We start from the raw sequence: 252,689 nt of genomic DNA on the forward strand, positions 1-252,689 counted from the left end.
GTTTACATGTTCCCCAGATGTCACAAATATCATGATAGTCAAATGAAACACATACTTGGGAAATATTAATAAAACAAATTTTTATTAACTATTACTACAGAGAACTTCAGCAAGAGCAGAGATAAAGTTTAGTGATCTTTTAGTAAACATTTTTAGCATAACAGTCAGAAACACCATTGCTATGTATTTATCTGGTGCATACTAAAAACTGGATAATGGAAATACATGTTCTTAAAGCATTTCCACAGGAAATGTTTATATTTTTCATGACATTCTAAATCATTTAGCAATTACATACATATGCTACATTAACTAAAACACAGGTATTCTTTATTATACTTTTGAAAATTGTAAGGATGCTCTAGCTTAAGAGGCGATTTTTATCTAGGGAGGAAAACCATATTTTTGAATTGTTTGGCTCAAAAAAGCACACTGCCAAGGCAGCTTAGTTCTAAAACAAACATGTTAAAGTGAACTTCTGGATTTTGAAGCCAATGAAGTCCTTTACTGTAACGAATAGTGTATAGTCCACTTTCTCCCCAACCGTCAGACCAGTTACGGGCTCTGCTTTAATGCCCGGGAACAGTCCTGGCTACTGCTCTGGGAGGCAGGTAAAGGCTCCTCTCTCAAGCCCGAAGGCAGTAAGTCTCTTGCAGCAGGTGGTGGTGAATAATCGTGGGGGCCATGGGTTGGGGGTGGTAATCGGCTACCAGAAATAAAGTACTCTCTTGGGCGAAGAGAGCCAAAAGGTCTAAATGGTGTGTGTCCTGGTACAAATCCCCGAGGGTAAAAAGGCAGGTCCTGTCTTCCAGGTGGAACACCTGGTGCATATTCTCTTAAGTCTAGTGGTGGACGCATACCAGGACCTGGAAAACAAACATTCAGTCATGTAAAAATACCTAGGAACCTATCTAAATTAAGATGATTCCAGGTACAATTAACATATTCTCTAATTTCTCACAACCCAAGAATGTCAAGTGGTGGCATCCTGGTTTTATAGATGAGGCAAACTGAGGCTCAGCATTTTTAAGTTACGTGCCTTTGGCCAGCCAGCCATGAAGGAACATAGGCAGGATTTAAACATGGCTCTACCTAGCTCCACACCTGCATTCTTTCCACTATACAGTCTTGCCATCTTTTTCTCATAAGAGCTCAATTTGTACTTGGACGTACCATAATACCAAAGTGACAGATTATGAAATAGGTCTTCCCTGCAACAAAGAAATTTTGATAAAGGAAACTCCATTGTCTACTACTGTAAAAATTCATGCAATAGCTCAGCATGGAACTAACACAGGCCATCAAATTCAAGCTGCTTGCCCTGCTGGAGAAGACCTTCTAGCTTCATCCAACTAAATTCAGCAACATTCACTGGATAGCTATTATATCCTACCTTCTCTTTAAAAACTCCTTCTCATCTATTCCCAAGTGAGGAGGGAGGCTTTAACCTTTCCTTCTTTTGTGTTCTGTGACCCATTTCTTATGCTTCTGTTATGGGTGATCACAAGCTTTATGTTGTAGAATCTATGTGTCTGTGACCTACAGGACATCTTGAGTAAAGGGATGTGTCTTAACCACCTTTCTATCCATTGCACAGCCTGGTACATAGCCATGGGTGTTTAATAAACACCTGCAGAAGTAATATTTCTGTCTATCACTAGCTCCTTTCCTTGTCTAGACGAGATATTTACTGCCATCTCAGTACAGGGAGACTGTGTAGCACTCCATGTGTCCTAAGAACTTGAGCCAAAATTGAAATGTACTCAGTCAGCTTTATCCTTGTATTGCAAAGCCCTGCAATAGCAACTGTTTTAGCGAGGAACAGAGAGAAAAGGTGAATATGCTCTACAAGTCAGTTACTACTATTCAAATCATCATACCGAATGGTGGAGGAAATGGCCGAGGCCAGAAAGACCCGTAGAGCTGAGGAGGTGGTCCATATCGAATGGGTGGTGGGATGGGGCCTCCAACCAGGGAGCTCATGGCGGGCACCCCGGAAAAGGAGGCAGGCGGGGGGCCTTTAGGAGCCATGTTAACCTGCAGAATAGAAGCAATTCAAGTTTTGAAAATACTTCGGTATGACGGACAAAAGGACTAACACCAGTAAAAGGTAAAACCCAAAGAAGCAGATGTCAGACACCTCTCCAAAGAACGGGATCAGTGCAACAATCTCCTACCCTCCCCCGTTTGTTCTCATTGACAGCTTAGAGAGGTTTTAGGGATGCCACAGGAGTGCATGGTCTCACTGTAAGCATATGACTGTTTGTGTCTGCGAACGGAAGGGAAAAGCAAGAGGACTGTCAAAGGCTATCAATGGAGATGCCTCCTGATTAATGAAGACGCCACACCACACACACTGTGATGTCCCTCTAAGGCACCGCTCCCTCCGTTCACCACAATAGCTCTTTATTTCCACGTTAAGAATGCAGAGGATAAAAAGGAATGAAAAATCCATTCTCTACACACGTCCCAGTAGCTACTAGTCAGAGTACCTCCAAAAGGGCTTTCGTATATCTTGAATTCTCAGATCTCTAAGTACTTAAGTACAACCATCTTATTTTCATTATGAGAGAACAGAGTTTTAGATAATGTGCTGAAGGTCCCCCAGCATGGAAGAGGCCAAGCTGGAATTCAATACCAGGTTTGCCTCCAAGCCCTTGCTCTTTCCACCTGTGCTTCGCCTCTAACAAAGGGGTCTCTACTCTCTAAAGTCTTCCGCCTCAAAGGGCTTTTGGGTCTTACCCAAACTTCCCTTGAATAAAGAGATCTCTCAAGAGATATGTGTTCCTGGCGTCCTGCCCTGGGACTCGGAAGTATCTTGCAACAGAAACAATGTCATATATACAATTAGGCAGGCGCAGCTCTAATACTTACCTTCATTCATTAGAAATACTATATATTATAAGATTCTGACTAATCATTTCCTATGGTAAACTGGGTTGGAAACTCTAAATATTTTAACTTACTTTGATTTCAACAGAGAAGCTCTATGAGGTATGATCAGAAGACTTACCAGCTATAACAGCAACAGAAGTAACAAGAGAATACAGTTATGTGAACATAATTTAAGGCCATTGCTGGGAACAGAATCAACAGGTAATTACAGATTTTCACTACTATTTCACTTCCAGCAAACATTCTTCTGTTATCAATCTGTGATTTCAGATCATTCAAAGTAGGCTTTGTCAGGGCCGGCCCGTGGCTCACTTGGGAGAGTGTGGTGCTGATAACACCAAGGCCATGGGCTCGGATCCCTACGTAGGGATGGCCGGTTCGCTCGCTTGGAGAGCGTGGTGCTGACAACACCAAGTCAAGGGTTAGGATCCCCTTACCGGTCATCTTTAAAAAAAAAAAAAAAAAAAAACGAAAAACAAAGTAGGCTTTCTCTAGCATACAAGTGCAAAAATTCTTAAATAGCACTCTTCCAAATGAAGATATAATAATGATGGGTTTTGCAACTTAAAATGAATTTACTTTGCCTAAGAGCATTCAACACTGAATCACACAATATAGTTGAAATGATGACTTTTCATATTTTTAAAATTACAATTATAGCAGATGCTCTGAACAGGTTAATTGTCTAACCAAAACAGGCAAGAGGAGAAAAAAACAACCAACCAACTAGTCAGATTTCACAACATTCCCAAATCAAGGACAAGAGTGAGATCAGTAGTGCAGTGCAATTTAAAGCCAAGTATATTAGTACTCCTCATATCCTATCCAGAAATACACCAAGTACAAACCCAGTCCAGTCCTCGACCTCTATGTACTTACTGCTCCTGGATGCTCAGCCAAAGAAGTAATGCTGGGAACTGAAGGGCCTTCAGGCTCTTGGGGAACAGTTTGCTTTTTAAAAAATAAACAATAGAACACACAAAGAGGAGATGAGGCAAAGAGAGAGTGCTGTAGGAAAAGCTGAATGTTCCTGAAATACCAAATTGTAATTCACAACAGCTGCAGCATTTACCTTGCCCTTGTCCATCACCTTAGAAGGGGAAGAGCTTCTTGAGTTGCTGTTCATCACGGCAGCTGCACCAAATCCTGGGTCTGTCAAAGGCCAGAGTACTCACTTAGACTTATTTTGATTGTACACTGTGAAAAAATCCTCCACTCACCTTCCACCATAACTTTAGACTCTTTGAACACACTTAGGTCCCTTACCAGAGGCAGAGGGTTTCCCAGACACCTCAGAAGACCATTGAGGACGAGACAGAGGCCTGTCTACTGACCCTTGAGAAAGAGATAACTGAGCCCTTGACTGTATTTTTTCAGAAGAAATAAACCAATTGTGGACAGACCTGGGTTCAACTCTACCTAGGAAGCGGCATTAAAAATGGGTCTCCCAATACAATTAAGGGAAATCACTTGTAATTTATGCACAGGCTTAAAGAATTAAAATAAGAACTGTTGTGGATTGAAATAACAGCAATAAACACTGCACATTAGGAGCACTGGTCCTGTACTTCATTTCAGCTTGATATAATTCTATAGGCTGATTTTTTTCACTATATAATCTGACTTCAATATCTTATCTAGCATTATAGACATATTTAGGATTTTTTTGTTTGTTTGTTTTTTTGTCTTGTACGTGACCGGTACACAGCCAGTGAGAGCACTGGCCATTCCTATATAGGATCCGAACCCGCGGCGGGAGCGTCGTGGTGCTCCCAGCGCCGCACTCTCCCGAGTGCGCCACGGGCTCAGCCCAACATAGTTAGGATTTTTAAAACAAACTTACAGTATTTCAGGTTATAGTGATGATATATAGAAGTATATATGCTGCATAAACTATAAAGTTTTAAGGCTACTTTTATAATATTCAGGAAAGGAAACTCACATTTAAAGATAAAGGGTTATACTTCTCAGTAAAAAGTTAAAAGAAACAAAAAGCAAGAAAAGGACCTCCACAGAAATAATAAGTAAATGCTTTCTGTTCTAAAGTAGATCTTGCAGTAGACTATCCACCAAGACAAATGAAGAAATTTGCTTTTGTCTACTGGAAAGACCCAAATTCTAAAACGTTATTTGCATTAGAAATCTTGAATAAGAGGGAACGAACACTCTTGAAACAGTTTATTTCAAGGTCACATGTGAATGCTCACCAAATTCTCTTCTAGGCATATCTCTTCGGTTGAGCGTAGCAGAGAGAGGCCTCCTGGGTGGCTGTGCTGCCAGTGGAGGGGAGCATTCTCCACCACTCACAGGGGATGGGCGAAACGATTCATTGTGGCTCAGAGGACCTGAAGAAGACAGCGTCTTGTTACCACTTTAAGACCTTTCTTTTCTTCGGTAAGTTCTTGAAGTTATTTATAGGGCATCATAACTACTACACACAAAATAAAAAGTAGCTTATATACGCTTTACACCAAAAAACAGATTGCGGCTTTTTATGAAATGTTTCTCACCTCTCCGTGGAGGGTTTTGTGTGTCTGGCCTTCCTGGCATTGGTTTTACAATCACAGCCTCTTCTTGCAGCAGTGCCACCTTCTGAGTTATTTCCAATAATCTTGAATATAGAGAAAGAATGGACTTAAATATGAAATACAAATCAATTCCTTATTAGACACCACGTAGTACAGCCTTTAAAAAACTAAACTGCATTGAAAATAGAGATATCAAAATCACCTACTTGTGTCTCAGGTCAGCGGCTTCCCTTTTCTCTTCAGCTATAGCCCTTTCTGCAGCATGAAATTTTACCTGTTGGAGAAAATATATTTAAATTCAGTTGTGGTAGATTACACACAAAGTAAAGGAAAGAAAGAAAATCTTACCCAGTTAGCATGCAGTTTTTTCTCCTGAGCAGCAATCTGAAAAGATACACCAAAAAATATGTTTTGGAATTCATTATAATAGCCATTATAACAGTCTGTATTTGATACCAAAGAATTCTGCAACTGTAGGACAGTATAATTATTACCTGGTTTCTAAATGAGCGCTCTGTTTTCTGCAATTCTTCCTCCATTTCTTCAATTCTCCGCCTAAGAATTACACTTGTTTTTACCACTTCAAGCACAACTGGATAAAAATTCAAACAATCTGGCCACATTCCCTATACTCTTAACAACTGTACCCTAAAAGACTTCATCCATACATATAAAAACATATTTACATGGTTATATACATAGAGTAAAACAATGATGAAAACTAATGCTACATAAATTCCTTATTATTTAATGGCTAGAAATTCTGAGTTGATGGAGATTATGAGTTGATAAATTACAGTTTCCTCATATGTTCTTCAATATGTTCCCAAATAACCCTAATATTATCCTCCTTGATAAAGCTTTTCTACCCCGTTTTATCAGAAAACTTCCAAGAGTTATGACTACTGCATCTATCAAATGGCACAGTAAATTTAATGGCTTTTGCTACATCCTATAACAAATCGGTCTCTTAAAGAATTACTGCAATATATACTCCCCTCTCCCCCAAACTGTTTGCATGAACTAAGTTCCCTTACAGTCTTGCCAGCATTCGGTATAAAATTTAGTTTCTCTCTTGTGTGAACTGAATGTATTCATGCCCTCTGACATTTATGCTTCTGTACAAGTATTTTCTTCTACACAATATGAAATTGGCTATAAAAAATAAAGCTAACACTAGTTTCATTAGCCATTGACACCACTTTTAGAAGCTGAACTCACTTGTAAGTTTTTACTTCCTCTGCAGCCAAAACCGCTTTCTCATCTGCAGTTGACAGCTGCTGCTCTCTTTCTTGCCGCTCATACTCTTCTTGACTCAATTTCCTAAGATAAAACAGGTTGTCAAGTGAAAGTGTTTCTCTTTCTTCCCAGCAGTCTAGCTGAAATCTCTATTCAAATCTCACTTCCCATCCTACTCTCAAAAATACACAGACATACAAAGTCATAGGAAGGAATTCAAACCTGCCATTTAGGGATAAAAATCAAACTATGGCCTGTTGGAGAACCACCTACATTTTCTAACTCATAATTCTCTGCTCACTAATGAACGAAACAGATGTACAAACACTGTGGGCAATCTCTAGTGCTGGAGATGAAGAAAGCTCACCTTACTTCAGTGTGGAGAGCCAGCCGAATCAACCGAGCATAGCTAAGCTTATTAGGGAAAAGGAAGGGAGAATTACTTCTCTTATTTCTACCATGGAAAGACCACTAGTTACTTTTCTTATTTTGTTATGGATGAACTATTTCTGAAACCAAGACATGAAAAAGGTAGTCAGCGAAAGAGCCTTGGGACATGCCATGTAACTATGCAATTAACAGTAGAACATTTTCACATGTCAGATGTGGAATTCCTACTACGTACTTCGATGGAATCATGATTAAGGAAAGCGACCAATCTGAGTATTGGCAATGTTTATTGAACAGAAAAAGAATCCAAACCGTCTCGTAATCAGGGTGTTATCTATTGGAAACTGGTTTTAACCTGATAACCTTCAAGTTCATGATGTCAATCTACTAAACATAGATTGTAAAGGGAGCAACTTTTAATGGCTTAGAAATGCTATTTTCTAGTATCCCTTGTACTTCTTTACCCCTAGTTCTGATTCAAGATACTTAAATTGAAACTTAACTTTCTATGAATCAGAAGCAAACTTAGAAGAGGTATAGTAAAAAAAGGTTACTAACACCAAAGAAAAAGGTTTATGTATTTTTTATAACTGCTCATTCAGTACTTCAGCAAATATTTTACATGTGGCTGTAATACAACAGTTACCTTGTAAGATGCTAAGATAAATGGATGGGTGAAGTACTATCCCTGCACTAAAAAAAAGGAGCTCACAGTTTAATGTATAAAAGATATATATAAGAACAGAGCAATTCCTCCCTAACTCTGGTTTAGTAAGAAATGTAAAAAAACTGAGACTTGAAGAAAGACCAGAGAGAATTTTGCTTCCAATAGTGGTTGAGTTAGTCTCAGAATACTGAGAACAATTAGAACATCTAGACAAAAATAGAAAGAATGTGCTTGAAGGCATCAGAGAGCTAATAAGGCAGGAAAGATACATGTGTATGGCCAAGATCCAGTAGGAAAAGGAATCTCAGAATTACAAGTAAGCCTGGCATTTTAAGCCACTTTTCCCCTAGGTTCCTCCACACATTGAAGACAGTGCAGAGAGATAAGGAGACTGAACATAGCTTCCAACATCTCTGGTTCAGATAAAAAAGAGGTGGAGTTTGGGGCTGCTGGTGATGGGGGAACTCTAGTAAAAGCCCTAGGCTTTGAGTTGAGAGACAGTGCTGGATACGTGGAATATTAAACTGTCAATACAATGTCCTTTGAAGGAACTATGACATTATTGAATGATCTTAACTGCTGACTGGATTGAGTGACAACCACTTGCTAGAAATAACCTCAAATATTTCCGGTAGGAAGATCACACCATCCTAGGCATCAATTTTCCTTTATCATTATCATATGCAATAGTTGTCACTCAATCTAAACTGACCAGGCACTCCACAAGACAAGACAATGTGATCAAAATCTAAAATACAAGAGAAATGGACTCAATGGCTTCGAATAATGGGATTATTTTTACATGGATTTTTAAATTATTGTGCCTTACATATTCAAGGAAGTGAAAGTCAAGATCAAGAATTTCAGCAGAGGATTAGAAATTATAAAATGAAAAATAGTAACTGAAATTAAGAACTCAATGAGTGACTTTAGCAGCAGATTTGATAACTGAAGTGAGATTTTAGTACATTGGAAGACAGGTCAAAAGAAAACATCCAGAATGAAGCCAATTGAGAATGCAGGAGATAGAGGAAATAATTTTTAAAAAGCCTACCATGTTTAATTGGTATCTCAGAAGACAAAATGAGGCAGAATTAATACGTTAAAAAAAAAGACCCCCAAATTCAAGAGAAGTTTATGACCCAAGCAGCATTAATGCAAAAGAGAGACAGAGAAAGGGGAAAAGGGAAAACCCCACAGTTAGGCACCTCCCCTTAAAACTGGTGAAAACCAAAAAGAAATATGACTGAAGGTGCTAGGACAGGGGTGAAACATTTGAAAGAGGGAAAATAAGAATGATAACAGATTCCTCAAGGAAACTATAAAACCAGAAAATAAGTAATTGGTTATCTTTAAAGTGCTGAAATTAAATAACTGCCAAAAATTCTACGACCAGCAGAAAGATCCTTTAAAAATGGAATCAAAATAAAGGCATGTGACCCAAGTTAAACTCATTGAATCTGTTACTAAAGGATGTTCCAGTAGAATGAAAGTGATCCCAAATGGAAGACCAAAGATGTAGGTGAATAAAGAACTACAGGGACTATAAATATGTGTGTAAATTGAATGAATATTGGCAGGACAGCACCATGAGAGACAATAAGAAGTCTTGTGGAGTTTGGGGTATACAGAACATTAAAATACATTAGCAAAAAAGCACCTAAGTCAGGAAGGAGATAAAGCACAGAAAGAGGTAAATCTATTAATTTATGTCAGACTTTTTGATAAGTCTGGGATATAACTCTGTGGTCTTTTAAGGCATGGTCACGCGTCAATTAATAGGGATACATTCTGAGAAATGCATTGCTAGGTGATTTCATCACTGTGTGAACACCAGACTGTGTACGTACACAAACTTGAATGCTATAGCCTACTACACATCTATAATCTGTGGGCCTGCCATCATACATGTGGTCCATCATTGACCGAAATGTCATTGCAAGATGAGCAAGATGACCTGTAACTAACTCCCAAGCTTAAACAAGGGAAGAGAATAATTTAAAATGTTCAAACAATTCAAAAGGAAGAAGAGAAGAAACACAGTACAAACCAACAAACAGAAAGCAAATACCAATAACTAGATTTAAACTCAAACACATTTAGCAGTTACATTATAAGAAAAAATGAGTAGTCACCCAGTGTCTATGCCTATTTATGCCACCACTCCCTCCAGAAAAGATTTTAAGGAGCAGAAACATTTGACTAAACAGGAGAATGGCAGGTGGAAATAGTGTTAGAGGACATTTTTGCTACAGAGAAAACCACACACATGACGACAAGGAGGCGTGGAGTGGTATGAAGGGACTGTACTGTGTGTGGCTGTAGGTCAGGAAGCATCCGAAGGAGCTACAGGAAATGGACCTGGAGAGGCAGCTCAGGACCATGTAAGGGGAGCAACCTCTATACCTGCTGAGGAGTCCAACATAGATACTGAAGAGAATGGGGTATCCTTGACAGAGTTTAAGCACATAATGAAATGGACAGACTTGTATTTTAGAATGTTTACTCTTGCAGCTTCAAGAAAATTAATCAGAGTGTGGAGGAAGTTCCATAAGAAAGGGAGACTGAAGACAGGTGATTAGTTAGGGGACTGGCAGAAAAGATGACATGTGCCTGAACTAACACAGTGGCTTTGGGAGAGGATAGTTGAATACAAACCAGACATGGTGACTGAAAGGAAGCTGGAGGAGCTGAATAAAATAGTGCCACAGTGCCTGAGTCTTGAAGAAAAACTGTCACTTACATGATTCACAACACTATTAGGGCAGAGACATGATTATTCTTAGAAAAGGTAATGAAAAGAGGAATGTTCCTCTCAAGTGGGCCAGGTTGTTCGAGCTGGCCTGAACAAAGTTTGGAAATCTAAACTGGCTGCTTGATGAGTGCAGAATTACAGAAAAGTTAATGGTGTGGTTTCAGTGTTTAATAGCATCAGGCCGTAGAAGCATATTTTAAGAAGTTAGCGTTATTCAGCCATACAGGCCTTCTCCCAGACTGAGTAAAGTATAAGAGTAAACACAAATAGCAATGCCACAGACAAGCTATTTTTAGGAATTCAAATATTTTTGTGGAGAAAAACCTCAAAATATATTATAAAAACACATCTTTTGAGAGATACTTAGCTCCAAATTTGAGAGGTATATTTTGAAAGATTAATACCTAAATATACACACCAAACGGATATTTCTGTATTCAAAACTCCTAACATCCTTAACATAATTACATCATGATTAGTCTGAATATTTGATTATATTAAGTCCTATACTTTCAATAACTAAATATTCCTCTTGAAGTTCTTATTCTACTAAAAAACATGTCATACAAGTCACCTGGAATTTGAAGAGACTATATCAAGAGCTAGGAAAACAAATGTAAGACTAATCAGAATTACAGAACTGACCACAAAGAAAGGCAAATGGAGTAAGTGGTGGACTAGAGACAGGGTGTGCATCTGCAGAAAAGAAGCACGTGTGCAGCAGCGACCGCTGGTATCAGTAAACCGCGCCCCTCACATGAATTACAGGCAACAATTGCTGACGACTGGTCAGAACAGAAAGAAAAATGCAAGTTATGGGAAACAAAACGGAAAGAAGGAAAGACAACACATACCAAACACAGATGGAAAAAACCGTAAATAATCTTTAAGATAAAATTATCTACATTAGTATACAGATTTAGTCATGACAATTGTGTTAACAACTAACAATGAAACTCTTACTTTTGCAGAGCCATTTCGTTCTGCTGGTATAGTTCACTCAAAATCTCCACTTTCTGCCTCAGGGTTTTACATTCATCCTCCAGTGCAGCTTTGGCAGACTGCAGTGAACTGCGGTCCTTTTCTAATTGCTTTATTTCATCTGTAAAGAATAAGACAGTTGAGCTCTATGTGTGCGCACAAGGACTTCAGAACGTGGTTGAGAAGATGGTGCCGACAGGGGTGAGAAGAACAAAGCAGAAAGCCATTCCTCATCTTCCCAATGATATTTTGTATCTTTCCAATATGTGGTGGTTTCTTTTCAAGAAGCAACCTACCTTGCAGATTACATTTTGTGGACATCCAGGCTCTTAGCTTAAATTGTAAGAGTTTTAGATCCTCTTCAACTACTGATATTATAGTTTGTGTCTAAAAAGTGCAGAAGAGAGAAGTATTCTTAAAAGTGAGGCATCGTAAGAATTCACAAGCATTTATGTGACTATTTAAAAAGGACTATACCTGAGAGACGCCCATCATCTGCTTAATTTGAGTTTTCATTTTCTCATTCCGGTTACCTGAAAAACAGAAGGCTTTAATTGCTTTTTCTTCCCTTGCTTTTTTAACTCTATATTTTCTTGACTTCCCCCAAACTAAACAATTGTGTTCAAATACTAAAAGAAAAAAACAAATTAACCAACAGAACTAACGAGACTAATTAACTTTTAAGAGAATTACAAATATAATTTAAAAAGTAAATTCCCAGTATCTACAATAAAAATGTTATCCATGCTGTTTTTGAGGAAGAAGAAATATCTGAGATGAAGCTCTGTCTTCTCTCTCAGGTCTCTGCTCGGGTAAGTGTCTTATTTTAGAAAGAGTCATTTCTCTTTTCTCCCCCAGAATCTGTTACCAGGTGTGGTTTAAAACAACCACTAATGCAAGCAATAGCCAAATTGGGAGACTGTGTTTAGAAACATTTTCCTCATCAGTAAACACTAGCTACCCTGTAGCCTCCACTCTCACAGCCTAAGTTAGTTTATAGCTCCAACCACCTCAGTACTCTTAAAACTGGTTGTAAGCCATTAAACCACACAGCTACAGAGACGAGTATTAAAATCATATGCCATCTCCATGAAGCTGAGAAACAAGTTTCTCCTATGGCATGTGTTCAATACTTAGAGGTATAAAACATGACCAGTACAGTTCCAGTGCATGTTAACTAGTTCTCAATGGGATGGGGAAAAAAAAAAAAACTTCAGTGTTCTTTGCATTCCAATTGCTATATCACACCCCAGCAAACCACCTCTGCCCAATGCAGACATATATAGAAATCTAATGCTATGTGTCTACAACTGTAAAGCTTAAAAGGAAATTCAGCCAGCTGAGAAACAGCATCAGTATACGAAATTAAAGACAGGAAGGCAACAAGGGGTCCAACCTCCTGAGACTGATCTTACCTCCCACCTCTCCATTTGCTAATTCATCTGACTCATTTCCTCCTTTATTTTGACTCTGAGATTCAGACTCATACTCTAACCGATTCAACTGTGTAATGCAATTAGTCAAAGCCTAGAAAAGAAGCAAAAGGGGATCTGTAAGAGCCTCTCAATTTTAATTCAGCAAATTTCATGAGAATTCATGAGAATTAAGCATGTATTCATGGGAACGAACTTACATTAATATTATCATCTTTGTGAGTAAGAGCTACTTCTAAATCTTTCTGAGACTTCTTAAATGATTTGATTTGCTCACTGAATTCAGCATGTGATTCACTCCGGTCTCTGATTTCCTGCTGCAACTGAAAAGTCAAAACATGTCAATTCCCACAGGTTAGGGCTTTTGCACTGAAGACATTACAACAATGTGAATGAGACTGGGAAGTAAGAAACTAAGCCCCTCCCTGACCTGTCACTATGGGTTAAGACCCTTGGTGAGGGAGAGGGGAGAGTGGTCTTAACGCTCAGAGCTATAGCGTGAACATCAGATCTGTCAAGGAAGTTGATCCAGTTCACTGCATCCTTCAGAAAATTGCAGCCAATTCAAATAACTCACTTCCAGTAGGAATGGAAGAGCATGTCCTATCGTCTCCCAAGTCCAGACTCCTGATCATGTAACCTTCCCTTGGCCAATGAATCAGTTAACTACTTGAAGAAGGGTTAAAAAAAACCTACTTCTTGGGTCTAAAAAGCCAATCTATTACACCTTTGAAGCTACTCAAGTTAGTAGTTGGTTAATGTTTGGTAAGACAAAGACTAAACACTCTGATCATAAATTGTACGGAAGAACAGGAGCTCTGGAACAGATAAGAATGTAGACATGCACTCAGTTTTGGAAGCACAGTTTAAACTTTGCATATCTAAGAACAGAATTCTGTGTGCTCATTTCATTACCTTACAAACAGATCTGAGAAAAAATATTCGTGAGGTAATGGTATTCGGTTGTCTAGTTTACATGACCTAGGACATTTTTTTTTTACCTGCTCTTTTTTCTTCTTAAGCCTAGCATTTTCTTCTTGAACCCGGTGGCATTCAGACTTCACCTTTTCTTCACTAAGCTTAGCTTCCTTAAGAGCAATTTGAACCTAATGTTAAAACATTCCTATTAGTGAATAAATTCCAAAGGACAAACACTTTACACTTTCCCAACCAGAAACAATGTAGTTTTCATTTTCTGCATATTTTAGCACACATCAAATTTTCGCTCCTCAACAAAACTAAAACATAGTATAACTATTCCGTAGGAATTGTAGTCAGCTTTACCTCTGAAAATTCTGAAGCGTTCACGGAGATAACATTGTTTAACTTCTGTATAGATTTCCTGTTTTCTAATATCTGCCATGTGGAAACAGAACACAAAACATGTATTAGGATTTTAGTAGAAACATCAGGATATATGCCAAAAAGAAGAAACAATAACAAAATATATCCCACTGTCATCCTGTATGTTTCAGGTAAAAGCATGAGAACCAGTTTTGGCATAGGGCAAAAATCAAGCACTTAAAGAGGAACCATAATTGAGTGCACAAATATTTCATGACATCCACAGCCTTCCTGGTTATGAGGTAATGTAGTAGATGACCAGACAGAAAGGCAAAAGCAAAGAAAATGAAAAAACTTTCAAGTTAACCAATTCAAATTAGTAATTTTTTTCTAGTGGTAGAGAAAAAACAAACAAACAAGCAAACCCAAAGACACTTTAAAAATTCTCTTGCCTGAATTCAAAATGGCAGGATTTGATGGAGAAAAGATAAATTCCACATACAGAAAAAATTCCAAATAATTTCTAAAGATACTGGCTCTTCAAGGAGGTGGGCCATAACTCTCCCCTCTTGGACTGTGGGCTATGCACAGTAACTTCCTTCCAAAGAGTCCAGTATATAAAAGGTGGAAAAAGAGTAATTTTGCAGTGGAAAAACCTGGCACGACTACCTTTGCTAGGTGGTCAAGCTCAACTGGGTGTATGACATACAGGAACCCTCTCTACTATCTTTGCAACTTTCACATAATTCTAAAACTAAAGTAAAAAGTTTACTCAAAAAGAACTTACAAAACAAAATATAAGGACTGTTACGGTTATCATAGTTACAGTTTCTTAGTTGCTCTACATGTTTCAGAGGACAGAACCAAGTAATATGAAAATTACCCAGAGCTGAGGACAAAAATACTTCCATAAAACCACTTTAAGTTATAATAGTACTTAAAATTCCACAAAAATGGACATAAGTAGGTTCAACTTCTCTGACTCCCACTCTTACTTTAGATAACAGCATGGAAAATATCCTGTTCAACTCATGCAGTATACAAAATATTTCAAAAGCCAAACTACAGTAACACTTAGCAGCAAAACTCTTACCAAGTCCCGATTCCTGACAGTATGTTCTCTCTCAGATTCTAACATAACACAAAGACTTTTAGCTGTGTCATCCAGAATTTCACTAGTTTTTTCAAGTGTTTTGATTTTATCCTACAAAAAGATATTAAGATTAGTAATAATTACTCATTACTTTTACTTTCATTTTCAGAATGTAATCCCAAGGGAATTTTACCTTATATTTAATTGCTTCATCACGAAGTATCATATTTTGTTTCTTGACTTCTTGAATATATTTCTTTGATTCCTTGATCTATATAAAATAAAGCATTCAGAATTCAAAACTAAATTATAGTTCTACCAAAACTTATTTCCAAATAAGCGACCCCTTACAGAAGGAAGCAGGGCTTTACACATATGATGACTGCTTAAGATCTCAATGGTTGGTAGGAAATAATAAGAAAATATGACTTAACAATACTATAATAACTAAATTTATAGTTAACTATAAGACAGTGGAAATAATTCAAGTGGGAACAATGGGGGAAAAAACTAAAAAAATCATTATACCTTCTGTTCATAATCTGACAACTTTTGTACAAGTTCTTGATTTTCTCTTGTGATGTTTTTCACCTTGTCAGAAATTTGCTGTTCAGTGACTAAAAAGGGGGCAAAAATCAATAAGTCACTAAATAAAATTGTTACCCAATGTATTAGCAGCAAAGACATGTTACTTGGCACTATGAGGAAAAAGAACTTCTTTTCAAAACTTTTATGACTTTTTAAAGAGCCATCTGTAGTTAACAGCAATAAGGATATAAAAATGTTATTAAAATTTAAGAAAAACATTCTTCTAATAGAATCCTTATTTAAATGAGATTCTAGTTGAAATTTATTTCAAAAATGGGAAATATAGTAAAACCTTATAGCTTGATGTTCCTTTCTGCATGAAGCACATTACTTCTCAGAAAATGGGATCCCTTCAAATACATGTTATTTAAAAAAAGAAACAGAATGAAAATGCAAATATACTGATTGATATTTCTATTCCTCAAATTATCTAGTTTAATAAATGTTTCATGTATTGATTAAATCATTAGCACAGGAACGTTGTTCACCTGTAATAAACCCGCATTGCATCAACATCTAAAGTCAGGCTGCCCCAAATTAAACTAATCATCTTCTCTCTACTCCCACAATTTATTCTTCCTCATCTCCTATCCGTTGGTATCATCACCATCTACTCCATCATCCAACCTAGCGACCCAGGAAAACTAAAACTTTCGGGAGCTAATAAGTCAATCAGACACAAGAAGTCATCATATCTACTTCTAGCTTATATAAAACTCATAACAAACACCAATACAGAGGAAACAGTACAAAAGACAAAATAAGTCTAAAATTTTACCTTGATAAACTCTACTCTTTACCTAGAAAAGAGAGAAATAAAATTAAATTTGATGTTAAACATTTTATTAATAAAAATATATAGTTCGTTAAATTGTGAGCACTTTCTGTGCCCCAGTGTCTTTGAAATATGTAAAGCCACCTTATATCCTATTATATGGATATACAATAATTTAACAATTCCCCGACCATAGGGATCATTAGGTTGTGACAAGTTTTCACTCTACTAAGTATTGTTCCACTGAATGCCCTTGTACATGACCTTTAATGCATGATTGGTTATTTCTTTAGGACAGATAATTAGACATGATATTATACTATATAAAAGGATATGACCACTTGTAAGACTTCTTATACATATCACTAAGCTACTTTTCAGAGTGGCTGTATGAATTACCAATTCTACTAATACTGCATACGTGCACCCTCCTCATTCTTAATCTTTAGGTTTTGATAGAAGGGATTCATAAATTGAACTTTTCCAATTGAGTTTATACATGTTATCTTGTTCACTTAAGTCTAAAACACAAAGATTACACTATTTTATAAGGTTAGCTTGAACGATAATCATTAATTTGCATTTATGTTACTGAGAAAGAAACAAATAAAAGGGCCAGTGATTATAAAACATCCCTTGCATTTATGAGTTAAAGTATAAATTAATTTACTCACAACAAGGACAGTTCTCCAGAAGAATACACCAAATGAAACAATTCCCAAGAAGGCTGTTACAAGTACAGGTTGCCATGGCAGTCCATAGAAATCTGGCCCAGGCTGAACATCATCAGGCAATGTAGCAACAAACTGAAATAGACATATTAGAAATAATGGGAAGCCTTAAAGAAATTGGCAATAATGCACTCACAAAGAGTCAGCCATAGAAATTCTATGCCAAACTCCACCAGATAAGTACACCCTCAAAAAGCTTCAATAGCTCTTACTGCTTCAAGGACAGGATGTTGGCAGTCTCATTCCTTGTTTGACTCATAGTGTTTTTAAGTATTACCAGTCTAAATGTCTTTAAGTTGAGCATATATTTCCAGTTAGCAGAGACACTGCCACATCATTTTGTCCAACACATGGCTAGAGTCCCTCCGCATCATACTTTTCTCTTGGTTAAGTGGTTTTTATTACTTAAAAACAAAAATGTCAGGCAAAAAATTTTAATATACTATGAGTAATCAACTTTCACGGCTGCAAATAAAACCAATATGATGGTAATGGATGTGTTATTCCTCTAAAATTTTAAACTTTAATTTTATTCTACTCTTATGTAAACAAGGACAAATGCTAAGTCAGATAGCTCCTGATAACTGGTCTAGATAAATCCTGAATTTAACTGTCTTCTATAAAACTCGGCGCCTTAATTTTAAATGTTTCCTGGGAGATAGTCCATTAAACGCCTGCCTGCTCCACACTGTTTTTGCTGCCTTCTACAAGTACCCGAGTTAACTACCATACTGACCCCATCCCCCAACAGTGCCAGGGGCTACTGGGAAAAGACTCACTGGCTCTCAGTGTTTGGATAGTGGCTTTAAACATAACACAGTGCCTGCCACTTCTAACTGTTCAGTAAGAAATGATCAAGTGATGAAACTTCAAATACACTCCCACTAGCCTCCCTAAACAGCACAGCAACGTCCTGCCTGCCTCGGGCCTGACACACTCCATTTCCTTGGCCAGGTCGGTCAGGGCACCCACTCCGCTCAGAACTCGTCCACCCGCCTGCCAGAACTGGGGGTCCCTCCGTGGGAACGGGGATCGTCACCTCCAGCAGCTTGGCTGTGAGGGCTGTGTACAGCACCGACAGGGGTCCCCAAAGCGCCCTGTCCAAAGAGGCGACAGGAGGCACAATGGCAGGAACTGCCTCCATCGCATATGGATAGGCGGCGGGTGAGACGCTTCGCTGCGGAACGGCACACGACTCGTCTTGTCTAATGAAGACCGGCTCACAGAGGAGACTGAACTCAGTCTGCCCCGAGGCCGGCTATTCGGCCACAGAACACTGAGAACACTGTTACCACGGTGACGATAGTGAACACTGTGAACACCGTGAGGGCGGGGCCTGCGTGGAAGGAACCAACCGCCGAGCGGCACGGGGGTGAGCGCGGCAACTGAGTGGAAGCATCCAAGCGGGGGAGGCGACGAATGGGGTCGCCCGCCGTAGGAGCTGAGAGAATGGGCGATGCAAGGGGCCAGAGTGAGGTGGCCAGTGCGCTACTGGGAGAGGACCATGGGCCGTTGCCAGGGGACAGGAGGAAGGTAGGCCTCTCCAGCTGCTCAGAGCTGGCCCCTATGTCACAAAGTGCCGAGACCCCCAGCCGACCCCGGTCCAGACAGGAAAGGAGTGGCGTGCGCCCTCCGCCCTCTGCTTACTCCACCCCGCCCAAGCTCCAGCTGTTCACAGGGCCTCCCATTCTGGTGACACCCCTTTAAAAAGCCTTATCCTGTGCAGTCATGCCATCATCACCCATATGCCAGTGGGTCCAGTTCTGGATCCCACATTTTAAGGTTACTTGACTCATGGAAAAGGAAGGGAGAATGAATGGTCTGGAAGTCACTTTCCAAAAGTTGAGGAAACTGGGGACATTTACACTGCAGAAAGAAAAAAAAGCATTTGAACATCTTTAAAGAGATGTCTTCGAGTTGAATATAAAGTTAATTCAGAAGAACAATCAAGCATGAAGCAGGAAAAGCCTAAAGAGAAGAACAATGAAGGGCGCAGTGAGAGGGCAAGGCAGGCCCTGTCATTACTCAGAAGTGTACCAGCCCAAGGACACATACTAACCACGGGATGGGACAGAAATCCAGAAACAGACCCCACTGCAGTGGACATCTGGGATACAATAAAAGTCAGCTGAAGAAAAACAGACTTTATTTTTGTGACCAGTAAGGGGATCGCTACCCTCAGCACGGTGTTGTCCACACCACGCTCAGCCAGCGAGCACACCGGCCATCCCTGTATAGGATCCAAACCCGTGGCCTCAGCGCTACCTCCAGAGTGAGCCAAGGGGCCGGCCCGAAAAACAGACTTTTTAATATGTGGCATTGGCATATCTAGATAACCATATGGAAAATGATAAAATTGATCTTTTTCTCTTGGTTCACAAGGATAAACTCCAAATGAATCAGAAACCTGAATGGAAAAAATGAAAATGAAAAAGTATTGTACTAGAAAAATATTTCTATGTCTCATGAGTGGGCAAATCCTAATTATGTCTCAAAATCTAGGAGCAACAAGGGAAGAGATTTATAAATTTGATTACTTAAATATAAAAAAGCTTGCTCAGTCCCCCACCCCACAAAAATTGCAAAATAAGCAAAATTTGACGGTGACAACCTGAGAAAATATATTTGTAACATATTAAAAGGGATTACTATTTCTAAAATATAAAAAGCTTCACAAATAGAGAAGAAAGTGGCCAGGAAACCTATGGAAAAATGGGCTGAAAGAATGAATGGATCTGGGAAAAGAAATATAAATAGCTTGTAGACATATGGAAACACACACTGCCCTGTTCATAATGAAAGAAATACAAATAAAGCCTACACTGAGTCACCATTTCTCATTTACCTTGGCAAGATCCAAATATCTGATAACATATGAGGATACTTCAAAAAGTCTGTGGAAAAACAGAATTAAAAGATAATACGAATCTTTCCATAAGCTTTTGAAGTACCCCGTACTCTGCTGGTAAGAGAATGTGGTGGAAACAGCCACTCTCATGCATTGCTGATCACTATGCAAAATGATACAACCCCTATGAATGAGAATTTTGCAACATCTCCCAAAATTACGTGTGTATTTACCCACTGACTCAACAATCCCACTTCTAAAGCTCTATCACAAAGATACTGGGGAACAACAAATGTTGAAAATATATGTGCACAAAACTATGTTACTCCAGTATTACCTATAGTAACAAGACTGGAAATAAAATGTCCATCAATAAAAGCGACATTGAATAAACCAAAGAATACTGTGCAGCTATAAAAAAGAAACAAAATAATTTTATATACTGTTATATATCAAATATAGTTTCCAGGGCCGGCCCCGTGGCGCACTCGGGAGAGTGCCGCGCTTAGGAGCACAGCAGCGCTCCCGCCGCGGGTTCGGATCCTATATAGCGCGGTGCGGGGGACACCACACCAAGGGTTGCAATCCCCTTACCGGTCACAAAAAGACAAAAAATAAATAAATAAATAAATAAAATAAAATATAGTTTCCAGAATATTAAAAAACAAAACAAACCCTGGCACTTGGTATAATCAGTCTTTCAAATTTTAGCTATTCTAATAAATGTGTAGTGGTAACTCATTGTGGTTTAAATTGGACGATTAATGATCTTGAGCATTTTAAAATGTGCTTCTTTGCTACCCACACATCTTCTTTGGTAAAGTGTTTATTTTACTGGGTTATGTTTTTCTGGGCTTTTTTCTTAAATGAGCTTTAAGAGTTCTTTATACATTTTGGATACAAGTCCTTTGTTAAACAGATGCTCTGTAGTGAATTTTTCCCAGTCTGTGGTTTGTATTTATCATTTACTTTGAAAAGTGTTTGTTTTGATAAAGTCCATATTATCAACTTTCACTTTCATGAATCATGCTTCTGATGTCAAATCTAAGAAATCTTTGCCTAACCCAAGTTCAACAAAAATTTTCTGTTTTTCCTACAAGTTTTATAGTTTTAGGTTTTACATTAAAGTCTATAACCCATTTTGAATTAGTTTATGAATATGACACGAGGTATGGGTGAATTTTGCAGATAAATAGCCAATAGTTCCATTTGTTGAACAGACATTCTTTTCTCCATTTAATTGTCTTTCCACCTTTGTCAGAAGTTCATTGCCAGATATGTGTGGATCTAGTTCTGGATTCTCCATGCTGTTTCAAAGATCTATTTGTCAGCTATACTGATTACTTATAAAGTCTTGAAATTACATAATGTTTGGGCTACTCTAGGTCCTTTCCATTTTCCACAGGAACTGTAGAATCAGCTTCGCATTTTCTATTAAAAAAAAAAAAACTCCTGATGGGATTTTGAATGGGATTATGTTGATTCTAGTGATCAAACTGCGGATAATTGAAAGCTTAGCAATATATTTAGTCTTCTGAATCATAAACAAGGTAAAACTCTCCATAAATTTAGGTCTTCCTTAGTTTCAGCAGTATTTTATAGTTTTCAATGTATATGTCTTACACATTTTTTGACGTATTTATCTGTAAGTACTGCATTCTTTTTATACTGTTGTACTTGGAAATTTCTTAAAATTTCAATTCCCAATTATTTATTGCTAGTATATAGAAATAAAATTGCTTTAGATGTAAATCTTTTTCTGGCAACTTTACTAAACTCCTTTATTAGCTCTAGCAGCTTTTTTGTAGGTCCCACCAGATTTTATGCATAGATGTTCATGTTTTCTGCAAATAAACAATTTTACTTCATCCTTCCCAATCTGGATGATTTCTTTTTCTTACCTTAGTGTACTGGCTCTTGCCTTACTGAACTTGTAGGCAGAATGCACCCGTGCTCGGCACAGGGTCTGGCACCCGGCAGGTGTGCAGTAATCGTCTTCTCAGTGAATGAACGGCAGCTGCTTAAAAGAGAAGAGGGTAAATGCCAAGAGAGACCAAAGGGAATTGCTTTCAGGGCAGAGAACTGGCTCGGGCCTCTGGGAAAGAGGTAGAATTCCTTACACCTGAAAGTATCTCCACGTGAGGAGGCGGTGGGGGGGTGGATTTCAGAATGTGTTATATTGAGCCTGGGCCATGTCTTATAAACAGCTAGGAGCCCAAAACGCTGATCAATTAGTGAGGAGTAGGACTAGATGCCTCTAAGGTCTCTCCCAACCTTAAGGTTCCACCCACTATTGATCTATGAAACCTCTGGTGAAGTTTTCCCAATCAAGTCAGCACCTCAGTGCCTGCAATGCACGAAGACACATTTAGGAAGACTTGCCTGTGAAGGTTACTGATGTTATTTTGTGGTGGGACTTAAAAGATAGGGCAAAGAATTTATTAATTCTGGAAGCAGAATTTTGCCTAATCCTAAAAGTTTCTGAGCAAGAGAGTAACAAGTCTTAATGTGCATAGCTCATCTTCAGCAGCAGAACATTTTGAGTTAAACAAGTTTAGAAGTAGAGAGTATTATATATGAATGTAATGTCCTCTGGAACATGGGGGGGCCTCTGTGTTGTCATTCCTTTGCAAATTAGCTTTATTCCTTTACCAGCTGTGACCTCCTATACTTTGTGTGTGTGCCAGGGGTGGGCAGGTGTCAGCCCAGTGCTGCCCAGCCCTGCAGTGTCACTGGGTAATGCTGCACCTGTGCTCAGAGACCAGAACCTCTAAAAACACAAAAAACAGTAACCATGTCATCATGCCACCGTACTGGACAGACAAAATAACACAATCAGCTGTTCTCTGATTCACTGGTAAAATGTGACCTATGCAAGCATTAGAAAGCTGTTGATACCATTATTGGGTGTTTAAATTTTTTTAACTTTCTCATCTCCCACTGGATGTTTACTGTGCTGCAATGACAAATGACAGCCTACAGCGGACTGTCACATGCTGCAAAGTTCTGAGTGCTTCCTATGAGCACATAGTATACAGATACCTGGACCCTTCCCTGTATTTTAAACTTTGTTTTTTTTTTAATTTTTACCATGTCTAGGTAGCAAATCAGAAAAAGAACTCTACTACATTATATCCTATTTATGGAAAAGGGGATAAAGTGGGGGAAAAAACACAGAATTCTTGAGTTTTAGAGCAGTGGTTCTCAAACCCTAACTAGCATCAGGCAAGAACTTCCTGAAGGGCTTATTAGACACAGACTGCTGGTTCCCATCCCCAGAGTTTCTGATGCTGTTGGTCTGGTTAAAAACTACTGTTTGAGAGTATAAGTCCTTTTAAGAATAAAATTTAGATTAAAATGATCTACACAGGTTAGTGATAGCCAAACATTGGTTTGTAGGTTAGTTATGGTCTCTGGCCTCTCCTATTTTTTATTTCCACCTGTTAGGCTGAGTCACAGACCCTTCAAACCCAACCTGTGCAGACTGGGTCACAGACCCCTCATATTCAGGCCGCGAGCTAGGTAACTGGAAAGATCCTGGGAGCCATTGGCAAGGATGACATGCTTTATTCAGATGCGAGCTCAGCCCCCCATGGATCAGAGCCATTGTCTTTTATACTAGAGTCAGATAGCCAAGTAACACATGGGTGCCAGTCAGATAGCCAAGGATCACTTTGGTGCACATGCTCAGTTAACGTCTTTACAACAGACATGCTGTTATGGTCAGCCAGATATGAGGTGAGGGAGCCCGACCAGTCTGTCTCCACTTTCCTTACACCACCTGTTTTAACTCCTGATTTTCTCTCAATTAGCTCTGGGATCTCTTTTTTTTAAAAAAAAACCTCATATGTATCTACATTATCTTCCCCTCTATTTCCCACCTTTGACTACAAATCTCTGAGAAGGTTTTCTCTATGATGTGCCACTACTTCATGTAGAAAAATGAGCAGACTTTACCTGGGTCTAAGTTGTTCCAGTATCTGGCTTCTGTGATACGTCTGAGGCTCCTGTGTCATCAGGTGTGTGTGGGCTGATCCAAGTGGCTGAGCGCTGCAGTTCCCTGCATACTAAGGTCTTCCGTACTCTCTTGTGGGAGATCTTCACGTGGTGGTTGCTTCGCTACAGGAAGGGAAGAGGAGAGTGCACCAGGCTAGCACAGCTTGACACCACCTGCGCAGCCAATCTGCACCTCAACCCCACCCCCATCTCAGCATACTCCCCCACACCCCCACCATGCGTGGGCATCCCATGGAGCTCAGCTGGGCAGGAAATAGGAGTTTCCATTTCTTCTACTCCACTTGAAGGATGACTAATCTACATAATACAACTTACAAAGAAGCCTGTATTCCAAAGTATTTCATAAATAAATAGATTTATAGTAGGGACTTCAATAATTTAACTCCCCTTGGAAAACCAACATATACCCACACAAATAAATGTGTAGAAGAGAACTTCCATCAAGAGCGAAAATGTGAAATGCCTCTTCTATACAGAATAACAGGAATTCTTTCATGCATAGTTGCACTTGTCTCACAGAGCTAGTACAGAGAAGGGCATTCCACATGAAGCAGGTGGCTGAAGTGTCTTTCAAATATTCTCAAAGTATCTCAAGGAGCCAAAAGAGTACACACATCCCTTTCCCTAAGACACTCAGGGCATGGTCCAATGGGATCCACGGCAAAGACAAATTTCTTTGCAGCCTCACATTTTACCCTGAAAACTCATTTGAATTTTTTATTCCCATCCAAAATATATCTGCTTTGATTAAATGCAAAAACATTTTCCTCCCCTAATTCTCAGGAATAACTGGCATCCTGGGGAGATATGTTTTCCTCCCCTGTTACTCTACCTTATATCTTCAGTTCAAATGCTTCCATTTGAAAAGCCTGGGTACAAAGAATAGTGCATGGAACCAGGAATCAAAAGTTTATATCAGGATACTGGCTTGGGATCAATTCAGCAAATATTTACTGAATGACTTCTACGTGTCAAGGGCTGTGTTAGGAGGCGCCTCATACTGGTTCCACCCTTGATTAATCTGATGCAGGAGCCCTAGTTTAAGTGGACAAAGTGACTGCTGCCAAGAGGCATGAAAGAACATGACATCCACAAAAGACGAGCTTTGGGGGGAATGCAGGAACTCAGGCAAGGCTCGGTTAGTGTGCAGGTAACTTGAATAAGAAATTGTATTCATTGAAGCCCTTTCAGAATTTTACATGATATCTGTACTTTGTTAACAAGTGCAACTTGTACATCATTTTCTTATTTATATCTTTCTCTTTAGCTTTCTATAAAGTTTCATTTTGAAATGCTAATCAGTCTCAACTGTCCAGGAAAAGTAAGAAATTCTTCTCCATACTCCAGCCTAAACAAAAGAAGGCAGGAAGAAACATGTGGTCCCTTGTGTGGTCTCTGTCCTTCACGCACCCTGGACATGTGAACAGAGCTTTATAAATAAGGTATGAGGCACTTCAGCGACCCCCTTCCCCACCTTCTTCTCCAGCCTTGCTCTACGAGGCCACAGGCAGGTACTTTACCTTCCATGGGTCTGCCCCAGCCCTCCTCTAGGGGTGGTGCCATTATCAGTGGGACAGTCTCCTCCACTGTAGAGTGCTGGTACCTGACAGAATAGATCAAGACTTGAATGTCATCTAGCACCGCAGCCTCTTCAAATATATTATCTCCCTTCATTCCCAGATCACTGTTCTTGGACACACGTGTATCGAGCATGTTCTCTGCTACATTCAAAATTTGTGACTCAGAAGCACGGAAGACTTTATCTAGGACTTTTTCCACATTGTAGGGCAGACTCTCCCGCTGTGCTGACTTCAGCTTTAATGACATTTCTTGTAGCATGGCTTCCAGCTCATGGACATCGAAGGACTTCTGGAACCGCTGCAAAGACCGCTCTTCTTTAAAGAAGCTGCTTATTATACGCAAGTCCTCCCTATGGTCACTGTGCTGATGTATGTGAACATCTGCAGGTGTATGTGGAGTCCAGTGGGACAGGTCATCTTCAAGTTCTTCAGAAACAGACCCCTGGTACTCTGTGTCCATGAATTTCTCTATATCCTCGTGGTCCTCTTGTAAGAGTTCTCCCCCAGGCTTCTGTGCAACCCCAAGGGGTTCCTCGGGTTGTCTTTCTTCAGATCATCTCTATTCTGAAATGCTTTGCCTTGCTCTGGAGTCCTAGTTTTCTCCTTGTCCGGGAAGTCACTAACATCAGACGACTTCTGCGCTTTCTTATCTACCAGAGGGCTCTCTTCTTTTTCCACCACCATACCGCCTGGGTCCCTGTCTATTGTATCTACTCCTTTGGCCCCGGGTTCACCTTTTTCTTTTAGTAACCCAAATCGTACTGGTTTCTTGTTCGTTCTCTTCAGTTTCCAGCTCAGGATTCATGGTTCCTAAAATTGTGCTTTCGGCGACTTGCACCTTTACGTCTGCTTGCCTGTCTTGAGTCCCAGGGCTCTTCTCTCTAGACTGTTTTGCAATGACAGCATTTTCATCTTCCAGTAGCTCTTCAGGGCGATAGTCATCCTCTGCTGCTTCTGGATTTTCCGCATGGAAACCTGGCCTTCATGCACTGTCAGTCTGGTCTGCCTCCCGCGTGCCGGAGGAGTCCTCGCTGTCCTCTGCCGCAGCGGCCTCGTCTTCTCACTCACACGCTCGCTGCCTGCAGTGGTCACAGCTCTTCCTCGTTGCTCGGAAAGACTTCTTCCCGGAGAGGGAGCCTCTGCTTTCTGTTCTCTCGGCAAACCAATTTTATCTGGAGAGGAGAATCTAGGCTGATTTTAAGAAATACTTCCTCTTTAAATTCCTCATGTTGATGCTCCATTGAAGGCATGTGTGGTTCTGGTTCACTTACCAAAACATTCACTTCTGCCACACTGTCTCTGGATGCATTATGTGGACTATCTCCCAAAAGTGGCACAATGTCCAAGGATTCCCATTTAATCTTTTCTTCATTCGTTTGATTCCCCGCAGCATTATGTACAGATCCACTCTCTGAGCCACCTTCCAAAATCTGCTCCCCAGGCTTTTCTCCGTGGAGTGGGCCTTCTCAGATATGAATAGCTGCTCCTTTCTGTTCATTTTCTCTGTCACCAGAAGCGGATTTTAATATGTCTTTACCCTTTTCAGCAGCTAATAAAGAGTCAAGGTTACTGTCTGGAGTAGAGCTGTGCACACCCATCTCCTCCTGCCTCTCACCGTCTAATTCACTTTCACTTTGTACCAGGCCCCTCTCAGGTTCTCGAACTTCCCTCCTTTTGCCTCTAATGTGAAGTTCAGTGTCCACTTCTGGGTCTTTCCCATTATTTCTTTCAGGGACTTCTACAATCAAAAGTCCGTCTTCTACATTTTCAGGGTCAGTATAATCTATGGCTGATCTTGGTGTCTCCTGTTTGCTATCTGGGATGAATGAATCATCATCTTCCTTTTCTTCCTCTGAAGAAGGACTCTCTAAATCCATCACACCTGTTTTCTCTTCACCTCCCGTGACAATAGAGAAGATAGTATACCCCCAAGTGGTTAGTATAGTTTTATCACCATTTTTCATGGCAGGAGGCAGAGTTATCTCAACCTTATCCTCTCCATTTGAATTCTGCTCTTTATCTGTTGAATATTTCTCAACTCCAGACTTCACTGTAAAGATTAGTAACGGTAGCTCATCAAAGTTTTCTTTATTCTCCTCTTCTGTTTCAAATGTGTAATACTCAGCATCCAATTCCTCATCAAAATTATCTTCTAAAGAAGTAACAAGTCTGCTTGTCTCATCGTCACATACAAGTGCATCAGCAGTTGAGCCAAATTTGGTTTTCAAGTCCAGAGTCATGTCCTTTTGCAAAAGTTTATAAGCATCAATCTTCTCCCGTTCACTGGAAACCTGAGAACTATTGCTGGTTTTGTTTTTTTCACTTTGTGGCACTTTTAATTGATACTGCAGCATTTCTTCAAGAGGTTCAAACAAACACTGCTCTCCCTTAGCATCACCCATTTGACTGTTTGCACGGTTCGTCTCAGCTGAGCTATAAAAGGTTTCTTGAGATCATTAGTGTTTTCTAGAAACACACTTTTCTTTTCCTCTGAGTTGGCTTCTTCTGGTTCAGGTTCAGGTTCATTTTCCTTAGATACTTCAGGAGTTTTTTCCACATGCACATGCAGAGAAGTTTTTTCTACAGCTTTCTCAGAATCTCCGGTTGCAGAATTGTATAATTCCCAAAACCCTAAAAGTTCATCTACATTATAATTATCAAAATTGTCTCTTCCGCCATCAAAACAAACAAAATCTGTCTCCTGTAAGGGAAAGAAAAACATTGATGTGTCACTAACCAAGTGGCACAAGAGCAAACTCTTACCATGCTCCTGACAGAGACAACCCCAAGTTCATTTTGGCTCTAGAGGGACTCCTGTGTCAACCTTGGGTGATGACTACTCTCAGGCAGTGGGGGGACAGGAGGCTGGAGCCCACTTTCCCACCCAAGTAGTACTCCTGGCTTCCCTTCATTCTCTCTTCCCCAGGGAAGGAATGATTCATGTGGCTGGTGAGTTTGCTCAGCCCCATCCCTGTGCTGTGTTTTGGACCTGCCAGAGGGAAAACATATGTATTCTGTTCCTCCATGCTGTCCATTTTGTAGGGACAATCCCCTTGGGGAGGTACCCCGTTGGCTAGTTTTGTATGTGGCTGGATAAGTCTGTTTTATTCTAGAATGCAATGGTAGAAAGCCCTCTATTTCTTGAGTCATTTTCTCCCAAACACTTTATCCATAAATAATGGCAGCATTTTGGTCTCCATTTGCCTGACTCCTGGTTCTGAGCACAGATGGGAAAAAGTGGGGTGTCATTTATTGGGTTCCTCAACTCCCAATATCTATGCCTGATGTTCCAGGAATTCACCTCAGAGTAATCTGTCCAGGAGAAGCCAGAAGACCACCCAGCTTCTCTACCACTGTGCCCTCTGCACTGTACCTCTCTGCTCACCCAGCTAGAAGCAGGAAGAATCACCTTGCTGTCAGGCTCTAAGTCTACATGGATTTTTGGCTTATATTTTCCTTGGATTGGGAAAGATAAATAAGTGTAAGAAATACCTCACTAAGATACAGGTGCATGGGAGGTAACAATTTAAAGGGACAAAGAATGACATCAAGGGGGCTGTCCACTTTATCACTGCCATAAAGACAGCTTGAAAACAAGATTCAGTAAAGTACATACCTTACTGGAAATCGGGGGTCCGAGGCAGTCATTAAGATCTGCTTCAGGACTATCTGTAAATCCATGTTCTTCTTTTCCTCTACTAGTAAGCAAATTGGCATAATAGGAACCATAAAGTGAGGGAAAATTTTTAAAAAGCAACATATATAATTTCCTTCTCCTAACTAAACTCTCACAATTTCCTGGGAAGACCCGTCCGGTGTAGTAGGGATGAGTGACTTCCACTTTCCATCACAGGCATTTCTGAGCCATTTTCATACTTTTAAGGAAAGCATGCCATGGGAGGTGTAGTGAAAAGCAAAAACCAGAAGAGGTGAGTTCTCTGTGCCCAGGGAGCTGCTGTCTCACACTCATATCCAGGCAGTCTCTTCATCGAGGGCAAGCCAAACAGGCAGAAAGGCTGATTTTATGGCCCCTGGGATTATCATTAAATTTTAAGAATAGCAATAGCTCTGTGACTTCATTCTGCCAATCTCATCTAAGAATTGCCGTCTCCCAGCAGTTTGCATGCTGTGCAGCAATTCCAAAGAGCCATTCAGAGATTTTTGAATGAAGGTGGGCATCAATTATTATAACTTTTAACCCTTCCAGAAAATAATCAGCTGGAATGAGGATTCCAGAACACAAAACCCTTTTAATCACAAAACGATTTTATCTCAGTGCACCACAGACGAACACTTTACAGAATGTGCAGTCAGTGCCTTCCAGATGTGAGACCAGTCATCACCTGAAACTCTCAGGTTCCTTTTCCACATCTATAACATAGCTATAATCCCTAAAATCATTAAAGACTCGATATTAAGAAAACTCTTCTAAGTTTGCATTTCTGGCCCAGTAGGTAATTTAGCGTTTGATTAATTTAACCTGATTTCTACATACTTAAAATGTCTAATAGCTGCTCAATCAGCACTTTTCAAATTGGCACACCTTCCCCTTTTGCTTGTAAAATGAAATTATTTATCTATTAAATTTAATAACTAACTACAGACATATTGAATTCTTAATTTTCACATATAAAGCTGCAAAGAAAAACCTTGTATGAGAGTACACAGCCTTGTCCAAGAACATCTGTTTGAATATATTGTATAACCATCAGATTATGATATAAGGTCTCCTTTAAATTCTTTTCAAACTTTTTTTAAAGAGGTAGTCTGATTCCAAATTAAAATCTGATACACACATGCTAGCTTGTTTTTTTCCTTGACCAAAAGACATTCAAAGACTTTCAAAAACAGTTAATTGAATGTAACTGATAAATTTATAAGCCAAATTCATAAGTGAGGACAAAAAGCAATCCACAACTTACATCTGTTGGAACTCGTAGCTCTTCTTTCGTATATTCATGGACTACTTTGATTAAATCCTTTGGAAAATATCCAAAAATACGTCCAATCTATATCAAAGAATGGCCAAAGAGGAAAAGTGTTCATCAAATTCTGTAAAAGGAAATATAAATGAGCAACTGAGAGACGTCTTAGTAATGACAGGAAATAATACAGATAGATAGGTAGGTAGATATAATCAAGAGGGATAGATAGTTAATATATTTACACTGAGATTATTATTCTAATAAAAATTATGTACAGAATACTGTTAAACCAATGTTTCTAAAACCACTGAAGTTTTCTTTTTATGTTCAGCTTGATTCTAAACATAAGGCACATATAGTTAGATTTTAGTAGATAAAAGATCTGCATATGAGAAGATTATTCTTTTTATGATTAAAACTATGCAAATCAAAGCTGGTTAGAAACGCAATTCCAAATAACCTGTAGCAAAAATGTAGCTGCACATTTCACAGCATTACTCATATACCAGTATTTAGGTCTTTATCAAAACAATAAACAACAGCCATGAAAAATTATAAGTAAAGGAATATAAAATTTCTGAAATGTATGACCATTACACAAAAGGCAAATATTTATTGATATTACACAGTATATTAGCTGTTTTCAAAAACTACATTTACAGGTATTTTAGGAGAAAATAAAATTATAATGTAATACATACAAATCTACACAACCAAGTATCAGTTTTATGCAAACTAAACCTCTACAGAAAATAACCCCATTAATTTTCAGCACTAACAGCTAAAGTATATAATGTATGACCTCTTGATAAACACGTTTTATTAGCTGATGTCTGAAAGGGAGAGGTAGATCTCTCGCCAGTCATTAAAGGAGACTGATAGGCAAATCAAATGCACAAAAAGAAAAAATGAGGTCATCTTATCACTACTTCCTAAAAGAACCCCATTCAGGTGTGCTCTTGTTATATTTGGAAACCATCTGAAAGCCAGTATTAGCAGTAAAATACTGCTGTGACTATAAGAAGGGGCAATTACAAGCTGCATTATTGGCAGATCAAGTCTAGGACTCTAAAATATCGAAAAGACTGCAGAATACAACTAAGAAACAGAAACAAGAATCATTTTGAAAGCTAAGAAGAGAAAGTTCTTAATTTCCTAAGTACAAGGATCATGAAGTGAGAGGGAAGACTGAGGGAAAATACACCTTTTCCTTTTGAGGAAAATTTTTTTAGGGGAGACTCTGGAAAAGGGAAAGGAAGAGATATATGGAGAAAGGAATTACATTGATTGATGGAGTTTGGATGTGTTGTCCCCCCCCCCAAAACTCATGTGAAAATTTGATCTCCAATGTGGCAGTGTTGGAAACTGATTGAGTCATGGGGGTGGATCCCTCATGAATCGATTAATGATCTCCCTGGGGAGGGGGGATTAATGAGTGAGTTCTCGCTCTGTTAATTCCCCCCAGAGCTTGTTGCTTAAAGACCCTGGCACCTCTCTCTCTCTTGCTTCCTCTTGCCATGTGATCTGCTTGTGCCCGCCGGCTCCCTGCCACTTTCCACCATGAGTAGAAGCAGCCTGAGGCCTGTACCAGATGCAGCTGTCCAAGAATCGTAAGCCAAATAAACATCTCTTCTTTATAAATTACCCAGTCTCAGGTAATTCTGTTATAACAACACGAACCGGATTAAAACATTGATCTCTGCCCAATCTTTATCAATTGAGACCACATGTCATGTACAACTCTATATTTCTATGTTGGGTGGTATCCTGTTTCTTAAAATCTGACAAAAAAGTTGCAGAACCATGGGCGCTTATGACTGGAAGTAATCTTATGTCTCATTTTGCTTCCATGTATCATCCCTGCCAAGGTACTGTTGATTTGAGTTGGGGGGAAAAATGGCATATTACCTCAAGAGGACAAATTCTACATAAACTACTATCAGGACGCATGAAAATAAGAGCCACTGCCCTGTGAGGAAATACTTAAAAGGAAAGTGGACAAGACACGGGCCTTCCCATTACAGTTTTTACTTTTTTTTTCTTTTCTTTTCTTTTCTTTTTGCCACTGACCAGCATGGGAATCCGAGCCCCTGACCTTGGTGTTACAAGGCTATGTGCTAACCAACTGAGCAAACCAGCCAGCCCTAGTTTTCTACTTTAAAGTGGGCTAGGACAGCACACAAAGTAACTGCGATGCAAAGCAGGAAAACGAGGGCTAAGTGAGCAGTGTGGAGCACGGCTGAACAGTTATCAGACAGCAAGACCCTCCTGGCTGGGTGCTGAAGACAGTGTTCCCTAAGGGGCAGGACGAGAGCTGGGACCAAAAGACTGGTAGGATTTCTAGAGATGAATATATTCACAAGCAAAACTGTGGCAGGAGGAAAACATAAGTCAAGTTCATTTATCGACTCATTTATGCTCAAAGACCAGGAGGGAAAGAGAACTTAACTGCTCAGGAAAAATGCACCCTAGCTACACGGAAAAACATTTCCAAGTGTGAAGATTGTCAAGAAATCTCATTTGGTAGACTTGTAAGAAACGGAATAGGTTCTTTGTTTCCACTGGGATTCTGTCTAAACATGAGGGTTGTACCTGACCAGTCAGCATTTCAAGATTCCTCCCTAGCAATCTGGAATGCCAACATAATGATTCTACTTTTCCTGTGAGGATTTCCCAAGCCTTATTCTCTGTTGTTTGTTTGTCTGGCATTTCATCGAGAGTGAAAACTTTCACATTTAGGACTAGGTATTTTTCTAAGTCTGGACAATGGACAATGCTAAGGACATAAATGATCCTTACTACGTTAAGTAAATAAACGGTCCACGCATCATACTTTTTAAAAAGGAAAGGACAACTCTTAAGCTTCTCAATCAGGTCCCTCCTCGTGAATCTCCTCATTAAAAAGATCAAAACATAATGCAGTCATTGACTGCCATGTCTGAAATGAGGGCACCCATAAAACTGGCTGGGCAAAGATCCCCTAGGGGAACCTCCAGGCACAAGTGTCTGAAAAGCCGGAAAAGGATGACCTGGGAGTTGCATTCAAAAAAACAAACAGGAAAGCACAAAGTGATACTTGTAAACACACATTTTGCTTTTTTAACAGACTAATAATAGCAGATGATTAGGTAACTGTTCCCAGGACTGCCACTTTCCCACAAATATTAATAATATGGAAAAAAGAAATACACAGAAAATCAACTTTAAACTTGCATGCCTGAAACACTATGTTGCACACAGTTTACGGGATTAAGTCTAATCAGGAGTCCTTTCTTTTTGAAGCAATGATGTTAAGAATGTTCAGATTTTCACCATTTCAACCTTTAATATGCATGGAGCATCCTAGAACCTGACGCTGAGGGGCAACAGCCAGAATCGGTTCAGTTGTTTCAGAAACCTCTGCTGAGTTCCTAACTGTGCCAGGCCTGAGGCCTGCTAGGGAAACAAGGCCATTTTGTCACAGTCTAGGGCAGGTTAACTCCATCAGAAACCCCAAGAAAACATAGTCATTTAAATCTAGAGTACTAAAAGAGCAAGTAAAAAGTAAGCAGATAATGTATGTCAATTTTTACTTACACTTCCAGCCCAAACATCACGTGGTCTCCCAGCCAGTTTATAGTAGACATATACAGGGTCACCTTTTTAAAAATTCACAAAACGACAATCTGGGCCTGTGAAATCTTCTAGAGCCTCACCCCGGTAAATTAACACTATATACAAAGAGAGAAAAAAATAACCAGATATCAGATTCAACTTTCACAGTCCATATTGATTTACCAGGAAATATAAGAATCCCACTGTAAACAAACAAGTTTTTCTAGTACTCTCTGAATCACTTTCAATTCATAAGCTCAAAGTAACTAAAATTCTTAGAACTTTATTGCTATATATCTTGACATCTCCTGCAAGCAGACAGAGGAAAAGAAAACCTTCCCTATTTTTCTCTATGGATAATGCTGAGAAACAAAAGCGACGGCGGCCACCGCCATGCATGGCTGTTCTCAAGTGAGACTCCTGCTCCCTCTCTAACTTCCTAGTCCTCAGTCTTTTTTTCTGTTTCATAATCATGAGAAGCTTACTTTTACAATTGGGTAAATTCAAGTGTGGGTGCTGGCTGGCTTAATTAAACATGGCTACATGCAGAGCTAATAGGGAACTGGGCACAGTACCCAGGAACCCCCAAGGGGTCAATTAACTTGAACTAACCACTAAAAGGAACTCTACCTTTAAGTGGCTGTAACTGCTATTATGCAGCAGCAAACACTGTCAGTTTCATCTGCAGCCAAGTTGTTCTCTCTGTACAGTATCTGGATAAATGAACGGGAAAGGGTATCACACCCTATTATGGATCACATTTCAAGGCAATACTTTCCAAAAGTAAATAAAGTTGACTGTATCCAACATTAAGAGGATTTCAAAACAAAGGGAAAATATCCTTATTTATATTTTTCTATAAACAAGTCAAAAGTGGACATCTCATTTGGCAGAGACCAAAGAAAACTATGAGAATAGATCGGTAGTTACCTTCATGCTTAAAGTGCAGGACTTAAATCACTCTCGATCTAGAAACTGGTAGAATCAGTACTTTTCTTTTTGTTGACCAAATACACAGTTTCTGATGTAAGAGGAAATGGACAATAAATGCATTTAACAGCAGAGACAAAGAAGGATGAAATGGAAATAACACTTTTTCTAAAAACTAGCAGTAAAACACATAAAAACGTATCTTTATACGTATTCGAGGGTCAAACATATAGATTTGGAGGGGGTTATTTGTTTTAGGAAGCTAAAATATGATTATTTTCAGCTTCCTAATTCAGATATAATTGGGTGAGAGGCCAGGTTGATGGTGATGAGCAATTTAATGTTGGAAATTCTTTCAGAATTGGAAATGGCAATGTTTTTCTTGCTCTAGCTTAGAATGAATCATCGAGGATTTATCATTTTTCAGATGACAACATAATGTACATGGTGGAACTGCTATTTGCAAAGCTCACAAGGACAACTTACTAAATACCTTACGCAACACAACGCAGTCCCAGGACCTTGCTCCTGATGTTGCCTATTCAATCACATCTGTTGGACAAACACCATTTCCCAAGTTATGTTACAACTGTGAGCCCTTCTACAACTGTGTCTCAGTATGGAGGAAGCACCAGTGATGTGATTCTCCGGGTAATTTGTTTTGAGGAACCCAGGTAGGGCAGTGCTTGAAAGCAAGGAATAGCAAACATTTTGCCATATCCAATGGCAAATGAATAACAGCCTGGTTTTGCTCCAAGAAAACTGGAGGGAAAAATCGTGGCAGTTGTTAGGCTTTTGCAGTGTTTACTTACATCAGCCATAGGGTTACCTCTAGGAATGACTTAATACAAATTAGAGATCATCTCCTTTTCTTAAATGGTGCTGTGTTGATACTAACACTTCGAATTACGAAATTTGTTAACACCAATTTTAATATAAATAGCTAAGCTGTAGGCTTCTTGGCCTTTGTACAAATAACATTTTCTATATGTGTTGCTTACAATTTATGAACCATCTTTGTGCAGCATTGTAAGTTTCAAGGCTATTTACATGAATGATTCTGGTCCGGCTGGCAAACACACAGGAAGAGGTTCCAACAACACAAGGGACTGCTTTGGCTTCCTAGTATTTATTATCATTGTAATAACACTCTTCATCTGAGTCTGAAGATCTGTGCCCTCCCTACCACCCACCTCCAAACAGAGACTAGGGAGCAATGCCGCTCCCTGCGCACAGAAGAGGAGGCTTCCGGTCCCAGGGGACCACCGCACCTCTCGGCCTCTTTCAAGAGCGAAAGATTTCGGCCTTCCTGCTGCCCTGCCTAGCAGTCTGCAAGGAGGCTTCCATGCACAGAAATGACAGGATTGAGGCACAGTCAGGGCGGAGACCTCGGAACACACTGCGTGCCTGGACTCCGGGCTCCTCCCCAATCTAAAATCCAATGCCTGTTCAAAGGGCGGTCCACTGAAGCAGAAGGGCGAAGGGGCAGCCCCAGTGCGCCTCTCCTGAGGAGCCCAACCATCGACCTGCCGGGCGGAGAGCGCGCCCGCCGAGCCCTCCGCGCACCCGCCTGGTACTGCACTCTGCGAGGTCCCGCGGCGGCGCTCGGCTGCGGCGTGGGGAGCCGGGGCGCGCGGCGTGCAACCCCATCCACCCTCAAAGCCCGGGAGCATCGGGGGTGGCGGGGACAGTGTCAGCTGTCCCTGGGAAAACCGGGAGCCACCCCAACCCCTCGCCTCAGTCAGCAGAGGAAAAATAAAACGCTGGCAACAAGTGGGAGGCGCAGTCCCCCAAGGTCAGGGCCGGAGGGGACAGACGCTGGCTCCCGGGACTCGCCCACCCCCGAGCCCGGCCCGCCAGGCCCGCGACCCCCCAGGCCGGCGGGGCTGCCGAGCTCTGGACCCCGCGGAGCCCGGGAGGCGCCGCGACGGGGACCCGCCATCACTCACTGCTGCACTCGTCGTCCGCGCAGTTTGTGCTCCGAGAAACGCCGGCCCGCGCTCGCGTGGGGCCGTGCCGGCACCCGCCGGGGCAGCACGAGCGCCAACAGCCAGAGAAGCAGCACAGCCGGCGCCGCAGCCATGTTGTGGTCACCGGTGACGGGAGAAGCGGCCGGGCGTGCGCCGGCGCGGGCCGTGGGCTTAGCGGCCGGGCCGACACGTCAGCCGGCGCTCTGGGGCTGCTCCTCCCTCCGGAACCCCTCCCTCGGCGCTGCCGGGAATCTGTGTTTCCTCCCGCGGCCAGCCGCCGGCCTTGGCCCCTGTCCCTGCGCAGAGCACCCTCCAAGTGGCTACAGTTGTTGCTCAGCCCCCTGCCGCCCTCGGGTCCCCATACCCAGCGCCTTCCCGGCAGGCCCTTCCTGGCGCCTTCTTGCAGCTCCTGATTTCCGGTCCATCCGAACCAGCCCACCCCCTCACACGTTCCTCCATTCTTTCTAGTTGTGTTACCTCCTTTTATGAACTACCAAATCCCACCCATAGCCTGTGTCAGTCTCCGGTTCTAGGCTCCCTCCCCTTCAGGCTCCCGGGGGTTGGTTAGGAAAGGGGAGATGAGGGGAATGGGAGGTGAGGATGTAGATGAAAGCCGGTGGCCTGCTCAGACCTTGGGAGGAGAGGGGGGACACGGGTGGGCAACGGTCCTCTGGCTGAGATCCTGAGATTCCTATGTCTTTATCCATAGGGGAAGAAGTAATTTAATTCAGCGGAAACGTGTTAAGCTTCTGCTTTATGCTACCATTCATGGCAGACACTGGACAAGTGCTAGGGTGCTGTGGGAGAGGACTGAAGTCAGAAGACAGTAGGTCGTCTGGCCCTTGTCTAAAGAAGTCCACCACTTAGTGGAAACCAACTGATGTGAAAACAAAGACTTAATGTGAGAGTAGGGAGAGCTACTAATAGCTGTCAACATTTATTGTGTGTTCTTTGTGCCCTGTTGTTATTCTAAGATCTTCATATGTATCAATTCATTTAATCTTCACAACAATAGTACTTTACAGTAGTAGGTCTGTATTAGTCTGTTTTCTGTTGCTTATAACAGAATACCTAAAACTGGGTTGTTCATAGGAAAATGAAATTTGTTTCTTAACATGTTGGGAGGCTGGGAGGTCCAAGGTCCAGGGGATGCATCTGGTGAGGGCCTTCTGCAGAATCCCACTGGAGAAGAATGGGGGAACAATCGTTGGAGGGGAAAACACTTTGTGATACCACCAGCCAGAGTGGAAAGATCTGTAATGAACAGGGCATCAGGCAGAGTATTCAGTAAAGGGAAACAATTAGTCAAAGATTACAGGCTATTCTGGTCCTGCCTAACAATGCTTAAAAGAAAGTCTTAAACAGATCAAAATGTTTCCAAGTTAATTAACTGCATTTCAGAACAAAGCTCAAGAATAGAAAATATCCAGCACAATCTTATATATAAGTGTACAAACATAAAATACTTTTCTCTTTAAAATATATAAGAATTTTTTTATTTAAAAAACCTCTTCAGGGCCGACCCCGTGGCGCACTCGGGAGAGTGCGGCGCTGGGAGCGCAGTAGCGCTCCCTCTGCTGGTTCGGATCCTATATAAGAATGGCCAGTGCGCTCACTGGCTGAGTGCGGTCCAGCCGGTCACGAAAAAGACAAAAAAAAAGAAAAAAAAAAAAAAAAAAAAAAACCTCTTCAATAGCAAATTAAATAACTTAAAGCCAAAATAATAATATATTCTGAGATTTATAAGATGTACACTAGTACACTAAAATGTATGACAACAAAAGTATAAAAGCAGGAGAGGAGAAATGAAAATATACTATCGTAAAGACAAACTGGAATTGAAGTGATAAAATATCCCTTGAAGGTATACTGTAGTAAGTTAATATGTATATTATAAACCCTAAAGCAACACAACAACACAAAACCACAAAGAGTAATAGCTAGTAGGCCAACAAAGGAGATTACAGGTACTCACTTGAAAAGAAGACAGAAAAACAGGGAAAGGGAAACAAAGAACAGATAAATAGAAAGCAAATAACAAGACCATAGATTTAAACTGAATCATATCAATAATCATATTAAGAGTAAATGGTCTAAACAGTCCTATCAAAATGCAGGATTGTCAGATTCAATAAAAAAGCAAGACCTAACTATATGCTGCCTACAAGAAAATACACTTTAAATGCAAAGATGCAGATAGGCTAAATGTAAAAAAAGATAAACCTAGCTAACACTGATCAAAAGGATAGCCATACTTGTATTAATATCACACAAAGTAGATTTCAGAGCAAAGAATATTATCAAAGTCACTTCATAATGTAAAAGACATCAACTCCTCAAGAGGATATAACAATTTTAAATGTCTGTATGCCTAATAACAGAGCTTCAAAATACATGAAGCAAAAACTGATAGAACTGAAGAAACAATCACACATATTCACAATTATTGTTGGAGATTTCAATATAAGTACACAAAAAGTCAATAAGGATTTAGAAGACTTAGACAACACCATCAATTAACGTGACCTAATTGGTATTTATAGAATACTCTACCCAACAACAGCAGGATACACATTCTTTCCAGTGTTTGTGGAATATTTATAATGATACCATGGACCACAGAACGACATGTTTTAAAAAATTCAAATCATGCAAATATGTTCCTTGACCACATGGAATTAAATTAGAAATCAATAATAAAAGTATATCTGCAATATCTCCAAGTTTTAGAAACTAAATAACAAACTTCTAAATAACCCATGAGTCCAAGAAGAAATCAAATGGGAAATAAGAAAGTATTCACAGTAATTGAAAATGGAAACAACATATACAAATCTGTGGGATGCCACTCAAATACTGCTTAGAGGGAAACTTATGCCTAACCGCCTACATTAGAAAACCAGAAAGGTCTCAAATCAATAACCTCAGCTTCCACCTTAAGTAAGTAGAAAAAGAAGAGCAAATTAAAACCCAAGTAAGGAGGAGAAAGGAAATAATAATGATAAGATTTTAAAAATTGATAAAAAAAAAAGAAAATAGAGAAAATCAATGAAACCAAGAGTCGAGTCTTTAAGACTATGAGTAAAATGTATAAACCGCTAGTCAGATTGATTGGGGAAAAAAAAGAGAGAAAATACCAAATTACCAATAGCAGAAATGAGAGACAACATCACTACAAATCCTGTAGACGTAGAGGAATATTACTGGAGGACTATGAGCAACTTTATGCCAGAAAATTAGACAACGTAAATGAAATGGAGAAAGCCTTTGAAAGACACAGACTACCAAAGCTCATTAATTAAAATAAGAAATCTGAATAGCCCTATATTTATTAGAGAAACTAATTGGTGGCTAGAAAAACAAAAAAACAAAAAAACAAAAAAAATCCACAACCTTCCAACAAAGAAAACTCCAGACCCAGACATTTCTACGAGGATTTCCACTGAACATAATAAAAGAAATAATATCAACTGTACCCAAACTCTCTCAGAAAGTTGAAGAGAATAAATATGTCTAAACGCACTACATGAGGACAGATACCCAAACTGGAAAATGACCTTGTAATAACAATGGCATTACAAAAGGCTTCATGAACACATGTGCAATAACTGTTAACAAAATTTTTGGAAACTGAACCCATCACTATATGAAGAAGATAATGCATCACCACCAAGTAAGTTTTATCACAGGAATGTAATGTTGTTTTTTTTTTAATTGAAAACAACCAATGTAACATCATATTAACAGATTAAAGAATAAAATCCATATAATCATCTCAGTAGATGCCACAAAACATTTGACAAAGTCCCATATTTATTCCTGATAAAAACTCCCAACACACTGAGAATAAAAGAAAACTTTCTCAAATCAATAAAGGGCTTTTACAAAAACAACCTACAGTTAGTGTCACTGTTATTGATAAAAGACAGAAAGCTTTCTCTTAAAGATCAGGAAAAAGTCAAGGAGGTCTGCTCTTACCATTTCTATTTAACAATGTACTGGAGATTCCAGCCAGTGAAATAAGGCAAGAAAAATACACAAATCCTAGAGATTGGAAAGGAAGACGTAAATTTTCCAGACGACATGACTAACGGTGTACAATATACTAAGGAATCAAAAAGAAAAAAAGAAAAAAAAAACCCAAAAAATAAAACACGGCCACTGGAATTAATAAGTGAGTTTAGCAAGGTTGCAGGATATAAGATTAACATTCAAAAATTAGTTGTGCTGCTATACATTAGCAATGAACAAGTAAAATTTGAAATTAAAAGGCCAATAGTGTTTATAATAGTATCATAAAATGAAATACATAGGGATAAATCTGACAAAATATGTGAAAAAAACCTGAACACTGAAGAGTAAAAATTATTGCTGCTAAAAATTAGAGTTAAATAAATGAAGACATATACCATCTTCACAGATTTGAAGACTTTAATGTGTAATGATGTCCATTTATCCTAAATTGATTGATAAGTTTAATGCAATTCCAATTAAAATACCAGCAGGCTTTTTTGTAGAAATTACAAGATAATTTTATAAGGAAACCTTATTAAAAAAAACCCACAGAATAGCCAAAACGTCTTTGAAAAAGAACAATGGTGCAATCACCATTTGAAATTATAAACTGTCTGAAAAACAGTTTGGCAATTTCTTTAAAAATTAAACTATATCTGTGATGCAAACCTGGTCTTTCCACTCATAGGTATTTACCACAGAAAAATAAAAGTGTATATGTTCACACTTGGACTTGTACACCAGTGTTCATAGTGGCTTCACTTGTAATAGTCAAAAAACTCATCAGCAGGTAAATAGATAACAAATTTTCGAAAACTACTTAGTAATTATAAGGAACTATTGGTACTAGCAACAAGAGGGAGATTCCAAGTGAATTAAACCAGACAAGAATAATACATACCGTATAATTTCTTTTATATAAAATATTGAAAAGTCAAACTAATCTGTAATGATAGAACACAGATCAGTGGTTGCCTAGTGACGGGGCAGAGGGGGCAAGGTAAGGAAAGGATGGGCACAAAGAAATTTCGGGGCAATGGGTATGTTCCTTCTTTCGATTGTGGGTGATGGTATCCGTTGTGTATGCATTTGTCAAAAGTAGTGAAAATGTACAACTTAAATACTTAAATATCATTTATACTAAATAGAATTGTCAACTTATATGAAAAAAACTAATCTGTGATAGAGAGAGACAAGGTTTGGCTATTCTTAAATATAACTGAAGAGTTATAAACCAGGTAAATCCTAGTAAAGAAAGGTCTTAGTAAAAACAAAAACACTATGATTGGATACAATGTATGAGTGAGAAAAATGACAACACACATTTTTAAAAAAAAATTGTCAGTTCAGCCTGCAAAGTATTTCCTGCTGGGTATCCTGAGGTCTCCTTCCTTTCTTCTTTCATTCTAAAGTCCTGGCTTTTTCTGTATAGAGTCATCCTTTGTGGCCAGTGTCTAGGAGACAGGTCCACCTTTTACACCTGTGTCCACGGAGCCCCAGTCTTGGCTCCACCCTTGAGGGTGGAGGATAACCCTAGATCCTCATTATATTCTGCAGAGTGGGAACTCCTAAAAGAGAGACAAACATGTCTTCCTAACTCATTACCTCTCTTAGTAAAAATGAGGGTGGGGGGTTGGGGTGGGGGACAAAGAACTCTGTCCTGCCACATTATGAGTAATAAAATGTGTTTTGGTACAAAGCCTAAGCACTGAAGACTTAAAAGCAGGTAGAAAGTAAATGATGGTGGTGGGATCTGAACTAGGCCTCGGTGAACACATAGGACTTGTGTTCTGAAAGGAGAGGAATGAGCAAGTGAAGAAAACGGCATAAGAAAAGACACAGTATAAAGTAAGGTGTTTAAAGGATAGTGAGGAGACACACTCTTACCAGAGTTAAAGGATTTTATTAGAATGGTGGGTGGCTAGGATGGGTCAGATTATAAAAGCCCTTGAAAATCAAGCACATAATTTAGACTTGATACAATAACATGTAGAAAGCTATTGAACTTTAAGTAAAGAGATCATATAAATGAAGTGGAATGCAAGCAAATATCCTGTTCTGAAAGCCAGGGAGAATCGAAATTGTGTTGGGCCTAGCCAATAGTTAAATCCTTCCCCACAATTAAAATGTCATATCAAAGGGCATGTTCTACTGGGCATGAGTCACATACAACGCAAGGTAGATCTTCCATCAGCATGTACTATTTGTCTAGCCCTGAAAAATATTATCCCACTGTCTATTGCACAAAGAAAGGAACTCAAACATTTCAAATTGCCACGAATAAATAGGCGTATATAGAAGTTCCTGTTTCTGGTTTTGCCCAATTGACCTTGGATTCTATTTTCACAAAAGTCAAATATTTGGTGCTTTTAAACAAATGAAGAACCGATTCCAGGGTATGGCCTGTACAACTCAATTTCCACAGTGTACACTGTTCGGGTTTGTCCATTTATGCTTCAGATATGAATTACTTCCTTAACAGGACAACAGTCAAGGCAGAGAATTAGTCAAAAGTATTGAAAAGTATGACTACAGGCAATCTACTAACTTTTCTTAGAGGATTAGGTGCAATCAGGGTGGTACGGCCGTAGACCCATTAACTTTTCTGAGTCTTAGATTCCTCATTTATAGAATTGGGGCTAAGGTTAAAATTTCACAGTGTTTCTCTTAAGAAGCAAATGAAATAATATATAAAAAAGACTGCCCATTTATGTTCTTTGAATAATTAAACAGCAAAATCCCAGGCTGTTACAGCCAACAGAGATGGTTGACGGTGCCAACAAGAGTCTCGGTAAATCAATGACTTATTCACGAAGGACACATTTTTAGATAGTACCTATGCTGGAAATTGGTCTCTTCTCACTGACACAGCATAGTGGGTAATAGCCTCCCAGACTGTGTTTGGGAGATCCAAAGCGCCTCCTGGAGGACACACTAAGAGTTGAGAAGGAAGAAATTTGTTCTTGAGGATAACATACAATCACAGCCTACCTGTTACAGGTCATACACCAAGACAAATCAAAACTTCTGAATCTCCAGCATTTTAATTGATATGAGCAGTATAAAATTAGAAACAGAAACATATATATCATTATTAAGACTGTACTCAAACATGGACACTGAGCAATTTCATATAGAAAAAATGAGTTCTCTGCAATTAGTATGAAAGCTCATTTCTATCTAAATCCAGTTGGGATGTAAAATAATATGAAATACATGACAGGATCAATGGGTGACATCAGAAAAGAATGATTAAACAGAGAATCTAAACATGAATTGCTACTTCCCTTATTTCTCACTGATTCCCTAGAACAATGTTGTCCGAAAGAAATATGCCAAATACCCATGTAATTTAAATTTTCTAGAAGTCAGGTTTAAAAAGGTAAAACAAAACAGGTGAACTTAATTTCAATACTGCATTTTATTTAATCTAACATATATATAAAATATTATTTCAACTTGTAATTAATATAAAATTAGTGAACTATTTTACATTCTTAATTTCATTTAAAATTTTTGAAATCTGATTTGTATTTTACACTTACAGCACATCAAGGTTCAGACTATGCCCATTTAAAAACAGCACAGCTCTACAAAGTAGGGATTGAAAATTAACACCAGATGAAACAGTACATTTGTACGTATTTGTACATTATTTTGTATATATTTACTTTAAAGCAAAACTAAAAATTGCGTTTTAGGGTTTAGAATATTTTTGGTCGGCCTCTCTTGGAACTTCTGCAGAAGAGAGAAAGAATGATGGTGGCTATCTCAAAGACTTAAATTTTTTGTTTGTTTGCAGTCAGAGGTTGACATTTTTGTTGGGATATCTGAGAATTTAATTGCCATTTCAGATGAATCTGAAGTCTTTAGAAAGTATAAACTATAAAAAAAAATGAAAGAAGTATAAGCTATAAGTCATCATTAAGCACTACACTAGTCATGCTTTTATTAATTCTTATAATTGTACTAAACACATTTGCTATTTTTGACAAAGAAATGAAGAATTACATTTAAATGGATAATAAAACAACCTGACTGCACGAAAACCTTTGTCCCTTTAGACAGAACCATAGGAAGACAAACACTGCCAGTCATGCATTTTTTATCCTGAAAAAAAAATCCTGCAAAATTGAAGGCAAAATAGACATTTTCAGATAAATGAAAACAGAGAAAATTCAACACCAACAGACCTTTACTATAAGCAAAGAAATTAATAAAGGATGAAATTAATCTTTCAGGATGAAAGACACACGAGATGGAAACTGAGATCTATTTTACTTATCTTTACTATGTAACAACTGTAGTTGTTAAAATACTTATAATTTATTATTTCTTCCTATTCTATAGGTTGACTAAACCTAACTGAGTGGTTCTTGTGCCCTGGGTATTATTGGCTGGGGCCATTCATGTGTTGCATTTAGCTGGGAGCTTGGCCAAGGCTGGAACTTTCAAAATAGCTTCATGCACATGTCAGGTGGCTCGGCTGTAGTGACTGAAATGGTTGGGATAGGCTTACCTCTCTCAAGTGTTTTTCATAATTCATTAATGTAGCCTAAACTTTAGGAATCCTCTGGATTCCTAGAGGATAAAATTGGAAAGAATAAAGCTTCTTAAGGCCCTGGCCTAAAACTGGCCTGGCGTCACTTCTGCCATATTTTGTTCATCAAAACAAGTGAAAAGACCAGCCCAAATTCAGGGTTGGAAAAATAAAACCCACTTTTTAATGAGAGGCAACATGCATGTACAGTAATAGGAAGAATTTTTGAAAAGATTTTTGAAGATAATCCACCACAAACAGGAAGAAATGAAAAGCACTGGATATAGTAAAATGTTGAAAAATCTAAAGGGCAATATATATTTTTATCTCCTAATTTCTTTGAAATGCATATGACTAAAGCAAAATAATAATGTATGTAAATGTTACATGACAACAAAGCACAAAGGACATGGAGAAGTGAAACTGTATTACTGCAGGGCTATTTTATGTGAAGAATCACAATTTTAACGCTAAGTACACTGTGATAAGTTGTGCATGTACACCATAATTCCTAGAAACACTGCTAAAACAATAGTGCAAAGAGATACAGCTAAAAACCAACAGGGGAACTGAAATACTAAAACATTAGTTATCCCCCAAAAGGGCAGGAAGTGAAGAACATAGGAACACAAAACCAATGGGACAAATTAAAAACAAATAACAAAATGATAGACCTAAATTCAACAATATCAATTGTTATAATTAATATAAATGGATTAAACATATCAATTAAACAGATCAGATTTAAAATAACAGCCCCAATTATCTGTTCTCTACAAGGCAAGCACATAAAAAATACAGGTAAGTTGGGGCGGCCCGTGGCTCACTCGGGAGAGTGAGGTGCTGATAACACCAAGGCCACGGGTTCGGATTCCATAGAGGGATGGCCGGTTAGCTCACTGGCTGAGCCTGGTACTGACAACACCAAGTCAAGGGTTAAGATCCCCTTACTGGTAATCTTTAAAAAAAAAAAAATACAGGTAAGTTCAAAGTAGGAAGATAAAGATATTATGCCATGAAAACAGTAAGTTAAGGCTCCAGTAATTATATAAATACAAGATCGATCTGACTTCATGATAAGTATTATCCAAGATAGACATTTCACAATGACAAAATGATCAATTCATCAGGAAGACATAAGAACCATAAATGTTTACATGTCCAATAACATAAATTCAAACTATGTGAAAGAAAAGCTGACAAAACTAAAAGAATCGAATCCACATACACTCCTATCTCAATAACTGATAACACTATACAGAAAATCAGAATGATACAGAATATCTGAACATAACTATCAACCACCTTAACCTCACTGACATTGATATACACAGTGTTAAAGAACTGCAAAATATATGTTTTCTAGGCTTCATGGAACATTTATCAAGATAGGCTATGTTCTGGAAAAGACAATAAATCTCAAAAAATTTTTAAATATTGAAATTTCAGAGTTACTTTTGTGACCACAGCAGAAACAAACTACTAATCTCTAACAAGACTGGTCATTCAAAAGAGTGGAAGATGCAAGTTATCAGTGTGAGTGTTTCAGTTACCGATTGCTGTGAAAGAAATCACTCTAAAACTCAGTGGCTTAAAATATCCATTTTATTGCTCACAATTTTGTGAGTCAGGAATTCATGCAGGGCTCATCAAGAACAGATCACTTCTGCTCCTTGTGTCATCCACTGGATTCACGCATGTAGCAGCATTCAGCAAGTGCCTCATTTAGGCGACAAGGTCTGAGATGGTCTTCTTCATATGTCTGGAGTGAAGTTGCTGACTGTTGGCTCCATATCTTCTCTTTCCATGTGGTTTTTCATATTCCAGGGGCTCTTTCTTTATGTGGCCTCTCTCCCGAGAAAGATAGCCTGGACTTCTTTACATAGTGGCACAAGGTACCGTGCAGGCAATAAATACATAAATAAATAAATAAAAAGAAAAGAAATGCCTGCCACCTTTGAGGATAGAGTCTTTCCTCAAGTCGGAGCCTGAGGTGGGATTCTAGTCCATGTATTTGAAAGAGTTCATAGCTGGACATTTCTCTCCACGTTATTACATAAGATGTTTTTTATTTTATGCTTTCATTTTGCCACATTCCTTGTTTATTTAAATTATTAGCAGTGATCTAATATAATCTATGATGTCTCTCAAATTGTTTGGTTGAGTGAAGCTTGTTCTTTAATAGGTTGTACAGGAAGCGTTCATGGGAATAATATTCCCTAAATGACAACTTGCAGCTTTAAAAAAAAAAAAGTAATTCGTCACCGTATTAAGCTGCTCTTTAGCACAAAGCAATTGTGAGACCATCTTTCTCTTCCTTGGGATACGTTTTGTTACAGATTGGAGTCTAGAAAGCCATTTGCATGCTTTGTTTTGTCTTCATTTTTGTCATGCCATATTTTTATCTTGATCATGCTACTGGAGATTATTAACTATAGTCGATTTTTAAACTCTCTTCTCCCCAACCCATTTTCTACCAGAATTGTACCATGGGAAAGGGAAGTGGTAGGAAGGGCACATAAAAAATTAGTTCTTAACTTTCCCTCTTTTATCTACTGCTGCCCAGAGCTGTTTGAGAACTTAAAAAGAAAATGAGATAATTCTTTCCCATTTTCATTTTAATCTCTGTTTTAGCCATATAAAACCAGTTATGGGTTAGTTTTGGTGAACTTATACCTCATGCAAGTGAAGATATGTAGCCAGACCAAGCTTCTAGACTAGAAGCTAGTAACTATCTTATTTTGTGTGTCTGTGCTCCTGGACGACATCATCACTTAGGCTAGCCTTGCCTGCAGAGTTAGAGCAAAGGCTTGAATGAGACCGAGAAATAATGACACAAAGAGCAACAGAAGATACTTTTTCTGCAAGCCCATAACTACTGCATATTGCTTATGAAGACAATGAAGAATCAAGCATTCATATCATTTTGAGGAATCTACTCTTACTAGATCTTTAATCTCGTCTGTAATACTCTGATTTTACTCAAACGGTTTAAATTCAGAAGGGAAACTCAGAGATTCCTGAGGAAACCTATACCATTATTTGTGTAGCTTTAGTTATGAACAAAATTCGTTTTTGCATTGACTTCAAAGCAGCCTCCCTTTAGCTTTCACTAAATAAAGTGAAAAGTTCTGTTCTCTGATGCTATGAAATATTGTCTGACCCTTCTTTCACAGATCAATCCTCCAAATATTGGAAAAGTATGTTGTGCTCCCATGGGTCCCTGACCCTTTTCCAGGGTCATCGTCCCTAGAACCCCTCAACTGTCCCTCGTTTCACATGGTTTAACTATCTTACTTTCCACCCCTATTTCGTATATTTTGTCAATGTCCCTCGAGAAAGTTAACCCCAGACAGGTCCAAAGAACAACCCCCGCTGAGAGGGAAAAAGAGATTCTTGCCCAAACTGTGGAGAAGACAGTCAAGTCACCTAAACCCAAAGCTAAAATTGTCATAAAAGAGAAAAGAACTTTCAAGGAAACAATGAAAGGCTATGCATCGCTCTGTCTTGTTAGAGCCACCAGCCACGCCTCCGCTCGTGCGGCGCGCCTGGAGCACGGTGACTTTCTCGGGTAAAGTGACATTCTGCTCTTTTGACGGCACCTCTTTTCCAGCCGCCGTCCTCTTGCCACAATCTCCATTTGCAATGAACGTCTCCCATTTTCCGGCTGGGACACACAAACGCGTCAGAAATGGGCCAAACCGATGGAAAGAAGACGCGCGTACCGTCAATCCCGGGTCACGGCCCCAGGCCACTTCCGGAGTCGAGGCGCCGCGTTGCGGCCGGTCGCCCACAGCGGGCGTTGCGGGTGCTCGCACGCAGCGCGCGGCTCGCTTCTGGCGGGGTCCTCGCGCGGTTCCGGGGTCGAGAGGCGGAGTCCAGTCTTACTGAGCAGCTTCGGCTGTAGGCGGGTCGGTTCGGCGTGCAGTCCGTGGTTCCTGTGGCTAGAGTGGAACGGGAAGGGCTGTGCGCTCTTCCTGTAGCTTCCTCCTGAGGTCCTGAGACCTGCAGTGCTGGGAACGAGAGAGGGCGGGCGTGGAGAGCCTCTGCGTGGAGCTGCGTAACACCGGTGAGGGGCCTTGAGGACTCGGGGAGGGAGGATTTGTGTAACGACTTTCCAACGTACCGTACGGGGTCGGTCACATTGAAACTCGGGCGTTATTTCAAACTCATGCTCCTAACTGTAGAGCTTGGTTTTAAAAGGTTTGCTCTGGCTGCAGTGTGGAGAAGCAAAATTTGAGGTCGGGTCACTAGTTAGAAAGCTAAAGCACTAATCCAGGCACAGTTTGAAGGTGTGCTGTGTTAGCGTAGAGCTGGAGGATTGCAGGGAAGAGGGAAAACGAGAGAAGTTCTCGGGGCTAGTGTCAGCAGCACTAATACTCGATGTGCTATGGGGAATGGGGGAGAGGGGACCTGAGCATCTTGAGAGTGAAGTCTGAGCTCAGCCCGGCACATGCCTTTTTTTCTAGGTGTCGTTTCCCGCCGGCACCTCTGCCTGCCTTCCGCCCCCTGCTCCACCCCCGCCCCCCAGATTCTAGTCATACCAGGTACTTTGGTGTTCTGCTTCCTACGATGTTGTCCTCACCTTTTTTGCGATATTGGGCAGGTTACATAATTTCACTAACTGTCAGTTTTTTCAACATGAACATGGAAGAAAATAATAGTACCTCCCTCAGGATTGCTGTGGGGATTAAACTAGATTATTTATACGCCTGATGTGTGGTAAGGGCTCAGTAAATATTAGCTACTATTATTATTCTTATTGTACTTATATTGTTTTCTTACTATGCATTTTGTTGTTTTTTCCTTTAGACTTGAAGTTTTGTTTTTTTTTTTTGAATTAGAGGGGCGATATCTTGTCTTTATTTTTGAATGGATCATTGATTTTGTCTGTTGCTGACATAATTAAATTTTTTAACTTTAAGAGCTACCAGGTGCAGTAAATTTTGTTGATAGAATATTTATTAGATAAAAAGATGGCTTTTTTTTTTGTACAGCTCAGAAGCCTGTGGATTAAGATGTACGGAAAGTAACTGACATTCTTAGTTTAGTAAAGATATGAGTGATCTCAGTGAAGAATTGACGAGGCCTGTGACAGAGGATGAGCAAGTGGAAACGTCTGTGCTCTCTGGTACAGGAATGCATATTCCTTGGCTTCAAAAGCGTATAGAAACTGTAGGTAAGTAAAATATCATAGAACCATTGTAACTTTAATGCAAGGAGGTGATAAGATTCAGTATGGATACAAAATGAATAACCAGGCTGGTTCAATTTTCAAGATAGGGATATGTGAATTATTTTTTTTAGGCTGTAAGCAAAAAAGAAATAAGAAATAGATTCTGTTTTCTTTTAGAATTCTTTGCTTTTGAATTAATAATAGCCTGTATTATGGAAGATAAACATTTTTTTCAGCAATACTTACTGAGTGTTTATGTCATTGGCTGAATATTGGGGGATCATAGATAAAGAAGATGCTGTCTCTGTCATTGAGGAGCTCATACCTAGGAAGTGTTCAAGAAGTTTCTGTTAAATTGCATTGAAATAATTCCTAATAGAATTGATTGTGTGATAGGTTTTATATTAGTCTGTTGGTGTTCCTATAACAGAAGTACCTGAGACTGAGTAATTTATAAAAAACAGAGGTTTATTTGGCTTACGATTCTGGGACAGCCGCATCTGGCACAGGCCTCAGGCTGCTTCTACTCATGGTGGAAAATGGCAGCAGCTGGCAGGTACAAGCAGATCACGTGGTGAGAGGAAGCAGGGGGGGGGGCGTGCCAAGGTCTTTTAAACAACCAGCTCTCACAGGAACTATCAGAGCAATGACTTAGTCACTACCCCTTCTCCCCCAGAGAGAGCATGACGGATCCACCCCCATGACTCGAACAGCTTTCAGCACTGCCCCATTGGGGATCAGATTTCCCCATGAGTTTTGGTGGGGACCACACATCCAAACTCTATCAGGTTTCAAACAGAGCATTTCCCTCCATTTTTATGTAATGTAAATACAAGCAAGTTTTCCAAGGGGTAAATTCCCTGTAAAAAAATATAAAAGAAGCAGTTATTAGTATGCTGGAATGTTGGATGGTGTGGTCTTGGGAATCCATTTGAACCAGCACTTCTCTTATTGCTCTTTCTTTAGTCCAGGCTTCTTTCCTCTTGACGGAGATTCTTTGGCTCCTAGGATTTAGCTCTTATTTTTTCCTTTTAATCTGGGTGTCATCTCATTTAGTGATCTCAGTAAATTAATCTTAGGTAGATCTATGTGCTAGGCATTGTAGATATGAGGAAACTAAATTTCAAAGAAGTTAAACTCAAGTGGTAGTGTCAGGAGTCAAACCCAGGTTTATCTGATCTTAAAGCCTACACTTTTAACCACTGAGACATATGAGGGCACTTCAGAAAGTTCGTGGAAAAATAGAATTAAAAGATAATACAAATCTTTCCACAAACTTTTTGAAGTACTTTCATATTTAAAAAAAATGAGGCAGTATATGTAAAGTGTCTGGCATAGAGCCTTATGCATAGTGAGTGTTAAAAAATAATAGTTCCTTTCTCTTCTTTTTATTTTTGCTAGATTAATGCACATGGCTTAAGCCAGGTTTGGAAGAATGGTACTTTAGAGGGAGTGCTACCTCACCCTTTGTAGGGAACTAGTAATCTAAATTTCCTGCTAGTGTAGCCATACCTACCTGGGCCTGTTTCTGTCACCAAAGTTCTATAGAGAGCTTGAGTCCATCTGCAAAGCAATTAGGTTTAAGACCATATGCCTAGAAGTGTTTCTTGTTTTGTGGATTGCCTGTTAAACCCCAAATTCTGTCTGCAATGAGGAAATACTAGCAAGTAATATTGACATTGTAGTAGTAACTAACTGTAATAGGAGAACAAAATTGCCTTAACAATTATTTTTTTATGCTGGTAGATATCTTTTGGGGTTTTGAAGGGTGTGTTCCTTAGAATAAAAACTTTGAAGACGGGGCCAGTCTGGCATGAAGCTGGATGCTGAGTACCCGTAATATGAGGGTATTTCAAAAAGATGGTGGAAAATAGAATTAAAAGATGGTACAAATCTTTCTGTGAACTTTTTGAAGACCCCTCGTAGTGCTTGGCACACAGTAGTGCCGAAGAGGTATTTATTGACAGATCAACCAAGTTGCCAGATTCTTTCAGTGGTATTATAAGTTAAGTTGATGACACCTGTTCTTTATTGTATCTCATTCTATGTAAAAATTTATTTCACTTGACAATTACTATTCTTAAAATTATTGGCAACAAGTAAGATTGTCTTTGCTCACTAAAGAATGAAATGAGAGGAGAGATTTTCCTGAGATAATTTGGCTAAGTTGGAAGACAGAAGGTGAATTTCCCAAGGAGTTAGGTATAGTTGTCTAAAGTTGATTTTTAGTCTGAGCCATGAAATTTTCAGAGGTAGATGGGGGATTGTCCTGAGAACAGTCCTCCTTTAGATAAGTAAAGGGTGTCTTAAGGAAGAGGTGTTTTGTCAGTTTCCTGGACTAGCTGCCTGATCCGAGGCAACTTGGGTATAGATCTTGTTAAAGACAGCTTCTGATTTCGAGGGCTCGCTGGGGCATGGTATTCTGCATTCAAATCAGTTCCAGATGATAATGATTCTGCTGGTTCCAGGACCATACTGAGTAGCAAGGGTCAGGATCCTCGGGTGATTTGTATGTACATTAAAAAAGTCTGAGAAGCACTCATCTGGAGTAGTGGTCTTCAACCTTTTTCACTTACATATTCCCTATTTTGTTTTTCTGAAAAATTGTGTAGTTCCTTGTACAGTTTGCTGGTGCCATCTAAAAATTTTATTGTAAGTTTAGTAGTTGCAAGAGATATAATTTCCAGCATTTTTAAGTGAAATTATATTACTTTTCTTTTGGTTTTTTTTTTTGATGACTGGCTGGTACGGGAATTGAAATCCTGGCCCTTGGTGTTATAAGCATCATAAACTAACCAACTGAGCTAAAAGGCCAGGCTTATATTACTTTTAAAAATATATCTGGTAGAATCTAAACATAGGGATGTAATACCTTGCATTATCTACGTTAAGAAATTATGAAAAAGCTTGTAATAGATGGAAATTTTATATTCCTTTTTCTATTATACTTCTTACAATAAAGTATGTGTCTACATTGGTATGTGTTTTTTTGTTATTGTTAATATTCTATAAGTTTTTAAGTGTTATTTTCTTTGGGGTTGAGTTGTACACAGGTGATCAAAATAACACGTGTTAAAAGTTTCATTAAATCTTAAGTATTAAGGCGGCTGGCTAGTTAGCTCAGTTGTTTAGAGGATGGTGTTGATAACACGAAGAGGTCAAGGGTTGTGATCCCCACACTGGCCAGCTGCCAAAAACCCAAAACAGTACATTCTTATCTGTTTCTTTATAGTAGTAAAATAATCACTTTTTCCAAATTACTTTATATACCTGTGGATGACTGTTATATACTTCCAGAATGAGAAAAGATTTAGCATCAAGTTTAGTATATTTTAGCTACAAAAAGCAGGCTGCACCTGAGGTAAACAAAGTGTGAAACTGCTGGAAGAAATGACAGATTCCTGAGAGTTTCTGCCTTCAGCTCCACCCACAATAGCATCTACAGGATCTCAAATTGATTATACTAAAAGCTACTAAAAGTTATTCTGGGTGGGGAGTTCATATTGGGTCATTTTTTGTACACTCCTCTTTACTTATCATTTTAAAGGAGATAAAAATAGTTTGAATTCTCGGATTCCCCAGTATTCATTCATTCATTCCAATAATTCTTCCTTCTTTCCCTGTGTCATTATTTCCCCTCTCTATAGGAAGTTTGCTGTCATCATACAAAGATGTTTATTCTATCTTAAAATCACCTCTTGACCCCCACTTCCTCCACAGGCTGTCTCATTTTTCCACTGTCCCTTTCAGCAAAACTCCTTGAAAAGTTATTCTCTTTCTCTAGCCACAGTGATCCTTTTTTATTTTTTTCAGTTATACCGAGACTTCTCATCTAAATTGTACAATTCAATGTTTTTAAAAAAATATCCACAATATTGTGCAACCATTACCACAGTCTAAATTGAGAACATTTTGTCCCCCACAAAAAACACATACTCTGTACCCTTTTCAGACTTTCCCTGTTCCTTCCTCCAACCGCCAGCCCCTGGCAGCCACTCATCTCCTTTGTCTTCTGGACATTTCATGTAAGTGGAATCATACATTTTGTGGCTTTTTGTGAATGGCTTCTTTAGTTTGTGTAATGTTTTCAAGGTTTATTCATGTTGTAGCATGTATTAATACTCCATTCCTTTTTATTGGCAAATGATATGTCATTATATGGATATCCCACATTGTATGGGTATACACATTCCATTCATCAGTTGTCACATTTGGGTTGTTTCCACTTTTTGGTTATTATGAGTAATGCTTCTGTGGACATTTGTGCACAAGTTTTTTATGTGGACATTTGTTCTAATTTCTCTTGGGTATATATCTAGGAGTGGAATTGCTGGGTCATGTGGTAACTCATTTTTAACATCTTGAGGAGCTGCCAGACTGTTTTCCAAAGTGACTACACCATTTTATATTCTCACCAGCAATATTTGAGGGTCCCAATTTCTCTCTATTCTTGCCAGATTTATTAATGTCTTTTTTATTATAGCTGTCCTAGTGGTTGTGAAGTGGTATCTCATCCTGGTTGTGATTTGCATTTCCCTAATGACTGATGATGCAGAGTGAACCTTTTAAAACATTAGTCAGATCATGTCACTCCTGCTGAAAACACTAATGGCTTCCCATTTCACTCAGTAAAAGCCAGAGTCCTTATCATTGCCTACAGGTTCTTACATGATGTGCTCATTCTCCCCTTCGACCTTTCTAACCTCATTTCCTGTTACTCTGCCACTTGCTTTTTCTTCTCTAGCCTTATTGGCCTTCTTGCTCTTACTTGAGCAGGCCAGGTGTATTGCTGCCTGATTGCCTTTGCCTTAGCTATTTCCTTTACTTGGAAAGATCTCCAGCTGTCACTATGGCTACCCTCTTTCAAGGACGCTCTTCAGTGAGGCCTACCTTAATTATTTAAAATTTCAACTGCACTGCTCCCCTTTCACTCATTTTCCTGCTGGCATTTCTGATCTCCTTACCCTGCTCTATTTTCCCAAAACACTTATCAATTTAATTATTATGTTTCGTGGTCTGTCTCTTCACACAGAATGTAAATTTCACAGGGCATGGATAAAACATTGTCTGGCATATAAATTAAATTTATATGTTAAATTTGCTCAATAAAAGTTTATCCACATGAATATCTCAGATAGCTTTTACTAATTAGTGCAATAACTATTGCATCAATTCATTATCTAATAGAGCCAAAAGAAAAAAAAAATCTGAAAGAAAAACTTTATGGACGAAAGTTATATACATCTATAAAACATTGGACAAGGCACAAGCTCTTTTTGTCCAGATTTTGTTCTGTAAAATTACGGAATTGGCAGTGGTTTACGGGTGCTTATTTGGCTCTAATTGAATCACGTAGGGCTTTTGTTGAGAATAGTGATTCCTGTACTCCATCCCAGTCCTACTGAATCAAAATCTGAATACTTAGAATATTTGTTTTAACAGGTGTCCCAGGTAATTCTCACATACAACCAAGCTTGAGAACAACTCTGATAGATACTCTCTAAGTTTTCTTTAAGCTCCCCAATACTACAGTTTGGCCTTCTGCAAATGAAATTTTGACCTCTTTCTGAGTTGGGAAGATGAGTGTTTTCGTTATACCAAACATCCAGTGTTTATGTTCATAGAAATAGTTGATTTAAAGTTCTCTTTAATTTAAAGTTGATATTATTAAGTTGGCATTCTAAATATAGAATAAGTACGGCCAAGAGTTGTAGAGCTTGATGGGATCTCAGGAAACATCTAGTTTGTTTCCCTCATTTTGCAGAGGATAAGATGTGACTGAGGCCAGTGAGAAGGCAGTGTTACTAGAACCCGAGTTTCCTGACTTCAATATTCTTCCTCGTATACTATTAAAAATTTCATGTTCAATATGTATCTTAACTGCCTGCCTAACTTTCTTAGGCAGAAATTGTTTTAGGCAAGGATTTTACATTTTGGTACTAATTTCTGCTTTGACAGATTATTTGGAAGCTTGGAAGTGAAATTCTATTTTATCATCCCAAGAGCAACGTGGAGACTTTCAATACCTTTGCTGACCGGATGAAAAATATTGGCGTCATGAATTACTTAAAGGTGAGAATGTAGGTTTTGTGAGTTTACATTTGCAGTATTCATTTTTTTAAAAATTGCTTGTGTCTGATGAAGTAGATAATAATGTAAAAAGCATATAAAAAGGATAAGACATCTGGATAAATAAGTTAAACTAAAAGTAGTGTTGTGAGAAACATTGTACTTGGTTTCCAGTGTGTTCTGTGACCGAAGATGCCTTCTCTTTGTTGTAGATCTCTGGCTGCCAAAACCAGTCCTTCAGCGCTTGTAGTTGTGCTTCATTATTATAATGGGCCAAATCCTAATGTGTTTGCTTAAGGTATTTGAGCTAAGGGTTGGTGTTTTGGGGAAAAGGAAGGAATTAAACGAGTTGGGAATTTGAATGTGTGAAAGTATTTTGCTCCTAACGATTAGGTGGAACCTTCTCTCCACATTCGTATATCCTGTAATAAAAGTCTTATTCAAAAGGATTTAGACATTTCCAAAATATTATAACTCCCATCTGTAGTATGTTTTTGACTAAAAGAGCACTTTTTCAATAAAGTTTTATAAATGCTTTGCCGTTTAATTTTTTTCAACGACCATAAAGTTTTATTGGAACACAAGTACACCCTTCACTTCCATATTGTCAATAGCTGTTTTGCATGACAGTGATGGATTTGAGTAATTGTGACAGAAACCATATGGTGTGCAAAGCCTAAGATATTCACTCTTTGAATGTTTTTGTTTTGTTCTTACTTTTTCTATTTTCTAAATTTCTTTTCATCGTGGTAAAATATATAAAACAATATATGCTATTTAAGCATTTTTAAGTGTACGGTTCTGTGGCATTATATTCGCTGTTGTACCACCCTCACCACTATTTCTGAAACTTTTCCATCACCCCAAACAGAAACTTTGTACTCACTAAGCAATAACTCCCCATTTTCTTGTCTTTCTGGCCCCTGGTAACCTCTAACCTATTTTCTGTCTCCACGAATTTGCCTATTCTAGATATTTCATATAAGTAGAATCAGACAGTATTTGTCATTTTGTGTCTGGATAATTTGACTGAGCATAATGTTTTCAAGATTTATCCATGTTGTGGCATGTATCAGAACTTCATTTCCTTTTTATGGCTGAATGGTATTCTTTTGTATATCACATTTTGCTTATCTATTGTTGGGTTGCTTTTACCTTTTGGCTATTGTAAATTATGCTTCAGTGAATATTGGTGTACACACACTTCTTTGTTCAATGTTTTTAGGAATCCCCAAACTGTTTTCCACAGGGGCCGCACTATTTTACATTCCCACTGCTTTGTAATTTTGAAAACGGTTTCCCCAGTTTAGGATTCTTTTTAGATCTTACTAATTAATTTAGGAAATTTTTTCTGAGTATTTGCTTATGTCCCAGGTGCTCTCTTATGATCTTGTTCTCTGGTAGACCAGATATACTGTGAGTGGAAATTAAATGGCGGCAGCTTATGGTTTTGCTTGAGGAAGAACTTTCTAACTGAGTAATTGGAAAAAGGAATGGCCTGCCTTGATGATTTTGTGTGCTTCCCATTTTTTTTTTTCAGGAAGAAACTGGACAAGCCATTTGATTGGGAAGGGAGTGTGGAGTTTTAACTAAATTTATTAAAGTCCCATTTGGCTCATAGAATCTACTCAGTTAAAGAAAACAAACTGGAAGGGAACCTCATTTCTCATTCTGGAGTCTGAAGGTGGTGATTAGGGTAGAGAATAAAATTTTTTTGTTAATAATTTTAGAAACACTGCTGTTTGGCAAGCAGTGTGCTAGACGTGGTTCTTGTGGTAGAGGGAGACAGGCATGTAAATGGAATAATGTGTTATGGGTACCATAGTAGAAATGCAATGTATGGTGAGAAGACAAAGGAGAAAATGGGCAGCTCTGTGGAATTGGAGAAGGCTGGGATTGAATGGCCAGGGGAATCAGGAAGAGAAAGGAAAGTGATGTTTGAGATGATTGTGAAAAAGCAGGAGAGTGTTCACTACGCAGCCTAGGGGAGGGGGTAATCTGACGTGGCAGGGGGTAATAAGGAGTTTGATAGCCTTCTATCCGAAGCTTTAGTTATTCTAAAAATTATTTGGGTGGAAGCCAGGGGAAGTAGGTTGGGCCCCGTGTGCTGTAGCTAAGGAGCTTGGATTTTATCCTGTTGGTAGTGGGAGCCATTGAAGGATTTTACACAGATGACTATTCCAAGTCCCTGTTGTTAGTCACAGATGACTAACAAGATGAGATTGCTTTGGTAGTCACATGGAAGGTAGATTGTTGGGGGGGGCAGAAATGGAGAGACCAGCTGAGGAATTATTGCAGTAGTTTGAGATGAGGCCTTGAATTTTCTGATCTGGCTCAACCCATATGATTAATTTTATTTCCCATTTTCCTTGATGTCCTCCTTTCTTGTAATGCTCTTTCTTTGTGTAATTGTTCTTTTTAAAATTAATTTTTTGCTGAAACATATTGATTGTACATATTTATGTGATACAGAGTTATGTTTCAATACATGCGTATGTGTGATGATCTAATCAGTTAGTTAGCATATTCATCACTGCCAAACTGAAACATTTCTTTCTGATGTGAATATTTGATCTCTCCTAGTCATTTGATAACATGCAGGAAATGATTGTTAATTATAGATTCCTGGGCTCACTGTATGCCAATACAGAACTTATTTTTCATATCTAGCTGTAATTTTGTATCCATTAACCAACCTCTCCCCTCCCCTTCCCACCTCTAGTAACCAGTTTTTCTCTCTCCTTTTAACAGTACAACTTCTGAATTTGTTTTTTGTTTTTGTTTTTGTTTTTGTTTTTGTTTTTAGCTCCTACATATGAGTGAGAACATGTGGTTTTTCTCTTGCTGTGCCTGGCTTATTTCACTTAACATAATTTTCTCCAAATTCATCCATTATGCTACAAATGGCAAAAGTTTGTTCTTTTTTATGGCTGTGTAGTATTCTATTGTGTGTATATACTACATTTTCTTTATCCAGTCATCTGTCAGTGGACATTTAGGTTGGTTCCAAATCTTGGGCATGGTGGTGCAGGCCACTGGGGGACAAAGCCGCAAAGGATTACTCAAAGCCCATCTCTTCTGAGCAGTGAGAAGCCCCGAAGTGGTGAACTTCCCCAGAACCCTCAAGCGAGAGGCATCCCTTCCTTGGGAAATGAACCCCAAATTGGCGTTCTCTTCCTGCATTTATTTTCCAGACCAGGAAGTTACAGGAAGAGAACATAAGTGGGGTTATAGTTTAACAATATAGGCTGGTAACTTTCAGTGAAACAAGTCAGATGACATTTCATTAGACAATGAAGTGATCCACCAACAAAAGCTTGATCTAGCAAACATTCCCTTCTTACAGCAATTTCTCAGTATCTTTATATAACAATCAGTAACTAGTCTGTCCTTGAGACAGCAACCTTGCTGTGCCACAAATCTTTATCTTACACCAGAGACTTTCTAGGCTGAGGAAAATTTCCTGTCCTCCGCAAGGACAATATTTGAAACTGCAAGGCTTTGGAAAACCAGACCCTGTGAAGTACATTTGCTTTAAGGAATCCTCTATACAATTCTACCAACAGTGTATTATAAGAGTTCCCCTTTCTCCACATTCTTGCCAGTATTTGTTATTTTCTGTCTTTTTGATAATAGTGAGATGATATCTCAGTGTGGTTTTGATTTGCATTTCCCTGATGATTAGTGATGTTGAGGACTTTTTCATATACCTATTGGCCATTTTTATGTCTTCTTTTGAAAAATGTTATTTGGCTTTCCTGTCCATTTTTAAATTGGGTTATTTGTCTTTTTATTATTTTTTAATTTATATTTTTGTGGGGGGTACAGTGTGTTGTTTCAATACATGCATATACTGCACAATGAGTCACTTAGGGAAGATAGCATAGTTTTGTATCCTTTAGTTCCCCTTTCTCCCCTCCACCCCCAGTTCCAGCCTCTGTTAATCTCTACTTGTATAAGAACCACTTTTTTTTTTTTTTGGATTCTGCTTATGAGTGAGACGATGCGATTTGTCTTTCTGTGCCTGACTTATTTCACTTAACATGCTGGTCTCCAGTTCCATCCATGTTGCTGCAAATGATAGGATGTTATTTCTTTTTATAGCTGAATAGTATTCCATTATGTATATATAGCATGGGTTTTTAATTCATTCATTTGTTGATGGCTATTTAGGTTGATTCCATTTCTTGGCTATTGTGAGTAATGTTGCGATGAACATGCGAACGCAGGTGCCTTTTTGGTCTATCGATTTCATTTCCTTTGGGTACATACCCAGTAGTAGGATAGCTGGGTCATAAGGTAGATCTGTTTTTAGTTCTCTGAGGAACCTCCAAACTGTCTTCTACGGTGGCTATACCAATTTTAATTCCCACCAACAATGTAGGAGGCTTCCCTTTTCTCCACATCCTTGCCAGCGTTTGTTACTTTCTGTCTGGTTGATAATGGCCGTTCTAACTGGGGTGAGATGATGTATCATTGTGGTCATAATTTGTACTTCCCTGGTGATTAGTGATTTTGAGCATTTGTGCTTGTTGGCCATTAGTATGTCATCTTTTGAGAAATGTCTATTCAGGTCCTTTGCCTATTTTTTAATTGGGTTATTTGGTTTTTTGTTGTTGAGTTGTTTGAGTTCCTTGTATATTCTGTGTAATAGCCTTTTGTCTGTTGTGAAGTTTCTGAACACTTTCTCTCATTCTGTAGGTTGTCTCACTCTGTTGGTAATGTCCCCTGCTGTGCACTAGCTTCTTAGTTTGATGTAGCGCCATTTGTCTGCTTTTGCTTTAGTTGACTGTGCCTTTCTAGTCTTGTTCAGAAAAGCACTGCCCGTTCTTGTTTCATGTAGCGTTCCTCCTGTGTTTTCTTTTAGTAGTTACATAGTTTTGGGTCTTAAGTTTAGGTCTTTAATCCATTTTGAGTCGATTTTTGTGTATGGTGAGAGACAGGGGTGTAGTTTCAATCTCCTGCATGTAGATAGCCAGTTTTCCCAGCACCATTTATTGAACAGGCTGTCCTTCTCCACTGTATATTCTTGGCACCTTTGCTGAAAATCCGTTGGATGTAAGTGCGTGGGTTTACTTCTGGGCTCTCTATTTTGTTCCGTTGGTCAGTTTGTCTGTTTTTATGCCAGTACCATGGTGTTTTGGTTCCTATTGCTTTATAGTGTATTTTGAAGTCAGGAAGTGTGATGCCTCCAACTTTGTTCTTTTTATTCAAGATTGCGTTAGCTATGTGGGCTCTTTTGTGGTTCCATACAAATTTTAAGATTGTTTTTTGCATTTCTGCAAAGAATGCCTTTGGTATTTTGATAGGGATTGTGTTGAATGTACAGATTGCTTTGGGTAATATGGACATTTTGATGATGTTAATTCTTCTGACCCATGAACATGGGGTATCTTTCCATGTATTTGTGTCCTGTTCAGTTTTTTTCACCAGTGTTTTATAGTTTTCATTGTAGAGGTCTTTGACCTCTTTGGTTAAATTTACTCCTAGGTATTTCATTTGTTTGGTAGCTGTTATGAATGGGATTACTGTTTTGGTTTCTTTTTTAGCTGTTTTGTTATTGGCGTATAGGAAGGCTATTGAGTTTTGTGTGTTGATTTTGTATCCTGCCACTTTATTGAATTTGTTTACTAGTTCTAGTAATTTTTTGGTGGAGTCTTTAAGATTTTCTGTGTGTATGATCATGTCATCTGCAAATACGTATAGTTTGACTACCTCAATGATTTGGATGCCCTTTATTACTTTCTTTTGCCTTCTTGCACTGGCTAAAACTTCCAGTACTATGTTGAATAAGAGTGGGGAAAGTGGGCATCCTTGTCTTGTTCCAGATCTTTAGGAAAAGCCTCAATTTTTGTCCATTCAGCATGGTATTAGTTATGGGTTTATCCAATGTGTTCTATATTGTATTGAGGTACATTCCTTCTATACCTAGTTTGTTGAGTGTTTTTATCATAGAGGGGTGTTGAATTTTATTAAATCCCTTTTTTGCATGTACTGAAATGATCATGTGGTTTTTGTCCTTCATTCTGTTCATGAGATGTATCATGTTTATTGATTTGCATATGTTGAACCATCCTTGCATCCTTGGGATGAACCCCACTTGATCATGGTGTGTGATCTTTTTAATGTGTTGTTGGATCCTGTTTGCTAATGTTTTTGTTGAGGGTCTTCGCATCTGTGTTCATTAGGGATATTGGTCTGTAGTTTTCTTTTTTTTGTTGTATCTTTTTCTGGTTTTGGTATAAGGTTAATAATGTTGGCCTCGTAGAATGCGTGTGGAAGTATTTCCTCCTCTTCAGTCTTTTGGAGTAGTTTGAGAAGGATTGGGATTAAATCTTCTTTAAAAGTTTAGTAGAATTCAGCAGTGAAGCTGTTTGGTCCTGGGCTTTTCTTCATTGAGAGAATTTTTATTACTGTGTCAATCTCGTTACTTGTTAGTGTTCTGTTTAGGTTTTCTAGTTCTTCATGTTTCAACCTTGGTAAGTTGTAAGTGTCCAGGAATGCAGCTGTTTCTTCTAGGTTTTCCAGTGTGCACTTATATAGTTGTTTGTAATAGTCTTTTATGATCCTTTGTATTTCTGTGGTATCAGTTGTAATGTCTTTTTCATTTCTGACTTTGAGTCTTCTTTTTTTCATCAGTCTAACTAAAGGTTTATTAATTGTTTTTATCTTTTCAAAAAACCAGCTCTTTTTCATCAATATGTTGTATTGTTTTTTAAATCTCAGATGTGGGCATTTATTGCTACAAATTTCCCTCTTAGAACTGCTTTTGCTGTATCCCATATAAACTGGCGTGTTGTGTTTTCATTTTCACTTATCCCTTGGAATGTTTTAATTTCCCTTTTGATTTCTTCTTTGACCCATTTGTAGTTTAGGAGCATGTTGTTTAATTTACATGTATTTGCATGGTTTCTAGTGTCCCTTTTGTTGTTGATTTCTAGTTTTATTCCATTGTGGTTGGACAAGGTAGTTGATACTTCAGTCTTTTAAAATTTGTTGAGGCTTATTTTTCGACCTATTCTAGAAAGTGGTCCATGTGCTGTTGAGAAGAGTGTGTATTCTGCAGCGGTTGGATGAGATGTTCTATATATGTCTGTTAGGTCCAACAGGCCTGTAGTAGAGATTACTTCTGATGTTTCCTGGTTAATTTTCTGTCTGGATGATCTGTCCTTTGGTGAAGGTGGGATCTTAAGGCCCCCAACTATTATGGTGTTGGAGTCTATTTCTCCTGATAGGTCTTGCTGTATATATAGCGTATTGTTGGGCCTTGTTTTATAATCCATTCAACCACTGTGTCTTTTAGTTGGGGTATTTAATCCATTTACATTTAAAGTTGTTAGTGATATATAGGGACTGGTTGCTGTCATTTTGTTACTTCTTTCTGGTTGTTTTGTTAATCCTTTTTATTTTTTCTGCTCTTACTGTCTTTGTGATTGAGTAGTTTGTTCTAGGAATATATGGATTTCTTGCTTTTTAAATTTTTTTAACAAGTTTTTGTGTTATGGTTACTGTGAGGCTTACAAAAACCATGTTATAGTTATAACAGTTTATTTTAGACTAATAACACCTTAACTTTGATGTATAAGAAAAAGGAAAGAACCAAAGCCAACTGTTTGCTTTGGTATCATTCCCTCCCACTTTTTGACATTTTGATGTTTCAAGTTACATCTTTTAATATTGCCTTTCTCTTATATGGCTGTTGTATATGTTAGTATCTTGTTAGGTTTGTCCTTTAGTCTTCATACTAAAGATGTAAGCAGTTTATTTATCCCCCTTAAAATACTCCAGGACATTGGAGTATTTACTCTGAGGTCGTCTGCGGGTTTACTTTACTCATGAATTATGTACCTTCAGGTGTTTTCTTGCTGCTCCTTAGCATTGTCTTCTTTCAAATTGAAGAACTCCCTTTAGCATTTCTTGTAAGGCAGGTCTAGTGTTGGTGAATTCCCTTACCTTTGTCTGGGGAAGACTTTATTTCTCTTTCATATTCAAAGGTTAGTTTTGCTGGATAGAGAGTTCTTGGCTGACAGTCTTTTTCCTTCAGTGCTGTGAATATATCATCCCATTCTCTTCTGGCCTGTAGGGTAACTACTGAGAAATCTGCTGAGAGATGTATCGGGACTCTGTTGAATGTTATGCGTGTCTTTTCTCTTGCTGCTTTCAGTATCCTTTCTTCATATTTGGTTTTTGATAATTTGATTATGTGACTCGGGGTGTTATTCCTTGCATTGAATTTCATTGGTTACCTCCAAGCTTCCTGTACCTGGATACTGTCATTTTTCTCCATACTTGGGAAATTTTCAGCCATTATTTCCTTGAATATGCTTTCTATATCTCTTCCTTTTTCTTCTCCTTCAGGTATGCCAATTATGCAGAGGTTATTTTGCTCGAGGGAGTCCCATGTTTGCTGTATTTCTGTTTCATTTTTTCTTATTCTTTTTTCTTTTTTGCTCCTCTGATTTGATAATTTCCTATGTTTTATCTTCCACCTCACTGATTCTTTCCTCTGTTTGGTCAAGTCTGCTTTTGGAGCTTTCCATTGAGTTTTTCAGTTCAGATAATGTATTCTTTGTTTCCAGAATTTCTATTTTTTTTTTTTAATTGATTTTTGTCAAGTTTCTCATTCTGCTCCTGGATTGTTTTCCAGATTATCATTTAATTTTGTATCTGTATTTTCTTGTGACTCTCTGAACATCCTCAAGAGGATTATTCTGAATTCTCTGTTAGGCATTTCATAAATCTGCTATTCCTCTGGGTCTGTTGCTGGTGTTTGGTTTGTTTCCTTTGGTGTCATATTTCTCTGTTCTTTCTCAATCTTTGTGTCTTTTCATTGATGCTGGGCATTTGAGGAGACTGCTACCTCTTCTAGATTATATAGGTGTTCTTTGATGCTGTTACACCTTTACTGGATATCAGAGATTCTAATCTTTTTTTTTTTTTTTTTCAGTTTTTTGTTGGATTATTACCTACCACCACCACTTAAACTCTGCACTGAAACTAATTTGTTGTACTTTGGTTAATTCCACAATTGGCGGAACTTCCTGTGGGGACCAGCACCTGAGCCCTGTGGTTGAGCTAAATTGCTGCCTTGCTGCTGATTCTCTGGAGAAGTCTTTTGTGCAGCTCAGGTTTTAATTGTTGACCTTTTAATCTCATCCAGGTCTTATGAGGTCAGATACACCTGTGCTGTGTGGAAATTCTGGCCCAGGACTTACTCTTTTCAGCAAACTGCACCCCCTGCAGTCCTGTTTCCCTGACTAGTCTCCAGTGAGTGGGCCTGTGCTGACTGGAAGGCAGATCAGCTGCCCATGCTGTGCCCCAGTGTTCCTCTGGTGGGCCAGCCTCCCTCCCACCCCAACTCTAAATAAACACCTCCCGGGGGGCCGGCCTCTGGCTCACTCGGGACAGTGCGGTGCTGATAACACCAAGGCCACGAGTTCAGATCCCATATAGGGATGGCTGGTTTGCTCACTGGGTGAACGTGGTGCTGACAACACCAAGTCAAGGGTTAAGATCCCCTTACTGGTCATCTTTTAAAAAAAATAAAAATAAAAAAAAATAAACACCTCCCGTGGGGTGAGCTTTGCAGTCGTCTCTTGCAGTGACTCACTGGCCTCTGGGTGACTCCTATTTTTGGTAACCGGGGGCACCTCGCTCCAATGTGGGTACACAGGAACAGTGTCAGTGGTTTCATTAGCCTGAAAGCTGGTATGGTACACTTTTAGTTCCTCTTCTCCCCCGCAGACTCCAAACACATTCATGCACAGGGCACGGCTGTGGCTTTGCCAGCTCCTGCTCTGTGTGCTCACAGTGGCTGGCCCTAAATTGGCCAGGGCTCAAAACAGTTGGAATGGTACCTTCTTTCTCTAACTGCGGCTTCTCCTACCTTCATGAACTCTGTGGGTCTCTCCTCTTTCCCCAAGCTCCAGTGATCCTAGGATTAAGTCTTTACTTTTTAATAGTTGTATGTTGATCAGTTGTGGGAGATAGTGATGCTGGGGATCATCTATTCCACCATCTTGAAAACATCCCTTAAAAACTTTTTTTATTATCGAGATCCTTGTGTATTCTGGATATTATTCCCTTTTCAGGTTTGTAGTTTGCAAAGTATTTTCTCCCATTCCCCATGTTGTCTCTTTGCTTTGTTTATTGTTTCCTTTGCTGCGTGGAAGCTTTTTTGTTTCAATGCGCTGATGGTAAAAATGTGTATTCTGCAGTTGTTGAGTGAAATGTTCTGTAAATGTCTGTCAAGTCCTTTTGGTCTAAAGTGCAGTTTAAATCCAATATTTCCCTACTAATTTTTTGTCTAGATGATCTCTCCAATGCTGAGAGAGGGATGGAGTTCCCAACTGCTATTGTATTTGGTTCTATCCATCCCTTCAGATCCAATAATAATTGCTTTATATATCTGGGTGCTCTGATGATGTTGGGTGCATATATATTCATGATTGTTATATCCTCTTGCCAAATGATCGCTTTATCATTATGTAGTAACCTTCGTCTCTTTTTATAGTTTTTGGTTTAAAGTCTGTTTTATCCAGTGTAAGTATAGCTACTCCTCGTTTTTGGTTTCCATCTGCATGGAATATCTTTTTCCATCTCTTCAATATTAGTTTATGTGTATCTTTACTGATGAAGTGAGTTTCTTGCAGGCATCATATAGTTGGGTCTAGTTTTTTTTTAATCCATTCAGCCAGTCTGTATTTATATTCAGTGTTATTATGGAAAGGTATTGCCTTACTCCTGCCATGTTATTAATTTTTTATGGTTGTTTTATATTTATTTTGTTCCTTTCCCTTTTATTGTTTGTGGTGCCCTTGGGAGGGTCTTGTTGGGGTGGGTGACACTGGGTAGGGTGGTTGTGGCTGTGGGCCCAGTAGCTTTGTAGAGGCCTGATATGGAAGGTCAAAGCCCTTGCCCAATCTTCTTTTGGTCAGTGAGCGGGTATACAATGGTGCAGCAGGGCCTGGCAGTTCTGTAGAGGTACACTGGATCAGCTGTTAAGCCTGGAGCAAGCCTGCATGGATGCTGCAGGACCCCGTGGCTCTGAAGAGGCCTGCTGTGGGGAGGAAAAGCTGCTACCCAATCCACTGTTGGTCAGGGAGTAGGTGTACACTAGTGTTGCAGGACCTGGCAGCTCTGTGGATGGTTGCCAGATCAGCTGTTGAGCCTGCAGCAAGTCTGCAAGGAAGCAGCAGGCCCTGATGGCATTGTAGAGGACTGCAAGGGGAGGAGGAGCTGTTGCTGGGCTGGCTTCTGGCCAGAGTGGGCACCTGTGGGTTCAGTGAGTCTGCAAGCTGTGCAGGGCGGGTGTACACGAATGTTGGAAATAGCTACTGATTGGAAGCTATTCCACTCAGAGGTCTGCCTGTTCTTCTGGGAGGGAAAGGGTGCCATGTGAATTCAGATTCCGGGGGTGTAGTCTTTCTCTCTGGCCTAGGCTCCAGGCAGCTGGGGTCATGGCCTTGCTGGTGCCCATGTGAATGTGGTAGAATATAGATGGGGCTTCGGGATAAATGTAGTCAGTTTCACTGGGGCTGGGGCGTGCATACTTTAACCACAGATTTGGTTTCGAGACTGCGCTGTGCCATAGCCACTTAGGGTGAGAATGGGGGTTCTTCTCCCTAGGTTTCTACTATGATACCATGAAGCTGCAGAAATTCCCACCTATTGTCCAACTGGGTTGGGGTCCTGAAAGGATTGGGGGACTCTCTTGTGGCAGGGATCACAGACGTTAGTGGTGGCAGTGGAAACAGGTGGGTTTTTTTTCCAGCTTACCTCTCTCCGCCTGACTGTGAGCTGGTCTCTGCAGCAGGGCAGAGACTGGATGCCTTGCTGTGCTCTCTATGGCGCTATTCCTGTCTTCCACGCTTCACAAGGATTTCATCACTCTCCTGGTGCTCTGCAGCATATTTCTTTAGTCAGTTTGGTTGAAATGTATTTGTTTGCTGTTTGGTCTCTTTATTGGGGGGTGGGGGCACGGGAGGGTACTAGAGCCAGACCTCTCTAGACAGCTGTCTTGCCTCTTCTCTCTGTGTGATTGTTCTTATTGCTTCTCCCGTGTCAGAGATAGTTTCGTTTCTATCTGAACTGAAGCCATTCTTTAAAACCTCTTATCAAGATGCTTTCTCTGAGCTTATATAACATGTATAAAATACAGGTTGTGCATCCCTAATCCAAAAATTTGAAATCTGAAAACTTCAACATCTAAAACCTTTTGAGTGCCAACATGATGCTCAAAAGAAATGCTCACAGGAGCATTTTGGACTTTGGATTTTCAGATTTGGCATGCTCAAGCAGTAAGTATAATACAAATATTCTAAAATCTGAAATGTTTATGGTCCCAGGAATTTTGGATAAGGGATACTTAACCTGTAGTTTATATTGATTGATTGTCTGTTATGGACCAAACTAGGCATTAGGTTGCATGTAAATATTATCTAATTTAATCCTCGACAATACCCTTCTGAAGGGTCAATAATAATTGTTACATGTAACATATGAGACTCTCAAAAGGTGAATAATTTACTCAGGTTTATTTATCATTTAAGTGCCATGAGAACTAGGGCACTCTGTCTTCAAAGCCCATTGTTTTGTTCACTATATCACGCTGTCTTCTGTTTGTAAGTTTACATAATTTAGCTCTCATTTACATACTGTTAATTATTTCATGTGTCTTTCTTCTTCACTAGATTGAAAATTTTGATGACAGGGGCAGTGTCATATCATTTGTGTCCTACCAAAGTGAGCATGTATTTACTGAGCTTTTTGACTAATGGTTGTCTAATGACTGAAATTTCAGTGGGCTTTTTCTTATTTTTGTTGCAGATCTCCTTGCAACATGCATTGTACCTTCTGCATCATGGAATGTTTGAGGATGCCAACAGAAATCTAAGTGAGGCAGAGACACGGAGATATGGTGAGAAGTCGTCTTCCCAGGAAATATTAATCCATCTTATTCAAGCCTATAAAGGGCTTTTGCAGTACTATACTTGGTCTGAAAAGAAGATGGAATTGTCAAAGCTTGGTGAGCGAATATGAGTAAACTTTTTCTTATAGTGATGACACTGAAGGACAGAGATCTTAAGAAGTAATCTAGTAATCTCCCTACTGACTTCATCCAGATATTGCAGAGAACGACATTTTATTGATTTAAAATTCTTGATCATCCTTTCTCATATTTCAGATGATTCATAATTAGATATGTGACTGTTTTAGATTGATTGCTTTTTTAATGTGATTTTTATCAAAGAGAAATACAGCTAGACGTTAGAGCAGAGCAAACATTTTATTCAGTAACTACTGACAGTAGGGGGAAGAATGTAGAATGTAGCTACATTCTGATTTGTACAGAGGTGACTCGGTATTTTAAAGGGAGAATGAGGGAGTAGGGAGGGAGGGTGGCGGGGCTTGAGCAGAGCCAGGGAGGTGACAGTTATGAAAAGCAGAGAGGGGAATTGGTCCCTGGGAACCCCATCTGGATTTAGTAACTGGTGCTTGTGGAAGTTAGGCACCTATCCTCCCACAGAGATTGGGAGACAGGGACAGTGTCTTCAGGTGTTGGCTAGAACAAAGAGTAAATTCTTTGGCAGCTTTGAGCTTTCTCAGGCAGGCACTAAGGGGAGCCAGGGTCATCTCAGGGATGTGGCCTTGAGCTGTTAGAAATTGTTAGTGTTTGTTCAAGTCTTGATAGGCTGAGGTTGAGGCGTAGTCCAGAACAGGGCTCAGAGGAACCTAGCTGGAGTTAGGTCAAGGAGAAAATCTTTGTCAGTTACTAAGAGGTTACAAATTTTCCTCAGCAGCCATTATTGCATATAATAAACATTTCTTACTGTGTATTTAAAATGGAGTTTAGTTTTGTAGTGTTGTTTCTCAGAAATTTTTTTTAAGACTCTAGGGCAAGATGAAGTTGTTTTATTTCTATACAAAGGTTGTAATGAATTGTTTTCTTGATTTACTTACCATACCAAAAATTGACTTATCGGTTCTCAAACTGAGTTCCCCTTTTCTTAACCTTCAGTGGTGATGTTATCCTCTCCTACCACCAGATTTGTAATCTTTGGAGCTGTATGATTCTCTGCACTTTTCTTTCCCTCGTGTAATTTTTCTCCATGGCTCTCTAGGATTAACTTCTTTCTGTGTTCACATCCTCCATCCAAATCTTAGTCCTGGTGTTTATCACCTCGTATGTAGTAAGCAGTATTTTCTTTTTATCCCTATGTGATAAATAGTATTTCCTTGGTCTCTGATCATGTAGGTTCACTAATCTCAATTCTCTTCCTTTTTCCTGTCCATGATCTCTCCCAAGACACTTCTGAAATGCTGTCTTCATCCTGTTAGTCTTGTGAGGTCTTTATGCAGTCTCATCTGGAATGCTCTCTGCCCTTCAAGACTCATTTGACCCTGCCCCCGCCCCTTTATTCTTATACTTTACACCTCATGTATCAGCTGCATGTTCAGCCTGTATCATTTGGCTCTTTATCTCTTGCTTTCTAATTGTTCTAAGTTTTATTCAGGTGTATTTTATGTTGTGTCTTCCCGTTTAGACTAATTTTTTGGTGTCTCGTATCTGTCCTCTATTTCTTTTGTTAACCTTGCCATGACTTGTGGTATGATATTTCTTTTTTAAAAAAAAAAAAGAAAAGCTTACTGATATGAATTGATTAGGTGAGTTTTAAAATCAATATTTTCTTACACATGGTTAGGTAGAACTCAAGCAGATATCTAATGATTAAAGCAGTTGGAACATGGCATTTATACCATCACTCCCATGGATAGATGATTCGGTATCTTACCGTAGCTGACGCTTAGTTCTGTAACAAGAAGAGATAAAGAGGAGATAATATATGGAGGTTTTTAGATGATCTCTAATTTCTAATGTGTACTTAATGAGGAAAAAAGTTAGGACTAGTTTTTATAACCAAACATTAGAATGTAATATGTGCACTTGTGCTCAGTCAGCTTGGGATTTTTTTCTTGCTGCTATAGCTGTGTCTCTGTTGGGTCTGATGCACTTGGTGACTGGCACCTCCTTCTATAGGAAATTCACACCCAATTTATACTTAGGGATCTACCTTTTTTTTTTTTTCCTTTTTTTTCTTTTTAAAAGGTTTTTCCATATTATTTCTTATTTACTTTCCCCTCATCCCCTCATTTCCAAGTCCATGTTGATACATAATCAGTTGCTCCACTGGGGAAAGAATACCATTGCCTCTTTCTGGTTTGAGGTATCTTGTGCTTTTATTAGTTGTTGTTGCTTCTGAGAGACTTGAATAACTTTCCTTTTAAATCTTTAAGATTATGAAATGTAACATATACGGAAAAGGTGTATAACACAAATGTGTGATATAATGAATGGATTAAAAATAAACATCCATGTAACTAGCACCCAGATTAAGGAACACAGCATCGCTCTTACCCTAACCTAAAAGTTTTCCATTTGTTCCTTCTTCATTACACTCCCTCCCATTCTGTCTCAAGAAAATCACTGTCCTGACTTATATGGTAGTCACTCCGTTGCTTTTCATTATACTCTTTCCATTCGTGTATGTATCCATAAACAATGTAATTTAGTTTTGTCTATATCTGAATGTTAAATTTGGATCCATACTGTATATATTCTTTTGAGTCATGCATATTTTATTCACGGTTGGTTTTAAGGTGTGTACATATTGTTGAATGTAGCTCTAGCTTATTCATTTTTCTTGCTACAAAATATTTCACTCATTCCATTATTGATGGCCATTTAGGTTATTATAGTTTTGGACTATTATAAATAATGCTTTGAAATTAACTCCTGTTAATTTCTGTATACTGATGCACGTAAGCATGCATTTCTAGGAGTAGAATTGTTGTCATAGAGTATGTGCAATTCAACGTTATTATATAATATGCTAAACTCTTTCCAAAGTGGTTACCAATTTATACTGCATTGGTAGTCTGATTAGAGTTTTCTTTTGTCTGTAGTCTCAATATTTGTTATTGACTGAGTTTATATCAGCGAATTTGTTGGGTGTAGTACTCTTGTGTTGTTTTTTTTTTTTAATAACCTCTTAATTGAGACTTGATATATAATTCAGATACCATACGAATTTACCTTCTTAAAATCTTCAGTGGTTTTTAGTATATTCAGAGTTGTGCATCCATCACCACAATCAATTTTGGAACATTTTTATCACCTCCAAAAGAAACCCTGTACTCCCCATTTCTTCCCAATTCCCCTAATCCTAGGCAACAACTGATCTACTTTGTCTGTGCATTTGCCTATTGTGGACATTTTGTACAAATGGAATCATATAATATACGGTCTTTAGTGACTGGCTTCTTTTCACTTAGCATGTTTTTAAGGTTCACCCATGTTGTAGTATGTAACTATACTTCATTCCTTTTTATTGTTGAATAATACTCCATTGTATGGATATCCCACAGTTTAGGTATCCATTCATCAGGTGGTGGACATTTGAGTTGTTTCTAATTTTTGGCTATCTTGGATAACATTGCTATGAATATTCATATACACGTTTTTGTATGAACATATGTTTTTGTTTCTCTTGGGTATATATAGTAAGAGTGAAATTGCTGGGTCATATAAACCATGTTTATCCTTTTGAGGAACCACTGGACTGTTTTCCAAAGCAGCTGTACCATTTTATATGTCTACCTGTTGTTTATGAGGGTACTAATTTCTGTACCTCTTCAGCAACACTTGTTATCTTTTTCATTATAGCCGTCCTAGAGGGTGTTAAGTGGTATCTCATGGTTTGGATTTGCATTTCCCTAGGGGCTAATGATATTGAGCATCTTTTCATGCATTTATTGGCCATTCGTATATCTTTTGTAGAAATTTGTATTTGGATCTTTTGCTCGTATTTTAATTGAATTACTTTTAATTATTGAGTTGTACGAGTTCTTCATATAATGTACATAGAAGTCTCTTGTCATATATATCAGGTATGTGATTTGTAAATACTTTCTCCTATTCTGTCGATTGTCTTTTACTTTCTTGATGATGTCCTTCGAAACACATAAGTTTTTAACTTTGGTGAAGTCTAATAATTTATCTGTTTTTTCATTTGTTGTACAAGCTTTTGGTGTCATGTCTAAGAGACCATCCACGGTCAGAAATATTTCTACTTCTTCTGAGTTTTATAGGTTTAGCTCTTAAATTTTAGGTCTTTGATCCATTTTGGGTTAATTTTTGTATATGATGTAGGGTAGGTAGGGTCTGACTTTCCTATTTTGCATGTCCGTATCCAGTTGTTCCAGCACATTTATTGAAAAGTCTGTTATTTTTCCATTGAATTGTCTTAGCACCCTTATTGAAAATCAGTTGCCCCAAAATGTGAAGGTTTACTTCTGTACTCTGACTTTTCTTCTGTTGATCTGTGTATGTATATCCTTATGCTTATATCATACAGTATGGATTACTGTAGCTTTGTAGTGACTTTTGAAGTCCTAGTGTGCATCCTCCAACTTTGTTCTTCTCTAATGATTGTTTGACTGTTCTTGGTTCCTTGCATTTTTCATATGAATTATTTGAGAATACTTAAGAAAGTTTGTGGAAAAATGGAATTAAAAGACAGTACAAATCTTTCCATGAACTTTTTAAAGACCCCCTCGTAGAATCAGCTTGTCAGTTTATGCAAGAAGGCCAGCTGGAATTTTGATAGCAGTAACATGAATCTGTAGATCAGTTTAACAATAGTAAGTCTTTTTACCCATGAATGTGAAGTGTCTTTCCATTTATTTAGGTCTTTTAAAATTTCTTTCAGCAATATTGCTTTTCAGAGTATAATTTTGCATCTCATCTATAAAATTTATACCTAAGTATTATCATTTTTGATGCTTTAACAAATGGCATTGTTTTCTTAATTTCATTTTCTGATTGTTTATTGTAAGTGTATTGGCATATCATTGTTGTTTCTTGATCTTGTACCCTGTAACCTTGATGAACTCATTTATTAGTTCCAATAAGTTTTTAGTGGATTCATAGGATTTTCTGTGTACAAGATCATCTGCAAATAAGATAGTTTTACTTCTTCCTTTCCAATCTGAATGTCTTTTATGTTATTTTCTTGCTTAATTGTCCTGGCTAGGACCTCCAGTAATGAATGTAAGTAGTGAAAGAGGACATCCTTGTCTTGTTCCTGATTTTAGAGGAAAAGCATGCAGTCTTTCATTATTAAGCTTGATGTTAGCTGTGGATTTTTTATAGATGCCCTTTATCAGACTGAGGAAGTTTCTTCTATTCCTAGATTGTTGGGTGTTTTTATCATGAAGGGTTATTAAATTTTGTCAAATGCTTTTCTGCATCTGTTGAAATGATCATGTGGCTTTTTGCCCATTATGCTATTGCTTTGGTTTAGATAATAGATCTTTATTTGCATTAATTGACTTTCAGCTCTTAAGCAAACGTTACATTCCTGGAATAGATTCCACTTGGACATGGTTTATAATCTTTTTTATATTTTGCTGTACTCAGTTTGCTAGTATTTGGTTGAGAAGAGATACTGATGTATAGGTTTTCTTATGTTGTCTTTGTCTGGTTTTACCATCAGGGTAATACTGGCCTCATAGAATAAGTTGGGAAGTCTTCCCTTCTGTTCTGTTTTTTTGGGAAGAGTTTGTGAAGAATTAGTATTTTTCTTTAAATGTTTGTTACAGTTCACCAGTGAAGCCATCAGGACCTGAACTTTTAGTTTTTTGATTACTAATTTAACAGAAATCTCAATACTGAATGACTTAAAAAATTCCTTTGTCTTTGGGCTGATAAGGATGACTATGCTTATAGCACAGCAACCCGAAATATGCTCAACCACAGCTGGAAGACATCTGTAAATCTTTGTGCGTTGATTCAAATTCCTGGAGTTTGGGACCCTTTTGTGAAGAGTTATGTAGAGGTAAGTAGACTTTTCATAAAATTTTTTAGTTTCATTTTGTCATAAGCCAGTGCAAAGACTGCATGCCTAATCTTTATTGATCAGAAGGAAACTAATGGAAAACGTTGTAAAAAAAAAATTTTTTTTAATTTAAAAAAATACCGTGTCTCTTTTTTGGCCTGAATAATTTCTGTTTATTTTACTAGTATACTGTAAATTTTACTCTTTATTTTCACTACAGGGTAACCTGTCATGACCAAATATCTATAAAATAAATAGTAATGTAGTTGTAAATATCATTTCTGTATTATTCTTGGTGGGCTTAAAAGAAAAGCAAAAAGGCCTTTTATGTTTTGGTAGAATATAGAAGGGAAGAGGATAAAAATATGAAACTGGATCACAATATATGATATAAAAATAATGGCTTTTAGGAAGTTTTAGGATGTCCTGTCATCCCAAAGTCATTGTAAAAGGACAGAGGGACTTGGCACTTGACACTAGGAGTAAATCTTCAAAATAATTTTTGTGAAAGTTGATGAATGCTAAAGTGATAATTGTGTTGCAGAGGTTAATCTCCAAAACCATATCCCAGTGAATCTGGGAATTTCTATGTAACGATGGGAACAAAATGAAAGGAACTATAAATGTCATGTACTCCTTTTGCAGCTGGAATTATGTAGGGCACTGAGGTTAATTGCATCACATTTTCAGTCATTAGTGTGTTGTGCTTTGAGGACTTTTATTTTTTATAGGAATAGTTCCTATGTTGAAGTTGCTGCATTTTTCAGTAACAAAATAATCATGAGGAAAAAGTGGGAAAAATTCGGTAGGCCTTTGTTGTAAGTGATGTTTTCTGTGTTCCACAGGTAACATACGCGAGTGGAAGCAAAAATTTACATTACTGTTTTTCCCTATACAGTACTAATTTTTTTGTACCCGTCAGTAAAGTTAAGCTATGTATTACCTTTCATATAGCTACCTTACAGAATTTAGCTAAGATTTCATGACTGACTTTATATAGATGCTGGAATTCTACAGTGATAGGGATGGAGCCCGGGAGGTGCTCAACAATTACGCCTACGACGAGAAGTTCCCTGCAAATCCATATTTGCCCATATCTACTTATATAATTTTCTAAAGAGAGAAGGCACCAAGAGAAAAACTGCTAAGTGTGCTTAAGGTATAGAATTTTTATTTCAATGTTTAAACAGGGTTGGGGATCTAATTCAAAACATTCTTAGGTCATTGCTTTCCAACTTTCACATTATAGCACCTATAGAAAGTTACAGTATAGGTGTGGTACACTGAGGTAAACAAAGAAACTTGTTCTAGCTGGAGGCTCCAGGCAGATACCCTCCACAGCAGTCCTCCCCTAACCCCACCACCTCCCTCTGCCCAAGTGAGATTGAGGAGAGGGGATCGGAATTTCGGAAACCCGTTGCCACTCTGGTGGGAAGACTCTGCGTTCGTATTTTTGAAAATTTAATTTTCATATAGTAAGACACACTTATTTTAAGTGTACACTTGGGTGCATTTTAACAAATATGTATGTCTACACACTACTGAGATGATCAAGATACAGAACATTTCTATCACCCCCCAAAAATCCCTTATTTCCTTTTGCAGCCAACGTATCCACACACTCCTGGCCCCCGCGATCACTGCTCTGATTTTTGTCACCATAGATTAATTCTTCCTCTTCTAGAATTTCATATAAATGGAATCTTTACAGTATGTACAGCTGACCCTTGAACAACATGGGTTTGAACTGTGCAAATCTACTTACACTCAGATTTTTTTCAATAAATATACAGTTGGCCTTCCATATTCCCGGGTTCTGCATTCGAGGATTCAACCAACCATTGATTGAAAATACAGTATTCATAGGATTTGGAACCCTCAGATATGGAGGGCCAACTTCTTGTTTCCATGGGTTCTGCAGGGCCAACTGCAGAACTTGAGTATCTGCTGGATGTCTGTCTACTTTTTAGTTATTACAAATAATGCTGCTAAGAACATTCATGTACAAGTCTGTGTGTGCACGTGTATTTTCATTTTTCTTGAGAAGCCACCTAAGAGTGGAATTGCTGGTAAGGAAAGTATATATTTAAATTCTTAAGAAATTGTCCCGTTGTTTTCTGAAGTGACTGTACCACAGACATTTCCACATTAGTGTATGAAAGTTCAGTTTCTCCGCGTTCTCACCACCTTTGCTATCGTAGGTGTTTTTAATTATAATGATTCTAGTGAATGTGAGGTAGTGTCTCATTGTGGCTTTAATTTGCATTTTCCTAGTGATGTTGAGCGTCTTGTCTATGTCTGTAGGCCATTCCTATATCCTCTTTTGTCAAGTATCTGTTCAAATATTTTGTCTAATTTTGGGGGGGGGTTATTTGTCTTCTTATTGAGTTGGAAGTTTTTTATGTAATCTGGATACAAATTCTTTGTTAGGTATATTCATTGTGAATATTTTTGTCCCTGACTATGGCTTTCCTTTTTGTTTTCTTAACAGTGTCTTTTAAAGAGCAGAAATTTCTAATTTTGATGAAGCCAAATTTATGCATTTTTTTCTTTTATCATTAGTGCTTTTTGTCTAAGAAATCTTTGCCTACCCCAAGATAGTAGTGATAGTTTTACATTTAGGTTTTAACTAATTTTTTTGTGTGCAGAGTCAAGTAAGGGTCAAGGTTCATTTTTTTCCATATGGTTGTTTGAGCACTATTAAAGACTAACCTTTCCCCATTGAGTTACATTGGTTACTGTTGAAAATCAATTGGCCATACATGGACTCTGTTGCGTTCTAATGATGTGTACTAATATTTCCATCCTTATACAAATACTGTAGCTTTATAGCAAGTCTTGGGATCATATCATGAAAGTCATGCAAATGTGTCCTTTTCCAAAATTGTTTTTGGCTTTTCTAGGTCCTTTGACTTTCCATATACATTTTATTGATTTACTTTTATTTTATTCAAGTCAATTAAGATTTTAATTACATTTAACAAGCAAACAACACATGTTCTTTTTTGAATTTTGAAATTTTTTTAAGGCTATGCACATTTATTCAAATAAATACATAAACTGAATAACAGATGAATAACAAAATACTCTGTAGAAGGTAGGGCTTCAAATTTTCACAAAAACTGGAGATGTAAAACTTATTAAAATTTACATATTTCATTTTATATTCTCTCCATTATTTGAGGTAGCTCTCTAAAGTCTTCCAAAAGCATGCAAATATCAAATTAATTTCAACAGAGGAAGATGAATAAACTTTTCAAAGGCAACTTAATTTCTAAGCAGATCAACAAGTCCACTTAATAAAAAGAAATCAAGAACAGAAATTAAATATCTAAGTTTAGCAATATAAATTGCATAAAAAAATCAATAAAACAATGTAAACACAAGCACACTTCAAAAAGGTTGCGGAAAAACAAAATTGAAAGATAATGGAAATCTTTCCATGAACTCTTTTTAAAAAATTTTTTCCTTTTTTTTTTTTTAAGACTGAGATCATAGAAAACATGTTCTCTGACCACAATAGCAGAAGGAAATTTAGAAAACTCACAAATGTGTGGAAATTAAACCACACTCTCCTAAATAGAAAAATCACAGGGAAAATAAGGAGTACTTTGAGATAAAGATCAAGATGCAACATATCAAAATTTATAGATGGAGGGCTCATGCATTGTTTAGAGAAAACTTTATACTTGTAAGCACCTATATTCAAAGTAAGAAAAATCTCAGATCAGTCATGTGAGCTTCTGCCTTACGAAAATAGAAAAAATAGAGCTAACTAAACCAAAAGCAAATATAAGTAGGAAATAAAGATTACAACAGAAATATATGAAATAGGGATTTAAAAAACAATAGAGAAAATCAACAAAACCAAAAGTTGATTACTTAAAAAGAACCACAAAATTTTGCAAACCTTTATCTAGACCAACAAATAAGAGATGACCAAAATTACTAAAATCAGGAATAAAGTAGGGGCATTATTACATTGTCACTGTGGCTCTTGTGGTGGTAAGATTTAGTTTCTTTCTCTTTCTTGTCTGCATTTTTGTTCTGTGGGTTTTGTTCTTTCTTGTGTATTGGTGTTAGTGATTATCATTTTCTGGATTCCAGGTGCAGGACTTCCTTGAGCATTTGTTTTAGGGCTGGTCATCTGGTGGTGAACTGCCACAGCTTTTGCTTGTCTGGAAAATATGCTATTTTTCCCTCATTTCTGAAGGATAGCCTTGCTGGGTACAGTATTCTTGACTGGCAATTTTTTTCTTTTAGTATTTTGAATATATCATGCTGTTTTGTTCTGGCCTGTCGAGTTTCTGTTGAGAAGCCTGCTGTTAGTCTGATAGGGGCTCCCTGATAGGTGACTTTATCCTTTTCTCTTGCTTCTTTTAAGATGCTGTTTGTCTTTGAGCTTTGCCAGTTTGACTATAACGTGTCTTAGAATCTTTTTGGGCTGAATCTGTTTGGGGTTCTTTGAGTCTCCTGGATCTGAAGGTCCATGTCTCTCCCTGTACCTGGATAGTTTTCCCTTGTTATTTCAGTGAATGCATTTCCAGTGCGTTTTCCTTTCTCCTCCCCTTTTGGAACACCCGTGATTTGAATGTTTGTGCGCTTAAGGTTGTTTGCTAGCTCTATTAGATTTTCTTCACTTTTTATAATTCTTTTTTCCTTTTTTTTTTTTCTTTTTAATCTGCCTGGGTTATTTCTGAAAGACTGTCTTCAAGATCAGAAATTCTTTCTTCTGCTTGTTCTAACCTGCTGTTTAAGCTATTGCTTGTGGTGTTTATTTCATTGAGTGAATCTTTCAGTTCCATGAGCTGTGCTACATTCTTTTTTAAGGTATCAATCTCTTTGTAAATTTCCTCCATATCCGGATTTTTTTTCTCATTTCATTATGTTGTCTGAGTCTTCTCATGGTGAGTTTCCTTAAGATTGTTGCTCAGAATTCCTTTCCAGTCATTCCAAGGGTTTCCTGCTCTATAAGTTCTTTCTGGTATTTGAAAATTACTGTATTCTTTTGGTAGTGACATGTTTTCTTGGGTTTTCATATTCCTAGTATCTCTAACTACGTCTCTAGACATCTATGTTGATGTCTGGCCATCTGGTAGAGCAGTTGCTTCTTCTTTTAATTTGGAGTGGGCTTTGAGGAGAGAGACGTCCTCTTCTTTTTCCGGTCTCCACTGGTGACTCTTCTTGTGTCAGTGCAGTCAAGTGTCTGGCAGGCCGGCTGCACAGTTGCTGTGGCTGCTGCTGTGGCTTCGAACTGCTTTCTCAGCAGCTGTGGTTGTGGAGGTGGCTGTGGTGGGCCGCCCCTGTGGAAGTGGTGTTTTCAGAGTGCTTTCTTACCTGCTCTTGGGTGGGGCATACTGCTCTCGGCTCCTTGCCTAGGGTGCCAGGCATGCTCTCTTGCCTGCTTCCAGGTGGATGGGGCTGCGGCCCTTGGCTTCTTGCATAGGGCCCTGGGCATGCTCGCTTGTCTGCTTCCAGGCTCCATATATGTTTGAAAGTCAGCTTGTCTGTTGCCACAAAAGAACCATGCTGAGATTTTGAATCTATAGATCAGTTTTGAAAGAACTGACATCTTAACAGTATTGAGGTTTCCCTACTGTGAACATGGTATGTCTCTGAAGTGCAGAAAAGAATATACAAAGGAGTTGGTGAAAAGGTCTGCCATACTTGTAGTTGGAGTTCTGGGAGAGGACATAGAAAACAGTGTAAAGCAAACAGACAGATTAAAAAATCCCTAATATTTGAAGAGCTTATAGCTAAGAATTTTCCAAAACTGATGAAAGACTTTTAGAGCTCTGGTAATGTTTGGTTTTCTGATCTGGGTGATGGTTTCCTGAGTGTGTTTAATTTTGTGAGAATTTGTTGAATGCCACGCTTGTGATTTGTATACATTTCTAGTACATATGTTATATTGCAATAAAAAAATTTTAAAAAATCTAAGTGAAGTTAGCCATATACAGAAATCTATAAATGATGAGAAAAATGCAAATAGGAACTGAGTTTCAATAATATTCTCGGGTATTGGTATATTGATCTTGATTATTGATCTTGAAGTGCTAGATCTTTTACAAAGCTATTAAGAGAAATTAAGAAAATTTACTTTTCATTTTGTCGGAAATCATTTCAGTGAGGTCACAGTACCTCAGCAAGCAGACAGAATGATTTCATTTCTCATATTAAATATGTTGAAATGAGAAATGTACAGGGTGATCATTCCAAATCCAGAAATCCAACATCTGAAATGCACCAGAATCTGATGCTCAAAGAAATGCTTATTGAAGCATATTTGATTTTGGATTTTCAGATTTCGGATGCTCACTTAGGAAGTATAATAGATCTGCAAAAATCCAAAAAACAATATAGACGTGTATAAGGAACAAATAATAAGTCCCCATCCATTTCCCCCCAATTCTCCTGACTGTCTTATTAGCAGGGATTTTTTTAAAATACCTTTAATGAAAGTGCCTTTCTATACCCAAATTGAAACTAGATAAGAGCAAAGTATGTTTTAAGTCCTTGATTTGTTTACTGAGAGCATATTAAACAATAAGAACTTGATTTGAAAGTAAGTTGAAATTTGAGAAATGCCTTTACAGTGTGTAAAAATGACAGGGCTATTTTTTCTTCCAGATTTTGCATCAGATTGTACCATCTCATAAACTAATGTTAGAATTTCATACATTACTTAGAAAATCAGGTAAATAATTTTTGTTTTATACCTCTTTGTAAAGACAAGCTATAGATTAGGGATCAGCAAACTACAGGCCAGGGGCCCAATCCACCCCTTATAAGTGCTTGGAAATGTTTGCCCATTTTAATAGTTCCAGTTTTGTTGAAGCCCATTCATGTATTGTCTGTGGCGGCTTTTACACTACAGTGGCAGAACCACGTACCTGTGGTAGAGACTATATGTCTCGCAAAGCTTAAAATATTTACTGTGAGGCCTTTTACAGAAAAATTTGTTGACTCCTGTTATAGAATGTTAGGCAGTAGTTAGCAAAAGAGAAATGGCTTCAATTTATATAATTCACTTTGTTTTAATCCCTACTGGACTCAGTATAAAAAAGAAGATACTTCTTCATAGAAGGAAACTAGCTGGCTAAACCCAGTTGGTCCTAGAATGCCCATAGGTCCCTCCTAATAGAAGACAGCATATGCGGGTACTTCAAAAAGTTCATGGAAAGATTCGTGATCTTTTAATTCTATATTTCCATGAACTTTTGGAAGTATCCTCATGTGTAAAATGCCCAAATAGGGCAGGTATTTTAAATAATGTTTTACGTGGTATATAAGTAGAGAAGTATGACTCATGTAGGAGTCGCTCACCACTGTGACCTCATTAGAATGACTAAATTATTGAATTCTTCAGATTCCTCATGTGAATATGAGCATAATGAATTGTTTTAAACTGTCAACCAAACCAGAAGGCTTATGATTTAGTAATATTTCATCAACGGCATTTTTTTTCAGTTTTGTGCACTTTGTTACCTTATGTAATCTTGAACTGTTATGACTATTGCAGAAAAAGAAGAACACCATAAACTGTCATTGGAGGTGTTATTTGAAGTCTTAGATTTTGCTGGATGCACTAAGAACATAACTGCTTGGAAATATTTGGCAAAATATCTCAGACAGACCTTAATGGGGTAAGTAAGAAACACACAGTATTTATTACTGTATTATCATAAATAGATTCCAATATTTTAGCTAATACCTATTAATTTTTTTTTTCCTGACCGGTAAGGGGATTACAACCCTGGGCATGGTGTTGTCTGCGCCACGCTCAGTCAGCAAGCGCACCAGCCATCCCTATATAGGATCCGAACCCGCAGCCTCGGCACTACCAGCACCGCACTCTCCTGAGTGAGCCACGGGGCCAGCCCGATACCTATCGATTTTTAAATGAAGTGTTTTGTTTATGTTTTTGGATTTCTTGAATTGTGCTTTCAGCTATTTTCTTCTGACTACATTTTCTTCTGAAGCAAGGAAATAGAGTCATAAGCATAGCATACAAAAATTCTATCAAGATTTTTTTGTTGTCTCAAAATAAGTCCTGTGCCTTAGCACTCCAATGCGAGGGCGTGCATGTGCGTTCTCAGATTGGGAATAGGGACCAGAAGGGATCACACCCACTCTTTGCTGAAGATTCTCTTTGCACATCTTTGTGATTTGTGTGTCACCAGTTTCTAAGATCACATGGGATGCAGCTTTCCTCCTAGCTGTCTTCAATAATTTTTAGTGGGGGTTTTTAGCACCTCACAAGATCATCATAGATTATTCATTCAACAAGTATTTATTAAGTCCATTGTGATCTGGATAACTAAAACTATACTTCTTATCATTGTATCATTAGTGTACATTTTGAGTAAAAGAAAAGGAGTGGCTCTTGTTGTTTTTACTTGGTGTATGAGAAGAAAGGATGTCACAAAATTAAGTTTAATTTTATCCATATTGGTTGGTTAGGAAGTTCAGTATCATTGCAACTTGTTTCAGGCTTCAGATTTGACTTGACTGTGGAGAGCAGTGCTGATTATAAAGTGTTTTTGGTGTAATATGTTGACGCACTCACTGTAAACCACTCTGCAAATCTCAAGCACTATGTAAACCCCTACTAGAACATAAGGTTCTTGAAGGCAGAGAAATGTACTATTTTTTGAACCTCTAGAATTTCTACCATAGGGTGCTAAGTAAGTAAGCATTTGCTGAATTAAATTATAGAGATCTAATGTACAGCAACCAAGGACTATAGCTAATATTGCATTGAATTGGAAGTTCTGATTGTTAATTCATAGTATATACACATTTTTTCATATTGAGCTTATATCTGGCACCTTGCTGAACTCCTTATTCTGGTAGCTTTTTTTTGTAGATTCTATTGGATTTTCTATGTAAAAGATAATTTTGTCTGTGAATATGAACACTTTTATTTTTCTTTCTCTGAATTGGAAGGATTTTATTATTTCTTTAACTGTACAATTGCTCCAGTTTCATTCTTCAGTACAGTGTTGACTAGAAACGGGGAAACAGTCTAATTTTCAACATCATATTGGTGTCTTTTCCATTATTATTATTTTAGTATTTATACAAACTATAATATCATTTATCTTATTCTAGATATTGTAGTTTGTGTCTGTTTTTAATCAGACTGGTTAGAGGTTTATCAATTTTATTCATCTCTCTTTTGTCTCCCTTCTGCTTGCTTAGGGCTTAATTTGTTCTACTTCTAGTTTCTCAAGATGGAAGCTGAGGTCATTGATCTGAGACCTGCCGTGTTTTCTAATATGTATGTTTAGTGCTGTAAATTTCTGCTCAAGTGCTGCTTGAACAGCATCCTGTAATTTTGATATATTGTTTTCATTTTTATTCAGTTAAAAATATTTTCTAGTTTTCCTTGTGATTTTTTTGTCCCGTGAGTTATTTCAAAGGGTGTTATATAGTTTCCAAGTATCTGAATATTTTCCAGAGATCTTTCTCTTTTTTTGTTGTTTTTACCGGTAAGAGGACCGCAACCCTCGGCACAGTGTGGTCTGCACCACACTCAACCAGTGAGCGCACCGGCCATCTCTATATAGGATCCGAACCCATGGCCTCGGCGCTACGAGTGCCGCACTCTCCCGAGTGAGCCATGGGGCCGGACCACCAGAGATCTTTTTGCTATTTATTTCTGATTTAAATTTCTTGTGGTCACAGAACATACTATATATGATTTAAGAGATTATCCTGGATTTTCTAGGTGGGTCCTAAATATGATCACAAGTGTGTTTAGGAGAAGAAGACAGAGGAAGAAGAGATGGAAGTGGTATGACGATATGATCACAAGTGTGTTTAGGAGAAGAAGACAGAGGAAGAAGAGATGGAAGTGGTATGACGATGGAAACAGGGAGGAAAGGTGATACGATGTGGGGTTATGAGTCGAGGCATGAGCACAGCCTCTAGAAGCTGGAAAAGGCAAGGAAATGGATCCTCTGGAGCCTCTGGAGGGAGCACAATCCTGCCAACAGCTTGCTTTTGCCTCAGTGAAAACCATTTCAGAGTTCTGGCCTCCAAAATTATAAGAGAATAAATATGTGTTGTTGTAAGCAACCAAGTTGTGGTAATTTATTACAGTGGCATTAAGAAACTCATATGTTACCATTTCTAATGCTCTTCATTCTTTTGTATAGATGCATATTTCATTCTGATATCTTTTTTTTTTCTGTCTGAAGAACTTCCTTTAACATTTCTTTTCTAATGGTTCTGCTTGTGAATTCTTTCTGTTTTTGCAGTCTTTATTTTGCCTTTATTTTTGAAAGATATCTTCACCGCATATGTTGACATGTTTTATCTTTACTTCTTTAAGGAGGTTGCCCCACTATTTTCTTGCTTGCATCATTTCCAATGAGAAATCTGCTGTCATCCTTATATTTGTTCCTCCACATGTAGTGTATCATTTTTTTCTGTGGGTGCTTTTAAGGTATTTCTCTTTATGACTGGTTTTGTGTAATTTCATAAACTAAACTTGGTTCAGTTTTCTTCATATTTTTGGTGCTTGAAGTTTGTTGTAATTACTGGATCTGTGAGTTTATAATCAGCTTTCATTAAATATTGAGAAATTTTTGCCATTATTTCTTCAAACATTATTTTTCTGTTTCCTCACCCCTTTTCTCTCCTCTCATTTGGAGACTTCAGTTACAGAGAGGGGGTAGAGTTACTTAACTAATTGGTCAGTTCCTTCATCATCACTTGTTAGGTATTTGGGATTTCTTTGTTCTCTATGTTTCCCCCCCCACAATGCCCACCCCCTATATCACTTGGTTGATATGCAGTGATTCTTAATTGAGGCATATACCTCAGAATCACCTTTGTTTGGTTATTTCTGGTTCCATAAAAGTTTTTGGGTCATTCTAATGAGCTCTCTGGGTTTACTGAACTTCCTTTCCTTGTCTTCTAAAAATCTGCGTTTAGTTCAGATAGATGGCAGAGGGTTGTAAAGCATGTGCCTGCTACTATACAGTCATAATAATAATCACTAGTAGTTTTTGAGCCCTTACTATGTGTCAGGCATATTGGTGAGATCTTTATGTATATTATCTTATTTAACTTTCACAGCTCTCCCCTATGGTAAATTCAGTTATCACTTTCCATTTTACAGATGAGGAAACTGAAGCTTAGGGATGTTGGACAACTAGCGAAGGTTTACACACTCATAAAAATAAGATTAGTCTTTTACAGTGGTGCAACCTTCACAGGGCACCAAACACCTTTTATAATAGAAAATGGGTTTCCCACAGATGGCAAATGGGTGACTGAGGTATCTCTGAAGCAGTTTTTTCAGTTCTTGGGGGAGGTAAGCTATTGATCTCTTTATGGGAGACCCGGTCCTAGCAGTCAAGCATTCCCTGATTCTTGGTGGGAAAATATCCTGCAGAGTGGAAATATGGATTCCTAAAATATAAGGTTTTATTTTTCATCTAGTCGACTTATGGCTTTGCAGGAAGATAGAAAAACCAAGAAATGGAAGAAACAGGATGTTTGCCTAGGCAGCACCAAGCTCTGTGCCTTTCCAGGGATAATCAGTACTTAGAGCAAATTCGAAGCAGGTACAAATTTGTACGGTTATTTGATGTCTGCTTTCTGGAACTTCATCATAGGCATTGACTGAACATTGGTTTAAACAGTAATTGTCCCTTCTACTATTATCACTATCATTTTGTCATCTTTTATAATGTACTAGACACTGTTCTAAGCACTTCGCATATCTTGTCCCATTTAGTAATCACAACACCCCCATGATGTAATTATTATGCTCATTTCGCCAATGAAGAAACAGACTATGCCAACCTACCCCTCCTTGTTAGAGCCACACAACCATCGTGAAGGGCAAATCATGGTCTATGCTTTGGTCCTTTTAACCCTTTGACTATGAAGAAGGTTCATGTGCTCCCCACCACCCCCAACATTTATTCCAAACTGCAGTTATAGGAACATTGACATCCTGCTGGTGTTCTCTGGGACAGGGAACCTCTAGTAATCAGCTCTCTGGCTGGGTGGGGCTCTCTTCTGACCCTGTCAGGAGTTTGTGAGCAAGGGAGAATTTCTTACCTGAGAAATCTGAGAAAAGGGCAGACAGCCAGGTAAGAGGTTACTCAACAGACTGGGCATGTGTTAAGGTACCAGCACAGCAAGGCACGTGCACGCGTATGCATGTGAGAGGGAGGCACTCAGCTGCAGTACGTTTCCAAAAATTTTGCAATCAGAAAACTAATTTTTAATTTTAGCTATGTTTCATTTTGAAAAATAAAATTTTCAAATTTTAAATGAAATTTTTAAAAAAAATTTCTTTTACGTGAGTACAGTGATCTCAAGTATTTGGCACTGGATCTAGCCATGGTTAGAGGCAAAGAAGAGAAGCAAATGATTTCTCAGGATTCCTTCCAGACCTAGGATTCTCTATAAATGTAAACCTAAGTACTTGGTTTCTTTCCACTCAGAGCTGTGGGGTGGCTGTACAGCACCCTTACTTGAGTAGGATTTAAGGAGGTCCAGTCTGCTCCTGGACCCTTTCCTCTTAGCTAGTTGATGATTAGATAGTTTGAAATGAACATTTTTTAGGAGCAGAGGGTATTTTGGAAAATTCAAGCATTTTTAATAGAAAAAAGTCTATGTGAGTTCCAAACTGGAAGTCCAAAAGTATAAGAAAAGGAGAAAAACCACTGGCTGGCAGGATGATGCTTAGTGGAAAGTGGATGATGTGGATATTACAGGCCCTGGTGGGGCCTCTCCCCTGCTGAACTCCCTCCCCCAAATGTGGGGGCTCCTGGAAGATGGCCTGGAGGCAGGGCTGCCAGGGACCTGGGGTGGCCATCTTCTGTGGCTTGCTCCTCTGCAGAAGACCATAGGAACCCTGACTTTGGTGGTTTGGTTTGTTGTGCCTGTCGGTGTTTTGCAGGAGAAAACAAGCAGTTTTTGAAAACCAGTCAGTACATCTGGCAAACAAAACTAGCGTCCTTGGCTGAATTTGGAAGTCTTACTTTTAATATATTACCTTGCCTTCTTCCTTTCTCATCTAACCCAGGAACTGCAGATGGTATCATATTATCCTAGTAATTTTATCTTGTTTTATGCATATTATAAGGCTGTGCATTGAAATATATTTTCAAGCCATGTGTTTATTAGAGCATAATAACTTCTAGAGCTATAAAATACATATATTCATTCAACAAAATATTTCTTCCATAAAGATATTTTATTTACTAGTGTAAACAATACAAAAGTGAACAGTTATCCAGACCTATCTTTCAGGATGCTTACTATGTAGTCAGCATGGGCAGAGCCAAAAGTATATCATCATGGCCACAGGCGTGCAGAGTATGTGATAGATGAGCAAAAAAGGGCTGACGGAGTTCAGCAAAGGGAGTTCAGCAAGGGCAGTCTAGCTAGAACAGAGACTCAAAGGGTGTGTAGGAGTTGACCATGCAGGGAGAGAGCCCATTGGAAACCATCGTGGAGAACCTTGAACAGACACTTCTCTGTGTTATCTGTAGTCTTAATTACATATCAGCTGCAGCTCTTCTGGAGTGAAATGTTTTACACCCTACCTTGAATTAGAGAAGAATTGAATAAATTATCTTCAGCCTTGAAATTACTGCCTCCACATTAAATTGTTTGAAATATAGCTAGTAGTTAGATTAAACCTTATTACAGTCTAAGGCAAAAAAGTTTGTTGGTAAGGGGAAAGAAATATAAGCACTATCATTTGAACTAAAAGTTCTAGACAATTAGGTTATGAAACTGATTCACCTAAAGGTAGAAAAAGTTAGTGTTTACTCTGGAAAAAAATAGTTTATCATAAAAGGAGAACCTGTTCTTGACTTTGAAAGTTGGTTAAGCAGTCAGCTTTTTTTTTTTTTAAAGATGACCAGTAAGGGGGTCTTAACCCTTGACTTGGTATTCTCAGCACTATGCTCTCCCAAGTGAGGTAACCGGCTGTCCTTATATAGGGATCTGAACCCATTGCCTTGGTGTTATCACACTCTCCCAAGTGAACCGTGGGCCGGCCCTAGCAGTCACCTTACGACTGTCAAAAAATAGCCATAATCAATGTAAAAAAGACAAAGGGCTACTACCATCCTTAATATTAAAGAAAATTTTAACTTGTGACAAAAAAGACAACAAACACATTAGAAACTTGCGCAAAATGCGCATATACACATACTCCAAGATGTACAAATAGCTCTTAAAAACATAAAAAGATACTCAACTTTATTCATAATCAAAGACATGCAAATTAAAACTACTGTTGCTGAGGCTGTGGGGAGACAGCTACTGGCTATAACACTTTAAGAATAGTGCAATTTCAGATTCTTAGATTTACAGATTTTTAAATAAAATACCAACGTTCAAATATTAATTTTGGAATAATAGCCATCAAAGAAAAGAACTGAGTTCAGCCCATGGTTGCTGACTAAGGCCTGTTATAAGCCTCATAGTCCTAAACCATTCTTCCACATGGTACCATTCTGTAATCTCTTTTGTCATATTCCTTGAAAATCATTGGCAAGGTAAGGGAAAGATAGTAGACTGTGTACATTTTTAAAAAGGCATTTCCTTACTTTTATGGTCACATCATTTCCATTTTTATGTTACGGACCCTTAAGTAAGAATGGTAAAAGCAGGGCCGGTCCCGTGGCTCACTCAGGAGAGTTCGGCGCTGGTAGCACCGAGACCGCAGGTTTGGATCCTATGTGGGGATGGCCAGTGCGTTCACTGCCTGAGCGTGGTGCAGACAGCCACCAAGCCAAGGGTTACGATCCCCTTATCAGTAAAAAAAAAAAAAAAGAAAAGAAGAATGGTAAAAGCAATAGAACCTCAGGTCAGACAACTCTTGCTACTAATGTAAAATCATGCTTGGAAAACCATTCTCAATAGGCAGTGAAGGGTGGCATGGTTAGCTTAGTCGGTTAGAGCACAGCCTTATAACATGAAGGTCAAGAGTTTGGATCCCTGTACTGGCCAGCTGCAAAAAAACCCAAAAAAACAAAATAAGCAACAAGAGAAGCAAGCATGTGAATGCTGTGTAAGTGGGACCGCTCTGTTCTTTGAAATAAAAGGAAGAAATCACTTGTGGAATTCACAGGTGACTTTTAGGTTGAATCCTTAGCAGTAAGCAACAGGGAGTGTGCTGCCAAGTCACCATCTTTAGTTCTGAAGAGTTTCAGTTTACATGTTCCCCAGATGTCACAAATATCGTGATAATCAAACGAATCACATTCTTGGGAAATATTAATAGAACAAATTTTTATTAACTATTACTACAGAGAACTTCAGCAGGAGCTGAGATAAAGTTTAGTGATCTTTTAGTAAACATTTTTAGCATAAGTCTTATAAATACCATTGCTATGTATTTATCTGGTGCATACTAAAAACTGGATAATGGACATATATGTTCTTAAAGCATTTCCACGGGAGATGTTTATATTTTTCATGACATTCTGAATCATTTAGCAATTACATACATATGCTACATTAACTAAAACACAGGTATTCTTTATTACACTTTTGAAAATTGTAAGGATGCTCTAGCTTAAGAGGCGATTTTTATCTAGGGAGGAAAACCATATTTTTGAATTGTTTGGCTCAAAAAAGCACACTGCCAAGGCAGCTTAGTTCTAAAACAAACATGTTAAAGTGAACTTCTAGATTTTGAAGCCAATGAAGTCCTTTACTGTAACGAATAGTGTATAGTCCACTTTCTCCCCAACCGTCAGACTAGTTACGGGCTCTGCTTTAATGCTCGGGAACAGTCCTGGCTACTGCTCTGAGAGGCAGGTAAAGGCTCCTCTCTCAAGCCCGAAGGCAGTAAGTCTGTTGCAGCAGGTGGTGGTGGGTAATCCTGGTGGCCATGGGTTGGGGGTGGTAATTGGCTACCAGGAATAAAGTACTCTCTTGAGCCAAGAGAGCCAAAACGTCTAAATGGTGTGTGTCCTGGTACAAATCCCCGAATGTCAAAAGGCAGGTCCAATCTTCCAGGTGGAACACCTGGTGCATATTCTCTTAAGTCTAGTGGTGGACACATACCAGGACCTAGAAAACAAACATTCAGCCATGTAAAAGTACCTAGGAACCTATCTAAATTAAGATGATTCCAGGTACATTAACATATTCTCTAATTTCTCACAACCCAAGAACGTCAAGTGGTGGCATCCCGGTTTTATACATGGGGCAAACAGGCTCAGCAATTTTAAGTTACGTGCCTTTGGCCAGCCAGCCACCAAGGAGCATAGGCAGGATTTAAACTTGGCTCTACCTAGCTCCACACCTGCATTCTTTCCACTATACAGTCTTGCCATCTTTTTCTCATAAGAGCTCAATTTGTACTTGGACGTACCATAATACCAAAGTGACAGATTATGAAATAGGTCTTCCCTGCAACAAAGAAATTTTGATAAAGGAAACTCCATTGTCTACTACTGTAAAAATCCATTCAATAGCTCAGCATGGAACTAACATAGGCCATCAAAATCAAGCTGCTTGCCCTGCTGGAGAAGACCTTCTAGCTTCATCCAACTAAATTCAGCAACATTCACTGGATAGCTATTACATCCTACCTTCTCTTTAAAAACTCCTTCTCATCTATTCCCAAGTGAGGAGGGAGGCTTTAACCTTTCCTTCTTTTGTGTTCTGTGACCCATTTCTTATGCTTCTGTTATGGGTGATCACAAGCTTTATGTTGTAGAATCTATGTGTCTGTGACCTACAGGACATCTTGAGTAAAGGGATGTGTCTAAACCACCTTTCTATCCATTGCAGAGCCTGGTACATAGCCATGGGTGTTTAATAAACACCTGCAGAAGTAATATTTCTGCCTATCACTAGCTCCTTTCCTTGTCTAGATGAGATGGTTGCTGCCATCTCAGTGCAGGGAGACTGTGTAGCACTCCATGTGTCCTAAGAACTTGAGCCAAAATTGAAATGTACTCAGCTTTATCCTTGTATTGCAAAGCCCTGCAATAGCAACTGTTTTAGCGAGGAACAGAGAGAAAAGGTGAATATGCTCTACAAGTCAGTTACTACTATTCAAATCATCATACCGAATGGTGGAGGAAATGGCCGAGGCCAGAAAGGCCCGCAGAGCTGCGGAGGTGGTCCATATCGAGTGGGTGGTGGGATGGGGCCTCCAACCAGGGAGCTCATGGGGGGCACCCCCGGAAAAGGAGGCGGGGGGCCTTTAGGAGCCATGTTAACCTGCAGAATAGAAGCAATTCAAGGTTTGAAAATACTTCGGTATGACGGACAAAAGCACCAACACCAGTAAAAGGTAAAACCCAAAGAAGCAGATGTCAGACACCTCTCCAAAGAACGGGATCAGTGCAACAAACTCCTACCCTCCCCCGCTTGTTCTCACTGACAGCTTAGAGAGGTTGTAGGGAAGCCACAGGAGTGCACGGTCTCACTGTAAGCGTATGACCGTTTGTGTCTGCGAATGGAAGGGAAAAGCAAGAGGACTGTCAAAGGCTATCAATGGAGATGCCTCCTGCTTAATGAAGACGCCATAGCACACACACTGTGATGTCCCTCTAAGGCACCGCTCCCTCCGTTCACCACAATAGCTCTTTATTTCCACGTTAAGAATGCAGAGGATAAAAAGGAATGAAAAATCCATTCTCTACACACGTCCCAGTAGCTACTAGTCAGAGTACCTCCAAAAGGGCTTTCGTATATCTTGAATTCTCAGATCTCTAAGTACCTAAGTATGACCATCTTATTTTCATTATGAGAGAACAGAGTTTTAGATAATGTGCTGAAGGTCCCCCAGCATGGAAGAGGCCAAGCTGGAATTCAATACCAGGTTTGCCTCCAAGCCCTTGCTCTTTCCACCTGTGCTTCGCCTCTAACAAAGGGGTCTCTACTCTCTCTAAAGTCTTCCGCCTCAAAGGGCTTTTGGGTCTTACCCAAGCTTCCCTTGGATAAAGAGATCTCTCAAGAGATATGTGTTCCTGGAGTCCTGCCCTGGGACTCGGAAGTATCTTGCAACAGAAACAATGTCATATATACAATTAGGCAGGCACAGCTCTAATACTTACCTTCATTCATTAGAAATACTATATATTATAAGATTCTGATAATCATTTTCTATGGTAAACTGGGTTGGAAACTCTAAATATTTGAACTTACTTTGATTTCAACATAGAGAAGCACTATGAGGTATGATCAGAAGACTTACCAGCTATAACAGCAACAGAAGTAACAAGAGAATACAGTTATGTGAACATAATTTAAGGCCATTGCTGGGAACAGAATCAACAGGTAATTACAGATTTTCACTACTATTTCACTTCCAGCAAACATTCTTCTGTTATCAATCTGTGATTTCAGATCATTCAAAGTAAGCTTGGTCAGGGCCGGCCCATGGCTCACTTGGGAGAGTGTGGTGCTGATAACACCAAGGCCATGGGTTCGGATCCCTACGTAGGGATGGCCGGTTCGCTCGCTTGGAGAGCGTGGTGCTGACAACACCAAGTCAAGGGTTAAGATCCCCTTACTGGTCATCTTTAAAAAAAAAAAAAAAAAAAACGAAAAGCAAAGTAGGCTTTCCCTAGCGTACAAGTGGAGAAATTCTTAAATAGCACTCTTCCAAATGAAGATATAATAATGATGGGTTTTGCAACTTAAAATGAATTTACTTTGCCTAAGAGCATTCAACACTGAATCACACAATATAGTTGAAATGATGACTTTTTACATTTCTAAAGTTAATTACAATTATAGCAGATGCCCCGAACAGGTTAATTGTCTAACCAAAACAGGCAAGAGGAGAAAAAAACAACCAACCAACTAGTCAGATTTCACAACATTCCCAAATCAAGGACAAGAGTGAGATCAGTAGTGCAGTGCAATTTAAAGCCAAGTATATTAGTACTCCTCATATCCTATCCAGAAATACACCAAATACAAACCCAGTCCAGTCCTCGACCTCTATGTACTTACTGCTCCTGGATGCTCAGCCAAAGAAGTAATGCTGGGAACTGAAGGGCCTTCAGGCTCTTGGGGAACAGTTTGCTTTTTAAAAAATAAACAATAGAACACACAAAGAGGAGATGAGGCAAAGAGAGAGTGCTGTAGGAAAAGCTGAATGTTCCTGAAATACCAAATTGTAATTCACAACAGCTGCAGCATTTACCTTGCCCTCGTCCATCACCTTAGAAGGGGAAGAGCTTCTTGAGTTGCTGTTCATCATGGCAGCTGCACCAGATCCTGGGTCTGTCAAAGGCCAGAGTACTTATTTAGACTGATTTTGATTGTACACTGTGAAAAAATCCTCCACTCACCTTCCACCATGACTTTAGACTCTTTGAACACACTTAGGTCCCTTACCAGAGGCAGAGGGTTTCCCAGACACCTCAGAAGACCATTGAGGACGAGACAGAGGCCCGTCCACTGACCCTTGAGAAAGAGATAACTGAGCCCTTGATTGTATTTTTTCAGAAGAAATAAACCAATTGTGGACAGACCTGGGTTCCACTCTACCTAGAAAGCGGCATTAAAAATGGGTCTCCCAATACAATTAAGGGAAATCACTTGTAATTTATGCACAGGCTTAAAGAATTAAAATAAGAACTGTTGTGGATTGAAATAACAGCAATAAAAACTGCACATTAGGAGCACTGGTCCTGTACTTCATTGAAGCTGATATAATTCTACAGGCTGGTTTTTTTCACTATATAATCTGACTTCAATATCTTACCTAGCATTATAGACATATTTAGGATTTTTAAAACAAACTTACACTATTTCAGCTTATAGTGATAATATATAGAAGCATATATCCTGCATAAACTATAAAGTTTTAAGGCTACTTTTATAATATTCAAGAGAGGAACCTCACATTTAAAGATAAAGGGTTATAATTCTCAGTAAAAAGTTAAAAGAAACAAAAAACAAGAAAAGGACCTCCACAGAAATAATAAGTAAATGCTTTCTGTTCTAAAGTAGATCTTGCAGTAGACTATCCACCAAGACAAATGAAGAAATTTGCTTCTGTCTACTGGAAAGACCCAAATTCTTAAATATTATTTGCATGAAATCTTCAATAAGAGGGAACAAGCACTCTTGAAACAGTTTATTTCAGGGTCACATGTGAATGCTCACCAAATTCTCTTCTAGGCATATCTCTTCGGTTGAGTGTAGCGAAGAGAGGCCTCCCGGGTGGCTCTGCTGCCAGTGGAAGGGAGCATTCTCCACCACTCACAGGGGATGGGCCAAACGAGCCATTGTGGCTCAGAGGACCTGAAGAAGACAGCATCTTGTTACCACTTTAAGACCTTTCTTTTCTTCGGTAAGTTCTTGGAATTATTTCTAGGGCATTATAACTATTACACACAAAATAAAAAGTAGTTTATATATGCTTTACACCAAAAAAATAGATTGCTGCTTTTTATGAAATGTTTCCCACCTCTCCGTGGAGGGTTTTGTGTGTTTGGTCTTCCTGGCATTGGTTTCACAATCCCAGGCTCTTCATGCAGCAGTGCCACCTTCTGAGTTATTTCCAATAATCTTGAATATGGAGAAAGAATGGACTTAAATATGAAATACAAATCAATTCCTTATTAGACACCACGTAGTACAGCCTTTAAAAAACTAAACTGCATTGAAAATAGAGATATCAAAATCACCTACTTGTGTCTCAGGTCAGCGGCTTCCCTTTTCTCTTCAGCTATAGCCCTTTCTGCAGCACGAAATTTTACCTTTAGGAGAAAATATATATAAATTCAGTTGTGGTAGATTACGCACAAAGTAAAGGAAAGAAAGAAAATCTTACCCAGTTAGCATGCAGTTTTTTTTCCTGAGCAGCAATCTGAAAAGATACACCAAAAAATATGTTTTGGAATTCATTATAATAGCCATTATAACAGTCTGTATTTGATACCAAAGAATTCTGCAACTGTAGGGCAGTATAATTATTACCTGGTTTCTAAATGAGCGCTGTGCTTTCTGCAATTCTTCCTCCATTTCTTCAATTCTCCGCCTAAGAATTACACTTGTTTTTACCAGTTCAAGCACAACTGGATAAAAATCCAAACAATCTGGCCACATTCCCTATACTCTTAACAACTATACGCTAAAAGACTTCATCCATACATATAAAAACATATTTATGGTTATATAAATAGAGTACTACAATGATGAAAACTAATGCTACATAATTTCCTTATTATTTAATGGCTAGAAATTCTGAGTCGATGGAGATTATGAGTTGATAAATTAGTTTCCTTATATTTTCTTCACTATGTTCCCAAATGACCCTATTAATATCTTCCTTGATAAAGCTTTTTTCCCCCTTTTATCAGAAAATTTCTGAGAGTTAGGACTACTGCATCTATCAAATGGCACAGTAAATTTAATGGCTTTTGATACATCCTATAACAAATTGGTCTCTTAAAGAATTACTGCAGTATATACTCCCCTTTCCCCCAAACTGTTTGCATAAACCAAGTTCCCTTACATACAGTCCTGCCAGCATTGGGTATAAAATTTAGTTTTTCTCTTGTGTGAACTGAAGGTATTCATGCCCACTGACATTTATGCTTCTGTACAAGTATTTTCCTCTACACAATGTAAAAATGGTTATATAAAAAAAATCTAACACTAGTTTCATTAGCCATTGACACCACCTTTAGAAGCTGAACTCACTTGTAAGTTTTTACTTCCTCTGCAGCCAAAACCGCCTTCTCATCTGCAGTTGACAGCTGCTGCTCTCTTTCTTGCCGCTCATACTCTTCTTCACTCAACTTCCTAAGATAAAACGGGTTGTCAAGTGAAAGTGTTTCTCTTTCTTCCCAGCAGTCTCGCAGAAATCTCTATTCAAATGTCACTTCCCATCCTACTCTCAAAAATACACAGACATACAAAGTCATAGGAAGGAATTCAAACCTGTCATTTAGGGATAAAACTCAAACTATGGCCTGTTTGAGAATCACCTGCATTTTCTAACTCATAATTCTCTGCTCACTAATGAACGAAACAGATGTACAAACACTGTGGGCAATCTCTTGTGCTGGAGATGAAGAAAGCTCACCTTACTTCAGTGTGGAGACCCAGCCAAATCAACCGAGCATAGCTAAGCTTATTAGGGTAAAGCAAGGGAGAATTACTTCTCTTATTTCTACCATGGAGAGACCACTAGTTACTTTTCTTATTTTGTTATGGATGAACTGTTTCTGAAACCAAGACATGATAAAGGTAGTCAGCCAAGAGCCTTTGGAACATGTCATGTAACTACGCAATTAACAGTAGAACATTTTCACGTGTCAGATGTGGAACTCCTACTACCTACTTCGATGGAATCATGATTAAGGAAAGCGACCAATCTGAGTATTGGCAATGTTTATTGAACAGAAAAAGAATCCAAATTGTCCCATAATCAGGGTGTTATCTACTGGAAACTGGTTTTAACCTGATAACCTTCACGTTCATGATGTCAATCTACTATAACATAGATTGTAAAGGGAGCAACATTTAATGGTTCAAAAGTGCTATTTCCTAGTAACCCTTGTACTTCTTTACCCATAGTTCTGATTCAAGATACTCAAATTGAAACTTAACTTTCTATGAATTAGAAGCAAACTTAGAAGAGGTATAGTAAAAAAAAAGTTACTAACACCAAAGAAAAAGGTTTACGTATTTTTTTATAACTGCTCATTCAGTACTTCAGCAAATATTTTACGTGTGGCTATAATACAGCAGTCACCTTGTAAGATGTTAAGATAAAAGTATGGGTGAAGTACTATCCCTGCACAAAAAAAAAAAGGAGCTCACAATTTAATGTATAAAAGACATATATAAGAACAGAGCAATTCCTCCCTAACTCTGGTTTAGTAAGAAATGTGAAAAAACTGAGACTTGAAGAAAGACCAGAGAGAATTTTGCTTCCAATAGTGGTTGAGTTAGTCTCAGAATACTGAGAACAATTAGAACATCTAGACAAAAATAGAAAGAATGTGCTTGAAGGCATCAGAGAGCTAATAAGGCAGGAAAGATACATGGGTATGGCCAAGATCCAGTAGGAAAAGGAATCTCAGAATTACAAGTAAGCCTGGCATTTTAAGCCACTTTTCCCCTAGGTTCATCCACACATTGAAGACAGTGCAGAGAGATAAGGAGACTGAACATAACTTCCAACAGATCTCTGGTTCAGATAAAAAAGAGGTGGAGTTCTGGGCTGCTGGTGATGGGGGAACTCTAGTAAAAGCCCTGGGCTTTGAGTTGAGACTAGAAAGTGCTGGATACGTGGAATATTAAACTGTCAATACAATGTCCTTTGAAGGAACTATGACATTTTTGAATGACCTTAATTGCTGACTGGATTAAGTTATGACCACTTGCTAGAAATAACCTCAAATATTTCCGGTAGGAAGATCACAGCATCCTAGGCCTCAAATTTCCTTTTTCATTATCATATGCAATAGTTGTCACTCAATCTAAACTGACCAGGCACTCCACAAGACAAGACAATGTGATCAGAATCTAAAATACAAGAGAAATGGGCTCAGTGGCTTCACATAATGGAATTATTTTTATACAGATTTTTAAATTATTGTGCCTTACATAGTCAAGGAAGCGAAAGTCAAGATCAAGAATTTCAGCAGAGGATTAGAAATTATAAAATGAAAAATAGTAACTGAAATTAAGAACTCAATGACTGACTTTAGCAGCAGATTTGATATCTGAAGTGAGATTTTAGTACACTGGAAGACAGGTCAAAAGAAAACATTCAGAATGAAGCCAATTGAGAATGCAGGAGATAGAGGAAATAATTTTTAAAAAGCCTAAGATGTTTAATTGGTATCTCAGGAGAAGACAAAATGAGGCAAAATTAATACGGAAAAAAAAAAGGACCCCCAAATTCAAGAGGTGTTCATCACCCAAGCAGCATAAATGCAAAAGAGAGACAGAGAAAAGGGAAAAATGAAAACCCCACACTTAGGCACCTCCCCTTAAAACTGCTGAAAACCAAAAAGAAATATGACTGAAGGTGCTAGGACAGGGGTGAAACATTTGAAAGAGGGAAAATCAGAATGATAACAGATTCCTCAAGGAAACTTTAAAACCAGAAAATAATCAACTGGTTATCTTTAAAGTGCTGAAATTAAATAACTGCCAAAAATTCTACAGCCAGCAGAAAGATCCTTTAAAAATGGAATGAAAATAAAGACATCTGATACAAAGGTAAACTCATCGAATCTGTTACTAAAGGATGTTCCAGTAGAATGAAAGTGATCCCAAATGGAAGATCAAAGATGTAGGTGAATAAAGAACTACAGGGACTATAAATATGTGTGTGTGTAAATGGAATGAATATAGGCAGGACAGCACCATAAAGGCACCAATAAAAAGTCTTGTGGAGTTTGAGGTATACAGAACATTAAAATACATTAGCACAAAAGCACTTAAGTCAGGAAGGATGTAAAGCCCAGAAAGAGGCAAATCTATTAACTTATGTCAGACTTTTTGATAAGTCTGGGATATAATTCTGTGCTCTTTTAAGGTATGGTCACGTGTCAATTAACAGGGATACATTCTGGGAAATTCGTTGCTAGGTGATTTCATCACTGTGTGCACACCAGACTGTGTACGTACACAAACCTAAATGCTACAGCCTACTACACATCTATAATCTGTGGGCCTGCCATCATACATGTGGTCCATCATTGACCAAAATGTCATTACAAGATGAGCAAGATGACCTGTAACCAACTACCAAGCTTAGTAAGGGAAGAAAATAATTAAACAAGGGAAGAAAATAACTAAAAATGTTCAAACAATTCAAAAGGAAGAAGAAAAGAAACACAGTACAAAGCAAATACCAACATGTAGATTTAAACTCAAACACATATTTAGCAGTTACAGTTATAAGAAAAAAATGAATACTCACCCAGTGTCTATGGCTATTTATGCCACAACTCCCTCCAGAAAAGATTTTAAGGAGCATAAACATTTGAGTAAGCAGGAGATTGGCATGTGGAAATAGTGTTAGAGGACATTTTTGCTACAGAGAAAACCACACACATGACGACAACGAGGCATGGAGTGGTATGAAGGGACTGTACTGTGTGTGGCTGTAGGTCAGGAAGCAGCAGAAGGAGCTACAGGAAAGGACCTGGAGAGGCAGCTCGGGACCATGTAAGGGGAGCAACCTCTATACCTGCTGAGGAGTCCAACATGGATACTGAAGAGAATGGGGTATCCTTGACAGAGTTTAAGCACATAATGAAATGGACAGACTTGTATTTTAGAATGTTCACTCTTGCAGGTTCAAAAAAATTGATCAGAGCGTGGAGGAAGTTGCATAAGAAAGGGAGACTGAAGACAGGTGATTAGTTAGGGGACTGGCAGAAAAGATGACATGTGCCTGAACTAACACAGTGGCTTTGGGAGAGGACAGTAGAATACAAACCAGACATGGTAACTGAAAGGAGGCTGGAGGAGCTGAATAAAATAGTGCCACAGTGCCTGGGTCCTGAAGAAAAACTGTCACTTACATGATTCACACTACTATTAGGGCAGAGACATGCTTATTCTTAGAAAAGATAATGAAAAGAGGAATGTTTCTCTGAACTGGGCCAGGTTTTTCTAGCTGGCCTTAACAAAATTTGGAAATCTAAACTGGTTGCTTGATGAGCGCAGAATTAGAGAAAAGCTAATGGTGTGGTTTCAGTGTTTAATGGCATCAGGCAGTACAATCATTTTTTAAGAAGTTACCTTTATTCAGCAATACAGGCCTTCTCCCAGACTGAGTAAAGTATAAGAGTAAACACAAATAGCAATGCCACAGACAAGCTATTTTTAGGAATTCAAATATTTTTGTGGAGAAAAACCTCAAAATAGACTACAAAAATACATCTTTCGAGAGATACTTAGCTCCAAATTTGAGATGTATATTTCAAAAGATTAATACCGAAGTATACACACCAAACAGATATTTTTGTATTCGAAACTGCTAATATCCTTACCAGAATTACATCATGATTAGTCTGAATATTTGATTATATTAAGTGCTATACTTTTAATAACTAAATATTCCTTTTGAAGTTCTTATTCTACTAAAAAACATGTCATACGAAGCACCTGGAATTTGAAGAGACTATATCAAGAGCTAGTAAAACAAATGAAAGACTAATTAGAATTACATAACTGACCACAAAGAAAGGCAAATGGAGCAAGTGGTGGACTACAGACAGGGTGTGCATCTGCAGAAAAGAAGCACGTGTGCAGCAGCAGCCGCTGCTACCAGTAAACCACGCCCCTGACATGAATTACAGGCAACAATTGCTAACGACTGGTCAGATCAGAAAGAAAAATGCAAGTTATGGGAAACAAATCGGAAAGAAGGAAAGACAACACATACCAATCACAGATGGAAAAAACTGTAAATAATCTTTAAGATAAAATTATCTATATTAGTATACATACTTAGTCATGACAATTGTGTTAACAACTAACAATGAAAATCTTACTTTTGCAGAGCCATCTCCTTCTGCTGGTATAGTTCACTCAAAATCTCCACTTTCTGCCTCAGGGTTTTACATTCTTCCTCCAGTCCAGCTTTGGCAGACTGCAGTGAACTGCGGTCCTTTTCTAATTGCTTTATTTCAACTGTAAAGGATAAAACAGTTGAGCTCTATGTGTGCGCACAAGGACTTCAGAACGTGGTTGAGAAGATGGTGCCGACAGGGGTGAGAAGAACAAAGCAGAAAGCCATTCCTCATCTTCCCAATGATATTTTGTATCTTTCCAATATGTGGTGGTTTCTTTTCAAGAAGCAACCTACCTTGCAGATTACATTTTGTGGCTATCCAGGCTCTTAGCTTAAATTGAAAGAGTTTTAGATCCTCTTCAACTACTGATATTGTAGTTTGTGTCTAAAAAGTACAGAAGAGAGAAGTATTCTTAGAAGTGAGGCATCGTAAGAATACACAAGCACTTATGTGAGTCTATAAAAAGGATTATACCCGAGAGACGTCCATCATCTGCTTAATTCGATCTTTCATTTTCTCATTCCGGTTACCTAAAAAACAGAAGGCTTTTATTGCTTTTTCTACTCTATATTTTCTTGACTTCCCCAAAACTAAACAATTATCGTGTTTAAATACTAAAAGAAAATAACAAATTAGCCAACAGAAGTAACGAGACTAATTGATTTTTAAGAGAATTACAAATATAATTTAAAACGTAAATTCCAAGTTTGTACAATAAAAATGTTATCCATGCTATTTTTGAGCAAGAAGAAATATCCGAGATGAAGCTCTGTCTTCTTTCTCAGATCTCTGCCTCGGTAAGTGTCTTATTTTAGAAAGAGTCACTCCTCTGTTCTCCCCCAGAATCTGTTACCAGATGTGGTTTAAAACACCCACTAATGCAAGCAATAGCCAACTTGGGAGACTGTATTTATTTATTTATTCATTTATTTATTTTATTTTATTTTATTTTATTTTGTCGATATACATTGTGGCTGATTATTGCTTGGGAGACTGTATTTAGAAACATTTTCCTCATCAGTAAACACTGCTACCCTGTAGGCTCCACTCTCACAGCCTAGGTTATAGCTCCAACCACCTGAGTACTCTTAAAACTGGTTGTAAGCCTTCAAACCACACAGCTGCAGAGATGAGTATTAAAATCATATGCCATCTCTGTGTAGCTGAGAAACAAGTTTCTCCTATTGTGTGTGTTCAATACTTAGAGGTGTAAAACATGACCAGTACAGTTCCAGTGTATGTTAACTAGTTCTCAATGGGATGGGAAAAAAAAACTTTAGTGTTCTTTGCATGCCAATTGCTATATCACACCCCAGCAAACCACCTCTGCCCAATGCAAACAGACATATATAGAAATCCAATGATATGTCTACCACTCTAAAGCTTAAGAGGAAATTCAGCCAGCTGAGAAGCAGCATCAGTGTACTAAATTAAAGACAGGAAGGAAACAAGGGGTCCAACCTCCCGAGACTGATCTTACCTCCCACCTCTCCATTTGCTAATTCATCTGACTCATTTCCTCCTTTATTTTGATTCTCAGATTCAGACTCATACTCTAACCGATTCAACTGTGTAATACAATTAGTCAAAGCCTAGAAAAGAAGCAAAAGGGGATCTGTAAGAGCCTCTCAATTTTAATCCAGCAAATTTCATGAGAATTCATGAGAATTAAACATGTATTCATGGGAACGAACTTACATTAATATTATCATCTTTGTGAGTAAGAGCTACTTCTAAATCTTTCTGAGACTTCTTAAATGATTTGATTTGCTCACTGAGTTCAGCATGTGATTTACTCCAGTCTCTGATTTCCTGCTGCAACTGAAAAGTCAAATTCCTACATGTTAGGGCTTTTGCACTGAAGACATTAGAACTATGTGAATGAGACTGGGAAGTAAGAAACTAAGCCACCCCTGACCTGTCACTATGGGTTAAGACTCTTGATGAGGGAGAGGGGAGAGTGGTCTTAACGCTCAGAGCTATAGCGTGAACACCAGATCTGTCAAGGAAGTTGATCCAGTTCACTGCATCCTTCGGAAAATTGCAGCCGATTCAAATAACTCACTTCCAGTAGGAATGGAAGGGCATGTCCTATCGTCTCCCAAGTCCAGACTCCTGATCATGTAACCTTCCCTTGGCCAATGAAGCAGTTAATTACTCGAAGAAGGGTTAAAAAATACCTACTTCTTTGGTCTATAAAGCCAATCTATTACACCTTTGAAGCTACTCAAGCTGATAGTTGGTTAATGTTTGATAAAACAAAGACTAAACACTCCAATAGCTACAATAAATTATACAGAAGAACAGGAACTCCGGAACAGATAAGAATGTAGACATGCACTCAGTTTTGGAAGCATAGTTTAAGCTTTGCATATCTAAGAACAGAATTCTGTGTGCTCATTTCATTACCTTAAAAGCAGACCTGAGAAAAAATATCCATGAGGTAATAGCATTCGGTTATCTAGTTTACATGACCTAGGATATCCTTTTTTTTTTTTACCTGTTCTTTCTTCTTCTTAAGCCTAGCATTTTCTTCTTGAAGCCGGTGGCATTCAGACTTCACCTTCTCTTCATAAGGCTTAGCTTCATTAAGACCAATTTGAACCTAATGTTAAAACATTCCTATTAGTGAATGAATTCCAAAGGACAAACACGTTTACACTTTGCCAACCAGAAATAACGTAGTTTTCATTTTCTGCATATTTTAGCAGACATCAAATTTTTGCTCCTCAAAAAAACTAAAACATAGTATAACTATTCCGTAGGAATTGTAGTCAGCTTTACCTCTGAAATTTCTGAAGCATTCATGGAGATAATATTGTTTAACTTCTCTATAAATTTCCTGTTTTCTAATATCTGCCACGTGGAAACAGAACACAAAACATGTATTAGGATTTTAGTAGAAACATCAGGATATATGCCAAAAAGAAGAAACAATAAGAATACATATCCCACTGCCATCCTGTATGTTTCAGGTAAAAGCATGTGAACCAGTTTTGGCATAGGGGAAAAATCAAAACCTTAAAGAGGAACCATAATTGAGGGCACAAATATTTCATGACATCCACAGCCTTCCTGGTTATGAGGTAATGTAGTAGATGACCAGACAGAAAAGTAAAAGCAAAGAAAATGAAAAAACTTCCAAGTAAACCAATTCAAATCAGTAATTTTTTTCTAGTCGTAGAGAAAAACAAACAAACAAACAAACCCAAGGATGCTTTAAAAATTCTCTTGCCTGAATTAAAAATGGCAGGACTTGAGGGAGAAAAGATAAATTTCACATACAGAAGAAATTCCAAATAATTTATGAAGATACTGGCTCTTCAAGGAGGTGGGCCATAACTCTCCCCTCTTGGACTGTGGGCTATGCACAGTAACTTCCTTCCAAAGAGTCCAGTATATAAAAGGTGGAAAAAGAGTAATTTTACAGTGGAAAAACCTGGAAAGACTACCTTTGCTAGGTGGTCAAGCTCAACTGTGTGTAGGACATACAGGAACCCTCTCTACTGTCTTTGCAACTTTCATATAATTCTAAAACTAAAGTAAAAAGTTTACTCAAAAAGAAGTTATAAAACAAAATGTAAGGACTGTTACGGTTATCATAGTTACAGTTTCTTAGTTGCTCTACACGTTTCAGAGGACAGAACCAAGTAATATGAAAATTACCCAGAGCTGAGGACAAAAATACTTCCATAAAACCACTTTAAGTTATATTAGAATTTAAAATTCCACAAAAATGGACAGAAGTAGGTTCAACTTCTCTGACTCCCACTCTTACTTTAGAAAACAGCATGGAAAATATCCTGTTCAACTCATGCAGTATACAAAATATTTCAAAAGCCAAACTACAGAAACACTTAGCAGCAAAACTCTTACCAAGTCCCGATTCCTGACAGTATGTTCTCTCTCAGATTCTAACATAACACGAAGACTTTTAGCTGTGTCATCCAGAATTTCATTAGTTTTTTCAAGTGTCTTGATTTTATCCTACAAAAAAAGATATTAAGATTAGTAATAACTACTCATTACTTTTACTTACGTTTCCAGAATGTAATCCCAAGGAGGGAATTTTACCTTATATTCAATTGCTTCATCACAAAGTATCATATTTTGTTTCTTCGTTTCTTGAATATATTTCTTTGATTCCTTGATCTATGTAAAATAAAGCATTCAGAATTCAAAAATATAAATTATAGTTCTACCAAAACTTATTTCCAAATAAGCGACCCTTTACAGAAGGAAGCAGTGCTTTACACATATGATGACTGCTTAAGATCTCAATGGTTGGTAGGAAATAATAAGAAAATATGATTTAACAATACTATAATAACTAAATTTATAGTAACTATAAAACAAGCAGAAATTATTCAAGCGGGAACAATGGGGAACAAAACTAAAAAAATCATTATACCTTCTGTTCATAATCTGACAACTTTTGTACAAGTTCTTGATTTTCTCTTGTGATGTTTTTCACCTTGTCAGAAATTTGCTGTTCAGTGACTAAAAAGGGGGCAAAAATCAATAAGTCACTAAATAAAATTGTTACCCAATGTATTAGCAGCAAAGACATGTTACTTGGCACTATGAGGAAAAAGAACTTCTTTTCAAAACTTTTATGACTTTTTAAAGAGCCATCTGTAGTTAACAGCAATAAGGATATAAAAATATTATTAAAATTTAAGAAAAATATTCTTCTAATAGAATCGTTATTTAAATGAGATTCTAGTTTAAATATATTTCAAAAATGGGAAATATAGTAAAATGTTATAGCTTGATGTTCCTCTCTGCATGAAGAACATTTCTTCTCAGAAAATGGGATCCCTTCAAATACATGTCATTTACAAAGAAAAACAGAAAGAAATGCAAATATATTGATTGATATTTCTATTCCTCAAATTATCTAGTTTAATAAATATTTTGTGTATTGAGTAAATCATTACCACAGGAACATTGTTCACCTGTAATAAATCTGCATCGCATTAACATCTAAAGTCAGGGTGCCTCAAATTAAACTGATCATCTTCTCTCTACTCCCACAATTTATTGTTCCTCATCTCCTATCCGTTGGTATAACCACCATCTACTCCATCATTCAACCTAGCGACCCAGGAAAACTAAAACTTTCGGGAGCTAATAAGTCAATCAGACACAAGAAGTCATCATATCTACTCCTAGCTTATATAAAACTCATAACAAACACCAATATAGAGGAAACAGCACAAAAGACAAAATAAGTCTAAAATTTTACCTTGATAAACTCTACTCTTTACCTGGAAGAGAGAGAAATAAAATTAAATTTGATATTGAACATTTTATTAATAAATATATATATCTCATAATATAATGGTGAAAAATCATAACCAAGTGACAGTTTAATAATGGTTTGACTCAGCCTAATGAATTCATAGGATTGAAAAAAAAAGAAAAGGTTAGAAAGAATTTCAAATTTAATTGGTGGCGATACTCCATAAATAGTCTCGATAGACAAAAGCACTAAGGTAAATATATCTTGCAGCTAAAGACATGTTTATATATCTATTAAATGAGCACCAATCTTACAAAATGAACACAACTTTAACAACAGAAATGGCTAATATTTCAGAATATACTAATGCTTATTTACCTAAAGTCATTTATTTAATAACCCAAAATAGCCAAAACAAGGTCTAGAAACATGATTGTTCAAAAAGACTCTGAGGAAACAAAATTAAAGGCATAATCTTTGTACTAAGATATGCCTCTTTCATTCACCAGAAAACATCTTTGAAATCTTATTCAAAGTTGGCTATTGGCTGAGTTTAGAAATACTTCTGGGCATGTGGTCCCTTTCAGTCAGGTTTGGGTCTTTAAAAAATATGACATAAAAATATTACCAGAGCTTCAAAAAGAGCTCTGGTCATCCTGGCTAAGGGAGCAGAGGAAATGGAGACAGTCATCCCTGTAGATGTCATGAGACGAGTTGGGATTAAGGTCACCATTGCAGGTCTGGCTGGAAAAGACCCAGTACAGTGTAGCCGTGATGTTGTCATTTGTCCTGATGCCAGTCTGGAAGATGCAAAAAAAACAGGGACCATATAATGTGGTGGTTCTCTAGGAGGTAATCTGGGTGCACAGAATTTATCTGAGTCTGCTGCTGTGAAAGAGACACTGAAGGAACAAGAAAACAGGAAGGGCCTCATAGCTGCCATCTGTGCAGGTCCTACTGCTCTGTTGGCTCAAGAAATAGGTTTTGAAAGCAAAGTTACAACACACCCACTTGCTAAAAGCAAAATGATAAATGGAAGTCATTACAGCCATTCAGAATCGTGTGGAAAAGGACGGCCTGATTCTTACAAGCCGAGGTCCTGGGACCTGCTTTGAGTTTGTTCTTGCTATTGTCGAGGTGCTGAGCAGCAAGGAGGTGGCTGATCAAGTGAAGGCTCCACTTGTTCTTAAAGATTAGAGCAAAACAAGTTGACGGTGAGTTAGAGAAATAGGCCTTATAATCCATTCTCACTGTGTTCACTTCAAACAAAAAATGACTGGTTAATGTGCCGAGAAGCTGTCATTACTGCTTTTGTGAAGTGTAGTTGTGAAGTAACAACTCCACAGAGATTTCTCAGCCCACAAATTGTGTCTGTACATTTCTGAACCTTGTCTGCTAAATAAACAGGGCATTTAGGAAAAAAAAAAAAGAAGAAGAAGAAATACTTCTCATGAGTTAGATCGTTAAATTTTCCCAGGCCACTAAAAACAGTGATCATACATCTGAAAGGGAAAGAAAGACTGCTAGAGCAAAATGCACAAGAGACAAGAGAAATAACAGCTAACATCTTTCTAAAAGGGCAAAAACTACATCATCCCCTGAAAACAACTCTAAATTTACAGCATAATAAAATCTAAGCAGTAACTACTTAAAAAAAAATACTACTACATTTCTTTGGAACCCCAAATACATTTCTCCTTTCAAATGTTGTAAATAGTGATGGAATTTTCAGACCAGTCCACAAAATCATCCATGGTATCTCACTATTAGTACAGTACCTAAACACCACTTACAATAATGCTGTTCTAGAAAAATGCATTCAGAAAATTCCAATGTGGAAAGAAATGACTATTTCTCTACCGTCACAGCCTAGCTAATGAGAGAGTAAGCTTCCTTCGCTCGCTTTCACCCAAACTAAAAGTCAGGTAGGGACCAGGTTTCCAAAAGGCAAATGCTAAGGCTGAGAAGCAACAGGACAAAGAATGTACATAACCTTGTGCAAATCAAAATAGGTGTTAGGATATTTTAAGTGGGAGAAACAAGAGTGGGAAATATAAAATGTTTTCACCTTTTCCCCTTCTGTTCACACTTTTATTCTCCCTTTTTCCTTTTATCTGAGGAAAAACCTCATGAGGCTAGAGAAGCCAGGCAAAAAAATCCTTCTTGTGGGAGTGATTTGACAATCAATTGGGCAAGGAGAGGAAACTTATTAACAATAATATGTCCAATGCAATATAATTAAGAAATCAATAAAACAATACAGTACTCAGTTTTAGAATTGCATTCAATGCTTTTGGCCACTTTAACTGTTAAGTTTCAAATGAAAGCTTTTCATTTGCAAAGTTCATTTACACAGAATTATTTCCCCCAATTATGTTAAAAAACTGTGAAGCAGAATGACATACAGTACAATAAAAAGTATGTCTGAGTATACACACATATAAATACGTATATATGTCTGAAAGTCAAATTCTGTATAGAAAAAAAGGATAAAAAAATTTAATAGTGTCTGAAAATTATATAATCTGTATTTCCAAATAAGATATTTTCTGAGCACATGATCAAATCAGAGAATCTGGCAAATACTTGTATACGTAAGGGGAAAAAACTGAAAAATTACTTCATCACGTAGATATTAAGAATTTTTATCATTCTATTGTATTTCCTTGCAGCATTTTTTCTGTGTGCGTCCGAGTGTACATATGTGTTTTATATAACACCCAGTTTACCTATACTTTAAAGTCTTGGTTTCTGCTTTTCTCCACTTCACGTTAAATTGTGAGCACTTTCTGTGTCCCAATGTCTTTGAAATATGTAAAGCCACCTTACATCCCAGTATATGGATATACAATAATTTATCAATTCCCCTACCATAGGGATCATTTAGGTTGTGACAAGTTTTCACTCTACTAAGTATTGTTCCACTGAATGCCCTTGCACATGATCTTTAATGCATGATTGGTAATTTCTTTAGGACAGATAATTAGACATGATATTATACTATATAAAAGGATATGATCACTTGTAAGACTTCTTATACATATCACTAAGCTACTTTTCAGAGTGGCTGTACGAATTCCAAGTTCTACTAATACTGCATACGTGCACCCTCCTCATTCTTAATCTTTAGGTTTTGATAGAAGGGATTCATAAATTGAACTTTTCCCATTGAGTTTATACATGTAATCTTGTTCACTTAAGTCTAAAACACAAAGATTACACTATTTTATAAGGTTAGCTTGAACGATAATCATTAATTTGCATTTATGTTACTGAAAAAGAAACAAACAAAAGGGCCAGTGATTATAAAACATCCCTTGCATTTATGAGTTAAAGTATAAATTAATTTACTCACAACAAGGACAGTTCTCCAGAAGAATACACCAAATGAAACAATTCCCAAGAAGGCTGTTACAAGTACAGGTTGCCATGGCAGTCCATAGAAATCTGGCCCAGGCTGAACATCATCAGGCAATGTAGCAACAAACTGAAATAGACATATCAGAAACAATGTGAAGCCTTAAAGAAATTGGCAATAATGCACTCACAAAGAGTCAGCCATAGAAATTCTATGCCAAAATCCACCAGATAAGTACCCCCTCAAAAAGCTTCAATAGCTCTTACTGCTTCAAGGACAGGATGTTGGCAGTCTCATTCCTTCTTTGACTTGTAGTGTTTTTAAGTATTACCAGTCTAAATGTCTTTACGTTGAGCATATATTTCCAGTTAGCAGAGACCCTGCCACATCACTTTGTCCAACACATGGCTAGAGTCCCTCTGGATGATACTTTTCTCTTGGTTAAGTGGTTTTTATTACTTTAAAAAAAAAAAACTCATGTAAGACCAAAAATGTAAATATAGTATAAGTAATCAACTTTCATGGCTGCAAATAAAACCAATATGATGGTAATGGATGTGTTATTCCTCTAAAAATTTAAACTTTAACTTTATTCTACTCTTACATAAACAAGGACAAATGCTAAGTCAGATAGCTCCTGATAACTGGTCTAGATAAATCCTGAATTTAACTGTCTTCTATAAAACTCGGCGCCGTAATTTTAAATGTTTCCTGGGAGATAGTCCATTAAATGCCTGCCTGCTCCACACGCTTTTGCTGCCCTCTACAAGTACCCGAGTTAACTACCATACTGACCCCACCCCCCAAAAGTGCCAGGGGCTACTTGGAAAGACTCACTGGCTCTCAGTGTTTGGATAGTGGCTTTAAACATAACACAGTGCCTGTCACTTCTAACTGTTCAGTAAGAAATGAGCAAGTGATGAAATTTGTAATACACTCCCTCTAGCCTCCCTAAACAGCACAGCAACGTCCTGCCTGCCTCGGGCCTGACACACTCCATTTCCTTGGCCAGGTCGGTCAGGGCACCCACTCCGCTCAGAACTCGTCCACCCGCCTGCCAGAACTGGGATCCCTCTGTGGAAAGAGGGATCGTCACCTCCAGCAGCTTGGCTGTGAGGGCTGTATACAGCACCGACAGGGGTCCCCAAAGCGCCCTGTTCATCGTGGCGAAAGGAGGCACAATGGCAGGGACTGCCTCCATCGCATAAGGAAAGGCGGCGGGTGAGACGCTTCGCTGTGGAACGGCACACAACTCGTCTCCTCTAATGAAGACCAGCTCAGAAGAGACTAAACTCAGTCTGCCCCGCAGCAGGCTCTTAGGCCACGGAACACTGAGAACCCTGTTACCACGGTGATGATAGTGAACACTGTGAACACCGCGAGGGTGGGGCCTGCGTGGAAGGAACCAACCGCCAAGCGGCGCGGGGGTGAGCGCGGCAGCGGAGCAGAAGCATCCAAGAGGGGGAGGCGACGAATGGGGTCGCCCGCCGTAGGAGCTGAGAGAATGGGTGATGCAAGGGGCTGGATTGAGGCGGCCAGTGGGCTACTGGGAGAGGACCATGGGCCGGGGTCGGGGGACAGGAGGAAGGTAGGCCTCTCCAGCTGCTCAGAGCTGGCCCCTATGTCACAAAGTGCTGAAACCCCCGGCCGCCCTCCCTTCCAAACAGGAAAGGAGCGGCCCCGCGCCCTCCGCCCTCTGCTTACTCCACCCCGCCCAAGCTCCAGCTGCTCACCAGGCCTCCCATTCTGGTGACACCCCTTTAAAAAGCCTTATCCTGTGCAGTCATGCCATCATCACCCATATGCCAGTGGGTCCAGTTCTGGATCCCACATTTTAAGGTTACTTGACTCATGGAAAAGGAAGGGAGAATGAATGGTCTGGAAGTCACTTTCCAAAAGTTGAGGAAACTGGGGACATTTACACTGCAGAAAGAAAAAAAAGCATTTGAACATCTTTAAAGAGATGTCTTCGAGTTGAATATAAAGTTAATTCAGAAGAACAATCAAGCATGAAGCAGGAAAAGCCTAAAGAGAAGAACAATGAAGCGCACAGTGAGAGGGCAAGGCAGGCCCTGTCATTACTCAGAAGGGTACCAGCCGAAGGACACATACTAACCACGGGATGGGACAGAAATCCAGAAACAGACCCCACTGCAGTGGACATCTGGGATACAATAAAAGTCAGCTGAAGAAAAAGACTTTATTTTTGTGAGCAGTCAGGGGATCGCTACCCTCAGCACGGTGTTGTCCACACCACACTCAGCCAGCGAGCACACCGGCCATCCCTGTATAGGATCCAAACCCGTGGCCTCAGCGCTACCTCCAGAGTGAGCCAAGGGGCTGGCCCAAAAAACAGACGTTTTAATATGTGGCATTGGCATATCTAGATAACCATATGGAAAATGATAAAATTGATCTTTTTCTCTTGGTTCACAAGGATAAACTCCAAATGAATCAGAAACCTGAATGGAAAAAATGAAAATGAAAAAGTACTGTACTAGAAAAAAATTTCTATGTCTCATGAGTGGGCAAATCCTAATTATGTCTCAAAATCTAGGAGCAACAAGGGAAGAGATTTATAAATTTGATTACTTAAATATAAAAAAGCTTGCTCAGTCCCCCACCCCACAAAAATTGCAAAATAAGCAAAATTTGACGGTGACAACCTGAGAAAATATATTTGTAACATATTAAAAGGGATTACTATTTCTAAAATATAAAAAGCTTCACAAATAGAGAAGAAAGTGGCCAGGAAACCTATGGAAAAATGGGCTGAAAGAATGAACGGATCTGGGAAAAGAAATATAAATAGCTTGTAGACATATGGAAACACACACTGCCCTGTTCATAATGAAAGAAATACAAATAAAGCCTACACTGAGTCACCATTTCTCATTTACCTTGGCAAGATCCAAATATCTGATAACATATGAGGATACTTCAAAAAGTCTGTGGAAAAACAGAATTAAAAGATAATACAAATCTTTCCATAAGCTTTTGAAGTACCCCGTACTCTGCTGGTGAGAGAATGTGGTGGAAACAGCCACTCTCATGCATTGCTGATCACTATGCAAAATGATACAACCCCTGTGAATGAGAATTTTGCAACATCTCCCAAAATTACGTGTGTATTTACCCACTGACTCAACAATCCCACTTCTAAAGCCGCCACAGACAATACATGAATGGGCTTCAACAAAACTGGAACTATTAAAATGGGCAAACATTTCCAAGCACTTATAAGGGGTGGATTGGGCCCCTGGCCTGTAGTTTGCTGATCCCTAATCTATAGCTTGTCTTTACAAAGAGGTATAAAACAAAAATTATTTACCTGATTTTCTAAGTAATGTATGAAATTCTAACATTAGTTTATGAGATGGTACAATCTGATGCAAAATCTGGAAGAAAAAATAGCCCTGTCATTTTTACACACTGTAAAGGCATTTCTCAAATTTCAACTTACTTTCAAATCAAGTTCTTATTGTTTAATATGCTCTCAGTAAACAAATCAAGGACTTAAAACATACTTTGCTCTTATCTAGTTTCAATTTGGGTATAGAAAGGCACTTTCATTAAAGGTATTTTAAAAAAATCCCTGCTAATAAGACAGTCAGGAGAATTGGGGGGAAATGGATGGGGACTTATTATTTGTTCCTTATACACGTCTATATTGTTTTTTGGATTTTTGCAGATCTATTATACTTCCTAAGTGAGCATCCGAAATCTGAAAATCCAAAATCAAATATGCTTCAATAAGCATTTCTTTGAGCATCAGATTCTGGTGCATTTCAGATGTTGGATTTCTGGATTTGGAATGATCACCCTGTACATTTCTCATTTCAACATATTTAATATGAGAAATGAAATCATTCTGTCTGCTTGCTGAGGTACTGTGACCTCACTGAAATGATTTCCGACAAAATGAAAAGTAAATTTTCTTAATTTCTCTTAATAGCTTTGTAAAAGATCTAGCACTTCAAGATCAATAATCAAGATCAATATACCAATACCCGAGAATATTATTGAAACTCAGTTCCTATTTGCATTTTTCTCATCATTTATAGATTTCTGTATATGGCTAACTTCACTTAGATTTTTTAAAATTTTTTTATTGCAATATAACATATGTACTAGAAATGTATACAAATCACAAGCGTGGCATTCAACAAATTCTCACAAAATTAAACACACTCAGGAAACCATCACCCAGATCAGAAAACCAAACATTACCAGAGCTCTAAAAGTCTTTCATCAGTTTTGGAAAATTCTTAGCTATAAGCTCTTCAAATATTAGGGATTTTTTAATCTGTCTGTTTGCTTTACACTGTTTTCTATGTCCTCTCCCAGAACTCCAACTACAAGTATGGCAGACCTTTTCACCAACTCCTTTGTATATTCTTTTCTGCACTTCAGAGACATACCATGTTCACAGTAGGGAAACCTCAATACTGTTAAGATGTCAGTTCTTTCAAAACTGATCTATAGATTCAAAATCTCAGCATGGTTCTTTTGTGGCAACAGACAAGCTGACTTTCAAACATATATGGAGCCTGGAAGCAGACAAGCGAGCATGCCCAGGGCCCTATGCAAGAAGCCAAGGGCCGCAGCCCCATCCACCTGGAAGCAGGCAAGAGAGCATGCCTGGCACCCTAGGCAAGGAGCCGAGAGCAGTATGCCCCACCCAAGAGCAGGTAAGAAAGCACTCTGAAAACACCACTTCCACAGGGGCGGCCCACCACAGCCACCTCCACAACCACAGCTGCTGAGAAAGCAGTTCGAAGCCACAGCAGCAGCCACAGCAACTGTGCAGCCGGCCTGCCAGACACTTGACTGCACTGACACAAGAAGAGTCACCAGTGGAGACCGGAAAAAGAAGAGGACGTCTCTCTCCTCAAAGCCCACTCCAAATTAAAAGAAGAAGCAACTGCTCTACCAGATGGCCAGACATCAACATAGATGTCTAGAGACGTAGTTAGAGATACTAGGAATATGAAAACCCAAGAAAACATGTCACTACCAAAAGAATACAGTAATTTTCAAATACCAGAAAGAACTTATAGAGCAGGAAACCCTTGGAATGACTGGAAAGGAATTCTGAGCAACAATCTTAAGGAAACTCACCAAGATATGAGAAGACTCAGACAACATAATGAAATGAGAAAAAAAATCCGGATATGGAGGAAATTTACAAAGAGATTGATACCTTAAAAAAGAATGTAGCACAGCTCATGGAACTGAAAGATTCACTCAATGAAATAAACACCACAAGCAATAGCTTAAACAGCAGGTTAGAACAAGCAGAAGAAAGAATTTCTGATCTTGAAGACAGTCTTTCAGAAATAACCCAGGCAGATTAAAAAGAAAAAAAAAAAAGGAAAAAAGAATTTTAAAAAGTGAAGAAAATCTAATAGAGCTAGCAAACAACCTTAAGCGCACAAACATTCAAATCACGGGTGTTCCAAAAGGGGAGGAGAAAGGAAAACGCACTGGAAATGCATTCACTGAAATAACAAGGGAAAACTATCCAGGTACAGGGAGAGACATGGACCTTCAGATCCAGGAGACTCAAAGAACCCCAAACAGATTCAGCCCAAAAAGATTCTAAGACACGTTATAGTCAAACTGGCAAAGCTCAAAGACAAACAGCATCTTAAAAGAAGCAAGAGAAAAGGATAAAGTCACCTATCAGGGAGCCCCTATCAGACTAACAGCAGGCTTCTCAACAGAAACTCGACAGGCCAGAAGAAAACAGCATGATATATTCAAAATACTGAAAGAAAAAAATTGCCAGTCAAGAATACTGTACCCAGCAAGGCTATCCTTCAGAAATGAGGGAAAAATAGCATATTTTCCAGACAAGCAAAAGCTGTGGCAGTTCACCACCAGATGACCAGCCCTAAAACAAATGCTCAAGGAAGTCCTGCACCTGGAATCCAGAAAATGATAATCACTAACACCAATACACAAGAAAGAACAAAACCCACAGAACAAAAATGCAGACAAGAAAGAGAAAGAAACTAAATCTTACCACCACAAGAGCCACAGTGACAATGTAATAATGCCCCTACTTTATTCCTGATTTTAGTAATTTTGGTCATCTCTTATTTGTTGGTCTAGATAAAGGTTTGCAAAATTTTGTGGTTCTTTTTAAGTAATCAACTTTTGGTTTTGTTGATTTTCTCTATTGTTTTTTAAATCCCTATTTCATATATTTCTGTTGTAATCTTTATTTCCTACTTATATTTGCTTTTGGTTTAGTTAGCTCTATTTTTTCTATTTTCGTAAGGCAGAAGCTCACATGACTGATCTGAGATTTTTCTTACTTTGAATATAGGTGCTTACAAGTATAAAGTTTTCTCTAAACAATGCATGAGCCCTCCATCTATAAATTTTGATATGTTGCATCTTGATCTTTATCTCAAAGTACTCCTTATTTTCCCTGTGATTTTTCTATTTAGGAGAGTGTGGTTTAATTTCCACACATTTGTGAGTTTTCTAAATTTCCTTCTGCTATTGTGGTCAGAGAACATGTTTTCTATGATCTCAGTCTTAAAAAAAAAAAAAAGGAAAAAATTTTTTAAAAAGAGTTCATGGAAAGATTTCCATTATCTTTCAATTTTGTTTTTCCGCAACCTTTTTGAAGTGTGCTTGTGTTTACATTGTTTTATTGATTTTTTTATGCAATTTATATTGCTAAACTTAGATATTTAATTTCTGTTCTTGATTTCTTTTTATTAAGTGGACTTGTTGATCTGCTTAGAAATTAAGTTGCCTTTGAAAAGTTTATTCATCTTCCTCTGTTGAAATTAATTTGATATTTGCATGCTTTTGGAAGACTTTAGAGAGCTACCTCAAATAATGGAGAGAATATAAAATGAAATATGTAAATTTTAATAAGTTTTACATCTCCAGTTTTTGTGAAAATTTGAAGCCCTACCTTCTACAGAGTATTTTGTTATTCATCTGTTATTCAGTTTATGTATTTATTTGAATAAATGTGCATAGCCTTAAAAAAATTTCAAAATTCAAAAAAGAACATGTGTTGTTTGCTTGTTAAATGTAATTAAAATCTTAATTGACTTGAATAAAATAAAAGTAAATCAATAAAATGTATATGGAAAGTCAAAGGACCTAGAAAAGCCAAAAACAATTTTGGAAAAGGACACATTTGCATGACTTTCATGATATGATCCCAAGACTTGCTATAAAGCTACAGTATTTGTATAAGGATGGAAATATTAGTACACATCATTAGAACGCAACAGAGTCCATGTATGGCCAATTGATTTTCAACAGTAACCAATGTAACTCAATGGGGAAAGGTTAGTCTTTAATAGTGCTCAAACAACCATATGGAAAAAAATGAACCTTGACCCTTACTTGACTCTGCACACAAAAAAATTAGTTAAAACCTAAATGTAAAACTATCACTACTATCTTGGGGTAGGCAAAGATTTCTTAGACAAAAAGCACTAATGATAAAAGAAAAAAATGCATAAATTTGGCTTCATCAAAATTAGAAATTTCTGCTCTTTAAAAGACACTGTTAAGAAAACAAAAAGGAAAGCCATAGTCAGGGACAAAAATATTCACAATGAATATACCTAACAAAGAATTTGTATCCAGATTACATAAAAAACTTCCAACTCAATAAGAAGACAAATAACCCCCCCCCAAAATTAGACAAAATATTTGAACAGATACTTGACAAAAGAGGATATAGGAATGGCCTACAGACATAGACAAGACGCTCAACATCACTAGGAAAATGCAAATTAAAGCCACAATGAGACACTACCTCACATTCACTAGAATCATTATAATTAAAAACACCTACGATAGCAAAGGTGGTGAGAACGCGGAGAAACTGAACTTTCATACACTAATGTGGAAATGTCTGTGGTACAGTCACTTCAGAAAACAACGGGACAATTTCTTAAGAATTTAAATATATACTTTCCTTACCAGCAATTCCACTCTTAGGTGGCTTCTCAAGAAAAATGAAAATACACGTGCACACACAGACTTGTACATGAATGTTCTTAGCAGCATTATTTGTAATAACTAAAAAGTAGACAGACATCCAGCAGATACTCAAGTTCTGCAGTTGGCCCTGCAGAACCCATGGAAACAAGAAGTTGGCCCTCCATATCTGAGGGTTCCAAATCCTATGAATACTGTATTTTCAATCAATGGTTGGTTGAATCCTCGAATGCAGAACCCGGGAATATGGAAGGCCAACTGTATATTTATTGAAAAAAATCTGAGTGTAAGTAGATTTGCACAGTTCAAACCCATGTTGTTCAAGGGTCAGCTGTACATACTGTAAAGATTCCATTTATATGAAATTCTAGAAGAGGAAGAATTAATCTATGGTGACAAAAATCAGAGCAGTGATCGCGGGGGCCAGGAGTGTGTGGATACGTTGGCTGCAAAAGGAAATAAGGGATTTTTGGGGGGTGATAGAAATGTTCTGTATCTTGATCATCTCAGTAGTGTGTAGACATACATATTTGTTAAAATGCACCCAAGTGTACACTTAAAATAAGTGTGTCTTACTATATGAAAATTAAATTTTCAAAAATACGAACGCAGAGTCTTCCCACCAGAGTGGCAACGGGTTTCCGAAATTCCGATCCCCTCTCCTCAATCTCACTTGGGCAGAGGGAGGTGGTGGGGTTAGGGGAGGACTGCTGTGGAGGGTATCTGCCTGGAGCCTCCAGCTAGAACAAGTTTCTTTGTTTACCTCAGTGTACCACACCTATACTGTAACTTTCTATAGGTGCTATAATGTGAAAGTTGGAAAGCAATGACCTAAGAATGTTTTGAATTAGATCCCCAACCCTGTTTAAACATTGAAATAAAAATTCTATACCTTAAGCACACTTAGCAGTTTTTCTCTTGGTGCCTTCTCTCTTTAGAAAATTATATAAGTAGATATGGGCATCTGGATTTGCAGGGAACTTCTCGTCGTAGGCGTAATTGTTGAGCACCTCCCGGGCTCCATCCCTATCACTGTAGAATTCCAGCATCTATATAAAGTCAGTCATGAAATCTTAGCTAAATTCTGTAAGGTAGCTATATGAAAGGTAATACATAGCTTAACTTTACTGATGGGTACAAAAAAATTAGTACTGTATAGGGAAAAACAGTAATGTAAATTTTTGCTTCCACTCGCGTATGTTACCTGTGGAACACAGAAAACATCACTTACAACAAAGGCCTACCGAATTTTTCCCACTTTTTCCTCATGATTATTTTGTTACTGAAAAATGCAGCAACTTCAACATAGGAACTATTCCTATAAAAAATAAAAGTCCTCAAAGCACAACACACTAATGACTGAAAATGTGATGCAATTAACCTCAGTGCCCTACATAATTCCAGCTGCAAAAGGAGTACATGACATTTATAGTTCCTTTCATTTTGTTCCCATCGTTACATAGAAATTCCCAGATTCACTGGGATATGGTTTTGGAGATTAACCTCTGCAACACAATTATCACTTTAGCATTCATCAACTTTCACAAAAATTATTTTGAAGATTTACTCCTAGTGTCAAGTGCCAAGTCCCTCTGTCCTTTTACAATGACTTTGGGATGACAGGACATCCTAAAACTTCCTAAAAGCCATTATTTTTATATCATATATTGTGATCCAGTTTCATATTTTTATCCTCTTCCCTTCTATATTCTACCAAAACATAAAAGGCCTTTTTGCTTTTCTTTTAAGCCCACCAAGAATAATACAGAAATGATATTTACAACTACATTACTATTTATTTTATAGATATTTGGTCATGACAGGTTACCCTGTAGTGAAAATAAAGAGTAAAATTTACAGTATACTAGTAAAATAAACAGAAATTATTCAGGCCAAAAAAGAGACACGGTATTTTTTTAAATTAAAAAAAAATTTTTTTTTACAACGTTTTCCATTAGTTTCCTTCTGATCAATAAAGATTAGGCATGCAGTCTTTGCACTGGCTTATGACAAAATGAAACTAAAAAATTTTATGAAAAGTCTACTTACCTCTACATAACTCTTCACAAAAGGGTCCCAAACTCCAGGAATTTGAATCAACGCACAAAGATTTACAGATGTCTTCCAGCTGTGGTTGAGCATATTTCGGGTTGCTGTGCTATAAGCATAGTCATCCTTATCAGCCCAAAGACAAAGGAATTTTTTAAGTCATTCAGTATTGAGATTTCTGTTAAATTAGTAATCAAAAAACTAAAAGTTCAGGTCCTGATGGCTTCACTGGTGAACTGTAACAAACATTTAAAGAAAAATACTAATTCTTCACAAACTCTTCCCAAAAAAACAGAACAGAAGGGAAGACTTCCCAACTTATTCTATGAGGCCAGTATTACCCTGATGGTAAAACCAGACAAAGACAACATAAGAAAACCTATACATCAGTATCTCTTCTCAACCAAATACTAGCAAACTGAGTACAGCAAAATATAAAAAAGATTATAAACCATGTCCAAGTGGAATCTATTCCAGGAATGTAACGTTTGCTTAAGAGCTGAAAGTCAATTAATGCAAATAAAGATCTATTATCTAAACCAAAGCAATAGCATAATGGGCAAAAAGCCACATGATCATTTCAACAGATGCAGAAAAGCATTTGACAAAATTTAATAACCCTTCATGATAAAAACACCCAACAATCTAGGAATAGAAGAAACTTCCTCAGTCTGATAAAGGGCATCTATAAAAAATCCACAGCTAACATCAAGCTTAATAATGAAAGACTGCATGCTTTTCCTCTAAAATCAGGAACAAGACAAGGATGTCCTCTTTCACTACTTACATTCATTACTGGAGGTCCTAGCCAGGACAATTAAGCAAGAAAATAACATAAAAGACATTCAGATTGGAAAGGAAGAAGTAAAACTATCTTATTTGCAGATGATCTTGTACACAGAAAATCCTATGAATCCACTAAAAACTTATTGGAACTAATAAATGAGTTCATCAAGGTTACAGGGTACAAGATCAAGAAACAACAATGATATGCCAATACACTTACAATAAACAATCAGAAAATGAAATTAAGAAAACAATGCCATTTGTTAAAGCATCAAAAATGATAATACTTAGGTATAAATTTTATAGATGAGATGCAAAATTATACTCTGAAAAGCAATATTGCTGAAAGAAATTTTAAAAGACCTAAATAAATGGAAAGACACTTCACATTCATGGGTAAAAAGACTTACTATTGTTAAACCGATCTACAGATTCATGTTACTGCTATCAAAATTCCAGCTGGCCTTCTTGCATAAACTGACAAGCTGATTCTACGAGGGGGTCTTTAAAAAGTTCATGGAAAGATTTGTACTGTCTTTTAATTCCATTTTTCCACAAACTTTCTTAAGTATTCTCAAATAATTCATATGAAAAATGCAAGGAACCAAGAACAGTCAAACAATCATTAGAGAAGAACAAAGTTGGAGGATGCACACTAGGACTTCAAAAGTCACTACAAAGCTACAGTAATCCATACTGTATGATATAAGCATAAGGATATACATACACAGATCAACAGAAGAAAAGTCAGAGTACAGAAGTAAACCTTCACATTTTGGGGCAACTGATTTTCAATAAGGGTGCTAAGACAATTCAATGGAAAAATAACAGACTTTTCAATAAATGTGCTGGAACAACTGGATACGGACATGCAAAATAGGAAAGTCAGACCCTACCTACCCTACATCATATACAAAAATTAACCCAAAATGGATCAAAGACCTAAAATTTAAGAGCTAAACCTATAAAACTCAGAAGAAGTAGAAATATTTCTGACCGTGGATGGTCTCTTAGACATGACACCAAAAGCTTGTACAACAAATGAAAAAACAGATAAATTATTAGACTTCACCAAAGTTAAAAACTTATGTGTTTCGAAGGACATCATCAAGAAAGTAAAAGACAATCGACAGAATAGGAGAAAGTATTTACAAATCACATACCTGATATATATGACAAGAGACTTCTATGTACATTATATGAAGAACTCGTACAACTCAATAATTAAAAGTAATTCAATTAAAATACGAGCAAAAGATCCAAATACAAATTTCTACAAAAGATATACGAATGGCCAATAAATGCATGAAAAGATGCTCAATATCATTAGCCCCTAGGGAAATGCAAATCCAAACCATGAGATACCACTTAACACCCTCTAGGACGGCTATAATGAAAAAGATAACAAGTGTTGCTGAAGAGGTACAGAAATTAGTACCCTCATAAACAACAGGTAGACATATAAAATGGTACAGCTGCTTTGGAAAACAGTCCAGTGGTTCCTCAAAAGGATAAACATGGTTTATATGACCCAGCAATTTCACTCTTACTATATATACCCAAGAGAAACAAAAACATATGTTCATACAAAAACGTGTATATGAATATTCATAGCAATGTTATCCAAGATAGCCAAAAATTAGAAACAACTCAAATGTCCACCACCTGATGAATGGATACCTAAACTGTGGGATATCCATACAATGGAGTATTATTCAACAATAAAAAGGAATGAAGTATAGTTACATACTACAACATGGGTGAACCTTAAAAACATGCTAAGTGAAAAGAAGCCAGTCACTAAAGACCGTATATTATATGATTCCATTTGTACAAAATGTCCACAATAGGCAAATGCACAGACAAAGTAGATCAGTTGTTGCCTAGGATTAGGGGAATTGGGAAGAAATGGGGAGTACAGGGTTTCTTTTGGAGGTGATAAAAATGTTCCAAAATTGATTGTGGTGATGGATGCACAACTCTGAATATACTAAAAACCACTGAAGATTTTAAGAAGGTAAATTCGTATGGTATCTGAATTATATATCAAGTCTCAATTAAGAGGTTATTAAAAAAAAAAAACAACACAAGAGTACTACACCCAACAAATTCGCTGATATAAACTCAGTCAATAACAAATATTGAGACTACAGACAAAAGAAAACTCTAATCAGACTACCAATGCAGTATAAATTGGTAACCACTTTGGAAAGAGTTTAGCATATTATATAATAACGTTGAATTGCACATACTCTATGACAACAATTCTACTCCTAGAAATGCATGCTTACGTGCATCAGTATACAGAAATTAACAGGAGTTAATTTCAAAGCATTATTTATAATAGTCCAAAACTATAATAACCTAAATGGCCATCAATAATGGAATGAGTGAAATATTTTGTAGCAAGAAAAATGAATAAGCTAGAGCTACATTCAACAATATGTACACACCTTAAAACCAACCGTGAATAAAATATGCATGACTCAAAAGAATATATACAGTATGGATCCAAATTTAACATTCAGATATAGACAAAACTAAATTACATTGTTTATGGATACATACACGAATGGAAAGAGTATAATGAAAAGCAACGGAGTGACTACCATATAAGTCAGGACAGTGATTTTCTTGAGACAGAATGGGAGGGAGTGTAATGAAGAAGGAACAAATGGAAAACTTTTAGGTTAGGGTAAGAGCGATGCTGTGTTCCTTAATATGGGTGCTAGTTACATGGATGTTTATTTTTAATCCATTCATTATATCACACATTTGTGTTATACACCTTTTCCGTATATGTTACATTTCATAATCTTAAAGATTTAAAAGGAAAGTTATTCAAGTCTCTCAGAAGCAACAACAACTAATAAAAGCACAAGATACCTCAAACCAGAAAGAGGCAATGGTATTCTTTCCCCAGTGGAGCAACTGATTATGTATCAACATGGACTTGGAAATGAGGGGATGAGGGGAAAGTAAATAAGAAATAATATGGAAAAACCTTTTAAAAAGAAAAAAAAGGAAAAAAAAAAAAAGGTAGATCCCTAAGTATAAATTGGGTGTGAATTTCCTATAGAAGGAGGTGCCAGTCACCAAGTGCATCAGACCCAACAGAGACACAGCTATAGCAGCAAGAAAAAAATCCCAAGCTGACTGAGCACAAGTGCACATATTACATTCTAATGTTTGGTTATAAAAACTAGTCCTAACTTTTTTCCTCATTAAGTACACATTAGAAATTAGAGATCATCTAAAAACCTCCATATATTATCTCCTCTTTATCTCTTCTTGTTACAGAACTAAGCGTCAGCTACGGTAAGATACCGAATCATCTATCCATGGGAGTGATGGTATAAATGCCATGTTCCAACTGCTTTAATCATTAGATATCTGCTTGAGTTCTACCTAACCATGTGTAAGAAAATATTGATTTTAAAACTCACCTAATCAATTCATATCAGTAAGCTTTTCTTTTTTTTTTTTAAAAAAGAAATATCATACCACAAGTCATGGCAAGGTTAACAAAAGAAATAGAGGACAGATACGAGACACCAAAAAATTAGTCTAAACGGGAAGACACAACATAAAATACACCTGAATAAAACTTAGAACAATTAGAAAGCAAGAGATAAAGAGCCAAATGATACAGGCTGAACATGCAGCTGATACATGAGGTGTAAAGTATAAGAATAAAGGGGCGGGGGCAGGGTCAAATGAGTCTTGAAGGGCAGAGAGCATTCCAGATGAGACTGCATAAAGACCTCACAAGACTAACAGGATGAAGACAGCATTTCAGAAGTGTCTTGGGAGAGATCATGGACAGGAAAAAGGAAGAGAATTGAGATTAGTGAACCTACATGATCAGAGACCAAGGAAATACTATTTATCACATAGGGATAAAAAGAAAATACTGCTTACTACATACGAGGTGATAAACACCAGGACTAAGATTTGGATGGAGGATGTGAACACAGAAAGAAGTTAATCCTAGAGAGCCATGGAGAAAAATTACACGAGGGAAAGAAAAGTGCAGAGAATCATACAGCTCCAAAGATTACAAATCTGGTGGTAGGAGAGGATAACATCACCACTGAAGGTTAAGAAAAGGGGAACTCAGTTTGAGAACCGATAAGTCAATTTTTGGTATGGTAAGTAAATCAAGAAAACAATTCATTACAACCTTTGTATAGAAATAAAACAACTTCATCTTGCCCTAGAGTCTTAAAAAAAATTTCTGAGAAACAACACTACAAAACTAAACTCCATTTTAAATACACAGTAAGAAATGTTTATTATATGCAATAATGGCTGCTGAGGAAAATTTGTAACCTCTTAGTAACTGACAAAGATTTTCTCCTTGACCTAACTCCAGCTAGGTTCCTCTGAGCCCTGTTCTGGACTACGCCTCAACCTCAGCCTATCAAGACTTGAACAAACACTAACAATTTCTAACAGCTCAAGGCCACATCCCTGAGATGACCCTGGCTCCCCTTAGTGCCTGCCTGAGAAAGCTCAAAGCTGCCAAAGAATTTACTCTTTGTTCTAGCCAACACCTGAAGACACTGTCCCTGTCTCCCAATCTCTGTGGGAGGATAGGTGCCTAACTTCCACAAGCACCAGTTACTAAATCCAGATGGGGTTCCCAGGGACCAATTCCCCTCTCTGCTTTTCATAACTGTCACCTCCCTGGCTCTGCTCAAGCCCCGCCACCCTCCCTCCCTACTCCCTCATTCTCCCTTTAAAATACCGAGTCACCTCTGTACAAATCAGAATGTAGCTACATTCTACATTCTTCCCCCTACTGTCAGTAGTTACTGAATAAAATGTTTGCTCTGCTCTAACGTCTAGCTGTATTTCTCTTTGATAAAAATCACATTAAAAAAGCAATCAATCTAAAACAGTCACATATCTAATTATGAATCATCTGAAATATGAGAAAGGATGATCAAGAATTTTAAATCAATAAAATGTCGTTCTCTGCAATATCTGGATGAAGTCAGTAGGGAGATTACTAGATTACTTCTTAAGATCTCTGTCCTTCAGTGTCATCACTATAAGAAAAAGTTTACTCATATTCGCTCACCAAGCTTTGACAATTCCATCTTCTTTTCAGACCAAGTATAGTACTGCAAAAGCCCTTTATAGGCTTGAATAAGATGGATTAATATTTCCTGGGAAGACGACTTCTCACCATATCTCCGTGTCTCTGCCTCACTTAGATTTCTGTTGGCATCCTCAAACATTCCATGATGCAGAAGGTACAATGCATGTTGCAAGGAGATCTGCAACAAAAATAAGAAAAAGCCCACTGAAATTTCAGTCATTAGACAACCATTAGTCAAAAAGCTCAGTAAATACATGCTCACTTTGGTAGGACACAAATGATATGACACTGCCCCTGTCATCAAAATTTTCAATCTAGTGAAGAAGAAAGACACATGAAATAATTAACAGTATGTAAATGAGAGCTAAATTATGTAAACTTACAAACAGAAGACAGCGTGATATAGTGAACAAAACAATGGGCTTTGAAGACAGAGTGCCCTAGTTCTCATGGCACTTAAATGATAAATAAACCTGAGTAAATTATTCACCTTTTGAGAGTCTCATATGTTACATGTAACAATTATTATTGACCCTTCAGAAGGGTATTGTCGAGGATTAAATTAGATAATATTTACATGCAACCTAATGCCTAGTTTGGTCCATAACAGACAATCAATCAATATAAACTACAGGTTAAGTATCCCTTATCCAAAATTCCTGGGACCATAAACATTTCAGATTTTAGAATATTTGTATTATACTTACTGCTTGAGCATGCCAAATCTGAAAATCCAAAGTCCAAAATGCTCCTGTGAGCATTTCTTTTGAGCATCATGTTGGCACTCAAAAGGTTTTAGATGTTGAAGTTTTCAGATTTCAAATTTTTGGATTAGGGATGCACAACCTGTATTTTATACATGTTATATAAGCTCAGAGAAAGCATCTTGATAAGAGGTTTTAAAGAATGGCTTCAGTTCAGATAGAAACGAAACTATCTCTGACACGGGAGAAGCAATAAGAACAATCACACAGAGAGAAGAGGCAAGACAGCTGTCTAGAGAGGTCTGGCTCTAGTACCCTCCCGTGCCCCCACCCCCCAATAAAGAGACCAAACAGCAAACAAATACATTTCAACCAAACTGACTAAAGAAATATGCTGCAGAGCACCAGGAGAGTGATGAAATCCTTGTGAAGCGTGGAAGACAGGAATAGCGCCATAGAGAGCACAGCAAGGCATCCAGTCTCTGCCCTGCTGCAGAGACCAGCTCACAGTCAGGCGGAGAGAGGTAAGCTGGAAAAAAAACCCACCTGTTTCCACTGCCACCACTAACGTCTGTGATCCCTGCCACAAGAGAGTCCCCCAATCCTTTCAGGACCCCAACCCAGTTGGACAATAGGTGGGAATTTCTGCAGCTTCATGGTATCATAGTAGAAACCTAGGGAGAAGAACCCCCATTCTCACCCTAAGTGGCTATGGCACAGCGCAGTCTCGAAACCAAATCTGTGGTTAAAGTATGCACGCCCCAGCCCCAGTGAAACTGACTACATTTATCCCGAAGCCCCATCTATATTCTACCACATTCACATGGGCACCAGCAAGGCCATGACCCCAGCTGCCTGGAGCCTAGGCCAGAGAGAAAGACTACACCCCCGGAATCTGAATTCACATGGCACCCTTTCCCTCCCAGAAGAACAGGCAGACCTCTGAGTGGAATAGCTTCCAATCAGTAGCTATTTCCAACATTCGTGTACACCCGCCCTGCACAGCTTGCAGACTCACTGAACCCACAGGTGCCCACTCTGGCCAGAAGCCAGCCCAGCAACAGCTCCTCCTCCCCTTGCAGTCCTCTACAATGCCATCAGGGCCTGCTGCTTCCTTGCAGACTTGCTGCAGGCTCAACAGCTGATCTGGCAACCATCCACAGAGCTGCCAGGTCCTGCAACACTAGTGTACACCTACTCCCTGACCAACAGTGGATTGGGTAGCAGCTTTTCCTCCCCACAGCAGGCCTCTTCAGAGCCACGGGGTCCTGCAGCATCCATGCAGGCTTGCTCCAGGCTTAACAGCTGATCCAGTGTACCTCTACAGAACTGCCAGGCCCTGCTGCACCATTGTATACCCGCTCACTGACCAAAAGAAGATTGGGCAAGGGCTTTGACCTTCCATATCAGGCCTCTACAAAGCTACTGGGCCCACAGCCACAACCACCCTACCCAGTGTCACCCACCCCAACAAGACCCTCCCAAGGGCACCACAAACAATAAAAGGGAAAGGAACAAAATAAATATAAAACAACCATAAAAAATTAATAACATGGCAGGAGTAAGGCAATACCTTTCAATAATAACACTGAATATAAATACAGACTGGCTGAATGGATTAAAAAAAAACTAGACCCAACTATATGATGCCTGCAAGAAACTCACTTCATCAGTAAAGATACACATAAACTAATATTGAAGAGATGGAAAAAGATATTCCATGCAGATGGAAACCAAAAACGAGGAGTAGCTATACTTACACTGGATAAAACAGACTTTAAACCAAAAACTATAAAAAGAGACGAAGGTTACTACATAATGATAAAGCGATCATTTGGCAAGAGGATATAACAATCATGAATATATATGCACCCAACATCATCAGAGCACCCAGATATATAAAGCAATTATTATTGGATCTGAAGGGATGGATAGAACCAAATACAATAGCAGTTGGGAACTCCATCCCTCTCTCAGCATTGGAGAGATCATCTAGACAAAAAATTAGTAGGGAAATATTGGATTTAAACTGCACTTTAGACCAAAAGGACTTGACAGACATTTACAGAACATTTCACTCAACAACTGCAGAATACACATTTTTACCATCAGCGCATTGAAACAAAAAAGCTTCCACGCAGCAAAGGAAACAATAAACAAAGCAAAGAGACAACATGGGGAATGGGAGAAAATACTTTGCAAACTACAAACCTGAAAAGGGAATAATATCCAGAATACACAAGGATCTCGATAATAAAAAAAGTTTTTAAGGGATGTTTTCAAGATGGTGGAATAGATGATCCCCAGCATCACTATCTCCCACAACTGATCAACATACAACTATTAAAAAGTAAAGACTTAATCCTAGGATCACTGGAGCTTGGGGAAAGAGGAGAGACCCACAGAGTTCATGAAGGTAGGAGAAGCCGCAGTTAGAGAAAGAAGGTACCATTCCAACTGTTTTGAGCCCTGGCCAATTTAGGGCCAGCCACTGTGAGCACACAGAGCAGGAGCTGGCAAAGCCACAGCCGTGCCCTGTGCATGAATGTGTTTGGAGTCTGCGGGGGAGAAGAGGAACTAAAAGTGTACCATACCAGCTTTCAGGCTAATGAAACCACTGACACTGTTCCTGTGTACCCACATTGGAGCGAGGTGCCCCCGGTTACCAAAAATAGGAGTCACCCAGAGGCCAGTGAGTCACTGCAAGAGACGACTGCAAAGCTCACCCCACGGGAGGTGTTTATTTTTTTTTATTTTTATTTTTTTTAAAAGATGACCAGTAAGGGGATCTTAACCCTTGACTTGGTGTTGTCAGCACCACGTTCACCCAGTGAGCAAACCAGCCATCCCTATATGGGATCTGAACTCGTGGCCTTGGTGTTATCAGCACCGCACTGTCCCGAGTGAGCCAGAGGCCGGCCCCCCGGGAGGTGTTTATTTAGAGTTGGGGTGGGAGGGAGGCTGGCCCACCAGAGGAACACTGGGGCACAGCATGGGCAGCTGATCTGCCTTCCAGTCAGCACAGGCCCACTCACTGGAGACTAGTCAGGGAAACAGGACTGCAGGGGGTGCAGTTTGCTGAAAAGAGTAAGTCCTGGGCCAGAATTTCCACACAGCACAGGTGTATCTGACCTCATAAGACCTGGATGAGATTAAAAGGTCAACAATTAAAACCTGAGCTGCACAAAAGACTTCTCCAGAGAATCAGCAGCAAGGCAGCAATTTAGCTCAACCACAGGGCTCAGGTGCTGGTCCCCACAGGAAGTTCCGCCAATTGTGGAATTAACCAAAGTACAACAAATTAGTTTCAGTGCAGAGTTTAAGTGGTGGTGGTAGGTAATAATCCAACAAAAAACTGAAAAAAAAAAAAAAAAAGATTAGAATCTCTGATATCCAGTAAAGGTGTAACAGCATCAAAGAACACCTATATAATCTAGAAGAGGTAGCAGTCTCCTCAAATGCCCAGCATCAATGAAAAGACACAAAGATTGAGAAAGAACAGAGAAATATGACACCAAAGGAAACAAACCAAACACCAGCAACAGACCCAGAGGAATAGCAGATTTATGAAATGCCTAACAGAGAATTCAGAATAATCCTCTTGAGGATGTTCAGAGAGTCACAAGAAAATACAGATACAAAATTAAATGATAATCTGGAAAACAATCCAGGAGCAGAATGAGAAACTTGACAAAAATCAATTAAAAAAAAAAAATAGAAATTCTGGAAACAAAGAATACATTATCTGAACTGAAAAACTCAATGGAAAGCTCCAAAAGCAGACTTGACCAAACAGAGGAAAGAATCAGTGAGGTGGAAGATAAAACATAGGAAATTATCAAATCAGAGGAGCAAAAAAGAAAAAAGAATAAGAAAAAATGAAACAGAAATACAGCAAACATGGGACTCCCTCGAGCAAAATAACCTCTGCATAATTGGCATACCTGAAGGAGAAGAAAAAGGAAGAGATATAGAAAGCATATTCAAGGAAATAATGGCTGAAAATTTCCCAAGTATGGAGAAAAATGACAGTATCCAGGTACAGGAAGCTTGGAGGTAACCAATGAAATTCAATGCAAGGAATAACACCCCGAGTCACATAATCAAATTATCAAAAACCAAATATGAAGAAAGGATACTGAAAGCAGCAAGAGAAAAGACACGCATAACATTCAACAGAGTCCCGATACATCTCTCAGCAGATTTCTCAGTAGTTACCCTACAGGCCAGAAGAGAATGGGATGATATATTCACAGCACTGAAGGAAAAAGACTGTCAGCCAAGAACTCTCTATCCAGCAAAACTAACCTTTGAATATGAAAGAGAAATAAAGTCTTCCCCAGACAAAGGTAAGGGAATTCACCAACACTAGACCTGCCTTACAAGAAATGCTAAAGGGAGTTCTTCAATTTGAAAGAAGACAATGCTAAGGAGCAGCAAGAAAACACCTGAAGGTACATAATTCATGAGTAAAGTAAACCCGCAGACGACCTCAGAGTAAATACTCCAATGTCCTGGAGTATTTTAAGGGGGATAAATAAACTGCTTACATCTTTAGTATGAAGACTAAAGGACAAACCTAACAAGATACTAACATATACAACAGCCATATAAGAGAAAGGCAATATTAAAAGATGTAACTTGAAACATCAAAATGTCAAAAAGTGGGAGGGAATGATACCAAAGCAAACAGTTGGCTTTGGTTCTTTCCTTTTTCTTATACATCAAAGTTAAGGTGTTATTAGTCTAAAATAAACTGTTATAACTATAACATGGTTTTTGTAAGTCTCACAGTAACCATAACACAAAAACTTGTTAAAAAAATTTAAAAAGCAAGAAATCCATATATTCCTAGAACAAACTACTCAATCACAAAGACAGTAAGAGCAGAAAAAATAAAAAGGATTAACAAAACAACCAGAAAGAAGTAACAAAATGACAGCAACCAGTCCCTATATATCACTAACAACTTTAAATGTAAATGGATTAAATACCCCAACTAAAAGACACAGTGGTTGAATGGATTATAAAACAAGGCCCAACAATACGCTATATATACAGCAAGACCTATCAGGAGAAATAGACTCCAACACCATAATAGTTGGGGGCCTTAAGATCCCACCTTCACCAAAGGACAGATCATCCAGACAGAAAATTAACCAGGAAACATCAGAAGTAATCTCTACTACAGGCCTGTTGGACCTAACAGACATATATAGAACATCTCATCCAACCGCTGCAGAATACACACTCTTCTCAACAGCACATGGACCACTTTCTAGAATAGGTCGAAAAATAAGCCTCAACAAATTTTAAAAGACTGAAGTATCAACTACCTTGTCCAACCACAATGGAATAAAACTAGAAATCAACAACAAAAGGGACACTAGAAACCATGCAAATACATGTAAATTAAACAACATGCTCCTAAACTACAAATGGGTCAAAGAAGAAATCAAAAGGGAAATTAAAACATTCCAAGGGATAAGTGAAAATGAAAACACAACACGCCAGTTTATATGGGATACAGCAAAAGCAGTTCTAAGAGGGAAATTTGTAGCAATAAATGCCCACATCTGAGATTTAAAAAACAATACAACATATTGATGAAAAAGAGCTGGTTTTTTGAAAAGATAAAAACAATTAATAAACCTTTAGTTAGACTGATGAAAAAAAGAAGACTCAAAGTCAGAAATGAAAAAGACATTACAACTGATACCACAGAAATACAAAGGATCATAAAAGACTATTACAAACAACTATATAAGTGCACACTGGAAAACCTAGAAGAAACAGCTGCATTCCTGGACACTTACAACTTACCAAGGTTGAAACATGAAGAACTAGAAAACCTAAACAGAACACTAACAAGTAACGAGATTGACACAGTAATAAAAATTCTCTCAATGAAGAAAAGCCCAGGACCAAACAGCTTCACTGCTGAATTCTACTAAACTTTTAAAGAAGATTTAATCCCAATCCTTCTCAAACTACTCCAAAAGACTGAAGAGGAGGAAATACTTCCACACACATTCTACGAGGCCAACATTATTAACCTTATACCAAAACCAGAAAAAGATACAACAAAAAAAAGAAAACTACAGACCAATATCCCTAATGAACACAGATGCGAAGACCCTCAACAAAAACATTAGCAAACAGGATCCAACAACACATTAAAAAGATCACACACCATGATCAAGTGGGGTTCATCCCAAGGATGCAAGGATGGTTCAACATATGCAAATCAATAAACATGATACATCTCATGAACAGAATGAAGGACAAAAACCACATGATCATTTCAGTACATGCAAAAAAGGGATTTAATAAAATTCAACACCCCTCTATGATAAAAACACTCAACAAACTAGGTATAGAAGGAATGTACCTCAATACAATATAGAACACATTGGATAAACCCATAACTAATACCATGCTGAATGGACAAAAATTGAGGCTTTTCCTAAAGATCTGGAACAAGACAAGGATGCCCACTTTCCCCACTCTTATTCAACATAGTACTGGAAGTTTTAGCCAGTGCAAGAAGGCAAAAGAAAGTAATAAAGGGCATCCAAATCATTGAGGTAGTCAAACTATACGTATTTGCAGATGACATGATCATACACACAGAAAATCTTAAAGACTCCACCAAAAAATTACTAGAACTAGTAAACAAATTCAATAAAGTGGCAGGATACAAAATCAACACACAAAACTCAATAGCCTTCCTATACGCCAATAACAAAACAGCTAAAAAAGAAACCAAAACAGTAATCCCATTCATAACAGCTACCAAACAAATGAAATACCTAGGAGTAAATTTAACCAAAGAGGTCAAAGACCTCTACAATGAAAACTATAAAACACTGGTGAAAAAAACTGAACAGGACACAAATACATGGAAAGATACCCCATGTTCATGGGTCAGAAGAATTAACATCATCAAAATGTCCATATTACCCAAAGCAATCTGTACATTCAACACAATCCCTATCAAAATACCAAAGGCATTCTTTGCAGAAATGCAAAAAACAATCTTAAAATTTGTATGGAACCACAAAAGAGCCCACATAGCTAACGCAATCTTGAATAAAAAGAACAAAGTTGGAGGCATCACACTTCCTGACTTCAAAATACACTATAAAGCAATAGGAACCAAAACACCATGGTACTGGCATAAAAACAGACAAACTGACCAACGGAACAAAATAGAGAGCCCAGAAGTAAACCCACGCACTTACATCCAACGGATTTTCAGCAAAGGTGCCAAGAATATACAGTGGAGAAGGACAGCCTGTTCAATTAATGGTGCTGGGAAAACTGGCTATCTACATGCAGGAGATTGAAACTACACCCCTGTCTCTCACCATACACAAAAATCGACTCAAAATGGATTAAAGACCTAAACTTAAGACCCAAAACTATGTAACTACTAAAAGAAAACACAGGAGGAACGCTACATGAAACAAGAACGGGCAGTGCTTTTCTGAACAAGACTAGAAAGGCACAGTCAACTAAAGCAAAAGCAGACAAATGGCGCTACATCAAACTAAGAAGCTAGTGCACAGCAGGGGACATTACCAACAGAGTGAGACAACCTACAGAATGAGAGAAAGTGTTCAGAAACTTCACAACAGACAAAAGGCTATTACACAGAATATACAAGGAACTCAAACAACTCAACAACAAAAAACCAAATAACCCAATTAAAAAATAGGCAAAGGACCTGAATAGACATTTCTCAAAAGATGACATACTAATGGCCAACAAGCACAAATGCTCAAAATCACTAATCACCAGGGAAGTACAAATTATGACCACAATGATACATCATCTCACCCCAGTTAGAACGGCCATTATCAACCAGACAGAAAGTAACAAACGCTGGCAAGGATGTGGAGAAAAGGGAAGCCTCCTACATTGTTGGTGGGAATTAAAATTGGTATAGCCACCGTAGAAGACAGTTTGGAGGTTCCTCAGAGAACTAAAAACAGATCTACCTTATGACCCAGCTATCCTACTACTGGGTATGTACCCAAAGGAAATGAAATCGATAGACCAAAAAGGCACCTGCGTTCGCATGTTCATCGCAACATTACTCACAATAGCCAAGAAATGGAATCAACCTAAATAGCCATCAACAAATGAATGAATTAAAAACCCATGCTATATATACATAATGGAATACTATTCAGCTATAAAAAGAAATAACATCCTATCATTTGCAGCAACATGGATGGAACTGGAGACCAGCATGTTAAGTGAAATAAGTCAGGCACAGAAAGACAAATCGCATCGTCTCACTCATAAGCAGAATCCAAAAAAAAAAAAAAGTGGTTCTTATACAAGTAGAGATTAACAGAGGCTGGAACTGGGGGTGGAGGGGAGAAAGGGGAACTAAAGGATACAAAACTATGCTATCTTCCCTAAGTGACTCATTGTGCAGTATATGCATGTATTGAAACAACACACTGTACCCCCCACAAAAATATAAATTAAAAAATAATAAAAAGACAAATAACCCAATTTAAAAATGGACAGGAAAGCCAAATAACATTTTTCAAAAGAAGACATAAAAATGGCCAATAGGTATATGAAAAAGTCCTCAACATCACTAATCATCAGGGAAATGCAAATCAAAACCACACTGAGATATCATCTCACTATTATCAAAAAGACAGAAAATAACAAATACTGGCAAGAATGTGGAGAAAGGGGAACTCTTATAATACACTGTTGGTAGAATTGTATAGAGGATTCCTTAAAGCAAATGTACTTCACAGGGTCTGGTTTTCCAAAGCCTTGCAGTTTCAAATATTGTCCTTGCGGAGGACAGGAAATTTTCCTCAGCCTAGAAAGTCTCTGGTGTAAGATAAAGATTTGTGGCACAGCAAGGTTGCTGTCTCAAGGACAGACTAGTTACTGATTGTTATATAAAGATACTGAGAAATTGCTGTAAGAAGGGAATGTTTGCTAGATCAAGCTTTTGTTGGTGGATCACTTCATTGTCTAATGAAATGTCATCTGACTTGTTTCACTGAAAGTTACCAGCCTATATTGTTAAACTATAACCCCACTTATGTTCTCTTCCTGTAACTTCCTGGTCTGGAAAATAAATGCAGGAAGAGAACGCCAATTTGGGGTTCATTTCCCAAGGAAGGGATGCCTCTCGCTTGAGGGTTCTGGGGAAGTTCACCACTTCGGGGCTTCTCACTGCTCAGAAGAGATGGGCTTTGAGTAATCCTTTGCGGCTTTGTCCCCCAGTGGCCTGCACCACCATGCCCAAGATTTGGAACCAACCTAAATGTCCACTGACAGATGACTGGATAAAGAAAATGTAGTATATACACACAATAGAATACTACACAGCCATAAAAAAGAACAAACTTTTGCCATTTGTAGCATAATGGATGAATTTGGAGAAAATTATGTTAAGTGAAATAAGCCAGGCACAGCAAGAGAAAAACCACATGTTCTCACTCATATGTAGGAGCTAAAAACAAAAACAAAAACAAAAACAAAAACAAAAAACAAATTCAGAAGTTGTACTGTTAAAAGGAGAGAGAAAAACTGGTTACTAGAGGTGGGAAGGGGAGGGGAGAGGTTGGTTAATGGATACAAAATTACAGCTAGATATAAAAAATAAGTTCTGTATTGGCATACAGTGAGCCCAGGAATCTATAATTAACAATCATTTCCTGCATGTTATCAAATGACTAGGAGAGATCAAATATTCACATCAGAAAGAAATGTTTCAGTTTGGCAGTGATGAATATGCTAACTAACTGATTAGATCATCACACATACGCATGTATTGAAACATAACTCTGTATCACATAAATATGTACAATCAATATGTTTCAGCAAAAAATTAATTTTAAAAAGAACAATTACACAAAGAAAGAGCATTACAAGAAAGGAGGACATCAAGGAAAATGGGAAATAAAATTAATCATATGGGTTGAGCCAGATCAGAAAATTCAAGGCCTCATCTCAAACTACTGCAATAATTCCTCAGCTGGTCTCTCCATTTCTGCCCCCCCCAACAATCTACCTTCCATGTGACTACCAAAGCAATCTCATCTTGTTAGTCATCTGTGACTAACAACAGGGACTTGGAATAGTCATCTGTGTAAAATCCTTCAATGGCTCCCACTACCAACAGGATAAAATCCAAGCTCCTTAGCTACAGCACACGGGGCCCAACCTACTTCCCCTGGCTTCCACCCAAATAATTTTTAGAATAACTAAAGCTTCGGATAGAAGGCTATCAAACTCCTTATTACCCCCTGCCACGTCAGATTACCCCCTCCCCTAGGCTGCGTAGTGAACACTCTCCTGCTTTTTCACAATCATCTCAAACATCACTTTCCTTTCTCTTCCTGATTCCCCTGGCCATTCAATCCCAGCCTTCTCCAATTCCACAGAGCTGCCCATTTTCTCCTTTGTCTTCTCACCATACATTGCATTTCTACTATGGTACCCATAACACATTATTCCATTTACATGCCTGTCTCCCTCTACCACAAGAACCACGTCTAGCACACTGCTTGCCAAACAGCAGTGTTTCTAAAATTATTAACAAAAAAATTTTATTCTCTACCCTAATCACCACCTTCAGACTCCAGAATGAGAAATGAGGTTCCCTTCCAGTTTGTTTTCTTTAACTGAGTAGATTCTATGAGCCAAATGGGACTTTAATAAATTTAGTTAAAACTCCACACTCCCTTCCCAATCAAATGGCTTGTCCAGTTTCTTCCTGAAAAAAAAAAATGGGAAGCACACAAAATCATCAAGGCAGGCCATTCCTTTTTCCAATTACTCAGTTAGAAAGTTCTTCCTCAAGCAAAACCATAAGCTGCCGCCATTTAATTTCCACTCACAGTATATCTGGTCTACCAGAGAACAAGATCATAAGAGAGTACCTGGGACATAAGCAAATACTCAGAAAAAATTTCCTAAATTAATTAGTAAGATCTAAAAAGAATCCTAAACTGGGGAAACCGTTTTCAAAATTACAAAGCAGTGGGAATGTAAAATAGTGCGGCCCCTGTGGAAAACAGTTTGGGGATTCCTAAAAACATTGAACAAAGAAGTGTGTGTACACCAATATTCACTGAAGCATAATTTACAATAGCCAAAAGGTAAAAGCAACCCAACAACAGATAAGCAAAATGTGATATACAAAAGAATACCATTCAGCCATAAAAAGGAAATGAAGTTCTGATACATGCCACAACATGGATAAATCTTGAAAACATTATGCTCAGTCAAATTATCCAGACACAAAATGACAAATACTGTCTGATTCTACTTATATGAAATATCTAGAATAGGCAAATTCGTGGAGACAGAAAATAGGTTAGAGGTTACCAGGGGCCAGAAAGACAAGAAAATGGGGAGTTATTGCTTAGTGAGTACAAAGTTTCTGTTTGGGGTGATGGAAAAGTTTCAGAAATAGTGGTGAGGGTGGTACAACAGCGAATATAATGCCACAGAACCGTACACTTAAAAATGCTTAAATAGCATATATTGTTTTATATATTTTACCACGATGAAAAGAAATTTAGAAAATAGAAAAAGTAAGAACAAAACAAAAACATTCAAAGAGTGAATATCTTAGGCTTTGCACACCATATGGTTTCTGTCACAATTACTCAAATCCATCACTGTCATGCAAAACAGCTATTGACAATATGGAAGTGAAGGGTGTACTTGTGTTCCAATAAAACTTTATGGTCGTTGAAAAAAATTAAACGGCAAAGCATTTATAAAACTTTATTGAAAAAGGGCTCTTTTAGTCAAAAACATACTACAGATGGGAGTTATAATATTTTGGAAATGTCTAAATCCTTTTGAATAAGACTTTTATTACAGGATATACGAATGTGGAGAGAAGGTTCCACCTAATCGTTAGGAGCAAAATACTTTCACACATTCAAATTCCCAACTCGTTTAATTCCTTCCTTTTCCCCAAAACACCAACCCTTAGCTCAAATACCTTAAGCAAACACATTAGGATTTGGCCCATTATAATAATGAAGCACAACTACAAGCTCTGAAGGACTGGTTTTGGCAGCCAGAGATCTACAACAAAGAGAAGGCATCTTCGGTCACAGAACACACTGGAAACCAAGTACAATGTTTCTCACAACACTACTTTTAGTTTAACTTATTTATCCAGATGTCTTATCCTTTTTATATGCTTTTTACATTATTATCTACTTTATCAGACACAAGCAATTTTTTAAAAAATGAATACTGCAAATGTAAACTCACAAAACCTACATTCTCACCTTTAAGTAATTCATGACGCCAATATTTTTCATCCGGTCAGCAAAGGTATTGAAAGTCTCCACGTTGCTCTTGGGATGATAAAATAGAATTTCACTTCCAAGCTTCCAAATAATCTGTCAAAGCAGAAATTAGTACCAAAATGTAAAATCCTTGCCTAAAACAATTTCTGCCTAAGAAAGTTAGGCAGGCAGTTAAGATACATATTGAACATGAAATTTTTAATAGTATACGAGGAAGAATATTGAAGTCAGGAAACTCGGGTTCTAGTAACACTGCCTTCTCACTGGCCTCAGTCACATCTTATCCTCTGCAAAATGAGGGAAACAAACTAGATGTTTCCTGAGATCCCATCAAGCTCTACAACTCTTGGCCGTACTTATTCTATATTTAGAATGCCAACTTAATAATATCAACTTTAAATTAAAGAGAACTTTAAATCAACTATTTCTATGAACATAAACACTGGATGTTTGGTATAACGAAAACACTCATCTTCCCAACTCAGAAAGAGGTCAAAATTTCATTTGCAGAAGGCCAAACTGTAGTATTGGGGAGCTTAAAGAAAACTTAGAGAGTATCTATCAGAGTTGTTCTCAAGCTTGGTTGTATATGAGAATTACCTGGGACACCTGTTAAAACAAATATTCTAAGTATTCAGATTTTGATTCAGTAGGACTGGGATGGAGTACAGGAATCACTATTCTCAACAAAAGCCCTACGTGATTCAATTAGAGCCAAATAAGCACCCGTAAACCACTGCCAATTCCGTAATTTTACAGAACAAAATCTGGACAAAAAGAGCTTGTGCCTTGTCCAATGTTTTATAGATGTATATAACTTTCGTCCATAAAGTTTTTCTTTCAGATTTTTTTTTCTTTTGGCTCTATTAGATAATGAATTGATGCAATAGTTACTGCATTAATTAGTAAAAGCTATCTGAGATATTCATGTGGATAAACTTTTATTGAGCAAATTTAACATATAAATTTAATTTATATGCCAGACAATGTTTTATCCATGCCCTGTGAAATTTACATTCTGTGTGGAGACAGACCACGAAACATAATAATTAAATTGATAAGTGTTTTGGGAAAATAGAGCAGGGTAAGGAGATCAGAAATGCCAGCAGGAAAATGAGTGACAGGGGAGCAGTGCAGTTGAAATTTTAAATAATTAAGGTAGGCCTCACTGAAGAGCGTCCTTGAAAGAGGGTAGCCATAGTGACAGCTGGAGATCTTTCCAAGTAAAGGAAATAGCTAAGGCAAAGGCAATCAGGCAGCAATACACCTGGCCTGCTCAAGTAAGAGCAAGAAGGCCAATAAGGCTAGAGAAGAAAAAGCAAGTGGCAGAGTAACAGGAAATGAGGTTAGAAAGGTCGAAGGGGAGAATGAGCACATCATGTAAGAACCTGTAGGCAATGATAAGGACTCTGGCTTTTACTGAGTGAAATGGGAAGCCATTACTGTTTTCAGCAGGAGTGACATGATCTGACTGATGTTTTAAAAGGTTCACTCTGCATCATCAGTCATTAGGGAAATGCAAATCACAACCAGGATGAGATACCACTTCACAACCACTAGGACAGCTATAATAAAAAAGACATTAACAAATCTGGCAAGAATAGAGAGAAATTGGGACCCTCAAATATTGCTGGTGAGAATATAAAATGGTGTAGTCACTTTGGAAAACAGTCTGGCAGCTCCTCAAGATGTTAAAAATGAGTTACCACATGACCTAGCAATTCCACTCCTAGATATATACCCAAGAGAAATTAGAACAAATGTCCACATAAAAAACTTGTGCACAAATGTCCACAGAAGCATTACTCATAATAACCAAAAAGTGGAAACAACCCAAATGTGACAACTGATGAATGGAATGTGTATACCCATACAATGTGGGATATCCATATAATGACATATCATTTGCCAATAAAAAGGAATGAAGTATTAATACATGCTACAACATGAATAAACCTTGAAAACATTACACAAACTAAAGAAGCCATTCACAAAAAGCCACAAAATGTATGATTCCACTTACATGAAATGTCCAGAAGACAAAGGAGATGAGTGGCTGCCAGGGGCTGGCAGCTGGAGGAAGGAACAGGGAAAGTCTGAAAAGGGTACAGAGTATGTGTTTTTTGTGGGGGACAAAATGTTCTCAATTTAGACTGTGGTAACGGTTGCACAATATTGTGGATATTTTTTTAAAAACATTGAATTGTACAATTTAGATGAGAAGTCTCGGTATAACTGAAAAAAATGAAAAAGGATCACTGTGGCTAGAGAAAGAGAATAACTTTTTCAAGGAGTTTTGCTGAAAGGGACAGTGGAAAAATGAGACAGCCTGTGGAGGAAGTGGGGGTCAAGAGGTGATTTTAAGATAGAATAAACATCTTTGTATGATGACAGCAAACTTCCTATAGAGAGGGGAAATAATGACACAGGGAAAGAAGGAAGAATTATTGGAATGAATGAATGAATACTGGGGAATCCGAGAATTCAAACTATTTTTATCTCCTTTAAAATGATAAGTAAAGAGGAGTGTACAAAAAATGACCCAATATGAACTCCCCACCCAGAATAACTTTTAGTAGCTTTTAGTATAATCAATTTGAGATCCTGTAGATGCTATTGTGGGTGGAGCTGAAGGCAGAAACTCTCAGGAATCTGTCATTTCTTCCAGCAGTTTCACACTTTGTTTACCTCAGGTGCAGCCTGCTTTTTGTAGCTATCTGAATCTTCCAAAGTCTGAAAATAACTGTGCATGTACTCTGCAGCTTTTGACACTGGTGCTTCAGCAGAGCTTCTTGGATAAAATTTAAACATGCAGCACTTGTTGTCTGAGCAAAATCCTTCTTTTTTCCTCCAGTCACTATAAAGATGAAAGAGAAGAGCCTTTACCTACAGTGACTCCGATTCAACGACTCGAAAAACTGACTTCTGATAAGCAGAAGCTTTAACAAGTAGAACAGTCGGTATTACTGGACCCAGCCCATCCCCACTATCAAAGCCAACTTCACTTGAAACAGACTCTTCCACACTATTATCAACTACTTTTAGCAAATTTTAAAAAATGTATAGTTTGATGTTCTTGGGCTACCAGTGTCGCCAGATCCTTCAGATCTGATTCAATCACCCTTTCATCCTCGTACTAAACAATTTGGGGAGAATGTCTCAAAGAGGATCCCAAAAGCACATCCCAGGTATTTATAACAGGTAAAAATCACCAGGGTCATCCTAGGCAAGTATGGTCTTCATTACCCACCTATATTCTGAAAAACTCAAGTGGGCTTTCATTTTTTAAGGACCAAGTTCCTAGTAATTCAATGATACTAAATGCAAATGAAATTAAAGTTATAGATATTAGCACTCATATTTCTAAAGTGTTGGCAATTCTCATGTTAAGAACATTCGGGCTTGTTACAGCCCCATTACATAAGTGACTGGTTGCACTGCTACCTCCTTTTCCCTTCACACCCAGCTACCAGACCCCTCTAGGGCAGTAGGCTTCTAGTTAGGTATCCTTACTCCTACAAGCACACAAAGACCAACGGGTATATTATGCAAAGATACTTTCAAAACTATTAACTTGCAGATCTTTCCCTTCCCTACACACTCTTTCCTAAAATTAATCTCCTAGAGAGCTGTCTATAGTCAAGGCTTCTCAATCAGAATCACTACACATTACCTGAAGGTGTACATACAAGGTGTTGAAAAAGTGAATGACTAACATCTCTTTTTGCAATTCTTTGCTTATCAAAATTGCAGAATGACTTAATTTTTTATAATAGATCACTATGTAATCTTTTCATGAATAATTCAGAAGGAGTTCAAAGACCTGATACACTGCTATAATTAAACACCATTCACTGCCATCTACTTACTTATGTGACTAAGGTTCCTCAGAATGTACAAAAGTTAAAACAAAATATACTAAACTTGATGCTAAATCTTTTCTCATTCTGGAAGTATATAACAGTCATCCACAGGTATATAAAGTAATTTGGAAAAAGTGATTATTTTACTACTATAAAGAAACAGATAAGAATGTACTGTTTTGGGTTTTTGGCAGCTGGCCAGTGTGGGGATCACAACCCTTGACCTCTTCGTGTTATCAACACCATCCTCTAAACAACTGAGCTAACTAGCCAGCCGCCTTAATACTTAAGATTTAATGAAACTTTTAACACGTGTTATTTTGATCACCTGTGTACAACTCAACCCCAAAGAAAATAACACTTAAAAACTTATAGAATATTAACAATAACAAAAAAACACATACCAATGTAGACACATACTTTATTGTAAGAAGTATAATAGAAAAAGGAATATAAAATTTCCATCTATTACAAGCTTTTTCATAATTTCTTAAAGTAGATAATGCAAGGTATTACATCCCTATGTTTAGATTCTACCAGATATATTTTTAAAAGTAATATAAGCCTGGCCTTTTAGCTCAGTTGGTTAGTTTATGATGCTTATAACACCAAGGGCCAGGATTTCAATTCCCGTACCAGCCAGTCATCAAATAAAAAAAACCAAAAGAAAAGTAATATAATTTCACTTAAAAATGCTGGAAATTATATCTCTTGCAACTACTAAACTTACAATAAAATTTTTAGATGGCACCAGCAAACTGTACAAGGAACTACACAATTTTTCAGAAAAACAAAATAGGGAATATGTAAGTGAAAAAGGTTGAAGACCACTACTCCAGATGAGTGCTTCTCAGACTTTTTTAATGTACATACAAATCACCCGAGGATCCTGACCCTTGCTACTCAGTATGGTCCTGGAACCAGCAGAATCATTATCATCTGGAACTGATTTGAATGCAGAATACCATGCCCCAGCGAGCCCTCGAAATCAGAAGCTGTCTTTAACAAGATCTATACCCAAGTTGCCTCGGATCAGGCAGCTAGTCCAGGAAACTGACAAAACACCTCTTCCTTAAGACACCCTTTACTTATCTAAAGGAGGACTGTTCTCAGGACAATCCCCCATCTACCTCTGAAAATTTCATGGCTCAGACTAAAAATCAACTTTAGACAACTATACCTAACTCCTTGGGAAATTCACCTTCTGTCTTCCAACTTAGCCAAATTATCTCAGGAAAATCTCTCCTCTCATTTCATTCTTTAGTGAGCAAAGACAATCTTACTTGTTGCCAATAATTTTAAGAATAGTAATTGTCAAGTGAAATAAATTTTTACATAGAATGAGATACAATAAAGAACAGGTGTCATCAACTTAACTTATAATACCACTGAAAGAATCTGGCAACTTGGTTGATCTGTCAATAAATACCTCTTCGGCACTACTGTGTGCCAAGCACTACGAGGGGTCTTCAAAAAGTTCACAGAAAGATTTGTACCATCTTTTAATTCTATTTTCCACCATCTTTTTGAAATACCCTCATATTACGGGTACTCAGCATCCAGCTTCATGCCAGACTGGCCCCGTCTTCAAAGTTTTTATTCTAAGGAACACACCCTTCAAAACCCCAAAAGATATCTACCAGCATAAAAAAATAATTGTTAAGGCAATTTTGTTCTCCTATTACAGTTAGTTACTACTACAATGTCAATATTACTTGCTAGTATTTCCTCATTGCAGACAGAATTTGGGGTTTAACAGGCAATCCACAAAACAAGAAACACTTCTAGGCATATGGTCTTAAACCTAATTGCTTTGCAGATGGACTCAAGCTCTCTATAGAACTTTGGTGACAGAAACAGGCCCAGGTAGGTATGGCTACACTAGCAGGAAATTTAGATTACTAGTTCCCTACAAAGGGTGAGGTAGCACTCCCTCTAAAGTACCATTCTTCCAAACCTGGCTTAAGCCATGTGCATTAATCTAGCAAAAATAAAAAGAAGAGAAAGGAACTATTATTTTTTAACACTCACTATGCATAAGGCTCTATGCCAGACACTTTACATATACTGCCTCATTTTTTTTAAATATGAAAGTACTTCAAAAAGTTTGTGGAAAGATTTGTATTATCTTTTAATTCTATTTTTCCACGAACTTTCTGAAGTGCCCTCATATGTCTCAGTGGTTAAAAGTGTAGGCTTTAAGATCAGATAAACCTGGGTTTGACTCCTGACACTACCACTTGAGTTTAACTTCTTTGAAATTTAGTTTCCTCATATCTACAATGCCTAGCACATAGATCTACCTAAGATTAATTTACTGAGATCACTAAATGAGATGACACCCAGATTAAAAGGAAAAAATAAGAGCTAAATCCTAGGAGCCAAAGAATCTCCGTCAAGAGGAAAGAAGCCTGGACTAAAGAAAGAGCAATAAGAGAAGTGCTGGTTCAAATGGATTCCCAAGACCACACCATCCAACATTCCAGCATACTAATAACTGCTTCTTTTATATTTTTTTTTACAGGGAATTTACCCCTTGGAAAACTTGCTTGTATTTACATTACATAAAAATGGAGGGAAATGCTCTGTTTGAAACCTGATAGAGTTTGGATGTGTGGTCCCCACCAAAACTCATGGGGAAATCTGATCCCCAATGGGGCAGTGCTGAAAGCTGTTCGAGTCATGGGGGTGGATCCGTCATGCTCTCTCTGGGGGAGAAGGGGTAGTGACTAAGTCATTGCTCTGATAGTTCCTGTGAGAGCTGGTTGTTTAAAAGACCTTGGCACGCCCCCCCCCCCCCTGCTTCCTCTCACCACGTGATCTGCTTGTACCTGCCAGCTGCTGCCATTTTCCACCATGAGTAGAAGCAGCCTGAGGCCTGTGCCAGATGCGGCTGTCCCAGAATCGTAAGCCAAATAAACCTCTGTTTTTTATAAATTACTCAGTCTCAGGTACTTCTGTTATAGGAACACCAACAGACTAATATAAAACCTATCACACAATCAATTCTATTAGGAATTATTTCAATGCAATTTAACAGAAACTTCTTGAACACTTCCTAGGTATGAGCTCCTCAATGACAGAGACAGCATCTTCTTTATCTATGATCCCCCAATATTCAGCCAATGACATAAACACTCAGTAAGTATTGCTGAAAAAAATGTTTATCTTCCATAATACAGGCTATTATTAATTCAAAAGCAAAGAATTCTAAAAGAAAACAGAATCTATTTCTTATTTCTTTTTTGCTTACAGCCTAAAAAAAATAATTCACATATCCCTATCTTGAAAATTGAACCAGCCTGGTTATTCATTTTGTATCCATACTGAATCTTATCACCTCCTTGCATTAAAGTTACAATGGTTCTATGATATTTTACTTACCTACAGTTTCTATACGCTTTTGAAGCCAAGGAATATGCATTCCTGTACCAGAGAGCACAGACGTTTCCACTTGCTCATCCTCTGTCACAGGCCTCGTCAATTCTTCACTGAGATCACTCATATCTTTACTAAACTAAGAATGTCAGTTACTTTCCGTACATCTTAATCCACAGGCTTCTGAGCTGTACAAAAAAAAAAGCCATCTTTTTATCTAATAAATATTCTATCAACAAAATTTACTGCACCTGGTAGCTCTTAAAGTTAAAAAATTTAATTATGTCAGCAACAGACAAAATCAATGATCCATTCAAAAATAAAGACAAGATATCGCCCCTCTAATTCAAAAAAAAAAACAAAACTTCAAGTCTAAAGGAAAAAACAACAAAATGCATAGTAAGAAAACAATATAAGTACAATAAGAATAATAATAGTAGCTAATATTTACTGAGCCCTTACCACACATCAGGCGTATAAATAATCTAGTTTAATCCCCACAGCAATCCTGAGGGAGGTACTATTATTTTCTTCCATGTTCATGTTGAAAAAACTGACAGTGAAATTATGTAACCTGCCCAATGTCGCAAAAAAGGTGAGGACAACATCGTAGGAAGCAGAACACCAAAGTACCTGGTATGACTAGAATCTGGGGGGCGGGGGTGGAGCAGGGGGCGGAAGGCAGGCAGAGGTGCCGGCGGGAAACGACACCTAGAAAAAAAGGCATGTGCCGGGCTGAGCTCAGACTTCACTCTCAAGATGCTCAGGTCCCCTCTCCCCCATTCCCCATAGCACATCGAGTATTAGTGCTGCTGACACTAGCCCCGAGAACTTCTCTCGTTTTCCCTCTTCCCTGCAATCCTCCAGCTCTACGCTAACACAGCACACCTTCAAACTGTGCCTGGATTAGTGCTTTAGCTTTCTAACTAGTGACCCGACCTCAAATTTTGCTTCTCCACACTGCAGCCAGAGTAAACCTTTTAAAACCAAGCTCTACAGTTAGGAGCATGAGTTTGAAATAACGCCCGAGTTTCAATGTGACCGACCCCGTACGGTACGTTGGAAAGTCGTTACACAAATCCTCCCTCCCCGAGTCCTCAAGGCCCCTCACCGGTGTTACGCAGCTCCACGCAGAGGCTCTCCACGCCCGCCCTCTCTCGTTCCCAGCACTGCAGGTCTCAGGACCTCAGGAGGAAGCTACAGGAAGAGCGCACAGCCCTTCCCGTTCCACTCTAGCCACAGGAACCACGGACTGCACGCCGAACCGACCCGCCTACAGCCGAAGCGGCTCAGTAAGACTGGACTCCGCCTCTCGACCCCGGAACCGCGCGAGGACCCCGCCGGAAGCGAGCCGCGCGCTGCGTGCGAGCACCCGCAACGCCCGCTGTGGGCGACCCGCCGCAAGGCGGCGCCTCGACGCCGGAAGTGGCCTGGGGCCGTGACCCGGGATTGACGGTACGCGCGTCTTCTTTCCAAGGTTTGGCCCATATCTGACGCGTTTGTGTGTCCCAGCCGGAAAATGGGAGACGTTCATTGCAAATGGAGATTGTGGCAAGAGGACGGCGGCTGGAAAAGAGGTGCCGTCAAAAGAGCAGAATGTCACTTTACCCGAGAAAGTCACCGTGCGATTGCCCCTGCGTTTTTACTCGGCTCCAGGCGCGCCGCACGAGCGGAGGCGTGGCTGGTGGCTCTGACAAGACAGAGCGATGCATAGCCTTTCATTGTTTCCTTGAAAGTTCTTTTCTCTTTTATGACAATTTTAGCTTTGGGTTTAGGTGACTTGACTGTCTTCTCCACAGTTTGAGCAAGAATCTCTTTTTCCCTTTCAGCGGGGGTTGTTCTTTGGACCTGTCTGGGGTTAACTTTCTCGAGGGACATTGACAAAATATACGAAATAGGGGTGGAAAGTAAGATGGTTAAACCATGTGAAACGAGGGACAGTTGAGGGGTTCTAGGGAAGATGACCCTGGAAAAGGGTCAGGGACCCATGGGAGCACAACATACTTTTCCAGTATTTGGAGGATTGATCTGTGAAAGAAGGGTCAGACAATATTTCATAGCATCAGAGAACAGAACTTTTCACTTTATTTAGTGAAAGCTAAAGGGAGGCTGCTTTGAAGTCAATGCAAAAACGAATTTTGTTCATAACTAAAGCTACACAAATAATGGTATAGGTTTCCTCAGGAATCTCTGAGTTTCCCTTCTGAATGTAAACCGTTTGAGTAAAATCAGAGTATTATAGACGAGATTAAAGATCTAGTAAGAGTTTGTACATAGATTCCTCAAAATCATATGAATGCTTGATTCTTGATTGTCTTCATAAGCAATATGCAGTAGTTATGGGCTTGCAGAAAAAGTATCTTCTGTTGCTCTTTGTGTCATTATTTCTCGGACTCATTCAAGCCTTTTCTCTAACTCTGCAGGCAAGGCTAGCCTAAGTGATGATGTCGTCCAGGAGCACACACACACAAAATAACATAGTTACTAGCTTCTAGTCTAGAAGCTTGGTCTGGCTACATATCTTCACTTGCATGAGGTATAAGTTCACCAAAACTAACCCATAACTGGTTTTATATGGCTAAAACAGAGATTAAAATGAAAATGGGGAAGAATTATGTTATTTTTTTTTTAAGTTCTCAAACAGCTCTGGGCAGCAGTAGATAAAAGAGGGAAAGTTAAGAACTAATTTTTTATGTGCCCTTCCTACCACTTCCCTTTCCCATGGTACAATTCTGGTAGAAAATGGGTTGGGGAGAAAAGAGTTTAAAAATCGACTATAGTAAATAATCTCCAGTAGCATGATCAAGATAAAAATATGGCATGACAAAAATGAAGACAAAACAAAGCATGCAAATGGCTTTTTAGACTCCAATCTGTAACAAAACGTATCCCAAGGAAGAGAAAGATGGTCTCACAATTGCTTTGTGCTAAAGAGCAGCTTAATACGGTGACAAATTACTTTTTTTTTTTTTTTAAAGCTGCAAGTTGTCATTTAGGGAATATTATTCCCATGAACGCTTCCTGTACAACCTATTAAAGAACAAGCTTCACTCAACCAAACAATTTGAGAGACATCATAGATTATATTAGATCACTACTAATAATTTAAATAAACAAGGAATGTGGCAAAATGAAAGCATAAAATAAAAAACATCTTATGTAATAACATGGAGAGAAATGTCCAGCTATGATCTCTTTCAAATACATGGACTAGAATCCCACCTCAGGCTCCGACTTGAGGAAAGACTCTATCCTCAAAGGTGGCAGGCATTTCTTTTCTTTTTATTTATTTATTTATGTATTTATTGCCTGCACGGTACCTTGTGCCACTATGTAAAGAAGCCCAGGCTATCCTTCTGGGGAGAGAGGCCACATGAAGAAAGAGCCCCTGGAATATGAAAAACCACATGGAAAGAGAAGATATGGAGCCAACAGTCAGCAACTTCACTCCAGACATATGAAGAAGACCATCTCAGACCTTGTCGCCTAAATGAGGCACTTGCTGAATGCTGCTACATGCGTGAATCCAGTGGATGACACAAGGAGCAGAAGTGATCTGTTCTTGATGAGCCCTGCATGAATTCCTGACTCACAAAATTGTGAGCAATAAAATGGATATTTTAAGCCACTGAGTTTTAGAGTGATTTCTTTCACAGCAATCGGTAACTGAAACACTCACACTGATAACTTGCATCTTCCACTCTTTTGAATGACCAGTCTTGTTAGAGATTAGTAGTTTGTTTCTGCTGTGGTCACAAAAGTAACTCTGAAATTTCAATATTTAAAAATTTTTTGAGATTTATTGTCTTTTCCAGAACATAGCCTATCTTGATAAATGTTCCATGAAGCCTAGAAAACATATATTTTGCAGTTCTTTAACACTGTGTATATCAATGTCAGTGAGGTTAAGGTGGTTGATAGTTATGTTCAGATATTCTGTATCATTCTGATTTTCTGTATAGTGTTATCAGTTATTGAGATAGGAGTGTATGTGGATTCGATTCTTTTAGTTTTGTCAGCTTTTCTTTCACATAGTTTGAATTTATGTTATTGGACATGTAAACATTTATGGTTCTTATGTCTTCCTGATGAATTGATCATTTTGTCATTGTGAAATGTCTATCTTGGATAATACTTATCATGAAGTCAGATCGATCTTGTATTTATATAATTACTGGAGCCTTAACTTACTGTTTTCATGGCATAATATCTTTATCTTCCTACTTTGAACTTACCTGTATTTTTTTTTTTTTAAAGATTACCAGTAAGGGGATCTTAACCCTTGACTTGGTGTTGTCAGTACCAGGCTCAGCCAGTGAGCTAACCGGCCATCCCTCTATGGAATCCGAACCCGTGGCCTTGGTGTTATCAGCACCTCACTCTCCCGAGTGAGCCACGGGCCGCCCCAACTTACCTGTATTTTTTATGTGCTTGCCTTGTAGAGAACAGATAATTGGGGCTGTTATTTTAAATCTGATCTGTTTAATTGATATGTTTAATCCATTTATATTAATTATAACAATTGATATTGTTGAATTTAGGTCTATCATTTTGTTATTTGTTTTTAATTTGTCCCATTGGTTTTGTGTTCCTATGTTCTTCACTTCCTGCCCTTTTGGGGGGTAACTAATGTTTTAGTATTTCAGTTCCCCTGTTGGTTTTTAGCTGTATCTCTTTGCACTATTGTTTTAGCAGTGTTTCTAGGAATTATGGTGTACATGCACAACTTATCACAGTGTACTTAGCGTTAAAATTGTGATTCTTCACATAAAATAGCCCTGCAGTAATACAGTTTCACTTCTCCATGTCCTTTGTGCTTTGTTGTCATGTAACATTTACATACATTATTATTTTGCTTTAGTCATATGTATTTCAAAGAAATTAGGAGATAAAAATATATATTGCCCTTTAGATTTTTCAACATTTTACTATATCCAGTGCTTTTCATTTCTTCCTGTTTGTGGTGGATTATCTTCAAAAATCTTTTCAAAAATTCTTCCTATTACTGTACATGCATGTTGCCTCTCATTAAAAAGTGGGTTTTATTTTTCTTTTCTTTTCTTTTTTTTTTTAATCATTCATTGAGAGATGCAACTCAATATTATATTTAGTTTATTTTAGAATAGCTATCTTTTTAACTGACAGTCAATACTCAAACTTCACCAGACTATTTTTTTTAATTTAAATTTTTAAAAAATGAAATTTGCATATATGAAGAAAAGTAACACATTGGATAAATTATAAAGTATAGTCTCAACTTATGTGGAATTAAGACTGCTTTCAACCATAACTGAAATTTCCGTTCAAAGAAAGTCTTCACGCTAATCTATGTTTGACTATGTAATAGAATGAAGACAGACACAAATCTGGCATTCTCAAAACAGCACATAAGTAGTAAATGTAATGCTGCGAAGTAACTTATTTCCTCTAAAACTTCTCTAAATAATTCCAAGCAGTACAACAAAACATTAAAAGCTCCCAGTGGTTTTCCTAAGAATTAGGTAGACTTCTTTGATTTTTTCTTCTCTGCTTCTTCCTTTTCCTTTTCTATTTCAGTTACTTGTAATTCAATTTCTTTGGCGCTAAACATCTTCAAAGGTTGATTTCTTCTTATTACGGCAAGCTCAATGTTTCTCCCACCAGACTGGACAACTTCTAGCAAAGCTCTTATTGCTAATTTGATAGCTTCATTGTCATCTGCTACAGCATCTTCTGTGTAATTCTTTTCTAGAAATTCTCGAACAGTTTTAGCACTTCGGCCTATTGCATTTGCCTTCCAAGCATGATAAGTACCAGAGGGGTCTGTCTGATATAATCTTGGGATACCATCATCATCAAAACCTACAATTAAGGCAGAAATACCAAAAGGTCTTCGTCCATTGCTCTGGGTATACTTCTGCTTTAAAGTTGCTATGAAGCGAGTTATATATTCTACAGTGACTGGGTCCTCAACTGTAAGCTTATGGCTCTGGCACTCCACACGGGCTCTGTTTATTACTACTCTAGCATCAGCAGTCAGTCCTGCAAAAGCCATACAGACGTGGTCATCAAGGGCACAAATTTTCCTCACAGTTCTTTCATCTTGAAGCTTGGCAACAGATTTTTTTTCTACCCCAAGCACAACTATATTGGTACCTCGAATTCCGACCACAGTGGATCCTTTCTTCACCGCTTCCTGGGCATATTCCACTTGTAAAAGGTGTCCATCTGGGGAGAAAACGGTGATTGCCTTGTCGTACCGAGATGACATCGCACGGGACTACAAGAATTCTCGTGGAGCTTCCAAAGCTACTGCAGCTGAGGCTGGCAGGGGGCAGCTTGTGCCACCACGTGCCACAGCCGGTAACTGCCTGAAGACCCGCTTTGAGAAGCCACCCGGAAGTCCTGCCGGGTTTTATTTTTCCAACCCTGAATTTGGGCTGGTCTTTTCACTTGTTTTGATGAACAAAATATGGCAGAAGTGACGCCAGGCCAGTTTTAGGCCAGGGCCTTAAGAAGCTTTATTCTTTCCAATTTTATCCTCTAGGAATCCAGAGGATTCCTAAAGTTTAGGCTACATTAATGAATTATGAAAAACATTTGAGAGAGGTAAGCCTATCCCAACCATTTCAGTCACTACAGCCGAGCCACCTGACATGTGCATGAAGCTATTTTGAAAGTTCCAGCCTTGGCCAAGCTCCCAGCTAAATGCAACACATGAATGGCCCCAGCCAATAATGCCCAGGGCACAAGAACCACTCAGTTAGGTTTAGTCAACCTATAGAATAGGAAGAAATAATAAATTATAAGTATTTTAACAACTACAGTTGTTACATAGTAAAGATAAGTAAAATAGATCTCAGTTTCCATCTGGTGTGTCTTTCATCCTGAAAGATTAATTTCATCCTTTATTAATTTCTTTGCTTATAGTAAAGGTCTGTTGGTGTTGAATTTTCTCTGTTTTCATTTATCTGAAAATGTCTATTTTGCCTTCAATTTTGCAGGATTTTTTTTTTCAGGATAAAAAATGCATGACTGGCAGTGTTTGTCTTCCTATGGTTCTGTCTAAAGGGACAAAGGTTTTCGTGCAGTCAGGTTGTTTTATTATCCATTTAAATGTAATTCTTCATTTCTTTGTCAAAAATAGCAAATGTGTTTAGTACAATTATAAGAATTAATAAAAGCATGACTAGTGTAGTGCTTAATGATGACTTATAGCTTATACTTCTTTCATTTTTTTTTATAGTTTATACTTTCTAAAGACTTCAGATTCATCTGAAATGGCAATTAAATTCTCAGATATCCCAACAAAAATGTCAACCTCTGACTGCAAACAAACAAAAAATTTAAGTCTTTGAGATAGCCACCATCATTCTTTCTCTCTTCTGCAGAAGTTCCAAGAGAGGCCGACCAAAAATATTTTAAACCCTAAAATGCAATTTTTAGTTTTGCTTTAAAGTAAATATATGCAAAATAATGTACAAATACGTACAAATGTACTGTTTCATCTGGTGTTAATTTTCAATCCCTACTTTGTAGAGCTGTGCTGTTTTTAAATGGGCATAGTCTGAACCTTGATGTGCTGTAAGTGTAAAATACAAATCAGATTTCAAAAATTTTAAATGAAATTAAGAATGTAAAATAGTTCACTAATTTTATATTAATTACAAGTTGAAATAATATTTTATATATATGTTAGATTAAATAAATGCAGTATTGAAATTAAGTTCACCTGTTTTGTTTTACCTTTTTAAACCTGACTTCTAGAAAATTTAAATTACATGGGTATTTGGCATATTTCTTTCGGACAACATTGTTCTAGGGAATCAGTGAGAAATAAGGGAAGTAGCAATTCATGTTTAGATTCTCTGTTTAATCATTCTTTTCTGATGTCACCCATTGATCCTGTCATGTATTTCATATTATTTTACATCCCAAGTGTATTTAGATAGAAATGAGCTTTCATACTAATTGCAGAGAACTCATTTTTTCTATATGAAATGCCAGTGTCCATGTTTGAGTACAGTCTTCATAATGGTATACATGTTTCTGTTTCTAATTTTATACTGCTCATATCAATTAAAATGCTGGAGATTCAGAAGTTTTGATTTGTCTTGGTGTATGACCTGTAACAGGTAGGCTGTGATTGTATGTTATCCTCAAGAACAAATTTCTTCCTTCTCAACTCTTAGTGTGTCCTCCAGGAGGCGCTTTGGATCTCCCAAACACAGTCTGGGAGGCTATTACCCGCTATGCTGTGTCAGTGAGAAGAGACCAATTTCCAGCATAGGTACTATCTAAAAATGTGTCCTTCGTGAATAAGTCATTGATTTAGCGAGACTCTTGTTGGCACCGTCAACCATCTCTGTTGGCTGTAACAGCCTGGGATTTTGCTGTTTAATTATTCAAAGAACATAAATGGGCAGTCTTTTTTATATATTATTTCATTTGCTTCTTAAGAGAAACACTGTGAAATTTTAACCTTAGCCCCAATTCTATAAATGAGGAATCTAAGACTCAGAAAAGTTAATGGGTCTACGGCCGTACCACCCTGATTGCACCTAATCCTCTAAGAAAAGTTAGTAGATTGCCTGTAGTCATACTTTTCAATACTTTTGACTAATTCTCTGCCTTGACTGTTGTCCTGTTAAGGAAGTAATTCATATCTGAAGCATAAATGGACAAACCCGAACAGTGTACACTGTGGAAATTGAGTTATACAGGCCATACCCTGGAATCGGTTCTTCATTTGTTTAAAAGCACCAAATATTTGACTTTTGTGAAAATAGAATCCAAGGTCAATTGGGCAAAACCAGAAACAGGAACTTCTATATATGCCTATTTATTCGTGGCAATTTGAAATGTTTGAGTTCCTTTCTTTGTGCAATAGACAGTGGGATAATATTTTTCAGGGCTAGACAAATAGTACATGCTGATGGAAGATCTACCTTGCGTTGTATGTGACTCATGCCCAGTAGAACATGCCCTTTGATATGACATTTTAATTGTGGGGAAGGATTTAACTATTGGCTAGGCCCAACACAATTTCGATTCTCCCTGGCTTTCAGAACCGGATATTTGCTTGCATTCCACTTCATTTATATGATCTCTTTACTTAAAGTTCAATAGCTTTCTATATGTTATTGTATCAAGTCTAAATTATGTGCTTGATTTTCAAGGGCTTTTATACTCTGACCCATCCTAGCCACCCACCATTCTAATAAAATCCTTTAACTCTGGTAAGAGTGTGTCTCCTCACTATCCTTTAAACACCTTACTTTATACTGTGTCTTTTCTTATGCCGTTTTCTTCACTTGCTCATTCCTCTCCTTTCAGAACATAAGTCCTATGTGTTCAGCGAGGCCTAGTTCAGATCCCACCACCATCATTTACTTTCTACCTGCTTTTAACTCTTCAGTGCTTAGGCTTTGTACCAAAACACATTTTATTACTCATAATGTGGCAGGACAGGGTTCTTTGTCCCCCACCCCAACCCCCAACCCTCATTTTTACTAAGAGAGGTAATGAGTTAGGAAGACATGTTTGTCTCTCTTTTAGGAGTTCCCACTCTGCAGAATATAATGAGGGTCTAGGGTTATCCTCCACCCTCAAGGGTGGAGCCAAGACTGGGGCTCCGTGGACACAGGTGTAAAAGGTGGACCTGTCTCCTAGACACTGGCCACAAAGGATGACTCTATACAGAAAAAGCCAGGACTTTAGAAAGAAAGAAGAAAGGAAGGAGACCTCAGGATACCCAGCAGGAAATACTTTGCAGGCTGAACTGACAAATTTTTTAAAAAACTGTATGTTGTCATTTTTCTCACTCATACATTGTATCCAATCATAGTGTTTTTGTTTTTACTACGACCTTTCTTTACTAGGATTTACCTGGTTTATAACTCTTCAGTTATATTTAAGAATAGCCAAATCTTGTCTCTCTCTATCACAGATTAGTTTTTTTCATATAAGTTGACAATTCTATTTAGGTATAAATGATATTTAAGTATTTAAGTTGTACAGTTTCATGACTTTTGACACATGCATACACAATGGATACCATCACCCACAATCGAAAGAAGGAACATACCCATTGCCCCGAAATTTCTTTGTGCCCATCCTTTCCTTACCTTGCCCCCTCTGCCCTGTCACTAGGCAACCACTGATCTGTGTTCTATCATTACAGATTAGTTTGACTTTTCAATATTTTATATAAAAGAAATTATACGGTATGTATTATTCTTGTCTGGTTTAATTCACTCGGAATCTCCCTGTTGTTGCCAGTACCAATAGTTCCTTATAATTACTAAGTAGTTTTCGAAAATTTGTTATCTATTTACCTGCTGATGAGTTTTTTGACTATTACAAGTGAAGCCACTATGAACACTGGTGTACAAGTCCAAGTGTGAACATATATACTTTTATTTTTCTGTGGTAAATACCTATGAGTGGAAAGACCAGGTTTGTATCACAGATATGCTTTAATTTTTAAAGTAATTGCCAAACTGTTTTTCAGACAGTTTATAATTTCAAATGGTGATTGCACCATTGTTCTTTTTCAAAGATGTTTTGGCTATTCTGTGGTTTTTTTTATAAGGTTTCCTTATAAAATTATCTTGTAATTTCTACAAAAAAGCCTGCTGGAATTTTAATTGGAATTGCATTAAATTTATCAATCAATTTAGGATAAATGGACATCATTACACATTAAAGTCTTCAAATCTGTGAAGATGGTATATGTCTTCATTTATTTAACTCTAATTTTTAGCAGCAATAATTTTTACTCCTCAGTGTTCTGGTTTTTTTCACATATTTTGTCAGATTTATCCCTATGTATTTCATTTTATGATACTATTATAAACACTATTGGCCTTTTAATTTCAAATTTTACTTGTTCATTGCTAATGTATAGCAGCACAACTAATTTTTGAATGTTAATCTTATATCCTGCAACCTTGCTAAACTCACTTATTAATTCCAGTGGCCGTGTTTTATTTTTTGGGTTTTTTTTTCTTTTTCTTTTTTTGATTCCTTAGTATATTGTACATCGTTAGTCATGTCGTCTGGAAAATTTACGTCTTCCTTTCCAATCTCTAGGATTTGTGTATTTTTCTTGCCTTATTTCACTGGCTGGAATCTCCGGTACATTGTTAAATAGAAATGGTAAGAGCAGACCTCCTTGACTTTTTCCTGATCTTTAAGAGAAAGCTTTCTGTCTTTTATCAATAACAGTGACACTAACTGTAGGTTGTTTTTGTAAAAGCCCTTTATTGATTTGAGAAAGTTTTCTTTTATTCTCAGTGTGTTGGGAGTTTTTATCAGGAATAAATATGGGACTTTGTCAAATGTTTTGTGGCATCTACTGAGATGATTATATGGATTTTATTCTTTAATCTGTTAATATGATGTTACATTGGTTGTTTTCAATTAAAAAAAAAACAACATTACATTCCTGTGATAAAACTTACTTGGTGGTGATGCATTATCTTCTTCATATAGTGATGGGTTCAGTTTCCAAAAATTTTGTTAACAGTTATTGCACATGTGTTCATGAAGCCTTTTGTAATGCCATTGTTATTACAAGGTCATTTTCCAGTTTGGGTATCTGTCCTCATGTAGTGCGTTTAGACATATTTATTCTCTTCAACTTTCTGAGAGAGTTTGGGTACAGTTGATATTATTTCTTTTATTATGTTCAGTGGAAATCCTCGTAGAAATGTCTGGGTCTGGAGTTTTCTTTGTTGGAAGGTTGTGGATTTTTTTGGTTTTTTGTTTTTTGTTTTTCTAGCCACCAATTAGTTTCTCTAATAAATATAGGGCTATTCAGATTTCTTATTTTAATTAATGAGCTTTGGTAGTCTGTGTCTTTCAAAGGCTTTCTCCATTTCATTTACGTTGTCTAATTTTCTGGCATAAAGTTGCTCATAGTCCTCCAGTAATATTCCTCTACGTGTACAGGATTTGTAGTGATGTTGTCTCTCATTTCTGCTATTGGTAATTTGGTATTTTCTCTCTTTTTTTTCCCCAATCAATCTGACTAGCGGTTTATACATTTTACTCATAGTCTTAAAGACTCGACTCTTGGTTTCATTGATTTTCTCTATTTTCTTTTTTTTTTATCAATTTTAAAAATCTTATCATTATTATTTCCTTTCTCCTCCTTACTTGGGTTTTAATTTGCTCTTCTTTTTCTACTTACTTAAGGTGGAAGCTGAGGTTATTGATTTGAGACCTTTCTGGTTTTCTAATGTAGGCGGTTAGGCATAAGTTTCCCTCTAAGCAGTATTTGAGTGGCATCCCACAGATTTGTATATGTTGTTTCCATTTTCAATTACTGTGAATACTTTCTTATTTCCCATTTGATTTCTTCTTGGACTCATGGGTTATTTAGAAGTTTGTTATTTAGTTTCTAAAACTTGGAGATATTGCAGATATACTTTTATTATTGATTTCTAATTTAATTCCATGTGGTCAAGGAACATATTTGCATGATTTGAATTTTTTTAAAACATGTCGTTCTGTGGTCCATGGTATCATTATAAATATTCCACAAACACTGGAAAGAATGTGTATCCTGCTGTTGTTGGGTAGAGTATTCTATAAATACCAATTAGGTCACGTTAATTGATGGTGTTGTCTAAGTCTTCTAAATCCTTATTGACTTTTTGTGTACTTATATTGAAATCTCCAACAATAATTGTGAATATGTGTGATTGTTTCTTCAGTTCTATCAGTTTTTGCTTCATGTATTTTGAAGCTCTGTTATTAGGCATACAGACATTTAAAATTGTTATATCCTCTTGAGGAGTTGATGTCTTTTACATTATGAAGTGACTTTGATAATATTCTTTGCTCTGAAATCTACTTTGTGTGATATTAATACAAGTATGGCTATCCTTTTGATCAGTGTTAGCTAGGTTTATCTTTTTTTACATTTAGCCTATCTGCATCTTTGCATTTAAAGTGTATTTTCTTGTAGGCAGCATATAGTTAGGTCTTGCTTTTTTATTGAATCTGACAATCCTGCATTTTGATAGGACTGTTTAGACCATTTACTCTTAATATGATTATTGATATGATTCAGTTTAAATCTATGGTCTTGTTATTTGCTTTCTATTTATCTGTTCTTTGTTTCCCTTTCCCTGTTTTTCTGTCTTCTTTTCAAGTGAGTACCTGTAATCTCCTTTGTTGGCCTACTAGCTATTACTCTTTGTGGTTTTGTGTTGTTGTGTTGCTTTAGGGTTTATAATATACATATTAACTTACTACAGTATACCTTCAAGGGATATTTTATCACTTCAATTCCAGTTTGTCTTTACGATAGTATATTTTCATTTCTCCTCTCCTGCTTTTATACTTTTGTTGTCATACATTTTAGTGTACTAGTGTACATCTTATAAATCTCAGAATATATTATTATTTTGGCTTTAAGTTATTTAATTTGCTATTGAAGAGGTTTTTTTTTTTTTTTTTTTTTTTTCTTTTTTTTTGTCTTTTTCGTGACCGGCTGGACCGCACTCAGCCAGTGAGCGCACTGGCCATTCTTATATAGGATCCGAACCAGCAGAGGGAGCGCTACTGCGCTCCCAGCGCCGCACTCTCCCGAGTGCGCCACGGGGTCGGCCCTGAAGAGGTTTTTTAAATAAAAAAATTCTTATATATTTTAAAGAGAAAAGTATTTTATGTTTGTACACTTATATATAAGATTGTGCTGGATATTTTCTATTCTTGAGCTTTGTTCTGAAATGCAGTTAATTAACTTGGAAACATTTTGATCTGTTTAAGACTTTCTTTTAAGCATTGTTAGGCAGGACCAGAATAGCCTGTAATCTTTGACTAATTGTTCCCCTTTACTGAATACTCTGCCTGATGCCCTGTTCATTACAGATCTTTCCACTCTGGCTGGTGGTATCACAAAGTGTTTTCCCCTCCAACGATTGTTCCCCCATTCTTCTCCAGTGGGATTCTGCAGAAGGCCCTCACCAGATGCATCCCCTGGACCTTGGACCTCCCAGCCTCCCAACATGTTAAGAAACAAATTTCATTTTCCTATGAACTACCCAGTTTTAGGTATTCTGTTATAAGCAACAGAAAACAGACTAATACAGACCTACTACTGTAAAGTACTATTGTTGTGAAGATTAAATGAATTGATACATATGAAGATCTTAGAATAACAACAGGGCACAAAGAACACACAATAAATGTTGACAGCTATTAGTAGCTCTCCCTACTCTCACATTAAGTCTTTGTTTTCACATCAGTTGGTTTCCACTAAGTGGTGGACTTCTTTAGACAAGGGCCAGACGACCTACTGTCTTCTGACTTCAGTCCTCTCCCACAGCACCCTAGCACTTGTCCAGTGTCTGCCATGAATGGTAGCATAAAGCAGAAGCTTAACACGTTTCCGCTGAATTAAATTACTTCTTCCCCTATGGATAAAGACATAGGAATCTCAGGATCTCAGCCAGAGGACCGTTGCCCACCCGTGTCCCCCCTCTCCTCCCAAGGCCTGAGCAGGCCACCGGCTTTCATCTACACCCTCACCTCCCATTCCCCTCATCTCCCCTTTCCTAACCAACCCCCGGGAGCCTGAAGGGGAGGGAGCCTAGAACCGGAGACTGACACAGGCTATGGGTGGGATTTGGTAGTTCATAAAAGGAGGTAACACAACTAGAAAGAATGGAGGAACGTGTGAGGGGGTGGGCTGGTTCGGATGGACCGGAAATCAGGAGCTGCAAGAAGGCGCCAGGAAGGGCCTGCCGGGAAGGCGCTGGGTATGGGGACCCGAGGGCGGCAGGGGGCTGAGCAACAACTGTAGCCACTTGGAGGGTGCTCTGCGCAGGGACAGGGGCCAAGGCCGGCGGCTGGCCGCGGGAGGAAACACAGATTCCCGGCAGCGCCGAGGGAGGGGTTCCGGAGGGAGGAGCAGCCCCAGAGCGCCGGCTGACGTGTCGGCCCGGCCGCTAAGCCCACGGCCCGCGCCGGCGCACGCCCGGCCGCTTCTCCCGTCACCGGTGACCACAACATGGCTGCGGCGCCGGCTGTGCTGCTTCTCTGGCTGTTGGCGCTCGTGCTGCCCCGGCGGGTGCCGGCACGGCCCCACGCGAGCGCGGGCCGGCGTTTCTCGGAGCACAAACTGCGCGGACGACGAGTGCAGCAGTGAGTGATGGCGGGTCCCCGTCGCGGCGCCTCCCGGGCTCCGCGGGGTCCAGAGCTCGGCAGCCCCGCCGGCCTGGGGGGTCGCGGGCCTGGCGGGCCGGGCTCGGGGGTGGGCGAGTCCCGGGAGCCAGCGTCTGTCCCCTCCGGCCCTGACCTTGGGGGACTGCGCCTCCCACTTGTTGCCAGCGTTTTATTTTTCCTCTGCTGACTGAGGCGAGGGATTGGGGTGGCTCCCGGTTTTCCCAGGGACAGCTGACACTGTCCCCGCCACCCCCGATGCTCCCGGGCTTTGAGGGTGGATGGGGTTGCACGCCGCGCGCCCCGGCTCCCCACGCCGCAGCCGAGCGCCGCCGCGGGACCTCGCGGAGTGCAGTACCAGGCGGGTGCGCGGAGGGCTCGGCGGGCGCGCTCTCCGCCCGGCAGGTCGATGGTTGGGCTCCTCAGGAGAGGCGCACTGGGGCTGCCCCTTCGCCCTTCTGCTTCAGTGGACCGCCCTTTGAACAGGCATTGGATTTTAGATTGGGGAGGAGCCCGGAGTCCAGGCACGCAGTGTGTTCCGAGGTCTCCGCCCTGACTGTGCCTCAATCCTGTCATTTCTGTGCATGGAAGCCTCCTTGCAGACTGCTAGGCAGGGCAGCAGGAAGGCCGAAATCTTTCGCTCTTGAAAGAGGCCGAGAGGTGCGGTGGTCCCCTGGGACCGGAAGCCTCCTGTTCTGTGCGCAGGGAGCGGCATTGCTCCCTAGTCTCTGTTTGGAGGTGGGTGGTAGGGAGGGCACAGATCTTCAGACTCAGATGAAGAGTGTTATTACAATGATAATAAATACTAGGAAGCCAAAGCAGTCCCTTGTGTTGTTGGAACCTCTTCCTGTGTGTTTGCCAGCCGGACCAGAATCATTCATGTAAATAGCCTTGTAACTACTGACAACGCTGCACAAAGGTGGTTCTATTCATTCAACAAAGGCCAAGAAGCCTACAGCTTAGCTATTTATATTAAAATTGGTGCTAACAAATTTCGTAATTCGAAGTGTTAGTATCAACACAGCACCATTTAAGAAAAGGAGATGATCTCTAATTTGTATTAAGTCATTCCTAGAGGTAACCCTATGGCTGATGTAAGTAAACACTGCAAAAGCCTAACAACTGCCACGATTTTTCCCTCCAGTTTTCTTGGAGCAAAACCAGGCTGTTATTCATTTGCCATTGGATATGGCGAAATGTTTGCTATTCCTTGCTTTCAAGCACTGCCCTACCTGGGTTCCTCAAAACAAATTACCCGGAGAATCACATCACTGGTGCTTCCTCCATACTGAGACACAGTTGTAGAAGGGCTCACAGTTGTAACATAACTTGGGAAATAGTGTTTGTCCAACAGATGTGATTGAATAGGCAACATCAGGAGCAAGGTCCTGGGACTGCGTTGTGTTGCGTAAGGTATTTAGTAAGTTGTCCTTGTGAGCTTTGCAAATAGCAGTTCCACCATGTACATTATGTTGTCATCTGAAAAATGATAAATCCTCGATGATTCACTCTAAGGGAGAGCAAGAAAAATATTGCCATTTCCAATTCTGAAAGAATTTCCAACATTAAATTGCTCATCACCATCAACCTGGCCTCTCACCCAATTATATCTGAATTAGGAAGCTGAAAATAATCATATTTTAGCTTCCTAAAACAAATAACCCCCTCCAAATCTATATGTTTGACCCTCGAATACGTATAAAGATACGTTTTTATGTGTTTTACTGCTAGTTTTTAGAAAAAGTGTTATTTCCATTTCATCCTTCTATGTCTCTGCTGTTAAATGCATTTATTGTCCATTTCCTCTTACATCAGAAACTGTGTATTTGGTCAACAAAAAGAAAAGTACTGATTCTATCAGTTTCTAGATTGAGAGTGATTTAAGTCCTGCACTTTAAGCATGAAGGTAACTACCGATCTATTCTCATAGTTTTCTTTGGTCTCTGCCAAATGAGATGTCCACTTTTGACTTGTTTATAGAAAAATATAAATAAGGATATTTTCCCTTTGTTTTGAAATCCTCTTAATGTTGGATACAGTCAACTTTATTTACTTTTGGAAAGTATTGCCTTGAAATGTGATCCATAATAGGGTGTGATACCCTTTCCCGTTCATTTATCCAGATACTGTACAGAGAGAACAACTTGGCTGCAGATGAAACTGACAGTGTTTGCTGCTGCATAATAGCAGTTACAGCCACTTAAAGGTAGAGTTCCTTTTAGTGGTTAGTTCAAGTTAATTGACCCCTTGGGGGTTCCTGGGTACTGTGCCCAGTTCCCTATTAGCTCTGCATGTAGCCATGTTTAATTAAGCCAGCCAGCACCCACACTTGAATTTACCCAATTGTAAAAGTAAGCTTCTCATGATTATGAAACAGAAAAAAAGACTGAGGACTAGGAAGTTAGAGAGGGAGCAGGAGTCTCACTTGAGAACAGCCATGCATGGCGGTGGCCGCCGTCGCTTTTGTTTCTCAGCATTATCCATAGAGAAAAATAGGGAAGGTTTTCTTTTCCTCTGTCTGCTTGCAGGAGATGTCAAGATATATAGCAATAAAGTTCTAAGAATTTTAGTTACTTTGAGCTTATGAATTGAAAGTGATTCAGAGAGTACTAGAAAAACTTGTTTGTTTACAGTGGGATTCTTATATTTCCTGGTAAATCAATATGGACTGTGAAAGTTGAATCTGATATCTGGTTATTTTTTTCTCTCTTTGTATATAGTGTTAATTTACCGGGGTGAGGCTCTAGAAGATTTCACAGGCCCAGATTGTCGTTTTGTGAATTTTTAAAAAGGTGACCCTGTATATGTCTACTATAAACTGGCTGGGAGACCACGTGATGTTTGGGCTGGAAGTGTAAGTAAAAATTGACATACATTATCTGCTTACTTTTTACTTGCTCTTTTAGTACTCTAGATTTAAATGACTATGTTTTCTTGGGGTTTCTGATGGAGTTAACCTGCCCTAGACTGTGACAAAATGGCCTTGTTTCCCTAGCAGGCCTCAGGCCTGGCACAGTTAGGAACTCAGCAGAGGTTTCTGAAACAACTGAACCGATTCTGGCTGTTGCCCCTCAGCGTCAGGTTCTAGGATGCTCCATGCATATTAAAGGTTGAAATGGTGAAAATCTGAACATTCTTAACATCATTGCTTCAAAAAGAAAGGACTCCTGATTAGACTTAATCCCGTAAACTGTGTGCAACATAGTGTTTCAGGCATGCAAGTTTAAAGTTGATTTTCTGTGTATTTCTTTTTTCCATATTATTAATATTTGTGGGAAAGTGGCAGTCCTGGGAACAGTTACCTAATCATCTGCTATTATTAGTCTGTTAAAAAAGCAAAATGTGTGTTTACAAGTATCACTTTGTGCTTTCCTGTTTGTTTTTTTGAATGCAACTCCCAGGTCATCCTTTTCCGGCTTTTCAGACACTTGTGCCTGGAGGTTCCCCTAGGGGATCTTTGCCCAGCCAGTTTTATGGGTGCCCTCATTTCAGACATGGCTGTCAATGACTGCATTATGTTTTGATCTTTTTAATGAGGAGATTCACGAGGAGGGACCTGATTGAGAAGCTTAAGAGTTATTGTCCTTTCCTTTTTAAAAAGTATGATGCGTGGACCGTTTATTTACTTAATGTAGTAAGGATCATTTATGTCCTTAGCATTGTCCATTGTCCAGACTTAGAAAAATACCTAGTCCTAAATGTGAAAGTTTTCACTCTCGATGAAATGCCAGACAAACAAACAACAGAGAATAAGGCTTGGGAAATCCCCACAGGAAAAGTAGAATCATTATGTTGGCATTCCAGATTCCTAGCGAGGAATCTTGAAATGCTGACTGGTCAGGTAAAACCCTCATGTTTAGACAGAATCCCAGTGGAAACAAAGAACCTATTCCGTTTCTTACAAGTCTACCAAATGAGATTTCTTGACAATCTTCACACTTGGAAATGTTTTTCCGTGTAGCTAGGGTGCATTTTTCCTGAGCAGTTAAGTTCTCTTTCCCTCCTGGTCTTTGAGCATAAATGAGTCGATAAATGAACTTGACTTATGTTTTCCTCCTGCCACAGTTTTGCTTGTGAATATATTCATCTCTAGAAATCCTACCAGTCTTTTGGTCCCAGCTCTCGTCCTGCCCCTTAGGGAACACTGTCTTCAGCACCCAGCCAGGAGGGTCTTGCTGTCTGATAACTGTTCAGCCGTGCTCCACACTGCTCACTTAGCCCTCGTTTTCCTGCTTTGCATCGCAGTTACTTTGTGTGCTGTCCTAGCTCACTTTAAAGTAGAAAACTAGGGCTGGCCGGTTTGCTCAGTTGGTTAGCACATAGCCTTGTAACACCAAGGTCAGGGGCTCGGATTCCCATGCTGGTCAGTGGCGAAAAGAAAAGAAAAGAAAAGAAAAAAAAAGTAAAAACTGTAATGGGAAGGCCCGTGTCTTGTCCACTTTCCTTTTAAGTATTTCCTCACAGGGCAGTGGCTCTTATTTTCATGCGTCCTGATAGTAGTTTATGTAGAATTTGTCCTCTTGAGGTAATATGCCATTTTTCCCCCCAACTCAAATCAACAGTACCTTGGCAGGGATGATACATGGAAGCAAACTGAGACATAAGATTACTTCCAGTCATAAGCGCCCATGGTTCTGCAACTTTTTTGTCAGATTTTAAGAAGCAGGATACCACCCAACATAGAAATATAGAGTTGTACATGACATGTGGTCTCAATTGATAAAGATTGGGCAGAGATCAATGTTTTAATCCGGTTCGTGTTGTTATAACAGAATTACCTGAGACTGGGTAATTTATAAAGAAGAGATGTTTATTTGGCTTACGATTCTGGGACAGCTGCATCTGGTACAGGCCTCAGGCTGCTTCTACTCATGGTGGAAAGTGGCAGGGAGCCGGCGGGCACAAGCAGATCACATGGCAAGAGGAAGCAAGAGAGAGAGAGGTGCCAGGGTCTTTAAGCAACAAGCTCTGGGGGGAATTAACAGAGCGAGAACTCACTCATTAATCCCCCCTCCCCAGGGAGATCATTAATCGATTCATGAGGGATCCACCCCCATGACTCAATCAGTTTCCAACACTGCCACATTGGAGATCAAATTTTCACATGAGTTTTGGGGGGGGACAACACATCCAAACTCCATCAATCAATGTAATTCCTTTCTCCATATATCTCTTCCTTTCCCTTTTCCAGAGTCTCCCCTAAAAAAATTTTCCTCAAAAGGAAAAGGTGTATTTTCCCTCAGTCTTCCCTCTCACTTCATGATCCTTGTACTTAGGAAATTAAGAACTTTCTCTTCTTAGCTTTCAAAATGATTCTTGTTTCTGTTTCTTAGTTGTATTCTGCAGTCTTTTCGATATTTTAGAGTCCTAGACTTGATCTGCCAATAATGCAGCTTGTAATTGCCCCTTCTTATAGTCACAGCAGTATTTTACTGCTAATACTGGCTTTCAGATGGTTTCCAAATATAACAAGAGCACACCTGAATGGGGTTCTTTTAGGAAGTAGTGATAAGATGACCTTATTTTTTCTTTTTGTGCATTTGATTTGCCTATCAGTCTCCTTTAATGACTGGCGAGAGATCTACCTCTCCCTTTCAGACATCAGCTAATAAAACGTGTTTATCAAGAGGTCATACATTACATACTTTAGCTGTTAGTGCTGAAAATTAATGGGGTTATTTTCTGTAGAGGTTTAGTTTGCATAAAACTGATACTTGGTTGTGTAGATTTGTATGTATTACATTATAATTTTATTTTCTCCTAAAATACCTGTAAATGTAGTTTTTGAAAACAGCTAATATACTGTGTAATATCAATAAATATTTGCCTTTTGTGTAATGGTCATACATTTCAGAAATTTTATATTCCTTTACTTATAATTTTTCATGGCTGTTGTTTATTGGTTTGATAAAGACCTAAATACTGGTATATGAGTAATGCTGTGAAATGTGCAGCTAAATTCTTGCTAGAGGTTATTTGGAATTGCGTTTCTAACCAGCTTTGATTTGCATAGTTTTAATCATAAAAAGAATAATCTTCTCATATGCAGATCTTTTATCTACTAAAATCTAACTATATGTGCCTTATGTTTAGAATCAAGCTGAACATAAAAAGAAAACTTCAGTGGTTTTAGAAACGTTGGTTTAACAGTATTCTGTACTTAATTTTTATTAGAATAATAATCTCAGTGTAGATATATTAACTATCTATCCCTCTTGATTATATCTACCTACCTATCTATCTGTATTATTTCCTGTCATTACTAAGACGTCTCTCAGTCGTTCATTTATATTTCTTGTACAGAATTTGATGAACACTTTTCCTCTTTGGCCATTCTTTGATATAGATTGGACGTATTTTTGGATATTTTCCAAAGGATTTAATCAAAGTAGTCCATGAATATACGAAAGAAGAGCTACGAGTTCCAACAGATGTAAGTTGTGGATTGCTTTTTTGTCCTCACTTATGAATTTGGCTTATAAATTTATCAGTTACATTCAATTAACTGTTTTTGAAAGTCTTTGAATGTCTTTTGGTCAAGGAAAAAAACAAGCTAGCATGTGTGTATCAGATTTTAATTTGGAATCAGACTACCTCTTTAAAAAAAGTTTGAAAAGAATTTAAAGGAGACCTTATATCATAATCTGATGGTTATACAATATATTCAAACAGATGTTCTTGGACAAGACTGTGTACTCTCATACAAGGTTTTTCTTTGCAGCTTTATATGTGAAAATTAAGAATTCAATATGTCTGTAGTTAGTTATTAAATTTAATAGATAAATAATTTCATTTTACAAGCAAAAGGGGAAGGTGTGCCAATTTGAAAAGTGCTGATTGAGCAGCTATTAGACATTTTAAGTATGTAGAAATCAGGTTAAATTAATCAAACGCTAAATTACCTACTGGGCCAGAAATGCAAACTTAGAAGAGTTTTCTTAATATCGAGTCTTTAATGATTTTAGGGATTATAGCTATGTTATAGATGTGGAAAAGGAACCTGAGAGTTTCAGGTGACGACTGGTCTCACATCTGGAAGGCACTGACTGCACATTCTGTAAAGTGTTCGTCTGTGGTGCACTGAGATAAAATCGTTTTGTGATTAAAAGGGTTTTGTGTTCTGGAATCCTCATTCCAGCTGATTATTTTCTGGAAGGGTTAAAAGTTATAATAATTGATGCCCACCTTCATTCAAAAATCTCTGAATGGCTCTTTGGGATTGCTGCACAGCATGCAAACTGCTGGGAGACGGCAATTCTTAGATGAGATTGGCAGAATGAAGTCACAGAGCTATTGCTATTCTTAAAATTTAATGATAATCCCAGGGGCCATAAAATCAGCCCTTCTGCCTGTTTGGCTTGCCCTCGATGAAGAGACTGCCTGGATATGAGTGTGAGACAGCAGCTCCCTGGGCACAGAGAACTCACCTCTTCTGGTTTTTGCTTTTCACTGCACCTCCCATGGCATGCTTTCCTTAAAAGTATGAAAATGGCTCAGAAATGCCTGTGATGGAAAGTGGAAGTCACTCATCCCTACTACACCGGACGGGTCTTCCCAGGAAATTGTGAGAGTTTAGTTAGGAGAAGGAAATTATATATGTTGCTTTTTAAAAATTTTCCCTCACTTTATGGTTCCTTTTATGCCAATTTGCTTACTAGTAGAGGAAAAGAAGAACATGGATTTACAGATAGTCCTGAAGCAGATCTTAATGACTGCCTCAGACCCCCGATTTCCAGTAAGGTATGTACTTTACTGAATCTTGTTTTCAAGCTGTCTTTATGGCAGTGATAAAGTGCACAGCCCCCTTGATGTCATTCTTTGTCCCTTTAAATTGTTACCTCCCATGCACCTGTATCTTAGTGAGGTATTTCTTACACTTATTTATCTTTCCCAATCCAAGGAAAATATAAGCCAAAAATCCATGTAGACTTAGAGCCTGACAGCAAGGTGATTCTTCCTGCTTCTAGCTGGGTGAGCAGAGAGGTACAGTGCAGAGGGCACAGTGGTAGAGAAGCTGGGTGGTCTTCTAGCTTCTCCTGGACAGATTACTCTGAGGTGAATTCCTGGAACATCAGGCATAGATATTGGGAGTTGAGGAACCCAATAAATGACACCCCACTTTTTCCCATCTGTGCTCAGAACCAGGAGTCAGGCAAATGGAGACCAAAATGCTGCCATTATTTATGGATAAAGTTTTTGGGAGAAAACGACTCAAGAAATAGAGGGCTTTCTAACATTGCATTCTAGAATAAAACAGACTTATCCAGCCACATACAAAACTAGCCAATGGGGTACCTCCCCAAGGGGATTGTCCCTACAAAATGGACAGCATGGAGGAACAGAATACATATGTTTTCCCTCTGGCAGGTCCAAAACACAGCACAGGGATGGGGCTGAGCAAACTCACCAGCCACATGAATCATTCCTTCCCTGGGGAAGAGAGAATGAAGGGAAGCCAGGAGTACTACTTGGCTGGGAAAGTGGGCTCCAGCCTCCTGTCCCCCCACTGCCTGAGAGTAGTCATCACCCAAGGTTGACACAGGAGTCCCTCTAGAGCCAAAATGAACTTGGGGTTGTCTCTGTCAGGAGCATGGTAAGAGTTTGCTCTTGTGCCACTTGGTTAGTGACACATCAATGTTTTTCTTTCCCTTACAGGAGACAGATTTTGTTTGTTTTGATGGCGGAAGAGACAATTTTGATAATTATAATGTAGATGAACTTTTAGGGTTTTGGGAATTATACAATTCTGCAACCGGAGATTCTGAGAAAGCTGTAGAAAAAACTTCTCTGCATGTGCATGTGGAAAAAACTCCTGAAGTATCTAAGGAAAATGAACCTGAACCTGAACCAGAAGAAGCCAACTCAGAGGAAAAGAAAAGTGTGTTTCTAGAAAACAGTAATGATCTCAAGAAACCTTTTATAGCTCAGCTGAGAAGAACCGTGCAAACAGTCAAATGGGTGATGCTAAGGGAGAGCAGTGTTTGTTTGAACCTCTTGAAGAAATGCTGCAGTATCAATTAAAAGTGCCACAAAGTGAAAAAAACAAAACCAGCAATAGTTCTCAGGTTTCCAGTGAACGGGAGAAGATTGATGCTTATAAACTTTTGCAAAAGGACATGACTCTGGACTTGAAAACCAAATTTGGCTCAACTGCTGATGCACTTGTATGTGACGATGAGACAAGCAGACTTGTTACTTCTTTAGAAGATAATTTTGATGAGGAATTGGATGCTGAGTATTACACATTTGAAACAGAAGAGGAGAATAAAGAAAACTTTGATGAGCTACCGTTACTAATCTTTACAGTGAAGTCTGGAGTTGAGAAATATTCAACAGATAAAGAGCAGAATTCAAATGGAGAGGATAAGGTTGAGATAACTCTGCCTCCTGCCATGAAAAATGGTGATAAAACTATACTAACCACTTGGGGGGATACTATCTTCTCTATTGTCACGGGAGGTGAAGAGAAAACAGGTGTGATGGATTTAGAGAGTCCTTCTTCAGAGGAAGAAAAGGAAGATGATGATTCATTCATCCCAGATAGCAAACAGGAGACACCAAGATCAGCCATAGATTATACTGACCCTGAAAATGTAGAAGACGGACTTTTGATTGTAGAAGTCCCTGAAAGAAATAATGGGAAAGACCCAGAAGTGGACACTGAACTTCACATTAGAGGCAAAAGGAGGGAAGTTCGAGAACCTGAGAGGGGCCTGGTACAAAGTGAAAGTGAATTAGACGGTGAGAGGCAGGAGGAGATGGGTGTGCACAGCTCTACTCCAGACAGTAACCTTGACTCTTTATTAGCTGCTGAAAAGGGTAAAGACATATTAAAATCCGCTTCTGGTGACAGAGAAAATGAACAGAAAGGAGCAGCTATTCATATCTGAGAAGGCACACTCCACGGAGAAAAGCCTGGGGAGCAGATTTTGGAAGGTGGCTCAGAGAGTGGATCTGTACATAATGCTGCGGGGAATCAAACGAATGAAGAAAAGATTAAATGGGAATCCTTGGACATTGTGCCACTTTTGGGAGATAGTCCACATAATGCATCCAGAGACAGTGTGGCAGAAGTGAATGTTTTGGTAAGTGAACCAGAACCACACATGCCTTCAATGGAGCATCAACATGAGGAATTTAAAGAGGAAGTATTTCTTAAAACTCAAAATCAGCCTAGATTCTCCTCTCCAGATAAAATTGGTTTGCCGAGAGAACAGAAAGCAGAGGCTCCCTCTCCGGGAAGAAGTCTTTCCGAGCAACGAGGAAGAGCTGTGACCGCTGCAGGCAGCGAGCGTGTGAGTGAGAAGACGAGGCCGCTGCGGTAGAGGACAGCGAGGACTCCTCCGGCACGCGGGAGGCAGACCAGACTGACAGTGCATGAAGGCCAGGTTTCCATGCGGAAAATCCAGAAGCAGCAGAGGATGACTATCACCCTGAAGAGCTACTGGAAGATGAAAATGCTGTCATTGCAAAACAGTCTAGAGAGAAGAGCCCTGGGACTCAAGACAGGCAGGCAGACGTAAAGGTGCAAGTCGCCGAAAGCGCAATTTTAGGAACCATGAATCCTGAGCTGGAAACTGAAGAGAACGAACAAGAAACCAGTACGATTTGGGTTACTAAAAGAAAAAGGTGAACCCGGGGCCAAAGGAGTAGATACAATAGACAGGGACCCAGGCGGTATGGTGGTGGAAAAAGAAGAGAGCCCTCTGGTAGATAAGAAAGCGCAGAAGTCGTCTGATGTAAGTGACTTCCCGGACAAGGAGAAAACTAGGACTCCAGAGCAAGGCAAAGCATTTCAGAATAGAGATGATCTGAAGAAAGACAACCCGAGGAACCCCTTGGGGTTGCACAGAAGCCTGGGGGAGAACTCTTACAAGAGGACCACGAGGATATAGAGAAATTCATGGACACAGAGTACCAGGGGTCTGTTTCTGAAGAACTTGAAGATGACCTGTCCCACTGGACTCCACATACACCTGCAGATGTTCAAATACATCAGCACAGTGACCATAGGGAGGACTTGCGTATAATAAGCAGCTTCTTTAAAGAAGAGCGGTCTTTGCAGCGGTTCCAGAAGTCCTTCGATGTCCATGAGCTGGAAGCCATGCTACAAGAAATGTCATTAAAGCTGAAGTCAGCACAGCGGGAGAGCCTGCCCTACAATGTGGAAAAAGTCCTAGATAAAGTCTTCCGTGCTTCTGAGTCACAAATTTTGAACGTAGCAGAGAACATGCTCGATACACGTGTGTCCAAGAACAGTGATCTGGGAATGAAGGGAGATAATATATTTGAAGAGGCTGCGGTGCTAGATGACATTCAAGTCTTGATCTATTCTGTCAGGTACCAGCACTCTACAGTGGAGGAGACTGTCCCACTGGTAATGGCACCACCCCTAGAGGAGGGCTGGGGCAGACCCATGGAAGGTAAAGTACCTGCCTGTGGCCTCGTAGAGCAGGGCTGGAGAAGAAGGTGGGGAAGGGGGTCGCTGAAGTGCATCATACCTTATTTATAAAGCTCTGTTCACATGTCCAGGGTGCGTGAAGGACAGAGACCACACAAGGGACCACATGTTCCTTCCTGCCTTCTTTTGTTTAGGCTGGAGTATGGAGAAGAATTTCTTACTTTTCCTGGACAGTTGAGACTGATTAGCATTTCAAAATGAAACTTTATAGAAAGCTAAAGAGAAAGATATAAATAAGAAAATGATGTACAAGTTGCACTTGTTAACAAAGTACAGATATCATGTAAAATTCTGAAAGGGCTTCAATGAATACAATTTCTTATTCAAGTTACCTGCACACTAACCGAGCCTTGCCTGAGTTCCTGCATTCCCCCCAAAGCTCGTCTTTTGTGGATGTCATGTTCTTTCATACCTCTTGGCAGCAGTCACTTTGTCCACTTAAACTAGGGCTCCTGCATCAGATTAATCAAGGGTGGAACCAGTATGAGGCGCCTCCTAACACAGCCCTTGACACGTAGAAGTCATTCAGTAAATATTTGCTGAATTGATCCCAAGCCAGTATCCTGATATAAACTTTTGATTCCTGGTTCCATGCACTATTCTTTGTACCCAGGCTTTTCAAATGGAAGCATTTGAACTGAAGATATAAGGTAGAGTAACAGGGGAGGAAAACATATCTCCCCAGGATGCCAGTTATTCCTGAGAATTAGGGGAGGAAAATGTTTTTGCATTTAATCAAAGCAGATATATTTTGGATGGGAATAAAAAATTCAAATGAGTTTTCAGGGTAAAATGTGAGGCTGCAAAGAAATTTGTCTTTGCCGTGGATCCCATTGGACCATGCCCTGAGTGTCTTAGGGAAAGGGATGGGTGTACTCTTTTGGCTCCTTGAGATACTTTGAGAATATTTGAAAGACACTTCAGCCACCTGCTTCATGTGGAATGCCCTTCTCTGTACTAGCTCTGTGAGACAAGTGCAACTATGCATGAAAGAATTCCTGTTATTCTGTATAGAAGAGGCATTTCACATTTTTGCTCTTGATGGAAGTTCTCTTCTACACATTTATTTGTGTGGGTATATGTTGGTTTTCCAAGGGGAGTTAAATTATTGAAGTCCCTACTATAAATCTATTTATTTATGAAATACTTTGGAATACAGGCTTCTTTGTAAGTTGTATTATGTAGATTAGTCATCCTTCAAGTGGAGTAGAAGAAATGGAAACTCCTATTTCCTGCCCAGCTGAGCTCCATGGGATGCCCACGCATGGTGGGGGAGTGGGGGAGAATGCTGAGATGGGGGTGGGGTTGAGGTGCAGATTGGCTGCGCAGGTGGTGTCAAGCTGTGCTAGCCTGGTGCACTCTCCTCTTCCCTTCCTGTAGCGAAGCAACCACCACGTGAAGATCTCCCACAAGAAAGTACGGAAGACCTTAGTATGCAGGGAACTGCAGCGCTCAGCCACTTGGATCAGCCCACACACAACTGATGACACAGGAGCCTCAAAGGTATCACAGAAGCCAGATACTGAAACAACTTAGACCCAGGTAAAGTCTGCTCATTTTTCTCCATGAAGTAGTGGCACATCATAGAGAAAACCTTCTAGGAGATTTGTAGTCAAAGGTGGGAAATAGAGGGGAAGATAATGCAGATACATATGAGGTTTTTTTTTAAAAAAAAAAGAGATCCCAGAGCTAATTGAGAGAAAATCAGGAGTTAAAACAGGTGGTGTGAGGAAAGTGGAGACAGACTGGTCGGGCTCCCTCACCTCATATCTGGCTGACCATAACAGCTTTTCTGTTGTAAAGACGTTAACTGAGCATGTGCACCAAAGTGATCCTTGGCTATCTGACTCGCAGCCATGTGTTACTTGGCTATCTGACTCTAGTATAAAAGACAATGGCTCTGATCCATGGGGGGCTGAGCTCGCATCTGAATAAAGCATGTCATCCTTGCCAATGGCTCCCAGGATCTTTCCAGTTACCTAGCTCGCGGCCTGCATATGAGGGGTCTGTGACCCAGTCTGCACAGGTTGGGTTTGAAGGGTCTGTGACTCAGCCTAACAGGTGGAAATAAAAAATAGGAGAGGCCAGAGACCATAACTAACCTACAAACCAATGTTTGGCTATCACTAACCTGTGTAGATCATTTTAATCTAAATTTTATTCTTAAAAGGACTTATACTCTCAAACAGTAGTTTTTAACCAGACCAACAGCATCAGAAACTCTGGGGATGGGAACCAGCAGTCTGTGTCTAATAAGCCCTTCAGGAAGTTCTTGCCTGATGCTAGTTAGGGTTTGAGAACCACTGCTCTAAAACTCAAGAATTCTGTGTTTTTTCCCCCACTTTATCCCCTTTTCCATAAATAGGATATAATGTAGTAGAGTTCTTTTTCTGATTTGCTACCTAGACATGGTAAAAATTAAAAAAAACCAAAGTTTAAAATACAGGGAAGGGTCCAGGTATCTGTATACTATGTGCTCATTGGAAGCACTCAGAACTTTGCAGCATGTGACAGTCCGCTGTAGGCTGTCATTTGTCATTGCAGCACAGTAAACATCCAGTGGGAGATGAGAAAGTTAAAAAAATTTAAACACCCAATAATGGTATCAACAGCTTTCTAATGCTTGCATAGGTCACATTTTACCAGTGAATCAGAGAACAGCTGATTGTGTTATTTTGTCTGTCCAGTACGGTGGCATGATGACATGGTTACTGTTTTTTGTGTTTTTAGAGGTTCTGGTCTCTGAGCACAGGTGCAGCATTACCCAGTGACACTGCAGGGCTGGGCAGCACTGGGCTGACACCTGCCCACCCCTGGCACACACACAAAGTATAGGAGGTCACAGCTGGTAAAGGAATAAAGCTAATTTGCAAAGGAATGACAACACAGAGGCCCCCCCATGTTCCAGAGGACATTACATTCATATATAATACTCTCTACTTCTAAACTTGTTTAACTCAAAATGTTCTGCTGCTGAAGATGAGCTATGCACATTAAGACTTGTTACTCTCTTGCTCAGAAACTTTTAGGATTAGGCAAAATTCTGCTTCCAGAATTAACAAATTCTTTGCCCTATCTTTTAAGTCCCACCACAAAATAACATCAGTAACCTTCACAGGCAAGTCTTCCTAAATGTGTCTTCGTGCATTGCAGGCACTGAGGTGCTGACTTGATTGGGAAAACTTCACCAGAGGTTTCATAGATCAATAGTGGGTGGAACCTTAAGGTTGGGAGAGACCTTAGAGGCATCTAGTCCTACTCCTCACTAATTGATCAGCGTTTTGGGCTCCTAGCTGTTTATAAGACATGGCCCAGGCTCAATATAACACATTCTGAAATCCACCCCCCCACCGCCTCCTCACGTGGAGATACTTTCAGGTGTAAGGAATTCTACCTCTTTCCCAGAGGCCCGAGCCAGTTCTCTGCCCTGAAAGCAATTCCCTTTGGTCTCTCTTGGCATTTACCCTCTTCTCTTTTAAGCAGCTGCCATTCATTCACTGAGAAGACGATTACTGCACACCTGCCGGGTGCCAGACCCTGTGCCGAGCACGGGTGCATTCTGCCTACAAGTTCAGTAAGGCAAGAGCCAGTACACTAAGGTAAGAAAAAGAAATCATCCAGATTGGGAAGGATGAAGTAAAATTGTTTATTTGCAGAAAACATGAACATCTATGCATAAAATCTGGTGGGACCTACAAAAAAGCTGCTAGAGCTAATAAAGGAGTTTAGTAAAGTTGCCAGAAAAAGATTTACATCTAAAGCAATTTTATTTCTATATACTAGCAATAAATAGTTGGGAATTGAAATTTTAAGAAATTTCCAAGTACGACAGTATAAAAAGAATGCAGTACTTACAGATAAATACGTCAAAAAATGTGTAAGACATATACATTGAAAACTATAAAATACTGCTGAAACTAAGGAAGACCTAAATTTATGGAGAGATATACCTTGTTTATGATTCAGAAGACTAAATATATTGCTAAGCTGTCAATTATCCGCAGTTTGATCACTAGAATCAACATAATCCCATTCAAAATCCCATCAGGAGTTTTTTTTTTTTAATAGAAAATGCGAAGCTGATTCTACAGTTCCTGTGGAAAATGGAAAGGACCTAGAGTAGCCCAAACATTATGTAATTTCAAGACTTTATAAGTAATCAGTATAGCTGACAAATAGATCTTTGAAACAGCATGGAGAATCCAGAACTAGATCCACACATATCTGGCAATGAACTTCTGACAAAGGTGGAAAGACAATTAAATGGAGAAAAGAATGTCTGTTCAACAAATGGAACTATTGGCTATTTATCTGCAAAATTCACCCATACCTCGTGTCATATTCATAAACTAATTCAAAATGGGTTATAGACTTTAATGTAAAACCTAAAACTATAAAACTTGTAGGAAAAACAGAAAATTTTTGTTGAACTTGGGTTAGGCAAAGATTTCTTAGATTTGACATCAGAAGCATGATTCATGAAAGTGAAAGTTGATAATATGGACTTTATCAAAACAAACACTTTTCAAAGTAAATGATAAATACAAACCACAGACTGGGAAAAATTCACTACAGAGCATCTGTTTAACAAAGGACTTGTATCCAAAATATATAAAGAACTCTTAAAGCTCATTTAAGAAAAAAGCCCAGAAAAACATAACCCAGTAAAATAAACACTTTACCAAAGAAGATGTGTGGGTAGCAAAGAAGCACATTTTAAAATGCTCAAGATCATTAATCGTCCAATTTAAACCACAATGAGTTACCACTACACATTTATTAGAATAGCTAAAATTTGAAAGACTGATTATACCAAGTGCCAGGGTTTGTTTTGTTTTTTAATATTCTGTAAACTATATTTTATTTTATTTATTTATTTATTTATTTTTTGTCTTTTTGTGACCGGTAAGGGGATTGCAACCCTTGGTGTGGTGTCGCCCGCACCGCGCTATATAGGATCCGAACCCGCGGCGGGAGCGCTGCTGTGCTCCTAAGCGCGGCACTCTCCCGAGTGCGCCACGGGGCCGAACCTGGAAACTATATTTGATATATAACAGTATATAAAATTATTTTGTTTCTTTTTTATAGCTGCACAGTATTCTTTGGTTTATTCAATGTCTCTTTTATTGATGGACATTTTATTTCCAGTCTTGTTACTATAGGTAATACTGGAGTAACATAGTTTTGTGCACATATATTTTCTTTTTTTTTTTTTTGTCGTTTTTTCGTGACCGGCACTCAGCCAGTGAGTGCACCGGTCAGTCCTATATAGGATCTGAACCCGCGGTGGGAGCGTCGCCGGCACTCTACCAAGTGCGCCACGGGCTCAGCCCCTGTGCACATATATTTTCGACATTTGTTGTTCCCCAGTATCTTTGTGATAGAGCTTTAGAAGTGGGATTGTTGAGTCAGTGGGTAAATACACATGTAATTTTGGGAGATGTTGCAAAATTCTCATTCATAGGGGTTGTATCATTTTGCATAGTGATCAGCAATGCATGAGAGTGGCTGTTTCCACCACATTCTCTCACCAGCAGAGTACGGGGTACTTCAAAAGCTTATGGAAAGATTCGTATTATCTTTTAATTCTGTTTTTCCACAGACTTTTTGAAGTATCCTCATATGTTATCAGATATTTGGATCTTGCCAAGGTAAATGAGAAATGGTGACTCAGTGTAGGCTTTATTTGTATTTCTTTCTTTATGAACAGGGCAGTGTGTGTTTCCATATGTCTACAAGCTATTTATATTTCTTTTCCCAGATCCGTTCATTCTTTCAGCCCATTTTTCCATAGGTTTCCTGGCCACTTTCTTCTCTATTTGTGAAGCTTTTTATATTTTAGAAATAGTAATCCCTTTTAATATGTTACAAATATATTTTCTCAGGTTGTCACCGTCAAATTTTGCTTATTTTGCAATTTTTGTGGGGTGGGGGACTGAGCAAGCTTTTTTATATTTAAGTAATCAAATTTATAAATCTCTTCCCTTGTTGCTCCTAGATTTTGAGACATAATTAGGATTTGCCCACTCATGAGACATAGAAATATTTTTTCTAGTACAGTACTTTTTCATTTTCATTTTTTCCATTCACGTTTCTGATTCATTTGGAGTTTATCCTTGTGAACCAAGAGAAAAAGATCAATTTTATCATTTTCCATATGGTTATCTAGATATGCCAGTGCCACATATTAAAAAGTCTGTTTTTCGGGCCGGCCCCTTGGCTCACTCTGGAGGTAGCGCTGAGGCCACGGGTTTGGATCCTATACAGGGATGGCCGGTGTGCTCGCTGGCTGAGCGTGGTGTGGACAACACCGTGCTGAGGGTAGCGATCCCCTTACTGGTCACAAAAATAAAGTCTGTTTTTCTTCAGCTGACTTTTATTGTATCCCAGATGTCCACTGCAGTGGGGTTTGTTTCTGGATTTCTGTCCCATCCCGTGGTTAGTATGTGTCCTTGGGCTGGTACACTTCTGAGTAATGACAGGGCCTGCCTTGCCCTCTCACTGCGCCCTTCATTGTTCTTCTCTTTAGGCTTTTCCTGCTTCATGCTTGATTGTTCTTCTGAATTAACTTTATATTCAACTCGAAGACATCTCTTTAAAGATGTTCAAATGCTTTTTTTTCTTTCTGCAGTGTAATTGTCCCCAGTTTCCTCAACTTTTGGAAAGTGACTTCCAGACCATTCATTCTCCCTTCCTTTTCCATGAGTCAAGTAACCTTAAAATGTGGGATCCAGAACTGGACCCACTGGCATATGGGTGATGATGGCATGACTGCACAGGATAAGGCTTTTTAAAGGGGTGTCACCAGAATGGGAGGCCCTGTGAACAGCTGGAGCTTGGGCGGGGTGGAGTAAGCAGAGGGCGGAGGGCGTACGCCACTCCTTTCCTGTCTGGACCGGGGTCAGCTGGGGGTCTCGGCACTTTGTGAAATAGGGGCCAGCTCTGAGCAGCTGGAGAGGCCTACCTTCCTCCTGTCCCCTGGCAACGGCCCATGGTCCTCTCCCAGTAGCGCACTGGCCACCTCACTCCGGCCCCTTGCATCGCCCATTCTCTCAGCTCCTACGGCGGGCGACCCCATTCGTCGCCTCCCCCGCTTGGATGCTTCCACTCAGTTGCCGCACTCACCCCCGCGCCGCTCGGCGGTTGGTTCCTTCCGTGCAGGACCCGCCCTCACGGTGTTCACAGTGTTCACTATCGTCACCGTGGTAACAGTGTTCTCAGTGTTCCGTGGCCGAATAGCCGGCCTCAGGGCAGACTGAGTTCAGTCTCCTCTGTGAGCCGGTCTTCATTAGAGGAGACGAGTCGTGTGCCGTTCCGCAGCGAAGCGTCTCACCCGCCGCCTATCCATATGCGATGGAGGCAGTTCCTGCCATTGTGCCTCCTGTCGCCTCTTTGGACAGGGCGCTTTGGGGACCCCTGTCGGTGCTGTACACAGCCCTCACAGCCAAGCTGCTGGAGGTGACGATCCCCGTTCCCACGGTGGGACCCCCAGTTCTGGCAGGCGGGTGGACGAGTTCTGAGTGGAGTGGGTGCCCTGACCGACCTGGGCAAGGAAATGGAGTGTGTCAGGCCCGAGGCAGGCAGGACGTTGCTGTGCTGTTTAGGGAGGCTAGTGGGAGTGTATTTGAAGTTTCATCACTTGATCATTTCTTACTGAACAGTTAGAAGTGGCAGGCACTGTGTTATGTTTAAAGCCACTATCCAAACACTGAGAGCCTGTGAGTCTTTTCCCAGTAGCCCCTGGCACTGTTGGGGGATGGGGTCAGTATGGTAGTTAACTCGGGTACTTGTAGAAGGCAGCAAAAACAGTGTGGAGCAGGCAGGCGTTTAATGGACTATCTCCCAGGAAACATTTAAAATTAAGGCGCCGAGTTTTATAGAAGACAGTTAAATTCAGGATTTATCTAGACCAGTTATCAGGAGCTATCTGACTTAGCATTTGTCCTTGTTTACATAAGAGTAGAATAAAATTAAAGTTTAAAATTTTAGAGGAATAACACATCCATTACCATCATATTGGTTTTATTTGCAGCCGTGAAAGTTGATTACTCATAGTATATTAAAATTTTTTGCCTGACATTTTTGTTTTTAAGTAATAAAAACCACTTAACCAAGAGAAAAGTATGATGCGGAGGGACTCTAGCTATGTGTTGGACAAAATGATGTGGCAGTGTCTCTGCTAACTGGAAATATATGCTCAACTTAAAGACATTTAGACTGGTAATACTTAAAAACACTATGAGTCAAACAAGGAATGAGACTGCCAACATCCTGTCCTTGAAGCAGTAAGAGCTATTGAAGCTTTTTGAGGGTGTACTTATCTGGTGGAGTTTGGCATAGAATTTCTATGGCTGACTCTTTGTGAGTGCATTATTGCCAATTTCTTTAAGGCTTCCCATTATTTCTAATATGTCTATTTCAGTTTGTTGCTACATTGCCTGATGATGTTCAGCCTGGGCCAGATTTCTATGGACTGCCATGGCAACCTGTACTTGTAACAGCCTTCTTGGGAGTTGTTTCATTTGGTGTATTCTTCTGGAGAACTGTCCTTGTTGTGAGTAAATTAATTTATACTTTAACTCATAAATGCAAGGGATGTTTTATAATCACTGGCCCTTTTATTTGTTTCTTTTTCAGTAACATAAATGCAAATTAATGATTATCATTCAAGCTAACCTTATAAAATAGTGTAATCTTTGTGTTTTAGACTTAAGTGAACAAGATAACATGTATAAACTCAATTGGAAAAGTTCAATTTATGAATCCCTTTTATCAAAACCTAAAGATTAAGAATGAGGAGGGTGCACGTATGCAGTATTAGTAGAATTGGTAATTCATACAGCCACTCTGAAAAGTAGCTTAGTGATATGTATAAGAAGTCTTACAAGTGGTCATATCCTTTTATATAGTATAATATCATGTCTAATTATCTGTCCTAAAGAAATAACCAATCATGCATTAAAGGTCATGTACAAGGGCATTCAGTGGAACAATACTTAGTAGAGTGAAAACTTGTCACAACCTAATGATCCCTATGGTCGGGGAATTGTTAAATTATTGTATATCCATATAATAGGATATAAGGTGGCTTTACATATTTCAAAGACACTGGGGCACAGAAAGTGCTCACAATTTAACGAACTATATATTTTTATTAATAAAATGTTTAACATCAAATTTAATTTTATTCCTCTCTTTTCTAGGTAAAGAGTAGAGTTTATCAAGGTAAAATTTTAGACTTATTTTGTCTTTTGTACTGTTTCCTCTGTATTGGTGTTTGTTATGAGTTTTATATAAGCTAGAAGTAGATATAATGACTTCTTGTGTCTGATTGACTTATTAGCTCCCGAAAGTTTTAGTTTTCCTGGGTCGCTAGGTTGGATGATGGAGTAGATGGTGATGATACCAACGGATAGGAGATGAGGAAGAATAAATTGTGGGAGTAGAGAGAAGATGATTAGTTTAATTTGGGGCAGCCTGACTTTAGATGTTGATGCAATGCGGGTTTATTACAGGTGAACAACGTTCCTGTGCTAATGATTTAATCAGTACATGAAACATTTATTAAACTAGATAATTTGAGGAATAGAAATATCAATCAATATATTTGCATTTTCATTCTGTTTCTTTTTTTAAATAACATGTATTTGAAGGGATCCCATTTTCTGAGAAGTAATGTGCTTCATGCAGAAAGGAACATCAAGCTATAAGGTTTTACTATATTTCCCATTTTTGAAATAAATTTCAACTAGAATCTCATTTAAATAAGGATTCTATTAGAAGAATATTTTTCTTAAATTTTAATAACATTTTTATATCCTTATTGCTGTTAACTACAGATGGCTCTTTAAAAAGTCATAAAAGTTTTGAAAAGAATTTCTTTTTCCTCATAGTGCCAAGTAACATGTCTTTGCTGCTAATACATTGGGTAACAATTTTATTTAGTGACTTATTGATTTTTGCCCCCTTTTTAGTCACTGAACAGCAAATTTCTGACAAGGTGAAAAACATCACAAGAGAAAATCAAGAACTTGTACAAAAGTTGTCAGATTATGAACAGAAGGTATAATGATTTTTTTAGTTTTTTCCCCCATTGTTCCCACTTGAATTATTTCCACCTGTCTTATAGTTAACTATAAATTTAGTTATTATAGTATTGTTAAATCATATTTTCTTATTATTTCCTACCAACCATTGAGATCTTAAGCAGTCATCATATGTGTAAAGCCCTGCTTCCTTCTGTAAGGGGTCGCTTATTTGGAAATAAGTTTTGGTAGAACTATAATTTAGTTTTGAATTCTGAATGCTTTATTTTATATAGATCAAGGAATCAAAGAAATACATTCAAGAAGTCAAGAAACAAAATATGATACTTCGTGATGAAGCAATTAAATATAAGGTAAAATTCCCTTGGGATTACATTCTGAAAATGAAAGTAAAAGTAATGAGTAATTATTACTAATCTTAATATCTTTTTGTAGGATAAAATCAAAACACTTGAAAAAACTAGTGAAATTCTGGATGACACAGCTAAAAGTCTTTGTGTTATGTTAGAATCTGAGAGAGAACATACTGTCAGGAATCGGGACTTGGTAAGAGTTTTGCTGCTAAGTGTTACTGTAGTTTGGCTTTTGAAATATTTTGTATACTGCATGAGTTGAACAGGATATTTTCCATGCTGTTATCTAAAGTAAGAGTGGGAGTCAGAGAAGTTGAACCTACTTATGTCCATTTTTGTGGAATTTTAAGTTCTAATATAACTTAAAGTGGTTTTATGGAAGTATTTTTGTCCTCAGCTCTGGGTAATTTTCATATTACTTGGTTCTGTCCTCTGAAACATGTAGAGCAACTAAGAAACTGTAACTATGATAACCGTAACAGTCCTTATATTTTGTTTTGTAAGTTCTTTTTGAGTAAACTTTTTACTTTAGTTTTAGAATTATGTGAAAGTTGCAAAGATAGTAGAGAGGGTTCCTGTATGTCCTACACACAGTTGAGCTTGACCACCTAGCAAAGGTAGTCGTGCCAGGTTTTTCCACTGCAAAATTACTCTTTTTCCACCTTTTATATACTGGACTCTTTGGAAGGAAGTTACTGTGCATAGCCCACAGTCCAAGAGGGGAGAGTTATGGCCCACCTCCTTGAAGAGCCAGTATCTTTAGAAATTATTTGGAATTTTTTCTGTATGTGGAATTTATCTTTTCTCCATCAAATCCTGCCATTTTGAATTCAGGCAAGAGAATTTTTAAAGTGTCTTTGGGTTTGCTTGTTTGTTTGTTTTTTCTCTACCACTAGAAAAAAATTACTGATTTGAATCGGTTTACTTGAAAGTTTTTTCATTTTCTTTGCTTTTGCCTTTCTGTCTGGTCATCTACTACATTACCTCATAACCAGGAAGGCTGTGGATGTCATGAAATATTTGTGCCCTCAATTATGGTTCCTCTTTAAGTGCTTGATTTTTGCCCTATGCCAAAACTGGTTCTCATGCTTTTACCTGAAACATACAGGATGACAGTGGGATATATTTTGTTATTGTTTCTTCTTTTTGGCATATATCCTGATGTTTCTACTAAAATCCTAATACATGTTTTGTTTTCTGTTTCCACATGGCAGATATTAGAAAACAGGAAATCTATACAGAAGTTAAACAATGTTATCTCCGTGAACGCTTCAGAATTTTCAGAGGTAAAGCTGACTACAATTCCTACGGAATAGTTATACTATGTTTTAGTTTTGTTGAGGAGCAAAAATTTGATGTGTGCTAAAATATGCAGAAAATGAAAACTACATTGTTTCTGGTTGGGAAAGTGTAAAGTGTTTGTCCTTTGGAATTTATTCACTAATAGGAATGTTTTAACATTAGGTTCAAATTGCTCTTAAGGAAGCTAAGCTTAGTGAAGAAAAGGTGAAGTCTGAATGCCACCGGGTTCAAGAAGAAAATGCTAGGCTTAAGAAGAAAAAAGAGCAGGTAAAAAAAAAATGTCCTAGGTCATGTAAACTAGACAACCGAATACCATTACCTCACGAATATTTTTTCTCAGATCTGTTTGTAAGGTAATGAAATGAGCACACAGAATTCTGTTCTTAGATATGCAAAGTTTAAACTGTGCTTCCAAAACTGAGTGCATGTCTACATTCTTATCTGTTCCAGAGCTCCTGTTCTTCTGTACAATTTATGATCAGAGTGTTTAGTCTTTGTCTTACCAAACATTAACCAACTACTAACTTGAGTAGCTTCAAAGGTGTAATAGATTGGCTTTTTAGACCCAAGAAGTAGGTTTTTTTTAACCCTTCTTCAAGTAGTTAACTGCTTCATTGGCCAAGGGAAGGTTACATGATCAGGAGTCTGGACTTGGGAGACGATAGGACATGCTCTTCCATTCCTACTGGAAGTGGGAGACGATAGGACATGCTCTTCCATTCCTACTGGAAGTGAGTTATTTGAATTGGCTGCAATTTTCTGAAGGATGCAGTGAACTGGATCAACTTCCTTGACAGATCTGGTGTTCACGCTATAGCTCTGAGCGTTAAGAACACTCTCCCCTCTCCCTCAGCAAGGGTCTTAACCCATAGTGACAGGTCAGGGAGGGGCTTAGTTTCTTACTTCCCAGTCTCATTCACATTGTTGTAATGTCTTCAGTGCAAAAGCCCTAACCTGTGGGAATTGACATGTTTTGACTTTTCAGTTGCAGCAGGAAATCAGAGACCGGAGTGAATCACATGCTGAATTCAGTGAGCAAATCAAATCATTTAAGAAGTCTCAGAAAGATTTAGAAGTAGCTCTTACTCACAAAGATGATAATATTAATGTAAGTTCGTTCCCATGAATACATGCTTAATTCTCATGAATTCTCATGAAATTTGCTGAATTAAAATTGAGAGGCTCTTACAGATCCCCTTTTGCTTCTTTTCTAGGCTTTGACTAATTGCATTACACAGTTGAATCGGTTAGAGTATGAGTCTGAATCTCAGAGTCAAAATAAAGGAGGAAATGAGTCAGATGAATTAGCAAATGGAGAGGTGGGAGGTAAGATCAGTCTCAGGAGGTTGGACCCCTTGTTGCCTTCCTGTCTTTAATTTCGTATACTGATGCTGTTTCTCAGCTGGCTGAATTTCCTTTTAAGCTTTACAGTTGTAGACACATAGCATTAGATTTCTATATATGTCTGCATTGGGCAGAGGTGGTTTGCTGGGGTGTGATATAGCAATTGGAATGCAAAGAACACTGAAGTTTTTTTTTTTCCCCCATCCCATTGAGAACTAGTTAACATGCACCGGAACTGTACTGGTCATGTTTTATACCTCTAAGTATTGAACACATGCCATAGGAGAAACTTGTTTCTCAGCTTCATGGAGATGGCATATGATTTTAATACTCGTCTCTGTAGCTGTGTGGTTTAAAGGCTTACAACCAGTTTTAAGAGTACTGAGGTGGTTGGAGCTATAAACTAACTTAGGCTGTGAGAGTGGAGGCTACAGGGTAGCTAGTGTTTACTGATGAGGAAAATGTTTCTAAACACAGTCTCCCAATTTGGCTATTGCTTGCATTAGTGGTTGTTTTAAACCACACCTGGTAACAGATTCTGGGGGAGAAAAGAGAAATGACTCTTTCTAAAATAAGACACTTACCCGAGCAGAGACCTGAGAGAGAAGACAGAGCTTCATCTCAGATATTTCTTCTTCCTCAAAAACAGCATGGATAACATTTTTATTGTAGATACTGGGAATTTACTTTTTAAATTATATTTGTAATTCTCTTAAAAGTTAATTAGTCTCGTTAGTTCTGTTGGTTAATTTGTTTTTTTCTTTTAGTATTTGAACACAATTGTTTAGTTTGGGGGAAGTCAAGAAAATATAGAGTTAAAAAAGCAAGGGAAGAAAAAGCAATTAAAGCCTTCTGTTTTTCAGGTAACCGGAATGAGAAAATGAAAACTCAAATTAAGCAGATGATGGGCGTCTCTCAGGTATAGTCCTTTTTAAATAGTCACATAAATGCTTGTGAATTCTTACGATGCCTCACTTTTAAGAATACTTCTCTCTTCTGCACTTTTTAGACACAAACTATAATATCAGTAGTTGAAGAGGATCTAAAACTCTTACAATTTAAGCTAAGAGCCTGGATGTCCACAAAATGTAATCTGCAAGGTAGGTTGCTTCTTGAAAAGAAACCACCACATATTGGAAAGATACAAAATATCATTGGGAAGATGAGGAATGGCTTTCTGCTTTGTTCTTCTCACCCCTGTCGGCACCATCTTCTCAACCACGTTCTGAAGTCCTTGTGCGCACACATAGAGCTCAACTGTCTTATTCTTTACAGATGAAATAAAGCAATTAGAAAAGGACCGCAGTTCACTGCAGTCTGCCAAAGCTGGACTGGAGGATGAATGTAAAACCCTGAGGCAGAAAGTGGAGATTTTGAGTGAACTATACCAGCAGAACGAAATGGCTCTGCAAAAGTAAGAGTTTCATTGTTAGTTGTTAACACAATTGTCATGACTAAATCTGTATACTAATGTAGATAATTTTATCTTAAAGATTATTTACGGTTTTTTCCATCTGTGTTTGGTATGTGTTGTCTTTCCTTCTTTCCGTTTTGTTTCCCATAACTTGCATTTTTCTTTCTGTTCTGACCAGTCGTCAGCAATTGTTGCCTGTAATTCATGTGAGGGGCGCGGTTTACTGATACCAGCAGTCGTTGCTGCACACGTGCTTCTTTTCTGCAGATGCACACCCTGTCTCTAGTCCACCACTTACTCCATTTGCCTTTCTTTGTGGTCCATTCTGTAATTCTGATTAGTCTTACATTTGTTTTCCTAGCTCTTGATATAGTCTCTTCAAATTCCAGGTGACTTGTATGACATGTTTTTTAGTAGAATAAGAACTTCAAGAGGAATATTTAGTTATTGAAAGTATAGGACTTAATATAATCAAATATTCAGACTAATCATGATGTAATTATGTTAAGGATGTTAGGAGTTTTGAATACAGAAATATCCGTTTGGTGTGTATATTTAGGTATTAATCTTTCAAAATATACCTCTCAAATTTGGAGCTAAGTATCTCTCAAAAGATGTGTTTTTATAATATATTTTGAGGTTTTTCTCCACAAAATATTTGAATTCCTAAAAATAGCTTGTCTGTGGCATTGCTATTTGTGTTTACTCTTATACTTTACTCAGTCTGGGAGAAGGCCTGTATGGCTGAATAACGCTAACTTCTTAAAATATGCTTCTACGGCCTGATGCTATTAAACACTGAAACCACACCATTAACTTTTCTATAATTCTGCACTCATCAAGCAGCCAGTTTAGATTTCCAAACTTTGTTCAGGCCAGCTCGAACAACCTGGCCCACTTGAGAGGAACATTCCTCTTTTCATTACCTTTTCTTTTCTTTTCTTTTTTTTTTTTTTAAAAAGATGACCGGTAAGGGGATCTTAACCCTTGACTTGGTGTTGTCAGCACCACGCTCAGCCAGTGAGCGAACCAGCCATCCCTATATGGGATCCGAACCCGGGGCCTTGGTGTTATCAGCACTGCACTCTCCCGAGTGAGCCACAGGCTGGCCCTTCATTACCTTTTCTAAGAATAATCATGTCTCTGCCCTAATAGTGTTGTGAATCATGTAAGTGACAGTTTTTCTTCAAGACTCAGGCACTGTGGCACTATTTTATTCAGCTCCTCCAGCCTCCTTTCAGTCACCATGTCTGGTTTGTATTCAACTATCCTCTCCCAAAGGCACTGTGTTAGTTCAGGCACATGTCATCTTTTCTGCCAGTCCCCTAACTAATCACCTGTCTTCAGTCTCCCTTTCTTATGCAACTTTCTCCACACTCTGATTAATTTTCTTGAAGCTGCAAGAGTAAACATTCTAAAATACAAGTCTGTCCATTTCATTCTGTGCTTAAACTCTGTCAAGGATACCCCATTCTCTTCAGTATCCATGTTGGACTCCTCAGCAGGTATAGAGGTTGCTCCCCTTACATGGTCCTGAGCTGCCTCTCCAGGTCCATTTCCTGTAGCTCCTTCGGATGCTTCCTGACCTACAGCCACACACAGTACAGTCCCTTCATACCACTCCACGCCTCCTGGTTGTCATGTGTGTGGTTTTCTCTGTAGCAAAAATGTCCTCTAACACTATTTCCACCTGCCAATCTCCTGTTTAGTCAAATGTTTCTGCTCCTTAAAATCTTTTCTGGAGGGAGTGGTGGCATAAATAGGCATAGACACTGGGTGACTACTCATTTTTTCTTATAATGTAACTGTTAAATGTGTTTGAGTTTAAATCTAGTTATTGGTATTTGCTTTCTGTTTGTTGGTTTGTACTGTGTTTCTTCTCTTCTTCCTTTTGAATTGTTTGAACATTTTAAATTATTCTCTTCCCTTGTTTAAGCTTGGGAGTTAGTTACAGGTCATCTTGCTCATCTTGCAATGACATTTCGGTCAATGATGGACCACATGTATGATGGCAGGCCCACAGATTATAGATGTGTAGTAGGCTATAGCATTCAAGTTTGTGTACGTACACAGTCTGGTGTTCACACAGTGATGAAATCACCTAGCAATGCATTTCTCAGAATGTATCCCTATTAATTGACGCGTGACCATGCCTTAAAAGACCACAGAGTTATATCCCAGACTTATCAAAAAGTCTGACATAAATTAATAGATTTACCTCTTTCTGGGCTTTACCTCCTTCCTGACTTAGGTGCTTTTTTGCTAATGTATTTTAATGTTCTGTATACCCCAAACTCCACAAGACTTCTTATTGTCTCTCATGGTGCTGTCCTGCCAATATTCATTCAATTTACACACATATTTATAGTCCCTGTAGTTCTTTATTCACCTACATCTTTGGTCTTCCATTTGGGATCACTTTCATTCTACTGGAACATCCTTTAGTAACAGATTCAATGAGTTTAACTTGGGTCACATGCCTTTATTTTGATTCCATTTTTAAAGGATCTTTCTGCTGGTCGTAGAATTTTTGGCAGTTATTTAATTTCAGCACTTTAAAGATAACCAATTACTTATTTTCTGGTTTTATAGTTTCCTTGAGGAATCTGTTATCATTCTTATTTTCCCTCTTTCAAATGTTTCACCCCTGTCCTAGCACCTTCAGTCATATTTCTTTTTGGTTTTCACCAGTTTTAAGGGGAGGTGCCTAACTGTGGGGTTTTCCCTTTTCCCCTTTCTCTGTCTCTCTTTTGCATTAATGCTGCTTGGGTCATAAACTTCTCTTGAATTTGGGGGTCTTTTTTTTTAACGTATTAATTCTGCCTCATTTTGTCTTCTGAGATACCAATTAAACATGGTAGGCTTTTTAAAAATTATTTCCTCTATCTCCTGCATTCTCAATTGGCTTCATTCTGGATGTTTTCTTTTGACCTGTCTTCCAATGTACTAAAATCTCACTTCAGTTATCAAATCTGCTGCTAAAGTCACTCATTGAGTTCTTAATTTCAGTTACTATTTTTCATTTTATAATTTCTAATCCTCTGCTGAAATTCTTGATCTTGACTTTCACTTCCTTGAATATGTAAGGCACAATAATTTAAAAATCCATGTAAAAATAATCCCATTATTCGAAGCCATTGAGTCCATTTCTCTTGTATTTTAGATTTTGATCACATTGTCTTGTCTTGTGGAGTGCCTGGTCAGTTTAGATTGAGTGACAACTATTGCATATGATAATGATAAAGGAAAATTGATGCCTAGGATGGTGTGATCTTCCTACCGGAAATATTTGAGGTTATTTCTAGCAAGTGGTTGTCACTCAATCCAGTCAGCAGTTAAGATCATTCAATAATGTCATAGTTCCTTCAAAGGACATTGTATTGACAGTTTAATATTCCACGTATCCAGCACTGTCTCTCAACTCAAAGCCTAGGGCTTTTACTAGAGTTCCCCCATCACCAGCAGCCCCAAACTCCACCTCTTTTTTATCTGAACCAGAGATGTTGGAAGCTATGTTCAGTCTCCTTATCTCTCTGCACTGTCTTCAATGTGTGGAGGAACCTAGGGGAAAAGTGGCTTAAAATGCCAGGCTTACTTGTAATTCTGAGATTCCTTTTCCTACTGGATCTTGGCCATACACATGTATCTTTCCTGCCTTATTAGCTCTCTGATGCCTTCAAGCACATTCTTTCTATTTTTGTCTAGATGTTCTAATTGTTCTCAGTATTCTGAGACTAACTCAACCACTATTGGAAGCAAAATTCTCTCTGGTCTTTCTTCAAGTCTCAGTTTTTTTACATTTCTTACTAAACCAGAGTTAGGGAGGAATTGCTCTGTTCTTATATATATCTTTTATACATTAAACTGTGAGCTCCTTTTTTTTAGTGCAGGGATAGTACTTCACCCATCCATTTATCTTAGCATCTTACAAGGTAACTGTTGTATTACAGCCACATGTAAAATATTTGCTGAAGTACTGAATGAGCAGTTATAAAAAATACATAAACCTTTTTCTTTGGTGTTAGTAACCTTTTTTTACTATACCTCTTCTAAGTTTGCTTCTGATTCATAGAAAGTTAAGTTTCAATTTAAGTATCTTGAATCAGAACTAGGGGTAAAGAAGTACAAGGGATACTAGAAAATAGCATTTCTAAGCCATTAAAAGTTGCTCCCTTTACAATCTATGTTTAGTAGATTGACATCATGAACTTGAAGGTTATCAGGTTAAAACCAGTTTCCAATAGATAACACCCTGATTACGAGACGGTTTGGATTCTTTTTCTGTTCAATAAACATTGCCAATACTCAGATTGGTCGCTTTCCTTAATCATGATTCCATCGAAGTAGGTAGTAGGAATTCCACATCTGACATGTGAAAATGTTCTACTGTTAATTGCATAGTTACATGGCATGTCCCAAGGCTCTTTCGCTGACTACCTTTTTCATGTCTTGGTTTCAGAAATAGTTCATCCATAACAAAATAAGAAAAGTAACTAGTGGTCTTTCCATGGTAGAAATAAGAGAAGTAATTCTCCCTTCCTTTTCCCTAATAAGCTTAGCTATGCTCGGTTGATTCGGCTGGCTCTCCACACTGAAGTAAGGTGAGCTTTCTTCATCTCCAGCACTAGAGATTGCCCACAGTGTTTGTACATCTGTTTCGTTCATTAGTGAGCAGAGAATTATGAGTTAGAAAATGTAGGTGGTTCTCCAACAGGCCATAGTTTGATTTTTATCCCTAAATGGCAGGTTTGAATTCCTTCCTATGACTTTGTATGTCTGTGTATTTTTGAGAGTAGGATGGGAAGTGAGATTTGAATAGAGATTTCAGCTAGACTGCTGGGAAGAAAGAGAAACACTTTCACTTGACAACCTGTTTTATCTTAGGAAATTGAGTCAAGAAGAGTATGAGCGGCAAGAAAGAGAGCAGCAGCTGTCAACTGCAGATGAGAAAGCGGTTTTGGCTGCAGAGGAAGTAAAAACTTACAAGTGAGTTCAGCTTCTAAAAGTGGTGTCAATGGCTAATGAAACTAGTGTTAGCTTTATTTTTTATAGCCAATTTCATATTGTGTAGAAGAAAATACTTGTACAGAAGCATAAATGTCAGAGGGCATGAATACATTCAGTTCACACAAGAGAGAAACTAAATTTTATACCGAATGCTGGCAAGACTGTAAGGGAACTTAGTTCATGCAAACAGTTTGGGGGAGAGGGGAGTATATATTGCAGTAATTCTTTAAGAGACCGATTTGTTATAGGATGTAGCAAAAGCCATTAAATTTACTGTGCCATTTGATAGATGCAGTAGTCATAACTCTTGGAAGTTTTCTGATAAAACGGGGTAGAAAAGCTTTATCAAGGAGGATAATATTAGGGTTATTTGGGAACATATTGAAGAACATATGAGGAAACTGTAATTTATCAACTCATAATCTCCATCAACTCAGAATTTCTAGCCATTAAATAATAAGGAATTTATGTAGCATTAGTTTTCATCATTGTTTTACTCTATGTATATAACCATGTAAATATGTTTTTATATGTATGGATGAAGTCTTTTAGGGTACAGTTGTTAAGAGTATAGGGAATGTGGCCAGATTGTTTGAATTTTTATCCAGTTGTGCTTGAAGTGGTAAAAACAAGTGTAATTCTTAGGCGGAGAATTGAAGAAATGGAGGAAGAATTGCAGAAAACAGAGCGCTCATTTAGAAACCAGGTAATAATTATACTGTCCTACAGTTGCAGAATTCTTTGGTATCAAATACAGACTGTTATAATGGCTATTATAATGAATTCCAAAACATATTTTTTGGTGTATCTTTTCAGATTGCTGCTCAGGAGAAAAAACTGCATGCTAACTGGGTAAGATTTTCTTTCTTTCCTTTACTTTGTGTGTAATCTACCACAACTGAATTTAAATATATTTTCTCCAACAGGTAAAATTTCATGCTGCAGAAAGGGCTATAGCTGAAGAGAAAAGGGAAGCCGCTGACCTGAGACACAAGTAGGTGATTTTGATATCTCTATTTTCAATGCAGTTTAGTTTTTTAAAGGCTGTACTACGTGGTGTCTAATAAGGAATTGATTTGTATTTCATATTTAAGTCCATTCTTTCTCTATATTCAAGATTATTGGAAATAACTCAGAAGGTGGCACTGCTGCAAGAAGAGGCTGTGATTGTAAAACCAATGCCAGGAAGGCCAGACACACAAAACCCTCCACGGAGAGGTGAGAAACATTTCATAAAAAGCCGCAATCTGTTTTTTGGTGTAAAGCGTATATAAGCTACTTTTTATTTTGTGTGTAGTAGTTATGATGCCCTATAAATAACTTCAAGAACTTACCGAAGAAAAGAAAGGTCTTAAAGTGGTAACAAGACGCTGTCTTCTTCAGGTCCTCTGAGCCACAATGAATCGTTTCGCCCATCCCCTGTGAGTGGTGGAGAATGCTCCCCTCCACTGGCAGCACAGCCACCCAGGAGGCCTCTCTCTGCTACGCTCAACCGAAGAGATATGCCTAGAAGAGAATTTGGTGAGCATTCACATGTGACCTTGAAATAAACTGTTTCAAGAGTGTTCGTTCCCTCTTATTCAAGATTTCTAATGCAAATAACGTTTTAGAATTTGGGTCTTTCCAGTAGACAAAAGCAAATTTCTTCATTTGTCTTGGTGGATCGTCTACTGCAAGATCTACTTTAGAACAGAAAGCATTTACTTATTATTTCTGTGGAGGTCCTTTTCTTGCTTTTTGTTTCTTTTAACTTTTTACTGAGAAGTATAACCCTTTATCTTTAAATGTGAGTTTCCTTTCCTGAATATTATAAAAGTAGCCTTAAAACTTTATAGTTTATGCAGCATATATACTTCTATATATCATCACTATAACCTGAAATACTGTAAGTTTGTTTTAAAAATCCTAACTATGTTGGGCTGAGCCCGTGGCGCACTCGGGAGAGTGCGGCGCTGGGAGCACCACGACGCTCCCGCCGCGGGTTCGGATCCTATATAGGAATGGCCAGTGCTCTCACTGGCTGTGTACCGGTCACGTACAAGACAAAAAAACAAACAAACAAAAAAATCCTAAATATGTCTATAATGCTAGATAAGATATTGAAGTCAGATTATATAGTGAAAAAAATCAGCCTATAGAATTATATCAAGCTGAAATGAAGTACAGGACCAGTGCTCCTAATGTGCAGTGTTTATTGCTGTTATTTCAATCCACAACAGTTCTTATTTTAATTCTTTAAGCCTGTGCATAAATTACAAGTGATTTCCCTTAATTGTATTGGGAGACCCATTTTTAATGCCGCTTCCTAGGTAGAGTTGAACCCAGGTCTGTCCACAATTGGTTTATTTCTTCTGAAAAAATACAGTCAAGGGCTCAGTTATCTCTTTCTCAAGGGTCAGTAGACAGGCCTCTGTCTCGTCCTCAATGGTCTTCTGAGGTGTCTGGGAAACCCTCTGCCTCTGGTAAGGGACCTAAGTGTGTTCAAAGAGTCTAAAGTTATGGTGGAAGGTGAGTGGAGGATTTTTTCACAGTGTACAATCAAAATAAGTCTAAGTGAGTACTCTGGCCTTTGACAGACCCAGGATTTGGTGCAGCTGCCGTGATGAACAGCAACTCAAGAAGCTCTTCCCCTTCTAAGGTGATGGACAAGGGCAAGGTAAATGCTGCAGCTGTTGTGAATTACAATTTGGTATTTCAGGAACATTCAGCTTTTCCTACAGCACTCTCTCTTTGCCTCATCTCCTCTTTGTGTGTTCTATTGTTTATTTTTTAAAAAGCAAACTGTTCCCCAAGAGCCTGAAGGCCCTTCAGTTCCCAGCATTACTTCTTTGGCTGAGCATCCAGGAGCAGTAAGTACATAGAGGTCGAGGACTGGACTGGGTTTGTACTTGGTGTATTTCTGGATAGGATATGAGGAGTACTAATATACTTGGCTTTAAATTGCACTGCACTACTGATCTCACTCTTGTCCTTGATTTGGGAATGTTGTGAAATCTGACTAGTTGGTTGGTTGTTTTTTTCTCCTCTTGCCTGTTTTGGTTAGACAATTAACCTGTTCAGAGCATCTGCTATAATTGTAATTTTAAAAATATGAAAAGTCATCATTTCAACTATATTGTGTGATTCAGTGTTGACTGCTCTTAGGCAAAGTAAATTCATTTTAAGTTGCAAAACCCATCATTATTATATCTTCATTTGGAAGAGTGCTATTTAAGAATTTTTGCACTTGTATGCTAGAGAAAGCCTACTTTGTTTTTCGTTTTTTTTTTTTTTTTTTTTAAAAGATGACCGGTAAGGGGATCCTAACCCTTGACTTGGTGTTGTCAGCACCACGCTCTCCAAGCGAGCGAACCGGCCATCCCTACGTAGGGATCCGAGCCCATGGCCTTGGTGTTATCAGCACCACACTCTCCCAAGTGAGCCACGGGCCGGCCCTGACAAAGCCTACTTTGAATGATCTGAAATCACAGATTGATAACAGAAGAATGTTTGCTGGAAGTGAAATAGTAGTGAAAATCTGTAATTACCTGTTGATTCTGTTCCCAGCAATGGCCTTAAATTATGTTCACATAACTGTATTCTCTTGTTACTTCTGTTGCTGTTATAGCTGGTAAGTCTTCTGATCATACCTCATAGAGCTTCTCTGTTGAAATCAAAGTAAGTTAAAATATTTAGAGTTTCCAACCCAGTTTACCATAGGAAATGATTAGTCAGAATCTTATAATATATAGTATTTCTAATGAATGAAGGTAAGTATTAGAGCTGCGCCTGCCTAATTGTATATATGACATTGTTTCTGTTGCAAGATACTTCCGAGTCCCAGGGCAGGACGCCAGGAACACATATCTCTTGAGAGATCTCTTTATTCAAGGGAAGTTTGGGTAAGACCCAAAAGCCCTTTGAGGCGGAAGACTTTAGAGAGTAGAGACCCCTTTGTTAGAGGCGAAGCACAGGTGGAAAGAGCAAGGGCTTGGAGGCAAACCTGGTATTGAATTCCAGCTTGGCCTCTTCCATGCTGGGGGACCTTCAGCACATTATCTAAAACTCTGTTCTCTCATAATGAAAATAAGATGGTTGTACTTAAGTACTTAGAGATCTGAGAATTCAAGATATACGAAAGCCCTTTTGGAGGTACTCTGACTAGTAGCTACTGGGACGTGTGTAGAGAATGGATTTTTCATTCCTTTTTATCCTCTGCATTCTTAACGTGGAAATAAAGAGCTATTGTGGTGAACGGAGGGAGCGGTGCCTTAGAGGGACATCACAGTGTGTGTGGTGTGGCGTCTTCATTAATCAGGAGGCATCTCCATTGATAGCCTTTGACAGTCCTCTTGCTTTTCCCTTCCGTTCGCAGACACAAACAGTCATATGCTTACAGTGAGACCATGCACTCCTGTGGCATCCCTAAAACCTCTCTAAGCTGTCAATGAGAACAAACGGGGGAGGGTAGGAGATTGTTGCACTGATCCCGTTCTTTGGAGAGGTGTCTGACATCTGCTTCTTTGGGTTTTACCTTTTACTGGTGTTAGTCCTTTTGTCCGTCATACCGAAGTATTTTCAAAACTTGAATTGCTTCTATTCTGCAGGTTAACATGGCTCCTAAAGGCCCCCCGCCTGCCTCCTTTTCCGGGGTGCCCGCCATGAGCTCCCTGGTTGGAGGCCCCATCCCACCACCCATTCGATATGGACCACCTCCTCAGCTCTACGGGTCTTTCTGGCCTCGGCCATTTCCTCCACCATTCGGTATGATGATTTGAATAGTAGTAACTGACTTGTAGAGCATATTCACCTTTTCTCTCTGTTCCTCGCTAAAACAGTTGCTATTGCAGGGCTTTGCAATACAAGGATAAAGCTGACTGAGTACATTTCAATTTTGGCTCAAGTTCTTAGGACACATGGAGTGCTACAGTCTCCCTGCACTGAGATGGCAGCAACCATCTCATCTAGACAAGGAAAGAAGCTAGTGATAGGCAGAAATATTACTTCTGCAGGTGTTTATTAAACACCCAAGGCTATGTACCAGGCTCTGCAATGGATAGAAAGGTGGTTTAGACACATCCCTTTACTCAAGATGTCCTGTAGGTCACAGACACATAGATTCTACAACATAAAGCTTGTGATCACCCATAACAGAAGCATAAGAAATGGGTCACAGAACACAAAAGAAGGAAAGGTTAAAGCCTCCCTCCTCACTTGGGAATAGATGAGAAGGAGTTTTTAAAGAGAAGGTAGGATGTAATAGCTATCCAGTGAATGTTGCTGAATTTAGTTGGATGAAGCTAGAAGGTCTTCTCCAGCAGAGCAAGCGCCTTGAATTTGATGCCGTATGTTAGTTCCATGCTGAGCTATTGCATGGATTTTTACAGTAGTAGACAATGGAGTTTCCTTTATCAAAATTTCTTTGTTGCAGGGAAGCCCTATTTCATAATCTGTCACTTTGGTATTATGGTACGTCCAAGTACAAATTGAGCTCTTATGAGAAAAAGATGGCAAGACTGTATAGTGGAAAGAATGCAGGTGTGGAGCTAGGTAGAGCCAAGTTTAAATCCTGCCTATGCTCCTTGGTGGCTGGCTGGCCAAAGGCACGTAACTTAAAATTGCTGAGCCTGTTTGCCCCATGTATAAAACCGGGATGCCACCACTTGACGTTCTTGGGTTGTGAGAAATTAGAGAATATGTTAATGTACCTGGAATCATCTTAATTTAGATAGGTTCCTAGGTACTTTTACATGGCTGAATGTTTGTTTTCTAGGTCCTGGTATGTGTCCACCACTAGACTTAAGAGAATATGCACCAGGTGTTCCACCTGGAAGATTGGACCTGCCTTTTGACATTCGGGGATTTGTACCAGGACACACACCATTTAGACGTTTTGGCTCTCTTGGCTCAAGAGAGTACTTTATTCCTGGTAGCCAATTACCACCCCCAACCCATGGCCACCAGGATTACCCACCACCACCTGCTGCAACAGACTTACTGCCTTCAGGCTTGAGAGAGGAGCCTTTACCTGCCTCTCAGAGCAGTAGCCAGGACTGTTCCCGAGCATTAAAGCAGAGCCCGTAACTAGTCTGACGGTTGGGGAGAAAGTGGACTATACACTATTCGTTACAGTAAAGGACTTCATTGGCTTCAAAATCTAGAAGTTCACTTTAACATGTTTGTTTTAGAACTAAGCTGCCTTGGCAGTGTGCTTTTTTGAGCCAAACAATTCAAAAATATGGTTTTCCTCCCTAGATAAAAATCGCCTCTTAAGCTAGAGCATCCTTACAATTTTCAAAAGTGTAATAAAGAATACCTGTGTTTTAGTTAATGTAGCATATGTATGTAATTGCTAAATGATTCAGAATGTCATGAAAAATATAAACATCTCCCGTGGAAATGCTTTAAGAACATATATGTCCATTATCCAGTTTTAGTATGCACCAGATAAATACATAGCAATGGTATTTATAAGACTTATGCTAAAAATGTTTACTAAAAGATCACTAAACTTTATCTCAGCTCCTGCTGAAGTTCTCTGTAGTGATAGTTAATAAAAATTTGTTCTATTAATATTTCCCAAGAATGTGATTCGTTTGATTATCACGATATTTGTGACATCTGGGGAACATGTAAACTGAAACTCTTCAGAACTAAAGATGGTGACTTGGCAGCACACTCCCTGTTGCTTACTGCTAAGGATTCAACCTAAAAGTCACCTGTGAATTCCACAAGTGATTTCTTCCTTTTATTTCAAAGAACAGAGCGGTCCCACTTACACAGCATTCACATGCTTGCTTCTCTTGTTGCTTATTTTGTTTTTTTGGGTTTTTTTGCAGCTGGCCAGTACAGGGATCCAAACTCTTGACCTTCATGTTATAAGGCTGTGCTCTAACCGACTAAGCTAACCATGCCACCCTTCACTGCCTATTGAGAATGGTTTTCCAAGCATGATTTTACATTAGTAGCAAGAGTTGTCTGACCTGAGGTTCTATTGCTTTTACCATTCTTCTTTTCTTTTTTTTTTTTTTTACTGATAAGGGGATCGTAACCCTTGGCTTGGTGGCTGTCTGCACCACGCTCAGGCAGTGAACGCACTGGCCATCCCCACATAGGATCCAAACCTGCGGTCTCGGTGCTACCAGCGCCGAACTCTCCTGAGTGAGCCACGGGACCGGCCCTGCTTTTACCATTCTTACTTAAGGGTCCGTAACATAAAAATGGAAATGATGTGACCATAAAAGTAAGGAAATGCCTTTTTAAAAATGTACACAGTCTACTATCTTTCCCTTACCTTGCCAATGATTTTCAAGGAATATGACAAAAGAGATTACAGAATGGTACCATGTGGAAGAATGGTTTAGGACTATGAGGCTTATAACAGGCCTTAGTCAGCAACCATGGGCTGAACTCAGTTCTTTTCTTTGATGGCTATTATTCCAAAATTAATATTTGAACGTTGGTATTTTATTTAAAAATCTGTAAATCTAAGAATCTGAAATTGCACTATTCTTAAAGTGTTATAGCCAGTAGCTGTCTCCCCACAGCCTCAGCAACAGTAGTTTTAATTTGCATGTCTTTGATTATGAATAAAGTTGAGTATCTTTTTATGTTTTTAAGAGCTATTTGTACATCTTGGAGTATGTGTATATGCGCATTTTGCGCAAGTTTCTAATGTGTTTGTTGTCTTTTTTGTCACAAGTTAAAATTTTCTTTAATATTAAGGATGGTAGTAGCCCTTTGTCTTTTTTACATTGATTATGGCTATTTTTTGACAGTCGTAAGGTGACTGCTAGGGCCGGCCCACGGTTCACTTGGGAGAGTGTGATAACACCAAGGCAATGGGTTCAGATCCCTATATAAGGACAGCCGGTTACCTCACTTGGGAGAGCATAGTGCTGAGAATACCAAGTCAAGGGTTAAGACCCCCTTACTGGTCATCTTTAAAAAAAAAAAAAGCTGACTGCTTAACCAACTTTCAAAGTCAAGAACAGGTTCTCCTTTTATGATAAACTATTTTTTTCCAGAGTAAACACTAACTTTTTCTACCTTTAGGTGAATCAGTTTCATAACCTAATTGTCTAGAACTTTTAGTTCAAATGATAGTGCTTATATTTCTTTCCCCTTACCAACAAACTTTTTTGCCTTAGACTGTAATAAGGTTTAATCTAACTACTAGCTATATTTCAAACAATTTAATGTGGAGGCAGTAATTTCAAGGCTGAAGATAATTTATTCAATTCTTCTCTAATTCAAGGTAGGGTGTAAAACATTTCACTCCAGAAGAGCTGCAGCTGATATGTAATTAAGACTACAGATAACACAGAGAAGTGTCTGTTCAAGGTTCTCCACGATGGTTTCCAATGGGCTCTCTCCCTGCATGGTCAACTCCTACACACCCTTTGAGTCTCTGTTCTAGCTAGACTGCCCTTGCTGAACTCCCTTTGCTGAACTCCGTCAGCCCTTTTTTGCTCATCTATCACATACTCTGCACGCCTGTGGCCATGATGATATACTTTTGGCTCTGCCCATGCTGACTACATAGTAAGCATCCTGAAAGATAGGTCTGGATAACTGTTCACTTTTGTATTGTTTACACTAGTAAATAAAATATCTTTATGGAAGAAATATTTTGTTGAATGAATATATGTATTTTATAGCTCTAGAAGTTATTATGCTCTAATAAACACATGGCTTGAAAATATATTTCAATGCACAGCCTTATAATATGCATAAAACAAGATAAAATTACTAGGATAATATGATACCATCTGCAGTTCCTGGGTTAGATGAGAAAGGAAGAAGGCAAGGTAATATATTAAAAGTAAGACTTCCAAATTCAGCCAAGGACGCTAGTTTTGTTTGCCAGATGTACTGACTGGTTTTCAAAAACTGCTTGTTTTCTCCTGCAAAACACCGACAGGCACAACAAACCAAACCACCAAAGTCAGGGTTCCTATGGTCTTCTGCAGAGGAGCAAGCCACAGAAGATGGCCACCCCAGGTCCCTGGCAGCCCTGCCTCCAGGCCATCTTCCAGGAGCCCCCACATTTGGGGGAGGGAGTTCAGCAGGGGAGAGGCCCCACCAGGGCCTGTAATATCCACATCATCCACTTTCCACTAAGCATCATCCTGCCAGCCAGTGGTTTTTCTCCTTTTCTTATACTTTTGGACTTCCAGTTTGGAACTCACATAGACTTTTTTCTATTAAAAATGCTTGAATTTTCCAAAATACCCTCTGCTCCTAAAAAATGTTCATTTCAAACTATCTAATCATCAACTAGCTAAGAGGAAAGGGTCCAGGAGCAGACTGGACCTCCTTAAATCCTACTCAAGTAAGGGTGCTGTACAGCCACCCCACAGCTCTGAGTGGAAAGAAACCAAGTACTTAGGTTTACATTTATAGAGAATCCTAGGTCTGGAAGGAATCCTGAGAAATCATTTGCTTCTCTTCTTTGCCTCTAACCATGGCTAGATCCAGTGCCAAATACTTGAGATCACTGTACTCACGTAAAAGAAATTTTTTTTAAAAATTTCATCTAAAATTTGAAAATTTTATTTTTCAAAATGAAACATAGCTAAAATTAAAAATTAGTTTTCTGATTGCAAAATTTTTGGAAACGTACTGCAGCTGAGTGCCTCCCTCTCACATGCATACGCGTGCACGTGCCTTGCTGTGCTGGTACCTTAACACATGCCCAGTCTGTTGAGTAACCTCTTACCTGGCTGTCTGCCCTTTTCTCAGATTTCTCAGGTAAGAAATTCTCCCTTGCTCACAAACTCCTGACAGGGTCAGAAGAGAGCCCCACCCAGCCAGAGAGCTGATTACTAGAGGTTCCCTGTCCCAGAGAACACCAGCAGGATGTCAATGTTCCTATAACTGCAGTTTGGAATAAATGTTGGGGGTGGTGGGGAGCACATGAACCTTCTTCATAGTCAAAGGGTTAAAAGGACCAAAGCATAGACCATGATTTGCCCTTCACGATGGTTGTGTGGCTCTAACAAGGAGGGGTAGGTTGGCATAGTCTGTTTCTTCATTGGCGAAATGAGCATAATAATTACATCATGGGGGTGTTGTGATTACTAAATGGGACAAGATATGCGAAGTGCTTAGAACAGTGTCTAGTACATTATAAAAGATGACAAAATGATAGTGATAATAGTAGAAGGGACAATTACTGTTTAAACCAATGTTCAGTCAATGCCTATGATGAAGTTCCAGAAAGCAGACATCAAATAACCGTACAAATTTGTACCTGCTTCGAATTTGCTCTAAGTACTGATTATCCCTGGAAAGGCACAGAGCTTGGTGCTGCCTAGGCAAACATCCTGTTTCTTCCATTTCTTGGTTTTTCTATCTTCCTGCAAAGCCATAAGTCGACTAGATGAAAAATAAAACCTTATATTTTAGGAATCCATATTTCCACTCTGCAGGATATTTTCCCACCAAGAATCAGGGAATGCTTGACTGCTAGGACCGGGTCTCCCATAAAGAGATCAATAGCTTACCTCCCCCAAGAACTGAAAAAACTGCTTCAGAGATACCTCAGTCACCCATTTGCCATCTGTGGGAAACCCATTTTCTATTATAAAAGGTGTTTGGTGCCCTGTGAAGGTTGCACCACTGTAAAAGACTAATCTTATTTTTATGAGTGTGTAAACCTTCGCTAGTTGTCCAACATCCCTAAGCTTCAGTTTCCTCATCTGTAAAATGGAAAGTGATAACTGAATTTACCATAGGGGAGAGCTGTGAAAGTTAAATAAGATAATATACATAAAGATCTCACCAATATGCCTGACACATAGTAAGGGCTCAAAAACTACTAGTGATTATTATTATGACTGTATAGTAGCAGGCACATGCTTTACAACCCTCTGCCATCTATCTGAACTAAACGCAGATTTTTAGAAGACAAGGAAAGGAAGTTCAGTAAACCCAGAGAGCTCATTAGAATGACCCAAAAACTTTTATGGAACCAGAAATAACCAAACAAAGGTGATTCTGAGGTATATGCCTCAATTAAGAATCACTGCATATCAACCAAGTGATATAGGGGGTGGGCATTGTGGGGGGGGAAACATAGAGAACAAAGAAATCCCAAATACCTAACAAGTGATGATGAAGGAACTGACCAATTAGTTAAGTAACTCTACCCCCTCTCTGTAACTGAAGTCTCCAAATGAGAGGAGAGAAAAGGGGTGAGGAAACAGAAAAATAATGTTTGAAGAAATAATGGCAAAAATTTCTCAATATTTAATGAAAGCTGATTATAAACTCACAGATCCAGTAATTACAACAAACTTCAAGCACCAAAAATATGAAGAAAACTGAACCAAGTTTAGTTTATGAAATTACACAAAACCAGTCATAAAGAGAAATACCTTAAAAGCACCCACAGAAAAAAATGATACACTACATGTGGAGGAACAAATATAAGGATGACAGCAGATTTCTCATTGGAAATGATGCAAGCAAGAAAATAGTGGGGCAACCTCCTTAAAGAAGTAAAGATAAAACATGTCAACATATGCGGTGAAGATATCTTTCAAAAATAAAGGCAAAATAAAGACTGCAAAAACAGAAAGAATTCACAAGCAGAACCATTAGAAAAGAAATGTTAAAGGAAGTTCTTCAGACAGAAAAAAAAAAGATATCAGAATGAAATATGCATCTATACAAAAGAATGAAGAGCATTAGAAATGGTAACATATGAGTTTCTTAATGCCACTGTAATAAATTACCACAACTTGGTTGCTTACAACAACACATATTTATTCTCTTATAATTTTGGAGGCCAGAACTCTGAAATGGTTTTCACTGAGGCAAAAGCAAGCTGTTGGCAGGATTGTGCTCCCTCCAGAGGCTCCAGAGGATCCATTTCCTTGCCTTTTCCAGCTTCTAGAGGCTGTGCTCATGCCTCGACTCATAACCCCACATCGTATCACCTTTCCTCCCTGTTTCCATCGTCATACCACTTCCATCTCTTCTTCCTCTGTCTTCTTCTCCTAAACACACTTGTGATCATATCGTCATACCACTTCCATCTCTTCTTCCTCTGTCTTCTTCTCCTAAACACACTTGTGATCATATTTAGGACCCACCTAGAAAATCCAGGATAATCTCTTAAATCATATATAGTATGTTCTGTGACCACAAGAAATTTAAATCAGAAATAAATAGCAAAAAGATCTCTGGTGGTCCGGCCCCATGGCTCACTCGGGAGAGTGCGGCACTCGTAGCGCCGAGGCCATGGGTTCGGATCCTATATAGAGATGGCCGGTGCGCTCACTGGTTGAGTGTGGTGCAGACCACACTGTGCCGAGGGTTGCGGTCCTCTTACCGGTAAAAACAAAAAAAAAAGAGAAAGATCTCTGGAAAATATTCAGATACTTGGAAACTATATAACACCCTTTGAAATAACTCACGGGACAAAAAAATCACAAGGAAAACTAGAAAATATTTTTAACTGAATAAAAATGAAAACAATATATCAAAATTACAGGATGCTGTTCAAGCAGCACTTGAGCAGAAATTTACAGCACTAAACATACATATTAGAAAACACGGCAGGTCTCAGATCAATGACCTCAGCTTCCATCTTGAGAAACTAGAAGTAGAACAAATTAAGCCCTAAGCAAGCAGAAGGGAGACAAAAGAGAGATGAATAAAATTGATAAACCTCTAACCAGTCTGATTAAAAACAGACACAAACTACAATATCTAGAATAAGATAAATGATATTATAGTTTGTATAAATACTAAAATAATAATAATGGAAAAGACACCAATATGATGTTGAAAATTAGACTGTTTCCCCGTTTCTAGTCAACACTGTACTGAAGAATGAAACTGGAGCAATTGTACAGTTAAAGAAATAATAAAATCCTTCCAATTCAGAGAAAGAAAAATAAAAGTGTTCATATTCACAGACAAAATTATCTTTTACATAGAAAATCCAATAGAATCTACAAAAAAAAGCTACCAGAATAAGGAGTTCAGCAAGGTGCCAGATATAAGCTCAATATGAAAAAATGTGTATATACTATGAATTAACAATCAGAACTTCCAATTCAATGCAATATTAGCTATAGTCCTTGGTTGCTGTACATTAGATCTCTATAATTTAATTCAGCAAATGCTTACTTACTTAGCACCCTATGGTAGAAATTCTAGAGGTTCAAAAAATAGTACATTTCTCTGCCTTCAAGAACCTTATGTTCTAGTAGGGGTTTACATAGTGCTTGAGATTTGCAGAGTGGTTTACAGTGAGTGCGTCAACATATTACACCAAAAACACTTTATAATCAGCACTGCTCTCCACAGTCAAGTCAAATCTGAAGCCTGAAACAAGTTGCAATGATACTGAACTTCCTAACCAACCAATATGGATAAAATTAAACTTAATTTTGTGACATCCTTTCTTCTCATACACCAAGTAAAAACAACAAGAGCCACTCCTTTTCTTTTACTCAAAATGTACACTAATGATACAATGATAAGAAGTATAGTTTTAGTTATCCAGATCACAATGGACTTAATAAATACTTGTTGAATGAATAATCTATGATGATCTTGTGAGGTGCTAAAAACCCCCACTAAAAATTATTGAAGACAGCTAGGAGGAAAGCTGCATCCCATGTGATCTTAGAAACTGGTGACACACAAATCACAAAGATGTGCAAAGAGAATCTTCAGCAAAGAGTGGGTGTGATCCCTTCTGGTCCCTATTCCCAATCTGAGAACGCACATGCACGCCCTCGCATTGGAGTGCTAAGGCACAGGACTTATTTTGAGACAACAAAAAAATCTTGATAGAATTTTTGTATGCTATGCTTATGACTCTATTTCCTTGCTTCAGAAGAAAATGTAGTCAGAAGAAAATAGCTGAAAGCACAATTCAAGAAATCCAAAAACATAAACAAAACACTTCATTTAAAAATCGATAGGTATCGGGCTGGCCCCGTGGCTCACTCAGGAGAGTGCGGTGCTGGTAGTGCCGAGGCTGCGGGTTCGGATCCTATATAGGGATGGCTGGTGCGCTTGCTGACTGAGCGTGGCGCAGACAACACCATGCCCAGGGTTGTAATCCCCTTACCGGTCAGGAAAAAAAAAATTAATAGGTATTAGCTAAAATATTGGAATCTATTTATGATAATACAGTAATAAATACTGTGTGTTTCTTACTTACCCCATTAAGGTCTGTCTGAGATATTTTGCCAAATATTTCCAAGCAGTTATGTTCTTAGTGCATCCAGCAAAATCTAAGACTTCAAATAACACCTCCAATGACAGTTTATGGTGTTCTTCTTTTTCTGCAATAGTCATAACAGTTCAAGATTACATAAGGTAACAAAGTGCACAAAACTGAAAAAAAATGCCGTTGATGAAATATTACTAAATCATAAGCCTTCTGGTTTGGTTGACAGTTTAAAACAATTCATTATGCTCATATTCACATGAGGAATCTGAAGAATTCAATAATTTAGTCATTCTAATGAGGTCACAGTGGTGAGCGACTCCTACATGAGTCATACTTCTCTACTTATATACCACGTAAAACATTATTTAAAATACCTGCCCTATTTGGGCATTTTACACATGAGGATACTTCCAAAAGTTCATGGAAATATAGAATTAAAAGATCACGAATCTTTCCATGAACTTTTTGAAGTACCCGCATATGCTGTCTTCTATTAGGAGGGACCTATGGGCATTCTAGGACCAACTGGGTTTAGCCAGCTAGTTTCCTTCTATGAAGAAGTATCTTCTTTTTTATACTGAGTCCAGTAGGGATTAAAACAAAGTGAATTATATAAATTGAAGCCATTTCTCTTTTGCTAACTACTGCCTAACATTCTATAACAGGAGTCAACAAATTTTTCTGTAAAAGGCCTCACAGTAAATATTTTAAGCTTTGCGAGACATATAGTCTCTACCACAGGTACGTGGTTCTGCCACTGTAGTGTAAAAGCCGCCACAGACAATACATGAATGGGCTTCAACAAAACTGGAACTATTAAAATGGGCAAACATTTCCAAGCACTTATAAGGGGTGGATTGGGCCCCTGGCCTGTAGTTTGCTGATCCCTAATCTATAGCTTGTCTTTACAAAGAGGTATAAAACAAAAATTATTTACCTGATTTTCTAAGTAATGTATGAAATTCTAACATTAGTTTATGAGATGGTACAATCTGATGCAAAATCTGGAAGAAAAAATAGCCCTGTCATTTTTACACACTGTAAAGGCATTTCTCAAATTTCAACTTACTTTCAAATCAAGTTCTTATTGTTTAATATGCTCTCAGTAAACAAATCAAGGACTTAAAACATACTTTGCTCTTATCTAGTTTCAATTTGGGTATAGAAAGGCACTTTCATTAAAGGTATTTTAAAAAAATCCCTGCTAATAAGACAGTCAGGAGAATTGGGGGGAAATGGATGGGGACTTATTATTTGTTCCTTATACACGTCTATATTGTTTTTTGGATTTTTGCAGATCTATTATACTTCCTAAGTGAGCATCCGAAATCTGAAAATCCAAAATCAAATATGCTTCAATAAGCATTTCTTTGAGCATCAGATTCTGGTGCATTTCAGATGTTGGATTTCTGGATTTGGAATGATCACCCTGTACATTTCTCATTTCAACATATTTAATATGAGAAATGAAATCATTCTGTCTGCTTGCTGAGGTACTGTGACCTCACTGAAATGATTTCCGACAAAATGAAAAGTAAATTTTCTTAATTTCTCTTAATAGCTTTGTAAAAGATCTAGCACTTCAACATCAATAATCAAGATCAATATACCAATACCCGAGAATATTATTGAAACTCAGTTCCTATTTGCATTTTTCTCATCATTTATAGATTTCTGTATATGGCTAACTTCACTTAGATTTTTTAAAATTTTTTTATTGCAATATAACATATGTACTAGAAATGTATACAAATCACAAGCGTGGCATTCAACAAATTCTCACAAAATTAAACACACTCAGGAAACCATCACCCAGATCAGAAAACCAAACATTACCAGAGCTCTAAAAGTCTTTCATCAGTTTTGGAAAATTCTTAGCTATAAGCTCTTCAAATATTAGGGATTTTTTAATCTGTCTGTTTGCTTTACACTGTTTTCTATGTCCTCTCCCAGAACTCCAATTACAAGTATGGCAGACCTTTTCACCAACTCCTTTGTATATTCTTTTCTGCACTTCAGAGACATACCATGTTCACAGTAGGGAAACCTCAATACTGTTAAGATGTCAGTTCTTTCAAAACTGATCTATAGATTCAAAATCTCAGCATGGTTCTTTTGTGGCAACAGACAAGCTGACTTTCAAACATATATGGAGCCTGGAAGCAGACAAGCGAGCATGCCCAGGGCCCTATGCAAGAAGCCAAGGGCCGCAGCCCCATCCACCTGGAAGCAGGCAAGAGAGCATGCCTGGCACCCTAGGCAAGGAGCCGAGAGCAGTATGCCCCACCCAAGAGCAGGTAAGAAAGCACTCTGAAAACACCACTTCCACAGGGGCGGCCCACCACAGCCACCTCCACAACCACAGCTGCTGAGAAAGCAGTTCGAAGCCACAGCAGCAGCCACAGCAACTGTGCAGCCGGCCTGCCAGACACTTGACTGCACTGACACAAGAAGAGTCACCAGTGGAGACCGGAAAAAGAAGAGGACGTCTCTCTCCTCAAAGCCCACTCCAAATTAAAAGAAGAAGCAACTGCTCTACCAGATGGCCAGACATCAACATAGATGTCTAGAGACGTAGTTAGAGATACTAGGAATATGAAAACCCAAGAAAACATGTCACTACCAAAAGAATACAGTAATTTTCAAATACCAGAAAGAACTTATAGAGCAGGAAACCCTTGGAATGACTGGAAAGGAATTCTGAGCAACAATCTTAAGGAAACTCACCAAGATATGAGAAGACTCAGACAACATAATGAAATGAGAAAAAAAATCCGGATATGGAGGAAATTTACAAAGAGATTGATACCTTAAAAAAGAATGTAGCACAGCTCATGGAACTGAAAGATTCACTCAATGAAATAAACACCACAAGCAATAGCTTAAACAGCAGGTTAGAACAAGCAGAAGAAAGAATTTCTGATCTTGAAGACAGTCTTTCAGAAATAACCCAGGCAGATTAAAAAGAAAAAAAAAAAAGGAAAAAAGAATTTTAAAAAGTGAAGAAAATCTAATAGAGCTAGCAAACAACCTTAAGCGCACAAACATTCAAATCACGGGTGTTCCAAAAGGGGAGGAGAAAGGAAAACGCACTGGAAATGCATTCACTGAAATAACAAGGGAAAACTATCCAGGTACAGGGAGAGACATGGACCTTCAGATCCAGGAGACTCAAAGAACCCCAAACAGATTCAGCCCAAAAAGATTCTAAGACACGTTATAGTCAAACTGGCAAAGCTCAAAGACAAACAGCATCTTAAAAGAAGCAAGAGAAAAGGATAAAGTCACCTATCAGGGAGCCCCTATCAGACTAACAGCAGGCTTCTCAACCGAAACTCGACAGGCCAGAAGAAAACAGCATGATATATTCAAAATACTGAAAGAAAAAAATTGCCAGTCAAGAATACTGTACCCAGCAAGGCTATCCTTCAGAAATGAGGGAAAAATAGCATATTTTCCAGACAAGCAAAAGCTGTGGCAGTTCACCACCAGATGACCAGCCCTAAAACAAATGCTCAAGGAAGTCCTGCACCTGGAATCCAGAAAATGATAATCACTAACACCAATACACAAGAAAGAACAAAACCCACAGAACAAAAATGCAGACAAGAAAGAGAAAGAAACTAAATCTTACCACCACAAGAGCCACAGTGACAATGTAATAATGCCCCTACTTTATTCCTGATTTTAGTAATTTTGGTCATCTCTTATTTGTTGGTCTAGATAAAGGTTTGCAAAATTTTGTGGTTCTTTTTAAGTAATCAACTTTTGGTTTTGTTGATTTTCTCTATTGTTTTTTAAATCCCTATTTCATATATTTCTGTTGTAATCTTTATTTCCTACTTATATTTGCTTTTGGTTTAGTTAGCTCTATTTTTTCTATTTTCGTAAGGCAGAAGCTCACATGACTGATCTGAGATTTTTCTTACTTTGAATATAGGTGCTTACAAGTATAAAGTTTTCTCTAAACAATGCATGAGCCCTCCATCTATAAATTTTGATATGTTGCATCTTGATCTTTATCTCAAAGTACTCCTTATTTTCCCTGTGATTTTTCTATTTAGGAGAGTGTGGTTTAATTTCCACACATTTGTGAGTTTTCTAAATTTCCTTCTGCTATTGTGGTCAGAGAACATGTTTTCTATGATCTCAGTCTTAAAAAAAAAAAAAAGGAAAAAATTTTTTAAAAAGAGTTCATGGAAAGATTTCCATTATCTTTCAATTTTGTTTTTCCGCAACCTTTTTGAAGTGTGCTTGTGTTTACATTGTTTTATTGATTTTTTTATGCAATTTATATTGCTAAACTTAGATATTTAATTTCTGTTCTTGATTTCTTTTTATTAAGTGGACTTGTTGATCTGCTTAGAAATTAAGTTGCCTTTGAAAAGTTTATTCATCTTCCTCTGTTGAAATTAATTTGATATTTGCATGCTTTTGGAAGACTTTAGAGAGCTACCTCAAATAATGGAGAGAATATAAAATGAAATATGTAAATTTTAATAAGTTTTACATCTCCAGTTTTTGTGAAAATTTGAAGCCCTACCTTCTACAGAGTATTTTGTTATTCATCTGTTATTCAGTTTATGTATTTATTTGAATAAATGTGCATAGCCTTAAAAAAATTTCAAAATTCAAAAAAGAACATGTGTTGTTTGCTTGTTAAATGTAATTAAAATCTTAATTGACTTGAATAAAATAAAAGTAAATCAATAAAATGTATATGGAAAGTCAAAGGACCTAGAAAAGCCAAAAACAATTTTGGAAAAGGACACATTTGCATGACTTTCATGATATGATCCCAAGACTTGCTATAAAGCTACAGTATTTGTATAAGGATGGAAATATTAGTACACATCATTAGAACGCAACAGAGTCCATGTATGGCCAATTGATTTTCAACAGTAACCAATGTAACTCAATGGGGAAAGGTTAGTCTTTAATAGTGCTCAAACAACCATATGGAAAAAAATGAACCTTGACCCTTACTTGACTCTGCACACAAAAAAATTAGTTAAAACCTAAATGTAAAACTATCACTACTATCTTGGGGTAGGCAAAGATTTCTTAGACAAAAAGCACTAATGATAAAAGAAAAAAATGCATAAATTTGGCTTCATCAAAATTAGAAATTTCTGCTCTTTAAAAGACACTGTTAAGAAAACAAAAAGGAAAGCCATAGTCAGGGACAAAAATATTCACAATGAATATACCTAACAAAGAATTTGTATCCAGATTACATAAAAAACTTCCAACTCAATAAGAAGACAAATAACCCCCCCCCCAAAATTAGACAAAATATTTGAACAGATACTTGACAAAAGAGGATATAGGAATGGCCTACAGACATAGACAAGACGCTCAACATCACTAGGAAAATGCAAATTAAAGCCACAATGAGACACTACCTCACATTCACTAGAATCATTATAATTAAAAACACCTACGATAGCAAAGGTGGTGAGAACGCGGAGAAACTGAACTTTCATACACTAATGTGGAAATGTCTGTGGTACAGTCACTTCAGAAAACAACGGGACAATTTCTTAAGAATTTAAATATATACTTTCCTTACCAGCAATTCCACTCTTAGGTGGCTTCTCAAGAAAAATGAAAATACACGTGCACACACAGACTTGTACATGAATGTTCTTAGCAGCATTATTTGTAATAACTAAAAAGTAGACAGATATCCAGCAGATACTCAAGTTCTGCAGTTGGCCCTGCAGAACCCATGGAAACAAGAAGTTGGCCCTCCATATCTGAGGGTTCCAAATCCTATGAATACTGTATTTTCAATCAATGGTTGGTTGAATCCTCGAATGCAGAACCCGGGAATATGGAAGGCCAACTGTATATTTATTGAAAAAAATCTGAGTGTAAGTAGATTTGCACAGTTCAAACCCATGTTGTTCAAGGGTCAGCTGTACATACTGTAAAGATTCCATTTATATGAAATTCTAGAAGAGGAAGAATTAATCTATGGTGACAAAAATCAGAGCAGTGATCGCGGGGGCCAGGAGTGTGTGGATACGTTGGCTGCAAAAGGAAATAAGGGATTTTTGGGGGGTGATAGAAATGTTCTGTATCTTGATCATCTCAGTAGTGTGTAGACATACATATTTGTTAAAATGCACCCAAGTGTACACTTAAAATAAGTGTGTCTTACTATATGAAAATTAAATTTTCAAAAATACGAACGCAGAGTCTTCCCACCAGAGTGGCAACGGGTTTCCGAAATTCCGATCCCCTCTCCTCAATCTCACTTGGGCAGAGGGAGGTGGTGGGGTTAGGGGAGGACTGCTGTGGAGGGTATCTGCCTGGAGCCTCCAGCTAGAACAAGTTTCTTTGTTTACCTCAGTGTACCACACCTATACTGTAACTTTCTATAGGTGCTATAATGTGAAAGTTGGAAAGCAATGACCTAAGAATGTTTTGAATTAGATCCCCAACCCTGTTTAAACATTGAAATAAAAATTCTATACCTTAAGCACACTTAGCAGTTTTTCTCTTGGTGCCTTCTCTCTTTAGAAAATTATATAAGTAGATATGGGCATCTGGATTTGCAGGGAACTTCTCGTCGTAGGCGTAATTGTTGAGCACCTCCCGGGCTCCATCCCTATCACTGTAGAATTCCAGCATCTATATAAAGTCAGTCATGAAATCTTAGCTAAATTCTGTAAGGTAGCTATATGAAAGGTAATACATAGCTTAACTTTACTGACGGGTACAAAAAAATTAGTACTGTATAGGGAAAAACAGTAATGTAAATTTTTGCTTCCACTCGCGTATGTTACCTGTGGAACACAGAAAACATCACTTACAACAAAGGCCTACCGAATTTTTCCCACTTTTTCCTCATGATTATTTTGTTACTGAAAAATGCAGCAACTTCAACATAGGAACTATTCCTATAAAAAATAAAAGTCCTCAAAGCACAACACACTAATGACTGAAAATGTGATGCAATTAACCTCAGTGCCCTACATAATTCCAGCTGCAAAAGGAGTACATGACATTTATAGTTCCTTTCATTTTGTTCCCATCGTTACATAGAAATTCCCAGATTCACTGGGATATGGTTTTGGAGATTAACCTCTGCAACACAATTATCACTTTAGCATTCATCAACTTTCACAAAAATTATTTTGAAGATTTACTCCTAGTGTCAAGTGCCAAGTCCCTCTGTCCTTTTACAATGACTTTGGGATGACAGGACATCCTAAAACTTCCTAAAAGCCATTATTTTTATATCATATATTGTGATCCAGTTTCATATTTTTATCCTCTTCCCTTCTATATTCTACCAAAACATAAAAGGCCTTTTTGCTTTTCTTTTAAGCCCACCAAGAATAATACAGAAATGATATTTACAACTACATTACTATTTATTTTATAGATATTTGGTCATGACAGGTTACCCTGTAGTGAAAATAAAGAGTAAAATTTACAGTATACTAGTAAAATAAACAGAAATTATTCAGGCCAAAAAAGAGACACGGTATTTTTTTAAATTAAAAAAAAATTTTTTTTTACAACGTTTTCCATTAGTTTCCTTCTGATCAATAAAGATTAGGCATGCAGTCTTTGCACTGGCTTATGACAAAATGAAACTAAAAAATTTTATGAAAAGTCTACTTACCTCTACATAACTCTTCACAAAAGGGTCCCAAACTCCAGGAATTTGAATCAACGCACAAAGATTTACAGATGTCTTCCAGCTGTGGTTGAGCATATTTCGGGTTGCTGTGCTATAAGCATAGTCATCCTTATCAGCCCAAAGACAAAGGAATTTTTTAAGTCATTCAGTATTGAGATTTCTGTTAAATTAGTAATCAAAAAACTAAAAGTTCAGGTCCTGATGGCTTCACTGGTGAACTGTAACAAACATTTAAAGAAAAATACTAATTCTTCACAAACTCTTCCCAAAAAAACAGAACAGAAGGGAAGACTTCCCAACTTATTCTATGAGGCCAGTATTACCCTGATGGTAAAACCAGACAAAGACAACATAAGAAAACCTATACATCAGTATCTCTTCTCAACCAAATACTAGCAAACTGAGTACAGCAAAATATAAAAAAGATTATAAACCATGTCCAAGTGGAATCTATTCCAGGAATGTAACGTTTGCTTAAGAGCTGAAAGTCAATTAATGCAAATAAAGATCTATTATCTAAACCAAAGCAATAGCATAATGGGCAAAAAGCCACATGATCATTTCAACAGATGCAGAAAAGCATTTGACAAAATTTAATAACCCTTCATGATAAAAACACCCAACAATCTAGGAATAGAAGAAACTTCCTCAGTCTGATAAAGGGCATCTATAAAAAATCCACAGCTAACATCAAGCTTAATAATGAAAGACTGCATGCTTTTCCTCTAAAATCAGGAACAAGACAAGGATGTCCTCTTTCACTACTTACATTCATTACTGGAGGTCCTAGCCAGGACAATTAAGCAAGAAAATAACATAAAAGACATTCAGATTGGAAAGGAAGAAGTAAAACTATCTTATTTGCAGATGATCTTGTACACAGAAAATCCTATGAATCCACTAAAAACTTATTGGAACTAATAAATGAGTTCATCAAGGTTACAGGGTACAAGATCAAGAAACAACAATGATATGCCAATACACTTACAATAAACAATCAGAAAATGAAATTAAGAAAACAATGCCATTTGTTAAAGCATCAAAAATGATAATACTTAGGTATAAATTTTATAGATGAGATGCAAAATTATACTCTGAAAAGCAATATTGCTGAAAGAAATTTTAAAAGACCTAAATAAATGGAAAGACACTTCACATTCATGGGTAAAAAGACTTACTATTGTTAAACTGATCTACAGATTCATGTTACTGCTATCAAAATTCCAGCTGGCCTTCTTGCATAAACTGACAAGCTGATTCTACGAGGGGGTCTTTAAAAAGTTCATGGAAAGATTTGTACTGTCTTTTAATTCCATTTTTCCACAAACTTTCTTAAGTATTCTCAAATAATTCATATGAAAAATGCAAGGAACCAAGAACAGTCAAACAATCATTAGAGAAGAACAAAGTTGGAGGATGCACACTAGGACTTCAAAAGTCACTACAAAGCTACAGTAATCCATACTGTATGATATAAGCATAAGGATATACATACACAGATCAACAGAAGAAAAGTCAGAGTACAGAAGTAAACCTTCACATTTTGGGGCAACTGATTTTCAATAAGGGTGCTAAGACAATTCAATGGAAAAATAACAGACTTTTCAATAAATGTGCTGGAACAACTGGATACGGACATGCAAAATAGGAAAGTCAGACCCTACCTACCCTACATCATATACAAAAATTAACCCAAAATGGATCAAAGACCTAAAATTTAAGAGCTAAACCTATAAAACTCAGAAGAAGTAGAAATATTTCTGACCGTGGATGGTCTCTTAGACATGACACCAAAAGCTTGTACAACAAATGAAAAAACAGATAAATTATTAGACTTCACCAAAGTTAAAAACTTATGTGTTTCGAAGGACATCATCAAGAAAGTAAAAGACAATCGACAGAATAGGAGAAAGTATTTACAAATCACATACCTGATATATATGACAAGAGACTTCTATGTACATTATATGAAGAACTCGTACAACTCAATAATTAAAAGTAATTCAATTAAAATACGAGCAAAAGATCCAAATACAAATTTCTACAAAAGATATACGAATGGCCAATAAATGCATGAAAAGATGCTCAATATCATTAGCCCCTAGGGAAATGCAAATCCAAACCATGAGATACCACTTAACACCCTCTAGGACGGCTATAATGAAAAAGATAACAAGTGTTGCTGAAGAGGTACAGAAATTAGTACCCTCATAAACAACAGGTAGACATATAAAATGGTACAGCTGCTTTGGAAAACAGTCCAGTGGTTCCTCAAAAGGATAAACATGGTTTATATGACCCAGCAATTTCACTCTTACTATATATACCCAAGAGAAACAAAAACATATGTTCATACAAAAACGTGTATATGAATATTCATAGCAATGTTATCCAAGATAGCCAAAAATTAGAAACAACTCAAATGTCCACCACCTGATGAATGGATACCTAAACTGTGGGATATCCATACAATGGAGTATTATTCAACAATAAAAAGGAATGAAGTATAGTTACATACTACAACATGGGTGAACCTTAAAAACATGCTAAGTGAAAAGAAGCCAGTCACTAAAGACCGTATATTATATGATTCCATTTGTACAAAATGTCCACAATAGGCAAATGCACAGACAAAGTAGATCAGTTGTTGCCTAGGATTAGGGGAATTGGGAAGAAATGGGGAGTACAGGGTTTCTTTTGGAGGTGATAAAAATGTTCCAAAATTGATTGTGGTGATGGATGCACAACTCTGAATATACTAAAAACCACTGAAGATTTTAAGAAGGTAAATTCGTATGGTATCTGAATTATATATCAAGTCTCAATTAAGAGGTTATTAAAAAAAAAAAACAACACAAGAGTACTACACCCAACAAATTCGCTGATATAAACTCAGTCAATAACAAATATTGAGACTACAGACAAAAGAAAACTCTAATCAGACTACCAATGCAGTATAAATTGGTAACCACTTTGGAAAGAGTTTAGCATATTATATAATAACGTTGAATTGCACATACTCTATGACAACAATTCTACTCCTAGAAATGCATGCTTACGTGCATCAGTATACAGAAATTAACAGGAGTTAATTTCAAAGCATTATTTATAATAGTCCAAAACTATAATAACCTAAATGGCCATCAATAATGGAATGAGTGAAATATTTTGTAGCAAGAAAAATGAATAAGCTAGAGCTACATTCAACAATATGTACACACCTTAAAACCAACCGTGAATAAAATATGCATGACTCAAAAGAATATATACAGTATGGATCCAAATTTAACATTCAGATATAGACAAAACTAAATTACATTGTTTATGGATACATACACGAATGGAAAGAGTATAATGAAAAGCAACGGAGTGACTACCATATAAGTCAGGACAGTGATTTTCTTGAGACAGAATGGGAGGGAGTGTAATGAAGAAGGAACAAATGGAAAACTTTTAGGTTAGGGTAAGAGCGATGCTGTGTTCCTTAATATGGGTGCTAGTTACATGGATGTTTATTTTTAATCCATTCATTATATCACACATTTGTGTTATACACCTTTTCCGTATATGTTACATTTCATAATCTTAAAGATTTAAAAGGAAAGTTATTCAAGTCTCTCAGAAGCAACAACAACTAATAAAAGCACAAGATACCTCAAACCAGAAAGAGGCAATGGTATTCTTTCCCCAGTGGAGCAACTGATTATGTATCAACATGGACTTGGAAATGAGGGGATGAGGGGAAAGTAAATAAGAAATAATATGGAAAAACCTTTTAAAAAGAAAAAAAAGGAAAAAAAAAAAAAGGTAGATCCCTAAGTATAAATTGGGTGTGAATTTCCTATAGAAGGAGGTGCCAGTCACCAAGTGCATCAGACCCAACAGAGACACAGCTATAGCAGCAAGAAAAAAATCCCAAGCTGACTGAGCACAAGTGCACATATTACATTCTAATGTTTGGTTATAAAAACTAGTCCTAACTTTTTTCCTCATTAAGTACACATTAGAAATTAGAGATCATCTAAAAACCTCCATATATTATCTCCTCTTTATCTCTTCTTGTTACAGAACTAAGCGTCAGCTACGGTAAGATACCGAATCATCTATCCATGGGAGTGATGGTATAAATGCCATGTTCCAACTGCTTTAATCATTAGATATCTGCTTGAGTTCTACCTAACCATGTGTAAGAAAATATTGATTTTAAAACTCACCTAATCAATTCATATCAGTAAGCTTTTCTTTTTTTTTTTTAAAAAAGAAATATCATACCACAAGTCATGGCAAGGTTAACAAAAGAAATAGAGGACAGATACGAGACACCAAAAAATTAGTCTAAACGGGAAGACACAACATAAAATACACCTGAATAAAACTTAGAACAATTAGAAAGCAAGAGATAAAGAGCCAAATGATACAGGCTGAACATGCAGCTGATACATGAGGTGTAAAGTATAAGAATAAAGGGGCGGGGGCAGGGTCAAATGAGTCTTGAAGGGCAGAGAGCATTCCAGATGAGACTGCATAAAGACCTCACAAGACTAACAGGATGAAGACAGCATTTCAGAAGTGTCTTGGGAGAGATCATGGACAGGAAAAAGGAAGAGAATTGAGATTAGTGAACCTACATGATCAGAGACCAAGGAAATACTATTTATCACATAGGGATAAAAAGAAAATACTGCTTACTACATACGAGGTGATAAACACCAGGACTAAGATTTGGATGGAGGATGTGAACACAGAAAGAAGTTAATCCTAGAGAGCCATGGAGAAAAATTACACGAGGGAAAGAAAAGTGCAGAGAATCATACAGCTCCAAAGATTACAAATCTGGTGGTAGGAGAGGATAACATCACCACTGAAGGTTAAGAAAAGGGGAACTCAGTTTGAGAACCGATAAGTCAATTTTTGGTATGGTAAGTAAATCAAGAAAACAATTCATTACAACCTTTGTATAGAAATAAAACAACTTCATCTTGCCCTAGAGTCTTAAAAAAAATTTCTGAGAAACAACACTACAAAACTAAACTCCATTTTAAATACACAGTAAGAAATGTTTATTATATGCAATAATGGCTGCTGAGGAAAATTTGTAACCTCTTAGTAACTGACAAAGATTTTCTCCTTGACCTAACTCCAGCTAGGTTCCTCTGAGCCCTGTTCTGGACTACGCCTCAACCTCAGCCTATCAAGACTTGAACAAACACTAACAATTTCTAACAGCTCAAGGCCACATCCCTGAGATGACCCTGGCTCCCCTTAGTGCCTGCCTGAGAAAGCTCAAAGCTGCCAAAGAATTTACTCTTTGTTCTAGCCAACACCTGAAGACACTGTCCCTGTCTCCCAATCTCTGTGGGAGGATAGGTGCCTAACTTCCACAAGCACCAGTTACTAAATCCAGATGGGGTTCCCAGGGACCAATTCCCCTCTCTGCTTTTCATAACTGTCACCTCCCTGGCTCTGCTCAAGCCCCGCCACCCTCCCTCCCTACTCCCTCATTCTCCCTTTAAAATACCGAGTCACCTCTGTACAAATCAGAATGTAGCTACATTCTACATTCTTCCCCCTACTGTCAGTAGTTACTGAATAAAATGTTTGCTCTGCTCTAACGTCTAGCTGTATTTCTCTTTGATAAAAATCACATTAAAAAAGCAATCAATCTAAAACAGTCACATATCTAATTATGAATCATCTGAAATATGAGAAAGGATGATCAAGAATTTTAAATCAATAAAATGTCGTTCTCTGCAATATCTGGATGAAGTCAGTAGGGAGATTACTAGATTACTTCTTAAGATCTCTGTCCTTCAGTGTCATCACTATAAGAAAAAGTTTACTCATATTCGCTCACCAAGCTTTGACAATTCCATCTTCTTTTCAGACCAAGTATAGTACTGCAAAAGCCCTTTATAGGCTTGAATAAGATGGATTAATATTTCCTGGGAAGACGACTTCTCACCATATCTCCGTGTCTCTGCCTCACTTAGATTTCTGTTGGCATCCTCAAACATTCCATGATGCAGAAGGTACAATGCATGTTGCAAGGAGATCTGCAACAAAAATAAGAAAAAGCCCACTGAAATTTCAGTCATTAGACAACCATTAGTCAAAAAGCTCAGTAAATACATGCTCACTTTGGTAGGACACAAATGATATGACACTGCCCCTGTCATCAAAATTTTCAATCTAGTGAAGAAGAAAGACACATGAAATAATTAACAGTATGTAAATGAGAGCTAAATTATGTAAACTTACAAACAGAAGACAGCGTGATATAGTGAACAAAACAATGGGCTTTGAAGACAGAGTGCCCTAGTTCTCATGGCACTTAAATGATAAATAAACCTGAGTAAATTATTCACCTTTTGAGAGTCTCATATGTTACATGTAACAATTATTATTGACCCTTCAGAAGGGTATTGTCGAGGATTAAATTAGATAATATTTACATGCAACCTAATGCCTAGTTTGGTCCATAACAGACAATCAATCAATATAAACTACAGGTTAAGTATCCCTTATCCAAAATTCCTGGGACCATAAACATTTCAGATTTTAGAATATTTGTATTATACTTACTGCTTGAGCATGCCAAATCTGAAAATCCAAAGTCCAAAATGCTCCTGTGAGCATTTCTTTTGAGCATCATGTTGGCACTCAAAAGGTTTTAGATGTTGAAGTTTTCAGATTTCAAATTTTTGGATTAGGGATGCACAACCTGTATTTTATACATGTTATATAAGCTCAGAGAAAGCATCTTGATAAGAGGTTTTAAAGAATGGCTTCAGTTCAGATAGAAACGAAACTATCTCTGACACGGGAGAAGCAATAAGAACAATCACACAGAGAGAAGAGGCAAGACAGCTGTCTAGAGAGGTCTGGCTCTAGTACCCTCCCGTGCCCCTACCCCCCAATAAAGAGACCAAACAGCAAACAAATACATTTCAACCAAACTGACTAAAGAAATATGCTGCAGAGCACCAGGAGAGTGATGAAATCCTTGTGAAGCGTGGAAGACAGGAATAGCGCCATAGAGAGCACAGCAAGGCATCCAGTCTCTGCCCTGCTGCAGAGACCAGCTCACAGTCAGGCGGAGAGAGGTAAGCTGGAAAAAAAACCCACCTGTTTCCACTGCCACCACTAACGTCTGTGATCCCTGCCACAAGAGAGTCCCCCAATCCTTTCAGGACCCCAACCCAGTTGGACAATAGGTGGGAATTTCTGCAGCTTCATGGTATCATAGTAGAAACCTAGGGAGAAGAACCCCCATTCTCACCCTAAGTGGCTATGGCACAGCGCAGTCTCGAAACCAAATCTGTGGTTAAAGTATGCACGCCCCAGCCCCAGTGAAACTGACTACATTTATCCCGAAGCCCCATCTATATTCTACCACATTCACATGGGCACCAGCAAGGCCATGACCCCAGCTGCCTGGAGCCTAGGCCAGAGAGAAAGACTACACCCCCGGAATCTGAATTCACATGGCACCCTTTCCCTCCCAGAAGAACAGGCAGACCTCTGAGTGGAATAGCTTCCAATCAGTAGCTATTTCCAACATTCGTGTACACCCGCCCTGCACAGCTTGCAGACTCACTGAACCCACAGGTGCCCACTCTGGCCAGAAGCCAGCCCAGCAACAGCTCCTCCTCCCCTTGCAGTCCTCTACAATGCCATCAGGGCCTGCTGCTTCCTTGCAGACTTGCTGCAGGCTCAACAGCTGATCTGGCAACCATCCACAGAGCTGCCAGGTCCTGCAACACTAGTGTACACCTACTCCCTGACCAACAGTGGATTGGGTAGCAGCTTTTCCTCCCCACAGCAGGCCTCTTCAGAGCCACGGGGTCCTGCAGCATCCATGCAGGCTTGCTCCAGGCTTAACAGCTGATCCAGTGTACCTCTACAGAACTGCCAGGCCCTGCTGCACCATTGTATACCCGCTCACTGACCAAAAGAAGATTGGGCAAGGGCTTTGACCTTCCATATCAGGCCTCTACAAAGCTACTGGGCCCACAGCCACAACCACCCTACCCAGTGTCACCCACCCCAACAAGACCCTCCCAAGGGCACCACAAACAATAAAAGGGAAAGGAACAAAATAAATATAAAACAACCATAAAAAATTAATAACATGGCAGGAGTAAGGCAATACCTTTCAATAATAACACTGAATATAAATACAGACTGGCTGAATGGATTAAAAAAAAACTAGACCCAACTATATGATGCCTGCAAGAAACTCACTTCATCAGTAAAGATACACATAAACTAATATTGAAGAGATGGAAAAAGATATTCCATGCAGATGGAAACCAAAAACGAGGAGTAGCTATACTTACACTGGATAAAACAGACTTTAAACCAAAAACTATAAAAAGAGACGAAGGTTACTACATAATGATAAAGCGATCATTTGGCAAGAGGATATAACAATCATGAATATATATGCACCCAACATCATCAGAGCACCCAGATATATAAAGCAATTATTATTGGATCTGAAGGGATGGATAGAACCAAATACAATAGCAGTTGGGAACTCCATCCCTCTCTCAGCATTGGAGAGATCATCTAGACAAAAAATTAGTAGGGAAATATTGGATTTAAACTGCACTTTAGACCAAAAGGACTTGACAGACATTTACAGAACATTTCACTCAACAACTGCAGAATACACATTTTTACCATCAGCGCATTGAAACAAAAAAGCTTCCACGCAGCAAAGGAAACAATAAACAAAGCAAAGAGACAACATGGGGAATGGGAGAAAATACTTTGCAAACTACAAACCTGAAAAGGGAATAATATCCAGAATACACAAGGATCTCGATAATAAAAAAAGTTTTTAAGGGATGTTTTCAAGATGGTGGAATAGATGATCCCCAGCATCACTATCTCCCACAACTGATCAACATACAACTATTAAAAAGTAAAGACTTAATCCTAGGATCACTGGAGCTTGGGGAAAGAGGAGAGACCCACAGAGTTCATGAAGGTAGGAGAAGCCGCAGTTAGAGAAAGAAGGTACCATTCCAACTGTTTTGAGCCCTGGCCAATTTAGGGCCAGCCACTGTGAGCACACAGAGCAGGAGCTGGCAAAGCCACAGCCGTGCCCTGTGCATGAATGTGTTTGGAGTCTGCGGGGGAGAAGAGGAACTAAAAGTGTACCATACCAGCTTTCAGGCTAATGAAACCACTGACACTGTTCCTGTGTACCCACATTGGAGCGAGGTGCCCCCGGTTACCAAAAATAGGAGTCACCCAGAGGCCAGTGAGTCACTGCAAGAGACGACTGCAAAGCTCACCCCACGGGAGGTGTTTATTTTTTTTTATTTTTATTTTTTTTAAAAGATGACCAGTAAGGGGATCTTAACCCTTGACTTGGTGTTGTCAGCACCACGTTCACCCAGTGAGCAAACCAGCCATCCCTATATGGGATCTGAACTCGTGGCCTTGGTGTTATCAGCACCGCACTGTCCCGAGTGAGCCAGAGGCCGGCCCCCCGGGAGGTGTTTATTTAGAGTTGGGGTGGGAGGGAGGCTGGCCCACCAGAGGAACACTGGGGCACAGCATGGGCAGCTGATCTGCCTTCCAGTCAGCACAGGCCCACTCACTGGAGACTAGTCAGGGAAACAGGACTGCAGGGGGTGCAGTTTGCTGAAAAGAGTAAGTCCTGGGCCAGAATTTCCACACAGCACAGGTGTATCTGACCTCATAAGACCTGGATGAGATTAAAAGGTCAACAATTAAAACCTGAGCTGCACAAAAGACTTCTCCAGAGAATCAGCAGCAAGGCAGCAATTTAGCTCAACCACAGGGCTCAGGTGCTGGTCCCCACAGGAAGTTCCGCCAATTGTGGAATTAACCAAAGTACAACAAATTAGTTTCAGTGCAGAGTTTAAGTGGTGGTGGTAGGTAATAATCCAACAAAAAACTGAAAAAAAAAAAAAAAAGATTAGAATCTCTGATATCCAGTAAAGGTGTAACAGCATCAAAGAACACCTATATAATCTAGAAGAGGTAGCAGTCTCCTCAAATGCCCAGCATCAATGAAAAGACACAAAGATTGAGAAAGAACAGAGAAATATGACACCAAAGGAAACAAACCAAACACCAGCAACAGACCCAGAGGAATAGCAGATTTATGAAATGCCTAACAGAGAATTCAGAATAATCCTCTTGAGGATGTTCAGAGAGTCACAAGAAAATACAGATACAAAATTAAATGATAATCTGGAAAACAATCCAGGAGCAGAATGAGAAACTTGACAAAAATCAATTAAAAAAAAAAAATAGAAATTCTGGAAACAAAGAATACATTATCTGAACTGAAAAACTCAATGGAAAGCTCCAAAAGCAGACTTGACCAAACAGAGGAAAGAATCAGTGAGGTGGAAGATAAAACATAGGAAATTATCAAATCAGAGGAGCAAAAAAGAAAAAAGAATAAGAAAAAATGAAACAGAAATACAGCAAACATGGGACTCCCTCGAGCAAAATAACCTCTGCATAATTGGCATACCTGAAGGAGAAGAAAAAGGAAGAGATATAGAAAGCATATTCAAGGAAATAATGGCTGAAAATTTCCCAAGTATGGAGAAAAATGACAGTATCCAGGTACAGGAAGCTTGGAGGTAACCAATGAAATTCAATGCAAGGAATAACACCCCGAGTCACATAATCAAATTATCAAAAACCAAATATGAAGAAAGGATACTGAAAGCAGCAAGAGAAAAGACACGCATAACATTCAACAGAGTCCCGATACATCTCTCAGCAGATTTCTCAGTAGTTACCCTACAGGCCAGAAGAGAATGGGATGATATATTCACAGCACTGAAGGAAAAAGACTGTCAGCCAAGAACTCTCTATCCAGCAAAACTAACCTTTGAATATGAAAGAGAAATAAAGTCTTCCCCAGACAAAGGTAAGGGAATTCACCAACACTAGACCTGCCTTACAAGAAATGCTAAAGGGAGTTCTTCAATTTGAAAGAAGACAATGCTAAGGAGCAGCAAGAAAACACCTGAAGGTACATAATTCATGAGTAAAGTAAACCCGCAGACGACCTCAGAGTAAATACTCCAATGTCCTGGAGTATTTTAAGGGGGATAAATAAACTGCTTACATCTTTAGTATGAAGACTAAAGGACAAACCTAACAAGATACTAACATATACAACAGCCATATAAGAGAAAGGCAATATTAAAAGATGTAACTTGAAACATCAAAATGTCAAAAAGTGGGAGGGAATGATACCAAAGCAAACAGTTGGCTTTGGTTCTTTCCTTTTTCTTATACATCAAAGTTAAGGTGTTATTAGTCTAAAATAAACTGTTATAACTATAACATGGTTTTTGTAAGCCTCACAGTAACCATAACACAAAAACTTGTTAAAAAAATTTAAAAAGCAAGAAATCCATATATTCCTAGAACAAACTACTCAATCACAAAGACAGTAAGAGCAGAAAAAATAAAAAGGATTAACAAAACAACCAGAAAGAAGTAACAAAATGACAGCAACCAGTCCCTATATATCACTAACAACTTTAAATGTAAATGGATTAAATACCCCAACTAAAAGACACAGTGGTTGAATGGATTATAAAACAAGGCCCAACAATACGCTATATATACAGCAAGACCTATCAGGAGAAATAGACTCCAACACCATAATAGTTGGGGGCCTTAAGATCCCACCTTCACCAAAGGACAGATCATCCAGACAGAAAATTAACCAGGAAACATCAGAAGTAATCTCTACTACAGGCCTGTTGGACCTAACAGACATATATAGAACATCTCATCCAACCGCTGCAGAATACACACTCTTCTCAACAGCACATGGACCACTTTCTAGAATAGGTCGAAAAATAAGCCTCAACAAATTTTAAAAGACTGAAGTATCAACTACCTTGTCCAACCACAATGGAATAAAACTAGAAATCAACAACAAAAGGGACACTAGAAACCATGCAAATACATGTAAATTAAACAACATGCTCCTAAACTACAAATGGGTCAAAGAAGAAATCAAAAGGGAAATTAAAACATTCCAAGGGATAAGTGAAAATGAAAACACAACACGCCAGTTTATATGGGATACAGCAAAAGCAGTTCTAAGAGGGAAATTTGTAGCAATAAATGCCCACATCTGAGATTTAAAAAACAATACAACATATTGATGAAAAAGAGCTGGTTTTTTGAAAAGATAAAAACAATTAATAAACCTTTAGTTAGACTGATGAAAAAAAGAAGACTCAAAGTCAGAAATGAAAAAGACATTACAACTGATACCACAGAAATACAAAGGATCATAAAAGACTATTACAAACAACTATATAAGTGCACACTGGAAAACCTAGAAGAAACAGCTGCATTCCTGGACACTTACAACTTACCAAGGTTGAAACATGAAGAACTAGAAAACCTAAACAGAACACTAACAAGTAACGAGATTGACACAGTAATAAAAATTCTCTCAATGAAGAAAAGCCCAGGACCAAACAGCTTCACTGCTGAATTCTACTAAACTTTTAAAGAAGATTTAATCCCAATCCTTCTCAAACTACTCCAAAAGACTGAAGAGGAGGAAATACTTCCACACGCATTCTACGAGGCCAACATTATTAACCTTATACCAAAACCAGAAAAAGATACAACAAAAAAAAGAAAACTACAGACCAATATCCCTAATGAACACAGATGCGAAGACCCTCAACAAAAACATTAGCAAACAGGATCCAACAACACATTAAAAAGATCACACACCATGATCAAGTGGGGTTCATCCCAAGGATGCAAGGATGGTTCAACATATGCAAATCAATAAACATGATACATCTCATGAACAGAATGAAGGACAAAAACCACATGATCATTTCAGTACATGCAAAAAAGGGATTTAATAAAATTCAACACCCCTCTATGATAAAAACACTCAACAAACTAGGTATAGAAGGAATGTACCTCAATACAATATAGAACACATTGGATAAACCCATAACTAATACCATGCTGAATGGACAAAAATTGAGGCTTTTCCTAAAGATCTGGAACAAGACAAGGATGCCCACTTTCCCCACTCTTATTCAACATAGTACTGGAAGTTTTAGCCAGTGCAAGAAGGCAAAAGAAAGTAATAAAGGGCATCCAAATCATTGAGGTAGTCAAACTATACGTATTTGCAGATGACATGATCATACACACAGAAAATCTTAAAGACTCCACCAAAAAATTACTAGAACTAGTAAACAAATTCAATAAAGTGGCAGGATACAAAATCAACACACAAAACTCAATAGCCTTCCTATACGCCAATAACAAAACAGCTAAAAAAGAAACCAAAACAGTAATCCCATTCATAACAGCTACCAAACAAATGAAATACCTAGGAGTAAATTTAACCAAAGAGGTCAAAGACCTCTACAATGAAAACTATAAAACACTGGTGAAAAAAACTGAACAGGACACAAATACATGGAAAGATACCCCATGTTCATGGGTCAGAAGAATTAACATCATCAAAATGTCCATATTACCCAAAGCAATCTGTACATTCAACACAATCCCTATCAAAATACCAAAGGCATTCTTTGCAGAAATGCAAAAAACAATCTTAAAATTTGTATGGAACCACAAAAGAGCCCACATAGCTAACGCAATCTTGAATAAAAAGAACAAAGTTGGAGGCATCACACTTCCTGACTTCAAAATACACTATAAAGCAATAGGAACCAAAACACCATGGTACTGGCATAAAAACAGACAAACTGACCAACGGAACAAAATAGAGAGCCCAGAAGTAAACCCACGCACTTACATCCAACGGATTTTCAGCAAAGGTGCCAAGAATATACAGTGGAGAAGGACAGCCTGTTCAATAAATGGTGCTGGGAAAACTGGCTATCTACATGCAGGAGATTGAAACTACACCCCTGTCTCTCACCATACACAAAAATCGACTCAAAATGGATTAAAGACCTAAACTTAAGACCCAAAACTATGTAACTACTAAAAGAAAACACAGGAGGAACGCTACATGAAACAAGAATGGGCAGTGCTTTTCTGAACAAGACTAGAAAGGCACAGTCAACTAAAGCAAAAGCAGACAAATGGCGCTACATCAAACTAAGAAGCTAGTGCACAGCAGGGGACATTACCAACAGAGTGAGACAACCTACAGAATGAGAGAAAGTGTTCAGAAACTTCACAACAGACAAAAGGCTATTACACAGAATATACAAGGAACTCAAACAACTCAACAACAAAAAACCAAATAACCCAATTAAAAAATAGGCAAAGGACCTGAATAGACATTTCTCAAAAGATGACATACTAATGGCCAACAAGCACAAATGCTCAAAATCACTAATCACCAGGGAAGTACAAATTATGACCACAATGATACATCATCTCACCCCAGTTAGAACGGCCATTATCAACCAGACAGAAAGTAACAAACGCTGGCAAGGATGTGGAGAAAAGGGAAGCCTCCTACATTGTTGGTGGGAATTAAAATTGGTATAGCCACCGTAGAAGACAGTTTGGAGGTTCCTCAGAGAACTAAAAACAGATCTACCTTATGACCCAGCTATCCTACTACTGGGTATGTACCCAAAGGAAATGAAATCGATAGACCAAAAAGGCACCTGCGTTCGCATGTTCATCGCAACATTACTCACAATAGCCAAGAAATGGAATCAACCTAAATAGCCATCAACAAATGAATGAATTAAAAACCCATGCTATATATACATAATGGAATACTATTCAGCTATAAAAAGAAATAACATCCTATCATTTGCAGCAACATGGATGGAACTGGAGACCAGCATGTTAAGTGAAATAAGTCAGGCACAGAAAGACAAATCGCATCGTCTCACTCATAAGCAGAATCCAAAAAAAAAAAAAGTGGTTCTTATACAAGTAGAGATTAACAGAGGCTGGAACTGGGGGTGGAGGGGAGAAAGGGGAACTAAAGGATACAAAACTATGCTATCTTCCCTAAGTGACTCATTGTGCAGTATATGCATGTATTGAAACAACACACTGTACCCCCCACAAAAATATAAATTAAAAAATAATAAAAAGACAAATAACCCAATTTAAAAATGGACAGGAAAGCCAAATAACATTTTTCAAAAGAAGACATAAAAATGGCCAATAGGTATATGAAAAAGTCCTCAACATCACTAATCATCAGGGAAATGCAAATCAAAACCACACTGAGATATCATCTCACTATTATCAAAAAGACAGAAAATAACAAATACTGGCAAGAATGTGGAGAAAGGGGAACTCTTATAATACACTGTTGGTAGAATTGTATAGAGGATTCCTTAAAGCAAATGTACTTCACAGGGTCTGGTTTTCCAAAGCCTTGCAGTTTCAAATATTGTCCTTGCGGAGGACAGGAAATTTTCCTCAGCCTAGAAAGTCTCTGGTGTAAGATAAAGATTTGTGGCACAGCAAGGTTGCTGTCTCAAGGACAGACTAGTTACTGATTGTTATATAAAGATACTGAGAAATTGCTGTAAGAAGGGAATGTTTGCTAGATCAAGCTTTTGTTGGTGGATCACTTCATTGTCTAATGAAATGTCATCTGACTTGTTTCACTGAAAGTTACCAGCCTATATTGTTAAACTATAACCCCACTTATGTTCTCTTCCTGTAACTTCCTGGTCTGGAAAATAAATGCAGGAAGAGAACGCCAATTTGGGGTTCATTTCCCAAGGAAGGGATGCCTCTCGCTTGAGGGTTCTGGGGAAGTTCACCACTTCGGGGCTTCTCACTGCTCAGAAGAGATGGGCTTTGAGTAATCCTTTGCGGCTTTGTCCCCCAGTGGCCTGCACCACCATGCCCAAGATTTGGAACCAACCTAAATGTCCACTGACAGATGACTGGATAAAGAAAATGTAGTATATACACACAATAGAATACTACACAGCCATAAAAAAGAACAAACTTTTGCCATTTGTAGCATAATGGATGAATTTGGAGAAAATTATGTTAAGTGAAATAAGCCAGGCACAGCAAGAGAAAAACCACATGTTCTCACTCATATGTAGGAGCTAAAAAAAAAAAAACAAAAACAAAAACAAAAACAAAAAACAAATTCAGAAGTTGTACTGTTAAAAGGAGAGAGAAAAACTGGTTACTAGAGGTGGGAAGGGGAGGGGAGAGGTTGGTTAATGGATACAAAATTACAGCTAGATATAAAAAATAAGTTCTGTATTGGCATACAGTGAGCCCAGGAATCTATAATTAACAATCATTTCCTGCATGTTATCAAATGACTAGGAGAGATCAAATATTCACATCAGAAAGAAATGTTTCAGTTTGGCAGTGATGAATATGCTAACTAACTGATTAGATCATCACACATACGCATGTATTGAAACATAACTCTGTATCACATAAATATGTACAATCAATATGTTTCAGCAAAAAATTAATTTTAAAAAGAACAATTACACAAAGAAAGAGCATTACAAGAAAGGAGGACATCAAGGAAAATGGGAAATAAAATTAATCATATGGGTTGAGCCAGATCAGAAAATTCAAGGCCTCATCTCAAACTACTGCAATAATTCCTCAGCTGGTCTCTCCATTTCTGCCCCCCCCAACAATCTACCTTCCATGTGACTACCAAAGCAATCTCATCTTGTTAGTCATCTGTGACTAACAACAGGGACTTGGAATAGTCATCTGTGTAAAATCCTTCAATGGCTCCCACTACCAACAGGATAAAATCCAAGCTCCTTAGCTACAGCACACGGGGCCCAACCTACTTCCCCTGGCTTCCACCCAAATAATTTTTAGAATAACTAAAGCTTCGGATAGAAGGCTATCAAACTCCTTATTACCCCCTGCCACGTCAGATTACCCCCTCCCCTAGGCTGCGTAGTGAACACTCTCCTGCTTTTTCACAATCATCTCAAACATCACTTTCCTTTCTCTTCCTGATTCCCCTGGCCATTCAATCCCAGCCTTCTCCAATTCCACAGAGCTGCCCATTTTCTCCTTTGTCTTCTCACCATACATTGCATTTCTACTATGGTACCCATAACACATTATTCCATTTACATGCCTGTCTCCCTCTACCACAAGAACCACGTCTAGCACACTGCTTGCCAAACAGCAGTGTTTCTAAAATTATTAACAAAAAAATTTTATTCTCTACCCTAATCACCACCTTCAGACTCCAGAATGAGAAATGAGGTTCCCTTCCAGTTTGTTTTCTTTAACTGAGTAGATTCTATGAGCCAAATGGGACTTTAATAAATTTAGTTAAAACTCCACACTCCCTTCCCAATCAAATGGCTTGTCCAGTTTCTTCCTGAAAAAAAAAAATGGGAAGCACACAAAATCATCAAGGCAGGCCATTCCTTTTTCCAATTACTCAGTTAGAAAGTTCTTCCTCAAGCAAAACCATAAGCTGCCGCCATTTAATTTCCACTCACAGTATATCTGGTCTACCAGAGAACAAGATCATAAGAGAGCACCTGGGACATAAGCAAATACTCAGAAAAAATTTCCTAAATTAATTAGTAAGATCTAAAAAGAATCCTAAACTGGGGAAACCGTTTTCAAAATTACAAAGCAGTGGGAATGTAAAATAGTGCGGCCCCTGTGGAAAACAGTTTGGGGATTCCTAAAAACATTGAACAAAGAAGTGTGTGTACACCAATATTCACTGAAGCATAATTTACAATAGCCAAAAGGTAAAAGCAACCCAACAATAGATAAGCAAAATGTGATATACAAAAGAATACCATTCAGCCATAAAAAGGAAATGAAGTTCTGATACATGCCACAACATGGATAAATCTTGAAAACATTATGCTCAGTCAAATTATCCAGACACAAAATGACAAATACTGTCTGATTCTACTTATATGAAATATCTAGAATAGGCAAATTCGTGGAGACAGAAAATAGGTTAGAGGTTACCAGGGGCCAGAAAGACAAGAAAATGGGGAGTTATTGCTTAGTGAGTACAAAGTTTCTGTTTGGGGTGATGGAAAAGTTTCAGAAATAGTGGTGAGGGTGGTACAACAGCGAATATAATGCCACAGAACCGTACACTTAAAAATGCTTAAATAGCATATATTGTTTTATATATTTTACCACGATGAAAAGAAATTTAGAAAATAGAAAAAGTAAGAACAAAACAAAAACATTCAAAGAGTGAATATCTTAGGCTTTGCACCCCATATGGTTTCTGTCACAATTACTCAAATCCATCACTGTCATGCAAAACAGCTATTGACAATATGGAAGTGAAGGGTGTACTTGTGTTCCAATAAAACTTTATGGTCGTTGAAAAAAATTAAACGGCAAAGCATTTATAAAACTTTATTGAAAAAGTGCTCTTTTAGTCAAAAACATACTACAGATGGGAGTTATAATATTTTGGAAATGTCTAAATCCTTTTGAATAAGACTTTTATTACAGGATATACGAATGTGGAGAGAAGGTTCCACCTAATCGTTAGGAGCAAAATACTTTCACACATTCAAATTCCCAACTCGTTTAATTCCTTCCTTTTCCCCAAAACACCAACCCTTAGCTCAAATACCTTAAGCAAACACATTAGGATTTGGCCCATTATAATAATGAAGCACAACTACAAGCGCTGAAGGACTGGTTTTGGCAGCCAGAGATCTACAACAAAGAGAAGGCATCTTCGGTCACAGAACACACTGGAAACCAAGTACAATGTTTCTCACAACACTACTTTTAGTTTAACTTATTTATCCAGATGTCTTATCCTTTTTATATGCTTTTTACATTATTATCTACTTCATCAGACACAAGCAATTTTTAAAAAAATGAATACTGCAAATGTAAACTCACAAAACCTACATTCTCACCTTTAAGTAATTCATGACGCCAATATTTTTCATCCGGTCAGCAAAGGTATTGAAAGTCTCCACGTTGCTCTTGGGATGATAAAATAGAATTTCACTTCCAAGCTTCCAAATAATCTGTCAAAGCAGAAATTAGTACCAAAATGTAAAATCCTTGCCTAAAACAATTTCTGCCTAAGAAAGTTAGGCAGGCAGTTAAGATACATATTGAACATGAAATTTTTAATAGTATACGAGGAAGAATATTGAAGTCAGGAAACTCGGGTTCTAGTAACACTGCCTTCTCACTGGCCTCAGTCACATCTTATCCTCTGCAAAATGAGGGAAACAAACTAGATGTTTCCTGAGATCCCATCAAGCTCTACAACTCTTGGCCGTACTTATTCTATATTTAGAATGCCAACTTAATAATATCAACTTTAAATTAAAGAGAACTTTAAATCAACTATTTCTATGAACATAAACACTGGATGTTTGGTATAACGAAAACACTCATCTTCCCAACTCAGAAAGAGGTCAAAATTTCATTTGCAGAAGGCCAAACTGTAGTATTGGGGAGCTTAAAGAAAACTTAGAGAGTATCTATCAGAGTTGTTCTCAAGCTTGGTTGTATGTGAGAATTACCTGGGACACCTGTTAAAACAAATATTCTAAGTATTCAGATTTTGATTCAGTAGGACTGGGATGGAGTACAGGAATCACTATTCTCAACAAAAGCCCTACGTGATTCAATTAGAGCCAAATAAGCACCCGTAAACCACTGCCAATTCCGTAATTTTACAGAACAAAATCTGGACAAAAAGAGCTTGTGCCTTGTCCAATGTTTTATAGATGTATATAACTTTCGTCCATAAAGTTTTTCTTTCAGATTTTTTTTTTCTTTTGGCTCTATTAGATAATGAATTGATGCAATAGTTATTGCACTAATTAGTAAAAGCTATCTGAGATATTCATGTGGATAAACTTTTATTGAGCAAATTTAACATATAAATTTAATTTATATGCCAGACAATGTTTTATCCATGCCCTGTGAAATTTACATTCTGTGTGAAGAGACAGACCACGAAACATAATAATTAAATTGATAAGTGTTTTGGGAAAATAGAGCAGGGTAAGGAGATCAGAAATGCCAGCAGGAAAATGAGTGAAAGGGGAGCAGTGCAGTTGAAATTTTAAATAATTAAGGTAGGCCTCACTGAAGAGCGTCCTTGAAAGAGGGTAGCCATAGTGACAGCTGGAGATCTTTCCAAGTAAAGGAAATAGCTAAGGCAAAGGCAATCAGGCAGCAATACACCTGGCCTGCTCAAGTAAGAGCAAGAAGGCCAATAAGGCTAGAGAAGAAAAAGCAAGTGGCAGAGTAACAGGAAATGAGGTTAGAAAGGTCGAAGGGGAGAATGAGCACATCATGTAAGAACCTGTAGGCAATGATAAGGACTCTGGCTTTTACTGAGTGAAATGGGAAGCCATTAGTGTTTTCAGCAGGAGTGACATGATCTGACTAATGTTTTAAAAGGTTCACTCTGCATCATCAGTCATTAGGGAAATGCAAATCACAACCAGGATGAGATACCACTTCACAACCACTAGGACAGCTATAATAAAAAAGACATTAATAAATCTGGCAAGAATAGAGAGAAATTGGGACCCTCAAATATTGCTGGTGAGAATATAAAATGGTGTAGTCACTTTGGAAAACAGTCTGGCAGCTCCTCAAGATGTTAAAAATGAGTTACCACATGACCCAGCAATTCCACTCCTAGATATATACCCAAGAGAAATTAGAACAAATGTCCACATAAAAAACTTGTGCACAAATGTCCACAGAAGCATTACTCATAATAACCAAAAAGTGGAAACAACCCAAATGTGACAACTGATGAATGGAATGTGTATACCCATACAATGTGGGATATCCATATAATGACATATCATTTGCCAATAAAAAGGAATGGAGTATTAATACATGCTACAACATGAATAAACCTTGAAAACATTACACAAACTAAAGAAGCCATTCACAAAAAGCCACAAAATGTATGATTCCACTTACATGAAATGTCCAGAAGACAAAGGAGATGAGTGGCTGCCAGGGGCTGGCGGTTGGAGGAAGGAACAGGGAAAGTCTGAAAAGGGTACAGAGTATGTGTTTTTTGTGGGGGACAAAATGTTCTCAATTTAGACTGTGGTAATGGTTGCACAATATTGTGGATATTTTTTTAAAAACATTGAATTGTACAATTTAGATGAGAAGTCTCGGTATAACTGAAAAAAATAAAAAAGGATCACTGTGGCTAGAGAAAGAGAATAACTTTTCAAGGAGTTTTGCTGAAAGGGACAGTGGAAAAATGAGACAGCCTGTGGAGGAAGTGGGGGTCAAGAGGTGATTTTAAGATAGAATAAACATCTTTGTATGATGACAGCAAACTTCCTATAGAGAGGGGAAATAATGACACAGGGAAAGAAGGAAGAATTATTGGAATGAATGAATGAATACTGGGGAATCCGAGAATTCAAACTATTTTTATCTCCTTTAAAATGATAAGTAAAAAGGAGTGTACAAAAAATGACCCAATACGAACTCCCCACCCAGAATAACTTTTAGTAGCTTTTAGTATAATCAATTTGAGATCCTGTAGATGCTATTGTGGGTGGAGCTGAAGGCAGAAACTCTCAGGAATCTGTCATTTCTTCCAGCAGTTTCACACTTTGTTTACCTCAGGTGCAGCCTGCTTTTTGTAGCTATCTGAATCTTCCAAAGTCTGAAAATAACTGTGCATGTACTCTGCAGCTTTCTGCCACTGGTGCTTCAGTAGAGCTTCTTGGATAAAATTTAAACATGCAGCACTTGACCGGTGCACTCACTGGCTGAGTGCCGGTCACGAAAAAACGATAAACATGCAGCACTTGTTGTCTGAGCAAAAATCCTTCTTCTTTTTTCCTCCAGTCACTATAAAGATGAAAGAGAAGAGCCTTTACCTACAGTGACTCCGATTCAACGACTCGAAAAACTGACTTCTGATGAGCAGAAGCTTTAACAAGTAGAACAGTAGGTATTACTGGACCCAGCCCATCCCCAGTATAAAGCCAACTTCACTTGAAACAGACTCTTCCACACTATTATCAACTACTTTTAGCAAATTTTAAAAAATGTATAGTTTGATGTTCTTGGGCTACCAGAGTCACCAGATCCTTCAGATCTGATTCAATCACCCTTTCATCCTCGCACTAAACAATTTGGGGAGAATGTCTCAAAGAGGATCCCAAAAGCACATCCCAGGTATTTATAACAGGTAAAAATCACCAGGGTCATCCTAGGCAAGTATGGTCTTCATTACCCACCTATATTCTGAAAAACTCAAGTGGGCTTTCATTTTTTAAGGACCAAGTTCCTAGTAATTCAATGATACTAAATGCAAATGAAATTAAAGTTATAGATATTAGCACTCATATTTCTAAAGTGTTGGCAATTCTCATGTTAAGAACATTCGGGCTTGTTACAGCCCCATTACATAAGTGACTGGTTGCACTGCTACCTCCTTTTCCCTTCACACCCAGCTACCAGACCCCTCTAGGGCAGTAGGCTTCTAGTTAGGTATCCTTACTCCTACAAGCACACAAAGACCAACGGGTATACTATGCAAAGATACTTTCAAAACTATTAACTTGCAGATCTTTCCCTTCCTTACATACTCTTTCCTAAAATTAATCTCTTAGAGAGCTGTCTATAGTCAAGGCTTCTCAATCAGAATCACAACACATTACCTGAAGGTGTACATACAAGGTGTTGAAAAAGTGAATGACTAACATCTCTTTTTGCAATTCTTTGCTTATCCAAATTGCAGAATGACTTAATTTTTTATAATAGATCACTATGTAATCTTTTCATGAATAATTCAGAAGGAGTTCAAAGACCTGATACACTGCTATAATTAAACACCATTCACTGCCATCTACTTACTTATGTGACTAAGGTTCCTCAGAATGTATGAAAGTTAAAACAAAATATACTAAACTTGATGCTAAATCTTTTTTCATTCTGGAAGTATATAACAGTCATCCACAGGTATATAAAGTAATTTGGAAAAAGTGATTATTTTACTACGATAAAGAAACAGATAAGAATGTACTGTTTTGGGTTTTTGGCAGCTGGCCAGTGTGGGGATCACAACCCTTGACCTCTTCGTGTTATCAACACCATCCTCTAAACAACTGAGCTAACTAGCCAGCCGCCTTAATACTTAAGATTTAATGAAACTTTTAACACGTGTTATTTTGATCACCTGTGTACAACTCAACCCCAAAGAAAATAACACTTAAAAACTTATAGAATATTAACAATAACAAAAAAACACATACCAATGTAGACACATACTTTATTGTAAGAAGTATAATAGAAAAAGGAATATAAAATTTCCATCTATTACAAGCTTTTTCATAATTTCTTAACGTAGATAATGCAAGGTATTACATCCCTATGTTTAGATTCTACCAGATATATTTTTAAAAGTAATATAAGCCTGGCCTTTTAGCTCAGTTGGTTAGTTTATGATGCTTATAACACCAAGGGCCAGGATTTCAATTCCCGTACCAGCCAGTCATCAAAAAAAAAAACCAAAAGAAAAGTAATATAATTTCACTTAAAAATGCTGGAAATTATATCTCTTGCAACTACTAAACTTACAATAAAATTTTTAGATGGCACCAGCAAACTGTACAAGGAACTACACAATTTTTCAGAAAAACAAAATAGGGAATATGTAAGTGAAAAAGGTTGAAGACCACTACTCCAGATGAGTGCTTCTCAGACTTTTTTAATGTACATACAAATCACCCGAGGATCCTGACCCTTGCTACTCAGTATGGTCCTGGAACCAGCAGAATCATTATCATCTGGAACTGATTTGAATGCAGAATACCATGCCCCAGCGAGCCCTCGAAATCAGAAGCTGTCTTTAACAAGATCTATACCCAAGTTGCCTCGGATCAGGCAGCTAGTCCAGGAAACTGACAAAACACCTCTTCCTTAAGACACCCTTTACTTATCTAAAGGAGGACTGTTCTCAGGACAATCCCCCATCTACCTCTGAAAATTTCATGGCTCAGACTAAAAATCAACTTTAGACAACTATACCTAACTCCTTGGGAAATTCACCTTCTGTCTTCCAACTTAGCCAAATTATCTCAGGAAAATCTCTCCTCTCATTTCATTCTTTAGTGAGCAAAGACAATCTTACTTGTTGCCAATAATTTTAAGAATAGTAATTGTCAAGTGAAATAAATTTTTACATAGAATGAGATACAATAAAGAACAGGTGTCATCAACTTAACTTATAATACCACTGAAAGAATCTGGCAACTTGGTTGATCTGTCAATAAATACCTCTTCGGCACTACTGTGTGCCAAGCACTACGAGGGGTCTTCAAAAAGTTCACAGAAAGATTTGTACCATCTTTTAATTCTATTTTCCACCATCTTTTTGAAATACCCTCATATTACGGGTACTCAGCATCCAGCTTCATGCCAGACTGGCCCCGTCTTCAAAGTTTTTATTCTAAGGAACACACCCTTCAAAACCCCAAAAGATATCTACCAGCATAAAAAAATAATTGTTAAGGCAATTTTGTTCTCCTATTACAGTTAGTTACTACTACAATGTCAATATTACTTGCTAGTATTTCCTCATTGCAGACAGAATTTGGGGTTTAACAGGCAATCCACAAAACAAGAAACACTTCTAGGCATATGGTCTTAAACCTAATTGCTTTGCAGATGGACTCAAGCTCTCTATAGAACTTTGGTGACAGAAACAGGCCCAGGTAGGTATGGCTACACTAGCAGGAAATTTAGATTACTAGTTCCCTACAAAGGGTGAGGTAGCACTCCCTCTAAAGTACCATTCTTCCAAACCTGGCTTAAGCCATGTGCATTAATCTAGCAAAAATAAAAAGAAGAGAAAGGAACTATTATTTTTTAACACTCACTATGCATAAGGCTCTATGCCAGACACTTTACATATACTGCCTCATTTTTTTTAAATATGAAAGTACTTCAAAAAGTTTGTGGAAAGATTTGTATTATCTTTTAATTCTATTTTTCCACGAACTTTCTGAAGTGCCCTCATATGTCTCAGTGGTTAAAAGTGTAGGCTTTAAGATCAGATAAACCTGGGTTTGACTCCTGACACTACCACTTGAGTTTAACTTCTTTGAAATTTAGTTTCCTCATATCTACAATGCCTAGCACATAGATCTACCTAAGATTAATTTACTGAGATCACTAAATGAGATGACACCCAGATTAAAAGGAAAAAATAAGAGCTAAATCCTAGGAGCCAAAGAATCTCCGTCAAGAGGAAAGAAGCCTGGACTAAAGAAAGAGCAATAAGAGAAGTGCTGGTTCAAATGGATTCCCAAGACCACACCATCCAACATTCCAGCATACTAATAACTGCTTCTTTTATATTTTTTTACAGGGAATTTACCCCTTGGAAAACTTGCTTGTATTTACATTACATAAAAATGGAGGGAAATGCTCTGTTTGAAACCTGATAGAGTTTGGATGTGTGGTCCCCACCAAAACTCATGGGGAAATCTGATCCCCAATGGGGCAGTGCTGAAAGCTGTTCGAGTCATGGGGGTGGATCCGTCATGCTCTCTCTGGGGGAGAAGGGGTAGTGACTAAGTCATTGCTCTGATAGTTCCTGTGAGAGCTGGTTGTTTAAAAGACCTTGGCACGCCCCCCCCCCCTGCTTCCTCTCACCACGTGATCTGCTTGTACCTGCCAGCTGCTGCCATTTTCCACCATGAGTAGAAGCAGCCTGAGGCCTGTGCCAGATGCGGCTGTCCCAGAATCGTAAGCCAAATAAACCTCTGTTTTTTATAAATTACTCAGTCTCAGGTACTTCTGTTATAGGAACACCAACAGACTAATATAAAACCTATCACACAATCAATTCTATTAGGAATTATTTCAATGCAATTTAACAGAAACTTCTTGAACACTTCCTAGGTATGAGCTCCTCAATGACAGAGACAGCATCTTCTTTATCTATGATCCCCCAATATTCAGCCAATGACATAAACACTCAGTAAGTATTGCTGAAAAAAATGTTTATCTTCCATAATACAGGCTATTATTAATTCAAAAGCAAAGAATTCTAAAAGAAAACAGAATCTATTTCTTATTTCTTTTTTGCTTACAGCCTAAAAAAAATAATTCACATATCCCTATCTTGAAAATTGAACCAGCCTGGTTATTCATTTTGTATCCATACTGAATCTTATCACCTCCTTGCATTAAAGTTACAATGGTTCTATGATATTTTACTTACCTACAGTTTCTATACGCTTTTGAAGCCAAGGAATATGCATTCCTGTACCAGAGAGCACAGACGTTTCCACTTGCTCATCCTCTGTCACAGGCCTCGTCAATTCTTCACTGAGATCACTCATATCTTTACTAAACTAAGAATGTCAGTTACTTTCCGTACATCTTAATCCACAGGCTTCTGAGCTGTACAAAAAAAAAAGCCATCTTTTTATCTAATAAATATTCTATCAACAAAATTTACTGCACCTGGTAGCTCTTAAAGTTAAAAAATTTAATTATGTCAGCAACAGACAAAATCAATGATCCATTCAAAAATAAAGACAAGATATCGCCCCTCTAATTCAAAAAAAAAAAACAAAACTTCAAGTCTAAAGGAAAAAACAACAAAATGCATAGTAAGAAAACAATATAAGTACAATAAGAATAATAATAGTAGCTAATATTTACTGAGCCCTTACCACACATCAGGCGTATAAATAATCTAGTTTAATCCCCACAGCAATCCTGAGGGAGGTACTATTATTTTCTTCCATGTTCATGTTGAAAAAACTGACAGTTAGTGAAATTATGTAACCTGCCCAATGTCGCAAAAAAGGTGAGGACAACATCGTAGGAAGCAGAACACCAAAGTACCTGGTATGACTAGAATCTGGGGGGCGGGGGTGGAGCAGGGGGCGGAAGGCAGGCAGAGGTGCCGGCGGGAAACGACACCTAGAAAAAAAGGCATGTGCCGGGCTGAGCTCAGACTTCACTCTCAAGATGCTCAGGTCCCCTCTCCCCCATTCCCCATAGCACATCGAGTATTAGTGCTGCTGACACTAGCCCCGAGAACTTCTCTCGTTTTCCCTCTTCCCTGCAATCCTCCAGCTCTACGCTAACACAGCACACCTTCAAACTGTGCCTGGATTAGTGCTTTAGCTTTCTAACTAGTGACCCGACCTCAAATTTTGCTTCTCCACACTGCAGCCAGAGCAAACCTTTTAAAACCAAGCTCTACAGTTAGGAGCATGAGTTTGAAATAACGCCCGAGTTTCAATGTGACCGACCCCGTACGGTACGTTGGAAAGTCGTTACACAAATCCTCCCTCCCCGAGTCCTCAAGGCCCCTCACCGGTGTTACGCAGCTCCACGCAGAGGCTCTCCACGCCCGCCCTCTCTCGTTCCCAGCACTGCAGGTCTCAGGACCTCAGGAGGAAGCTACAGGAAGAGCGCACAGCCCTTCCCGTTCCACTCTAGCCACAGGAACCACGGACTGCACGCCGAACCGACCCGCCTACAGCCGAAGCTGCTCAGTAAGACTGGACTCCGCCTCTCGACCCCGGAACCGCGGGAGCACCCCGCCGGAAGCGAGCCGCGCGCTGCGTGCGAGCACCCGCAACGCCCGCTGTGGGCGACCGGCCGCAACGCGGCGCCTCGACTCCGGAAGTGGCCTGGGGCCGTGACCCGGGATTGACGGTACGCGCGTCTTCTTTCCATCGGTTTGGCCCATTTCTGACGCGTTTGTGTGTCCCAGCCGGAAAATGGGAGACGTTCATTGCAAATGGAGATTGTGGCAAGAGGACGGCGGCTGGAAAAGAGGTGCCGTCAAAAGAGCAGAATGTCACTTTACCCGAGAAAGTCACCGTGCTCCAGGCGCGCCGCACGAGCGGAGGCGTGGCTGGTGGCTCTAACAAGACAGAGCGATGCATAGCCTTTCATTGTTTCCTTGAAAGTTCTTTTCTCTTTTATGACAATTTTAGCTTTGGGTTTAGGTGACTTGACTGTCTTCTCCACAGTTTGGGCAAGAATCTCTTTTTCCCTCTCAGCGGGGGTTGTTCTTTGGACCTGTCTGGGGTTAACTTTCTCGAGGGACATTGACAAAATATACGAAATAGGGGTGGAAAGTAAGATAGTTAAACCATGTGAAACGAGGGACAGTTGAGGGGTTCTAGGGACGATGACCCTGGAAAAGGGTCAGGGACCCATGGGAGCACAACATACTTTTCCAATATTTGGAGGATTGATCTGTGAAAGAAGGGTCAGACAATATTTCATAGCATCAGAGAACAGAACTTTTCACTTTATTTAGTGAAAGCTAAAGGGAGGCTGCTTTGAAGTCAATGCAAAAACGAATTTTGTTCATAACTAAAGCTACACAAATAATGGTATAGGTTTCCTCAGGAATCTCTGAGTTTCCCTTCTGAATTTAAACCGTTTGAGTAAAATCAGAGTATTACAGACGAGATTAAAGATCTAGTAAGAGTAGATTCCTCAAAATGATATGAATGCTTGATTCTTCATTGTCTTCATAAGCAATATGCAGTAGTTATGGGCTTGCAGAAAAAGTATCTTCTGTTGCTCTTTGTGTCATTATTTCTCGGTCTCATTCAAGCCTTTGCTCTAACTCTGCAGGCAAGGCTAGCCTAAGTGATGATGTCGTCCAGGAGCACAGACACACAAAATAAGATAGTTACTAGCTTCTAGTCTAGAAGCTTGGTCTGGCTACATATCTTCACTTGCATGAGGTATAAGTTCACCAAAACTAACCCATAACTGGTTTTATATGGCTAAAACAGAGATTAAAATGAAAATGGGAAAGAATTATCTCATTTTCTTTTTAAGTTCTCAAACAGCTCTGGGCAGCAGTAGATAAAAGAGGGAAAGTTAAGAACTAATTTTTTATGTGCCCTTCCTACCACTTCCCTTTCCCATGGTACAATTCTGGTAGAAAATGGGTTGGGGAGAAGAGAGTTTAAAAATCGACTATAGTTAATAATCTCCAGTAGCATGATCAAGATAAAAATATGGCATGACAAAAATGAAGACAAAACAAAGCATGCAAATGGCTTTCTAGACTCCAATCTGTAACAAAACGTATCCCAAGGAAGAGAAAGATGGTCTCACAATTGCTTTGTGCTAAAGAGCAGCTTAATACGGTGACAAATTACTTTTTTTTTTTTAAAGCTGCAAGTTGTCATTTAGGGAATATTATTCCCATGAACGCTTCCTGTACAACCTATTAAAGAACAAGCTTCACTCAACCAAACAATTTGAGAGACATCATAGATTATATTAGATCACTGCTAATAATTTAAATAAACAAGGAATGTGGCAAAATGAAAGCATAAAATAAAAAACATCTTATGTAATAACGTGGAGAGAAATGTCCAGCTATGAACTCTTTCAAATACATGGACTAGAATCCCACCTCAGGCTCCGACTTGAGGAAAGACTCTATCCTCAAAGGTGGCAGGCATTTCTTTTCTTTTTATTTATTTATTTATGTATTTATTGCCTGCACGGTACCTTGTGCCACTATGTAAAGAAGCCCAGGCTATCCTTCTGGGGAGAGAGGCCACATGAAGAAAGAGCCCCTGGAATATGAAAAACCACATGGAAAGAGAAGATATGGAGCCAACAGTCTGCACCTTCGCTCCAGACATATGAAGAAGACCATCTCAGACCTTGTCGCCTGAATGAGGCACTTGCTGAATGCTGCTACATGCGTGAATCCAGTGGATGACACAAGGAGCAGAAGTGATCTGTTCTTGATGAGCCCTGCATGAATTCCTGACTCACAAAATTGTGAGCAATAAAATGGATATTTTAAGCCACTGAGTTTTAGAGTGATTTCTTTCACAGCAATCGGTAACTGAAACACTCACACTGATAACTTGCATCTTCCACTCTTTTGAATGACCAGTCTTGTTAGAGATTAGTAGTTTGTTTCTGCTGTGGTCACAAAAGTAACTCTGAAATTTCAATATTTAAAAATTTTTTGAGATTTATTGTCTTTTCCAGAACATAGCCTATCTTGATAAATGTTCCATGAAGCCTAGAAAACATATATTTTGCAGTTCTTTAACACTGTGTATATCAATGTCAGTGAGGTTAAGGTGGTTGATAGTTATGTTCAGATATTCTGTATCATTCTGATTTTCTGTATAGTGTTATCAGTTATTGAGATAGGAGTGTATGTGGATTCGATTCTTTTAGTTTTGTCAGCTTTTCTTTCACATAGTTTGAATTTATGTTATTGGACATGTAAACATTTATGGTTCTTATGTCTTCCTGATGAATTGATCATTTTGTCATTGTGAAATGTCTATCTTGGATAATACTTATCATGAAGTCAGATCGATCTTGTATTTATATAATTACTGGAGCCTTAACTTACTGTTTTCATGGCATAATATCTTTATCTTCCTACTTTTAACTTACCTGTATTTTTTTTTTTTAAAGATTACCAGTAAGGGGATCTTAACCCTTGACTTGGTGTTGTCAGCACCAGGCTCAGCCAGTGAGCTAACCGGCCATCCCTCTATGGAATCCGAACCCGTGGCCTTGGTGTTATCAGCACCTCACTCTCCCGAGTGAGCCACGGGCCGCCCCAACTTACCTGTATTTTTTATGTGCTTGCCTTGTAGAGAACAGATAATTGGGGCTGTTATTTTAAATCTGATCTGTTTAATTGATATGTTTAATCCATTTATATTAATTATAACAATTGATATTGTTGAATTTAGGTCTATCATTTTGTTATTTGTTTTTCATTTGTCCCATTGGTTTTGTGTTCCTATGTTCTTCACTTCCTGCCCTTTTGGAGGGTAACTAATGTTTTAGTATTTCAGTTCCCCTGTTGGTTTTTAGCTGTATCTCTTTGCACTATTGTTTTAGCAGTGTTTCTAGGAATTATGGTGTACATGCACAACTTATCACAGTGTACTTAGCGTTAAAATTGTGATTCTTCACATAAAATAGCCCTGCAGTAATACAGTTTCACTTCTCCATGTCCTTTGTGCTTTGTTGTCATGTAACATTTACATACATTATTATTTTGCTTTAGTCATATGTATTTCAAAGAAATTAGGAGATAAAAATATATATTGCCCTTTAGATTTTTCAACATTTTACTATATCCAGTGCTTTTCATTTCTTCCTGTTTGTGGTGGATTATCTTCAAAAATCCTTTTCAAAAATTCTTCCTATTACTGTACATGCATGTTGCCTCTCATTAAAAAGTGGGTTTTATTTTTCCAACCCTGAATTTGGGCTGGTCTTTTCACTTGTTTTGATGAACAAAATATGGCAGAAGTGACGCCAGGCCAGTTTTAGGCCAGGGCCTTAAGAAGCTTTATTCTTTCCAATTTTATCCTCTAGGAATCCAGAGGATTCCTAAAGTTTAGGCTACATTAATGAATTATGAAAAACATTTGAGAGAGGTAAGCCTATCCCAACCATTTCAGTCACTACAGCCGAGCCACCTGACATGTGCATGAAGCTATTTTGAAAGTTCCAGCCTTGGCCAAGCTCCCAGCTAAATGCAACACATGAATGGCCCCAGCCAATAATACCCAGGGCACAAGAACCACTCAGTTAAGTTTAGTCAACCTATAGAATAGGAAGAAATAATAAATTATAAGTATTTTAACAACTACAGTTGTTACATAGTAAAGATAAGTAAAATAGATCTCAGTTTCCATCTCGTGTGTCTTTCATCCTGAAAGATTAATTTCATCCTTTATTAATTTCTTTGCTTATAGTAAAGGTCTGTTGGTGTTGAATTTTCTCTGTTTTCATTTATCTGAAAATGTCTATTTTGCCTTCAATTTTGCAGGATTTTTTTTTCAGGATAAAAAATGCATGACTGGCAGTGTTTGTCTTCCTATGGTTCTGTCTAAAGGGACAAAGGTTTTCGTGCAGTCAGGTTGTTTTATTATCCATTTAAATGTAATTCTTCATTTCTTTGTCAAAAATAGCAAATGTGTTTAGTACAATTATAAGAATTAATAAAAGCATGACTAGTGTAGTGCTTAATGATGACTTATAGCTTATACTTCTTTCATTTTTTTTTATAGTTTATACTTTCTAAAGACTTCAGATTCATCTGAAATGGCAATTAAATTCTCAGATATCCCAACAAAAATGTCAACCTCTGACTGCAAACAAACAAAAAATTTAAGTCTTTGAGATAGCCACCATCATTCTTTCTCTCTTCTGCAGAAGTTCCAAGAGAGGCCGACCAAAAATATTCTAAACCCTAAAACGCAATTTTTAGTTTTGCTTTAAAGTAAATATATACAAAATAATGTACAAATACGTACAAATGTACTGTTTCATCTGGTGTTAATTTTCAATCCCTACTTTGTAGAGCTGTGCTGTTTTTAAATGGGCATAGTCTGAACCTTGATGTGCTGTAAGTGTAAAATACAAATCAGATTTCAAAAATTTTAAATGAAATTAAGAATGTAAAATAGTTCACTAATTTTATATTAATTACAAGTTGAAATAATATTTTATATATATGTTAGATTAAATAAAATGCAGTATTGAAATTAAGTTCACCTGTTTTGTTTTACCTTTTTAAACCTGACTTCTAGAAAATTTAAATTACATGGGTATTTGGCATATTTCTTTCGGACAACATTGTTCTAGGGAATCAGTGAGAAATAAGGGAAGTAGCAATTCATGTTTAGATTCTCTGTTTAATCATTCTTTTCTGATGTCACCCATTGATCCTGTCATGTATTTCATATTATTTTACATCCCAACTGGATTTGGATAGAAATGAGCTTTCATACTAATTGCAGAGAACTCATTTTTTCTATATGAAATTGCTCAGTGTCCATGTTTGAGTACAGTCTTAATAATGATATATATGTTTCTGTTTCTAATTTTATACTGCTCTTATCAATTAAAATGCTGGAGATTCAGAAGTTTTGATTTGTCTTGGTGTATGACCTGTAACAGGTAGGCTGTGATTGTATGTTATCCTCAAGAACAAATTTCTTCCTTCTCAACTCTTAGTGTGTCCTCCAGGAGGCGCTTTGGATCTCCCAAACACAGTCTGGGAGGCTATTACCCACTATGCTGTGTCAGTGAGAAGAGACCAATTTCCAGCATAGGTACTATCTAAAAATGTGTCCTTCGTGAATAAGTCATTGATTTACCGAGACTCTTGTTGGCACCGTCAACCATCTCTGTTGGCTGTAACAGCCTGGGATTTTGCTGTTTAATTATTCAAAGAACATAAATGGGCAGTCTTTTTTATATATTATTTCATTTGCTTCTTAAGAGAAACACTGTGAAATTTTAACCTTAGCCCCAATTCTATAAATGAGGAATCTAAGACTCAGAAAAGTTAATGGGTCTACGGCCGTACCACCCTGATTGCACCTAATCCTCTAAGAAAAGTTAGTAGATTGCCTGTAGTCATACTTTTCAATACTTTTGACTAATTCTCTGCCTTGACTGTTGTCCTGTTAAGGAAGTAATTCATATCTGAAGCATAAATGGACAAACCCGAACAGTGTACACTGTGGAAATTGAGTTGTACAGGCCATACCCTGGAATCGGTTCTTCATTTGTTTAAAAGCGCCAAATATTTGACTTTTGTGAAAATAGAATCCAAGGTCAATTGGGCAAAACCAGAAACAGGAACTTCTATATATGCCTATTTATTCGTGGCAATTTGAAATGTTTGAGTTCCTTTCTTTGTGCAATAGACAGTGGGATAATATTTTTCAGGGCTAGACAAATAGTACATGCTGATGGAAGATCTGCCTTGCGTTGTATGTGACTCATGCCCAGTAGAACATGCCCTTTGATATGACATTTTAATTGTGGGGAAGGATTTAACTATTGGCTAGGCCCAACACAATTTCGATTCTCCCTGGCTTTCAGAACTGGATATTTGCTTGCATTCCACTTCATTTATATGATCTCTTTACTTAAAGTTCAATAGCTTTCTATATGTTATTGTATCAAGTCTAAATTATGTGCTTGATTTTCAAGGGCTTTTATACTCTGACCCATCCTAGCCACCCACCATTCTAATAAAATCCTTTAACTCTGGTAAGAGTGTGTCTCCTCACTATCCTTTAAACACCTTACTTTATACTGTGTCTTTTCTTATGCCGTTTTCTTCACTTGCTCATTCCTCTCCTTTCAGAACATAAGTCCTATGTATTCACCGAGGCCTAGTTCAGATCCCACCACCATCATTTACTCTCTACCTGCTTTTAACTCTTCAGTGCTTAGGCTTTGTACCAAAACACATTTTATTACTCATAATGTGGCAGGACAGGGTTCTTTGTCCCCCACCCCAACCCCCCACCCTCATTTTTACTAAGAGAGGTAATGAGTTAGGAAGACATGTTTGTCTCTCTTTTAGGAGTTCCCACTCTGCAGAATATAATGAGGATCTAGGGTTATCCTCCACCCTCAAGGGTGGAGCCAAGACTGGGGCTCCATGGACACAGGTGTAAAAGGTGGACCTGTCTCCTAGACACTGGCCACAAAGGATGACTCTATACAGAAAAAGCCAGGACTTTAGAAAGAAAGAAGAAAGGAAGGAGACCTCAGGATACCCAGCAGGAAATACTTTGCAGGCTGAACTGACAAATTTTTTTAAAAAATGTAGGTTGTCATTTTTCTCACTCATACATTGTATCCAATCATAGTGTTTTTGTTTTTACTACGACCTTTCTTTACTAGGATTTACCTGGTTTATAACTCTTCAGTTATATTTAAGAATAGCCAAATCTTGTCTCTCTCTATCACAGATTAGTTTTTTTCATATAAGTTGACAATTCTATTTAGGTATAAATGATATTTAAGTATTTAAGTTGTACAGTTTCATGACTTTTGACACATGCATACACAATGGATACCATCACCCACAATCAAAAGAAGGAACATACCCATTGCCCCGAAATTTCTTTGTGCCCATCCTTTCCTTACCTTGCCCCCTCTGCCCTGTCACTAGACAACCACTGATCTGTGTTCTATCATTACAGATTAGTTTGACTTTTCAATATTTTATATAAAAGAAATTATACGGTATGTATTATTCTTGTCTGGTTTAATTCACTCGGAATCTCCCTGTTGTTGCCAGTACCAATAGTTCCTTATAATTACTAAGTAGTTTTCGAAAATTTATTATCTATTTACCTGCTGATGAGTTTTTTGACTATTACAAGTGAAGCCACTATGAACACTTGTGTACAAGTCCAAGTGTGAACATATATACTTTTATTTTTCTGTGGTAAATACCTATGAGTGGAAAGACCAGGTTTGTATCACAGATATGCTTTAATTTTTAAAGCAATTGCCAAACTGTTTTTCAGACAGTTTATAATTTCAAATGGTGATTGCACCATTGTTCTTTTTCAAAGACGTTTTGGCTATTCTGTGTTTTTTTTTAAAAGGTTCCCTTATAAAATTATCTTGTAATTTCTACAAAAAAGCCTGCTGGTATTTTAATTGGAATTGCATTAAATTTATCAATCAATTTAGGATAAATGGACATCATTACACATTAAAGTCTTCAAATCTGTGAAGATGGTATATGTCTTCATTTATTTAACTCTTCTTTAATTGTTAGCAGCAATAATTTTTACTCCTCAGTGTTCTGGTTTTTTTCACATATTTTGTCAGATTTATCCCTATGTATTTCATTTTATGATGCTATTAAAAACACTATTGGCCTTTTAATTTCAAATTTTACTTGTTCATTGCTAATGTATAGCAGCACAACTAATTTTTGAATGTTAATCTTATATCCTGCAACCTTGCTAAACTCACTTATTAATTCCAGTGGCCGTGTTTTATTTTTTGGTTTTTTTTTTCTTTTTTTTTTTTGATTCCTTAGTATATTGTACATCGTTAGTCATGTCGTCTGGAAAATTTACGTCTTCCTTTCCAATCTCTAGGATTTGTGTATTTTTCTTGCCTTATTTCACTGGCTGGAATCTCCGGTACATTGTTAAATAGAAATGGTAAGAGCAGACCTCCTTGACTTTTTCCTGATCTTTAAGAGAAAGCTTTCTGTCTTTTATCAATAACAGTGACACTAACTGTAGGTTGTTTTTGTAAAAGCCCTTTATTGATTTGAGAAAGTTTTCTTTTATTCTCAGTGTGTTGGGAGTTTTTATCAGGAATAAATATGGGACTTTGTCAAATGTTTTGTGGCATCTACTGAGATGATTATATGGATTTTATTCTTTAATCTGTTAATATGATGTTACATTGGTTGTTTTCAATTAAAAAAAAAACAACATTACATTCCTGTGATAAAACTTACTTGGTGGTGATGCATTATCTTCTTCATATAGTGATGGGTTCAGTTTCCAAAAATTTTGTTAACAGTTATTGCACATGTGTTCATGAAGCCTTTTGTAATGCCATTGTTATTACAAGGTCATTTTCCAGTTTGGGTATCTGTCCTCATGTAGTGCGTTTAGACATATTTATTCTCTTCAACTTTCTGAGAGAGTTTGGGTACAGTTGATATTATTTCTTTTATTATGTTCAGTGGAAATCCTCGTAGAAATGTCTGGGTCTGGAGTTTTCTTTGTTGGAAGGTTGTGGATTTTTTTGGTTTTTTGTTTTTTGTTTTTCTAGCCACCAATTAGTTTCTCTAATAAATATAGGGCTATTCAGATTTCTTATTTTAATTAATGAGCTTTGGTAGTCTGTGTCTTTCAAAGGCTTTCTCCATTTCATTTACATTGTCTAATTTTCTGGCATAAAGTTGCTCATAGTCCTCCAGTAATATTCCTCTACGTCTACAGGATTTGTAGTGATGTTGTCTCTCATTTCTGATATTGGTAATTTGGTATTTTCTCTCTTTTTTTCCCCCAATCAATCTGACTAGCGGTTTATACATTTTACTCATAGTCTTAAAGACTCGACTCTTGGTTTCATTGATTTTCTCTATTTTCTTTTTTTTTATCAATTTTTAAAATCTTATCATTATTATTTCCTTTCTCCTCCTTACTTGGGTTTTAATTTGCTCTTCTTTTTCTACTTACTTAAGGTGGAAACTGAGGTTATTGATTTGAGACCTTTCTGGTTTTCTAATGTAGGCGGTTAGGCATAAGTTTCCCTCTAAGCAGTATTTGAGTGGCATCCCACAGATTTGTATATGTTGTTTCCATTTTCAATTACTGTGAATACTTTCTTATTTCCCATTTGATTTCTTCTTGGACTCATGGGTTATTTAGAAGTTTGTTATTTAGTTTCTAAAACTTGGAGATATTGCAGATATACTTTTATTATTGATTTCTAATTTAATTCCATGTGGTCAAGGAACATATTTGCATGATTTGAATTTTTTAAAACATGTCGTTCTGTGGTCCATGGTATCATTATAAATATTCCACAAACACTGGAAAGAATGTGTATCCTGCTGTTGTTGGGTAGAGTATTCTATAAATACCAATTAGGTCACGTTAATTGATGGTGTTGTCTAAGTCTTCTAAATCCTTATTGATTTTCTGTGTACTTATATTGGCAGGGTGTTGAAATCTCCAACAATAATTGTGAATATGTGTGATTGTTTCTTCAGTTCTATCAG

At 38.2% G+C, this 252,689-nt stretch overlaps 3 protein-coding genes and 5 pseudogenes across 3 annotated transcripts; 3 read left to right on the forward strand and 5 right to left on the reverse strand.

Moving 5' to 3' along the window:
- Positions 1-235: 235 nt before the first annotated feature.
- On the reverse strand, positions 236-37,336 carry LOC134390159 (transport and Golgi organization protein 1 homolog; annotated as a pseudogene).
- Positions 37,337-54,903: 17,567 nt separating this feature from the next.
- On the forward strand, positions 54,904-86,003 carry LOC134391027 (TATA box-binding protein-associated factor RNA polymerase I subunit A-like; annotated as a pseudogene).
- A 6,931-nt stretch (positions 86,004-92,934) lies between these two features.
- Positions 92,935-107,959, reverse strand: LOC134390160 (transport and Golgi organization protein 1 homolog). The gene is made up of 21 exons (XM_063113432.1): positions 107,948-107,959; positions 107,683-107,704; positions 106,846-106,934; positions 106,509-106,586; positions 106,311-106,421; positions 105,219-105,290; positions 104,935-105,039; positions 104,133-104,255; positions 103,915-104,026; positions 102,909-102,964; positions 102,728-102,818; positions 102,414-102,552; positions 97,591-97,692; positions 96,865-96,925; positions 96,719-96,754; positions 96,577-96,644; positions 96,353-96,453; positions 96,049-96,186; positions 95,081-95,160; positions 94,888-94,959; positions 92,935-93,144 (listed from the first exon to the last, which is right to left on the reverse strand). The coding sequence occupies exons 1-21, from the start codon at positions 107,957-107,959 to the stop codon at positions 92,977-92,979; spliced, it is 1,836 nt and encodes a 611-aa protein (XP_062969502.1). The 3' UTR covers positions 92,935-92,976.
- Positions 107,960-108,250: 291 nt separating this feature from the next.
- Positions 108,251-108,876, forward strand: LOC134390161 (Parkinson disease protein 7 homolog; annotated as a pseudogene).
- A 4,079-nt stretch (positions 108,877-112,955) lies between these two features.
- On the reverse strand, positions 112,956-148,463 carry LOC134390162 (TATA box-binding protein-associated factor RNA polymerase I subunit A-like). Its single transcript, XM_063113433.1, is given in 12 exon segments — positions 112,956-112,960; positions 114,369-114,435; positions 119,913-119,955; positions 119,957-120,069; positions 121,070-121,195; positions 126,061-126,065; positions 126,942-127,140; positions 139,966-140,079; positions 142,675-142,751; positions 142,754-142,843; positions 147,234-147,415; positions 148,339-148,463. Coding segments are annotated over 11 exon segments (960 nt in total). The 5' UTR covers positions 147,355-147,415; positions 148,339-148,463.
- A 4,261-nt stretch (positions 148,464-152,724) lies between these two features.
- LOC134391345 (proteasome subunit alpha type-7-like) lies at positions 152,725-153,477 on the reverse strand. The gene has a single exon (XM_063115372.1). The coding sequence runs from the start codon at positions 153,475-153,477 to the stop codon at positions 152,725-152,727; it is 753 nt and encodes a 250-aa protein (XP_062971442.1).
- Positions 153,478-162,231: 8,754 nt separating this feature from the next.
- Positions 162,232-199,720, forward strand: LOC134390164 (transport and Golgi organization protein 1 homolog; annotated as a pseudogene).
- An 8,698-nt stretch (positions 199,721-208,418) lies between these two features.
- LOC134390165 (TATA box-binding protein-associated factor RNA polymerase I subunit A-like) lies at positions 208,419-241,473 on the reverse strand (annotated as a pseudogene).
- Positions 241,474-252,689: the final 11,216 nt, after the last annotated feature.

This window comes from Cynocephalus volans, chromosome 11 (assembly GCF_027409185.1).
Source record: "Cynocephalus volans isolate mCynVol1 chromosome 11, mCynVol1.pri, whole genome shotgun sequence".
In the NCBI taxonomy this organism is placed as follows: Eukaryota; Metazoa; Chordata; class Mammalia; order Dermoptera; family Cynocephalidae; genus Cynocephalus; species Cynocephalus volans.

Excerpts from the sequence above, each read along its gene's own strand:
- LOC134390160 (XM_063113432.1), bottom strand. Across the intron at positions 106,587-106,845 it reads TGTCAGATTATGAACAGAAG|ATCAAGGAATCAAAGAAATA; the intron begins GTATAATGATTT and ends TATTTTACATAG. Across the intron at positions 104,256-104,934 it reads TTAAGAAGAAGAAAGAACAG|TTGCAGCAGGAAATCAGAGA; the intron begins GTAAAAAAAAAA and ends TTGACTTTTCAG.
- LOC134391345 (XM_063115372.1), bottom strand. The coding sequence starts at position 153,477 with ATGTCATCTCGGTACGACAAGGCAATCACCGTTTTCTCCCCAGATGGA.